The sequence below is a fragment of the Anabrus simplex genome, chromosome 8 (genome assembly GCF_040414725.1).
Source record: "Anabrus simplex isolate iqAnaSimp1 chromosome 8, ASM4041472v1, whole genome shotgun sequence".
Taxonomy (NCBI): Eukaryota; Metazoa; Arthropoda; class Insecta; order Orthoptera; family Tettigoniidae; genus Anabrus; species Anabrus simplex.
In genome coordinates, this window is record NC_090272.1 from 210,855,577 (window position 1) to 211,143,934 (window position 288,358).

Genomic DNA, 288,358 nt, shown 5'->3' on the forward strand with positions numbered 1-288,358 from the left:
AACCTTGGCTAATGTTTCAAACATGAGTGTAACCCCTGAAGACAGTGGCAATGAGGAAACGCCTGAAGGGACTGTGTCAGTCAAGAACCCACACCAGCTACTAGATGTAGCAGAGCACCGAGCTTGATAGCTGCAGTCACTTAAGTGCGGCTAGTGTCCAGTATTCGGGAGATAGATTCAAACCCTACTGTCGGCAGCCCTGAAGATGATTTTCCGTGGTTTCCCATTTTCACACCAGGCAAATGATGGGGTGGTACCTTAATTAAGTCCATGACCACTTCATTCCTACTCCCAACTCTTTCCTGTCCCATCGTCGCCATAAGAGCTATCTGTGTCGGTATGACGTAAATCAATTCGCAAAAAAAAAAAAAAAAAAAAAAAAAAAAAAAAAGAGGTGTAGCAGAGCAGCAAGTGGAACCTACGCCAACTGATGCTGTGTTTCTTAGGAGATGGCTCAACATTGCTGCTTAAAAATGAAGCTGTTTTAAAACAATAGACTAAGGACAATTTCTTTAAAACTTTAAAAATTCACATTTCTTTTAAACTTGTTACTTGGCAATAACTCATTCTGTGCTCATTAAACATTTATTCACATATTGCCCTTTGACTTGTTCTCATTTCTGTGTAATCTGATTTTTTATTCAAATTACGAGGGCTCTAGTTTAATTGATCATTCACCCAAGTTTTCTTGATATCTATCAGGTCCAACCCAAATAGTTCCCTTGTAGAGGTTCTGCTGTCTCCAGTTCTATTCAACCAGTTATGTGCTCAAAGAGGACTAGATGTTTAGGAATTCACAGTCACTCATTGAACAAGGACATGTCATTTCAAACTTACAATGAGTAAGTTATAGCAACTTAACAGTTGTCCATACAAAAGAGAGAATACTAAATGTAGTTCAGTTGTTAGCCTGCCGTCGTCCGAGGTTGAAGAGCAAACCGGCTCCTAGTGCTGCAATTCCCACTGCAGCTCCAATGCCAACAGTTGCCCAAACTCCCAAACCTTCTTGCCGTTGTCCTTGTTGAGGATGGTTGGTAGATGCCAAAGATTCGATGAGCCCTGAGAGCAGAGACTGATTCACTGCAGCAACTTGCCTGTTATGCCTGCAACAAATAAACATAAGATTAGAAGTCAGGTGAAAACAGGGCAATTTGTACACTACAGTATTTTCGAGGGTTTATGGAATTTCAGGTCTAGAGCTTCATGTACTGAACAATAAACTGAGTTCTTGGAGGTGGTGGTGATTACTGTTTAAAGAGGAAGTACAACCATCCTCTTTTAACACTAATCAGAGAGAAAAAATGCAAGGGATCCAATATTTCAAAAATTAAGGTATCGGCCAAAGAAAGACGAGCCGTGAAGGGCGTGAAAATGAAAGACTCCCTAGGTACTGTGACCTCATACCGTCAGGGTCAGAAATGAACAAGAGTTGACCAAGGGACATCAGATAGGATAGCTGAAAGTGTAGGAGCTTTGCATAAGCAAGTGAAAGCAATGCCAGGACTCAGCTAAGTGCCCTGTGATTGTCTACCCATACTCCCAAGTTAAGAGCCCCTGGGGCCCGTCTTAGTCACCTCTTACAACTAGTAGGGGATACTGTGAGTATTATTCTGCCACCCCCACCCACAGGGTATTTGTAAGGTCTTAGCACAGTAAGTGAATGTAGTTACTATCTAGGCCTGATTTATTAACATCAAGGAAACAAAATTCAGGTACCTTCAGCCTAAAACCCAATGTCTGAGTTGTCGTTGTAACAACATTGATGTCACACCATCTTCCCTCTCACTCTCTCCTCACTCTACCATTCTCCACCCGGTGTGCTGATTGATGATGGTTTTACAACGGTCAATCTAACAAATGCAGTGCACGAACAGTGCTGTGGATAAACAAAGAGTTTACTAAAAACAGCTTCAGCAAATTCATCCATCCGTTCCACTGGACCGATTTGCTTCATATTTCTCTTATTCGCTCTGGAATTACCTGCCGGTGAATCATGACACACTGATAAGTCTCTAAGTTTAGCCAACTTTGAGTAATCATAAAGTCAAATCATTAAATGATTACTCCAATAATTGCAGCCAAAGGCTTACCCTAACCTTCAATACATTCTGTACTTAGCAGGTTGCTAAGTGACTTAACACTTTCATTAATATTCTGATCTATTTTCAACCTTAGTATGTCATTATAAACAGCTATGTTTAATTACTATCTGTCAAGCCAGAGAGTATACACTTCCTCCGATCACGGAAGAATACTATTCCCTGCTAGATAACCTTTGATTCTCTAAGCTTTCCTAGCTTCCAAATTTATTCAACAGGTGACAGAGCGTTCCTAACAACTCAATGTTCCTAAGAGAAAAAAAAATCTACGTACCGGTACAAACAGACCCCATGATGACATACACCTTAGACATCATCTGGGAACACCTATCGAAGAATAACTTAGCTACACTAGAAAAAGTGAAGGCCACGTATCTTAAAAAAAGAGACTAAACTACGAACTCACAAGACAACTGTTCTACAAAGAAGAACTGCGATTAAAAATACAGTTGAACCTGTCCTAACAGACACCCTTATTCAGCGGACACCTGCCTATACAGACAATTTCCCTCGGAACCGATTTTCTTTACATAAGACAAGTGTTAAATTGGCCTCACTTAAGCGAACACCTCCAACTCCGAACAGCGGACATCGCCGTCCACTTGACTTAAGCGGACACTTTACACGTTGCAGAACAATTTATTACGCTGGACCACATGTCATCCTTTCTTTTAAAACCATTCTTAAGACATAAGGAAATCCCTTTTGAATGTTTGTACTATTTCGAGTGCGAGGGGAGAGAGTGTACATCGGAATGCAGTTCTACCTAGTGGTGTATAGGCCTATTCCGAGAATTCTAATTGCCCAGAAATGCTGCCAGAGACTGTTGACTCACAAGTTACCTGGGGATTTTCGTCCCTTCTTGCATCATTCTATTCATAACTCGGATTGTCGCTGATAAGGTCGAGCTCAGGTAGTCAACTTGAGAAGGAAAAGACAGTACAGGCGCTAATTAGTGAGACAGAAATACCATAGCAGTTCAGTTGTCTGTTAAACATGAGTAACAAGGGACAATCGTGTTTAGATCTCGAGGCAAGAAGAAATGTAATTAGAGAAAGTGACAAGGGACTTTCAGTGAGAAAGCTTGCCGAAAAATTCAACTGCGGGAAAACTCAAACACTATTGTGAAGAACAGAACTGAAATTGTAAAGGAGTGGGAGGAAAATAGGAATCGAGGAGTGAAAAGAAAGTGGGAGTCAGTTTATTCAGAAGTGAACGTTGCGGTATATGAGTGGTTCAAGTGTGCTCGAGTGAAGAAACTGTGTGTGAGTGGACTGATGTTACAAGAAAAAGCTCGAGAAATCGCAAATAATCTGAAAGTTGAGAGTTTTGTAGCTAGCAATGGTTGGTTAGATTGTTTTACAAAACGTCATAACGTTAGTTTCAAAACAGTCTGTGGAGAAGGTGGTGATGTGTCTGCGACTGAAGTAGCGGATTGGAAAGATAGGTTACCAGACATTTTGAATAGTTACGAACTGAAAGACATTTTGAATGTTGATGAAACTGGTCTGTTCTTTAGGGCAATCCCGAAGAAGTCACTGACTTTGCCGAATGAAAGTTGCAAGGGTGGGAAAATGTCAAAAGAAAGAATCACCATCATGTTTTGTTGTAAGGCACTCGGTGAAAAGGAAAATCCTCTAATAATCAGTAAATCCTTGAGAGCCAGGTGCTTTAAAAGCATGAACTTAAATTGTCTTGGTGTCGAATGGCATGCGAATAAAAAGGCATGGATGACGTCAGCAATATTCGAGAATTGGCTCCTAGCTTTGGATTCCAAGGTGAAGGCCAGAAACCGTAACGTGATCTTATTGCTAGATATTGCCATCCAGAAATACGGCTTTCAAATGTAAAACTCTTGTTCCTTCCACCCAATACCACTTCTCATCTTCAGCCATTGGATCAAGGAATCATTCAAGCATTCAAATTAAACTATCGTAAGAGGGTTTTACGGTCGTTAGTGGAACACATGGATGAAGCAGACTCAGCTTTTGATTTGATGAAGAAGATCAATGTTGGCGATGCAGTTTCGTGAACAAAGGCAGCCTGCAATGCAGTCAGCAAAACCACAATCAGGAAATGCTTTGCAAAATGCGGCATCGTTAATTCTACAGCTGAAGAACAAGCAGAGGTAGAGGTTCGAAATGAATATGATGAACTTCAGACTTGAGCAATGACAGCTGGATTGACGTATGATATTAAAGCCGAAGAAGAGAATATTCCTTGCTGTGACAATCTCGAGGACGACTGGCAGTCCCGACTCCAGGACGCACTGTACGGTAAGCTTTCTGTGTTATCAAGTTATACAGTAATTGTGTGTTGCACGTATCATAAGGTCCATGTTTGTTTGCACCTCAACTCCTCATTCATTTTCTTGTGATAGACAGCTTTTAATTCTTTTAAGCTAAATTTTCAGCTTTCATTTAATTCACTGCACTTCATAAATATTTCTAGCTATCCATAGCAGTCTTCATTAGTTGTACAAAAGGACCATTTTGAATAAAACTTTTTATCATTTTACAGAGCCCGAATCAGGAACGAAAAGTGACGATGATGGTGAGGGGGAAGAAGAACAAGAAGTTCTGACAATGAAGCAGGGACTAAATATGCTTAAACAGATAAAGAATTTGTGTATCACGCTGGATCGCGAGTACGGCGAGAACACTATGGAACCATTTAACAGACTTTGTTCCGTTTTCGAGAATATTGCAGTTAAGAAAACATGTGCTAAATTTACACAGACGAAGCTACACAATTACTTCACGAAGCTGTAATGCTTGTAAATGATGTAAAATCACTTATAATAATTCTCTATGAAATACTAACACAGAAATGACTTAGAATAATAAAAATAAAGATATGTATGCTTATATTTAAGGTGGATGTTCTTTGGCATTAAAATGTTCGATTATTTTTACAAACTTATTTTAGCGGACACCTCTCATAACGGACATTTTTCCTCGGAACCGACGGTGTCCGCAGAAGGGAGGTTCGACTGTACCATTACCTTCTACAACACAATACCAAGCTTTACATCAAGAACTGCAGGATAAAAAAAGCAAATATGTGAATAGATTTTACCAAACAAGACGGCATAGTGACATCAGAAAGGATGAATTCTGACTATGAACTGCAGCATACCATAACGTGCTTCTTATTAGATGTTCATAAAACTACTGAGAAGGACAGGCAAAACAATATGACTACAACAGGCATATCAAGACGAGTATCTGACCTGTTTATAATGAATGCAGCGGAGCAGCGCGGGTCCTCTAGTTACTGTTAATCATAATGATCCTATTAATTTTTTTAGTTAGATTATGGTTCACCACAAAGTACTACTAGAGACAGAGTTAGGTTAGAGTTTGGTTTGGTCACATAGCAAACTTAATACTTATTACTGTCAGTGTCAAGTTTCCAATTGTGAGAGTTAGGTTACTGTTAGTGACAAAATTACTAACAGTGACTATTGGATTACTGTTTGTGAAAAAAAAAAAGTTATTTATAGTGACTGGCTAGATTTTGGTTCACTGGAAAGAACTTGTAGTGACAGAGTTACGTTAGATTTTAGTTAGAACAAACCTATGGCTCATGCAGGGAGCATCACCACCTAATGGTGGACCTGACAGTGCTTTGTGCTGCAGGATGCCTGAATGGAGGAATTAGGAATGGTTGTGGAAATAGGGAGAGATTGAGAAAATTGAATTTAGCAAAAATAGCTGCTAAAAATAACATAATGGCAAACATAATTGGCAGTCATATGAATTTTCATGAAAAATGGAAGGTAGACAAAAACAGAAAATCATTCCAGGGATCAGTAATAAACAAGGGGAGTGTTTATGTGAGGACGTACAGAAGACAGAAGTATTCAGTCAGCAGCATGTAAAAGTAGTTGCTTTTATATTTTATTTTAGAATTTGCTTTACGTCACATCGACACAAATAGGTCTTATGGCGACGATAGGATAGGAAAGGCCTAGGAGTGCCTTAATTAAGTTATAGCCCCAGCATTTGCCTGGTGTGAAAATGGGAAAGCATGGAAAACCATCTTCAGGGCTGCTGACAGTGGGATTTGAACCCACCATCTCGCGGATTCAAGCTCACAGCTGTGCATCCTAACCGCACAGCCAACTTGCCCGGTAGTTGGGTATAAGGTTAATGTTCAGGTAGAGGAGGCAACTGATACTGGTGAATTACTGAAATTATAAAGATATTTACAAAGAGATACATAAGGTTAAAGCTTAGAAAAACAGCTGGGATTTCTGGGAATATTCTAGAAGTAATGGGTTGGGACGTCTGCCATATTATCTGAAACATTTGATTATTGTATGTAAGAAGGAGCTATACCAAATGAATGGAGAGTTCCTATAGTAGCCCCAGTGTAAAAGGGAAAGGGTGATAGACATAAAGTCGATAATCACAGGCCAGTCAGCTTGGGAAAGCATTGTATCTGATTATATTAGACAGGTTTGTATAATTACTAACTAGTTTGACATAAGACAGTTCAGGTTTCTTAAAGGTTATTCCAGTAAGGGTCAACTTGTGGAATTCCAAAAAGATATAGCAGATATTTTAGGTTCAGAAGGTCAAATAAGACTGTATCGCTGTAGACCTATCCAAGGCTTTTGACAGGGTAGATCGAGAGAGATTGCTGACGAAAATGCGGGCTATTGGGCTACACAAAAGAATGTTTGAATGGGTAACTAAATTTCTAGAAAGTAAAACTCAGAGAGTTAGAAAAGGTGAAGCATTAGCTGCTCCTGTAATAATTAACAGGGGATCCCACAAGACAGTATTCTTGGACCTTTATGCTTCCTTATGTACGTAAATAATATGTGTAAAGAACTGGAATTACGGATAAGGCTATTTGAAGATGACATTATACTGTATAGAGTAGTAAATAAGTTACAGGATTGAAAGCGAGTGCAAATAGAAAAAAAACCTTGGCAATGTTGTGATGGTAAATGGTGTGAAAAGTCAGGTTGTAAGTTTCACCAAGAGGAAAAGTCCTCTCTGTTTCAATTACTATATTGATAGAGTAAACGTACCTCATGTGTTAGGGGTTAACGTAAGGAAAGATCTTCATTGAGGAAATCACATAAAGGAGGTTGTAAACAAAAGTTACAGATCTCTTCATATGGTTATGAGGGTATTTAGGGATTGTAGTGAGGATGTAAAGGAGAGGGTGCATAAGTCTGTCGTAAGACCTCAATTAGAGTATGGTTCCAGTGTATAGGAACCATTCCAGGATTACTTAATACAAGAGCTGGAAAAGATCCAAAGGGAAGATGCACGATTTCTTCTGGCTGATTTCTGAAAGTGAGCAATGTTATGAATATTTTCAAACTTTTGGGCTAAGAAGACTTGCAAGTAAGGAGACAAGCTGCTCGACTAAGGAGTACGTTCTGAACTGCTGTGAAGAGATGGCATAGAGTGACATTAGTAAACGAATAAGCTTGAGTGAAGTTTTTAAATGTAGGAAAGTTCATAGTATGAAGTTGGAATTCAAGAGGACGAACTGGGACAATCATTTATAGGAAGAGGAATTAAGAATTAGAATAATTTGTCAAGGGAAATGTTTAATAAATTTCCAAGTTCTTTGAAGTCTTTTTTTTAAGAAAGGACTATGTAAACAGTTGATAGGGAATCTGCCATCAGGCCTACAGTCCGAAATGCAGATCAGTGATGGACTGATTTACTGATTGATTGAAACTGAAGAGAAATTGCTTTCATTATAACAAATTTGTAAAAATTTTACATCAGGTCTTTACTTCTATGTGGTGTTAAGGGAAGGATGTTGCAAATGATTACATGATGCTTGAAATGCTGTGGACAGTCAGAGTAACTAATGAAGAAATTCTGAAACCTATATATAGAGACTGAAACTGCTAGTTATGGTTAAAAGGAGAAAGACTCCATACCTGGGACATATGTTGGGGAATATCAAATATAATCTTGTACAGTTGATTATAGAAAGGAAAGTCGAATGCCAAAGAGTAAGAGGGAGAAAAAGAATATCTTTGCTTCACAAAACAACATTCTTCTGCTTTCTGTCGACAATCTGCTACACAAAACAACCAAAAGCACAGAAATGCAATATTTGCATTTAATGGAAAAGTATAGTTTAGTCATTAAAAGTACCTGTCTATGTTTTATAAACTTGCCCTGTGCATTTCCCTTTCTCACTGGCAATTGTTTTCTGTATTATTCATTTCCATTAACTTTGTCCATTAATCTAGCACATTTTGTTTGTAATCTAAATCATCTACAAATTAACTGAAAGCTAAATACTCACAACTTGGATTAGTGTTCTATTTAAATACTGTATTTCCAAGTACTTTATGTCCAAGATCTTACTTGAAGATCTTACATCATCTATGCACTGAATGTATATTCACCATCAACTGTCACTAAACCTCACTGGACTTCACTGTACTGCAAGTCACTCGAGTCAACGATTCTGCCTCAATGTCCGTCATCCTCATCAGCCTTATGAGCCCAATTTCTCAACCCAGCAACATGTTATAGCAGAAATAAGAGACTCACAATGTTTCTCTCTAGCTTTGGGGGCTTTGCCAGTCATCTTCTGAGAACTCTGGTTATTAAATTCACTTTAGTAGCAACTAAAGTTAATCTGAAACCAATGAACCTTTATAGATATTACTTTGATAGAACACAACATAAACACAGCGATTCTATCAACCATATTTTGTTTGTAACAAAGTGATACAAGAAAATAATGAGTGCCTTTTCTCAGGATTATTTTTGTTGGGAAAAATGTTCACGATACTGAATGGATACAGTGATCCAATTCATGGCACATTAGAGTCACCATTCCTATTATATCTGTGTAGTGTGTTGGATTCCAAAAGACTCACCAACAGGATATTCACAGTAACAGGAAGAGGCAAGGCTTAAGAACAAATGGATCACATCAGTTAAGTCGGATATGGAACAACTAGATATCCCACTGGGACAAACTCATGACTGACTACTGTTCCGTCAAGCCATCTGACACGGAGTTTTCTCAACGTCCCTTACAAGTAAGAAGACTACAGGAACTAAGTGGACTGAGGAGAGAAAGCTGGCTCATAGTCAGCAAATGAAGTAATATTGGAAGAAGAAGAAAGCAACAACTTTACCGAAGAGTAGATACGAGCCCCGTGGTCCTCAGTACGCCTAAATGACAAAGAAGAAGAATAATCTGTGTAGTGTATAGTGACAGACAGCAGTAACAGCATTCACTGCTCACTGCTGCCATCTGGTCTTCATTCTAAGAATGGCTTTCCTATACGTCATCTAGCTTTCAGATTCAGGCTTTTCCTGCAGCGACCTCTTCGCATCAAGTTTTGATGCTAAAAAACCTTCCCCCACAGTGATAACTCGTTACATAAGTATATAGAATTAGATGAAAAACTATCTGTACACACAACCAACAATGATCTGCAGTTGGTGCTGTCGCCCAGGTGGCAGTTTCCCTACCAATTGTTTGCTTAGTCTTTTCTTAAATTATTTTAAAGAACTCTGACACTTCACTATATTCACGGTTGTTTGAATCACTGTCTTTTTTTAGTTTAGTTATTGCATTATTTGACTCATTTACTCACTGTCCACATTCACCGGTGATCTCATGATTTGATGATTGAAGTCTTGTGCAATGAAGCGATATGAACTGAGAGAAGACTTAGCAGTTCTTCCCAATGTAAAACAAATAATTTTGAGTGGTAATGAGCATGAGTCATAGTCTTAGGGTTGGCTAGAGTGCTGAGTTGCATTTATTGTTGAATGTCAACTAGAAGAATCATTAAACTAATAAATACCTAAATGAAATCGACTTTCAATCTTTTAGGTCATATTATACATACATAGTACATGTCAATGATGTGTAAAGTACAGAACAAAAATGGCCAAGTGGACATCAGTAGGATCCGAACCCACAACCTCCCGATTTCGCATTGAGAGGTTGTGGGTGCGGATCCTACTGATGTTCAGTTGGCCATTTTTGTTCTGTACTTAACATCTCTTTGAGAGCTGCCTCTGTGGATCAGTGGTAGAGTGTTGGCCTCCAGATCCCAAGAAAGCGGGTTCAAACACGGCAGAGGTAGTCGGATTTTTGAAGGGCGGAGAAAAGTCCATTTGACACTCCATGTCGTACGATGTCGGCATGTAAGAGATCTCTGGTGACACATTTGGTGTTTACCCAACAAAATTAATTAAATCTGAGCCATAGACGCCCAAGAGAGTTTCAGATTACTCGGTCTGCCATCTAGTGGGCCTAGAGTAAAAGAGAACGTCGAAATTGACGAGCAGACAGCCAAATGGCATCAAATTGAAATGTCTGCACATGGTAGCTGAGGCCATACGATTATTATTATTATTATTATTATTATTATTATTATTATAATTATTATTATTATTATTATTATTATTATCTCTTTGACATGTACCATGTACATACAACATGAACTAATAGGTTGAAAGTCTATTTTGATTACAATGTGGTCATGAAAATTCAACATTCATTAATAAATACCAAGTTGTACTTCCTCTTCAAACAAAAATCACCACCACCACCTAGAATAACCTAACAGCCTACCTACTCTCTAGCTGCTTTGGAATTATGTTTCGACTACATTTTTGACACTGCAAATAAATCCAACTATTATTTAAAATGAACACATCATATGCTCCTGGACCATGGCCTACAAATCCGGAACATACAGACATTGTTTACTATTCGGGAGATAGTAGGTTCGAATCCCACTGTCGGCAGCCCTAAAGATGGTTTCCAGTGGTTTCCCATTTTCACACCAGGCAAATGCTGGAGCTGTACCTTAATTAAGGCCATGGCCGCTTCCTTCCCACTCCTAGCCCTTCCCTGTCCCATCGTCGCCATGAGACCTATCTGTGTCAATGCGACGTAAAGCAAAAAAAAAAACACCATTGTTTAGTAACAGGGCTCATCATACTGACATACAAAATTAAGGATTCAAAATATATTTTCATAAACCCCCACCATTTGCATCATATTATAGCAGTTTGTAAGGAACATTTTAAGTTGCAATTCATTCACTGTTGTCTGACTGGGAAGCTAAAGAGGAATACTTGTCACTCGTATTTTCTGACATGTTGATAATTATTTCATCCATGGCAGTTTCCATGACCACCATTGCACTTCCAGTAATTGTCTCAAAAGTTCTTGGGCACGTTTGCAGTACTCTTCCCAATCCATGTGAGAGACGGAAGAGATTGCATTGGCAGTACACTTTCATACATTTGCAGATGTCTTATCTTCCATGATGATGTGCTTTCTAAAAATGATCTTTATTTTCGCCCAGGCTAGTTCTATGGCGTTTAAAATGCAGGCAGCTCCTATGATGGGCCAGGGGCCGAGAATCATCGGAGGTGTAAAGGAAAATATGTATCATGTGAAAGGCAGGCACATTTGGTCAGCCTAAAAATATTATTGAATATTAATTTAATGCAGTTGTTTCTGAGAGTAGTTAAATACTTAAAACCAGTAATCTTACTCAGCACTAATTTGATACTTTCTTTAACACCTAACCCGATAATCTGTAGTTGGAAAGTAGAAAATAAACACATAAAAATTTAGTATGCATATTCCTCTGCATGTGGTAATCTACCTACGAACTTGGACAATATTCCTGCTGCGTTGCTTGTACTGCTGTAGTGACTGTTGCAGTTGTTAAGTTGTCAGTTCCGATTATGAAGTTTACCGAGCTCTGCCAATCTGGCACTAGGGAGCTGAGGGCTGAAGAAAGCATATGTGAATTGTACATATGACTTGATGTGACTGTTTGTAAGTGTATCACCTGAAAGGACACTAGTTCGATCACCCATCAGGATGATACAGATGTTTAGATGCTGATTCCCATAGGGAACCAGAAACATTTGTCTGGAATGAGTAAATTTATAATACCAATATAGTTGGTCCATTATTGGACATTATAAATTTTCCAGTTAACTCATTCCTGGTTAATATATAAGTAATAATAATAACAACGTAAACGTTTCCACCTTTTCAATACTAAAATATATTCATAAAATTATAAATTACACGGTACTAGTTTCGACCCATCTAGGGGTCATCATCAGCCGTAATGGAGCAAAGATCACTTTTGGCGAAATCCTAAGAAAATGTTATTTTAAAGAATAACAAGTGAAATGAGATGTTATTATGGTAATAATTAATAATACAAGGAATATATATACCAAGAGGTTTTTAACAAAGAATAAAGTATAAATGGGGTGTTGTAAAAATTATAATCATTGAAATCAGTAAGTTCTTGTATTGAAATGAAATATGGCCCTCGGCATTTTGCCCCAGTGTGTTAAGTTGGGCTCATCAGTTGGTAAATAGCACACCTACCAAGATGCATGGCTAGTGCATACTGTGGGAATCAACATCTACGGTATATGATCTGATGGCCAGACACGCATCAATTTTTGAAAATGAGACAAAATCTCTCATAGTACACGGGCACTGCTGGTGGCTCCAAGTAGCCTACGCAGTGGCCTCCTCCACGGTATGCACTAGTCATGCGTCTTGACAGGTGTGCTATTTTCCAACTGATGAGCCCAACTTTACACAATGGGGAAAACTGCTGGCAACCAGGAATGAGTTAGCTGGAAAATTTATAGTGTCCAATAACAGACCAAGTATATTGGTATTTACCCACCAGGATGTCAAAAAATTTAGAAATGAGAGTTCTATTTCTGGATCTGAAGTTTTCTTTACCAGCCTAATTCCTGCAGGCAAATATGGATGAGCATTTGCGCCAACCATTGTAACCCTTTTTTGTGATGGTGTTGTTTGGATGCTGAAAGCCTTTACTTTTCACACCTCAGAAATCCCTCATGGCTTGTACTAAGATAACTTGGCTTTTGCTTTGCTTGTTGAAAAGTAATAGTATCAAACTGGAAACAACTGAACTTAGTTTCCAAAGATTCAATTGAATGGATGCATGCAAAAATGGGCTAACCATCAAATTTGTGAGAAATGAGTTGGATGCTGCCACCTACTGTTTATGATATGAACTCATTTACTGAAGTGGGCTATCATCAGGGAATTACTTATAAAGAAAAACAAGGCTTTGAAGTTCTAGGGATATCTAAATCATCTTGACAGAATTGCAAAAAAAGGGGCTAACTGATTGTTACTAAAAGTTTGCATACGATGGGGCAGTATCGGCAGGGTAGCAAACACTACAGAATGTGGTAGTCCATGATACATGTCTGTTTTGATACAATGTTAATTCAAAATGGAACAAAAATGCAGATATTATTTTCATTTTAATAATGCACTGCCTGAGAAGAGTATTCAATGCAATTAATTCATTTAAATTACACAGTGTTATGTCTGTCTGTTAGGTCATCAGCCCAGAGGCTGGTTGGATCCTCAAATAGCACCACCAAAGGTTATGCGGTTATAAGGAAACCCCAAAAACCAATGGCAGCACCAAAATGAGGTGTACTATGCAAGATGAGGAGTGGGGTAGTTTGCCATTGCTTTCCTCACTGGGTCAGAAAGTACTGTTGCAGCACGACTGACCCTATGAGCAGCACCTTTCATAACAGTCAGATGCACTAGTCATGCTCTGAATGTCATTACTCAGCACTACCCATACCCCAGCAACTTTCATATTGTCACAGCCATGGATGTTGACTGGGACTTCGGTGGAAGCTACACTTTACTCTGGCCTGTGCCAAGAGATGGATGCAAAAGTACTGTATCCATCAAGGAATTACAGCAGGCAGGCACAGTGTTATACGGATATTTATTGTTCCTTATTGGCCATATTGTCTGTTTACAAACCAAGTAAAGATGGCTTCTGTGTTTGTGAACTTAATTAGAGTTCTACCAGTGGAAGTGAGAGAAAACATAAAAAGGATGTCAGAAACTTTGAAAAGGAAAAGCAGAAAAGTAATAGTGGTGATTCTTACATTACATAAGAGAGGTGAACTGAGGGAAAAGAGAAGCCTGGGTGGAGACGGTAAATATGTGTGTAAGTTAATACTATCGCTGAAAAATGGTAAAAGGATTCTATGTTTTCACATTCTAGCCCAGTATTTTGTGTTCCATTCTCCTCTGTGGCTGAGCATGTTTCCTCACGCTCCACGAGAGGACCGAGCAGCTGCGACGTTCGGAGATCCGAATCCTGTTGTTGACAGCGACTATCCTGAGTGTGGTGTTACTCTGGAATTTTCTGCATTCCCTCCAGACAAATGGCAGGATAGTACCTTATTTCAAGTCCCCGGGCACCTACCTCATGACGATAACCAGCTATTGTTTGAAGAACCTTTCTACAGTGGCCTGGATTATGATTAAGTGGCTACATCTGAAGATTATTTGTCCCACCTCTGTTGTGATTATCAATAAAATGGCTAAAGTTGCTGGGCACTGTTAAAATAAAGCTACTTCTTTCATATGAAAACAAAAAATATGTTAATTTTATCCTTCAATAATTTATTGTTTCCATCATTAAACTTTCTTTTTCTCCAATTTAAGAAAATGATGGTTAGCCCATTTTAGCATACACCCATTCATTTTTTTCTGTTATGAGCACTTTGGAAAACTTGTGTACTGTATAGTGAGCAGATAGTCCTTTGCTATGTGCTAACTCTTCCAATTTAAACAGGAGACTCCTGATTCTTCACCCTGTTTCTCATTTTTTATTTAACTCTTAGAATTTTTTAGGATGATGTGCTACTTTGATACATTATTGTGTTGATACTTGCTCTTAAAGAATGTTCTAATTCTTTAATTTAAGGCTTAAATATTCCTCATTACTAAGGCCCAGATGTTGATGATGTAAAGAATATTTAAATCATGGAAATAGTTCTGAAACATGGAGGATTGTGAGCACCAATGGTAATTGAAACCCTGTGCTTCAAAGTGTTTATTTGTAATGGAATGTTGATACAGTGTCACTGATCATGTCCTTTTGTGAGAAGATATGGCCAATTAAGAGGGGTAAAAAAGTAGTGTTCGATACACATCAGAAGTGCTATTATTACAAACAAAATTTTAAAGTTTCATTAAAATCCACTGAAAGTCATGTTTCTAGGACATGAATTAGTGTGTGAGTTTTGAGCAAGTTTTAAACTATTATTCTCCTGCACAACAAGGTAGTAGTGGAATGAAGTTCTCTTATTTCTTCCTCTTCTGGTGAAATCGCCTCACCTCAACCAGCCTGGAGCAATATTTCCTATTTTGTGTACCCGTATCAGAGTTGTCATATCGTGGATCTTACACCATTGCCGGAGGTTCGGCGCTCTGTTTAATCTTCTCCATCCATGCACATGGTCCCCTGCTTTTTGGGAGGGTTAAGATTTCCTGGCACGATTAGAGCACCTCCTTGTTGGGGATGTGGTCTATCCATGGTATTTTGAATATTCTAAATAGATTCACTTTTTTCTCATGCATAGGGATTGTCTATATATCGAATCTTCAGCCTGAAGGTGGTTCGGATCCCCAAATGCTCCACCATCAGCTGTCACTGATAGCCTAGGCATAGTAGTAGAGAAATGAGGAAATAGGTCTCACCGAGGCAGAAGACAGCCTGCCAACCCCACTGAAATGCAAACAGCAACGAACCCCATGAGTTTCACTTCCATACCCTTCATAACAGGGACTGGCTGGAATGGTATTACTAGCATCACTCATACCTCAGTCACTTGCATATTGTCAAAGCCAAAGACAGATGAATGAAAGTAACAAAAGTTGTTCTAGCCCATACCAGTCCACTGTCAACACTACAGCTCACCACAGATGGATCTGGGAAAGCAGAGGGATTGAAAATAAAATATGTCTGTTGCAACACATGAATTTCATTTTGTTCCCTATGTGCTGTATCACATGAATTGTGATTGTAAGAACACATTTATGAACTCCTACACCAGCCAGAGCCAGACCATACTGAAGTTTCTATTGTGTTACTCATTTTTATTTTACTCTTGAACATTTTTTGGATAATGTGCTACTTTGATACATTATTGTGTTGATACTTGGTTTTATGATAAAAATTATCGAAAAAAGTTTCTTAAAACACATCCACCTATTGAGTATAATTGTCAAACTGTTTGGTTACAATAAATAGTTTATTTTATGCTAAGACATGTTTCAATCCTTATGGGATCAGCCTTGGCTAACATTAAAAACATCATGAAGAATACAAGTTAAAATAAATTGGATACAAAGACATTTTAAAATACATATTACAACAAACACATTAAAACCATCTTGCAAAATCTTTCTTGCTCCGTTTTACGTCTAAAAATGTTCATAAAATTCTGATCCGTGAGAATCAGAGCCTTGATTTTCACACTTCCACTTTCGCACAGATCAGAATTATATTAAAATGTCAGACGTAAAATGGAGCAGGATAGTTTTTACAAGATTGTGTTAATGTGTTTGTTATAATATGCATTTTAAAATGTCCTTGCAACTAGTTTATTTGAACTTGTATTCTTCATGATTTTTTAATGTTAGCTGAGGCTGATCCCATAAGAATCGAAACATGTCCTAACATCAAATAAACTTAATACGTAGACTTTCACGACCACTAAATGACATTATGATAATTATTTGGGGATATTAGGTCGTGTAATAATAAATAAATACCAGCCGACGCATTTCAATCCTGCAACCAGGATCGTCTTCACAGCAACAACAAAGCAAAATGGCTACGGTCACTCCATAGTAACCAGACTCAAGATAGAGAGACCCTGTTAGAAATATAGTTCATTCCAGGGCCTCCAGAGTCGCGGAGAAAGATGTTGACGAGTTAACTATGGAGGGTAGCCATGATCTACTCAGTATATAGCTGTCACCTTTGTTGAAATTATTCGGGCGTTTAGCAATTTCTATCGCTATATACTGAGTTTGCCTCCTCTGCGAACCATGTGACCTTGCCGCGGTGGGGAGGCTTGCGTGTCCCAATGGTGCAGATAGCCGAACCGCAGGTGCAACCATATCAGATGGGTATCTGTTGAGAGACCAGACTAACGAACGGTTCATCGAAAGGGGGGTAGCAGCCTTTCGGTAGTTGCAAGGGCGGCAGTCTAGATGATTGACTGATACGGCCTTGTAATAATACTCAACATGGCTTAGCTGTGTTGATACTGCTACACGGCTGAAAGCAACGGGAAACTACAGCCGTAACCACCTCCCGAGGACATGCAGCTCTCTCTGTATGAATTATGTACTGATGATGGCTTCCTCCCGGGTAAAATATTCCGGAGGTAAACTAGTCCCCCATTCGGATCTCCGGGTGGGGACTACACGAGAGGGGGCGATCATCAGGAAGATGAATACTGACATTCTGCGAGTCGGAGCGTGGAATGTTAGAAGTTTGAATCGTTGTGATAGGTTAGAGAATCTGAAAAGGGAGATGGATAGGCTAAAGTTAGATGTAGTTGGTATAAGTGAAGTACGTTGGCAGGAAGAACAGGATTTTTGGTCAGGCGACTACCGAATTATCAACACGAAATCAAACAGGCGTAATGCAGGAGTTGGTTTAATAATGAATAAGAAAATAGGGCAGCGGATAAACTACTACGACCAGCATAGTGAAAGAATTATTGTCGCCAAGATAGACACCAAACCAATGCCCACCACAATAGTGCAGGTCTATATGCCTACTAGTTCAGCGGATGATGAAGAAATTGAAAGAATATATGAGGAGATAGAAGATTTAATACAATATGTCAAAGGTGACGAGAATCTAATTGTGATGGGAGACTGGAACGCAGTGGTAGGCCAAGGAAGAGAAGGTAGCACAGTAGGAGAATTTGGATTGGGACAAAGGAACGAAAGAGGAAGTCGTCTGGTTGAATTCTGCACTGACCACAATTTAGTCCTCGCCAATACTTGGTTCAAACACCACAAACGACGGCTGTATACGTGGACGAGACCTGGAGACACTGGAAGGTATCAAATAGACTTCATTATGATTAGGCAGAGATTCAGAAACCAGGTGTTGGATTGCAAAACTTTCCCAGGAGCAGACGTGGACTCTGACCACAACTTGTTGGTCATGAAATGCCATCTGAAATTGAAGAAATTGAAGAAAGGAAAGAATGCAAAAAGATGGGATCTAGACAAGTTGAAAGAAAAGAGTGTGATGGGTTGTTTCAAGGAACATGTTGCACAAGGACTAAATGAAAAGGCCAAAGGAAACACAGTAGAGGAAGAGTGGAGAGTCATGAAAAATGAAGTCAGTAGGGCTGCTGAACAAATGTTAGGAAGGAGGAAAAGATCAACTAAGAATCAGTGGATAACTCAGGAGATACTAGACCTGATTGATGAACGACGAAAATACAAGAATGCTAGAAATGAAGAGGGCAGAAAAGAATACAGGCGATTAAAGAATGAAGTGGATAGAAAGTGCAAGGTAGCTAAGGGAGAATGGCTGAAGGAGAAGTGCAAGGATGTCGAAGGCTGTATGGTCCTGGGAAAGGTAGATGCTACATACAGGAAAATCAAGGAAACCTTTGGAGAAAGGAAATCTAGGTGCATGAATATTAAGAGCTCAGATGGAAAGCCACTTCTAGGGAAAGAAGACAAAGCAGAAAGATGGCAGGAGCATATCCAACAGATGTATCAAGGTAACGATGTAGATAATTTCGTTCTGGAACATGAAGAGGCTGTTGATGCTGATGAAATGGGAGACCCAATTTTGAGGTCAGAGTTTGACAGAGCTGTGAGTGACCTAAATAGGAACAAGGCACCTGGAATTGATGATATTCCCGCTGAATTACTGAGTGCCTTAGGAGAAACCAGCATGGTAAGGTTATTTCATTTAGTGTGCAAGATGTATGAGACAGGAGAAGTCCCATCCGATTTTCAGCAGAATGTTGTTATACCTATTCCCAAGAAAGCCGGTGCTGACAGGTGTGAAAACTACCGCACTATATTAGTTTAGTATCTCATGCCTGCAAAATTTTAACACGTATTATTTACAGAAGAATGGAAAAACAAGTTGAAGTTGAGTTGGGAGAAGATCAATTTGGCTTCAGAAGAAATGTAGGAACACGTGAAGCAATCCTGACTTTACGTCTGATCTTAGAGGATCGAATCAAGAAGGACAAGCCCACGTACATGGCATTCGTAGATCTAGAAAAGGCATTCGATAATGTTGATTGGACCAAGCTTTTTATGATTCGGAAGATGATAGGGATCAGATACCGAGAACGAAGAATTATCTACAACCTGTATAAAAATCAGTCTGCAGTGATAAGAATCGAGGGCTTTGAAAAAGAAGCAGCAATCCAGAAAGGAGTGAGGCAAGGCTGCAGTTTGTCCCCTCTCCTTTTCAATGTTTACATAGAACAGGCAGTAAAGGAAATCAAAGAGAAATTTGGAAAGGGAATCACAGTCCAAGGAGAGGAAATCAAAACCTTGAGATTTGCCGATGATATTGTTATTTTATCTGAGACTGCAGAAGATCTCGAGAAGTTGCTGAATGGTATGGATGAAGTCTTAGGTAAGGAGTACAAGATGAAAATAAATAAGTCCAAAACAAAAGTAATGGAGTGCAGTCGAACGAAGGCAGGTGATGTAGGGAATATTAGATTAGGAAACGAAGTCTTAAAGGAAGTAGATGAATATTGTTATTTGGGTAGTAAAATAACCAATGATGGCAGAAGTAAGGAGGACATAAAATGCAGACTAGCACAAGCAAGGAAGAGCTTTCTTAAGAAAAGAAATTTGCTCACTTCAAACATTGATATCGGAATTAGAAAGATGTTTTTGAAGACTTTTGTGTGGAGCGTGGCATTGTATGGAAGTGAAACATGGACGATAACTAGCTCAGAAAGAAAGAGAATAGAAGCTTTTGAAATGTGGTGTTACAGAAGAATGCTGAAGGTGAGATGGATAGATCGAATCACGAATGAAGAGATACTGAATCGAATTGGTGAGAGGAGATCGATTTGGCTAAATTTGACGAGAAGAAGAGATAGAATGATAGGACACATCTTAAGACACCCAGGACTTGTTCAGTTGGTTTTTGAAGGAAGTGTAGGTGGCAAGAACGGTAGGGGTAGACCAAGGTATGAATATGACAAACAGATTAGAGCAGATGTAGGATGCAATAGCTACGTAGAAATGAAAAGGTTAGCACAGGATAGGGTGGCATGGAGAGCTGCATCAAACCAGTCTATGGACTGATGACTCAAACAACACATACTGAGTTTGAAACTGGAAGCCAGGTGGAAGTTGGACGATCTCGTCGCCCATCGCACTATCCAACTGGATGGCGTACTGCCAGCCTTTAGTCAGAGCTATATAAATCAAGGAGGCTCTCGTGTAGAAGAATTGGCGCTGGCCCAGGTCCAGGAAGGGCCATGCTAAAAGGGCCTATCCTTCGTGCTGGTCCCTGCCCTGCAGGTCGGCTGGAACTCGTTGGGGGAGGGCGTCCGCTAAACGATAGACACGGTCGTCATCTGGCACGGGCAGGGCCTTGGCGTAGTCCACTGGTGTTAGAGAGCGCCATCGTTGGTGATGCAGAAGCGGTTGGTCGAGTAGAGACTCCGGTGGGTTGTCGTCGTCCTGGTCTTCCTGGTCTTGGTCATCCTTGGGTTGCCGAGGCTGCTGGAGGATATGTTGCTCCAGACGCTGAACGGTTTGCAGGAGTGCCTGCCAGTCGATACCTTGTGGCGGTGCCGGGTTGCCGGCTTGGTTCTCAGGTTCTGAGTCCGCCATCTGCCGCGTTGGCTGAGTCTGTCCGAGTCGGAGGACCGTGTCCGATAAGGTACTGCAGGTGTGGCTGTGCTTGCGGTGGAGGATGTCTTGAGGTTCTTCTTGCCGGGCTTGGTTTGCTTGAAGTACTGGTTCACCGACTGCTGTTGATCACTCATGTCTAATAATCCGATCAGCCTAGACACTGCCAGTCACCCCATAACCGAATTTCATCCCCCATTCATCAACTTATCTAATGCAACATTCGATGATGAAGAGATCGCTATTTTATCAAAGGGCCCTAAACATAACTGGCCTAATTACAACCCATCAAATGTTGCTAGAAAACTAATAATAGAAACAGAAGCAGCGATAAAAAAGATGCCTTACGACATACAAGATGAACTCAGACATGAAGCTAATAAACAATTAAAGAAAACTTTTATATCACCAACCCTGAATATCACCAAATCACAACTTGAAGATAGAAATAAGATCATTCAACTTAAAAAGAAAATAAAAGACACTCATACCATTGTTACAAAGGCAGATAAAGGAAACACCACTGTAATAATGAACAAAACAGAATACGTATCCAAAACTAAAGATTTTTTCACAGACAGCACTTTTACAATAATTAACAAAGATCCAACACAAGCCATCCAACGGCAGTTAAAACAGACACTTAAAAATACATCCTTTCTCTTAACCGACAGTGAAAAAAGTAAACTAATTCATATGAACCCAGGACTTCCTACTGTCAAAGCACAACCTAAAATACATAAGACTAATGTCCCAATACGCCCTATTGTAAACTATAGACCTAGTCCTTTGTATAAAGCAGCACAATTCACTCAACAATTCCTTAAAAAACACTACACCTTTCAGTCCAAGAAATCTATAAAGAATACACTTCAACTTATTAAACAACTAGATGACTTTACACTTCAACCATATCACTCTTTACACTCGTTTGACATTACTAATATGTACACTAGTATTAAACCAGAAAAACTCCTTCATATTATCCCTCAAAATCTACACAACCATAGCCAACTTAGTCAACTTGAGATAGCTGACTTTATGTCTATCTTGAAGCTTTTAATCAATAACAACTACTTTACATTCGATAAAATAATATACAAGCAGGACGGCCTAGCCATGGGTTCACCAGCCTCCGGCATTTTAGCAGAAATATATCTAGATTTTTTAGAACATACAAAAATAGACAATAATGCAACATTTAACAACATACATCTCTGGTCCAAGTACATCGATGATGTATTTATTATTATGGACCAACGCACTATAGACGCAGCTACCACTCTAACACATCTTAACACTATCGACACAGACATTAAATTTACACTAGAATCCGAAGTCAACAATACCATCAATTTTCTAGATCTCACTATCACCAGACTCTCATCTTCCTTTAAATATAAAGTCTATAGAAAACCCACACATACTGCTACGACAATACAACAGGACTCTACTCATCCCCCTAATCATAAACTGGCTACCTACAATAGCCTAGTACACCGAGCATTCAATATTCCTATGTCAAAATCAGACCTTAATAAAGAATTAAACACTTTACGTAATATCGCATTTCATAATGGTTACAATAAGAATTTTATAGAAAATATAATCAGCAAATTCAGACATCACCCAAAATTGAACCTAATTAAACAAACTACTAAATCAAAAACTTTTTCAACTTTTACCTATATCCATAATATTACAAATATATTTAAGAAGCAGAATATTAACATTTCCTTCAGAACTAATAATAGAAACCTAGACATTCTACACAACTCTAACTCAATCAACCCTCCCAACCCCTTTGAAAAGTCAGGTGTCTATAGATTTCATTGTAATGACTGCCTCAGTACCTACCTCGGACAGACCGGTAGATCGTTCAAAATTAGATATACAGAACACGTAAATGCAATTAAATACAGAAAATTTTCCACAGTAGGCCAACATATACACGACTATAAACACAAATTTTATGGCATAGACCACGATATAGACATCATTGAAATAATAAATAAAGGTCCTATACTTGATTTCACTGAACAATTTTACATCTCACTTGATCAGTACCATAATTCAAATTTTAATCTCAATGATTTATCCGACAAACCTACGATTTTATTTGATACGTTTATCAAAATATTGAACAATCTTAAAATCCCCAAAAATCGATCTATCTTCAAAACAATCCATAACACACTTACATATTACCCCTACCGCCGTCCGCGCCCACCCGATTATAGTCCCGCCTCCACCGCGCTCCCTCTTCCCCTCGCTCAGTAACTCCGCCCCTCCTTGCTTCCTTCTGAGGTCCGTCTCTTCACATTTAGCCTGTTAGTTCCACTCCGATACATCTACTACCAACTTGGCACCTGAGGTGAGTCCTTCATTTCGCTAATATTTCGCGAATTTTTACTCCTTCCGATTTTCATATAACTTTAAATAGTGTTTTATTTCTTATAGGTTCCGACTTGGATCAGGATCTTTCCAAATCATTTATGTATTCACAACTTACAACACAAGATCTTCAGGTACCACCTTAGCAAGAACCTCAATTACTATTCCTCAAAATAATGTAAACCATTCCAGAATACAAATCGACATATTGAACTGTTCAATGGATCTAACTATCAACATCAATACATAGTGAAAAAATTAACTCATCTATTTCTGCTTGCATTGAACATTAATATAATTCTTCCATTCTTAAGTCCAAGTTGAAGCTCCAATCGAATTTTATTGTACATATTTTATGTGGAACACCATTCGACTAAATGTTTGTTTACCTTTTTAATGTGTCAAACATGGCTACATAACTTCAATGAATTGACTGGTCAAAAAGTTAAAATATTACAGATTTAAGCCTACAATCAAATTTCACTATAGGCCCTAATTATATATTACAAGAACAAAATTTATTTTAACAAATTAACCTTTTAATTAGAAATATTAAGGTGTACACCTCATAGAATAATGACCATTCCCATTTTACTTACCTTTAATTTGTGTATATATATATATATATATATATATATATATATATATATATACTATTTTAATCATATAATGTATATTTTTAATCCACCATTGTAATCACACCATAAGAATCATGATCTATACTTGTCTTTGTTTAATTATTCTTGGCTGATGATGACAGGGAATCTGTCGAAACCGGTACCGAATGTACAAAAGTTGTGATGTTTTAACTGTAATGTAAAACTTTCACACAATATATAGTATTGAAAAGGTGGAACTTATTGTCCTTTCTTTGATGTAAAACTTTCCCGAATGTTCGAGGATTTTCATCCAGGTCATCTGCCTGAATATTAGAAACCTTGAGGTACACTTAGCAATGCTAGAATTATTCGACGGTATTCGGACACTATGATCATCTTCCGTGTTGCCAAATGTGTAGATATTGTAATATATTTTGTAGATTTTAGTGTAACTTAGTATTATAATCATGGTTATGGTAGTATGAGTTCACCTTTTATCTTATTGTCTCAAATGTTGTTATACTATGAGGGCAGTGTTACTTTCTTTGATATTCGCATCCAGGATTTGTGATGTGGCGTTTTAGGAGTTAGATTTTGTGTTAGGCAGACCATTTGAAATGACTATCATGATATTTCCAGATTTTGGTTATTTATTAAATTTTGCTAATCCAGTAAGCGACTGGTAACTGAACAGATAATTATTTCGTTGAGTCGATTAAGTTTAAAGAGAAATTATAGCATCAAATTATGTCATAGTAAAATTTAAACTTTGGGTAAATAATTGAAAACTTGATATGATTATCGTACAAAATTTAATTTAATTTTTCTTCTTTCTAATATTTCAGAGTGGATCATCAGAACCCAGTGCTTTTGGTTAATTAAATGAAATCTGTTTACCTGAACAAAATTATCGAAATCAATAGGTAACTTTATTAGGGCAAGATAGGGCGAAAAATCACGTACCACCCCATTTGATTTATTTTGTTTGTACGTCAAGAGCTGCACTTTAAATTTTATTAGTGATCATTTTCACAATCATAGTTATTAAAGGATGACAATCTGAGATTTTTTTTGTTGTTGTTAATAAACCATGCCACATAATATGAATTTTACTCTGTATTTTCTTTATTATATGCCACAATTTAAATTCATTTTCCTATGCATGCCACATCCCTGGTTACTTTACTTGGGCATCCTATTTGCGAACTGAGCACCTTGAGGTGTCTCAGTGTTCTTCGACTGTTTTTTTTTTTTTTTTTTTTTTTTCCCCCAGATAGTAAGTCATACATAATATTAAGTACTCCACCAATTGTTATGACCAGCCTTTTTTTTTTTTTTTTTTTTTTTTTTTGCATGTGATAAAATTATATATATTTCCATAAATTTGCATAATATAAGAATTTTAGGACTTTTTTTATTGATATCTTGTAAATGATATATGATAAAGCATTTCTACACACTAATTAGTGTTATTCATCTATATATAAAATACCTAATTACATAAAGTCGCCGGCCCTGTGGTGTAGGGGTAGCACGCCTGCCTCTTACCCGGAGGCCCCGGGTTTGATTCACGGCCAGGTCAGGGATTTTTACCTGCACCTGAGGGCTGGTTCGAGTTCCACTCAGCCTACGTGATTACAATTGAGGAGCTATATGACGGTGAGATAGTGGCCCCGGTCTAGAAAGCCAAGAACAATGGCTGAGAGGATCCGTCGTGCTGAACATGCGACACCTCGTAATCTGCAGGCCTTCAGGCTGAGCAGCGGTCGCTTGGTAGGCCATGGCCCTTTGGGGCTGTTGCGCCATGGGGTTTGGTTTGGTTTTACATAAAATCTGTACATGTTACAGCAAAACGGTTGGCGTTTTTGAAATCAGCACATCGTTATCCATTTGAACCACCTATTTTCACCAAAATCAGAAAGACACTGCAGGGTAGTATAATTTGCATGAATGAATATAAGGTTAATTCCAAATGAGAATAGAATAATGGACTGTATTTTTAACCTTTTTAATGTGTCAGGTCATCAGTTATCCTAATGATCTTCTTCATATGAACAATACATAGTCTACATAAATACTAACGCAGTGTGTCAAGTCTTCTATACATTGTCATTCTACTAAGCACTGTTGTGACTAGTTAAGACTTAGAAGTGTAGAAAATTGGTAGCCATGACTTGACGAGTTCAGTCATGGCATCTAAAAAAAAACATGTAACGCTAGATCTGTTCCAGGACAGGATATCATAGACAAGTTAAAACAAAGTTATTTTCAGAAAGCCATTGCTACTGAGTAAAACACAGGATAAACTTGACAGTATGAAAGCCAAATGGACAGGGAGTTAGAAAAACGAAAGGTTCTGTGGAAGAGCAAAAAGTGAGGAACTTCATGCAATCCTTTACAGATGGTTCATACAGCAACAAAGGTCTTTGTAGTATTAAATAATATCACTCAGTAATCTGGCACATTCACTATTTTGGCATCCTTCTGTGCAAGGGATGGCTGGATTAGCGAGAGTCTAGCGTACTATTCACAACAGTAATATTTCTACAATTTTCTTACCTTGTTACAGATATTTTACTTCCTTCATTTCTGTGTGTAGTTTACAATTACACTACAGAACTTTCAAAGCATAGTTTGTTAAACATAATACTAAAACCTGAGTACAACAATTACATTTTAAAAATCATAATTATTGTGAAATACATACTGGTGTTAACAAATTTTCCACAATAAACAAAATAGGAACCAGGTTAGTTTTCAATTACAGTAATACAAAATAAAGTATCAGATCAATAGATCCATGCATTATATTAGTAAATTCACCCATATACCAAGAAAGCCATGTACACAGCATTGCTAGAAATGATTAATACCCACCAAAAAAAAAAAAAAAAATAGAACAAAAATACCAAGTGGAGTTAGTGTGCATTGAAAGGAAGAGAAATTCATTAAAGAAAGATTTCAACAGAACTGCCATTTTAACTCTCCATGCTGTAGATTGGAATAAAAGAATGTTGAACTAGAATTCTCAACAGACAATTAATCAGTTACTAAGAGACTTAAAAGTTACAAAACCAGACAAAGAAGCAGTCACTGAAGATCTAAATAAACCAAAAATTTCTTAGTATTAATAAAATATCTAATTAACCCTTAGATTAGCAGAAAAGAATAAATCTAGAGTCAATGACAAAGTAAAATTGTTTGATTAGATAAAATAAGATAACCAGAATTTCATACAACCAATCAATAATACAGAGTGGCCAAAAAAAAAAAAGTAACCAAAACCTCTTTCTAATAATAAATAATTTTACTGGCTTTACATCCCACTAACTACTCTTACGGTTTTCGGAGACGCCAAGGTGTCAGATTTTAGTCTCGCAGGAGTTCTTTACCATGCTAATAAATCTACTGACACGAAGCCAACATATTTGAGTGCCTTCAAATACCACCAAAATCAGGGGCCAGGATTGAACCTGCCAAGTTGGGGTCAGAAGGCCAGCACCTCAACCGTCTGAGCTACTCAGCCTGGCAAACCTCTTTCTGACAGTCATTAATTCAATACATTTTCAGATCCAAAGTTAATCATGCCACAGTACACCATAGCAGAATATGCCTGGGCTGTAGAACATCATTTTTCGGAGACGCCAAGGTGTCAGATTTTAGTCTTGCAGGAGTTCTTTACCATGCTAATAAATCTACTGACACGAAGCCAACATATTTGAGTGCCTTCAAATACCACCAAAATCAGGGGCCAGGATTGAACCTGCCAAGTTGGGGTCAGAAGGCCAGCACCTCAACCGTCTGAGCTACTCAGCCTGGCAAACCTCTTTCTGACAGTGTCATTAATTCAATACATTTTCAGATCCAAAAAGTTAATCATGCACAGTACACCATAGCAGAACATGCCTGGGCTGTAGAACATCATTTATGCAGCTATAGTTCTGGAAGGAATAACGGACCATCTCAGCAAATTGTGTCGTCAGGTTTTGAGAGGCATTTCACTCTGTAGATTCCCACCACCGAAGTGCACAATTCTTCAATGGTGGAAATGTTTAGAAGTACAGACAATGTCAGTAATCATAATGAAGGAAGATCTAATGACAATATAGGATAGGTGATGGTAAAAGTCCTCAGTTCTGCAAAGAAAATGAAACGTCGCATTTCAAGACCACTTAGCATAACTCGCTCCAGTGTTCAAGGATTGCAGATATTGGAGTGCAATCATATCGATTGCAGACATTGCACCTACAAGAAGTACTCTTCAAAGTACTCGTGCTTTACTGTGGACATGTTCTGACGTGCGTATGTAGATCTTCATTATTTCTGAAATTGGTAGTGGTCTGACGAATGTCTTGCTACTCAGCAGACATATCAAGATGCCATTTCTTTGGTTGAGAACAGATAGACGAATATGAACAGAGACCATTACATTCTGAAAAGTTACGACATGTTCTGCTGTGTCTAGCGACAGTATTATTGGGCCATATTTCAATTAAGATGGCACCGGCAACAAGACCTCTATCACTGCACATATGTACAGAGATCATGTTATTCCACGCTTTCAAGCAAATTTGACAATATTTTGTGCAACAAAATTGCATTGGGTTAATGACATAATTAAAAAGTGATTTTGGTTACCACCCTATATTTCCATCCCTTCCAGAGAACAGAAGGGATATTTGAGCAGACATTCCTATAACATGAAACCATGTATCAAATTTCAACATTCCTTTTCCATTCCCAAAATTAGTCGAATAATGATTAGCAAATCCAACAATCCAAATGACTCTAGCGGAACAGTACCCAGGGAAATAGATCTTCACGACATCTGGGTTGTCTGGTAGGTTGCGCTCAATATTTCTGACAACTTGATCAATTCGATTTCCAATATTAATAATAGTGTCTGGACGCAATCCAGAAATCAAACTGTGTCGGCTGTCCCAGTAGAAAGGTATTGACTTCATTTCCTTCAAGTGGTAGACAAAACGTTTCAGCATCTGAAGAAGAGACAACAAATATTTTGTGTAGAAATTCAGTTTTTATTCACAAATATAAAAAATATGATTTTTTTCTATTGATTTAACACTACACAAGCACAGAAGATTTTCGTCGACGCAAGGATACGAAAGGGTTAGGAATGGGAAATAGCGGTCGTGGCCTTAATGCAGGTACAACTCCAACATTAAATGTCTGGTGTGAAAGTAGGAAACTAACGAAAATCTTCGGGGCTGTCAATAGTGGAATTTAAACCCATCATCTCCCAAATGTAAGCTCACAGCTATGTGAACTGTATTGTGCAGCCTAAATGCAACAGTCCTGCTAGATCTTACAATGCCATTCAACATGTCACAAGAACAAGTTCTCCAAGGAAATAAAGACAAGGCTAAACAAACAGGTAATTTCCTCATTTAATTAATATTAATGAACATCAGCACTAAGAATTCAAATAAACTTTGGGCACAATAGCTTATTTTTAATATTAGGGCATTATAGATTTAATGAACTTCCTTAAGGAGAGTCAGAATTCTAAAAATAAAAACCTTCCATTATGTAATTTCTGCCCTGCAAAAAAATTACAATTTTGTGGTGAAGTTTGTGTATCATTAGAAACTCATTGTGGAAAAATTTAATACTTTATTAATGGTAATACCATTTTACATAGAAGAATAAACAAAACAAAACACACTAAAAACAAAGTTCAATGGAGTATAAGTAGAAAAATATGTACAGATATATACACAGGTTATATTACAAGTAATCACAGAAAGTAATAGTCAATTCTGGAGATTATGTAAGTGATTTCTCAATTTTACAATGAGCAGTTAAATATATCAATATCCACTTTGTTTAGAGATCTTGACATTCGTTCAATTGGCCCATTGAATGCGTAGTTAGTTCTATGCCAATTTGTAGACAATGTAGTCTTGAACCTTGTGCGTCTGTCTGGTACATGTACGTTAATTTTTGCAAGGAGTTGTGGAAAATTCACCAAGGAGTGAAGCAATTTAAAAATGAAGAGTGTATCCAATAATTCACGGCGTTGTGACAGGCTATGCAGATTTAAGGACTGTTGTAGGGATGTATAATCAACATTATCATATGAGAATCCTGCTCTAAATGAATATAAACGTAGAAATTTATATTGTACTGAATCTAATCTATGGATAGAGGTCTGATGAGAAGGGTTCCAAACAGGTGTACAGTATTCTAGTATAGGGCGTACCATAGACACATACAGCAATCGATAGGTAGCTAAGTTTGAAAATTCTCCAATCTTTGAAATGCTTTCTTACAAATATTTCCAATATGTTCATTAACACGTTCAGTACCTACTTCTGAGCGGGACACTTGAATGCCTGGACCAGCCATTTTCATGCCCGGCCCTCTTGACGTGCATCACTTAATACAATTTACAATTACTCCTAAACTATAAATGTTAGAGAAATGATACTTTGTGCTTACATCTAGTGAATATTTAGGGTGTGATATCTGGTGTCATAGGTTTCAAAATACGTCTAATTTTATACAGCCTATCTGTATTTTTGGCATAATGATTACTGTCACCGAAGTGAAGAAATGAAAGAATATGAAAGAAGCGTATTCGGAACATTGTATTAGAAAATATCGGAGTATGAAAAACAGGGTCCTCGGTCCAGTACATTTTAATATCAGGATTTAGGACAAATCGGTTTCCACAATTGCATGATCGAATTCATTGTAAAGGGCCGGGGCACCGCACTTATCACTTGATTCGCGTATAGATTGGTCTGCTCACACACATACTGATAAAATTCGTCATTCATGAAAATACTCACGTAACTCAAAATATCCTGCTTATTTTCTATTTGAACGTTTATACCTGAATTCTCTGTAAATGGTGGAACGGGTGGACAATACCTAGGATGATATGTATCAGGCACTTTACTTTTCTCTATAGGCTTATCGGAATTTCCTCGTCACTCTCAGTTTCACTACCTGAGTCTATTTCAGAAATAAGTTCATCACCAGAATAACCATTGTGAACAATGTCTAATAATTAATCTTCCGTAAGAAACTTTATTTTATAAGCCATTATACTACACTCGGTAAGAATGGCACGCACTACATTGGAATCTCAAGTACCATCATGACGCGCGAGGAAGTGCTGAGATATTCCCACTAAAACAGCTAAGATAAACATGAGCCCACTCAACGCGAGGGTTATCTCAAAAAGGCTACAACCAGTAACGCTGACTAAGGTGTAAGAATGCATAGTTGACGAATATAAACAGCATTGCTTCACGCGGCACATTAAACGTCTTATGCCGTCCACGGCCCGCAGCATAGGAGCAAGCTTGAACGTCTTACGCCGTCCACGGTCCCCAATGAGTTAAACGATAGGTTATAACTGATTAAAACACCAGGGTCATTAACTTGTGAAACAGGAGTTAGAATGTTATTACTAAATTTGTACTGAAATTATATTTTCTTCTTGTTTTTAAAAAACGATATTATTTTACATTTCCCATGATTAAGTTTCAACCCATTTTGAATACAGATGATGTAAATCTTCTTGAAGTTTTAAACAATCAAGTGGACAATTAATTTACATAAAATTTTTTGCATCGTCAGCAAACAAAAGCAATTCAGAATTCTTAAGTATATTATTAATGTCATTTATGTAGAGAGTAAAAAGTAAGGGCACAAGGTGAGACCCTTGAGGAACTCCACTGGTAACAATAATATGCACAGAAAAACGATTCCTTATTTTAACAATCTGCAGGCGATTTTTAAGATACGATTCAAACCATGAGAGGAGAAGCCAATTATTTCCGTAGCCTGTTAGTTTTTGCAGCAAGATATCGTGGTCGACAGTGTTAAAAGCTTATGAGAAGTCTGTATAAATGCAGTCCACTTGGGAGTGGTTCTCTATTGCATCCAAGAGGAACTGATAGAATAAAAGAAGATTGCTATAGGTTGACGTCCTGAAAAGAATCCATGTTGCTCATCGATGATGATGTTTCTAAAGAGAGGAGTGATTTTGTCAAGAGATATTGAGTCAAAGATTTTGGAAATATGAGAAGAAATTATAACTGGTCTATATTGTTTTATGCCAGTTTTATCACAATTTTTGAAAACTGGACTAACAAACCCTTTCTTCCATTCCACTGGAAAAACGCCTTGGTTTAATGATAAGTTGAAAAGATAAAAGAGTGCTTCACATAAAATAAATGAGCAGTACTTGAGCAGGTAATTTGAAACACCATCAGGTCCTACAGTTTTCTTTAATTCCAGAGATATCAGTTTGTTGTAAATTTCTGCCTTACTAATGTTTATAACTGATAGATTGACAGAGAAAGGATAATCATATGACATACTACTACTATTCTGATAAGAAGAATAAAGAGATGAAAAGTGGTTAGCAAAAAGATTGACAATATTTTCTCCAGTATCTGCTGTAACTTCATTAAGATGCATTGATGAAGGAATATTATTACATTACCTTTTAGAACTTAGATATTGCCAGAATTTCTGTGGATTGGAAGTAATACTTCGTTCACAGTTGGAGACATACATTGTATAGCAAGATTTAGATTCAGACTTGTCCATTATTCATTTGGTTGTATTGATACCTCTGAATTTCCTAAATCAACTGGTAACAGAAAGCTTTCATTTCCATGAGAGTGTGGAGAAAGGTCCATCCTTTATATTGATAGTATTGCCATAACAAGTACATAACCAAATACTTAATATGACAATACCAGACAGGTTGCGATTTTCAGGAGAAAGTTGATAGTACTACTTCCTATACGGCACGTGTGGCGAACTGTCAGATAGCATATTTGTAAAGGGTCTCTCTAATATTCTAATACTCTCCAAAACCTAAGCAGCTGTACGGGAGGCGCGCAAGGAGCGTGCACGTGTTCGACCTAGCATCAACAGCCAGTCTGAATCTCAGCTGTTAACACGGTGAGACAGTTATCATTGCAACACTGTATTTTCGTACGTAAAAGTTATTTTAAGTACGAGTTGGCTCAATGGGTACGCGATGCATTTGTTCAGCAATATCCTGATGAAGTGCTGCCTTCACGAGCACAGATTCACGTAATTGTAAATAAATTTGAAACTACTGGCCCAGTGCTCAACAAAAATCAGCATGCACACAAACTGTTTTAACAGAGGAAAAGGTGGATAACATTGATGCAAATCTTGAATGGTCACCGAATAAATCACTCACAAAATTAGCAGAACAAGTAGGGGTTTTGGTTTCTCCTGCACACAGATCTACAAAGCTGTTACACATCAAACCATACAGGTTTACACAGACCCACTGTTTAAAACCTGCAGATCCAGCCACAAGAGAGATAATGTGAGTGGTATCTTGCACCACTGAATGATCGTTTATGCGACCCACAGCTTGTATTCTTTTCGGATGAAGCCTGGTTTCAATCATAATGTTCATGCGAACAGTCATAACTCTCGCTATTGGTGTGCAGATAATCGTAATGATGTTTATGAAGTCCCTCATTATGAAGGATGAAACTTCCAGAATTTTTTTTAAGGTAAGATTTCTTATAAAATTGTATACATGCTTTACCTTTTCACTGCCGAGTTTTGATGACCAGCCGAGCTCTGTGGGGTTTTTTTTAAGGAAGAAGCACTGTGACAGATACATATTTACTCATACTATTAATGGGATACATATCGTCTCCTTAGCCCTGCAGCCCAATACGGTGTCGGGGATGAAGTGAGATTATATTTTACACCATATTTTTACGACCGGATGCCCTTCCCGATGCAAACCTCAGTTGAGAAGACAATGAATATGAAATGAATTATGGTGAATGAAACTGGGTAAGGAAGTGGAAGAAATCAGCTGTGGTTTATGAATAGGAACTGTCCCGACATTTGCTTGGAAGTGCAAAAGGGAAACCAGAAAAAAAAAAACATTCTCAGGACAGCTGACGGTGGGGTTCGAACCCACTCCCCTGCTGAGTGCAGAGCTTGGCTCCATAGACGTAGCAAGTTAATACACAAGGCTACTCGGCTCAGTGATGCTATTACTGATATATAATATAATATTGTTGATCTAAGAACTGGTATTATCAAAATCATTTACATTTGGGGAAAAATTATTTTTCTGAGGAAGAGGTGATAATTCTGCATGAGACTCATCATTACTACTTTGTCTTGCACTTTCTTGTAGTTCAATATCGCCACTTGATATTCTCCATCTTCATTATCAAAATATAGCTATACAGAATCACTATTTATGAGGAAACATTCAATTTCTTCGTCAACAAGCGATGAATGACGCAATGATGGCTACACGTTAGCGGGAAAGATGTTCCACTCCAACAAAGCTGAAATAACACAAGATCACTTTAAAAACATGCAAAATGGAGTGGTATATCTGCAGTACAGAACTTCTTTGAGCATTTCCACAGAATCTCAAAGCATGACACTATATCGCGTTCATTTGTGAGATCGGTGAAGTACACACTGCACCAAAATGTATATATACAGGCTTGGCAGTGAATGGGTTAAAGCAGGGTGGCCACATGCAATGTAAGTTGGGCTGAAACAGTTGCTATACCGCAGAGTACAAACACAGTGCGCTCCGTCTGGGTTTATAAAAGGGTGACACAGATGTTGACTCCCATAGAGAACCTTTATAAAAGGGACCGTGTACTTCTACTTGTATGATTCTTGGCACACTGGCATGTTGTTTATGCAGCTCATAGCTTCTATTGTGCTTATAGGTTGATTTAAAGCAGAAATGCCCTGTCATAAGATGTATCAGCAACAAGAGACTCCCAGCCGTCTCAGTCCTAAGAAAAGGTCATGGGATTTTCCTCTGGAAGAGATTGATATCCCAAGGAAAAAGTTATGCACTGAACAAATTACACAGCAAATGATATGGGAAATGATAATGACCTCACACCTGTGTTGAAATTACCTGCTATGCCCCTTATAGTCAATCAAATACTGAGCTGTTAGTGTGACGTAAAATCAACAATATTAAGAAATGCACTCAAATGTGAAGGTCTGCACAGTGTCAAGTACCGTAAATTTCACCCTGCGTGGCATGTGGGCCTCTAGTATAATGGTTGCTGTGGTGGCCTTGAAGTTGAAAAATAGGAGGTACAAATGTAGTAGGCTTCAATTCATTTACTGTAAAGAAAATGATTTCAATGTACGATTTGCATAGGACTGAACACCAATCCAACAAATTTAATTTTTAAGTAGGAGAATTCCTCATGCATAAAGTTGTGAAAGAAATCTTAGGAAATCCTTAAAACTTCTTCCTTGTCAGTAACATCGGAGTTCACTCGATGCCAATATGTTCACGTAACTCCAATATGTATTACGTACATACAATCTTATGTATTTCTGTCTTCAGAGATAATATGAAAAATTCAAACCACAGCAAAAGTCAGATGGCAGAAAGAGGCGAGTTCCCACCTGTAGAATCTGGGGAGATCGACTGTACTGAACGATAAATGAGGAGGAGTAAGAAGAAGTGAACAAAATAATGGACCCAAGCTACTACTCCTTAATTAGAGCTTCTCCTTACCAAAACCTTAATACGACATGTATGTTGTTAAGCTATCTGCCCCGTCCAGCATTTTGGGTGAATGATCTAACCTAGGTCGAAATAAATTGATGGAGGAAAGACTTAGGTCATCTAGACTTCAATGGTTTGGTCATGTTAAATGAATGAATAGCACAAGGTTACCATGTGCTTATTTGGAAAAGAGAATAACAGGTAGAAGACCAACTGGAAGACCAAGAAGAAGATGGATGGACCAACTGAGGAAAGACTTGGAGAGAAGAGGATGGAATTGGGAATCTGTCATAGACAACAAAATCTTTCTGAATAGGCAACTTTGGAAGCAGCTCGTTTTCAAACACCCTACCCGGCTCGCAGGAAGGGCAAACCGATGATGATGACGATGATGATGATCAGCCAACTGGTCGGGATTGGAATCAGGAAAGGAATCCAGCCATAAAGCTAGGCTAAATCTATTCTGGTAAAACCAGATAAGCTCTATAGAGGAAGCTAAGTAATACATGGTAATAGTGATCACGAAGCTGATTATGTCGTAATTAAAAATAAATGTGATAGAAAGGAAGGTATTAAAATTAGGACCAATAGCCAGTACCATATGGCTGATAAAACAGGCAGGGGGGAGTTTTAAAAAGTAACTATCATCGGTAGAAAATGGTACATAAAAATTTAAACATACTCTGGGATGGGTTTAAAGCAGTTGTTGAGGAATGCGAAAACAGGTTTGTACATTTAAAGGTGGTAAGAAATGGTAAAGACCCATTATATTATCACAGAGAAGTAAAGAGAGTAAGGAAGAGGTGAAGACTGGAAAGGAATAGAGATCGAAATGGCTGTGAAAGTAAGGAGAAATTGAGTCTAGTAACAAAGTCAGCTAAGGATAACATGATGGTAAGCATAATTGGCAGGGTATGTATAGGTACCTTAAGGCAGAAACAGGTTCCAAGAAGGACATTCCAGGAATTATTAATGAACAAGGGGAGTGTGTATGTGAGGATCTTCGAAAGGCAGAAGTATGCAGTCAGCAGTATGTAAAGATTGTTGGCTGCAAGGATAATGTTCGGATAGAGGAGGTGACTAATACTAAAGAAGTGCTAAAATTTACCTATGATTACAATAAAATACAAAAATTTGTAAACTATAAAAGCAGCTGGAATTGATAAGATTTCTGGGGATATACAATGGGTTGGGATATAGTACCATATCTGAATTACTTATTTGATTATTGTTTGCATGAAGGAGCTATACCAAATGAATGGAGAGTTGCTATAGTAGCCCCTGTGTATAAAGGAAAGGGTGATAGACATAAAGCTGAAAATTACAGGCCAGTCAGTTTGACATGCATTGCATGGAAGCTTTGGGAATGCATTCTTTCTGATTATATTAGATATGTTTGAAAAATTAATAACTGGTTCGATAGATGATGATGATGATGATGATACTTGTTATTTAAACGGGCCTAACATCGAGGTCATCGGCCCCTAATGGTACGAAATGAGACGAAAGGAAATGACAAATTAAAAGCCCCAAAACATGCACTGACCACAATTCAAAACGTGAGAACGAAGAATGAATGGATGGATGGATGGATTAATGGATGGATGGATGGATGGATGGATGGATGGATGGATGGATGGATGGATGGATGGATGGATGGATGGATGCATATGTGTTTAAAACGATCAGTGGAACCGACCCACAGTGCCTCACATGCACAGAAGCTGGCGTAGAACAATAGTAGTACTGACCAAGGGACTCCTTCTATACCACAATATTGAAACGATGATACTTGTAGTCAAAAGGGGTCCAAAATCCAAGTCAGCGGCCCCTTACAATGGTACTTATCACTAGAAATGTAGAACCATGATATTTGTCATGTTGCGGTACTAATCAAGAGTAGCGTAGACTCATGGTATTCCATACATTTTGGTACTATTCACAAGTAATGAAATTCGCACATGTATTATTGACCTACGCTGTTTCACACATTGCAGCGGTATTTAGAGGCAACGCAAACCTATGGTGTTCAGCATATATGGGTACTAACCACAGGGACTGTCCGACTCGTTGGCTGAATGGTCAGCGTACTGGCCTTCAGTTCAGAGGGTCCCGGGTTCGATTCTCGGCCGGGTTGGGGATTTTAACCTTCATTGGTTAATTCCAATGGTCTGGGGGCTGGGTGTTTGTGCTGTCCCCAACATCCCTGCAACTCACACACCACACATAACACTATCCTCCACCACAATAACACGCAGTTACCTACACATGGCAGATGCTGCCCACCCTCATTGGAGGGTTGCCTTACAAGGGCTGCACTCAGCTAGAAATAGCTACACGGAAGGAAAAAAAAAAAAAAAAAAAACAACAACACAGGGACTTGTACTATCCCGTGGTGTTACTCATATAGTGGGTACTAATCATAGGCAAGCCCGTAACTATAGAGCGTTCCAACCTTAAATTGCAGTACAGCAGTAATGGGATAATTCCGTCTCTTTCCTTCTCCCATGTTTTGCGGGTAGCGCTGTCCTACTCTAATGCAGCGGGTTTGCCAAATATCCGTAAATCAGAATGGTATCGGTTAAAATGGGTGAATATCGTGTTATGTACAGAATTTCAAGGCGCATTTGCTGCCGTTAACAATTAAATGTAAAAATAATAATTTTGAGTGAAAATGGTAATATAATGGAAAGTTTTGCCAAATGCAAAATCTTCATTGCATAGAACTTATCTTGTCATAACTCCTATTTTATATTCATTATTTTCCTAATTTTTCACTGCTGGTAAAGAAACATTTCAGCTCGATGTAGATAAGTTTATTTGTAAATTTAAATGATAACAAAATGCAGTATACGTGTTCATTTTCAATCATGTTCAGGGAATTTTATATGCAGGCACGAAAAAGTCAGTCGCCGGCCAGCGTCTTTCCTATTGAATTTGCATGGGGGGTCAAAGCGAGACAAATGGTCTTCAGATGTGGAAGTTATTTTTAAAACAATCCCGAAGTTCTTATCTTGCTTAGTTCTTAATTTGTGACAGGAAGAATATCTCCTTGAATTTTGGTTTCGAGCGTGACTCGGCTGGCTGTCTGTCTGGCTGGCTGAAGTACCGGTAGTGATCTCCCAAACATGAGCTTTTAACATTTCCAGACAGTCGCATGCAGTGCAGTGCTCATTTTGTCAGTAGTATGTATAATAGTGAATAAATACATATCAGTGACATATGTACAATTCTTGAGGGAAAGTGTATTTCTTTTGTGTGGTTCGTGAGTTCGTGCTCGTGCGTGGAGATCTAATTTCGAAGAAAAAGTGCAGAAGGATCATGGCGTGGTTAACGCAAAGCAAACGGTCTTCGGATATGGAAGTTATTTTTAAATCATACCTCAAGTCCTTATTTCGTTATCTCTTAATTTATGACAGGGAGAACGTCTTGTTTGTTTACGTTTCACAAGTGACTCGGCTGGCTGAGCTGTTAAATATACTGACAGCCGTGTGCAGTGGTGTTCATTTAATTAGTATTATAAGATTGATTAATTAAGATCAGTGATATATATAATATTTAATGGCATGTGGCCTCCAAAGAGGCCGAGTGCAGGTCTTTCGAGTTGACGCCGTATAGGCGACCTGCGCGTCTATAAGAATGGGCCCCTACCTGTGATGAATTCTAATGCTGAAGACGGCACACACACCCAGCCCCCGAGCCATTGGAATTAACCAATGAAGGTTAAAGTCCCCAAACCGGCCAGGAATCGAACTTGGGGCCCTCTGGACAAAAGGCCAGCACACTAACCATTTAGCTATGGAGCCGGACTCGATCAATAATAAATGTATAGTTCTTGAGGACAAGTGGACTGTGTTTGTTGTGTTTGTGTAGTCTGTGTAGTTGTCAGTTCATGCTCGTGCTCATGCTCATGCGGGGGGTTCTTAGTTTGAAGAAAAAGTGCAGAAGGATGTACAATGGATCGTCAAATTAAAAAGAAACGTTTCGTAGGTAAACTCAGGGGAAAAGAATGCAATATTATAATGAGTGTCCTGGATTATTTTTTAAAGACTATGAATATGAGCAGCGCAGACAGTGAAACAGCTAAAGCTATAGGTTGTTCCGAAAGAACAATCTATGCTATAAGTAAGGAACACACACATGGTCCTTTGCGAACTCCCGCAAAAAAAAAAAAAAAAAAAAAAAAAAAAAAAAAAAAAAAAAAAAAAAGCAAAATTAAGAAAGACGGCAGAAAAATGCAAGGAAAATTAAATATGATGAAATTGTGCGAAGTGGAGTGCGTCGGGTGGTTCACTCTCTTTTGTTTGCTAACGTAACACCGACATTGAACATGATTTTGAGTCGGGTAAATGGAGAAGATTCTTTGCCACGATTTTCCAAAACTACATTGTATCGCTTCTTACATGATATAGGCTTCCGTTATTTAAGACAGGGTAATAAAGCAGCTTTCGTTGAAACCGATGAAATTGTTAATTGGAGGCACAGATATCTCAGGGAGATAAAACGTTTCAGGGCAAAAAATAAAGCTATAATTTACACAGATGAATTGTGGGTAAATACTGGGCAGACAGTGACAAAAGAATGGAAGGATACGACAGTGAAAAGTGCACGGCAGGCCGTCATTGAAGGGGTGAGTTCGGGACTTAGGCCACCGAAAAGCCGAGGACCGTGATTTGCCTTAGTCCACGTGGGTAATGAACATGGTTTTGTTCCAAATGCTGAACTAACATTTTTATGCCATGAAACATAAGACAATTGGGCAAATTACGTGAACAAAGTAAAGAAAAATGAAAGAGATTTGTGGAAAGCAGACGAATTACAGGATGATGTCGACGATGAAAAGTTTTTAATACGACTTTCTTCATCGTCCGGATCATCCTCAAGTTCATCTCCCGAACGCAGTTCATCCAAAGCGCGAACATCAGGCCTTGCAGAAATGATAGAAGGTGTACGTCCAATGTCTGAGAGCAACGCTAGTGATTAAGGTATGTTGTATTTATTTTACCATCCTACAAATATTAATTTATGAATGAATGAATTTAAAATTACAAAATTACAAACGAAAAATGTGGAACTGTGACGCCCTGTTTGAGTCACACTCGAGCGTGATCTTCACGAGTCGATTTCGCAACAGCGCGCTCCATCTACGCTGTACTGCAATTTAAGGTTGGAACGCTCTATAGGGCGAAACATGTCCCTAACTGGTGTTTTTAATTCATGTAGAATTTAATCACTAAAAGTATATATTTGTATTGAAAAGGTGGACACAATAATTTTAATCTTGAAAGTGTTTTACTTATTGTATCTTCAATACGGACCAAAATGAGATTAGTTACTTGTAAGATACCACTTAATCGAGCAGCTCGTCTCTTTTCTCCCAAGTCTTCCCAGCCCAAACTTTGCAACATTTTTGTAACGCTACTCTATTGTCGGAAATCACCCAGAACAAATCGAGCTGCTTTTCTTTGGATTTTTTCCAGTTCTTGAATCAAGTAATCCTGGTGAGGGTCCCATACACTGGAACCATACTCTAGTTGGGGTCTTACCAGAGACTTATATGCCCTCCCCTTTACATCCTTACTACAACCCCTAAATACCCTCATAACCATGTGCAGAGATCTGTACCCTTTATTAACAATCATATTTATGTGATTACCCAAATGAAGGTCTTTTCTTATATTAACACCTAGGTACTTACAATGATCCCCAAAAGGAACTTTCACCCCATCAACACAGTAAGTAAATGTGAGAGGACTTTTCCTATTTGTGAAACTCAAACCTGACTTTTAACCCCGTTTATCATCATACCATTGACCACCATCCATCTCACAACACTATCGAGGTCACCCTGCAGCCGCTCACAATCTTGTAACTTATTTAATAACCTGTACAAAATAACATCATCTGCAAACAGCCTTATCTCTGATTCCACTTCTTTACACATATCATTGATATATATATAAGAAAACATATAGGTCCAATAATACTGGCCTGAGGAATTCCCCTCTTAATTATTACAGGGTCAGATAAAGCTTCACCTACTCTAATTCTCTGAGTTCTATTTTCTAGAAATATAGCCACCCATTCAGTCACTCTTTTGTCCGGTCCAATTGCACTTATTTTTGCCCGTAGTCTTCCATGATCTACCCTGTCAAATGCCTTAGATAGGTCAATAGCAATACAGTCCATTTGGCCTCCTAAATCGAGGATATCTGCTATATCTTGCTGAAATCCTTATATCTTGATGATGATGATGATGATGATGATGATGATGCTTGTTGTTTAAAGGGGCCTAACATCGAGGTCATCGGCCCCTAATGGTATGAAATGAGATGAAATGAAATGACAAATTAAAAGCCCAAAAACATCCACTGACCACAATTCAAAAAGGATGGATGGATGGATGGATGGATGGATGGATGGACGGACGGACGGACGGACGGACGGACGGAAGGAAGGAAGGACGGACGGACGGACGGACGGACGGACGGACGGATAGGTGGGTGGGTGGGTGGATGGATGGATGGGTGGGTGGATGGATGGATGGATGGATGGATGGATGGATGGATGGATGGATGGATGGATGGATGGATGGATGGATGGATGGATGGATGGATGGATGGATGGATGGATGGATGGATGGATGGATGGATGGATGGATGGATGGATGGATGGATGGATGGATGGATGGATGGATGGATGTGAATTTAAAACAATCAGTGGAACTGACCCACAGCGCCTCACATGCATAGAAGCTGGCATAGAGCAATAGTATTACTGACCAAGGGACTGCTTCTATACCACAATACTGAATCGATGATACTTATAGTCGAAAGGGGTCCAAAATCTAAGTCAGTGGCCCCTCACAATGGTACTTATTGTTAGGAAAGTAGAACCATGGTGTTTGTCATGTTACGGTACTAATCAAGAGTAGCGTAGACTCGCAGTATTCCACACACTGTGGTACTACTCACAGGTAATGAAATTCGCACATGTATTATAGACCTATGCTGTTTCGCACATTGCGACACCATTTACAGACAACACAAACCTACGTTGTTCATCACATAAGGATACTAACCACAGGGATTCGTACTATCCCGTGGTGTTCCTCATATAGTGGATACTAACCATAGGCAAGCCAGAACCATGGGTTCCCTCATCCCATGGTGTCGCTCATATAGTGCTACTAATCACAGGTACTGTAAAAGCCGGCGTGCTCTCGTTTGCTACTAATCACAAACCTATTTGGTACCCAACATAGTGGTACTACGCGCAAGTAAAAGCGACCCATGGTGTTCCCCGTGTGGTGGTACTAATCGCAAGTAGTTTCGTGGTTCTAATTTGATGATTCCTTGGTCGCCCCTTTTAGTCGCCTCTTACGACAGACAGGGGATACCGTGGATGAATTCTTCATCTATGTCCCCTACCCACAGGGGGTAGTTACGAGATTGTGTGCAACTGCAAAATGACCTCGATAATGTTGTGAGATGGACAACATGCAATGGTATGATGATAAATGGGGTTAAAAGTCAGGTTGTGAGTTTCACAAATAGGAAAAGTCCTCTAAGTTTTAATTACTGCATTGATGGGGTGAAAGTTCCTTATGGGAATCATTGTAAGTACTTAGGTGTTAATATAAGGCAAGATCTTCATTGGGGTAATCACATAAATGCGAGTATAAATAAAGGGTACAGATCTCTGCACATGCTATTGAGGGTGTTTAGGGGTTGTAGTAAGTATGTAAAGGAGAGATCAAATAAAGCATGGTTCCATTGTACGGGACCCTCACCAGGATTACTTGATTCAAGAGCTGGAAAAACTGGTGTATTCTGAAAAAAAAAAAAAAGGGTAGCATTACAAAAATGTTCCAATATTTGGGCTGGGAAGACTTGGGCAGTGTTGCCAACTTAGCGAATTTTCCGCTAAATTTGGCGGAATCAGAGGACTGTCGGCGGAGAAATATATAATTTAGTGGACAGCGGATTTTTTGGCAGAATTCTAGATTAATTATAGTGTAATTCAGTGTTTTATCCATTTTACGTTTTTTTAAAATTTGCACTCCAGTCTGCCTCTGAGCTATTCCGTATTTCTTGTCAGAAGCTAGCAGTCACATGAGAAAAACACATCATTTGGATTTGATGTTATGAGATCACGGTATCATAAATTTGTAATGCGTGGGAAAGGGGTACTTATCTCTTCATCGACGAATGACGACAGATAATGAAACTGAGAGAGTAGCGTTTATATTTATGCTATGAAGGAAGACCGTTTAATGAACTGGCCTGTTCTATGTGTGCCCCTTGAGGTAGGGGATTCACCTAGTTTGCACCCGGCACTAAAACGCCTACAAGTTTTAGCTCGCTGACCCGCAGGCAGGGGCTTAATCCCAGTGAAACTCGCAGATCAGGTGAGTGCAGACATTTACTTATTATTACTAGCAGTTACCCGCAGCCTCAGCCGACAATGTACAAAGTATGGTGTTGTTCGTTACTATCCTCACGGATGTATTTGCAAGGTTTCAATTTATTAATGAAATAAAGCGCATGATCATCTGTGGTAATAGAATGTAATATTATGACAATAAAACACTTGAAAATACATCAGACTCGTCATGGAGACAAATGTACTCATAACTATTCTCAGAATCTACTAATTTAAGTAGTTATTACCTCAAAAGAGAGCGTTTGATCCACTGAGTGTTCTTAGGTCAAAACTAACTCCGTACCTCAATTAGAACCAAAGATATGATTGCTTCAAAGAGACAAAAAATTGAAAAAATCACATATTTTGAGGACTACCAATTTAAGTAGTTATTACCTCAAAAGAGAGCGCTTGATCCACTGAGTGTTCTTAGGCCAAAACTAACTCTGTACCTCAATTAGAACCAAAGATATGATTGCTTCAAAGAGACAAAAAGTTGAAAAAATCACATAATTTGAGGAAGGCGGAAGTTAAGTGATTTATAGTACCTGATGACAAATCTGTGCATGAATACCTTCCAGTTAAGAAAATTGAAGGAGATCGACTGGATAGAATGGCCGGACTGACTGACTTTAGTTTTCATAAAAAAATTTAATATATAAATTGCTCATTATTTGAGATCGGATTTCTTGGCGGAATTTTTTGCGGATTACACTGGACTTGGGAGAAAGGAGACGAGCTGCTCGACTAAGTGGCATGTTGCAAGAAATCGGCTTCATTTCCTGTATCAAATTTATTTATATTAAATCAATAAATGTAAAATTCCACCTTTTTTGTTACTTATATTTGCTTTAAGCAAATTAATTATTTATAGTACATGTTTCGTTCCTTGGGAACATCTTCAGCTATATTACAATGCATAGGTGTCCGACTCGTTGGCTGAATGGTCAGCGTACTGGCCTTCGGTTCAGAGGATCCCGGGTTCGATTCCCGGCCTGGTCGGGAATTTTAACTTTCATTGGTTAATTCCAATGGCCCGGGGGCTGGCTGTTTGTGCTGTCCCCAACATCCCTGCAACTCACACACCACACATAACACTATCCTCCACCACAATAACACGCAGTTACCTACACTTGGCAGATGCCGCCCACCCTCATCGGAGGGTCTGCCTTACAAGGGCTGCACTCGGCTAGAAATAGCCACACAAAATTATAAATTATTATGCATGGGTGAAATTACAAAGAATTCTCAATACACGTCATAAAAAGTACCTTCTTTTACTTAAACACTACTGTATATGAATTTAAAAGATAAAAATAATTAAAATTTGTGAGGAGGGTTGAGTGGGGCAGTGAAATGGGAATGGGAAGATGGATCTACTTATGTTCTAATCTATTTTAAAACCATTTCTATTCACTTGAACTGATGTTAAAGAATGTTTTTTTTATTTTTTATTATGGTTTCCAGCACTTTTGTTCACTGTGATGTGTATGTTTCCTAGTTTATTATTTTAAAAGTTTTTGAAAATTAATTTTTCTTGTTGATGGTGAATGTTGTCGTTTGATTTAGTTGTATAAAAATGAATCTCTTGAATTCTGTTTTTTGCAGAATCCCTGAAGCTGATTGCTATCTTATTGTTGTTATTATGTAAAGAGCTTTCCCAAAATCTTGTTATTTCAGCAACCTACTGTGTTCTTGGATGGGGTCTAGCGGCAACTGATCGCATATTGAACTTTGAAGCTTGATGTTTTTCTCACCAAACGCCTTAAGGCACTGGCAAAATTGTATCTGCCTTTGGTCGATACGGGATTGAACGTGTTAATATAAATACTGGAAAAGCAAGAGGCCAAGAATACTGCCTTATGGGGCACCACTAAGTTGCCTTTTCCATTGAAAGGCCTTGTGCTTTAATGTTACCAGCTGCTGACGGTTACTCAAATCAGAACTAAAATAACTTCAGAGCAACTGGGTTGAAATTCAGTAATTCCATCTTCTTTATCGAAGTCTGAATTTCTATAATGTCAAAGCCACTACTTAGTTAATCTACAACTGTGAGGTTGTTCATGTTGTCAAAAGTAATTCAGGATAAATAAAATTAGAAAATACCTGAAAAGAAAAACATCTAATAACAGATTAAACCTAAAAAAGATAAAACAGAATGACACATTTTGTTCTTGAAAGGACATCATCAGATTATCTTATGACACTTTTATTTTTTATGAATTGATGAACATTATGAACAAGTGCAAAAGCATTCATGTTAAAATTCTGAGAGGCAATGTAAATCCACGATCTGTTTCCAGTCATTTGACCGGGTCAGGAATGAAATGAATGAAGCCCCATCTAGCGGCGAGGATAGGAACTGTGCCGGCTGCCAAAGCCTGTCGCACTCCTCTGGGGCAATGATTAATGACTAACAGATGAAATGAAATGATGAGAGTGTTGGTGGAATGAAAAATGATGGGGAAAATAGGTGTACCCGGAGAAAAACCTGTCCCACCTCCGTTTTGTCCAGCATAAATCTTGCATGGAGTGACCGGGATTTGAACCACAGAGCCCAGCGGTGAGAGGCCAGTGCGCTGCCACCTGAGCCATGGAGGCTCGAAATTCTGAGTACTGTTCCTAATGTTGAAATGTTTGAACTTATCTTAATGATGTATTCTTTTTGTGCTTCCTCTCTCCTCACTAGTCCAGCTAGGACTGCAATGCATCGTCCCTGGGATTTTGCCAGCTAGCTTGTTTACTGGTAACTTTCCATTATGCCATACTCTGGTAATGTCATCAGTTTTCAAGGAAGTGTGCTTGTAGCCTATTATAATTCTCATTTTTGTCCGCCTCTGTGGTGTAGTGGTTAGTGTGATTAGCTGCCACCCCCCGAGGCCCAGGTTAGATTTCCGGCCTTACCACGAAATATGAAAAGTGGTACGAGGGCTGGAATGAGAACCACTCAGCCTCGGAAGGTCAACCGAGTAGAGGGGGTTCGATTCCCACCTCAGCATCCTGGAAGTGGTTTTCCGTGCTTTCCCACTTCTTCTCTGGGCAAATGCCAGGATGGTACCTAACTTAAGGCCACGGCCACTTCCTTCCCTCTTCCTTATCTATCCCTTCCAATCTTCCCATCCCCAACCAAAGCCCCTGTTCAGTACAGCAGGTGAGCCACCTGGACGAGGTACTGGTCCTCCTTCCCAGTTGTATCCCCGACCCAAAGTCTCACGCTCCAGGACATTGCCCTCAAGGTGGTAGAGGTGGGATCCCTCGCTGAGTCCGAGGGAAATACCAACCCTGGAGGGTAAACGGATTAAGAAAAAAGATTATCAATTTTGTATATTAAATTTTTTGAAATATTCTGGAGAGAAGTTTGTGATTAGACTCTGAATGTTTAGGCAGTAATAGGCTAGAATGCAAACTGTATGTATGTATATATGTATGTATGTTCAGTCCTCAGCCCTAAGGCTGGTTGGATCCTCAACGGCTCCACCATCAGCTGTCATAGATGGTCTATCCATCACTGAAGAGGCGTACTAGGGAAATGAGGAGTGAGGTAGTTTCCCATTGCTTTCTTCACCGAACCAGAACTTGCTATTACATATCAATCTGCCAATGCCCACTGAAATGCATAAATCAACCGACCCTATGAGCAACATTTTCACACCATTCATAACCGGGACTGGTTGCATAAAGAATGTCATTAATAGCATCGCTCACACCTCAGTCACTTTCATATTGTCAAAGCCAAGGATAAGACTGAGACAGGTCAATGAAAGTAACAAAATTGCTCTAGCCTATACCAGAAAACATAGTGCACTAAAAAACACTAGGTCCTGCCAAAAAACGCATAGAATGCAAACTAATTTGGTTATGAAGAAGTGTCGTCCAGGCCACTTTTCCATAATATAGTGATACTATAGCAATATAAATTCTAGGGGTTCTGATGGGCCATGCCAATAATGCTTACGAAAAACTCGCAGCATAACCATTGTGCAGACTGGAATATACTTGTTACTCGCTTCAATAAGTTTGCATTCTAACTTATTATTGCCCAAACATTCGGTGTCTATTTATGACATCGTTACATTTGTTCTAAATTGCTCTCTATGACCCATAGATGGCAGGACTTGGTACATGCTGCCTTGTTACACTGTAGAAGAAAGTACTGTACAAACCATTGATATCTACATGGAATTTTCAATTCTATTGGAATGCAAATTTTGTAGCAGGTATCTTATTTCGGTATTCTCTGTGCTAAGTCAGCAGTGTGTTCCTTAGAGTCATGACCAGGCACAGGAGAAAATATAATTGAAGTTTGCTAACAAGTCCGCAAACTGAAAATGTATTGGAAAACAGTGAAGTGATTACTCCACACATAGTGATTATAGCAGTGCAGAAGAACCTGCAGACTTGAGTTCTAATTCAAATCTGAGTTCGGTGTCAATGTCAGATGAAAGTGGCAGTTACAAGATTGATGCTGGACTATTGATGATGACATAGGATGAAGGCTAGAAATGGTCCAAGATTAAAGATCCTGAGAATTCTAGTTGCTCACCAAGCTCGATAGCTGCAGTTGCTTAAGCAGGGCCAGTATCCAGTATTCGGAAGATAGTGGGTTCGAACCCCACTGTCGGCAGCCCTGAAGATGGTTTCCCGTGGTTTCTCATTTTCACACCAGGCAAATGCTGGGGCTGTACCTTAAATAAAGCTATGGCCGCTTCCTTCTCACTTCTAGCCCTTTCCTATCCCATCATCGCCATAAGGCCTATCTGTGTCGGTGCGACGTAAAGCAACTTCTTCATCATCATCATAATTTCTTCACTCAAGCAAGCCAGGCGCGGTTGTGTACGAGCCTCCTCCAGTTTGTTCTATCCATCCACAGATGCCGCTCATATATGCGACACCAGTTTGCATCTCTAATTTCAAGGTCCTTCATTATCTGTTTTTCCCAAACATCACGAGGTCTTCCTCTTGGTCTTTTCCCAGGAACATTGTGGTCAAAGTATGTTCAAGGAGTCTTGTGAGGGTTCATTCTTTTCATGTGACCATACCATTGCAATCTCTTCACTTCTAGAGTCTGCAGCAAGCTTCTTTCCAATCCAAGCTATTGTCGGATATCCACATTCCTTATTTTATCCATTTTTGTTTTTTGTAGACAAGAACGGAGAAACTTCATTTCTGTTGCCTGAAGATGACAGAATTTGGAAGCTTTCTGTATTCTGTTACTAATCTCTTGATGTATGGTATTGTCTGATGACAGAACACTACCTAAATACTGGAAGTTGTCTACAATATTAATCTCCTGATCTCCAATTCTTAGATGAACAGTTGGAGAGTTTCTACACATCACCAAGCCAACTGTCTTTGTTTTGCTGATTTTGAGACCTAAGGTTGTAAAAGCTTCATGCCATAGATCTTGTCTAGTTTGTACTTCCGCTTCTGTCTCACCCCATACCATTACATCATCAGCAAAAACCAGGGCATTAATTGTTGAATCCTTTCTCTCAACCGCTTTTAAAACTTCATCCATTATGATTATGAAGGGAAGTGGTGAAAGACAACTTCCTTGCTCTTCATTTCAAACCAACCTGACCTTCCATCCTGGACCTGGACACAACACTTGGTTTCATCATATAATCGTTGTACTTGTGCTATAATGTCATCGGGCACTTTCTTATGTCTCAAACATTCCCATATATGCCAGCAAGGTACATGGTCATATGCTTTCTCGATGTCCAGGAAAACAGTAATAAGTGTTTTACCTTTCTCCCAATACTTCTCATAGAGCATTCTGGTGGCAAAAATGAGGTCTATAGTTGATCTATGTGGTCTAAATCCATGTTGTTCCTCCTCAAGTGTAGGTTCAACATATTTTCTAATCCTGCTCTCAAGGATGGATTCATAGATTTTGAGGCCATCTGACAGCAGAGTTATACCTCTGTAGTTTGTACATTTCTTTCTATCACCTTTTTTCAACAATGGGATGATGACTCCTTGCTTCCAGTCATTGGGTATTACATTCTCTTTCCAGATTCTATTTAGTACCCTATACATCCCCTGTGCTTTGATCATCTCAACACTTAACTCATCTGATCCAGTTGATGTGTTGTTTTTCAGCTTAGATATTGCTGTCTCTACTTCCAACCATATCAGATTAGTGGTATTTGTGCTACTAAAATCATAAGGTTCGTCGTCTAATGGGGTGACATTTTCATGACAGTTCAGCAAAGTTTCGAAGTGCCTTTGGAACTCCTGTAATATTTTGGTTTTATTCCTAGTCACCTCACCATTAGGAAGTTCTACAGATTGGATAGATTCATTTAGAGTTCTTTTATTCTTAACAATACTGTATAGCAGTTTTTTTATTTCCATCCTGCGTTATTTTGGTATTCAGATCTTCCTTGCATTTCTGCTTTTCAGCTACAACCAACTGTTTGACATATAATTTTTTCTTTCTAGGGAATGTTACCAGTGACTGCTTACTCACAAGTTAGCAGAATGTGCACTAATTATAACACAAGACAACCCTAAATAAAGTTTGGAAAAAGCTCTGTACAAAACAATTAACTTCATGGCTACTTCAGCATTCCTATGAACATCTTGGACTTGAAATAGTACAAATATTCAAAAGGAATTCCCATATGTCTGCAGAATGATATTAAGAGAAAGAATGACATAGCCTTGTGTAAAGAAAGTGTCCTGGAATGGGTAGTGTCCGCTTAAGACAAGTGGATGAGAATAATGGCTATATCCGCTGCTCGGAATTTGAGGTGTCCACTTAAATGGGGCTTATTTAACATGTCTTATGTAAAATAAAATCGACTCCATTGAAAAATGTCCGTGTAATGAATTGTCCGCTGAATAAAGGTGTCCGTTAAGGCAGATTTGACTGTATAGCCATTTGTCTTATTGAGCAAAAGGGTTCTCTTCATTACATCTAAATTGGATGTGTGTAAACACAGTGTTTTCTAGACGTTAACAGTGAACCGCCTCTTTCCACACGAGGATGACACCTCTCCCACCAAGCACACCTAGTCATGTGGTGGGGGATAATAACCCACATGTTGACAGTAAAGGAATGAAGTCCATCAATAAATTCCAGTCACACGAAGGGTTCTAACTGCCATAGAATTTTGTTACACTGTCTTTTCTAGCCTGTACCCCTACTGGCAGACTGAATTATAAGACGTTATCACATCAACACAGGATATCAAGAATGCATGAAATATAGTTTCTCGGTCCAGTAATTGAGCAAATTTTATATGAAATATTGTTGTCCAAAAGTTACATGTCTACACTCACATGAACAAACAGAAATCCAATGCTCTGTTGCCAGAACTGTCGGTCTGTTTTCTCCATTTCCCAAAGGAACACAGTCTTTATGTAGTAGCTGGAAAGGCAGTCCCACTTCTGGCAGTCTCTGAGCAGCTGGAGGAAACAGTTCATATTAGTGTTGTATTAAGCTATATCATAAACATGCATTATTAAACATCATTGTAAAGCTACAAATTTCCTGATTTAACATTTTAAATTCCAACAAAAGAGAACTTTTAGATTGATATTTGAGCAGTTTGCACTCTGTTTCTTTGTTCATGCATTTACTAATTGAGATCGCACATCAGTCAGATTCACGATTTCTTGTCAGAAAAATAACCCCTATCTGACTGCTGTGACTAAATAATGGGAAAAATAGAATTAAAATTTCAAAATATTAATAGATGTTCTATACAGCACTTCAAGATTCTGTGTAATTTGAGCTGGTCTAATGAAAATTAAACTTTTACATAACACAGTAAAAAAAACCATTTATATGTTTGACATAAGTATGTTTCTTGTTTACAATGTGCATATATGGAGAACCCTGCCCTTACACAGCTACAACAAAGATTGACAGGTACTTTCAAGTTGATTTTTGAGCAGTCCATATACTGTTTCTTTGTTCATGCATTTAATAATTGAGGTCGCACATCAGTCAGATTCATGATTTCCCATTAAAAAAACCCTACCCAGTGACTGCTGTAATTAAAAAATACATTTGGAGGCAGCCACGATGAACTATTGATGGTGATTCGTCCATCGGATGGGGTTGTTAAGCCTTGAGCAGACCCCTTGATGCTAATTACACAGGAGTATGCTGTGTGTTAATACCGAGTTTAACCCTCTCCCTACCTCATTATAATCATCATGATTAACTCATGCCCAGGCATACAGGTCGCCCATGGGAGTCAAATAGAAAAATCTGCACCAGGTGAGGTGAACATCTATGGAAAATCCCAGCACAAAATCCACACGCTAATCCTCACATAGTACATGTTACTTTCAAGCACCAGGAACCTGTAACAGTAGGTTAGAATATAATCTTAAGTGTTTTAGAAACACCAGATTCAAGTCAGATCATCCATTCCAGTAACGTTCCACATCACTAACCCTACTTCAGAATATTGATAAAAGTAAGTCATTTTTTTTTTTTGCTTGATTCCAATTCCCAAGGCTGCACACAGATAGACACAATATTACCTAGCAAATACTCGTACCTCACTGACACACAAATTTGCAAGGACTTCTTACGTTATTAGGGCATAAATATTGTATTTCTGAATGTTTTATCGAGGTCAACAATGAAATAATTAATCACTACTGCGTACCAACGCAGATATGGAACCATCGCATTATTTCTCGACTTAAAACTAACTTTCAACAAAGTACATCATCACTATCTTGATGTCACCACAAACACTCAGCATACAGTATATGTACATCGAATATATATAAGAAACATAATAAAGACCCGATAATACTGCCTTGAGGAATTCCCCCTCTTAATTATTACAGGGTCAGATAAAGCTTCACCTACTCTAATTCTCTGAGATCTATTTTCTAGAAATATAGCAACCCATTCAGTCACTCTTTTGTCTAGTCCAATTGCACTCATTTTTGCCAGTAGTCTCCCATGATCCACCCTATCAAATGCTTTAGACAGGTCAATCGCGATACAGTCCATTTGACCTCCAGAATCTAAGATATCTGCTATATTTTGCTGGAATCCTACAAGTTGAGCTTCAGTTGAATAACCTTTCCTAAAAACGAATTGCCTTCTATCGAACCAGTTATTAATTTCACAAACATGTCTAATATAATCAGAAAGAATGCCTTCCCAAAGCTTACATACAATGCATGTCAAACTTACTGGCCTGTAATTTTCAGCTTTATGTCTATCACTCTTTCCTTTATACACAGGGGCTACTATAGCAACTCTCCATTCATCTGGTATAGCTCCTCCGACCAAACAATAATCAAATTACTTCAGATATGGTACTATATCCCAACCCATTGTCTTTAGTATATCCCCAGAAATCTGATCAATTCCAGCCGCTTTTCTCATATGCATTAAACTATGACCTATAAATCTGGTGCCTACTCCACGGAAAATGTTATATACATTCTTATATATACATTTTCACAAGAACGTCAGCGCACGTACTGTGTGTGACCACAAGGAGTCTGAATTTTATGAAAATGCTAGTAGATGTAATGTTACAATTTGGAAAAAAATGTATGCATAAATAAAAATCTGCTTGGACTCGTACTTCATGGGAGGAAAATGCAATACATTCCACAAAGTGGGCTAGATTGACAATTATGAAACATTAAGGGGGTGGTGTAGAATGCTTAACGAGTCTTTGATAATGCCTATTATAATGTTGTTAAGTGTATTTTTGGGGATACCTAACCCTTTCAAAATGTTCTAGGTGTATTTTGTAGTAGCTCCCCTGCTACCAAATAACAATCCTTTAACTGACCAATGTTCAAGTCAGATGTTGTAATACCGTATTTCACGGCATAATCGTCGCACTTTTTATACCAAAATTTTCGAAAAAAATTGTAGGGTGCGACCATTATACGATGAATATTTAATACCAGTATTTGTATTACTCAAAAAATGTATTTATAACTAAATTGTATTTGATACAAATTTAAGATGCACGTAATACTCGCGTTTATACATCAAAATAATTAAAATAGTCTAAAACAAAATTCATAATTTTTCGCAACAATTCGGCGAACGTTTTTCCAACCTGAAAATAAAAATGAACGTATTAAGTTAATTTGTCATTAATTTGAGTATTAAAGTTAAAATATTACACTTGCAAAAAATTATCGCTTTGTTGTGAAATGCGGACTTACCGGTACGCAATTTATTCCAAATCTTCGGTGTCGCTATCGCAGGTTTCGCTATCTGATGCGCCGTCCTCGCCTCTGTTAATACCAGTATCAGATTCTTCGTCTCCCTGCCACACTGCGTCATCTTCGGAACCGTCTAGTGCATTCGAAATCCCAGTCCTTTTGAAGCTCTTGGAGACTAGTTCAGGTGGTATAAGATCCCACGAGCATAACAAGTCCAAGGGTGGACGCCTGATATTTCCGGCGGGCGTCAATTGCTGATCGCCGCTCATCATCCACTCGTTGTAAAATCGACGTAAACGGTCTTTAAAGGGTTTATTAACACATACGTCTAGTGGCTGCAAAGCAGATGTTAGGCCACCAGGAATGACTATCTGTCGTGTCTTATATGTAGTGAGAATTTGCTTCACTTCGTTCACGAGGTGACCTCGGAAACTATCTAAAACAAGCAGAGCTGGTTGTTTTAGTAGTGCATCAGGTCTTCTATTCCACACAGTTTTAACCCAATCCAGCATGAGTTCTACGTCCATCCAACCCTTTGGTTGCACTCGTACATGAATTCCACGGGGAAACTGTATATTCTTAGGCATCGTTTTCCTCTTGAAAATGATGTAAGGCGGCAACTTTCTCCCGTCAGCTGTAATGGCTAGCATTGCCGTGCATCGCAACTTCTCACTACCGCTGGTTTTCATTAATACACTCCGTGATCCTTTTAGCGCAATAGTGCTGTTGCGAGGCATATCAAAAAAGATTGAAGTCTGATCGGCATTACCGATTTGAGAAAGCAAGTACGAAGTTTCCTTGCGCAAGCGTATGACAAATCGGTGAAAATTTACAATCTTGTCCGTGTAATCAGCAGGCAACTTTTGGCTTAGTGTTGTTCTCCTTCGCACTGACAGATTGTGTCGTCGCATGAACCCCTTAATCCACCCACGAGTCGCCTTAAAACTGAGTTACCGGTATGTTGTGTTTGCGCGCTACCTCCTGTCCCTTAATTTGTAACATTTCATATGATACACTGCAGCCATTGTTACGTATTTCACTGACGTACCTAAACACTTCTTCATCAATTATAGGAAACTTCCCTGTTTTAGGACCTCTAAACGCGCGTCTAGAAGGGTTTGTGCTTTTTAGCTTGTTTTTTACTTTCCGCCAGTCACGCACCAACTTGTCACTCACAGAAAATTTTCTTTCTGCAGCTCTGTTCCCGTGCTGTTCAGCGAAGGCAATTACGCTTAGCTTGAAGCCCGCAGAATAGTTTCTATATTTACCCATAATCGCTTATAAATGCTTCACACGTTAATGTTTTGCGATATAAATGACTTTCCGTAATTGTTCACTATTAAAACAAATTATTTCTGCAAACACCCAAAACACAAATTAAAAACTTAAATTCTCACGCACACATGTCTACAGTAATCACGTAAATCTGAAACAAATAAATGCATCTGTGATCTGTCCATTCCAGAGCAGCCAATACTGTTAGGCAGCAAGGAAGCATGCAACAATTTATCAGTTTAGCTCGTTGGTTGCGACACACTACTGCGCTTGTGCAAACCTCGCAAACCGGAGCTCTAGCTAGCGCGGTGTAGATCTACTGTATAGTTGACTGTATTCCGAGACGTCAGTAACAAACATTCATTTTTTTCAATTTCTTTTAAACATACGGTAATTAGGTTAATATTTCTTCCCAGTTATTGATGATTTTACATTACATTACTACGAGTTTATAAAATAAAACTTTAATAGCATTGGATAATAATTATCTTGATTGCTTGGATAAAAGTTTTCATCCGATGCCCGGACACTTATGACGTAGTAGTAAGATAAGAGTCTAGCGATGACAACTGAGACATCGTAAATAATTCGGCTGAATAATTCCGTGGAAATCTGCGTTATCGTCTTGGATTTCACTTCGTGCGCAATAACACAGGAGCCGGCCCCATGGTGTAGGGGTAGCGTGCTTGCCTCTTACACAGAGGCCTCGGGTTCAATTCACGGCCGGGTCAGGGAATTTTACCTGTATCTGAGGGCTGGTTCGAGGTCCATTCAACCTACCTAGCCGGTATTTCCTGGCGACGTTGCCGATAAGCGATAACTTACAGCCTTACGTATTTCAAATGGGAACTCATAATAGGTGGTTAATAAATAGTACACTGTCTCGCGACCACGTTGTCAAACTGCCGATAGTCTACCGGTAAGCCATGCGTCGTACATACAGTATACCGGTATTATTTATTTATACGTTGTGCAACATGTCGCAAACGTGACTGTGTTGCCAAATTGCCCATAAACCATACACGTATTTAAATTGCGCATTCATGTGCAACTTACGTTGCAGTTCCATTTACCTTTTAACCAGATTAGTGAACAAAATTTGGACGTGCGACGATTATGTAATTAAAGGTTTAAAGTCCGATTTTTGTATTGAAAATAAAGGATGCGACGATTACGCGGTGGCGACGATTATGCCGTGAAATATGGTATTCGCTTAAATATGGAAGACATGGTTCATAAATACCCCCCTTTTTTGTGTCAGTCTCAATAGCCTGCTCACCGTCTCTTTCAAAATGTATAGTGGGATCCAACATTAAAGCACTGTGCTTTTTTGGATGAATGGCAATGATGTCGGCTCTTCTATTCGACCCCGTAGAGGACACACAGTGATCTTCTCCATAAACTTGCCATTTTGTTTCTCTTAATGCTGAAGCTAGAGCTGATCTACCCCCGTGCTGGCAATTAATCCTTTGCAGTGCTCCCTTGCGACAGACACCAAGCATGTGTCCTAAAGTTTCAGTCTTACCACAGCAAGGATGATGGCAGCAGTTTGTATTTGTGCACCTTCCAGGGACAGCTCAAAGCAACAAGATGTTTAGGCCTAGATTTTCTAGGTCTCTTATTACTTCATTCAAATTGTGGTGGTCTTACATTTCTTGGGAGTAATCCCAGAGCCTATTGGTCAACCTATTGTTGTTCATCAAGAGGACGTGCCCAGTAAACTTTTGACGCCTTTCTATCATTTCATCAGTCAGTTCACTGGCCCGTGAATACAAATTCTCATTTCTTCCAGGTATCACCTGCTCTTTTTGAGGCATAATAAATATATTTTCGAGGATTTTCCTCTCTATTTTCCTCATCTTCTCACCTTATGCTTTTCAGCTGTGAGTTATGACATTTGGATACATATGTTTCTAGCCTTTTAACATACGACCTTTTTAAAAACTGCCTGATTCACATTTTTGAGAGTCTTTAAAAAAATTTATATCTCGATGTTTATAATTATTGCATTTCAGCAATAAAAAATTTATCATTTTTGAATAATCAATTATATTAACTCGCTGGCTGGTACTTACTTAACCCTATAGCTACCAAGATCCGATATACAGGGTTAGTCAAAATTATGTTAATACTCAAATGGACATAACCCGTAGAGATCAGAAATACTTTATTTAAATGTATTGGTACATGTATTATGTTGTACTGTTAGATTTTCAGTTGTTGCACATCTGATCAATGTAACGTCTTCAATCTCTTCTATTTTTAGTTCCTGACTGATTCACACTGGAGCAAAGAAGATTTGTAGCAAGCGTGATGGAAGTGTATAGTTCACCAACTCGTGTCCGTGAAAAGTTTAGGCAGCAATTTGCATGTGACCCACCGAGCCGTTTAACAGTGTATCACATTTACAAGAAGTCTGTGGCTATGGGATCGGTAGCTAACAACTATCAAGGCAATGCAGTACGTCCAAGATCAGGAAGATGTGAATAAAACATCACTGTTGTACAGGGAGTCGTGCTGCAGAGTCCTTTGAAATCACATCAAAGAAAAGTACAATAAGTTCCACCTTTTCAATACATTATATTATGTGACAGTTTTACGTTACAGTTAAACCTTCACATTTTTATACACTCGGGACCGGTTTCGACAGTGTCCCTGTCATCATCAGCCAAGAACAATTAATCGAGGACATTAAACCTTACAATATTTCAGGTATGATATAACAGTAAATATAAAATTATACATTATCTATCCACAAAAAGGTGTGAACATGTCCAGGTAAAAAATCACGATTAAGAAAAATCATGTCCTGTAGGGTGTGCATTTATAAAAATTTCTAATTAAAATAACGTGTTAAAAATCTGCTATTATATTATAGCTATAGCAGAGTATGTTTAAATCTATGAAATTTTGGCACTCAAGACATATAACTATGTTTGACAAGTTAAAGGTGTTCAAACATTTAATTAAATGGTGTTCCACTTAAAATATGTGATGCAGTTCAGCTGAGGTTGTAGTAAATATGTTTGTAGGCTTGATTTTGGTATTTTTAACACTCGAGACATATAGCCATGTGTGACAAGTTAAAAGTTGATAAAACATTTAGTTAATGATGTTCCACTTAAAGTATATGGTAAAGTTCAGCTGAGGCTACAACTTGGACTTGAGGAGCAGATGATTATATAAAATATCAATATAAGTAGAAATGAACAATTTGAATGGGTCACTGCTTGTTGATGTAGATGATCAGCAAGTCCTGTTAAACAAATGTACATGTTGACATGTGGTTGTATATCATCTTGTTGAGAAGTAACAAAAGTCCTGGCTGAAATGGTGCTTGTAGATCTTATATTGTAGATTGTGATCGTATAAATTGATTAGAAGGGATCCTGATCCAAGTCGGAACCTATAAGAAATAAAACGCGATATAAAGTTACCGTATTTAAGAAACGAAAGGGAGTTAAATTTCGCGAAGTATTGGTGAATGAGAAATCAAGCGTATGATGCAGTTTGGAAACAGGAATTCCTAAAAACACAAGGTGGTGCATCTTGAAACACGACCTTGGGATGAGATCATACCACATCCAAATCGGCCAAGTTTTGACAGTGGCGCATAAACATAAGCGGGTGGAATGCTCTCAGGGAATTGATGGCACACTATAGTGTGTAATGTGGCATCTTTTCATAGTATAATTGTAGCTTGTTAAAGTTTTTAATTTTCATGTGTACAAGATACCATCAATACCTGATACTCATAGTATATAATGTGGCATCTTTTTTATAGTATAATTGTAGCATATTAATTTTAAGAGGTCTTTAATGTGCAATGGAACTATCATAGAAAACCATGTATGGAGAGACAAGGTTTCAGACAATTGACCTTAAGGTTGCCTACAGGCCGATGATGCCCTTAAGAAGGGGCAAAACATGTCCCTGAGAAGTTTATATAGTATTATGTTAATTTCAACCACGTAACACGTGGCATGTATTGAATAGGTGGTGATAATAAATGCATTATTTTTGTGATAAATTTGCAAGTTTGTTTGATGCATGTTTTATCATGTTTTAGTGTATTATACTGTGAATTTCTGTAGGGTAAGATGGTAAAATATTATTCAGAACACTTGTGTTAAAAATACGGTTCAGGCTATGTTGTTAACAAGTGTGCCGTTCCATTGTTCTGATTGCCAAAACACGGAGTTAAGATGTTATGATTTGCCGTGAATAATGTTAAAAAGTACGTATTTTAAGCATCAGAAAGATACAAGTCAGATGATACAAGCATAACTCGAATCATAGTGGCCGTGACCAAGTTAAAATGTACCATCCGAAATTGTTAGCATCAACAGAGAGAAGAAGAGAGAACTGATTTTGAAAAGGACAGGCGAGAAGATCGGCACAATCAAATTCTAGAAGAAAGAAGTTATTTTGGAGTTAAAACAACAAATTTGTTGGTAGAAAACCGAAGACAAATCGAAGATATATTTCCGTGTATATTATACGAGAATAATTTAATACGAAATACGGAAAACAGATAAGATATATAATTCATCTTGGATGCTTGAAAGGAGAAGAGCAAGGTTATAAACGGACCTGACTTATAGAAGTGAAGTAAAGATTTCGTTAGGAAACAGATTTTAAAACTATGCAATCATACAAGATAAATTACCACTGAATTAAGACGAACTTAAGTCGCGTCAGACATATTGGTAATCTGTATATAACTTACACATTGATGCTAGATTTGAAAATATAAAACAAGATAGTAGTACAAGAAGGCTTTGCATCTAACAGAATGATATTAATATTGTCTTTGAATCTGTGTTTCCTGGATGCGCAAGAAACTGGCATATTGGATCTGTAAATCGAGCATGGGTTTGACGACTGGAGGAGTCCAGCCGACATCACCGGCAGATGAGAGCTCAATTCCCATAAAGGAAATCCCTGATGACTGAGCCAATAACCAAAGGAGGGCCAGTGCAGTGGACGATGTAGCAGAACCAACACCAATCCCGGCAGCAGACGAACACAGAATAAGATAAGTTCTTAAAATGTTTTCAAATCATTTTATGTTTTTCTTTGTAGAAGGTAGTTGATGTATGTTATATTTGGAAAGGAATAGGTCATTATATCTTCGTAATATGATTCAATAACGTGTAGTTTCACGCGAGTGATCCAAAAGCGACGTATCAAGGAAGGTGATAGGTAGTCTTCAGCATGATTAAAGTACATCCTAAGATAATAGGGAAGTGAACATATGTCAGTGAAGTGATACGTTAGCGATATTCAGTTTATAATAAACCATGCCAATGATAAGAATTTATGATGAAGTTAGAATGTGTTACATATTAATATCAAGTCAGTACAGGTTAAATATGAATGTATATGGATAAATAAGATACATATTGGAAGAGATGAGAGTAGTTGTTGATCCATGAAATGATATTTTGGTTATATGAGAAGTGAACTGAATTGTGCATTACATAGAATTAAATAAGCGATACTGACATGTGGTGCGGTATAAATATATAAAAGAAATATGAGAAAGGAAGTATGAAATGATGGAACAATGTTATATGAAGGAAAGAATCGATGAATTATGATAAATATGAAGAAATATGAGGAAGAATTTTCATATGTGAATGAATAAAGAGTAGTTAGGTAACGCAAATGTGGATCAATGGTAGACCGAGTGGTAATAATGTTGTTTATGTGTTAAATAATCCATATCACATGGCAAATGGCAACTTGGTACTGAACTTACGAGCTAATGATAGGTATTGGTCATAAAAAATAAATCCAATAACGCATGATCATCAATCATATGGCAATTTCGAGGTTAAATACCGTATTTCACGGCATAATCGTCGCACTTTTTATACCAAACTTTTCGAAAAAAATTGTAGGGTGCGACCATTATACGATGAATATTTAATACCAGTATTTGTATTACTCAAAAAATGTATTTATAACTAAATTGTATTTGATACAAATTTAAGATGCACGTAATACTCGCGTTTATACATCAAAATAATTAAAATAGTCTAAAACAAAATTCATAATTTTTCGCAACAATTCGGCGAACGTTTTTCCAACCTGAAAATAAAAATGAACGTATTAAGTTAATTTGTCATTCATTTGAGTATTAAAGTTAAAATATTACACTTGCAAAAAATTATCGCTTTGTTGTGAAATGCGGACTTACCGGTACGCAATTTATTCCAAATCTTCGGTGTCGCTATCGCAGGTTTCGCTATCTGATGCGCCGTCCTCGCCTCTGTTAATACCAGTATCAGATTCTTCGTCTCCCTGCCACACTGCGTCATCTTCGGAACCGTCTAGTGCATTCGAAACCCCATTCCTTTTGAAGCTCTTGGAGACTAGTTCAGGTGGTATAAGATCCCAACTCTTCTTCACCCACGAGCATAACAAGTCCAAGGGTGGACGCCTGATATTTCCGGCGGGCGTCAATTGCTGATCGCCGCTCATCATCCACTCGTTATAAAATCGACGTAAGTATTCTTTAAAGGGTTTATTAACACATACGTCTAGTGGCTGCAAAGCAGATGTTAGGCCACCAGGAATGACTTATCTGTCGTGTCTTATTTGTAGTGAGAATTTGCTTCACTTCGTTCACGAGGTGACCTCGGAAACTATCTAAAACAAGCAGAGCTGGTTGTTTTAGTAGTGCACCAGGTCTTCTATTCCACACAGTTTTAACCCAGTCCAGCATGAGTTCTACGTCCATCCAACCCTTTGGTTGCACTCGTACATGAATTCCACGGGGAAACTGTATATTCTTAGGCATCGTTTTCCTCTAGAAAATGATGTAAGGCGGCAACTTTCTCCCGTCAGCTGTAATGGCTAGCATTGCCGTGCATCGCAACTTCTCACAACCGCTGGTTTTCATTAATACACTCCGTGATCCTTTTAGCGCAATAGTGCTGTTGCGAGGCATATCAAAAAAGATTGGAGTTCGATCGGCATTACCGATTTGAGAAAGCAAGTACGAAGTTTCCTTGCGCAAACGTATGACAAATCGGTGAAAATTTACAATCTTGTCCGTGTAATCAGCAGGCAACTTTTGGCTTAGTGTTGTTCTCCTTCGCACTGACAGATTGTGTCGTCGCATGAACCCCTTAATCCACCCACGAGTCGCCTTAAACTGAGTTACCGGTATGTTGTGTTTGCGCGCTACCCCCTGTCCCTTAATTTGTAACATTTCATATGATACACTGCAGCCATTGTTACGTATTTCACTGACGTACCTAAACACTTCTTCGTCAATTATAGGAAACTTCCCTGTTTTAGGACCTCTAAACGCGCGTCTAGAAGGGTTTGTGCTTTTTAGCTTGTTTTTTTACTTTCCGCCAGTCACGCACCAACTTTTCACTCACAGAAAATTTTCTTTCTGCAGCTCTGTTCCCGTGCTGTTTAGCGAAGGCAATCACGCTTAGCTTGAAGCCCGCAGAATAGTTTCTATATTTACCCATAATCGCTTATAAATGCTTCACACGTTAATGTTTTGCGATATAAATGACTTTCCGTAATTGTACACTATTAAAACAAATTATTTTTGCAAACACCCAAAACACAAATTAAAAACTTAAATTCTCACGCACACATGTCTACAGTAATCACGTAAATCTGAAACAAATAAATACATCTGTGATCTGTCCATTCCAGAGCAGCCAATACTGTTAGGCAGCAAGGAAGCATGCAACAATTTATCAGTTTAGCTCGTTGGTTGCGACACACTACTGCGCTTGCGCAAAGCTCGCAAACCGGAGCTCTAGCTAGCGCGGTGTAAATCTACTGTATAGTTGACTGTATTCCGAGACGTCAGTAACAAACATTCATTTTTTCAATTTCTTTTAAACATACGGTAATTAGGTTAATATTTCTTCCCAGTTATTGATGATTTTACATTACATTACTGACGAGTTTATAAAATAAAACTTTAATAGCATTGGATAACAATTATCTTGACTGCTTGGATAAAAGTTTTCATCCGATGCCCGGACACTTATGACGTAGTAGTAAGATAAGAGTCTAGCGATGACAACTGAGACATCGTAAATAATTCGGCTGAATAATTCCGTGGAAATCTGCGTTATCGTCTTGGATTTCACTTCGTGTGCAATAACACAGCAGCAGGCCCCATGGTGTAGGGGTAGCGTGCTTGCCTCTTACATGGAGGCCTCGGGTTCAATTCACGGCCGGGTCAGGGAATTTTACCTGTATCTGAGGGCTGGTTCGAGGTCCATTCAACCTACCTAGCCGGTATTTCCTGGCGACGTTGCCGATAAGCGATACTTACCGGTACAGCCTTACGTATTTCAAATGGGAACTCATAATATGTAGGTGGTGAATAAATAGTACACTGTCTCGCGACCACGTTGTCAAACTGCCGATAGTCTACCGGTAAGCCATGCGTCGTACATATACCGGTATTATTTATTTATACGTTGTGCAACATGTCGCAAACGTGACTGTGTTGCCAAATTGCCCATAAACCATACACGTATTTAAATTGCGCATTCATGTGCAACTTACGTTGCAGTTCCATTTACCTTTTAACCAGATTAGTGAACAAAATTTGGACGTGCGACGATTATGTAATTAAAGGTTTAAAGTCCGATTTTTGTATTGAAAATAAAGGATGCGACGATTACGCGGTGGCGACGATTATGCCGTGAAATACGGTACATATTATTTGTGTGGTTTATTACGCTCGCAAAATATTGAACACGCACTCTTCCTTCCTTCTTATCAGCTGTCCGCGTTAGTATTTCATCACTGCTAGAATCATTTACCGCCCGGAGATACGAATCCTCGCTACTTACGCACTGTAATTATTGTAAAGGTTATTGTTGACAAAAATTTAAATCTGGCAGCTTGCGAGTATGGACAGAGGGGGAAGGGGGAAGAGATCTAGGAAGTGAGCGGGAGGGGACAAGGGAAGCACAGTGGAATGAGCATGCTATATCTTTGTTTCAGGAAGAGAACTTCCAGTTCACCTCTGATTATTCAACCATTCGTAAGTTACAACTGTAATGTTCTTGTAAAATGGATAGAAAATATCCTAGTGGTGCCAGAAAACGTAAATTAAAAGAACAACATTTGAAAGAAATTGAAAAGTTGCCAAAAATATCAACATTTTTTGACAGGAAGTCTACAAGTGCATCGAAGACTGAAGAGACTGATGCTGGTGAATTGGAATCTTCTACAGGTAACCAAATAGTGTAATATCTAAGTCTGCTATTTTAAGAGAGATTAGGTCTTTACGGAATTGGAAAGCATGAGCATTACATAGGAAGATGGTTTTAGGAACAATGAAAGGGAATCCTAATGTGTATTTTCAACTTCAGTCACATTGTATGGAATACTCGAGTCGTAAATAATAAATTGCCGATCTCGTTGGTGTAGTGGTAGCAATAATGACTGCTACCCCCGAAGACTCAGGTACCTTCCCCGGCGCTGCCTGGGGGGTTGGGGGGGGGTGGCTTGGTTACAGAGAAGGGGCCCCACATTTTTTAAATAGTCCAGGGCCCCCAAACACCTTAATCCGGCACTGGTTTAAGCTGATTATAGCTAATATAGCAGGTTGTTAGTAGGATATACAATCTTAATGTCTTCTTAATAATATTCTGTGTTTAATGAGGACTTCCTCTCTAAAGAACCAGAGAAACAAGGAAATGCCATTTGGTCCTTGTTTCAGTGATGATGAAATACTGACATTCACCTCCCCGCGGTAGAGTGGGGGCAACGACTGCATATAAAAATAATATTTTATATGCAGGCGGCTAACGAATTAAGGGACCGATTATCTTCCGGTATAAGGAGATCCCCTATACCAAGTACCAACAGTCTCTTTGAGAGTGGATGAGCGCGTATGGGTAAGGGCACTCTATTGTCCTGGGGACAAGAAATTGTTCCCAAAGGCGGAGGAACCAGTTTGGTCAATGGCATTAGGAAGCAGAAGACAACGGGAAACCACCGCATTAAAGATCCTGAGAGATATTCTAATAAATCCACATGGTATGGCTGCAACATCAAGAACGGAGCTTGCCGTGTGGATCGTCTACCTCCGTTTGGGAACAACATCTTAAGAAGAAGAATGCGGACTTAGAATTTTCATCCATAGTATTCCCTAGTAACTTATACTGGAATGATTGAATTTTATGAGATGATTAACTATAAGTGCAAGCTGACAATGAAACTACCGAGACTATTTAGGGCAATTTCACGTATTTCCAGAGCAGATAATTGAATATATTAACTGATGATTATTTTATTTTAGTAAATATTATATGGTATGTCCAGTGGAAGCTAAACATAAGTGAAACTGATCTTATTCTGTGTACGTCTAGTATATGAAGATATATCAAAGCAATTGTTCTTAATATAAAAAATATTTTGTTCTCAATGTCATGATATTTTAATATATTAATCTGTATATCGAAATATTTCATTTTTAACATTTTAATTTCTTGAAAGCTTAATACTTTAACATTAGAGGGCTAATTCTCGAATACATGAGAGGCAATTTGTGTTAAGAAAGGATAATTTCATTTAACTAATCCTGTTCTACGAAGACTTATATGATGTGAATGATAGCTGAGATAACTATTTTTCTTATCAATGAACATTGTGACAATTTATATGAGGAGAAGATGGTATTGAACAAATACTTTAAAAAGTGATATTCTTAATTTTGACAAATATTTGAGCCTCAAAGAAATATTTAATTGCCGGGCTGAGTGGCTCAGACGGTTGAGGCGCTGGCCTTCTGACCCCAACGTGGCAGGTTCGATCCTGGCTCAGTCCGGTGGTATTTGAAGGTGCTCAAATACGCCAGCCTCGTGTCGGTAGATTTACTGGCACGTAAAAGAACTCCTGCGGGACTAAATTCCGGCACCTCAGCGTCTCCGAAAACTGTAAAAGAGTAGTTAGTGGGACGTAAAGCAAATAGCATTATTATTATTATTAAATATTTAATTTATCCATCATATTTAATATTTTTGCATAAATGAGAGTAAGATTTAACTCATTATTATTATTTATAGATTATACTATAGTACGCAAGTTAAGATATGGCAAGGCGAGTATATATTTACTGATTCTGCGGTAGACTTATGATTGAAACATCCGTCAAATTTGTGTGGCATGAATGGAACTGTTGCGTTGGATAATTCTCATTCGGAATTCACGTATTAAAAAAAAAAAATTATATTTGCTACAAACCCTGAGATGCTCACCGACCCAAACCGTGGATTTTTCTTGAACACTACGAGACTTGGACTCGGAATGGTGCAGAAGTGACATTGATATATCTTCTAGTGATGAAAACAGTGAGACAGACAATACAGTAACAGTTCATGCGACAGTTATTAGGCCTAATGGTGTTATCCCTCCTCAAATTACTACTACTACTACTACTACTACTACTACTACTGTAGAAAGTGAAGATGACAATGATTTTAATGTTAACCAGCAAAATGCAAGTCACCACGATGACGAACCTAACCTCAATGTTCAATTTCAAAAACTAAAATCATTTGGACATTTTAAACATAGAGATTTTAAACTTTTAACACTAAGAGACAACATAGTTTAGAGATTCTAACAGTGACATTGACATGTATGAGAAATAATTATTACTATGCCAAATACTAAACCAAATTTGCAAAATTAATTACAGAAAGTGGAAATTAATAATTCTTTTTTTTTTTAACATAAAGACATAAGCGCCAACAAAGTAAATCACAAGACATATACATGGATATATCATGAATCATCAAAAAAAGTTCATCTAAATAGCTTTAAAACTGAGGCAAGTACAGCATTTTCAGTAAGACCTTACATTTTGCCTTAAGCGATTGGCAGTTTTAGCAGAACTACAGCATTTTAGCTTGGCAGGGAAGGGGTTAAGGAACCAATCCGTACTGTTGTAAACCACAGCACAGGCCAAAAGCCGACATATGAAACGGTTCTGTATGAGTTTTTCATGGCATAAGCAAGAGATGAGTTATGCAGATCATTCCTAGCAGTGTAACGAGCTTCCTAATTGTTCAAAGAAATCTATATAAATAATAAAAGAAGACTGACATCTGTCATGTCAGCTAGTGAGAAGGATATTGCAAAAGTGACTGTGATGATAATTCTATGACAGGAAAGAAATTTTGTATGTGAAACTGATTACAGTGATATGGAAACAATACCAGAAATTAATGTAAATTACAACTATTCTGATGAGGATGCCATACAAGCAGGAACTGTAGCATAGAAGTAGTTAAAACATATCCAATACACCCAGAAATATACCATTTACCACACACTAATTCACGATAAGAGTGAATAACATTAATGGAATACCAAGGCACTAAAAATGAAATGGCTTTTAGTGCCAGGAGTGTCCGAGGACAAGTTCGGCTCGCCAGATGAAGGTCTTTTGATTCGACTCCCGTAGGCGACCTGCGCGTCGTGATGAGGATTTAAATGATGATGAAGACGACGTATACACCCAGCCCCCGTACCAGCGAAATTAACCAATTATGGTTAAAATTCCCGACCCTGCCGGGAATTGAACCCATGACCCCTGTGACCAAAGGCCAGCACGCTAACCATTTGATAGCAGGCGGCTAAAAGAGAGACGCGTATCGGTTATTTGAATGTGCTGAATTTCACTTTGTCCAGAGTCTGGTATATCATCATCGGAATTGCTATCACTATCACTGAAATTAAGGATGAGTTCATCACCAGAATCATCGTTCAGTAGTATGTCTTCAATAAGACAATATACTGTACATTCTAATGGTATTGAATAGGTGGACCCTTCCTACCCTTTGATAATTGATGGTGTCTTCAATTTCCTCACTTCGAATACTGCGCTTGTAACTCGTCATTTTATCGCGACACAATAACTCAGTTCACTACTCACCCTCACAAGAATATCATGACTGACTTAGGTCTGTGTTTACTCAAAGAAAATAAAGAAAGGAAGCATTGGAATGTACCCTCTGTTCAGGTAGTCTGGGTGAGGGACTGTTCATTTATATGCCAACAATCTATGGTATTCAACACGAACTACAACTTCGTACGAATTTAGTGCTAAATTCAAAACGACGTTAAACTCCTTAACTCGGATACGGTCCTGCACATAGGCAGCTCTTAAACGTCTTAAGGCATCTACAGGAGTGAATGTGTTAGGTAAGTCGTTTTCCAAGAAATTAATAAGAGATGTCTGGATCTGCATGCAAATAATTTACTATTAGAATAAATGTCAAGTTAAGGGTTAAGCTGTATGTGCCTCCTAAATGAGCAACAACGCTGGCAAATCTGCCATATCAAGTCATAGAATGAAGACTTACATGTATTCATATTTTGTGAGGATTGTAATGAAATTTCCAGTTTTTCACCTGGTAACACTGGTTGTACCTGCACATAAAATGATTATGAAGAATGCTACACAGATATAGACAGAATCACGAAGACTCACCTTCATAAGCTTGATAATGTGCTTCATAGCACCATACCCAGTCATCATTCTCCTCTCTTGGTCATAGAAGGAGATTCTCCAGTGTGTTTCTGGAGGCACATATCCTGGTGCTTTAGGCACTACACACCAAGTCTGAAAAGCAGAGACAAATTATAACATCAGATATGATCATAAATTGAGAACTTGAAAATTGTAGTAAATAAAAGTATTACATTTAGAGAAGATCAAAGTGGCAAATGTAAATATAATGTTAATCTCAAATTGGTAATAATGATGGAGCCAAGGAAACATGAATTATTGTTAACTGCCTCAGTGTTTCATCATTGTTTTTGTATCTATCTAGGTTATTATGAATAATAATAATGATGATGATGATGATGATGATGATATTGGCTTTACGTCCCACTAACTACTTTTACGGTTTTCGGAGATGCCGAGGTGCCAGAATTTAGTCCCGCAGGCGTTTTCTTAATGCTAGTAAATCTACCAACATGAGGCTGATGTATGTGATGACCTTCAAATACCACTGGACTGAGCTAGGATTGAACCTGCCAAGTTGTGGTCAGAAGGCCAACGCCTTAACTGTCTGAGCCACTCAGCACGGCTAGATTATTATGATTATGTTTAACGTACTTTTGTAATGTGTGTATAATGCCATAAGCTAATATGTATATATATATATATATACACAGTAGAAGTCTGTTATAGCGAGTACAGGATATATCGAGATCCCCATTGTAACGACAGGATTTTCATGTCCCTTCAAAATTCCTATATTAAACTGTACAATAGCCTTCGGTTACAACGAAAACCCTTTCACTGAGTCATCCATTATTACGAGAGATTTTAACATGTTTTATTTTCTGTTATCCATATTTATACACTTCAGCATAAAAAGCTAGCAAAAAACTAGATGTTTTTTCCACGCAACTCTCGATATTCCACAAACTAAAGTATGGTAAACATTTGTATATTACTGTGATCATTTTACACAATTAGATTACAAAACCTTCCCCAAAAAGATCGACAAACATCGCAGCAGAGGGTCTCTTGCAAAGGATTTTATTGGCACCAATATACTCTTGTTCGTATCAAGCATTCACACGAAGCGATAGTTCTTTCGGATATCACAAATTTGTTGGGTTAGTCAACCTGTTAGGACTATGCATCGTCACAATGAAGTGTTCTTTATCGAGCTGCTATTATTGCTGTCAAAAATTGCCGTTCCTCGTGGTGTGACTGAATCTGAAGCTTTTATTTATTGCTGTCGTAAACAGAGTAAAACCACTTCTTGTGTTGCTTAAGTCATGATTTCCTTAGTGTGCGTGTCTAAAATTGCTTTCTGTGTGAGATGTGAACACACAGTGCTATTGTTTATTTAAAAAACAGAGTTTCTTTCTGTAACGTGCAAAGTCATGTAGGCCCTATTAGCGATATTAAAAGCAAACTGACTGTACTCTGTAGTGTTAATTTAAATTTCTGTTTGTCTTCAGTTTTTGGTTCTGTAAAGAGAATAGTTTGAACTGTCGGCTGTTGCTAAGTTGTGTTTGGAAGTCTTTGTTCCATTTGAAATCAGTATTGGTAATAAAACAAATCCACTTCATTCTGCTGTGATATAACACATTACAATGTCATGTGGGAAATGAAAATCGTTAGAAATATGAAATTGTGCAGGCTTGTGAAAAAAAGCAGTGTGAGCAAAAGTGAAATAGGCAGGTGTTATAATATGACATCTTTGACTCTATTTAACATCTTTAAAAATAAGGAAAAGACGGTGTTTTAAAAGGTAGCATTCCAACTGTGTGGTGCGGACCATGCTGACCTTGAAGCTGCCCTTTTTGAATGGTTTACACATGTCTACCCCTTAGCCCGTTTCTTGATACAGTGCCAGGGATGAGACGAGATGAATTTATATGGCATGTTTCACAGCCGGATGGTCTTCCTGTCGCCAACCCCAGTTGAGGAGCGAATGAAGATTAAATTAATGATGGTGAATGAAAATTAATACGGAAGTGGAAGGAAGTCGGCTGTGTCCTATGAATAGGAACTGTCCTGGCATTTGCCTGGAAGTGAAAATGGGAAACCACATAGAACCATTCTCAGGACAACCGACAGTGGGGCTTGAACCCACATGTCTCCTGAATGCAGAGCTAGGTTCCATAGAAATAGCACATTAACATATGCGGCCACTCCGTTCGGTGGTCCGAATCATTGGCTGAATGGTCAGCGTACTGGCCTTTGGTTCAGAGGGTCCCAGGTTCGATTCCCAGCCAGGTCAGGGATTTTAACCTTCATTGGTTAATTCCAATTAAAATTATCATGTGCTTTACTATAATAGCTTAGGCTGAAGATGTCTCACAATAAAAGAGACGAAACATGTCCCTTTTTCTTAAAATAAAGTAAAAAAAGAACATTGTATTGTACTGTAAAGGTGGAGTCACTTAATCATTAAGACCTTATTTCTTATTAATTCCAATGGCCCATGGGCTGGGTGTTTGTGCTGTCCCCAACATCCCTGCAACTCACACACCAAACACATAACACTATCCTCCGCCACAATAACACGCAGTTACCTACACATAACAAATGCCGCTCACCCTCATCGGAGGGCCTCCCTTACAAGGGCTACACTCAGCTAGAAATAGCCACACAAAATCATTGTTATTACTCCGTTTGCTAGTGCTATAAACTAATAATAATAATAATAATAATAATAATAATAATAATAATAATAATAATAATAATAATAATAATAATAATAATAATAATAAAATGTAAAAAGAACAATCATTCCAATGTTTTGTTATAGCTGTGGTGTACAAATTCCTTGCTCTTCTGATTTTGTATTTTCTTAAAAATGTACACTGGTATACTGAGAAGTTTAAATAATTACAACTAAGTATGAAAGCTATTTCTGTTACCACTGCAACCGTGAGATGTAGTGAACCAAGGCAATGAAAATTGGAGGTAAGCAGGAATATCTTTAGAAAGCACTTGGTACACAAGAGTAGTTGAATGCAGTTTATGTCTGTTGTCTAGTCATAGCCAAGATAGTTGTTTGTAGTAGGGAGAAATATGAGCATCATACCGTAAATATAAGGCAAGCATTTTGTTTTTGTAGCATTACTGCGGAATACATGTGTGACGCAAACAGATAGCTATTAAATTTTGTGTTGGAACTGGCACTGTAAAATGAATTATTGAGTGATACAAAGTGGCTCAACCTTTGATGATTCAAATGCATGCTGAAAAACACAGGAATAGAGATGCTGGAAGAGTATGATCTGTCTTAACCCTTAACCTTATTCCCTTTCTGGTCGCATGTCTGGCGAGGCTATATTGTACTGCCATTTTTCGGTTCAGCATGGAACTTTGTAAAATCCAGATACTACTAATTTGACAGTCAGTCAAAGTTTATTACTTAGATGGCAGTGTAGCCATCAGCTGTGTCCAGTCCACTCACGTACGCGTAGTAGGCTCCAGTGATAATGAATGAACATGGTTGCCATGTACTCTCCTAGTCATATATACTGTTCAGTGTTGTAGGTATATGTCAGGTAATTGTACAAAACCCCAGTATTTTCGCACCTCTACTCCTTCCTTGTACCCTAAAGAATACATCTAATTGCATTTGACGGCACCTAAAAGTGAACTGGCGATGGTCGCCTGGTGTACCCTAATTCAACATGTAGCTGATGCTGACAGCTGGCACAATTATAAATCAACAGATCCCGATTTCATGAAATCACCATTTACAGCAGTTTCAGACTGCTAACCACCACAAGGTATCAAACCAGAGACTGAATTAAAGAGTTTTCAATTGTTTTTTACTGATAATTTATTCAGTGAAATTACTAATGAAACCAATCGGTATGTGATAATGACAGTAATAATTAAAAAAATGTAAAATAATTTGTCTTAAATTGCACATATTGCTTTTATTTGCTCCAGTATAGTTTGCTGTAAATGTTTATAGCCTAAATACATCATTTAAGAGCAACTGCTATCTCCAAAATCATGAAACTACTACTACTAAAAATGTTTTCATTCCTCCCCTGAAAGGGGAGGCGGGCCTCTTAGACAGTGACGCAGTCTCTCAGGCCAGGAATTTGTTATGGTGAGGAAGATGCTTGGAGAAGGTGAGGGGGTTGGCGGCCGTGGCCTATACTAGGAACTGTACCGGCATTTGCCTTAGTGCAGGAGAATAGAAAACCATGGAAAACCATTCTCAGGACAGCCAACGGTTGAGGCCAGCCATGAGGTCCAGCCCTGTCTCATCTCCTGAATGCAGAGGCACAGAGCCACGGTAGAACCCATTCTCTGCTCGGCTGGCCAGTCAGAGTACAGAGGTGTTAGACCACGGACCAGCCGTGGTCACTTATTGGCTGAGACCAACTCTGCATCTACCAACGAAATCATGAAAGATGAATACAGGTCATATAAGATAGAAATTCACATTTAAAATAAGAGTAGAAGAGACAACACAGAGAACTTTAATTTTAGGGGTAAGGGTTAATAATACAATCTTATTCTGAACTAGCTGATGTACCCGTGCCTCACTACGGGATTCTCAGAAAGACTGATTTTGTGGTTTTCCTAACTGAACTCAATTTAGGTCATTACAAAAATTTCAGTAGGAATGTACCAATTAAAAGCAATGTTATCATATAAAACACTTGATCAAATGAAAGACCACACATTTTCTCACTTTTAACGAACAGTACTACGGTGCAGATCTAACAGTCAAAGTTCCAGAGCTGGAATGACCAGCCTGCAGAAAGCCACCAACACTCCTCTGCCTTTATTCTATTAAATAAGTTATGCACACTGCTCATTCCAATCAGTGCGTCAGAGTAGGGATTGAATAGCTCGAATGTTATGATAAACCAGTATGTTATGTACCAGTAATATCGGAAAATGTATGAACCAGAGGAATGGCATGCTAAATAAGAAAGTTACCTAACTCCCCAGCTACTTCCCGCCAATATTCAGGCAGGCTGTTACACTCGGTACGACCGGGCGAGTTGGCGTGTGCTTAGGGGCGCTCAGCTGTGAGCTTGCATCCGGGAGATAGTGGATTCGAACCCCACTGTCGGCAGCGCAGAAAATTGCATTCCGTTGTTTGTTTCCCTTTTTCACACCAGGCAAATGCTGGGGCTGTACCTTAATTAACGCCAAGGCCGCTTCCTTCACACTCCTAGCCCTTTCCTATCCCATCATCGCCATAAGACCTATCTGTGTCGGTGCGACGTAAAGCAAATTTTAAAAAACGGTACGCAGCAGTAATCCTATCTATCAGAGATGAGTGGCAATAGAAGACATAAATCACATCACAACAAACAATGGTCAACGCAATGTTATTGTTGATCAATGTTATGAGCTTTCTATATTGTAGGCCTTCACATTTAGTTTTCTTTCGACTCTGTGATATTAGGGCGTCTTAAAAAATATTTATAGCGTAGACTATAGTTCATTATTCTCCGACTTTACATACCAATTTTCATTAAATTCTGTTTACCAATCTTTTTGTAACCCGGCCCTGATATAGATTTAGTAACAAAAATTCAAATTCATGAATATCACTATGATCATAGCCAGTACGGTAACAGTGTATAAGACATAAATGATCGGAAATTAAATTTTAGTGATGTAGTATTTATAGATACGACCACTAATAACATAAATAAATGAGAATTAAATGTTTGGCCTTCCCCTAAACTACCATTTCTCTCAGCGTGAATAAAATTATTTATTTCCTAGATTGTAGCGACGTATTTTCCGGCTTCGCCTACGGATTTTCATTAAGATATGACCACTAATAACATAAATATTTGAGAATTAAATGATAGGCCTTCCCCTAAACTACCATTTCACTCACCGTGAATAAAATTATTTATAGCCTAGATTATAGCGACTTATTTCTCAACTTTTCATACCGATTTTCATCAAGATAGGGCCATTAATGTCTGTCTGTCTGTTAGGTCATCAGCCCAGAGGCTGGTTGGATCCTCAAATAACCAAAGGTTATGCGGTTATAAGGAAACCGCAAAAACCAATGGCAGCACCAAAATGAGGCATACTAGGCAAGATGAGGAGTGAGGTAGTTTGCCATTGCTTTCCTCACTGGGTCAGAAAGTGCTATTGCAGAACGACTGACCCTATGAGCAACACCTTTCATAACAGTTGCACTAGTCATGCTCTGAATGTCATTACTCAGCACCACCCATACCCCAGCAGCTTCCATATTGTCATAGCCATGGATGAGACTGGGACTTCGGTGGAAGCTACACTTTACTCTGGCCTGTGCCAATAGATGGATACAAAAGTACTGTATCCATAATGAAATGGCAGCAGGCAAAGAGCCATTAATAACATAAATATTTCAGAATTAACTTTTAGACCTTCCCCTAAACTACCATTTCACTCAGCGTGAATAAAATTATTTATGGCCTAGATTGTAGCGACTTATTTCCCGACTTTGTATACTGATTTTCATTAAATTTTCTTCATCCGTTTTCTCGTGATGCATGTCCATACATACATACATACATACATACAGACAGACAGACAGACAGACAAGACAGAAATTATGGAAAATTAAAAAATGCATTTCCTTGTTACTGTGGACATGACTGATCCAGAAATACCATACTTTTTAAATTCTGAGCAATGTACAGACAAACCTCTTATTTTATATATACAGATGTAATTTTACAAGTGTGTATTATATTCACCATTTTCTTTCTGCATTTTATGATCAAGAAATTGGAGCGTATGCTATGTTTGATGGTGTATTACATTGAGTAAATGTGGTAAATATGGTAAATATGCCAACATTACAAGAACCTTCCGCCTTCATGAAACAGCTGCTTTAAGAAAATCATACATACCACAAGTGAAGGGTAGACAGGCCGACGTACAGGAGGTTTGGGCCAATGTTCAGTCCCAAATATAAACACAGGGACCAAGTCAATGGAGAATTCCACTCTTCCAGTTCCTGGAACTCTAGATGTAATATTCAAGGTGATTGCAGGGCCCGATGTACTGCGACGTATCTAGAAAGGGAAAAACACACGCATTTTAAGAGGATTGTTTATCTATTTATTTATATTTATTGATTGATTGATTAATTAATTAATTAATTAATTTATTTATTTACAGGATGTGTATAAGGGATAGAAATACTAAAGAAAGTGCAGGAAAGACAGCTGCAGTGGTATGGACACAATTGGAGACAGGATTGAACTTATGCTGTGAGGAAAGTACTTGAAATGAATGGACCAAAGTCATGGAGGATGGATCGTGTGAGAAAAGAAATGCAATGAAGGAAACTGACGGAGGATGATGTATGGGATCGAGGAAGGTGGAAGAGGTTCACCAGAAATGTTGACCTTGTCTGGACGAGAAAAGATTAAATGAATGAATGAATGAATTAATTAATTAATTTAGACTACTGTAAGAATTGATGGTAAAAAAATAAAATAAAAAAAACCATGGCGCAACAGCCTGAAAGGCCTTGGCCCACCAAGTGACTGATGCTCAGCCCAAAGGCCTGCAGATTATGAGGTGTCATGTGACCAGCACAACGAATCCTCATGGCTGTTATTCTCGGCTTTCTAGGCCAGGTCCGCCATCTCACCATCAGATGGCTCATTAATTGTAATGACATAGGCTGAGTGGACCTCAAACCAGCACTCAGATCTAGGTAAAAATTTCTGACTTGGCCGGGATTGAAACCCGGGGCCTCTGGTAAGAGGCAGACACGTTACCCCAACACCATGGGACCGACCCGAATTGATGGTACAGTGTGATAGAAATGGGTCTCCATGGTGACTTTAGCTGGCAGTGATACTGCGTATGTTGGCAATGCTCCAACCAAGCGGGCTGCAATTCTGTTACAGTGAAGGTCATAGGAGGTGGTCAGTAACATGTGAAACTTAAGATGTTTACTAGGGAGGAGCGAACATTTTTAGTCTAGTGGGTTTTCCAGGAAGGTGCAAATACACTGACACAGTGAAAAGAAGATTTTGCAACTTGTTTTCCAACTCCATTCTGAGGCTTTAGTTACTTCTCGATATGATTCTATTACTGGTTAAGTGTAAGACGTTGCTAGGATAAATAAACTGTCATTTACCTGTCTATTTATCACATCTATGATGTGCAACATTTAATAAGTACATTTTGTAGCTGCAGTGTCGTATTCGATGCTTTGAAGAGTGGTAAACCACCAATCATAAAGGAAGAGAAACTTTTGGATATTTCTGACAGGCTCCTGTGTTGCAAAATATCTCGAGCTGTCCGCTCACATCTGACCCTCAGAAGATGTCACTGCCACCCTAGTGCACTCAGATAGGCCGCAGGTGCACAAGCTTGCTGTAGATAATCATTCCTAATGGACTGTACAATGCGTTCTTGGTTCAAGCAAGTACCAGGGTTACACAAGGCCTTATCATATTCTTTGTTACGTTCACTTAAGTAATTTACTGAAAGGTATCAAATAGCAAGGAGGAAATCAGTTCAGTGGAAACGTAATAGTCAGTTTGGCTCACTGGTCTTAACTCTTATAGTGCCGGGCAGCCAATGTATCGGCCATGTGAGCTGCTGCTAAAATTGCCGGGGGGCTTGTACCTGCAATTCATGCTGCATGATGGCAGCATAAGTAATATCGCTGGGAAGATTGAAGCTTTTATACTCTGGATATATCGATAACATGTGATATTGATATCAGTGAAGTTTTACAAAAGTTTTCTTTCTACGCATTCGCGCGTGGTAGCCCTGCACTCTGCTGCTTCGTGTTACTTGCTTGTTACATCGCATGTTCATATATTTGTTTATTCATCTCCAATACTGTAAAGATGGTATATGGAAGAAGTATATGGAAGATGATTAAAATACGCAATGCTTTAACATTAGGTGATTCATTAGAAGACAATTTATCGACTGACAAGTGTTCAAAGTAAAGAAGAGGTTATTGTGTATTAAACACGCGTGTACATAATTTTGTAAAAAATCGTACTTCTCAAAAAGTGCTACCAAGAATTGCATAGAACATCATTTTTTAATCCAAAATTAGGTGAATATTCTCACGAAGGAGTCATACCGCTGATAAAAGTACACTATAAAATGAAAAATTAAGTCAAAATTTGAAATTTCAACTTTTTCAAAAAATAATTAAAAATTCATACACATTTAAATGAAGGAAAAAAGTCTATTACAGTTATAGTCCCACTCACATGTTCTCTATTCACCTATGTGCTATGGAAAAAAGAACCTCCAAAAATGTAAGTAGGAAAATGTTTTCTCTTAGTGCGTGCATTTTCATTAAAATTGTCTTGGCATTCTTAGCGCAACCACTACACTACAGGCTGGCATCAAAATGGTTAAAGGCAGACTGTTGCGAAAACCTGCAGTCTAAAATCTTAGGAGATTGAACAGAAGTGCAGTGAGTGCGATATGACCACAGTAATGTCAGCTGAGAAGAAATCTAAGAGCACTAAATGTCAGGTCAGGTATACAAAACTGAAACATGAGGATCATTTCAAGTAGGTCCACTTAGGATGTATTTTCTCGCAAAATGGTAGTTACCACTGGCAATATACAGCAAAACAGAAATTAGGTACAGTCAAAACCGGTTATAACAACTTCAAACGGACCGCCAATTAAAAGTCGTTACAGGCGATAGTCGCACAAACCTTTTTTTCTTTTCTGTTGCTAAAAATGTCATACCTGTAAGTTTTAGGCTGCACACTTACATGGTTAATTAACAGAATAAAGCTAAAACTTTGAAAACCATAAGTGAAATACCGTATTTCTCCGAATTCAAGACATTTTTTTTTCTATGTGGAATATCAAGGGTAATGAACAGTAATGAACACCATTGGCAGCTAACACAGTAACCATACTGCTTCCCTTCAACCCCCACACGCACCCATAAAACTCGACATTCAACATCCACGTCTTTATTAGGCCTATAGGCTATGTTGCTAACCGCGGCAACCGGTTGTACAGTGCCTCTGTGAGCGCGGCCAAGTGACCTACAATCCCCTGAATAGATTTTATTTTAAAAGTCCCTGTATTAGCCTCTACAAAAGCGTTACTCAAATCCCCAGAACGGCATCAAAACATGCGAGACTTCAAATTCTTTGAAAGGCTTTTTATTTTATTTTTTTGCTAGTTGCTTTACGTCGCACCGACGCAGATAGGTCTTATGGCGATGATGGGACAGGAAAGGCCTAGGAATGGGAAGGAAGCTGCCGTGGCCTTCATTAAGGTACATCCCCAGCATTTGCCTGGTGTGAAAATGGGAAACCATGGAAAACCATCTTCAGGGCTGCTGACAGTGGGGTTCGAACCCACTATCTCCCAGATGCAAGCTCATAGCTGCGTGCTCCTATCCGCATGGCCAACTCGCCCGGTAAAGAAAGGCTATGGCTACTCAGCATCAAAGGGTAGAGAAAGATCCACCTATTCAATACCATTAGTTTAATATAGTGTTCTATATCACTGGTACTAGTTTTGACTCTATATACATTGGGTCATCTTCAGCCATGTTCTGACTGGAAACAAATTTACATACAACCAATAATAAAGAATATAATTTAGTATGTCTTAATTTAAAATCTAAGTCTAAAACATTGATGAAGACTGACTACACATTTAAAATTGAAACCAAAATGACACATCAAAACTGCTGCAGTTGGTGTTGAACCATTTTGCCGCTCTTATAGTAACCAAATGTTCTTGAATCGATCTGGATGTTGGTGTTCCTTATCTTTATAGTTGAGTCATTTGATTTATAAATTATGTCTTGTTGAATAGTAACATGAGTAATGGTTTATATGTAGCTTGAAGGGGAACATTCACAACTTGAATAAGTATTTCTTTTCATCAGATGTAGTGATCTATTGTGTAATTTGGTTTGATGTGAATGTCTGGTGTTGGTGTCCGTGCCAAGTGAACACAGTTTTATGAGGAACTTAGGAAGGATTGCAACATCTATCGAGGTGTCTCACTGATTCGTATACCGGGCAAAGTATTCACTGGCATCTTGGAAGGGAGGGTGCGATCAATGGTTGAGAGCAAGTTGGATGAAAACCAGTGTGGTTTCAGACCACAGCGGGGCTGTCAGAATCAGATTTTTAGATTTAGTGTGCACCAGGTAATTGAAAGATGCTACGAGAGGAATAGACAAGTTATGTTTATGTTTCGCCGTTCTTGAGAAAGCAAACCAAGGGAAAAGATGTTCGCCATACTGGGGGACTATGGGATTAAGGGTAGATTATTAAAATCAATCATAAGCATTTATGTCAGGGGCGTATTCTCCTTGAATGCAAGGCATTCATTGCATGCGTTATGATAGCACAAAGAACTGTCTGATTTACGATTTTAGGTTGTTTCAGGTCAAATATTAATGATTTCATCTCTCAGAAGTTCAAAAGGTCCGCGCAACTGTACTAGTTCCGTTGCTTGATTACGTGTGGTGCTGGTGTAGTCTCGCCGTCTACTCCACTCTCGGAAGAAAGAGACAGCAAATGGAGGAGTTAACGACGTAAGGCATTCAATCTTAAAATTGCATTCAGTGGCAGACGTAGTTCTGAAACCCTCCGAACGATGTCGCTGCAATTGAAACTTGGTCAGAATTTGTCACCCCATACCCGTGCTACCCTCTGCCATCTGTTAGCAACTTGGAGAAAGTCGACATGTTTACAGCGAACGGGACACACAGATTACCCCCTAGCGAGAACCCAACGTGACGAAACTGATCAATGCCACTGGGGTGACTTACCTCCAGTGCTTGAGTTGTGGCTAACTAGTGAGTTAATTCATTGTGTGTTTTGCTGATTAGTGAGTTCATTCTGTGTGTGCTGTTCCTGTGCTATTCGTCGTTTTGCGCACATGTGGTATTAACGATGGATGAGTCTAAAACGGATATAATTGTAAATCAGTTTGAAAAGCCATTTACTGGCCGTTCGTTTGATGAAAAGATGCAATAGACCTCTACCTTCCCTCGTAAATTTTTTCTTCTTCTTCTTCTTACCCTCCAGGGTTGGCTTTTCCCTCGGACTCAGCGAGGAATCCCTCCTCTACCGCCTCAAGGGCAGTGTCCTGGAGCTTCAGACTCTGGGTCGGGGGATACAACTGGGGAGGATGACCAGTACCTCGCCCACGCTGCCTCACCTGCTATGCTGAACAGCGACCTTGCGGGGGATGGGAAGATTGGAAGGGATAGACAAGGAAGAGGGAAGGAAGCGGCCGTGGCCTGAAGTTAGGTACCATCCCGGCATTTGCCTGGTGGAGAAGTGGGAAACCACGGAAAACCACTTCCAGGATGGCAGAGGTGGGAATCAAACCCACCTCTACTCAGTTGACCTCCCGAGGCTGAGTGGACCCCGTTCCAGCCCTCGTACCACTTTACTATTTCGTGGCAGAGCCGGGAAGCGAACCCGGGCCTCCGGGGGTGGCAGCTAATTACATTAACTACTACACCACAGAGGCGGACCCTCGTAAATTTAAAAAGAGAAAACAAGAATTGTGTACGCACGTTCAATCCAGAAACTTACAGTAAAACTGTTTGGCTCGAGTTCACCTACATGTAATTAGGGTGAGTAGAATTGAAATTTACTTAATACATTGTGTTAACTGCATGGTTACTAGTTGCATGCCTCAGTGGAGATTCCAGGATACGCCACTGATTTATGTTGACAATTGGGCTGCAGTGAGAATTGATGGCAGAATGAGTTCTTCAAGGTACTTACAGGGGTTAAACAAGACTAATTTTTCACCTTTGTTGTTCATACTTTTAGGGGTTAGAGTTGTTCGTAGTTTATATAGATCATCTGCTGAAAGGTATAAAGTGGCAGGGAGGGATTCAGTTAGGTGGAAATGTAGTAAGCAGTCTAGCCTATGCTGACGACTTGGTTTTAATGGCAGATTGTGCTGAAAACCTGCAGCTTGAAACTTAAAAATAGGTGCAATGAGTACAGTAAGAAAATTAGACTTTTAAAGACTTATTTGATGTGTCAGTAGGTAAGAAATTCAAGAGAATTGAATGTCAGATTGGTGATACAAAGCTGGAACAGATAGATAATTTCATGTACACTGACTGACAGAGCAAATGCAACACCAAGAAGGAGTGGTCAGAACTTTATGCCAATTGCAGGGTAGACTGAAGTCACTGAGGTATGCTCATGATGTGAAATGCGCCACTGTGCTGCGCACGTAGCGAACGATAAATGGGACACGGCGTTGGCGAATGGCCCACTTCGTACCGTGATTTCTCAGCCGACAGTCATTGTAGAACGTGTTGTCGTGTGCCACAGGACACGTGTATAGCTAAGAATGCCAGGCCGCCGTCAACGGAGGCATTTCCAGCAGACAGACGACTTTACGAGGGGTATGGTGATCAGGCTGAGAAGGGCAGGTTGGTCGCTTCGTCAAATCGCAGCCGATACCCATAGGGATGTGTCCACGGTGCAGCGCCTGTGGCGAAGATGGTTGGCGCAGGGACATGTGGCACGTGCGAGGGGTCCAGGCGCAGCCCGAGTGACGTCAGCACGCGAGGATCGGCGCATCCGCCGCCAAGCGGTGGCAGCCCCGCACGCCACGTCAACCCCCATTCTTCAGCATGTGCAAGACACCCTGGCTGTTCCAATATCGACCAGAACAATTTCCCGTCGATTGGTTGAAGGAGGCCTGCACTCCCGGCGTCCGCTCAGAAGACTACCATTAACTCCACAGCATAGACGTGCACGCCTGGCATGGTGCCGGGCTAGATCGACTTGGATGAGGGAATGGCGGAACGTCGTGTTCTCCGATGAGTCACGCTTCTGTTCTGTCAGTGATAGTCACCGCAGACAAGTGTGGCGTCGGCGTGGAGAAAGGTCAAATCCGGCAGTAACTGTGGAGCGCCCTACCGCTAGACAACGCGGCATCATGGTTTGGGGCGCTATTGCGTATGATTCCACGTCACCTCTAGTGCGTATTCAAGGCACGTTAAATGCCCACCGCTACGTGCAGCATGTGCTGCGGCCGGTGGCACTCCCGTACCTTCAGGGGCTGCCCAATGCTCTGTTTCAGCAGGATAATGCCCGCCCACACACTGCTCGCATCTCCCAACAGGCTCTACGAGGTGTATAGATGCTTCCGTGGCCAGCGTACTCTCCGGATCTCTCACCAATCGAACACGTGTGGGATCTCATTGGACGCCGTTTGCAAACTCTGCCCCAGCCTCGTACGGACGACCAACTGTGGCAAATGGTTGACAGAGAATGGAGAACCATCCCTCAGGACACCATCCGCATTCTTATTGACTCTGTACCTCAACGTGTTTCTGCGTGCATCGCCGCTCGCGGTGGTCCTACATCCTACTGTGTCGATGCCTTGCGCATTGTGTAACCTGCATATCGGTTTGAAAAAAACATCAATTATCAATTATGCGACACTCAGCGAGATATCGAGGGACAGCTATTAGAGCTCTCTCTAGCGGGTAGACCTGAGTTTTTGGTGTTATTTATGCGTTTTCAGTGAGTTGACATAATTAAATAGTAGCGTGTGTCATTCCTTGATATCTCCTCTCAACATGAGGGGAAAGGTATGTGCTGTGTTTGGCTGCAGTAACTATGAAGTAGAGAAGAAAGCGCGGTCTTTCTTTCGCTTCCCTCGTGACAAGAAAATGTAAGTAATATTGTGTTTGCATATATATTATTCAAGTGACAAAAAGATTTTTATAGTACTTCATAATCTTCTGACCTGCTCGACCCATATTTTAACTGGCTTAAAATATAATACGCATATTTTATTGTATAGTGCATCAGTTAACCTTCAATACCGATGTGTTGTTGTAGGTGTGATCTGTGGGTTTTGAAATATCACAGAAGTGATTTGGATAAGATGTACAAGAAAGAAGGGACGTTACGCTTATATAAGAATTATAAGATCTGTTCAGATCATTTCCAGGCCAGCGACTTTAAAAATCCTCGACTATACAGCCAAGGGTATGTTACATTTTTACTCTAATTGTACGTAAATATTCCTCAAAGCATCACTATCGACAACATTTTCATACTTTTCTTTCTTTTATCTGGGATTTTATAGACTTCCTTTCTGTTAGTAGGCTTCATGTTAAGAGGAAAATTGTCCAGCTTTTAAATGTTAATTCATTGCATCATGTGTGTAAGGAATGTGTCGATATTTTTATTGACAAGTGTCTTAATGTGATGATACAATGTTTTTTAAATGAGAAAAAAGACAAATATAACCGTAAAAGTTCAGGCAGGAATGCTAAAGCAAGAAAAGTAATACATAAATGAAAGTTCAACCCATTTCACATCTTGTTTATATGTCTAATTTCAGTCTTTAAATAATAACCTTTTAAATAATTCTTCATTCATTTATCCAGAATTGCTTTAGCAACTTCGAAGTTAATATCTCAATAATACTTTCTTTCTAGACGTAATTTATTTATCCATTTTCACATATGCATTTCCATTGATATTTGAATTTAGCGCGACTTTTCAGGTCAAGTCACTAGGAGCACCACCGTCGAAATGTCTCCCATTTTAACAGTTTGTGATTAGTAACAACATAAGGTGAGCCTGTATGGGTTTTCCAGTACCTGTGATTAGTACCATTGTGTAAGAATCACCACGGGTCTGGGCGTTGCCTGTGATTAGTACTCACTATATGAGGAACACCACGGGAATGCCGGCGCCCGTGATTAGTACACCTAGGTGAGGAACACCATGGGTTTGTGTTGCCTATGAGTAGCGCCATAACGTGAGAAACACCACAGGTCTGCGTTACCTGTGCAAAGTACAATATTTGTGGGTAGTACCATAATGTGTGGAACACCGAGAGTCTACACTACTTTTGATTAGTACCGCAACATGACGAATACCATTGTACTACTTTACTAGCAATAAGTGCCATTACGAGGGACCGTTGACCTGGATTTTGGACTCCTTTAGACAACAAGCATCCTCGATTCAAGATTGTGCTTTAGAAGCAGTCCCTTGGTCAGTAATACTATAGTTTATCATAGTCACTTTTTATTACTCTATACAGAATAACAGAATAGTCATAAAATCTATGCCTAAAGGAAAATCTTCAGGTGCAGATGAAGTGAATGTGGACATGATAAAGGCAGCAGGCATCCACGGTATACAATGGCTGCACAGAGTACTAAATGCCATATGGACAGACAACAAAATACCTGCAGATTGGAGCAAGGGCATTATAATTCCCCTGTATAAGAAAGGCAGCAGACAGAAACCCACCAGCTATAGAGAAATAACACTGCTGTCTCATGGGCTAAAAATGCTAGAGAAGATCATAGAAAGGAGATTGAAAACCATCATTGAATCACAGTTAGAGGAGGAGCAATATGGATTCAGAAGTAACAGATAAACAATGGAAATTTTTAGCACCCACATGCTGATGGAAAAGTATTTGGAGAAAGGCAAGAAACTGGTCATTGTATTCATGGATATACAAAAGGCCTATGATAGTGTTATAAGAGATAACATCTGGGAGTGACTGAGGAAAAGAAATGTGCCTGGAGGACTGGTAAGGAAAATTCAGATGTTGTACAAAGATCGATCATCACGGTTTGAGACCAAGTGTTCATGTTCATCACTGTTATGGACAGTATAATGAAGAACACCAAGGAAAAGTTAGGTGAACTGAATGCAGTGGCCTTTGCTGATGATATCATGATTTGGGGTGAAACAGAACATGAAGTACAGACCAGACTCAATGTATGGAAATCCCAGTTCCAGGAATATAACTTCAACATCAGCGAGACCAAAGTGATGAGGATGTAGTCTACAAGAACAGCCAGAATAAATTTGGAAAGACAGGTGAAGGGGAAAAGGCCTGCAGGAAGACATAAAACCCGATGGATGGACATGATCAAGGATGATCTAGTTGCCAGAGGATGGACAGTGAATTATATTCTCCATGACAAGTTGTATATGGACAAGAAGAAGTGGAAGAGGCTCGTTAACAGTACCCAGGAAACTGGAACTGTACAATGATGACGATGACAGAATAACACCATCCACAAAAAGCCCTATCTCTGATTCCACTTCTTTACTCACATCATTTATATATATATATATATATATATATATGAAAACAGAAAGGTCCAATAATACTGCCTTGAGGAATTCCCCTTTTAATTATTACAGGGTCTACTCTAATTCTCTAAGATCTATTTTCTAGAAAAATAGCAACCATGATGTTGTTGATAATGATAATGAACCACCAAAAACCTTGTTAAAGTGGATAAAATCTAAAAATGGAGTCCTATGATACTGTGTACCAGTTCTACAGCTTACCATTATGTCATTAATTTGGAATGTTTGAAGTGCTTTGTCTACAACACCCTGCATCCATTTCAAAACATGCTCCCTTTTCAGCAAACCACCATCATCAAGCCACCGCTTGAGCCTCTTCTCTCTGAAAAGAATACAAGAAAATATGTCACTAATAGTTTACCCCACAAGTAAAACTCACACACTTAGATCTGGAGAATGAGGGGGAAATAGACCAGCACTCCCTCTGTCTGGAAATACTTCCAAGATTGTAAAAAGGGTATCTTCTGCTGTATGAGCAGGGACTGAAGCTTTGTGAAACCATCCACACAAATGCCTGAAAAGCCATACATCTAATTTTTGATATGCTCTATTGGTGGAAAAATATCTAATTCCTTCCATGGGAACTTAGAATTTCCATATATATGCTTTGTTTAATATAATATGTAGGCCTACAGTTGACCAAGTATGGAAATTTAAATCACTTGGCAACTAGATTACCGAGGGCTTGGTCCCGGATTTAGCGAACTGTATACGAATAGAAATAGCTCATACTAGCTTTCTGGAAATGAGGAATCTACAGTGACAGGCGCCTCAGCTTGGAGACACATCCCAACTTCGTCGGATCTTATGTATATTCACTGCTTCTGTACGGCGCTGAAACATGGACTCTGAAATGACACCATTAGGAGAATAGATGCCTTTGGAATGTGAGTTCTCCGTATGATGTTACGGATATTGTTGACTGACTACTGACTGACTATACGTCTCCAATGCTGTCGTATCAGGTGCATGAGGAGGGAACTAATGTTGGTGTGTACAATCAAGAAAAGAAAGACAACCTACCTTGGGCATATTACGAGGGATGGTAAGGATAAGCTACTAAAACTGATCACACAGGGTAAAACTGATGGCCGCAGAGGTCACAGTTGAAGGAAACTCTCCTGGCTGAGGAACTAATGGGACTGGACAAGTCTAGCTTTGAGTACACTGATAAGGATAGCCGAATATCAGTAATGGAGAAGGAACTATAAGAATAAGAATAGCCTATACATATACCATATTTTCTCACATAATTAACGCCCTTGCATAATTTACGCATCCCAATATTTTTGGGTCCAAAGTGGAGAAAAAGGAATGTTCACGTATTTGACGCACCCACTTCTTCAAACATCTATCACACAGCTCTGGATGTGTTTCGAAATAAAGATGTCAACTACCCAGGTAGCAGCCTACCTATTGCGAAACCAGGCATTCCAAATACCGTGCAACATGCTGTTATCAGCCGGTAGGAAATACCACTGCACTAGTTCAGTGAGAGAATCAGCCCAGAAGTGACTGGTGACGCTCTATTCCAGTCTGGTACAAACGTATTTTACGAGTGTTTCAGGTACGAGACGTACATTTTCTGTGATCTCAGAATTGTTTGTTAGTCCACAGTGAGCATGTATTTGAGTAGTACTGCATCATATAACCTCGCAGTGATCAGTTACACCAGAACATACGAGAATAGGGCAGCAGGCTGCAAGTATTCATTGTCCGAATGCAACATGTGCTAGCGCGGTAACAGAGAAGTGCACTTCAAGCGACCAACAAGTCTCACAAGCATTTTGCGGACCAAAAAGTGGCAAGTTTCTGAAAGTAGGGGAGGATCCGCTTAAATGTACGATTTTGTTACGCAACGTAGGATGTGCCGTTTCTCACTAAATGCTGTATTTTAAAGGAGGAGAAACAGCTGCTGCACATGGAATCAGTGTCTCGGATTTGAAGGTTAGCCGAGACTTTATTAATTTTATGAAGAGAAATGGACTTTCCCTTTGAGCAAGAACAACATTATGCCACAAAATACTGAATGATTTCAACCAAGTACCGGTAATTGGTTTTCATCACTTTATGACTGAGAAGCGTAAAGTGAAGGAATATTTGCACTCCCAAATAGGAACCACAGATCAGACGCCAATCAGTATCCGCATGCCACAAAGTTGAACAATCTATAAGAAAGGGACATCAAGTGTTATCGTACGTGCTAACGGAAGAGGACATCAAGTGTTATCGTACACGCTAACAGAAGCGAAAAACAATGATGTACTGCAATGCTTGTTGTACCAGGTGATGGCAGAAAGCTAGCACCTTATGTTGTTCTAAAATGAGAAACAATGCCTAAAGTAAAATTTCCATGAGGGATCCACGTTCATATCCAAGAAAAAGGGTGGATGGACATGTCACTCATACAAGATTGGATACGAACGATTTGGGGAAATTTTTTTTTTGTTATTGGCTTTACGTCACACCGACACAGATAGGTCGTATGGCGATGATGGGACAGGACTGGGAAGGAAGCGGCCATGGCCTTGATTAAGGTACAGCCCCAGCATTTGCCTGGTGTGAAAATGGGAAACCACGGAAAACCATCTTCAGGGCTGCCGACAGTGGGATTTGGGGAAATATAGCAGGGGTCCCACCTTCGATGCCCGGCCCTTCTCATGTTGGAGAGTTTTCTTTTTTTGCCGGTATGTCATTATTATATACTTACATGAATTGTACTTTTATTAGTACATGTTTATTTTACTTCAAGCCGTATTGTCAGCTCATAATGGGAAGACTATTTTCCAGTGTTGGTACTTCAAACCCACGTGTCCAACTTTTCATAAAGAATCTCACGCTGGAATTTTATGCCAGAACGATTAACCGCAGGTGAATTTAACCAGTTGCGTGCATATTAAATTTAATGTATCTTTTAAATGTAAATAATTGTAAATAATTTTTTAAATACCTGAATTCCTCTAATAATTTACACATCCAAAGTTTTTGCCTGTATTTTTCGTCAAAAGTGCGTTAATTACGCAAAAAAATAAGGTATCACTCTCAAAGCTGGCCCCACAATTTGAGAAAGGGTAACAAGACTACTTCCTACCCAGAGGCCTCAGGTTCAATTCCTGACCATGCCAATGACTTTTTCCAGGATCTGAGGGCTACTTCAAGGACCACTTAGCCTACAAGATAACTATTAAGGAGCTATCTGATGGTAAGTTTACGGGCCTGTGCTAGAAAGCCAAGAATAATGGCCGAGAAGATTCGATGCTCAAACACATCATCTCCTAATCTCCAGGCCTTTGAGCTGAGCAGAAACTGCTGTACAGGCCATGGAACTATCAGGGCTACAGTGTTATGGCTATTTAATTCTCATTTCTTTAACTTGATTCGCCTACGTTTCTCCCCCCACACATTAAAGTTGGCAAAACCATGGTTGAAAAAATTTTAAGTTGAGTTTCCTCTTGTACCTCTTGTTCTGCACATATGCTGATATTGGTGGAGTTTCTTCTTCACCTAATCAACTTTCATTTAACAGGTAATTTGCAGCCAAGGTAAGTAAAGATAGAGACTCAGTCTATTGGCTGTCAAATCACTAACTTTGCTCCGAGAGGATACTTCCCCTGCCATGGCATGGGTTAATTAAAATGAAATCATCTAGTATTAAATTCAAAGACGGGTCTGTTGTTACAAAGAGATTCCAGGTGGCATGAACACTGGTAACCCTGTTCATTACAACACAGCTGCTCACACAGATGCCTTGTAAGACCTGTATGGGAACAGGTCAATAGCGAGGCCATTTACTGTCCATGGCATAAAGTATGGCCCCACCAAGTAAGATGTCTTCTGTCTACTAATTTCACAAGAGATCTACTTTGTTTTTACCGACATAGAACTTCTCTCTCCAATTCACTTTAATCATCTGCTGGACACACCACATTTCAGAAGCTTCAAGGTGTTTGACATGAGACTTGTTCATCGACCAGGCTTCTGAAACACAGTAAAACTATCCAGACAAATGTGCACAGAATTCTCGTATGGAGGAAGAGACTGAGCTTGATCATGCTTTTCTGCATAAAAGTACTCCTTGTAGGTAGGGGCAGTAGAATACATCAACGATATCCCCACTTGTCGTAAGACTACAGGGACTGTTAACTTGGGAGTGTGGGTTGGTGACCATGGGGCCCTTAGCTGAGTCATTGCTTTGCTTCCACTTAGTTGTGCCAGGCTCCTCACTTTTTCTATTCGATCCAAACTCCCTAAGTCAACTCTTGTTCTTTTACGACACCGAAGGTATTAGAACATTCGAGGCCTATAGAGTCTTTCATTCTCATGCCTTTCATGGCCCTTGTCTTTCTTTGGCTGATACCTTAATTTATCAAAGCATCAGATCCCTTCCATTTTTCCCCTCTTCATTAGTGTTAAAGGAGGATAGTTGCCCCATTATAGTGTACTTCCTCTTTAAACAGTAATCACCACCACCATAAGACTGATCCTGTACGAGAAAAACTTCTCAACAACAGATTACAATGTTGTATTACCTGGTGTCGCCTCATTCAATCACTCTTGGTATTGTACTTTAATGTGGCACAAGCGCAGTCCATTCTGACGCCCCACTCTATATGACCAGAAATAGTGTTCAATGATAAACACCTTCTCCTATGTTGTGAGTACCATTACTGCTACTCCAACTCCACACTGCGCCACTCCATGCACAAGTAAGTACCACATAGGCATGCTGAACTGTTCACACAACACACATGAGCATCAGACAGGTGCAAAATTCAGTACTCTTTGTTTTCCCATTTTCAATTATTGAAATTGATTGAGATTAGCCTCCACACAAAGAAACTCAGAGACATTCTCTCTTTATGATATTAGCAGATAAGATGAACTTATCCAAATCGACTTTCAATTTATCAGGTCGTGTTACATGTTGATAAACTTAACCATAATAGGTATTTTATTTGATCCTGTAATGACTTGTGTAAATCTATTAAAGAAACTATTTAAAATAGTTTATGTTGGGTCCACCATGTCAGTACACTTTTAATTATTGAAAATTATTTATTCTGTCATACATGTTTCAGTAACAATATCCATTCCCTTCATCAGTGAATTTGAATCCACATAGAATAAATAATTTTCAATCATTGAAAGTGTATTCAGAAGGTGGACTCAACATGAACTATTTAAAATAGTTTCTTTAATAGATTTACATACATGTAGTAAATGTTGAAGAAATGCTAAGTACAGAACAAAAATGGCCAACTGGACATCAGTGAGATCTAAACCCACAACCTCCTGATTTTGCGTAACAGGACCGAATAGGTTGAAAGTCAATTTTGATTACAATGTGGTCAAGAGAATTCAATATTCAAAGATTAACTTTCATAAATACTAATTACCCATCAGCATAGTTTCGCAAGCATCGCTTCAACTTGTTTGGATCGAACTGGTTGACCTTCACCTGAACAAATCCATTGTGCCTGGTGGTAAGTACCTGTAACAGAACACATCATCATGACATCTCAGTCGGTGAACTTCAGAACCAGACAAGTGCTGGATATAGTATCAGTCTCAACACATCAATAACTGTGAATGCTAAATTCTATTTTGTATTGTAGCTATCATTTACTACAAATAACAGATGCATTGAATAGGTAGAAATAAGTCAAACTAGACAAGAACAACTAGCTAATCTCTAACTGTGAAGTTTTCCGGACTGTGAAAATTAATTGTGGATTAAAAATTAGAAAAAAATCTGAAAAAAGAAAACATTTATTAACAGATTATACATGAAAAATATAACATTTCATTAAAATAGAATGCCGGTCCTGCGGTGTGGGGATAACGTGCCTGCCTCTTACCCTGAGGCCCCCCTAGTTTGATTCTCAGCCAGGTCAGGGATTTTTACCTGTATCCGAGGGCTGGTTAGAGGTCCACTCAGCTTACGTGATTACAACTGAGGAGCTCCCTTAGGAAATTGATTCAATTATTAATTCCTCTTCCTGTAATCAAATATCTGCCCCATTTTTAAATTCCATCTTAATCTTCGTATTACGATTCTTCCTACTTTTAAAAACGCCATTGAAGCTTATTTGTCTCTTATATGATTCCACACTCCCTCTCTCCACTGACAGCTCGGAACATACCGCTTATAATACCAATATAACTAGTCCGTTATTGGATATTATAAATTTTCCAGCTAACTCATTCCTGGTTGCCAGCGCTTCACCCCCATGTGCTAGGTTGGGCTCATTAGTTGGTACCTAGCACACCCACCAAGACGCTGGCTAGTGCGTACCATGGAGGCCACTGCGTAGGCTACTTGGAGCCACCGCCAGTGCCAATGCACTATGAGAGACTTCGTCTCACTACCAAAAAATTGATGCCTGCTTGGCCATCAGATGAAATAGATGTTGATTCCCATAGGGAATCTGAAATATTTGTCCTGAATGAGTAAATTTATAATACCAATATAAATGGTCCGTTATTGGACATTATAAATTTTCCAGCTAACTCATTCCTAGATGCCAGCGTATTGGTATTATAAATTTACTCATTCGGGACAAATATTTCAGGTTCCCTATGGGAATCAACATCTATAACATACTGCTCAGTTGCGCTGTTTATATCTTCTTACACTCAAGTCTTTCCACCCAAAAATTACCGATGCAATGTTCTCATAACATTACTCTTTTGTAGGAGCTTTTCCAGTTCTTGAATCATGTAATTCTGGTGTGGGTCCCACTGGAACCGTACTCTACTTGGGGGCCTTACCACTAAATGTTGAGACAGTTCCTATTCACAGGCCACAGTCGCTTCCTTCAACCTCCTTACCCTATTTCATCCACCATTATTCATTTTATCTCCATTTGCTCCTCAACTGAGGTTGGCTTCAGGAAGGGCATCCGGCCATAAAATTCATGTAAATTCATCTCACCTCATCCCTGACCCCGTAACAAGGAACAGGACAAAGCGTTACACACAGATAGATACCAAATTAATTCAGAAAGTTAACCCAATTTACTGCAAATACTGTATAAAGGATGCAGAGAAAAAAATAATGGTTTAAAAAAAAAATGAAAGAAAAAATAGGCCAGAGAGATACAGATCTCGAAGTCCACGCTGGAATATGTTAATACAAACTTGTGCTGAACCCATAATCATCAAGGGCCAGTGTCTGGCTCCATGGCTAAATGGTTAGCGTGCTGGCCTTTGGTCACAAGAGCCAGGAATTTTAATCATAATTGGTGAAGTCCCCTGGCACGGGGACTGGGTGTACGTGTCTTCTTCATCATCATTTCATCCTCATCACGATGCACAGGTTCCCTAAGGGCGTCAAATCAAAAGACCTGTACCTGGCGAGCCAAAGTCCTCGGACACATCCCGGCACTAAAAGCCATAGGCCATCTCATTTATCAAGGGCCAGTTCATTTAGAAATGAGGACAGAGCTGATAATCAGGATGGATAAACTCTCTTGGAATTCACAAGATCATGATAAGATAGATTTATCAGCATGATGCATAGCAAACCTCTGAATAATCACCATCGCCACTTAAGAAAAAAATCATACTCTATAGATAATGAGATATTAGAAGCTAATAAGTAGTCAACAGATATGATAAAAGTTGTTTGTATCACTCTCCAAGACAATCCATTCTTTGCCAAATAGAACAGTGAGGGCACCCTAGGGTTGCCTTAATTAATTACCAGTACCGCTGCACTTTATTGCGCTCCTCACCTGGTTTGTTTAGGAAATAAGTAAAAGAATAATAAATTTATATGTGGTGATAATAATAATAATAATATTAATTATAATCTTTCTTTCTTAATCTGTTTACTCTCCAGGGTTGCTTTTACCCTCGGACTCAGTGAGGGGTCCCACCTCTACTGCTACAAGGGCAGTGCCCTGGAGCATGAGACTTTGGGTTGGGTATACAACCGGGGAGGAGGACCAGTACCTTGCCCAGGTGTCCTCACTTGCTGAACAGGGGCCTTGTGGAGGGGTGGGGGGAAGTTTGGAAGGGATAGACAAGGAAGAGGGAAGGAAGTGGCCATGGCCTAAGTTAGGTACCATCCCGGCATTTACCTGGAGGAGAAGTGGGAAACCAAGGAAAACCACTTCGTGGATGGCTGAAGTAGGGAACGAACCCACCCACCTCTACTCAGTTGACCGCCCAAGGCTGAGTGGACCCCGTTCCAGCCCTCATACCACTTTTCAAATTTCGTGGCAAGAGTCGGGAATCGAAGTCGGGCCTTTGGGGGTGGCAGCTAATAATAATAATAATAATAATAATAATAATAATAATAATAATAATAATAATAATAATAATAATAATAATAATAATAATAATAATAATAATAACAATACGGTAATAATAATAATAATAATAATAAAATTTTGTGTAAGTCTCTATTAGGTTGTCTCTGGTTAGATATTATTTACAATTATTTGGTGAAAGATTTAGTCATTTGCACCTGGTGTGTTTTTTCACGGCTGAGGTGTTAAATTAATAAATGTATGCTCCAGCAACAAGTGGTAGGCCATGCCTGAATGGTAACCCATCCATGCATTGACCATGACCAGTGTTGCTTCAGCTTTGCATCACCAGGCCTTGCCGCTGGTTTATTGGCAAGAATGTTTCTATATATTCTTGTGTGTCTGTTGTTATTGATACCGTTATTAATTTTGAAAAAACAGCATTGTGGAAACAGCAGCGTTGTGGTATAGCATCGTTGTTGTGTCCCGCCTCGGCTATGCCTGATGTTCCAGTGCTTTGATGGTAATTTGCTTTAAGGAAGTGAGAAGTTGTGTTGTCTTGCTTAGCTGGGTGGGAAATCTGTTACTTGGATAAGGTCATATATTTATTTATTTATCGTATGGCATATCTATATATACAGAAACAAGAAAGCAAGTACATTATATTTTAATGTCCAAAGATGTTATCCATTCTAGAGGCTCTGTATTAGCCTCTAGAAAATCAAACCATTCTCCAGGGTAGGCTCTTCTGCTACACTCCTTTACAATGTGTTCGATGGTTTGAAAAGGAGCACCGGGGGATTGTATCTTTCTCCATTTATACAGGGACGCAGCACAGACACCATGACCTCATCAAATCCTATTATGGATAGTCCAAGTTCTTCTTGGGAGATCAGACCTCGAATTATGTGGGAAGAAAAGCCAGAGATGTTCACCTGTTTTTGAGATCCAATCTTCCTTCCATTGGGCATAGGGGTTGAAAATGTCTTCTGTGAGCTTCTGAGCGAACTTAACTGGCGGATGTCTAGATTTCAACCGGTTCCTCTGAAGGTCAAGAATATTGGAGTGGATGGGCAAGTCAGGGTTCTCATTTATCTTGGAGTATTCTCTCAACAGTGCTTGTGCTCTACGGAATGAAGGAGGCATGATGTTGCTCAAGACAGGAAGCCAGTGGGTAGGAGTTGATCTTATTACACCTGAAATAATCCTCATTGTGTTGTTGAGTTGAGTGTCCACAAGTTTCACATAGCAGCTGTTGATCCACACAGGAGCACAATATTCTGCCACAGAGAAAACTAAACCAAGGGCAGAATATCTCAAGGTAGTTGCAGAAGCACCCCAGGTTGTACCACACAACTTCTGCAGAATGTTGTTACGACTCCTAATCTTTTTGCTGTATTTACTAGATGTTGCCTGAAGGAGAGTGTCCGATCTAATGTTATACCTAAGTACTTTGGGTAATTATTGTGTCTGAGGACCTTACCGTTAACAGACACTTGGAGAGTACAGTTTGGCATTTTGTTATTTAGATGAAAGCAGGACCCTCAGTTTTGCTGGTGTTTGGTTGGAGTCTCCATTTCCGAAAATAGTCACTAAGAATGGAAAGGTCATCAGTTAATATGTTCTCCATTTCTTTCAGGTTACTATGACTTGTAGCTAAAGCTATATCATCAGCATAGCAAAATGTTCTAGATTTTGTTGGTGGCAAATCTGATAAATACAGATTGAACAGGAGAGGAGCCAAGACTGATCCTTGAGGGAGACCACTGTTCAATCAATAGAACAACCTGAAAGAGTCTATTATTCAGCATGTTTCCAATTAATTGTACCGTGGTTTTGCATGGTAATACCTGAAGAAGTTTATACAGCAGCCCTTCTCTCCAAACCGTGTCATAAGCAGCAGAAAGATCCAGAAAAACAGCAGAAGTTTTCAACTGTTGCTGAAAACCTGCTTCAATGCATGTTGTAAGTGCAAGGACTTGGTCACAACAGCTACGATTCTGCCTAAAACCAGCTTCGTCAATAGAAATATGTTGATTAATTACAATGGTAATTCTGTTGTCTAGTAGTCTTTCAAGGAGTTTATAGCAACAACTGAGGAGAGCGATTGGTCTGTAGCTTTGTGGTATATCTTTGGGTTTGCCAGGTTTCAATATGGCAAGGATTTTAGTCTTCTTAAACTCCTTAGGAAGAATACCTGTCTGAAGTATGTGGGTAAAGAAGCATGTCAACCACCTTCTCGCATTCCGTCCCATATTTACGATAAATTCAAGATGTATTCCATCAAAACCTGGTGCCTTACCAACTTTCATATCCTTTAATGCTGTATCAACCTCATCAATCGTTAAGGCTTCAGAGTACTCAGAAGAGGTTGGAGAGGTACGTTTAAGCATCCTTAGGTTCTTTTTAACCATTTTTGTATGTTTTTTAATCTTTAGTAACCCTTGAAGTTAAAACAATATGGGAGGCTATTTTGTTTGGTGAGATAGTTGACTTCTCTCTACCTCCTGTTGAGCTTCCTCCAAGTTTTCTTAATAGGGTCCAGGCTTCTCTACTGGAATGAGAGAAATCCAAGTTACTAATTATTTCTGTCCATTTCTGTCTACGATTTTCATCCAGACTCCGTAATAGCTCCTCACCAGTCGTATGGACACCTGTTTCAAGAAAATCTTTGCATAGGGCATCGCTCTGTTCACTCCCTCCAGGAACGTATTTTTTCCTGTAGCCTCTTGGGATGTGCTTTTTGGCTACAGATTTCACAAGAACTACAAATCTCTGATAATTATCGCTGGTTGCCGGAATCCATCTGATGCATTTGTCCAGCTCTTCAGAGAATTTCGTCCAGTTTGCCTTTTTAAAGTTCAAGCGTGGACGTGGGAAAGATCTAATTAAGGGAACAGAGATGCCCATCTCAAGGAAGATTGGTCTGTGTTGACTATTTGGGAAGTCCCCCAAAACTTCTCTCATCATGGGTAGAGGGTTGCCAACAGAGTCACGTGTGACAAAACAGAGGTCTGGGTTGGACTCTCACTTCCAAGCAGCAGATCTAAACGTGCCTTTGTCTTTTGCATCAAATATAAGATGTATATTTTGGTCTTCTGACCATTCTACTAAAGCTATGCCGCAATCATCGTTTCTTGCATATTTCTAAGTTTCATGATGGCTGTTGAAGTCGCCAGCATAGATAGTTGGATGACTTGCATCTGGAAGAGCTGGGGTTGGCCAGCAGATGGCTGGAGGCTTGTAGATATTTACGATGGTTACATCTTGCAGTTTTATTGTTACAGTATGAATATTATTAATTGTATTAGATGATATGAATTCAACCTGCTCCAAGTTGTTACGGGCATATGTAGCAATACCATATACAGTCAAAGGTAGCACCAATAATACTATAACCATAAATCTTCCCTCTCTTGCTTAGCTCATCTTCTGTAGCAGCATGTGTTTCTTGAATGAGTACCAGATCAATGTCATTATTACGTAGCAATTTTGACAAAACACCACACTTAGATCTACTGATACCTTCAATATTCAGTTGGCAAATTTTAATACCATGTCCAAGCTTTCGAGTCAATTGGCTCTTAAAAGAGCCGTTGAGTGGATTACTTTGTACAGTTTGCATATTTGCTGGGAGATCTTTAGAAGATAGGTCCAGCAGCCAATGTTGTTGCTTCCTTATCACCACCCAGGGGTCACGTGTAGGGCTTTTTAAGGTTTAACCTACGGACGTGAAGCAAAGGAGTAGTAATGGGATATTAAAAGTTATTTTACTGAATCGATTCATTTGATTCCGTTCGTGTTACCGAATTAATACAGTGATGCGATTCGCGGCACATTAGGGTCACCATTCCTATTACACCTATGTACTGATCGGTACTGAGAAACAGCATTCAATGCTCGCTGTTGTCGTCTGGTCTTCGTTCTATCAACTGTTTTCCTAAGCATCATCCAGCATTCAGATTCAGGTTTTTCCTGCAGCCACTTCTTCGCATCAAGTTTTAATGCTACAAACCCTTTCTCCCACAAGGACAACTCCATTAACCCGATGAGTGCTATGGCCGCCTATAGATGGTGCAAGAGAACTTTAATTTCTTTGAGTTCTCCAGTTCACTCTCGAGTGCCAATTCAATTTCTGGCATGTTCTGCCATCTGTGGGGCATTATGTAGAACTAATTGATCATGACTTATAGCTTCGGGAAGTAACTTACATAGCTTTTTGTAGACGTCTGTGGAATTCATCCATGATGTAAACAAACATGGCGGAACAACAAGCTAGTTGCTCTTGCAGCAATGTTATTTCGGTTCAAAGAATCTTTCTGTTATTAACCACAGCGGAAAGTGATGATGAAGATGATGATTTTTAATGTATCGTTAAGCAATTTTTAAGGTGAGGGTGATACAGAGACTGCTGAAAATATTTCAAGTGAGAAAGAAACAGAGCCTCCTTCTAAATGAAAGAAGTTAAACACGGTGAGTTCAAAAGCTATTTCATCACTGTTTTTGTGGCGGACAGATGATTTTTCTTCACCAGACTTTCAAGTAACTGTGACAAGACTCTGGGAGCCAAGTAGTGTTTTATGACAACCACAAAATCATTGATTTTTCTAAAACTTCTGTGCCAGTGGAGTTGGTGCAGGTGGTTAAGCAAATTGGTATCACAAACAACCGGCAGAAAACATGAACTCTTACCACATTCCAGGTTTAGAAAGTATTTTAAAATATCAACTTATGTACTTGTACGGCGTTATAAGTATTAGTTGCCTACAGATTTTAGGAAATAATTTTATTTTGGGCTCTTTACTGTGTATAAATGTGATGTACAAATGGGCCAAAAAGTGTAATTTTGTTTTCTCTCAAAATTATATTGAACAGAAGGGTAGGATTTTCCATTTGAATTTAGATTTGTAAAGAACCAACATTTATAAACATTTTAAGCTAGTCACCACACTGATAAGTTAAAAACTGAGGCTTCTACAAATGTTTTTACATAGGAAGAAAAAACTCAGCACTGAGGTACCAAACATTCAACTGGTAACTCAGCACTTAAAAGGTTAAAGAAGTATATAGAAATAGATGAAAAAATACCTGTCACCCAGGTGGCAAATTTCCTATCAATGGTTTGCCTAGTATTTTCTTAAATGATTTCAAGGAACTTGGAAATTTCACAGGATTCACAGTTTTCTTATTCAACTTTTTATTGAAGTTATTTACATCAGTCGGCTCACTTATTTACTGTCCACGTATACCTGTGATTTTGCGATTTGATGATTGAAATTTTGTGCAATAATGCGACATACGAACTGAGAGAAGACTGAGCAGTTCTTCCCAATATAAAACAGATCATTTTGAGTGGTGATGAGCATGACTCATAGTCACAGGGTAGGCTCGAGAGCTGAGTTGAATTAACTATCAAAAGGCAACTACTGCAAGTTATAATACTAAGATTCATTGAACTAATACATAGAATAACTTAACAGCCTACGTAGCTACTTGCTACCTAATTTGGTATTATGTTTTGACTACCTTTTTAATACTGCAAATCAATCCAAGTATTATGTTAAACCTCCCTGTAAGAAGAGGTCAGTGGATGCAAGTAGGTATCATTTTCAAATGAGCTGAGAGTAAGAGTCCATTATAGTGTACGATTCTTTCAGTGAGCCATGGCCCTGTATGTCCAGCCTGCAACGGAAGTTCGGCTCCCCGCCAATGTCCAGTGTTCTACCATGTGTGTGTTGTGTCTCAAAGATCCGTGAACGTGCCACTCAGCACTGTCTGCTGCAAGTCTGCTGAAATGTGTGCCATAAGCTTGCAGTCGCTACGATTCGATTTGACATTTGAATGAATTGAAACACTGGTTCGAAACATACACTCAGTCACCAACATTAATAAGGGATATTCAAATGAAAATTGGTCACCAGTTTAAGAGAATAGTAAACTGTTCTCAAAAGTAATCACCAAAACTACTGTATTAAGATATTTATTTCACAGGACGAAGGGATGGTCAGTTACCTTTTGAAAAAGCTGGCGGTCTGTTGACGGAACCATACCAGTACCCAGTCACACGCTCAAACCACTGTCCGCAAATGTCTTCTTTCAGCTCGAGCATGGGCCACACACAAAGCTCAGGGCTATGCACAGCACTGCAGAACCTAAGGCGTGCCATAGTGTCAAAACACTCGGACATGCTATCAAACAGCATTATCCTTCTTCACAACAACACCCGCCCCTACATGACCAACTCTATGAGGAATACATTTCAGAGATTTGGGAGGGAAAATCTTCAACAACCTCTTTACAGTCAAGAATTTTCATATCTTGTTCAACTATACTTTATGGCAGGGGACCCCTTTCCATTTGACTGGTCCTTATACTTAAAAGGCCCAATCAATCAATCAATCAATCAATCAATCAATCAATCATTACTGATCTGCATTTAGGGCAGTTGCCCAGGCGGCAGATTCCCTATCTGTTGTTTTCCTAGCCTTTAATTAAATGATCGCAAAGAAATAGGAAAATTATTGAACATTTCCCTTGATAAGTTATTCCAATCCTTAACTCCCCTTCCTATAAACGAATATTTGCCCCGATTTGTCCTCTTGAATTCCAACTTTATCTTCATATTGTGGTCTTTTCCTACTTTTAAAGACACCACTCAAACTTATTCTTCTACTGGTGTCCTCCCACGCCATCTCTCCTCTGACACCTCGGAACATACCATTTAATCGAGCAGCTCATCCCCTTTCTCCCAAATTTTTCCAGCCCAAACTGGGCAACATTTTTTGTAACGCTACTCTTTTGTCGGAAATCGCCCAGAACAAATCGAGCTGCTTTTCTTTGGATTTTTTCCAGTTCTTGAATCAAGTAATCCTGGTGAGGGTCCCATACACTGGAACCATACTCTAGTTGGGATCTTACAAGAGACTTATATGCCCTATTCTTTACATCCTTACTACAACCCATAAATACCCTCATAACCATGTGCAGAGATCTGTACCCTTTATTAACAATCATATTTATGTGATTACCCCAATGAAAGTCTTTTCTTATATTAACACTTAGGTACTTACAATGATCCCCAAAAGGAACTTTCACTCCATCAACACAGTAATTAAAACTGAGAGGACTTTTCCTATTTGTGAAACTCACAACCTGACTTTTAACCCTGTTTATCATCATACCATTGTCCACCGTCCATCTCACAACACTATCGAGGTCACCCTGCAACCGCTCACAATCTTGTAACTTATTTATTACTCTGTACAGAATTACATCATCTGCAAACAGCCTTATCTCTGATTCCACTTCTTTACACATATCATTGATATATTATAAGAAAACATAAAGGTCCAATAATACTGCCTTGAGGAATTCCCCTCTTAATTATTACAGGGTCAGATAAAGTTTCGCCTACTCTAATTCTCTGAATTCTACTTTCTAGAAATATAGCCACACATTCAGTCACTCTTTTTTCTAGTCCAATTGCACTTAGTTTTGCCAGTAGTCTACCATGATCTACCCTATCAAATGCCTTAGATAGGTCAATTGCAATACAGTCCATTTGGCCTCCTGAATCCAGGATATCTGCTATATCTTGCTGAAATCCTACAAGCTGAGCTTCAGTCGAATAACCTTTCCTAAACCCAAAATGCCTTCTTTCAAACCAGTTTTAATTTTGCAAACATGTCTAATATAATCAGAAAGAATGCTTTCCCATAGCTTACATACAATGCATGTCAAACTGACTGGCCTGGATTTTTCAGCTTTATGTCTATCACCCTTTCCTTTATACGCAGGGGCTACTATAGCAACTCTCCATTCATTTGGTATAGCTCCTTCAACCAAACAATAATCAAATAAGCATTTCAGATATGGTACTATATCCCAACCTCCCGAAGGTATCACCACCTTGACGAAGGCAAAATATATTTTGCCGGGTGTTTATTGGAGGCTTGCGTGGTCAAATGATCCTTAGAGCTATGCCGGCGGGAGCATCTGCTCCTGGTAGGGCCACCCAAGCCGGACAGGTCTAAGGTGATGATCCAGACTAAGAGTGATACCCTGGTCCTCCAGGTTGGGGGTTGAGCGTAGGGTTAACTCCCCTACCTCGTAAAAAAAAAACCCCACTGTTACGGATACCTTAAGAATGAATAATGCAGGACTGGAAAACTTGGTGACGAACCGGCAAGAAAAACGGCTAAAGAGAAGGAAAAATGATATTATATTAGCAACGTGGAATGTTAAGACATTGAAGAGACCTGGCAAGTTAAAAGTATTAAGGAATGAAATGGATAAGTATGGAGTGAAAATAGCAGCTCTACAGGAACTAAGATGGAAAGGGCAAGGGATGATGATGTCTGGACAACATATTTTGATGTACAGTGGAGAAAAAGCAGGCAGTAATGGCACAGGATTCCTCATACATAAGTCAGTAAAGCAAAGCGTGATCAACTTTACTCCAATCAATGATAGGATGTGCTCTGTGAGAATTAGGGCAAAATTCTTCAACGTAACTGTGTTTTGTGTGTACGCCCCTACTGAGGAGGCAGAAGATGAGAAGAAAGATGCATTTTATACCAAATTGGAGGAAGAAATTAATAAAGTTCAAAGGCATGATGTGAAAATTATCCTTGGAGATTTAAATGCAAAAATTGGAAGAGAAGAAGTGTACAAACACTTAGTAGGGAAAGAAAGCCTGCATGAAGTAAGTAATGATAACGGATTGAGATTGATTGATTTTGTGAGTGGAAAGCAGATGATAATTAAAAGTACTTGGCATCCTAGGAAAAACATTCACAAGGAGACCTGGATTTCACCAGATGGTGTGACAAGAAATCAAATAGACCATGTTATCATAGACAGGCGACATGCATCAGATATTATGGATGTTAGAAGCTGCAGAGGTGCTGATGCAGATACAGACCACTATCTTGTTAGAGTCAAGTACAGACAAAAAATAGATTTGGCAAGAACGGAAAAAGTAACAAGAAAGGCAAAGCACAATATTGAAGGACTAAAAAATGAGGAATTGCAAGAGAAATACAAAAAGAAAATAGCTGAATCTTTAGCAATAAAAAGGGAATTATGGGAGAAAGGAGAAGTGGAAGATAAATGGGAGATACTGAAAACAACTATCAGTGAAGTTGCAGATAGTACCCTGGGAAAGAAGAAATTGGTAAAGAGAGCAGAATGGTTTGATGAGGAATGTTCAACATTAATCCAAGAGAGGAATGATGCTAGGAACAGAATGCTTCAAAGGAGAACAAGACAAACAGTAGAAGAGTATAGAGAGAAACGAAGAAGAGCAGATAAGATATGTAGATATAAGAAAAGAGCTTTTGAAAGAAAGAGAATCGAAGAACTGGATGAAATGAAGGATAGAAACGAGGTACGAAAGTTCTATGAAAGAACAAAAGACATTAAGAGAGGGTTTCAACCAAGAGCTGTTTTCTTCAAGGATAAAGATGGAAACCTTCTGGGTGATAAAAGCAAAGTGCTTGGAAGATGGCAGGAGTATTTTTACGAGTTACTCAATGGAAATAATGAAGATGATAGAGAGGAGGAAAATATAAATGTTGATGGGGAAGAAAGAGAATTGGAAGAGGAATCAGTAAAAGAGCCAGACTTAGAAGAGGTCAAAGCTGCAATTAATGCATTAAAGAGTAATAGAGCCCCAGGTGAAGATGGAATGGAGTCAGAGCTGTTGAGATATGGGGGAGAGGGAATAGAAATGGCTGTTTATGAATTGATTAAGGAGGTTTGGACAAAGGAGGAAATACCTAAGGATTGGACATTGGGTATAATTTACCCATTACATAAAAAGGGAGATAAGGCAGTATGTGGAAATTATCGAGGGATCACCTTGCTGGATGGAACGTACAAGGTTTTTGGTAAGGTACTAGCCTTAAGATTGGAATTATGGATGGAAAGAATATTAGGGGATTACCAAGCAGGTTTTAGAAAACATCGCTCTACTCTGGATCAGATATTTATATTACGACAAGTGCTAGAGAAATTTTATGAATATGACAAACAGCTACATCAGCTGTATGTTGATTTTAAACAGGCATATGACAGTCTAGATAGGGGTAAAATTTACAAGATTATGAAAGAATTTGGAATCCCAAGGAAATTGATTAGATTAACAGAAATGACTTTGAAAACAACGGTATGCAAGGTGAGAGTGGAGCAAGATCTGTCAGAGGAGGTTTTAGTGGAGAGAGGACTAAGACAGGGAGATGTACTTTCCACACTTCTTTTTAACCTAGCATTGGAAAAAGTAATCCGTGAATTGCCCATCAACCCAGGGGGAACCATTTTGAACAGATTAGTACAAGTGATAGCATATGCTGATGATGTAGCAATAATTGCAAGAAATGAAAGAGCTCTTGAAGAGAGCTACTCAGTATTAGAAGGGAAAGCACGGGACCTAGGACTAGAAGTGAATATAAACAAAACAAAATATATGAAGATGGGAGATACAGAGGGAGTAAGAGGAAGGACCCCAGTAAGATTAAATGGGAAGGAATATCAAAGAGTCACATCTTTCAAATATCTAGGCTCTATAATAACAGAGGACAATAAAACCTCCGTGGAAATACAGGAGAGGATAACAAGTGGAAACCGATGCTTTTACGCCTTGCAAAATATGTTTAAATCCAGGAATGTCAGCAGGAATACAAAAATTAAAATATACACAACAGTACTAAGACCAATAGTTATGTATGGCTCAGAATGCTGGGTGATGACCTCCAGAGAAGAACAGTGGCTGTTACGGTGGGAAAGGAAGATATTGAGAAAGATATTCGGTGCAGTAAGAGAGCAGGATGGGTGGAGAATGAGGACAAATGTAGAGCTGCAAGGACTGTTTGGCCAGCCAGATATTGTTGCTAAAATTAAGCAAGGAAGAATTAGGTGGGCCGGTCATGTTCAGAGAATGGCAGAAACCTGCACCGTAAAAAAGGTGTTTATAGGGAAACTTGATGGAAGGAGGAGGAGAGGAAGACCCAGGAAAAGGTGGATTGATGATGTTGAGGATGACCTTAGAAAGTTAGGAGTTAAACGTTGGAGAAGAAAAGCTGAGGACCGAGATGAATGGAGGCAGGTGATAAAGGAGGCCAAGGACCTACAAGGACTGTAGCGCCGACCAGTAAGTAAGTAAGTACTATATCCCAACCCATTGCCTTTAATATATCCCCAGAAATCTTATCAATTCCAGCTGCTTTTCTAGTTTTCAAATTTTGTATCTTACTGTAAATGTCATTGTTATCATAGGTAAATTTTAATACTTCTTCAGTGTTACTCACATCCCCCATCTGGACCTTATCCTTGTAACCAACAATCTTTACATACTGCTGACTGAATACTTCTGCCTTTTGAAGATCCTCGCATACACACTCCCCTTGTTCATTAATGATTCCTGGAATGTCCTTCTTTGAACCTGTTTCTGCCTTAAAGTACCTATACATACTCTTCCATTTTTCACTAAAATTTGTATGACCACCATTTATGCTTGCCATCATGTTATTCTTAGCTGACTTCTTTGCTACATTCAATTTCGTAGTAAGTTCCTTCAATTTCTCCTTACTTCCATAACCATTTCTAACTCTATTTCTTTCCAGTCTGCACCTCCTTCTTAGTCTCTTTACATCTCTGTTATAATATAGCAGATCCTTACCATTCCTTACCACCTTTAAAGGAACAAACCTATTTTCACATTCCTCAACAATTGCTTTAAACCCATCCCAGAGTCTGTTTAAATTTTTATTTACCATTTTCCATCGATCATAGTTACTTTTTTTAAACTCCCTCATACCTGTTTTATCAGCCATATGGTACTGCCCAATAGTCCTAATTTTAATACGTTCCTTTCTTTCACATTTATTTTTAACTACGACAAGAACAGTTTCGTGATCACTAATACCATTTATTACTTCGGTTTCTCTATAGAGCTCATCTGGTTTTATCAGCACCACATCCAAAATATTATTTCCTCTAGTTGGTTCCATCACTTTCTGAATCAGGTGCCCTTCCCATATTAACTTATTTGCCATTTGTTGGTCATGCCTCCTGTCGTTCGCAGTACCTTCCCAATTGATGTTTGGTAAATTGAGATCACCTGCTACTATCACATTCATTTCCAACATAGCTGGTTATCTTATCAAATAATTCTGAATCAGCGTCAGTGCTACCCTTTCCCGGTCTGTACACTCCAAAGACATCAAGTTGCCTATTATCTTTACAGAAGAGCCTTACACCCAGAATTTCATGTTTTTCATCCTGAACTTTTTCGTAGCTTACAAATTCTTCTTTCACCAGAATGAATACTCCCCCTCCTACCATTCCTATCCTATCTCTACAATACACACTCCAGTTCCATGAGAATATCTCTGCATCCATTATATCATTTCTCAGCCATGATTCAACTCCTATTACAATATCTGGTAAGTATATATCTATTAAATTACTTAATTCGATTCCTTTGTTTACAATGCTTCTACAGTTGAGCACTAACATTTTTATGTCATCCCTACTTGATTTCCAGTTCCCTGTTCGCTTAACACCGCTCCCTAGGCCACCCCGTTTCCCTGAATGTACCTGCCTAAAACCCTTCTAAACAAGTTTCCTAACTTATATGTACCACTGCGGTTTAAATGAAGACCATCTGGACGCAGATCCCTGTCTCCTACCCACCCATTAGGATCTAGAAATCTCACTCCCAGTTTCCCACATACCCACTCCATAGTCTCATTTAAATCCCCAATCACCTTCCAGTCAGTATCCCTCCTACAAAGTATTCCACTGATAACAATCTCCGCTTCCTTAAACTTCATCCGTGCTGCATTTACCAGATCCCACACATCCCCAACTATGTTGGTACTTATATACCTGCTTGCCTTACGTTGTTAGTACCAACGTGAAACACTACCACCTTCTCCTTTCCCTCTTCCTTCTCTTCTACTTTCCTCAACATCTGCCTCAATCTAATTCCTGGATAATACTCTACCCTGGTTCCCTTTCCTCCACACACTTTCCCCACATGTCTAACGATGGAATCCCCCATGAACAGAGCCTCAACCCTACCCACCTCATTTGATCCCCTCCCCTCCTGGTCAGCCCTATCTTCTGTCACTGCTGCAGAAGCTACTTCCTTCTCCCTTTTCTCCCTCCCATGACCCTGTTCCACCTGTCTTTTCCTTTCCACTACACTACATTTCCCTTTCCTACCTTTTCCCTTCCTCCTACTTCCACACATATCAGCAACAGTTCCCTCTGAACTTGACTCAGAAATCAAATTTAAATCTCTTGACCTGCATGTTAAAGCTCTGCAGTGCACTGCTACAAATTTTAAAATTGCCAAAGAGGATCTAGTGACTATTTTTCTTGTTGAAAACTTATATTAATAATTATAATTAATAATTAATAATTTAATAATAATAATAATAATAATAATAATAATAATAATAATAATAATAATAATAATAATAATAATAATAATGTGAATGGAAAAAATCTATTAAATTGTTAACACATGTACAGTAGTTACATTAAGTTAAAATATCAATATGAATCTCAAAATGTATCATTTACATAATTAATTTAATTAGTTAGAATCTCCATGTATATGAAACCAATATTTGGCTGTTCTATTGTCAGTTTACCAAATACATTAGGAGTTTATACATATTTATCATTGAAATTGATATTTTCAACAAGTTCTTTGTTCCCAATCAGACTTCAGAAATTGCTACAGCTCTTGACATGACAAATTGAAATTGATTTATCAACCTCAAGGTTGTCAGCACCGGACTTGAAGAATTTAAATTTCGCTATCACCAGTTTCAACATTCAACATCAATACTGACATTCTAATGCCTACACAAAAGCAGTCTTCAACTACACATAGGGCCCACTGTATTCTCTCCTGTTCAACACTAATCCTACAAAGCTGCATGCTCTGTAATCTAACTGATGTGCATTGCTCCAAATTCCAACTATGCACTGTAAAACATGACAATGTGTAAAAGTTATGTAAGAGTGGTGGTTGGTAGTGTAGTGTTGTCTGAATATGAAGAGGAAATTGTTGGGACAAACACAAACACCTAGTCCCCGAGCCAAAATCATTAATCAGATGAGATTAAAACCCGCGACGTCAACTGTTCTAAAAATCTTCAAGATCATAATTACGTATTCAATTATATTGAATCGTATTATAAGTATATATATATATATATAGGTACATTTTCGTGAACAAAGCAAATACTTGATCATTAATCTATCCTTCAATCTCCGTCAGCGTATGAAACTACAGCACTTGACGTTGTAAACACCGCGCCGATCTTCTGGATCTTGCAAGTTACTTTGGTTGAGCTGCTCGTCTTCGGCTTCTTCATGACTTTAGATCTTCATATTTGGATTGTGTTGTGACTTAGTGCCTGACGGTGTATGCAGTCTGGCTCATTTAACTGTTCTCTGCTTTTGGTGAACATTGTGAGACAGTGTCAAACATTGCGTGTGCCGTGCTGATGCTCGGAAGATTACACATTACTTCTTTTAAGTGACTTACTTCCACTTCGTCTGAATTTTACAGTGCCTACCCCCGTCATTTCTTTTATATCACCTCTTCAACTGATACTGTGTGGACTTGACCGTTAACTTCTTTCTTATTATGCATTGTTTTTCGAGTTATAATCGGCTGATGATGACCCAGACTGGGGTCGAAACCGGTACCATTTCCACTTTTAATTAAATAAGAATGTAATCTCTACATCTCTTATTTACTTGTATTGAATAGGTTGAACTATCATATTTATTATTTCAATTTAACTGTGATACTTTTCAATACGGAACAATGAAATTTTTATCTTTATTATGGAATGACAATAAGAAACAACACGATTGAAAAGAGGAGTGTGTTATTAAACTAATGATTCTGCTGATCAACATTTTACTTGCAAAATGCGGTGTTAGAGCTGTTTTCACTGTATGCCTTAACCTATATCGTAGTAAGAGGTACTGTCCGATATTCCGGCATTTTCGGTAATCCGGCACCGGGCCAGTCCCGATCGTGCCGGACTATCGGACTTCTACTGTATAGAAAAATATTAATGTGTTTGCAAATTATCAGCGAAACGGAAAAATAGTGGCCATGATACACTGCCATTTTGATTAATTAATTATATATAATGGAATAGTGGCGTAGGGATGTGGCGACCCCATCGCCCAGTGGGAAACCACTGCAATCAGCTACCCGAGTATTGGCGGGAAAACCATAACATATGCGGAGTATGGAGGAAATGCCTACTCCCAGTCCTGAACAACTAGGATGAACTTGTAGCACTTCATTCATCACCAATTCATACTTCATTAATCACCTTTCCAGATCACATCTGGAATTGTAAAGCCTGACCTTGGTCAGAAATGTTTCGATCGAAAGATCAGACAATCAATGATGATGAGTCTTCTAATGAATAAATCCACCGGTGTGGACAAACAACAACAAGGATCTGCACAAAGACACCACTCGGAATCGGTGGGGTGTCAAGTAGAAGACCTAGGCGAATCGGAGCGCCTGGAAGCCCAACAGACAATTGACAGACAGCTGACAGACAGTGGACTAACCCAACAATGTAAGAAGAGACTTAAGTTCAACAAATCAGGAAAATTTTCATACTTTGCAACATTAAACATTAATTCACTAAGTAAGGTGGGCAAGTTGAAACATTTAACTGATGTGATGGACCAACATAGGATTTTAATAATGGCTTTACAAGAACTTAGGAACACAGACCAGGACCCAATTGAATCAGGAGGTTATCGTCTCTACAAAGGACCTCCAGGAGAAAGAGTAATGAAGAATGTCCCTCAATTTGGTGTAGGTTTTCTTGTTCATAGTAGCATAATAGACTCAATTGAAGAATTTTCTTCAAAATCTTCGAGGATGGCACTTCTAACAATTAAAGTAGGGAATAAAACTTATACTTTAATAAATGTCCATGCACCAACAAATGACAAAAACAATAAAGATAGAGAAGGAGTTGAAAACTTTTGGGAGGAACTTGATTCCATATTAGCGAAGATCCCTGATGAGCATATAAAAATCTTACTTGGAGATTTCAATGCTAAAATAGGCAGAGAAAAGAAGTATCGCACAGTTGTAGGAAAATGGCCAGCTCATAAATTAACGAACAAAAATGGCCAAAGATTAATTGAACTTTGTGCAGATCATAGACTCGTTTTGGAAACCACCAGATTCATGAGGCGACCACATAAACTTATGACATGGAAATGCCCTAACGTAAAATTGGGAGAGTTTCAGATTGATCATGTTGCCATGGATAAAGATTATCATAAAGAAATTTATAATGTCAGAGTCCTCCGTGGGGTAGACATTGACTCGGATCATTATATCTCAAAAATAAAAATAAAGTTAACACCAAAAAGGAAACACAAACATAATCATCTCAAAGCAAGGAGAAATTATGATCCCAGTTACTTAATAAATAATAAAATATATTTAGAGAGATCCAAAACACCTTTAAATGACAAATTAGAGACAATGATCAACAAACTTAAAACCATAGCTGAAGAAATTGCCCCAATCAAAAGGAGAAAGAAACATGCGTGGTGGAACGAGGAATGTGACAAAGCAATTCAAGCAAGACACAAGGCATGGATAAATGATCAACAGAAGAAAACGGAAAAATCTCGAGAAGAACTAATTAATGCCAGAAGACAAACAGCTAAAGAAATTAGGACAATTAAAAGGAATTATCAAAAGGAAATGCTTAGCACTATAGAAGAAACATTCAATCAGCATAAAACAAGAGACTATTACAAAACATTCAAGCAATATCAATCTAAATTTACCCCTCCCACACTTATGGTAAGAAATAAAAATGGTAAAATGGCACACAATAATCAGGATAATGCTAACATTCTTGCAGAATACTTTAAAGAGTTACTTAATTGTGAGGATCCTGTGGAACATTTAGAATTTGATCCTAACCCAAAAAATAAAACTCCATTACAAAAGATTATACCACCAGTTTACAATGAAGTGAAAACGGCAATTAATGCACTTAAAAACTACAAAGCAGCAGGAGAGAATCAAATAGTAGCAGAAATATGGAAGAATGCTAATGATCAGACTATTCAAAACCTACATAAATACATCATTGATATTTGGAACACGGAGAAGCTTCCTGAGGAATGGAATACAGCGATAATCCACCCGCTGCACAAGAAAGGTGATCGCTCCGATCCAAATAATTATCGGGGGATATCCTTACTTGATATTACATACAAGATTTTATCCAAGATTATATACACAAGAATCCAAGAACAACTCGACCAAGAACTTGGAGAATATCAGGGAGGATTTCGACCAGGTAGAAGCTGTCCAGATCAAATCATTAGTTTAAAATGGATAATGAAGCACCAAAGAGTTCGAAGTAAGGGTCTGGTCATCACGTTTGTAGATTTTAAAAAAGCATACGACAGTATTCATCGTGACTCATTATTAAAAAGCCTTAAAGAATTTGGCTTACATCAAAAACTTGTTAACCTCATTAATATGACTTTTAAAAATACGAAGGCAAAAGTTAAATTTAGAGGTGAATTATCAGAATCATTCACTATAAGAACTGGACTTCGACAAGGAGACGGACTTTCACCATTGTTATTTAATTGTGCATTGGAGAAGGTTATGCGTGAATGGAACAAGAAATGCCAACCAACTATCAAGATCGGTAGAAATATTAAACTCAACTGCCTTGCTTTTGCGGACGATTTAGCATTACTTGCAAATACAATAGAAGAGGCTAAATTTCAAATTGAACAACTAGAAATTATAGCTAAAAAAATGGGATTACAAATTTCATTTGAAAAAACAGAAATGATGCCAACTTTTAAAGTTGATTTACCAGTTATTCAGCTGAACAGTAATAAAGAGATTAAAATTGTTCAGAAATTCAAATATCTTGGGGAAATAATAACATGGAACACAAATGAAAAAGAAGCAATAGAACACAGAACAACTAAATTTAAACAAGCACAAAGACTTACCTGGCCAACCTATAAAAAAAAATCTCTTTCGATAAACGCTAAGCTGAAACACTATAATTCCATAGTTAAACCAGAGGCAACCTATGCTAGTGAAACTTTATTCAAATTAAATGTAAAATCTACAACAGACAAATTACAGAAAACTGAGAGAAGAATTCTTAGAACAATTATTAATAAAAAACACCAAGTTGATGGACAGTGGAGATTGTTGCCTAACAACATTGTCTATCGTGAATGTGAATCAATAATATCTACAATGCGTAAAAGAAGAATTTCCTTTTTCTGTCACATATCAAGATTAGCAGACACCAGGATATTGAAACAACTATTCGATTACTTTTTGAAGAATAAAATCAATAATAATTGGTTCAAAGAAGTTCAGGACGATTTGGAAGAATTGGGTATAACTCGGCAACAAATCAAAGACAGAAAAGAGAAGAGGATTTTGAAGAACAAAAGCATAAGTCTCAAACTAAAAGCAGTTGAACGGAAACAATATACTATATCGGACACACAAAGGGCTTCCAGGTCGGAGAGGATGAAAAAGTTCTGGGAAAAGAAGAAGAAGAAATTAACTCAAATGTATTGATTTCAGTGCTCCAATGTGGGCGTAAAATATGTAAATAATAAATAAATAATATAATGGAATAGGTTTATATGATTTCTAAAAATGTAAACATATTATTAAAAAATAATGTGTTTGTCATACTAACTTTCCTTTTACTACACCTCATTTTTCTATGTTGAAAGGTGTAGCCTCCCCCCCCCGCAATAACTGACAGTTGCAGTTTCTCTGGTGTGAGTGTAGGTGATGCAGCATTATCAGCATACAACATTTTGTTGTGGAAACACTGAATGCTACTAGGTACCGTACTTTTACCCCCTCAGCCCGTCAGCTATGGCTATAACTGATATTGTTAAGCAAGTATTTAACTCGCTAAGGAATGTACAACACTGCCACATTTCGCAGAACGAAGCTTCGTACATTCAGAGGGGAAAAAATGTCCCCACAAAGGTTGTTTCAAAATTCAGGTACAACTTATACACGTGTAAATATGGTAACTTTGTAAAAAAAAAAGATGAAACTGCACAGAGCCAGAGAGAGCCAGGAATTGAGCAAATCATGACAAGCCACTGACAGGGAGAAGCTATCCACCTACATGCCACAGAATGTCAGCAAGAATATGAGGGGCTGACAAAAATGTAATCGTGTACGTGCTACGTGATGATAATGATGTTTGTTGTTTAAAGGGGCCTTACTGCTGGGTCATCGGCCCCTAACGGTATGAGGTACATTAAAATGAAATGATAATTAAAACTTCAAAATGTATCCACTGACTGAATGAGGATGAAAATGACCATAAATTCAAAATAATCAGAGGATCCAATTCGCAACGCCTTATTTTCTGAGATGATGCTTGTTGTCCAAAGGGGTCCAAAATTCAGGTCACCAACATCTCATAATAGTACTAATCACCGGAAAAGTAAACCCACTGTGTTTCTCATATAATGGCATATAGTGGTACTAATCACAGATAATGTAGATTCATGGTGTTTCTCATACCCAGACCCATGGCGCACCTCCCTGAATGATACTAATCACAGACCCATGGGCAGAAGCCTTGGTAGGCACTCCACTCACTGCACATGGAGGCTCGGTGGCAGATAATGCTCTTTTATTTCTATTCTATGCTCAGTTCATGGGACTGCCAATACGAGCGTCTCTACAAGCTGCAAAATGTTACCAACTGTTAAGGAAATGTCCAACAAAAAGCAGGGGAGCTATTCCATCCCGGCATTTGGAAGAAGGTTATGAATAAATTACATTTTTTCTTGCCATGCGAGCAGTATGTCCCATGGCGATAGTTTTAAAGGGAGTGTAGCCTCAAAGGGGCCAATGTTCTCTTGACAGAGCTTGGCCTGGATTTGCAAAGATAGGTTACAGCTACCAAGAGAGCCTTTTCTTGTGTTTTTACTTTGAGTGGGTTGGTGACAGAAGCAGTGACTCAGGAATTCTGGGAATGACATCATGTCAGCCAATGTCCATGCTGGTAGCTAGCCAGCTAATGGACACTGGCGCATGAAATCTTTCATTAGGTTACAAAAGTAAATGTACCTTTCTGGGCGGGTTCAGTGGGTCCCTGGCATTCATAATGAACACGTCTCTTCTAAAAGGATTTTACGGTAAAATCCATATATATATATATATATATTTCTTTGAGAAGTTGTGTGTTATATGCTGGAGTGCCTACACTGGCTGTGTACCGACACATGGTGTGGTACTAATCGCAGGTAACGTCGACCCATGATGTTCCTCACATAATGGTACTATCCTAAGATATAAATATGCATTAATGAAACATGTTTTTAACATGATGCAAAGCATTCAAAGATTTTATATCTCACTAAGAGTCCTAGTTTTATTCTATTTTATATTTTACGAGATGTGCAAATTGTTCTTTCAAGATCTCTAGATGCATTTAATAACTTTTACCATAATTTTGTGTATGTATGTACATTTTTTTTTAGTTATTAGATGTGTTTGTACAGATTAGTATTATGGCTGGTGATGGCCAGCCAAGGCCGAAACTAGTTCCTTGACTAAGAAATGTAAACATTACGTAATATAGTATTGGAAAGGTGGATCATTTATGACATAATTTTTGTTATTATTGTAATGGTACTAATCACAGGTAATCTCATGGTTCCAAATCAATCATCCCTTGGTTGCCCCTTTTAGTTTCCTCTTATGGCAGGCAGGGTATACCGTGGGTGTATTCTTTGTCTGCGTCCCCCACCCACAGCGGTCACGTCCTAGGTGATTAGTTCCATCAACAACAGATACAACAGCTAGAGTGGCTATAATACTGAGCAAAGTCTACATGCAAGACACAGACAGTACTCCAACCACATCAGTGTGTGGGAAAAGCAGCAGAGAAAGGTGAAGAAGAAGGACAACAACAATGGTCACCAACCACATCTGATATTCTGATGCAAGAAAATGTAGAAAGTGTTATCAATGAGAATCTGAAATACAAAATAAGCCAATGATAAGAAATGAACATGCTTGGAATATTTATTACTTACTTGAATATCACTGGCTGGAATCTCCAGTTCCATATTTAGATCAAACTCATTTGGTTTGGAAATCTTCAAGTTTTCATAGTAACTACCCGAGTACATCAGACGCTTGTAGAGACACTTGAAGAGGGGATCAACATTTTCCATGGCAGGAATCATCTTGAGCTTTAGTATCTGGAACACAGAGTAACCTACACTCACTGCACACTGCACACAACCATTAGAGCAATAGTAGTATTGGAAGACTTATACCTCTGTTAGATGTTTATTGTACGCTCTGATCTCATCCCCTTTCAAAGAGATGCTGGATGATGTTATTTCACGCAATACTGAATCAAGTCGGTGATAATCCCTGGTATTAAGTGCAGCCATGTCTATATTTTAATCAAGAATCTGCAAAGAAAAATTAATGACATATATTTCAATAACAACACTGATCAGTATTTTCCAAAATATTAGCAAAAAAAAAAATCTGTAACTTTATTATTATTATTATTATTATTATTATTATTATTATTATTATTACTCAGCCTATGAAGTCTACTATTTTGCCAGACCATAATGTACAATTCCAATATAATTGGTCCGTTATTGGACATGATGATCATGATCATGATGATGATGCTTCTTGTTTAAAGGGGCCTAACATCTAGATAATCGGCCACTAATGGTACGGAATGAGACTGAATGTAATGACAATTTTAAAGTCCAAAATTCATCCACTGACCAGAATTCAAAACATGATGATAAGAATGAGTGGATGAATATGAATTTAAAACAATCCAACTCAAAAAACTGGAAGTTAAAAATAATTCCAAAATCGATTCACTGACTAGAATTCAAAAAGACGACGATGAACAATGATTATGAACTTAAAACAATCAGTGGATCCGACCTGCAATGCCCCACCTTCCCAGAAACTAGTGACCAAAGGACTGCTTCCAAAGCACAATCCTGAATCGATGATACTTGTTGTCTAAAGGGGTCCAAAATCTAGGTCAATGCTCCCTCATAATGGTACTTATCACTAGTAAAATAGAACCATGGTATTTCACATGTTGCGGTACTATTCAAAAGTAGCGTAGACTCTTGGTGTTCCAAACATTATGGTACTAATCACAAGTATTGTACGCCGTGCAAGTAATGCAGACCTATAGAGTTTCTCGCATAATGGTGCCACTCAAAGGCAATGCAAATCCATGATGTTCTTCACCTAGGTGTACTAATCAAAGGGACCCAAACTATCCCGTGGTGTTCCTCACATAGTGTCCCCCTGTGAGTGAGGCGGTAGAATAACACCCACGGTATCGCCTGCCTGTCATAAGAGGTGACTAAAAGGGGCCCCAAGTGCTCTGAACTTTGGAGCGTGGGTTGGTGACCGCAGGGCCCTTAGCTTAGTCCTAGCATTACATCCACTTCTGCCAGGCTCCTCACTTTCATCAATCCTATCCGACCTCCCCTGATGAACTCGTTCTTTTCTTACCCCAACGCTATTACGTTTCCGAGGGCTGGGGAGTTTTCATTTTCACGCCCTTTGTGGCCCTTGTCTTTCTTTGGCCGATACCTTCATTTTTCGAAGTGTCGAATCCATTCCATTTTTTCCCCTCTGATTAGTGTTATATAGAGGATGGTTGCCTAGTTGTACTTCCTCTTAAAATAATAATCACCATCACCACAATCCTCACATAATGAATACTAATGACAGGCAACGCAGACCCACGGTGTCGCTCATATAGTGGTTCTAATCACAGGCAATGCCCAGCCCCGTGGTGTTTCTCACATAATGGTGCCACTCATAGACCATGCAAACCCATGGTGTTCCTCACATAGGTGTACTAATCACGGCGCCAATATTTCCGCGGTGTTCCTCACATAGGTGTACTAATCATGGGCGCCGATATTTTCGTGGTGTTCCTCACATAGTGGTACTAATCACAGGCAATGCCCAGACCCGTGGTGCTTCTCACATAATGATACTAATCACAGGCAATGTAAGCCCGTGGTGTTCCGGATATAGTGATACTAATGACAGGTACTGTAAACCTACAGTGAATCACTCTCTGCTGCTACTGATCACAAACCCATTCTGCACCTAACATAGTGGTACTAAAGGAAGTCTACCAAGTTCCATTTTTAAAATTCCAGTATATTTTCCAGTATATTCAGTATAACTATCAGCAACATTCCAGTACGTGATGCTATGAATATGATGCATATAAAAGTGATTGATTGAATATATATGTCTTTCTTGGGACTTATTATCTTTAGGAATGATGATTTCATGTTTGTAATTTTTTGCCAACAAATGCACATTAATTTTGTTTTTAGTAAATTCAATTAGCTTTGATGCTTTAAATACAAACAATTTTTCAACATTTCTTACAGGACCTCCCTATGCCCCTCACAGCCCTCCACTCCACCCAATGCTTTTAAATCTCTATAATTAGGAAATTTATACAACTCTTGCTTTGGAAAAAATCACAGTCGTAATGAGTACAAAATTGATTGTAACACTATTAAAACAATTACAAGACAAAAAGTTGACAAAATGCCAAATTGACAAATTTATAGCTTCATACTATATAACTGTTGTTTTCAATTTACAATGTTGTATTACACACACACAAAATATACTTGAAAAACCCTATCTAACATCACTGCTTATAAGTGACAATGCACTTTCGGCTGTTTGAATCACTTTGTTAACACTTACATCCAATACGCACAACCAAAGAAAGAGTATCAGATAACACACACTGTGGAAGTAAACCATTCTTGAATAGATTCTGTACCAGGCTTATTCTAAATGAAAAATTGTTCTAGATAATAAGTCACAAAAAAGACACATATATTAAATCAATCACTTTTATATGCATCACTGAAAGAAACAAAATATGTTACTATGTATATATAGCAGTTTTTATGCTTTATAATATATATAATGTACAAAAAGTTGTGTGCTATGCTATATAATTTATACATTTTATGACAATTTTGTGAATTATTACCATATGTATTTAATTATCAATTCAGAGAGAGAGAGAGAGAGATGACTGTATTTTTTTCAGTATTTTCACCTCTTTCTCCAGTTCTTCTCTCTCTTCCTTCGCACTCTGCATAATTCATCGTTTCTTCAATTCTGTATGTTTTATTTCTTTTGCTGCTATCTTTCTTTTGGCGGCGATGTTACCTCTACTCTTTTTAAACTTTTCTAAAGCTTCATTTATCACTGTTGATGCATTTTGGCTGCAGGGATCACCTTTTTCAAAACACTGACAGCTAATACCCTACCAGCTGCAGATACTGAATCATACACAGACACTGTGCATCAAACCATTTTTATGAAGATTCTCTACTAGGCATTCTTTGTTTATTGAAAAACCTCTTTCTACAGTAGCATTGCCGTGAAACAAAACAAGCACTTTTTGTGTGAAGTGGATGAGTTCTTTTGAAAATCATTGTGTTGAAAATAGGCAGTGCTAAGAAAATTAAATAAGTCACAGTACTTCAACAAGAGGTAAAAGAAAGGAAACAAGTAAGTACAGTACAATAATATTTCAGAGTGTATATTTAAGAGAGCAAGTACGGGAAAGAATTGACATGGGTGGGGGGAAGCAGTCCTACGAGCAATATGGTTCAAACTGTATGCCTTTCGTTTCAGTTTAGGCCTACAACCGCTAAGAGGTGCTGGTGTGCAGATTACGGCAGCTGTTAACCTTTTGGAATTCAAATGTAACATTCAGTTTCGTCTTTTACCTAATATTCTTTACCCTTGTAGTGTATTTGGTTACACCGAATAGGGTGTACGCAGACCAACTCGTGGCATTAACATCACTGAGATTCTGCTGAGCCTTCACGGGTTACATTGTGCATCTCCAACAATGTCACAGAGATTAGACAAACAACATGGCACGGATCGGACGACGTCACAGCACGCTACACGATGCTGCCAATTTAAGAAGCAGGCTAGTGATAACACCATTGGTCTGTATTGATTAGATCCGGCTAGTGACAAGACCATTGAGGTGGGGCAACCAAAGGAGGTCTGGGGGTATAAGTTATGAAGTGGCCAACATGTCTCTAGCATCCCCTGGAGACCTGCAGAAGAAACGTTCCTACTAGAGGATCTACAGATAACTCTACTATTACTGACTATGGAAAGTTACAACAAGCTGCTCAAGGATCTACAGAATAAAAAGCAGGACATACTGATGGAATTCCACACAACAAATGTGATGCTGGACAGAAGATGTACGCAGCCACTCTGTAAAATGAAGCAAGTCATGACTAGGCTTGCAGTTCATGGTTTCGACCACAGGACTTGCTCCCAAAAAGTGTTTCGTGACCCAGATGAAAACTGCATGTACAAACTATGTAACAATATATGCGGAACTTACCACATAACCATGTGCCCAAACTGAATCAGATCAATAGTGGAATATAGCAAGGAGTGACATGACTGTTCAATACTATGTAAATACACTGTATTACATACTGTCTGCGTGATAGAAGGAAGATTGTGTAAACGTAGCCCACAGGTGGCCATATCAATAAATAATAATAATAACATACTGTATAGGTCAAATTCTAAAAGGAATATGTCATATATGTACCATTATGGCCATTTGGCTGCAAATAAATTATTTATTTGTAAAAAGGTGTTGTATTTTTCTCCCCAACAATGTTGGCAGCCTTCTGGCAACACGTTATTGGAGACAATAGAAAATAGTCCTCATGACAGCTGACCCAAGACAGCCAATTGCAACATAAAAATGGTGGCAAATCTGAAATTTACTGTGCCTCCAGTTGAATTCTTCTGTATAAGAAGGGATAACTTACTTCTAGGGACAAGTTGGTGAGTCCCTGGCAAAAATCAATGAAGGTTCTCTCCTCTACTCTACTTCAGGCATCGTTTCATGTCATATTTATACGCTTTTCATCCACTTCACATGCGAAGGCTCTACGGAAGTACCACCTCAACAGTTGGTATGTTATAGCATGTGTTTCTCGTCATTAGGTTTGCATCCAGGAGTAATAAAACAATGAAATGTACCATGTATACGACCACAACAATCAACAAGTGCCAGCTGGTTGTCACATTTATAACCACCTGGTGGCCATGATAGTTAAGGCGTGGTTAGCCAGGTCAAAGTCCCATTGGTCAGAAAAGAATTCTCCATCAGAATGTTGACCGTCAGGATAGGAGAGGTGGTTGTGTACAATTTCTAATCACCTGATTGTGTGCCAAAAGCCTGGATTGTATTCCAAACAGGAAAATGCTGAATGAGCAAGCTCCATTCTGCGCACCTTGGTAAATGCAGAGCCAACTAGACCTGAAATACCTTTCAGCGTAATGTTCAGATTGGGATACTTCCTCATCCACATGGAACAAGCCTCGTTGAAGGCATTCTTGAATGGCTTTATGATCACTTGGTCAAGAGCTTGCAACCTGTGAATTGTGTGAGGTGGCAAACTCAGCATGTGGATGTTGTGGTCTTGAGCAAACAGAATAACATCCACATGGCCATCAACAATAAGTAACACTCAATTCTCTTCACTTGTGTTCACTCTCAAAACAAAAAATTTCATCCACTTTGGATTCTTTTCACATGTGTTCACTCTCAAAACAAAAGATTTCATCCACTTTAGGAATCCATCTTCAGTTATCCATCCGCTCAAATGGGCATCAAATACACTGCCCATGGGTGCATCCTTCGTCAGATCATTGTCCATTCTCACTCTGGGGAAAACAAACAATGGAGGGACAAACTGGTCACCTGAGGCATTTATGCAGAGAAGAACAGTAATGTTTTTTCCCCTTTTCCTGGAAGTTAGCTTACTAACTTGTTTCTTCCCTTTCACAGATAACACCTTCAACTGAGTCTCATGCACAACTGAAACGCCAGTTTCGTCAGCGTTGAAAAGCCTCGAAGGATGAAATGAATATCGAAACATTAACTCAGTGAGCTTATCAAAAGGTTTATCAATCAATCAATCAATCAATACTGATCTGCATTTAGGGCAGTCACCCAGGTGGCAGATTCCCTGTCTGTTGCTTTCCTAGCCTTTTCCGAAATGATTTCAAAGAAATTGGAAATTTATTGAACATCTCCCTTGGTAAGTTATTCCAATCCCTAACTCCCCTTCCTATAAATGAATATTTGCCCCAGTTTGACCTCTTGAATTCCAACTTTATCTTCATATTGTGATCTTTCCTACTTTTATAAACGCCATTCAAACTTATTCGTCTACTAATGTCATTCCACGCCATCTCTCCGCTGACAGCTCGGAACATACCACTTACAAGTAACTATTCTCATTTTGGTTCCGTATTGAAGTTGACGTATGTCTCAAGTATTATTACAATATCATAAGTCCACCTGTTCAATACAATGCAAAATTTCATCCACTTCACATGCGAAGGCTCTACGGAAGTACCACCTCAACAGTTGGTATGTTATAGCATGTGTTTCTCGTCATTAGGTTTGCATCCAGGAGTAATAAAACAATGAAATGTACCATGTATACGACCACAACAATCAACAAGTGCCTTGCATTGTATTGAACAGGTGGACTTATGATATTGTAATAATACTTGAGACATACATACCACTTAGTCGAGCAGCTCTTCTTCTTTCTCTCAATTCTTCCCAACCCAAACATTGCAACATTTTTGTAACGCTACTCTTTTGTCGGAAATCACCCAGAACAAATCGAGCTGCTTTTCTTTGGATTTTTTCCAGTTCTTGAATCAGGTAATCCTGGTGAGGGTCCCATACACTGGAACCATACTCTAGTTGGGGTCTTACCAGACACTTATATGCACTCTCCTTTACATCCTTACTACAACCCCTAAACACCCTCATAACCATGTGCAGAGATCTGTACCCTTTATTTACAATCTCATTTATGTGATTACCCCAATGAAGATCTTTCCTTATATTAACACCTAGATACTTACAATGATCCCCAAAAGGAACTTTCACCCCATCAATGCAGTAATTAAAACTGAGAGGACTTTTCCTATTTGTGAAACTCACAACCTGACTTTTAACCCCGTTTATCAACATACCATTGCCTGCTGTCCATCTCACAACATTTTCGAGGTCACGTTGCAGTTGCTCACAATCTTTCACTCTATAGAGAATAACATCATCCGCAAAAAGCCTTACCTCCGATCCACTCGTTTACTCATATCATTTATATATATAAGAAAACATAAAGGTCCAATAATACTGCCTTGAGAAATTCCCCTCTTATTCACTTGCTCCTTGTTGAAGCCTTTTGCCTGCTGTAGGCTGGTGGATTCAGCCCATCTCAAGCTCAGATCGGGATGCCTTTTCATAAATGGATAATAAAACTGTTTGCTCGTCATGCCCTTTTCTTCATTAAACTGATGTTTTAGTTTCAATTTCTCTGCATACTGAAAAACCAATTTCAAAAATTTGTTCCTACTTAGTGGCATTAAAAGGCTGTCTAACATTTTCACATGGTTATATAAAGCTTCGTCTTCCGCTTCAGAAAACGTACTTTTACATGTATCCATATCAGGTTTCATTTCTACCTCCTTTCCTGAAGACAGTAATTTCAATCTGTCGCCTAATGTGCTTTTAGAGACGCTAAACTGCTTGCTTGCTTCCCTAATGTTCAATTCATCCCATCTCACATTATCAACAGCTACTTTTATGTTCTCCTCCATCCAATTTTCTCTTTTCTTCTCCATATTTATCTGCAACAAGGGAAAGTACCTTAAGAATCAGCAATAAACCTACAAATATCTTTGTGCAATACCGGGTGCCGTAAGTTTGTCCGATATTGAATTCCTTACACGGAAAACTGAAAAGATCACAAAGAAAAGCAGTGCCATCCTCCATACTCTTACATTAACCCAATGGACTCTCATTAAAATACCCCTGCATGTCACACTGACTCAGATGTAAATCCCAGTGGAGCAGCTGTTTGTGCAGCACAACGAAAAATATATTGTTAAAAGAAAACTATACAAGATATTAACCTGAAATTTTGTAATAAGGTGAATGAAATAACGAGTGTGCTGCTAGTTGCCATATTGACTACTGGCTCAAACGGAATTTGAAATATTTCCAAGTCAACCTATACACGTGGTGTGAAGGTCAAACAAGGAGAAACTTCGACAAGCCCTTGCGTCAACCTTGTAGTATATGAAAATCTTAACGCAAGAGCCATCTCTTGCGAACTGAATGGACTATAGAAAGATATCTGAGCACTAGCAATGCACGGGCCCAACTCGTCATGCGAGTTGTAGGCCATGTGCCTGCAAGCGGGCATGCCTCGTCATCCGAGTTCAATGGGTTGACATATGGTAAATAATAAATAATGTTGGAAATTATATTTCACTCAGCAGTATTGTAGTAACAGGTTCACAAGGTTATCTTAGTGCAGGCAAAAGCAGGTCAAAACAGGAAATCCTCCAACACGTTCTCACTTCTTGGTTCACGGAAATACAATGTTTCCTCTCAGGCCTCCCTGGAAGGAACCCGTTACTACCTGTATAAAAGTTGCTGCAACATTGTACTGGAAACCCCAAACTGATACTGTCAGATACTGAGTGCCATCCGATATCAGGGTACCTTCCCCTATATCAATACAATTTAATATTCTATTTCATAAATTTAATTATCAATACTTATTATATTTATTTACTGCTTATAAGTACCATTGATTTTATCTAGGAAGGAAGAAACCAATTTTACTCTCTGCAAAAACCAAATGATCATAAATATGTCTGCTGGGCATGGCCATCCATCAATGGCTGCTAATTCCAGATGGCAACCCGCCATAAGTTTATTTTTAAAAAGTTTTTAGTATTTGCTTTACGTTGCACCAACACAGATGGGTCTTATGGCGATGATAGAATAGGAAACGGCTGGGAGTGGGAAGGAAGCCGCTGTGGCCTTAATTAGGGTACAGCCCCCAGCAATTGCATGGTGTGAAAATAGGAAAACACGGAAAACCATCTTCAGGACTGCCGACAGTGGGGTTCGAACCCACCATCTTCCAGATGCAAGCTCACAGCTGCGCGGCCCTAACCGCACAGCCAACTCACCCGATGACCCGCCATAAGTTTTCCGAGTTGGAATTAAGCTTAACAGGGCATAGAATTGGGAATGGCGACAGTAGCACCACCATACCGGTAGTTAAAAAGAGAGGTTGATTTGTTTAATTTAAGATAATCTAGTTCTTAACTGCTTATTGCTTGCTGACAAGCTCTATTCTCTTAATCAATGTGAAATAAATAACATACGGTATTACATTGGCCATGCATTAGGACGCTATTACACCGTAAAATGTTCCACGGAACTTTAAGACCCAACATCTGTTGATTCAATTATGATACTATAAGGGGTTTCACTTTTTTTTTCAGCTCATTTATGAAATGAGGGCCAAGTGTGTTTTTAATTATGGCAGTACACTTTGTTCTGTGCATCTGAAAATCTCTGGCAACAACCAAGTCTGTAAACATCTTGCGAACCTCGCCAAAGTGATCAGTGGTTAATCAACTACAGTGTTCCAGAATAAATAAGACTGCATTGCCGTCAGCAGATTTTGATTTAATCATCATCATCCTTTCATGTATTAGTACTATAGAAGAACTGTTACGGTCTATACAAAACATTTGCATTTTGACGCCATCTCTTCCTGGGGCGTCTCAGAGATCGCTTCCCGCCGGGGCAGTAGTTTATGACTGCTTTGGGGATCTGCTTCTGTCCAACCTGTTTAGCTGTTCTAGCCAATTTCTCTGGTATTCATAGATGTATTCCAATATAGGTCTGCTTTTAAGGTCATTCAGCACATCTGTATTTCTTTTATGTTCCCATTTAGTGACTCCTGCTGTTCATCACATGTATTTCATTTCAGCTGTAGTTATTCTTCTCCCATCGCATTTCCTCAGGGTCTACGCTTCACTTCTATAGCAAAGTACAGGTCTTGCCAAGGTTTTGTAGATTCTTGTATGGGTATGTTTTTAAACTAATGATGGTCTAAAAACTTTATTGATGATTCCCAAACAATTGCTGAATTTGGAGATTTTCTCAGGTATGTCCAGTTCTTCAAAGAAAGAGAGTTTGTAGCCGAGATATTTAAAATCATTAACTCATTTTGATTTAATAACGGTGCTTAATTTAGGAATAATAATGGCTTTTCGTCCCACTAACTACTTTTACATTTTTCAGGGATGCTGAGGTGCTATAATTTGGTCCCACAGGAATTCTTTTAAGTACCAGTAAATCTACTGACACGAGGTTGACATATTTGAGCACCTTTAAATATCACCGGGCTGAACCAGAATCGAACATGCCATGTTGGCAGAACACCACCGCTTTAACCGTCTGAGCCACTCAGCCCGGCAAAAAAAAAAGTTATAACCTCTTGTCGCGCTGCAGACAATATGTTCGCCCCTTCAGATGCTTTTTACTTTTACAGTGATTTTTGAAGTCACTATATCGTGACCCTAATGCACATACACTAAATTTACACTCCACATGAATGTAGCTCCTTTTCTGGGTTTTGAAAGAAGCCAGTCTTCGAACAATTCATTCTTTAACCATTCACTCCTAAATTTTTGGTTGTATTGTGCTTTTGAAACTTTTATAAAACTTTATGAAGCACACGATATTTAACATACGCACACAGTAAGTACAATGTGTCATTTTTACACCTCATTAAGGCATAGGTGATATACATTGATAAATTACCATAAGTTATGTAAGCATACATAAGAAACAGAGAATGCATGCACATCTCACATATACAAGTCACTAAAATACTGAATACTTCAAAATAATTACCCCTGCCGTGCTGCGGTAGAACGAGTCAGTCCCCTACAGACACCAGTGATGAAATGACTAGAGCTGGGACAGAAAAAGTGCAACAGCTATTTTGAAACTGTTTCGGTATCGAAACCATTTCAGAATGTCGTTTCACAAAACACCCTGTTTCGGCCTGTTTCTGCTCAATTTATTTTTGCGTTAACTCGTCCTGTACAGTAGTCTTTAAGTCACTATTTTAAATATGTTTAACAAGTAACGTTGATAACAAGCTGAATGGGAACATGCAATGTTTCCCTTAATAAAACGCAGTGGCGTGCACTGAACCCTATCTACCCTAGCAATGCTGGGGTAAATAACTTTGTATTTATATTTTCTTATTATACCTTAGAATGCTTTTTAGAAAGTTTAAAAAGCTGTAAACATGTAAGCCAAGCCAAGTACAGCTGTCTCAACAAGCCGCTCGCACCACCGCAGTTCAGCTTCTCCAGCGAACTGGGTTTCCTTGCCGACGCGAAAGAGAGCTCCCCAGCGAAATTTAAGTCGTTTGGATGATGGGAACATGCACTTGAAGCTTCCTTGTTCTTTTTTTTTTTTTTTTTTTTTTTTTGCTAGGGGCTTTACGTCGCACTGACACAGATAGGTCTTATGGCGACGATGGGATAGGAAAGGCCTAGGAGTTGGAAGGAAGCGGCCATGGCCTTAATTAAGGTACAGCCCCAGCATTTGCCTGGTGTGAAAATGGGAAACCACGGGAAACCATCTTCAGGGCTGCCGATAGTGGGATTCGAACCTACTATCTCCCGGATGCAAGCTCACAGCCACGCGCCTCTACGCGCACGGCCAACTCACCCGGTCTTCCTTGTTCTAGGGGCGGGGCAGGGCTGTAGGCCCTCCCCCGACAGCAATTTATGGCGGCAGGCAAGCTAGCTTAGGTAAGAGATGTAGTTTTAATACTTGTCACTCAAAGTGTTCAGCGCAACACGCTAGAGGCTACAAGACAAACATCAACATGGTAACAGTAAGCCACTCGCACATCGTCTTGATAATAAAAATAGAACCGGTTTATGAAATCATTTGTAATATACAAGAATATATTTTATTTTTGTATTTCGGCAATCATAAAGTTTTTAGAGCAATTCGCCACAGAAAAATATTTAGGCTGCCCAGCATAAACACAGAGCTAAGCGCAAAGTAAAAGAATTTTGTATTTGGTTGTCTGTAATGGTGTTATATAGTAAATTTTTGCAGTGTTACTTTTGGATTATAGGTGACATTTTTGTGAGTTCTGTGCAATTCTTCATGAATATAACGTGTGTTATACGTCATGACGAATATTTTCCCTTGTCCGTCGTTGATGCACGTACATTCAGTAAGCGAGTGAAAATATAAAAGTTTGGTGGTGGTAAAATATGAGTTAAATTTTGCTGATTCAGTTTAGGCTAGACTTTTTTTAAGTTAAAAACAAATAGCCCCAGCGCATTTTTGTGTAAACCGTGATTGTACTATCACGAAGCGTCACCGCTTGAAACTGCAGGTACATTGTTTAAAAACTGCTATAGATTAAGTTGTAATGGTGTTGTCACTGCCATGAATATCAATTTGGAAATATGTGCAAGTGTGTGGTTGAAAAAAAAATTACTGAGAGACCTTTCTCAGGCAGACCTTTCCACTTTATATTTAAAAACATTTTTGTAGCTGGGATCCGAATGTGTTCACCACATGCCACTGATAAAATGCATACTGTCCCCCAAACTCACAGCATCACCTATTAAAAGCAGTGTGCAACAACACTGCAGCAAACGGGTCATGTCACTATTTGGAAGGAGAAGTAAACTGCTATTCGAAACAGTTATTTTGAAACTGTTTTGAGTTCAAAACAGGAACATTTGAAACTGTTTCATGCAAATAGCAGTTTAGCCCATCTCTAGAACTGACCTAAGAAACAACTCATCCAGTAAAAAAAAAAAAAAAAAAAACTGATCTGTACTTCCCATTTACATGAAGGCCTGATGCAATTGAGAAACAACAGTAGTGATATTTCCCACTAATTTGATTCAATGATATTTACCGTATGCCATAAATTTGTGATATTACATCTACATCATCCAAAGCCACTAGAAAATTCATTAACATATCAAAATTCTGCCAAAATCGCTAGCCGCTAAATGAATTTTTTTGCTGCTAGAAGGATTCAGAATCCTCCGGATCTGCGGGAAATCCGCTACATTGGCAACGCTGGAAGGCTCATAGGCAACAGCTTGAGTGGCTGGGGTCAGGTAGACAGCCGAAACTAGGGTTGGGCACTATGTCCCTGTTTCGGCACACTGTGCTGGTACACAGTTATGTTATGTTGTTCCAGAACACTAAGTGTCAATTGTTCCGAAACATTCTCAAGCGAAACCGAGATAGTGACTTGCTGTCCCGTCAGAAGCGCCACTATGCACTGCCCTTCACCTACTAGCTGTGTGCCGCCCTATGCTGGAGTGTTCTGTGTTCCGTCACATGGTCACATCCTCTTTGTTCTGTGAGTTCCGTTGCACCGGCAACTGGCCTTCAGTACATGTGAATAACGTAATGTGTTCTGTTTTGTTTTCATCTGTTTTGTAAGAGTTTTCATTAAAGCCTAGTAATATAACCGTACGAGACGGTAAACTTTGCATAATGTTGCATCGGAGTCCTGATCGGGACTTTTTTTACTAGAATAAAACCAGACAGAGTGAAATGGAATTTAAGTTCTTCTATTTTGTCTGCAAAGGGATCTTCAATGGGCACAATGATAAGACATTTCAAACTTAAACATCCCACAGTTTTTATTTTCGTGTTCTACTTGAATATTGTGTTTAAGTTTTATTTTCATGTTCTGCTTGTATAGTTTTATTTGTCCTCGGACACTCCCGGCACTAAAAGCCATACGCCATTTCATTTCATTTTCATAGTTTTATTTTTAACACGTTGAGTGCCAAGCGACCCCATTTGGGTACGTGAGAGTAGTCAAGTTTTTGAGCTTCACGTCCCCATATGGGGTTGTACGTTCGTTCTAAATCGTGAACTGTGCGAACCCACTTGGGTGCGCAGTAGGTATGTGTTTAGAAGCTGTATAAAGTCTCTTCCTGCCATCTGTTGGTCATCTATTTAAGTACGTGCATAGTCCACCTTCCATTCGTCAATTCCTGGTTTGACGCGACCCCATATGGGTATGTTAAGCGTGCTCTGTAGGGTGACAATACCATTGTCTATCTTGCACACAGGTTGTTTATGTAAGTGTGCAGTTCTGTGAGTTTCCTTCTCTTTTTATGTAGCTATGAGTAAATCGAGCAGTAAAAGACTTAGTACATATAGTCTGGACGATATATCGAACAAGTTGGACAATGACAATGTAGACGAAATGTATAGTTACAGTGATTTTGAACCCAGTACAGAGCAAATAGCGATCTCGAACGTTCATCCACAATGACGGATTGCAATCTTCAGCAATCACTTCCCCACTGCACTCCGGGATTCCAAGTCAGCTGCTGCAACAATTATGACTGTCTTCAACGATATAGTCACTGGTTCCCATGTTACACAATTATCACTGCTAGGTTCTCTTACCCAAATTAAAAGTTATACAAACATAATTATATACTTATTCAGTATTTCATAACTACTAATTCTTCTTATAATATTATTCTCTTATATCCTAATTTACCATATTCACATGATTGTCACTACTATGTATAACAACATTTTATACAAAAATTTCCTAACTTCAAATTGGAAGATTGTCATCTACAAACATTTCCTGACATAAAAAAAGGGGATCGTACTTTTTTAAGGATCCAGTATGAACAAGCTAACATGTCTTTCATAATCAACGGCATATAACGCGTCCCTGCAAAGGAAAAGGTAAGTATGTCCGAGCGTCGGGACAGTATCTACTATATAAGTGCGACTCCATATGGGGGCACGTGTACGTGTACAATTCGTAATGACCAAACATCATTTTTATCCTAAAAACAACATTTAGACATGATTTTCTGGGTGCGTATCGTTGAGAGTTCCAACTGATTTTTCACGTGCCGTGAAGTTTTATCCTGGCCCTAATTACTCACAATACAGGCCGATACATTCAACTGGTGAAAATATCCTTGGATTAGTTATTTTTAAACACCTGTACTGCCATTGTAACCATGTTATGTGTATTTCATATTAACCGAAAAAATCTTAACCTAAAAGGAGCCTTTAAATGTGATTATTGGGCGCAAATTAGTTATGGGCAAATGATACCCATGTTCGAGCAGGATCGAGCCGGCCTGATACACGCTGATGTTCGAGCCTGTTCGAAGCAAGCTCGAGCAGTCATGTGGCCAAAGGCGGAGTCTGACTCCGGCTACAGTGGGAACGTGCAGATAAGCAAACAGCATATGAAGTGAAGCACCATTTATGCAGGTGTCTGTGTATGATATTGATAATGAAGGTGCAGGCTGTCATTCAGTCATTGGCATATATATTATGGGGAATAAAGACTGCCCATAAAATTAAAAGACTTAGATTATGAGAATATGCTACGAAAAGGGCAAAGCTTGTATCCATAATATTCCTCACGTATTAAGGGAAGTATTTCCTCCCAAGGCAGCACTTATGTATGTTGTAACAACCGCACGTTTGAGGCAACATTATGAATATGGTAATGTTATCCTTATGTTATCATGCTTTGGGCAGCTAAGACAGCTGTGTAGCGCGGCAGGTGAGGTTCTCCTTCTGTCCTCAATGCTGAAGGCTTTGAATCCCCTCCTTGGGAAAGAATTACACTTTTTACTCGTATAGAAGACTTTGAGTAAGAAAGGAATTATATCTCCTCAATCGTGCACACAAATACATTTAAAAAATAGTATTATGCAGCAATGGTACTGTCTGATTGCATGAAATATATATGAACATCAAAAGTGTCCCTTCTGTGATGCGGGATTTCAGCTGTGTCCTTACCAAATCCGGTAGTTTTCAAACCTATGTGGAACACACAAAACAAGACACCATCTCATGGTGTTAAAAATCCCCACCTTGCCAGAAATTGAACCCGGGATCCCTGTGGCCAAAGGCCAGCACGCTAACCATTTAGCCATGCAGCCGGATGAGAAATGTGTCAACAACTGAAGACAAAAATATCTTACATGCTTAGTCTTATAACCATTCACGCGTAAATGGTTTCTTTTTTTGTATTTATACGGCCCAGGCAACACATTTTAGTAGACAATTGGTTTATCCTATTCTGAAGGAGGATTTTGTAACGAACCATCGCATCAACACAAATTTTGACTGTCTCCAAAATATAGATAAAGGTCGAAATTATGTTATGTACAAAAGACATGCATAACGGTAAACAGAGGACAAAACTATACTGTCCAGCATAATACACTTACACATCCTTCTCAAATTTTCTGGGTGTTAGTAAGAGCAAGCTGCTTGGTTGCGGTGGGCACAAAAGCTCGAGCAAGGCTCAAACTTGTTCAAACTCTGACGTCATCTGTTCAAGCAGCTCGAGCCGCGCTCAAGCACATCACTAGCACAAATTTCAGTATTCCGACTGTTCCTTCACGTTCCGTGCAGCTTTATGCTGGCCATAACAACACACAGCACGTCTGGTACAGCAGCAAGGTTGCTACCTCTAGTACTAGATCTAGTACTTCATGGACATTTTTAGTACGATAGTTCTTTTTATGGAAATCTAGTACCCTTTACATGGGTAGAGTAGAAGCTCTTCTAGAGCAGCAGAAGAACAAGAAAGAAATTGATAAGAAGTTTCAGAACCAAGTGCCTATCATTTCATGTTGAATTCTGCGAACAGATTTTTAAGACGGTGGATTTTCATGAACCTATTTTAAGAAATATGTCCATGTCGAACCTAGAAAACTGCAAAAGACGGTGGATTTTTGTGATCCTATTTTAAGAAATATGTCCATGTCGAACCCAGAAAATTGCAAAAGAAGCTGGATTTTCGTGATCCTATTTTAAGAAATCTGTTCATGTCAGACCTAGAAAATTGCAAAAGAGATGGCAGTTTCATCAGTATAATCCCATTAGCAGTATATTTCCCTAATATAATAATTACAGAAAGTGTTTATGAAGTTCAATAGGAAACGGTGGTTAGCCAAATCCACAGAAAATTAAAAACTTTTGTCTGCCGAACACACAAGCTCAATATAAATATTACACTATAACATACCTGTAAAAAAACATCATTAAACAATATATGTATTTTTTAAAATTTGTTTTACGTCACACCGACACAGATAGGTCTTGTGGCGATGATAGGATAGGAAAGGCCGAGGAGTGGGAAGGAAGTGGCCATGGCCTTAATTAAGGTATAGCCCCAGCATTTGCCTAGTGTGAAAATGGGAAACCATGGAAAACCACGTTCAGGGCTGCCGACAGTGGGGTTCGAAATATATGTATATTGAACTTGTATGTTCGACAGACTGAAAAGCTTTTAAGATACATTTAACTGAGTCGCCACTGGAAGGTATGGCTTCCTTCTTAACAAACAAGTCCACAGAATCTCTGAAAGGAAACTAAGAATTTATGACATTTTCAAACACTGTTTTCGAAATGAAAAAATCCTGTAGGCGACTATATATTTCCAAATTTGATGAAATTTACCACATTCTTCTGCTCCAACAAAACAGGTTTTTTCCTGCTTTTACTATAAGACAAACTGAGAAACAAACTCCAATCCTGTATGTGGAATGGGTTCCTCCTAGCAAAGGAGAAAAACTAAAATACTTGTCTACCCAAAATTTGCACATTTGAAAACAGTTCATTGTTCTTGCAATGTTTTAGAAGGATTAAGAGAAGAGCAAAATGTCAAATCAAATCAAAATCTCTTTATTTGCAAATGAGGTGTCTACCTCGGTGGCAAATGGTACACTAAAATACATTATTGTCAAGCACTAAATATTAAATTAACAAGAGAAGAAAATTTTTTCTATAATACAATATTATACAATTTACGCTAACAATGTTTTCTATTAAACACACAGCTCATCCTTAATAAATTTATATTGTTTACAAAATTCTAATTATAATATCTCCTGTACTACTTACAAATATAGTCAACTGATATACAGTATGTGGAATTGCTTCAAATGATACTATAAAACTGGTATAACATTAATATTTACATTGCATTTATTTATTTACTATTTTTTTTTTTACCCGTTCTGGATCCTAAGTAGCATAACGACCTGCTGCGTCTTAACCAGAGCCCCTTTTGCCACCATGCCACAATGTGAAATGCATGTGAATATATTCTAAAAGACAGCCAACTTTTGGGTAGTGTATGAAGACAATATGAATATGTGTGTGTTTTTTTTAACAGAAATGCGTGAGAATATTCGTTGTTCATATCCTAAACATAAATAAATGACTCTTAACTCATAGTCAGCTTGGAACTGGAAGTGTTAGGATGGTGGTGTTTGAAACCGCAATATTGCTGCTTCCCATTATAGACATCAAAACCAGGAATTTCTGATAATTACAAATTTCTCATTTAATAAATGTGTATTTTTGATAAGTATACTTTGTTTTCCATACTGCCTTTATGAATAATCCTACTCCATTGTAAAAACAATATTTAGTACTTTTTTCTATAAGCGTAAAATTTAGTAGGAAAATGTTTTGCCCGGTGGCAATCCTTTACAGCAGCACTTTCCCGGTGACGCGGAGCATGTCGTGTTGCCTCATGGAGTTCTATCTACTGCGCAGTTAAAGCGGGAACACACTACTGTCACTTCACATGAACTCTCCCTGAGCTGAGTCAGTTTGGAGGGAGGTTGGTGGTGTCACTGCATGAAGAACAGACTTACCTCTTTTTGATGGAAGAAGGATTTTAAAGATACCTATACCTATAATAGTTTTGAAGATGCAACATAAAATATAAACAAGTGTCAGCTGGATTGTCCCTTTAAATGAAGTTTTCTCAAGTTTCAGTGTTACACAGCACGTTCATCATGTGTCTCGACGTGTTTAAGTTAGGCAAGACAATGGTGCAGGACTGTGTACTTTAATCATATTAATAACATACATAAGGATCTTCCACATATCACTTGCCATTGCCATTAATTTTCAGCAATAACAGTAATTTCCCCAACAAATTGAATAATTGCATATTTTGTTTGAAATATCAAAAATAATTATTGTTTACAGTATTATGTCAGATCTTGAAGCTTAATAATTGGGGGTTTTATGGCGAAGAAGCTACTACAAATTAAGCCTACGGCAGCGTGATTTACAGTGTACTGATGGCTATTACCAGTGGCGAAGAACTTCAGTCACCTCGAGCTTAACTCTCGGTGTTATTGTACACTGACTGACAGAGCAAATGCAACACCAAGACGGAGTGGTCAGAACTTTATGCCAATTGCAGGGTAGACTGACGTCACTGAGGTATGCTCATGATGTGAAATGCGCCGCTGTGCTGCGCACATAGCGAACGATAAATAGGACACGGCGTTGGCGAATGGCCCACTTCGTACCATGATTTCTCAGCCGACAGTCATTGTAGAATGTGTTGTCGTGTGCCACAGGACACGTGTATAGCTAAGAATGCCAGGCCGCCGTCAACGGAGGCATTTCCAGCAGACAGACGACTTTACGAGGGGTATGGTGATCGGGCTGAGAAGGGCAGGTTGGTCGCTTCGTCAAATCGCAGCCGATACCCATAGGGATGTGTCCACGGTGCAGCGCCTGTGGCGAAGATGGTTGGCGTAGGGACATGTGGCACGTGCGAGGGGTCCAGGCGCAGCCCGAGTGACGTCAGCACGCGAGGATCGGCGCATCCGCCGCCAAGCAGTGGCAGCCCCACACGCCACGTCAACCGCCATTCTTCAGCATGTGCAAGACACCCTGGCTGTTCCAATATCGACCAGAACATTTTCCCGTCGATTGGTTGAAGGAGGCCTGTACTCCCGGCGTCCGCTCAGAAGACTACCATTGACTCCACAGCATAGACGTGCACGCCTGGCATGGTGCCGGGCTAGAGCGACTTGGATGAGGGAATGGCAGAACGTCGTGTTCTCCGATGAGTCACGCTTCTGTTCTGTCAGTGATAGTCACCGCAGACGAGTGTGGCGTCGGCGTGGAGAAAGGTCAAATCCGGCAGTAACTGTGGAGCGCCCTACCGCTAGACAACGCGGCATCATGGTTTGGGGCGCTATTGCATATGATTCCACGTCACCTCTAGTGCGTATTCAAGGCACGTTAAATGCCCACCGCTACGTGCAGCATGTGCTGCGACCGGTGGCACTCCTGTACCTTCAGGGGCTGCCCAATGCTCTGTTTCAGCAGGATAATGCCCGCCCACACACTGCTCGCATCTCCCAACAGGCTCTACGAGGTGTACAGATGCTTCCGTGGCCAGCGTACTCTCCGGATCTCTCACCAATCGAACACGTGTGGGATCTCATTGGACGCCGTTTGCAAACTCTGCCCCAGCCTCGTACGGACGACCAACTGTGGCAAATGGTTGACAGAGAATGGAGAACCATCCCTCAGGACACCATCCGCACTCTTATTGACTCTGTACCTCGACGTGTTTCTGCGTGCATCGCCGCTCGCGGTGGTCCTACATCCTACTGAGTCGATGCCGTGCGCATTGTGTAACCTGCATATCGGTTTGAAATAAACATCAATTATTCGTCCCTGCCGTCTCTGTTTTTTCCCCAACTTTCATCCCTTTCGAACCACTCCTTCTTGGTGTTGCATTTGCTCTGTCAGTGAGTGTATATCTCATTGCTGTGTCGTGTCTTAGAACTTGCGGTGTTATAGCATCTAAAAATGTCTGAAAATTATCAAGCGTCAACCTCATACACTTTCTCTATTCTTCTTTATCCTCTGTCGCAAGTTCTCTCAGAATTAATGTTGATGCCCCAAGTGTATCTTGCCTACTACGCATTCCCTTCTTTCCTCATTTGCTTCTTCTTCTTCTAACGCTTCACTAACCTCTTGCACTAATATATATTTAAACACTTACTTATTACGATGTGCTTACGTCTTGACATGGTGCTTCTACTCTACTGTATGACTCTACTCCCATATGAATGATACGAGTGTCAACTCTACCAGGCAGTTGTAGAGTAGAGTAACGTAGCTACTCTACCCGTGTAAACCAGCCTTTAACCCTCCGTTAGGCACGCGGGCTACAGATGTAGACCAGCCATTTTGTTTTTGCCCTCACTCCTAGGCTCGCTGGCCGGAGAGGGGGAGACTATCAGTACCTTTCTTCGTCACGCTGTTCTCGGGATTTAGTGTGCTCTGGCACTTCTTACTGAAGTTGTCTTTCCACAATCTCACTTCAAAATCGGTTGGGCTACAACTGTAGCCCGCGCGCCTATCCGTGTTATGGCGAGCAGTGATCGCATTCAAGTGACATCTACTGGTTTTAGTGATGAGTTTTCTATTGTGAAATGGTTGGATGAGGATTGTGAACTAGAATCGGAGGTGGATGGTGATAGCAATGAAGGGAAGGAGGTTCACGTGACAGAGGATATCCATAACTCAGACACGGAGGGAATTATAGATGACGAAGCAGATGTGATGGAGGATTCTGACAATATGACTTCTGACAAAGAGGAACACATAGGAGGCAACATGTTTTACTATGGAAAAGATAATTTTCGATGGAGAAAGGATATTGCGGCTCCCAATGATCGCACTCGAGCACACAATATTGTTATGCACTTTTCAGGGCCGTAGGGGAGTCCTAGGAATGCCCAGTCAGAGCCAATGTTTTGAACACTTTTTCGATGCTAATATTGTGAAAACCATTACTAACTATACATGTTTATACTGAGGAGGTGAAAAATAAATTTGTGCTTGAGAGAGACGCAAGACTTACCGACAAGACTCAAAATTCGTGCCATCATTGGAATTTTATTGCTCACTGGTTGTTTGGGAGTAAACTGAAGAAATATTAATCAAGTATGGGACAATTCCTGTGGATCTGGAGTGGAATCATGTTATCTTGCTATGAGCGTAAAAAGATTCCATTTTCTCTTGCACTGCCTTAGTTTTGACAATGTTTGACAATGACATGATCGCGCACTGCGCCGAGAATTGGACCGATTTGCACCGATCCGAGAAATATTTGATATGTTTGTAAAAAATTTTCAACATTCATTTTAACCCAGTGAGTACTGTACCATCGATGAACAGTTGGTTGCATTCAGGGGAAAATGTCAATTCAAAGCGTACATGCCCAGCAAACCAGCTAAATATGGAGTAAAATTTATGCTTTGGTTTGTGCAAAGAGTATTTACACTGTGAATTTAGAGGTTTACATTGGAACACAGCCTGATGGAAGTCCCTTCCAAATGGTAAACTCTGCTGCTGATGTCGTTCTAAGGATGGTCCAACCCATTCAAGGTATGAATCGAAATGTGACAGGGGACAATTGGTTCACTTCCATTCCTCTGACAGAAAAGTTGTCCACTGAGAAGAAGTTGACGTACCATGGGACCGTTCCCAAGAACAAACGAAAGATTCCAAAAGAGTTTCAGCCGAATACTAATCGTAAAGAATATTCATCCCTGTTTGGTTTTCATAAAGACATGACCCTTGTGTCTTACTGTCCCAAAAAGAAGAAGGCAGTGTTCGTGCTGTCAATGCACCATGACAAAAAAAATTGATACTGAAACAGGTGATTTAGAAAAACCTGCCATGGTTACATGTTATAATCACACTAAGGTGTTTTAGATCAAATGAGTGTGAAGTATTACGTTGCCCGCTGCACCAAACGGTGGCCAATGGTGGTGTTTTTCGATCTTGTGAACATTAGTGGCATCAATGCTTCACGAGTGCACACTGCAAATCATAACTACCAGCCTACACCAAGATGAAAGTTTCTGGAGACCGTTGCATGGAAATTATGAAGCCTCAGATCGCCAGACGTGCTGTACTGTCAATGATTCTGGCTCTCCTCAGACGACAATCTAAGGATCTTTTAGGAATTACAGACGAACCACCTACACTTCACATCCGAGACAACAAACTTGGCCGGTGCTTACGTTGTGAACGTGGGAAAGACAGGTCGACAAAAAAGAGTTGTGTGCGCTGTAGCAGAAGAGTGCTGATGTGTCAGGAGTGACTATTCAGAATTCGAAAATGAACACCTACTGTGCAGTTGATGACAGTGAATTTTGCTTAATTTTCCACACAAGAGATGCATAAAAAGATTCATTAGGCATGAGGAATTCACTAAATTTTAGTTTCAGGTTTATTGTAAAACTAGCTGTAGTACCCGGCGTTGCCCGGATAGTTTTTGAATGTTTACTTTTAATATTTGTATTACCAGTTAGTTGAGTGTGAAGTGAATGCTTATAGAATTCTTTTTGAGATGTTGATTTTACGACTTATCATGTAGTTTTATAGTTATTTAGATGTATCTGACTTCAAGTTTTAGATTATTTAATTATCGAGTGAACACTAATCTCGGTCATTTTATACTATTTACTTTTAAGCCCTTCTCAGCTCCTGCCTCGATGGAGGCTGAACGTGGACTTAAACGCTATCCACAGCGTCACAGGTCGTATCAGCGAAACATAAACAATGGATTTCGACATTAATATTGGATATTTTCCTTATTTTTGCACGTCAGCCCCTCTCATTCCCCAACACCAGCGGGGGCTAGGTGTATCTGACCTCCACAGTAATGTTTTCTATATAGTAAGTCATGTGTATACCAAGTTTGATTGAGAGATATGCTAAAACATACACACATCCTTAAACTCTGTCCCTTTGGACGTTTTCAATTTTTTGCCAGTTCTCATCCGCCTGCCAAGTAGGACTGAGCTTTATCTTAAACGGCATCCAGAGTGTTACAGTTCATCTCAGCGACCCCGAAAACTATGGATTAGACACAAATTTCGGTCATTTTGGTTAATATTTACATTTTGCCCCTACTTTAGAGGCTAGGAGTCTCTTACCCCTAGGGTATATTTCTCCAGACAGTAGGTCCAGTATACACACATGCGTCCATTCTCTCGGTCATTTTCGAAATTTTGTTTTTCACTTTTTCTCACCGCTATGCGAAAGGAGGCAGAATTTTGACTTCTAAAATAATTGGAGCTTTACTATTCATCTCAGCGACCCCGAAAAGAATGGATTCGACACTATTTTCGATTATTTCTACATCTCATCCCGTCGTAGGTGTGCTAGGGTTGTCATACCTCCACGCACTTTGTCTCCTGATAATAAGTCATAAGTGACCAAGTTTGTTTGAAATTGTTCCCGTAGTCCCGAAACGTATGGATTCAACACTAATATCGGGCATTTTCAGTCTTAATTACATTTCGTACCCTTATCTAAGAAGGCTTCAAGGGGTGTCTTTCCCCCTTAGTATTTTTTTCAGGTATTAGGTAATATTTGCATTAAGTTCTGCTGACAGTTATACTGGAACGTACAAAAACATCCTTAATCTCGGTCATTTGGATATTTTCTGATCTTGACTCCTTCTCACCCGCCTGGCAATTGGGGATCAACTTGGACTTAAACGACAACCGGAGTGTCACTCCTCATTTAATCGACACCTAAAACCATGGATGTGACATTATTTTCGATTATTTTATATCTAACTCCCTTCCTAACCACTCACTACAAAAGGGGCCTTAATTTGGACTTTAAAAGTCCAGAGTGCCACTATTCACCTCAGCGACCCTAAAAACTGTGGATTCGACACTAATTACGATTATTTTTATACATCACCCCCCTTGCCCCCCACCCTAAAGGGGGCTGAACTTGAAATTAAGAATTTCCCGGGATGTCACTGTTCATCTAAGCGACCCTGAAAAGTATGGATTCGACTCTATTTTCGTTTATTTTTATATATGACCCCCCTTGCCACCCGCCCCTAATGATTCCTGGGGTGTCTTATCCCCACGTGGTTTGTCTCCTGATACTAAAAATCCGGAGTGTCGCTATTCACTTTGGCGACCCCGAAAACTACGTATTCGACACAATTTTCGATTACATGTATATATCACTTCCCCCTCGCCCCAACGCCAAAGGGTCTGAACTTGGACTTTAAAAAATTGGAGTGTCACTATTCATCTCAGCAACCCCAAAAAGTATGTATTCCACACTACTTTGATGATTTTCATATCTCAAGCCCCCCGCCCCCACCCCTAATGGTTCCTGGGGTGTCTTATTCCCACGTGGTTTGTCTCCCGATATTAAAATTCCGGAGTGTTACTATTCACCTCGGCGACCCCGAAAACTGTATATTTGACAATAAATACTATTATTTTTATATCTCACCCCCCTTGCTCCCCGCCCCAAAGGGGGATGAACTTGGACTTTAAAAAATCCCGGGGTGTCACTATTCATCTAACCGACCCCAAAAGGATGCATTCGACACTACTTTCGATGATTTTTATATCGCACCCCTTCGCCTCCCGCCCCTATGGGTTCCAGGGGTGCCCTACCCCCACGTGGTTTGTCTCCTGATAGTAAAAATCCGGAGTGTCAGTATTCATCTCAGCGACCCCGAAGAGTACTTGACATTCTTTTCGATTATTTTTATACATCACTCCCCCCTTGTCCCCCACCCTAAAGGGGGCTGAACTTGGTATTTAAAAATTCCCAGGTTGTCACTATTCACCTAAGCGACCACGAAAAGTATGGACTCGATACTATTTTCGATTATGTGTATATATCACTACCCCCCCTCGCCCCCACCACAAAGGGGGCTGAACTTGGACTTTTAAAAATTTGGAGTAGAGCTATTCATCTCAGCGACCCCGAAAAGTATGGATTCGACACTATTATCGTATTTTTATATATGACCCCCCTCACCCCCACCCCTAAGGGTTCCTGGGGTGTCTTACCCCCACGTGGTTTGTCTCCTGATACCAAAAATCCGGAGCGTCGCTATTCACTTTGGCGACCCCGAAAACTATGTATTTGACACTATTTTCGGTTATTTGTATATATCACTCCCCCCTCGCCCCCACCCTAAAAGGGGGCTGAACTTGGACTTTTAAAAAAATCGGAGTGTCACTATTCATCTCAGCGACCCCGAAAAGTGTGGATTCGACACTATTTTCGTTTATTTTTATGTATGACCCCCTCGCCCCCCGCCCATAAGGGTTCCTGGCGTGTCTTACCCCCACGTGGTGAAAATCCGGATTGTCGCTATTCACTTTGGCGACCCGGAAAACTATGTATTCGACACTATTTCCGATTATTTATATATATCGCTCCCCCCTCGCCCCCACCCCAAAGGGGCTGAACTTGGACTTAAAAAAAAAATTGGAGTGTCACTATTCATCTCAGCGACCCCGAAAAGTATGGATTCGACACTATTTTCATTTATTTTTTTATATGACCCCCTCGCCCCCCGCCGCTAAGGGTTCCTGGTGTGTCTTACCCCCACGTGGTTTGTCTCCTGATACTGAAAATCCTGAGTGTCGCTATTCACTTTGGCGACCCCGAAAACTATGTATTCGACATTATTTTCGATTATTTGTATATATCACTCCCCCCTCGCCCCCACCTCAAAGGGGCTGAACTTGGACTTTAAAGAAAATTGGAGTGTCACTATTCATCTCAGCGACCCCGAAAAGTATGGATTCGACACTATTTTCATTTATTTTTATATATGACCCCCCTCGCCCCCAGGGGTGTTTGGGATGTCTTACCCCTACGCGGTTTGTCTCCTGATACCAAGTCATAAGTGTATCAAATTTGGTTGAAATCGCTCCAATGGTTTGGGAGGAGATGTGGTACAAACCCACCCACCCACCCACATACATGCAATGACTTATATATAGATTCAATTTGGTGTTTAAAATGTTCTAAATTCTCCAAAAATATGAAATTGTTAACTATTTTCTTTATTCCAACAATGCAAATACCATAACAATACTGTTTTATTGTTTAGAATGTTGAGTGGACTACTTTCGTCATACGAACATTTTGGCGCTAAAGGCCGTTTACCGTATTATTGTGTCTGTGTGGTGTTGGGTAGTTTGTAAAACCATAAATTTTCATCAATATTAATTTTAATAAATATATTTACAAAATATATGAGTTTGATGAAAGTAGGCCTATGCATTCATAATGATGAAACCCGGAGCCTTAAACTTGGATTAAATTTCAATCACGTCAAAAGTGAAAATACACCAATTTGGTTTATTTACTTTTAAGAAAATTCAAAGGGTGAAGTCTTTTAAATTTTGTAATAACAATGCTTAGAATAGTCTAAAGACTGATATAAAATATGTTTCTAAATTTTAAGCTTGACGGATAATTAAATACCGTTGAAATATAATGTGGGCTACAAGGGTAGCCCACGCCCCCACGCGCATATCCGTGTAACAAAACATGGCGCGCCTGATGGAGGGTTAATCGAACCTATGTCACACAGATTCTCAAGCACCCGCACCAATTCAATTAACATTTCTTCCCTATCGCTAAAAGAAACTGCTCCTATTCACACTTCACGTCGGCAGATATGTGCTAGAGCAAAAAATTGTGCTCCGCGTGAAGAGCGCTAATCACCGCAGAGCTATAGTTCCTATGTTCACAATATTTGTATTTGTACCCTCCAGCATTCCTTAAATTTACGATTTTTTTTTTTTTTTTTTTTTCATCCTGTATATCGGCTCTTAACGTTTTCTAAATAACCACGTTTCTGTTAGGCAGGATTAGACCGAAGTATTTCCAACTACAAAGATCGTTGGTGAATACTAACCAAAGTAGCCTAATCCCAGGTCCGAAAACAAGTACCGGTAGGTACTGACAAAAGATGAAGCTACCGTACGGTACCCGTCCACTACTGGTACGGTACGGTACCGGTACTTAACACTATATAAGAGGTTCTCTGGTTTCATCACGCTCCGCTTTATCGCAGAAGAGCAGAGCAAGAACAATTTACCACCAATGAATACGGTACGTTTAGAAGAGAAAGGAAGGGCATACGATACCTGAAAGTTCGGATGACAGTCACACATACACAGCAGCGCAGCAGACAGCAGTCAAATGCCAACCAAGCAGTTTCCTTCCTATCACTTTTATACGACCTATGACGTAATTCCAGAGCATGTGTATACGGTTAGGGATTCCCTCTGCTAGGAACTATGTGCGATAAGTGTTATCATTGCAACCAACCGTCACCAAAACATGTTTTACTTAAACATCTAAGATTATGAAGAGAAGAATTAAACCTCGAATGTGTTTTATAGTTCTGAAAAAGAGTGTTCTTTCTTCCCCTTATTACAGTTTATCAAAATAAATGACGCCAGGATATAACACTAATACCTATTCTATAAAATAGAAAGCTTTAACTTTTGGTAACCATAGTTATCAAGTTTCACAGTAGTTTTTGACGTGCTAGGTTCTAGCCTCACGCAGGGAGCACTATGTATTCACAAACACTCTAGACATTCAGGTTAGGTATCGCAAATGTGTTTCTGTGCGTGAACATCCATGCTAAATTTCAATGGCTGAAAAGGCTTCTATCTACTTTACTATAGAGTTATGGTATTTGGAAAACCTTGCTCAACTGATGTATTAGGTTAGTGTTCAACTAGAAATACCTTGTATACGGTACTTGATCGAGGCTAGGCTGCCAGCAGTTGGTCACTTTCAATCAACACCATGCATGGAATGTCCGTGGAAAAACAAATAGAAAGATATCTGTCCGTAATATTACAAATTAATTTAATTTTATTATCGTTCCTATAAATGTAGTTAGTGGAAGTCTGGAGATGGGCCTTCGCTTTGTTTGTTTTTATCTAAAAACCTGTTCACGTCGTAAATGAGGAAAGAACCGACTGCGGTGCTTAACCTTAGTATCAAGCAAAGGGGACTGCACTGCACAGCGAAACTCTTTGCAGCGAAAGGTCATGGACGGACTATTTCATCTCAGGCGGAGAATTTGAAACGCGAGACTGGGGTCTTAATAAGTTAAATATAGTCATTGATTGATCATTCAAGTGGCATGAACTGAGACAGCTCTATAATACTGTGGTGTGGTCAGAACAGCTTACCCGGTATTATCTTAATGGGTTGGCTTGTGCATGTGTACGGAACTGGGGCGATCACAGATCCACAAAATAATGGAGGTGACGTCAGAACTTCCATCGACTATTGCACATTTACACCAGACTGCAATTTCTGTAACCTAGATAACCACGGCAGTCATTGTGATGATTGTGATTAGGCTGTCTGTGAATTAAGTTACCAGTATTCTTATTATGTATGTACACGGTACCGTACCGGTACCGATTTACTGCTAGTGGTTTAACGTCGCACTAACTCACTGAAGGTTTTCGGCAACACAAAGATGGGAAAAGGCTAGGAATGGGAAGGTAGCGGCCACAGTCGCAACATTTGCCTGGTGTGAAAATGGGAAATCACGGAAAACCATCTTTGAGGCTACTGACGGTGGTATTCAAAGCCACCATTTCTCGAATGCAAGCTCACAGCTACGCGACCATAACCGCAGGCCCAACTACCGTACCTGTGAAATCTTATGCTGTACTGTATTGTACATGTTTGCTTATTTCTTATAAGCTGCTTCTCTGTTACGGTAATGTAGTTAGGTCGTTCTACCATTTACTGATCATAGATACGGTATTTCATGTATGTATGTTCAGTCTTCAGCCCTAAGGCTGGTTGGATCCTCAACAGCTCTGCCATCAGCTGTCATAGATGGCCTAGGCATCACTGAAGAGGCATACTAGGGAAATGAGGAGTGATGTAGTTTCCCGTTGCTTTCCTCACTGAGCCAGAAGTTGCTGTTACATATCAGTCTGCCAAGCCCACTGAAATGCATGCACCAACCGACCCTATGAGCAACATTTTCACACCATTCATAGCAGAGACTGGCTGCAGAAGGAATGGCATTACTAGCATCGCTCATACCTCAGTCACTTTCATATTGTCAAAGCCAAGGATAAGACAGAGACAGATCAATGAAAGTAACAAAATTGCTCTAGCCCATACCAGAAGACATAGTACACTGTAAACACTAGGTCCTGCCAGTAAAGGCATCGGTATTTCACATCAGCAACATATTAATTTGAGAGTGTAAAACTCTCTGAAACGGTAGCCTGTGTTTCTATAGTGGGCTTACATATAGCCAGCAGGGGTGGATCCATGCTGGGAGGGGAGGGGGGCAGAGGGACTGGGAGAAATAATTTGTTCCCAAATGGTCAGATAACAAAAACAAAAATGTTAAAATGAACAGACATTTTTAAAAATTCAAGAGAGCACCAGTGTCTAGGGTGGTATAATAATATACAAGTAACCACTGTGAATTGTAAAGTAGCCTACAGGGGCATATGATTTAGACTACCGTACATAAGCAACAGGACTCACATTATGACATTACAAAATGAAATGATAATAGATAGGTCTTGTTGCCAGTTCAGCATAAATGGCAAAGGTGTCCTATTCTATTAACAGCACCCACAACTTGAGAGTGCAAATGATCAAAGCCTCACCTCCTAGTAAGAAAGTGCAGTAAACGAAGGTAGAAATACCACCCCTACCTAAGAGATGTAATGGGCTAGCATCATAATTAGCCGTCCTTCATGATTTTGGTTCTGCCATTTGGGAGAAAATATACGTAAAAACTTATAAAGAGCCAATAAGCAACTAGAAGAAGAAGAAGAATAGGTAAAAACTGAAGTGTACATGTCTGTTTTTTTTGAGCTTTTGTGATATCATTAGCTGTTATTACCATTGGATCATTGCAGCTCATAAAACGTTACTGGTACCACTAAGTATAAAGTACACATTGCCTGTATTAATACAGCAACAGCATTATTTTCTAAGCTATTATTTTTTCCTACTTTTTATTGGCATATTTCTGCTTATCCTGGATTTTGCATAAGCATAAACATAAAATATAAACTGAAAGGTTACTTGAAGAAATCAGATCTTTCCAACACCAGTAGCCTATTGTAGGTGGTTTCAAGCACATGACCAACAATGGTATGTTTTTACGCTGGAGCTGCTGAATTGGTTTGAAGCAAAGCAAGCACCCACCATGACTGACGGGGCCTCCAGTCACAAACGCTAACCACTACACCGCAAGATTGTCATTTAGTACCTAAATCAGTGTCATTTCAATTTTATGATCATGAATAGACTTGAGATTTATAAAATATCTGTTGTAAGACCCTCTTAACCTCTGTATAGATTTTCAAAATGCTGCCCCTCTCATAAAATAATGGGCTACTTACGTAAGAGGAGCTACCCATGAAACCTAGTTCGTCCTCTTGCGATGGCCCCACCGTATTTCTTGTTTCTAGGGAGTGACAGCTAATTCCTATATAGCGTGTTGGCTTATTAAGTGACCACAGATATCAATGCGTGTGAGATTATTTTTGCTCAGTGTTGAATGTCGCACTAACAACTGCAGTTTTGTCAACGATGGAAAAGGAGAGAACCAGTACTGGGAAGCCAACGGGCCGTAGCCGTGTTGGCACACCGGATCCTGTGAGATCTCCGAAGTTAAGCAACGTTGGGCGTGGTCAAGATTTGGACGGGTTGCCACATGCTGTTGGTGGGGGTAATGGAATGGAGGAGCGGAAAGGAACTGGCCACCCTACCGTACATAAACTCTGGCTCAGGCATACCTCTGCGGAGGTTCGGACCTGCCTTCGGGCAGAATACACCCTTACCTTAGTACTGGAAATGTAGTGATCATGGCCTTAATTAAGGTATACACGCTAGTGTGAAAATGGAGAACAACAAAAAATCATTTTCAGGGTTGCTGACGGTGAGGCAAACCACCTTCCAAAAGCAGGAGGATGCAAGATTTTTCAAACAGACATTCACGTTTCTTTGGTTCAGACTCAATGCAAAACTGTTTATCCCATGACTTATGATCACAATACAGTGGAACCTTGGATTGAGGGCATAATTCGTTCCGGCAACATGCTCGTAATCCAAATCGCTCGTATATCAAAGCAAATTTTCCCATAAGAAACTATTGAAACTCGGATGATTCGTCCACAACACAAAAACATTTATTTGCATAACATTTCTAAAACAAAATATAACGTAAAACAATTAAACTGCACTTTACCTTACAATAGAATCATTGTTGGTGTGAGGGAGACGAGAGATGACATGAGAAGAGTTACTGTGTAGCACAAATTTCACTAACGGAATCACTGCTATCGGTTGGCTCATTGGAAGTGTTTTCTTTTCGTGGAACTTTAATGAGGAACCTGTCCAATGACTGTTGCTTTTGCTTTTTGAGGATTTCACGAAAATGTGACATTGCATTGTCATTGAACAGATTCATCCACTGTAATCATCTCCTTCCTCCGACCAATTCCTTTTTAGCCTTTTTTTCGTTCACAGGGCCCATCATTGCAGAACAGTTATATCACAGATGACAGAAACAAAACATGTACACTCGTACGGTGTTGACTATGCGAGCGAGGCACGCCAACTGAAGTCCAGCGCGGGAAATGATTACACACACTTTCCCAGGAAAGAGAGTGGCAGGGGGAGGTGAAAACAAAGGCACAGGGGAGGTGGAAACGTACGTACACGTGACGCTCATATTGCGAAACCTCACTCGCTTATCAAGTCACAATTTATTTAAAATATTTGCTCGTCTAGCAAAACACTCGTAGACCAAGTTACTCGCAATCCGAGGTTCCACTGTATTTAGGATTACATAAAACTGTAAGCCTGGTTGCTTTAATTATTTGTTTCCATTATGAGTTTTTATTTCTTATTCTCTAACACTCGGGACATTAAACGGCTTATATTATATTCATTAAGATATTAAGATTAGGTGGAAAACTCTCATCCTTCATACTTGTATGCTCAAACTACCAATACGGACCATGAAGCTGATATTTATTAAGATAACCTTCATGGAACAAGAGTGTTTATCGTGGGGACAGATTTTGTATATGATTAAAATTAAAATATGACACTGTATTCTGCAAGTGCAAAAGTTTTGAGGGTGCTGTCACGATCAAAAATTGTTTAAACATTATGAAAGAATCCAAAACATTTTCATAGGTTTTTATATTCAAAGGAAATTCTGATTAACCTTTGAATATATTATTATTGTTTTATAGGTTACATTTTAAGATTTACTCTGATAGCAATTCTGCTTAACAGTACTAAAGAAGATCGAAGTAGGGCTATTATGCATTGCCTAAGTGAGGTGTTAATTTGTCTACCAATGAGATATGGTTATGATATGGTCTATTATGGATCTGGTGTTACTACCCTCCCATGTGCAGCGATGAATAGCCTTATGTTTGAAGAATGTATTCATAACTAATCCCATACTAGCAAAAAAGTGTAGTAAATTTTTCTCATTTCTATTTGCTCCCATATCTTCCTCAAATTTACCTATCACCTTCTCATATCATCCAGTTTTATTTCCAACTCTCGAATTAAAATCTCCCTATAGCGCTATCTTATCCTTGCTGTCGATCCTGACTACGATGTCAATCAGTGCTTCATAAAACGTTTCAACTTCAACCTCATCTGCACCCTCACATGGCGAATACACTGGGACAGTTCTTGTCCTAATTCCTCCAACTGCCAAATCTGCCCATATCATTCATACATTTGTATGCCTAACAGAAACTATGTTGCATGCAATAGCATTCCTCATGAGCAGTCATACCCCACACTCCCTTCCCTTTTTAACACCTAGGAATGGGAAGGAAGCGGCCATGGCCTTAATTAAGATACAGCCCCAGCATTTGCCTGGTTTAGAGGATGGTTGCCTAGTTGTACTACCTCTTAAAACAATAATTACCACCACCACCACCAGCATTTGCCTGGTGTGAAAATGGGAAACCATGGAAAACCATCTTCAGGGCTGCCGACAGTGGGGTTCGAACCCACTATCTCCCGGATGCAAGCTCACAGCTGCACGCTCCTAACCGCACGGCCAACTCGCCCGGTCACTTCTGTTATCTGAAATGCTTGACAATGCTGGAAATCCTACTACTTTCTCTGTAAGGTTAGTTTTAAATGGACTCATAGGCTTTTGATGTGTACAGTTTTAAGTTAGTAAGTTAGTGTGTTTGAATATATCTCAGAGGGAGGGTTGCCTAATTTCCAGATGGCAAATAAGGAATACTTCAATTTCTTTGCCATATAACACTAAAATAAAACACCATAGCCATTTAATGAATGAGAAGAGACCAGGGATATATTAACTAAGAAATGCCAGTAATAATATACCAGCATAAAATATTAATTGAGTGACTCAGATGGTTCCCAATTAGAAATACGAAAGGACCTCTACCTATCAATACTTATTTATTGCACTTATTATGTTACAGTACCGGTTTTGACCCCTTACATAGGGTCATCTTCAGCTGAACAATACATTCACATACAGATCATGAAGCTATGATTACCGAGCTCAATAGCTGCAGTCGCTTAAGTGCGGCCAGTGTCCAGTATTCGGGAGATAGTAGGTTCGAACCCCACTGTCGGCAGCCCTGAAAATGGTTTTCCGTGGTTTCCCATTTTCACACCAGGCAAATGCTGGGGCTGTACCTTAATTAAGGCCACAACCGCTTCCTTCCCATTCCTAGCCCTCTCCTGTCCCATCGTCGCCATAAGACCTATCTGTGTCGGTGCGACGTAAAGCAAGTAGCAAACAAAAAGGAAGCTATGATTAAGATTACATTGTCTGGGGAATGCCGTATGATAACAAGTATATGGTCACGTCCAAATGGGGCATGTCAAAACGGGAACTGGCGTGTGTGTCACTATATGCGACAATGCAATTGTATGTCTAATGATATGCTTTAGGTCTTAAAATTAGTTTGTAAAACACTATCTTCACTAAAATCTAACTTATAAGTATATAAGAACAATATATGTAGGAACACTTCATGCACATGAATGTTCGTGTCTTGCATGTTATTCATGACAACATGATTCAGTTTTAACATAAAACAACAAGATTCAACACACAGCAGAGCTGAATATACATATTTTATCCTAATTGTATCCATACGCCTGGCACTCTTTTTTTAAACTTGGAAAGTGTTTTATTCTATGTATATACTTGAAGACAAAATCTTTTATACATGTAATGTGATAATTTTACAAGCAAATCATAATCATTCAAGCTCCAAAAACATCAACCAAGTGTACAACTATGAAAATAAGACCTAGGCGTCTCCAAAACTGTAAAAGTAGTTAGTGGGACGTAAAGCTAATAACGTTATTTATTAATTAAAATATTTATTGTATTATTACAAAAAATAATGTGATGGTCTTTAGATTAAAATGTACATTTCACAATTCCTTGTAATTTGAAGATGTACCTAATTTAGAACAATTTCATATTCAGCAAAAACTTTCTTGTAAAGTTCCTTACAGTTCTCATGACAGTTAAAATATACATTTTTTTAAAATCTTCAGAGCTTCTGTTTCTGTCATCTCTGCATTTATTATTATTTTTTTTTTTTTGCTAATTGCTTTTACGTCGCACCGACACAGATATGTCTTATAGCGACGATGGGATAGGAAAGGCCTAGGAATTGGAAGGAAGCGGCCATGGCCTTAATTAAGGTACAGCCCCAGCATTTGCCTGGTGTGAAAATGGGAAACCAAGGAAGACCATCTTCAGGACTGCCGACAGTGGGGCTCGAACCCACTATCTCCTGATTACTGGATACTGGCCGCACTTAAGCGATCTCTGCATTTTATTGCCTTTATTGGAAATACTCTATGCACTTGACGGGAATATAATGAACACAAACTTAAGTAGGCCTACCAACTGTTCATTTTTTTCTGGGCCAATTAAACCTGTTATATACACCCATCTCTCTCTGGTATTGCTTAACCAACACCACCCTCCCCAGAAAACAAAACTGGCTATGGTATTTCAACAATTTCTGAACATGTCATCCATAACCAGTTGTTCCTCTGAACCTATTGCCTCCACTATAAAAACTTGCTGAACTGATGTGAGTTTTCTAGAGTTATACAGTTTATCATTACCAAAACAATATAATCATTAAAATGCAACCATTTACAAACAAGAGTGAATCAAAAAGTCAGTTGCACTTCCAAGTTCTGGCCATTTATGAAACCACCTACATAAGGCAACATGGCTATGACAACATATAATGTAAGTTCACTTTTCCACATAGTTCCCAAGAGACTAAACATTTCTCAGAATGGTCAACCAACTTTCAGATTCCAGATGCGTAGAAATCACCTCCATCACCTCCAGCGCAATCATCTGGAGGCAGCTGCTTTCATCTCCTCATCATTTCGGAATCATCGTCCGCTGAGATCCTTTTTCAGCTTACCAAACACATGATAATCACATGACACTAAGTCTGCACTGTATGGAGGACGTTGTCATACCTCTCACTTGAATCGCTGAAATAGTTCGGACATTTGGTGGCCCGTGTGAGGTGTTGCATTATCGTGCAACAAAATCACACTGGCGCTCAATTTTACCCACCGCTTTTCTTTAATTGCCTTACGCAACCAGTTCACCGTTTGACAATACGAAGCCGAGTTGACTGTTGTGCCTTTTGACATTCACGTGCACCACACCCCCCATGTCAAAGAACACTGTCGCCATTGCCTTTCCTGGTGAAGGTTAGACGTTGGCCTTCTTTCGTGGTGGTGATGTGGTGTGTACCCATTCCATCGATGTTCTCTTTGTTTCAGGGGTGAAGTGATGGACCCACGTTTCATCCCCTTAGATAATTCGCCGCAGAAACTCGTTGCCCTCCACAGAATACTGTTGCAAAAATGCCATTGACAATTGGAAACGTTGTCCCTTGTGAACATTGGTGAGCAGACGTAGGACCCGTCTTTGACACAGTTTATGAGATCCAAGGTGCTGGTGAATAATGGAGAACACAGTGCCATACGAAATGTTTGGCATGCTGGCAATTTCTTGCAGTGTTATGTGCCAATTCTCTCTAATGATCCCATCCACACGGTCAACATTTGCAATGGTACTGGACGTTGCGGGCCTGCCTTCGCGATATTCGTCCGTGAGATCCGTGCATCCGGTGTCAAATTGCTTACACCACTTTACAATACCTGGAGGAGAAATTGCACGCTCATCACATACAGCAGTCCATGAAATTGAGCTGTTTAGCTCATAGAAATCTGATTGTTGCAAGCAACTCAAATTTGGAGCGAGCATCCAGTTGACGCACCATTGAACCCAGCCCGCTCTGCACGCACAACACAATGGGATACCACACGAACCCTCCTATCAGACGTGTCAGGAGTTACTGTAGCTTGCTCCGTATTGGCCACAGTCACGACACACAGTGTGCTCTCGTGGTGAGCTAGTGTAACTTACTTTTTGATTCGCCCTCGTAGATAAATAACTCAAACCTCATAGACATGTTAAAAATCATTTTCACAGACCTGAACTTCTCCAGTTTCATGTGTGAGTCACTTCGTTACCAAAAAGTAATTCCCCCATTCTTTAAGGGCCGTATTCATGAACGTGACTTTGACTTCGACTTACGTAAGTTCGCTTAGTTGAGTTTCGTGGAAGTCTGTTTCATAAACGCAACTTTTACAAAGTAGACTCTGGCGTAAGTAGACTTTGGTAAGTTACGATGTGAAGAATTAGATATGAAGTTGGCAATGAAAACAATGGAAGAGCAGTGTAGCATCTCTCATCACTCAATGCTTTTTCTTAATAAAGAGGTAGAGAAGAAGAAATTCAGCTGTTTCCTGCGTTATAGATCCAGTTAATACAGTTCATTTTTATTTCTCGGCGATGGATGGAAAGAAAAAAATGCCTTCAACAACTATGAAAGAGAGGTGTTACTAGAACTATGAAAGAGAAGAAAGATATGGCTGAAAATGAAATCAATAAACTTCACCTCTTAGTTGGCTATGCCCTGATAATTGAAACTAAAAATCCCTTTCCTATCACGGAAAACCTCAGCATGGTTGCCACCTGGACTTATTGGTACATAGCTCCAACCACTCCAGGGAATCGGGATCTTTCATACACACGTCGCGCATCATTTCGACATTCAGCTTCATTTGGGAACGAAACAAACTGTGGTCTCTTTCGGGCAGTCAGGATCGATATTCGATATTCTTTTGATTATTCTACATACTGAGGGCTGGCTTACTCCTCGTAAATGAGGGGAATCAATTTGGAAGTTACCTGAAAACCATGGAAGTGTGAAAGACTATTGTATTTACCATAAGAATGCATTAATCTGTGCTGATCATCCCTTAACCTAAATAGATAACACGATGAGTAGAAAGTACAAAAACTTTGCGCTATAGTAACAATAATTTTACCTGTAGCATAATATCTTAACGACCGGGCGATTTGTCAGTGTGGTTAGGGGCGCGCGGCTGTGAGCTTGCATCCGGGAGATAGTGGGTTCGAACCCCACTGTCGGCAGCCATGAAGATGGTTTCCCGTGGTTTCCCATTTTCACACCAGGCAAATGCTGGTGGGGGCTGTATCTTAATTAAGGCCACGGCCGCTTTCTTCCCATTCCTGGGTCTTTCCTATCCCATCGTCGCCATAAGACCTATCTGTGTCGATGTGACGTAAAGTTAAAATATAATCTTAACAAAATTAGCAACTGTAATATTAGAGGTATGGGTGATCCTCGATTATTATATTTCTGTAATTCGTTTTCAAACATGGTTAGTACATCTAATACTGTAGGTTTGTCGAATCTATATCATTTTCTGAACTCATTATCTGTATTAAATTCAACTGGGTTCCGTGCATCTCTTTATAACACGCCGAGGAGTAGGCACAACGTACCGAATAATTTCCCGGATCTCTTCAATTTCGTCTACAAAATTAACTACACCAACAATATCTGCCATTTTATTATTTTTCTGATCGCAGAGTCTACTTAAGTACGGAACATCGGCGACTTGGAAGTGAAGTCGCCATCTAAGTTTACTTACCTCCAAGTAGCGATCATGAAATGGAAATGGCGACTTACCGCCTTCTAAGTCTAAGTCTAAGTCAAAGTCTCGTTCATGAATACGACCCTAAATGGTCTACGTGCACGCTAGTATCGCTAGCTCACTGCCACAGATGCTGTTCTCAACTGCGATGACTGACATTTGGTCAGGATACAGGATATTTTGTAGGCTTGTAAGAGAGTCACAAAGTTCCCACCTACACAATACAGGTTTCTTCAATTTATTTACATTGAATAGCACCTAAAATTTTTTTAAAAATGATCTATAAAGTGATGGCAAAAATCCAGTAAACAAAAACTTTAAAAAATGACATAAATTTTGTTCCTAATTGAGTTGGCAGAGCAGAGCCTATATTTATGTTATAGATATTATAATAAACTTTTGGGCTTTTGCCATGTCAGAAAACAAGGTGGAATTCTTTATGTTTTGCAGAGTACTTTGCTCTGCATCTTCAGAAGAAAATCTCGACTGTTCCCGAGGAAGACTTCTCCAATTGGAGGTGCATGGTTTGGGTCATGTACCTGTCACCTTGCATGCGGGAGATAATGGATTCGAACCCCACTGTTGGCAGACCCGAAGATGGTTTTCCATGGTTTCCCATTTTCACAACAGGCAATATGGAATTCAGTGGGGAGCTGTCAACATTAATGGAAGTTATGGAAAAAAACGTAGAACTAAATGAGTCAATAAAGAGGATACGTCTGGATGTGTTAGGAGTTAATCATATTCAAGTAGGGGGTGATAATGAGGAAGATATAAGAGATTATAAAGTGTTCTTAATTGTAGTGATTACTTGGATTTGATTATTTGGACTTGGAAGATGGTGAGGAATTGTATATGTTTGTGTTAATTTGGTATGTAATGTATTTATTCATTTGTTTTTGTCTCTCCTTGGTATGTGAATTTTGGAATTGATTGATTTTCGTCTGGCTTCAAGATTGTTTCTTTGTTGTGGGTAAGATTAAAGCAAACACCCTGTAGTACACGCGCCAGATCGGCGTGGGATATTTCCGGTTTCGTAAAGTTGCATCAATTTCGTAACTTCTCAATGTTTCTCACATGTTCTTGGTCAGCACTAATTTCTGAGCTCTAATTGGAGAAAATAAATGTAAATGTGATTGGTAGGTGAAGGAAAAAAGATCGGACGCTCATTAGCTGTTGTAAGGTTTCCTAATTTCCGGAGAGAAGCGTTTCGCTAGAGCCTTGCTCTTCCTAGGCGTCTTTTCTGTTTGACCAGTGAAGGGAAAGGTTGCCTTCAAGGTAACGGGTCTTCTTGGCCCCTCCACCAGGTAAGTACTTAATTGTTTTTCACCTTTCAGCTATTTATTTTCAAATGTAGTGTTTCATTTAATTTCTCTCACCGGAGCTTACCCGTGTTTTCCTTCAGCTTCCAAATTTAATTAATTTGACTTAGCCTTTTCGGTAAGTCGCGTCATATTTGTAAAGAGACAGTTCCCATTCTGTTGTTTTCGTAAATTATGTCAACGCCTTTCGATGTAATTATAATCTATTAATTTCCCATTGGGGCTGTCTCTTAGTTCTGCATCATCATAGATGTATACACTTTTAGGACAGGCACGTACCTCAGAAGTGTTTTTGAGGAGGCTGGCCGCTAAAAGTGCGCTGCATTAGGATAATTATCTTAAATGTATTTTCTGTATTTTTTTATGAATACCCTTCTAACCATTGGGTATTACCTAAATTTTATTCCTTCTGACAGTTTTATGTAATTTAAACATTACGCCATGTGTGAAATGTTCCAACCTAAAGTATAAAGTAGAATCACTAAATTTGAACCTTCTGGGTAATCTTTGTAATTAGGGTTTATTTCCGTTTCTTAAAAAAGTGTACCTTTGTGGATCATTTGAGCTTTCATTTCAATTTAATTTTAAGTAAACTGTATATTAATTTTGAATCATCACTGACTTGCTTCTTCAGTAATGCCAATACCTTCCACCGCCTGGATATGGTTCCCAGCCACCTTCCACACTATCGTTTCTTAGCCGTCATGTTTGTTAACCTGTTTGTTATGATTTTTATTTCTTGCTATTTATTATTATTACTCCTTGCATCAAAATGTGTTTCTGTGTAACTATGTGTTTGCACAGTGGTAGCAATTATTATTATTATTATTATTATTATTATTATTATTATTATTATTATTATTATTATTATTATTATTATTATTATACATGACTGCACTTAGCAGACTAATGGGAAATATTAAAGGTCCGAAATCCAGCAAACGACGTCTTCTCATGTCGACGGTTCAGTCAGTGCTCTTATATGGCTCTGAAATCTGGGCTGAATCCTTGATATTCGCTTGGTATCGGAGAAGGATAGCTGCCGTACAACGGAGAGCGGCTTTACGTATTGAATGCGCATACCGCACGGTCTCCGAGCCTGCAATCCTCACGGTGGCAGCAATAGCCCCAATAGACCTACTTGCATTGGAGCGACATGAAATCTGGCGAACCCAAGGAGAGCTGGGAAAGAAATGTGCAAAGAAGCGTGCCTTCAGTCAACGGATGAGGCGATGGCAACTCAGATGGGAAAGTGACCCTCGAGGCAAATGGACCAAGCGATTGATACCACGCTTGGATATCTGGGTTGAAAGGGCCCATGGTGAAGTAAATTACTACCTCACGCAGCTTCTAACAGGGCATGGATATTTCCGGAAATTCCTGCATAAAGTGGGCAGAGCGAATGACGCAGCATGCATATACTGTGATGACATTGATGACGTATTTCACACCTTTTTTGTATGCGGCCATTGGACGATTCAGAGAAGATGTGTGGAAACTGAAATAGGAGAATTGACAGCAGATAATATTATTTCGGTGATGTTGCGAAACCAGGAATCCTGGGATCGCGTGGCAGTGTACGTGGAGAATGTCCTTCGTCAGAAGAAGAAGGATTTGGAAGCATACGAACGTTCGTAAAGGAGAAATGAAGAAAGAAGACGTCTGAAAGACAAAGCACGATATCACCCTGAAGTAATGCGAGAGCGGTTCCGGGGTGATGATACACATCGTGGGAAAAGGGTGTGTGGTTTTTAGTGGGTAAGAATCCCACACACTTGTGGAGTGCGGACCCTTCACAAGTGTCTTTTTGAAGATTTTCCACAATCCCTCGTAAAAAAAAAAAAAAAAATTATTATTATTATTATTATTATTATTATTATTATTATTATTATTATTATTATTATTGTACCGGGCGGTACACCTCCACGCCGCTAATTCAAACTCTGCGCCAATTGAAACTCCTCTGCTGGAGGAAGTCTGAACTTTATCTACTGTGTTAATTTTCAAGTTTCTCAGAAGATGTCACTATTTGGAAATTTTGGAGTTTCTGAACTGGGTCGTTTTCGATGTATTTTTGTTTTACCTGTAGTAAGAAGTGTGAACTTTCTCTTCTAGAGGACACTACTGAAGAATTACAATGGTGCACCCTAGTGCGAAGTGAAAGAACTGGTTTTTTTTGGAGAAATTTTTATTTCAAAAGTTTGTTCCTTGTTAAATTTCTTTCTGTTATTGTTTAAGTTGGCTGTATAACCCTTTCCTTCCCCTTGTTTTGAATTTAGCCAATCCCAAATTTCTTTAATTAATTTCTGACCAATCAGATGTATCTTCTCCAACTTGAATATCTTGCTTAACCCCAGCCAATAAAGTTGTTGTGGGCGGGTGTTCTCATTTCCGAAACGCCTCGAACTTTCCACGAGAGTATATAAACTGCTGATTTTTGGGTCTCTGCGCCACTTCAGTACCAACTTTCAAAGTGTAAAGTACGTAGCAGGGGACGGGAAGCGCCTCTTTCTTCGGGCAGCAGTTCAACAACAAGGTAATGGCCGTTTAATAACTTCTTTTCTTGCTAGCTCAGCAGTTTAACTCTCGGGGCGGGTCCGAAGCGTTTCCAACATGTAACTTTCCCTAAAATGTAAAGACTCTTAGCATCTATTCTCTTTTAAAACTACATATTGGGATAGAGAGTGCTTAACCCTCTCGAGCTCCCACTCATATTGTTTTGAGGTGAACTTATTTTTCATAACCGATTCTTCCTTAACGTAATGTAAATTGTTTCCTTCTAAAGTCACCTCTTTAGTATGGGATTAGCCCTTGCATTAGCGGCCTAGAGCCAGATTAGGTTTTAAACAAAAGGTATTAGGAGTGCAGATCGCCTCCTCTCAAATTGTGATTTTGGAGGTCATGTAATTAACCTTTTTCTCACTTGATAGACCTCAGTTGGTTGGGTATTTTACCCCCGTGTCTATGTCCTTAGAGGACAACTTGAAGGTGGAGTTTGGTGTGGCCCTTGATAGGCTTAAAGTTGAGAGCGAGCGGCTCTTTCTTGAAAATTGAGTATGTATGCCTCGAGGAGGCTTTTCTGTGTAATTTAGAGCAAGTGCTCCTGGGCATGAATGGGGTTTTCTGCCCCTCTGTTAAATCTTGTTTTGGGGTAAAGTTGGGCTAGTTGCCCAAGAATTGTGAGTTCGGGGCTCGAAGCCCAAATCCTGTAAATACTGTAATTGTACTTTTGTTGCCTTGCTACTCTGAATTTTGAAAAGAAAATATAACCTTGTTAAATTTTAAATTAACTTTAATTTCGTAGCCTGAGACCTGTTCACCCCCGCACCTTCTTTCACCTCTGCTAATCCACCAAACCACGGTAACAAGTGGTAGCAGAGCGTGGTTGAATGGGTCTCAATTTAGCCCATTTTGACGGCTAAACATTGCTTTGATTACAACTCTAACTATTTTCTCACTTGCTGGAATTTTTACTTTTTCCTTTTTCAAAATTGTTCTGTCATCATGCCCGGCCCTCGCGATGTTCTCCATCTTAACTATTTGCGCAAGGAGGAGTTGATCTATGAGTTAACTATCAGAAATGTGCAATCTGGAGGCACGGTTGCGGTAGACACAAATAAGCTTAGAGAGTCCCTTGATTTGCCCATTTCCAACACCCACCTTGGGAGAGAAAGAAATTGACGACTCTCTTTCCACGATCACTGATAATACTACTGAGCTAGCATCTGTAGTTAGTTTTTTTGAAGAAAATGATCCTTCGCCTAATCAAATTAAGTGTGTGCAAGCCAGGCTATTTCATTTTTCAAATAGAGTTAACGACCTGTTGTCTCTAAAGTTGAATGACATTCAGAGGAAGGAAGCTAGTATGGTCCTTGAAAATCTTTCTGAATTATCCAGTAAGGTTACCTAATTGTTAACTGGGGAAGTTCCTCCCAAAATCGATCAACCCACCACGGTGAATGTAGGTAGCGAGGAAGAGCCTCCTAAGGGAGATGTCAATAGGAAAACCGTTGCAGCTCAAACAACCTCTGCCCCATTGGACAACGAGTCTGAACGCCGAACCTCGTTGAATAATGTACGTTCTGAATTAACGTCTTTGCCACTTAAACCTTTACCTACTATGTCACCTGGGTTCAGCAGCTTGCCTCATCCATTGGCAATGTTGCTCAGAGGTATCTCGAAATTTTCTGTTAACACTACCAGTGAAGTTATTTCCTTTTTAAGGTTTTTAGTTGAGTTCCAGGACCATGCTCTTGTTTTTTCTCTTTCTCCCTGTCAGATTTTGCAAATCATTTATCCCTATGCAATTGGTATTCTCTCAGACAAAATAGTAAGAGCCATTGCCGAGCAATCATCTATTGAAGACTTCCACGCCCACTTGCTAGCTAACTTCATCCCGGCTAGGGCAAGGTCCTCCCTTATTCAGAAGTACTATTATCGTGTACAGCGCTTAGATGAAAACTTGGCAGACTTCATCCAAGATATTAAATTCTATACTAGGGTGTTTGCTCTTCATTTCCCTGAAGATCAGATTGTACAGGCTATTGTGGAAGGCATTTCACCATCCTATAGGTCATATTTGTGTTTTGCGGCGTGCCCGCAAACTTTCTCTGAACTTGAAGCATTGGCTGTCTCAGCGGAAGGAGTTAGATACGCCGATTCCTTGTGGGTCGCGAAAGAACCCCCTCCTTCTTTTAATAATCCTCGGCCTCCACCTCGCCGACCGGTCACACCTCGTAAATGTTATGCTTGCAGGTCGCCTGACCATCTTCGGAACAAGTGCCCATCAATCAAATCTAGTAGGGCAAATAATGGAGCTGGTTCATCACAAGGCTGTTTTAAATGTGGGGCTTTCTCACATATCGCCAAGAATTGCCCAAATTCAAATAGCACCCCCTCCTGCTCAACTTCTGGTGCAAATTCCACCAATGCCAATAATAAAAAGTGACTAGTGGCTTCGGCTGAGTCGACTAATCCATCTTTCCGAGGCTCAGCCCCTGGTAAACAGGTCGAAAATTCAGGGAAAGGTCAGTCTTCAAATTCATCTTTTGAATGCCCCAAAGAATGTCTTAGGATTGCGGCGGATACCCCCGCACCTGTTCCTTTTCTTAAAATTGAACTAAATAATGAACCTGTAACTGCTCTATTAGATTCAGGCAGCGTTTGTTCTATTATTTCGGCTGAATGGTATTCAAAATTGAAATCTGTTTGTAAACTACCTGACTATGGCTCATCTCCTGTTCAATATGTTTCGGCTAATTCATCTCCATTAGAAATTCTAGGTTCTGTAAATGTCAAAATCCGCATTTTTAAATTTACATGGAAAATTAAATTGTTTGTGGCCAAGCACTTGTCTTGCCCCATTATATTGGGAGCTGACTTAATTTCTCACACTGGTCTTGTGCTCGATCTTCAGAGTAGGTCGTGCACTTTCAAATTTGCGTCTAATTGTAAAATTCCATTATTGAAATGTAATTCTTTATCATGTTCATCTATTTCGCCTACCCAGGATGAGATGTTGTTAGACCTTAGACATCTACCTGAGGAGCAGGCTGATAGTATTCGTAAGCTGTGTCAGTCGTTTCCAGAGGTGTTCTCTGATACTCTTGGTGTTACTGACCTTATTGAATACAAAATTGAGGTCACGGATTCGATTCCTGTCCGTTTTCCACCATATAGGCTATCTCCACCTAAAATGAAGGCTCTGAAAGAAATCATCGATCAGATGTTGAAGGATGGTATTATTAGGCCCTCTAAGTCGGCGTATTCTTCGCCTATTTTTCTAGTCCCGAAACCCCAAGGTGGCTTCAGGCCTGTCATTGATTATAGGGCTCTCAATCGGAAGGTGGTGTTGCAATCTGTGCCCCTTCCTGACCTTCATTCTTGTTTTTCATGGTTTCGTAAGGCCAAGTTCTTTACTATCTTGGACTTGAATCAGGCCTATAATCAAATTCCCCTTGCCGAAGAGTCTAAACATCTTACAGCGTTTGCCACGGATTGGAATTTGTATGAATACAACCGCGTGCCTTTCGGGCTCCCCACGGGAGCAGCTGTACTCACTAGATTGCTAGATAGGGTCTTCTCCGACATCAAATTTGAGGAAGATAGGACTCCCTCAAACAATGTACAGGTTACAGTAGGTATACAAGAGGGAGGGGAAGGAAAGGGAGGAGTTGTAGAAGACAGGTGGTCTAACGTTCTAAGGGGAAGGAGACTGCAGGCCAAGGGCTCTATTCAGGATCAGAATTCAGGACAGGTGTCTGTGCGAAATCGGTACGAGTCACTCCAGGTAGAACAACAGAGGGAAGATGAGGGACAGGGAACTGTTGCTGAGATGCATGGAAGTAGGAGGAAGGGAAAAGGTAGGAAAGGGAAATGTAGAGTAGAGGATAGGAAAAGACAGGTGGAACAGGGTCATGGGAAGGAGAAAAGGAAGGAGGAAGTAGCTTCTGCAGCTATCAGGAAAGATAGGGCTGACCAGGAGGGGAGGGGATCAAATGAGGTAGGTAGGGTTGAGGCTCCGGTCATGGGGGATTCCATCGTTAGACACGTGGGGAAAGTGTGTGGAGGAAAGGGAACCAGGGTAGAATGTTATCCAGGAATTAGGTTGAGGCAGATGTTGAGGAAAGTAGAAGAGAGGGAGGAGGGGAAGGAGAAGGTGGTAGTGTTTCACGTTGGTACCAACAACGTAAGGCAAGCTGATATAAGTACCAACATAGTTGGAGATGTGTGGGATCTGGTAAATGCAGCACGGGTGAAGTTTAAGAAAGCGGAGATTGTTATTAGTGGAATACTGTGTAGGAGGGATACTGACTGGAGGGTGATTGGGGATTTAAATGAGACTATGGAGTGGGTATGTGGGAAACTGGGAGTGAAATTTCTAGATCCTAATGGGTGGGTAGGAGATAGGGATCTGCGCTCGGATGGCCTTCATTTAAACCGCAGTGGTACGTATAAGTTAGGAAATTTGTTTGGAAGGGTAATAGGGAGGTACATTCAGGGAAAAGGGATGGCCTAGGGAGCGGTGATAAGGGAACAGGGAACTGGAAATCAAGTAAGGATGACATAAAATTGTTAGTGCTGAACTGTAGAAGTGTTGTAAAGAAAGGAATAGAATTAAGTAATTTAATAGATATATATTTACCAGATATTGTAATAGGAGTTGAATCATGGCTGAGAAATGATATAATGGATGCAGAAATTTTCTCACGGCACTGGAGTGTGTAATACCAATATAAATGGTCCGTTATTGGACATTATAAATTTTCCAGCTAGCTCATTCTTGGTTGCCAGCGTTTCGCCCTCCTGTGCTAGGGTGGGCTCATCAGTTGGTACCTAGCACACTTACCAATACGCTGGCTAGTGCATACCGTGGAGGCCACTACGTAGGCTAACTGGAGCCACCGGCAGTGCCAATGCACTAAGAGACTTTGTCTCATCACTAAAAATTGATGCCTGCTTGGCCATCAGATGATATAGATGTTGATTCCCATAGGGAAAAAAAAAAAAAAAATTTCAGATTCCCTATGGGAATCAACATCTATATCATCTGATGGCCAAGCAGGCATCAATTTTTAGTGATGAGACAAAGTCTCTTAGTGCATTGGCACTGCCGGTGGGTCCAGTTAGCCTACGTAGTGGCCTCCACGGTATGCACTAGCCAGCGTATTGGTAAGTGTGCTAGGTACCAACTGATGAGCCCACCCTAGCACAGGAGGGCGAAACGCTGGCAACCAAGAATGAGCTAGCTGGAAAATTTATAATGTCCAATAACGGACCATTTATATTGGTATTATAAATTTGCTCATTCAGGACAAATATTTCAGATTCCCTATGGGAATCAACATCTATATCAACTGGAGTGTGTATCGTAGAGATAGGATAGGAAAGGTGGGAGGGGGAGTTTTCATTCTGGTGAAAGAAGAATTTGTAAGCTACGAAAAAGTTAAAGATGAGACACATGAAATTCTAGGTGTAAGGCTCCTTTCTAAAGATAATAGGCAACTTGATATATTTGGAGTGTACAGATCGGGAAAGGGTAGCACTGATGCGGATTCGGAATTATTTGATAGGATAGTCAGCTATGTGGGAAACGACATGGAAAGAAATGTGATTGTAGCGGGAGATCTGAATTTGCCAGATGTAAATTGGGAAGGAAATGCGAACGACAGGAAGCATGACCAACAAATGGCAAATAAGTTAATATGGGAAGGACAGCTGATTCAGAAAGTGATGGAACCAACCAGAGGGAAAAATATCCTGGATGTGGTGCTGATAAAACCAAATGAGCTCTATAGGGAAACTGAAGTAATAGATGGTATTAGTGATCATGAAGCTGTTTTTGTGGTAGTTAAAAATAAATGCGATAGAAAGGAAGGTCTTAAAAGTAGGACTGTTAGGCAGTACCATATGGCTGATAAAGCAGGTATGAGGCAGTTTCTAAAAAGTAACTATGATCGGTGGAAAACGGTAAATAAAAATGTAAACAGACTCTGGGATGGGTTTAAAGAAATTGTTGAGGAATGCGAAAACAGGTTTGTACCTTTAAGGGTGGTAAGGAATGGTAAAGACCCACCTTATTATAATAGAGAAATAAAGAGACTAAGAAGGAGGTGCAGACTGGAAAGAAATAGAGTTAGAAATGGCTGTGGAAGTAAGGAGAAATTGAAGGAACTTACTAGAAAATTGAATCTAGCAAAGAAGGCAGCTAAGGATAACATGATGGCAAGCATAATTGGCAGTCATACAAATTTTAGTGAAAAATGGAAGGGTATGTATAGGTATTTTAAGGCAGAAACAGGTTCCAAGAAGGACATTCCAGGAATAATTAATGAACAAGGGGAGTGTGTATGTGAGGATCTTCAAAAGGCAGAAGTATTCAGTCGGCAGTATGTAAAGATTGTTGGTTACAAGGATAATGTCGAGATAGAGGAAGAGACTAAGGCCAAACAAGTAATACAATTTACATATGATAACAATGACATTTACAATAAGATACAAAAGATGAAAACTAGAAAAGCGGCTGGAATTGATCAGATTTCTGGGGATATACTAAAGACAATGGGTTGGAATGTAGTACCATATCTGAAGTACTTATTTGATTATTGTTTGGTCAAAGGAGCTATACCAGATGAATGGAGAGTTGCTATAGTAGCCCCTGTGTATAAAGGAAAGGGTGATAGACATAAAGCTGAAAATTACAGGCCAGTAAGTTTGACATGCATTGTATGTAAGCTTTGGGAAGGCATTCTTTCTGATTATATTAGACATGTTTGTGAAATTAATAACTGGTTCGATAGAAGGCAATTCGGTTTTAGGAAAGGTTATTCCACTGAAGCTCAACTTGTAGGATTCCAGCAAGATATAGCAGATATCTTGGATTCTGGAGGTCAAATGGACTGTATCGCGATTGACATGTCTAAAGCATTTGATAGGGTGGATCATGGGAGACTACTGGCAAAAATGAGTGCAATTGGACTAGACAAAAGAGTGACTGAATGGGTTGCTATATTTCTAGAAAATAGATCTCAGAGAGTTAGAGTTGGTGAAGCTTTGTCTGACCCTGTAATAGTTGAGAGGGGAGTTCCTCAGGGCAGTGTTATCGGACCTTTATGTTTTCTTATATATATAAATGATATGAGTAAAGGAGTGGAATCGGAGGTAAGGCTTTTTGCGGATGATGTTATTCTCTATAGAGTGATAAATAAGTTACAAGATTGTGAGCAACTGCAACGTGACCTCGAAAATGTTGTGAGATGGACAGCAGGCAATGGTATGTTGATAAATGGGGCTAAAAGTCAGGTTATGAGTTTCACAAATAGGAAAAGTCCTCTCAGTTTTAATTACTGCGTTGATGGGGTGAAAGTTCCTTTTGGGGATCATTGTAAGTATCTAGGTGTTAATATAAGGAAAGATCTTCACTGGGGTAATCACATAAATGGGATTGTAAATAAAGGGTACCGATCTCTACACATGGTTATGAGGGTGTTTAGGGGTTGTAGTAAGGATGTAAAGGAGAGTGCATATAAGTCTCTGGTAAGACCCCAACTAGAGTATGGTTCCAGTGTATGGGACACTAACCAGGATTACCTGATTCAAGAACTGGAAAAAATCCAAAGAAAAGCAGCTCGATTTGTTCTGAGTGATTTCCGACAAAAGAGTAGCGTTACAAAAATGTTACAATGTTTGGGTTGGGAAGAATTGAGAGAAAGAAGAAGAGCTGCTCGACTAAGTGGTATGTTCCGAGCTGTCAGCGGAGAGATGGCGTGGAATGACATTAGTAGACGAATAAGTTTGAATGGCGTTTATAAAAGTAGGAAAGATCACGATATGAAGATAAAGTTGGAATTCAAGAGGACAAACTGGGGCAAATATTCATTTATAGGAAGGGGAGTTAGGGATTGGAATAACTTACCAAGGGAGATGTTCAATTAATTTCCAATTTCTTTGAAATCATTTCGGAAAAGGCTAGGAAAGCAACAGATAGGGAATCTGCCACCTGGGCGACTGCCCTAAATGCAGATCAGTATTGATTGATTGATTGATTTTACTTGTATCACTACCTGGATGATGTCGTCGTATTTTCGGAAACCTTTGAAGAACATCTAGATCATCTGCGAGAAGTTCTCAATCGCCTTCGTAAGGCTGGGTTAACTGTGAAGTTGTCCAAGGTTGCCTTTGCTAAGCCCTCCATGTCATTCCTAGGGCATATTGTCTCACCTGATGGTGTTGCAGTCGATCATTCTAGAACACAGGCCATCCGTGATTTTAAACCTCCCAAGGACATCAAAGGTATCGCCAGGTTCATTGGTATGGTGAATTTCTTCAGGAAGTTTATTCCTAACTTTGCTAATAGAGCGGCGCCCTTAAACCTTCTTCGTAGGAAAGGCATCAAATTTGAGTGGGGACCTTCTCAACAAGCCGCTTTTGAAGATCTTAAATTAGCTCTCTGTAATGCCCCTGTCCTTGCTATGCCGGATTTCTCAAAGAAATTCATCGTCCAAACCGACGCGTCGTCGTCGGCGGTAGCTGCAGTCCTTCTTCAAGAGACTGAACTAGGGAGGTGACCCATCGCCTATGCATCTAGGACTCTATCGGCTCAAGAAGCCAAGTATTCCATCTATGAGCTCGAAGGTTTGGCAGTCTTATTTGCCTTAGAAAAGTTCCGTCTCTATCTGGAACATGTCAAATTCGACCTGGAGACAGATAATCAAGCCTTAAGCTGGGTCTTAGGTAGGCCGCATCGTACTGGTCGTATAGCCCGTTGGGCCATCCGTATTTCTGCCTTTCAATTCGATGTCAGGCATATCAGAGGTACCGAAAATGTTGTTGCTGATGGACTCAGCCGTATGTTTTCCAACGGCGTTGAGACCCATGAACCGGTCGAGAGTTCATCACCTCCCGAGTCCATACTATTTGATGTTAATGCCATCTTAACTGATGCTCCCATGCTCTTTAGGGATATCGAGAAATACCAACGTGAAGATCCGACGCTGGCTCCGATAATGGAAACCCTTTCTTCTGGGGAACATGTCGTCCCTTATGTTCTGAGGAATGGTGTTTTATGTTGCCCATCGAGGCATGATAAGATGATGAAGGTTGTCGTTCCAGCTGTTCTTGTACCTATGATCTTCAAGTACTATCATGAGACCCCATTAGGCGGGCATCTTGGTATCTTTAAAACTCGTGAAAAGATTCGTGAAAGATTCATCTGGAAGGGTATGGACGGTGAAATCCGTGAACTAGTAAAGGCTTGTAAATCCTGTTTGCTTAGTAAACCAACCATGTCCACCATGGTAGGCCTGCTGTCTTCTCATCAAGCGTCGCGCCCCATGGAACGCCTGTATATTGATTATGTAGGACCCTTCCCCCAGTCAAAGGGAAATGCCAACAAGTTCATCTTTGTATGCGTAGACGGTTTTACAAGATTTTCCTGGTTATTTCCGACTAAGCTGGCTACCGCTCAGTCCACCATTACTTGTCTAAATTCTATCTTTGCTTCTTTTGGTCCGTGTCAATATATTGTGTCTGATAATGCTAAGGCTTTCACATCAAATCTTCTTCGTAAATTCTGTTTTGACCTGTCCATCTCTCATGTGACGACTTCTGCTTATTACCCTCAACCATCTCTGGCTGAACGTGTTAATCGTAATCTCAGGTCCGCGCTTATTGCCTATCATCATGAAGATCATTCCAGGTGGGACACGTCCCTGCATTGGTTAGCTTTTGCTTTGAATTCGGCGTTTCATGAATCTCACAAGTTTACTCCAACTTCTTTGATGTTCAAGTTTGTTCCCAACACGCCGCTCTCTAACCTCTGGTCTCTGAGTGACATTCTACCTGAGACAATAGACCCGGACAACATTAAAGATCTTTGGAAGAAGGCTAAAGCCAATCTTAAAGTGTCTCACGAAAAGGTTAGGGAAAGATATGATCGTGGACGGAGACCCACCCATTTGAAGGTAGGTGACCAGGTGATGGTCAAGAATTTTGTTCCCGCGGGCAAGCTTGCCCCCAGATTCCATGGGCCGTGCGTCATTCTCGATTTCCTTACGCCGGTTACATTGTTATTAAGCAATCCAGCCACCGAGAGGATATTTAGGGTTCACTTGTCGCAGGTGAAACCTGTATAAATTCTGTGCTAACTTGCCTCATATTATCTTGAAAGGAATATGAAGGTTATATTTTTTTCTTTGAGTTTCTCTTTTAAGGCTTTCTGCCCCTTCTATAGTATTTTGTTTTATATGTAAGCATTTTTGTGAAACCTGCCCTGAACCGTTAAACTGCCATCCTGTCCTTGCCACGGCCATTACCACGCTCCCGTCTCCTGCTCCACAACACACAGTGGCTTGCTTATGAAAAGAATTTCTCCACGCCGCTGGCCCCTCAACCTCACCACAATGAATGTACCCTACTATCATTCTGGCTCAACAAAAATTCTGCCGTCGAGCTTTAATGTTTCAGTGCCCCCGCAGCCGTGCGGCGCCGTGCCGCGGCTGGGATAGAGGAAGGGCCCCCTCTACTCCAGCGAGGTTGACCTGTGCACGGCGAGCCGGAGCCCTCCTCCCGGCCAAGGCTGATGTGCGGCGCACAACCTGCTACTTGCCCGCAGCCTGTATATGTTCGCCGCGGGCGCAGCGTGCTTCAACACCTCTACTCCTCTCATAGTGCGGGCGAGCGGTAACTCAGGTTACTTGAGGGGTCCGAGCGGCCTCCTCTGGACTCAAGCAGCGGCGGCTGGCCTGGCGTCAAAGTCATCGGCAACTGATATATTTAGTCAGTTACATGGAAGTTTCACATCAACAATTATTACCTTTTTGGATTTTACTGCAATATCTGGTGGACTTAGAAAATTTTCTTCTCTTTCAAGAATGTAAAATTTTTCCTTCTGAATTCAACTTCTACAAACATAAAGACATTACATCAGCAATATCTATAAAGAATTTTGAAACTGGATCAAACCAAATTTAGTAAATTTTTGTAAATGCTTCTGCAATTAATCTCCTTATCAACATCGTAACTTGAACCTTGTTTTCAAACAAATTTCATGTGTCACCCCTGGAGGGACTTTTGGGGGGGGAGGTCTGTACCGGGCGGTACACCTCCATGCCGCTAATTCAAACTTTGTGCCAATTGAAACTCCTCTGCTGGAGGAAGTCTGAACTTTATCTACTGTGTTAATTTTCAAGTTTCTCAGAAGATGTCACTATTTGGAAATTTTGGAGTTTCTGAACTGGGTCGTTTTCGATGTATTTTTGTTTTACCTGTAGTAAGAAGTGTGAACTTTCTCTTCTAGAGGACACTACTGAAGAACTACAATGGTGCACCCTAGTGCGAAGTGAAAGAACTGGTTTTTTTTTGGAGAAATTTTTATTTCAAAAGTTTGTTCCTTGTTAAATTTCTTTCTGTTATTGTTTAAGTTGGCTGTATAACCCTTTCCTTCCCCTTGTTTTGAATTTAGCCAATCCCGAATTTCTTTAATTAATTTCTGACCAATCAGATGTATCTTCTCCAACTTGAATATCTTGCTTAACCCTAGCCAATAAAGTTGTTGTGGGCGGGTGTTCTCATTTCCGAAACGCCTCGAACTTTCCACGAGAGTATATAAACTGCTGATTTTCGGGTCTCTGCGCCACTTCAGTACCAACTTTCAAAGTGTAAAGTACGTAGCAGGGGACAGGAAGCGCCTCTTTCTTCGGGCAGCAGTTCAACAACAAGGTAATGGCCGTTTAATAACTTCTTTTCTTGCTAGCTCAGCAGTTTAACTCTCGGGGCGGGTCCGAAGCGTTTCCACCATGTAACTTTCCCTAAAATGTAAAGACTCTTAGCATCTATTCTCTTTTAAAACTACATATTGGGATAGAGAGTGCTTAACCCTCTCGAGCTCCCACTCATATTGTTTTGAGGTGAACTTATTTTTCATAACCGATTCTTCCTTAACGTAATGTAAATTGTTTCCTTCTAAAGTCACCTCTTTAGTATGGGATTAGCCCTTGCATTAGCGGCCTAGAGCCAGATTAGGTTTTAAACAAAAGGTATTAGGAGTGCAGATCGCCTCCTCTCAAATTGTGATTTTGGAGGTCATGTAATTAACCTTTTTCTCACTTGATAGACCTCAGTTGGTTGGGTATTTTACCCCCGTGTCTATGTCCTTAGAGGACAACTTGAAGGTGGAGTTTGGTGTGGCCTTTGATAGGCTTAAAGTTGAGAGCGAGTGGCTCTTTCTTGAAAATTGAGTATGTATGCCTCGAGGAGGCTTTTCTGTGTAATTTAGAGCAAGTGCTCCTGGGCATGAATGGGGTTTTCTGCCCCTCTGTTAAATCTTGTTTTGAGGTAAAGTTGGGCTAGTTGCCCAAGAATTGTGAGTTCGGGGCTCGAAGCCCAAATCCTGTAAATACTGTAATTGTACTTTTGTTGCCTTGCTACTCTGAATTTTGAAAAGAAAATATAACCTTGTTAAATTTTAAATTAACTTTAATTTCGTTGCCTGAGACCTGTTCACCCCCGCACCTTCTTTCACCTCTGCTAATCCACCAAACCACGGTAACAATTATTATTATTATTATTATTATTATTATTATTATTATTATTATTATTATTATTATTATTATTATTATTATTATTATTATTATTATTATAAGTGTTTCATCATTCAGGATTTAGGTTATAAGTTGCTTTCAAGGAATATACGATATCAAGAAAGGATCCTTCGCCGCCGCGGCTCAGTCACGGCCAGTTAGATTCCTTTCTTGCACGATGACGGAGGCAGAAGTTCAGAAAGATTCGGTAGAGCTCTCTCTTTCGTTTCATCAGAATAGGAGTGCAAACGTACTTGAATGTGCCAGTATTGGGACACAGGATATGACGCAAGTACTTAATGGGAGGAATGAGGAAACAATAATGGAGGAACAGCGTAAAGAGGAGGAACATCTTGAGATCGCTAGGGCATTGGTGAAAAGCATTCTAGCTATTCCGCTTAAGAACCTTAAGTTGGAAATCCAGAATGGATTGCGAAAATTGGAGGAAGCTCTCGATGCTGGAGCAGCATGCAGGACATCCTGGAAGAGAGCTAGTGAAAATCTAAAACGGGAACAAACAACCGTAGAGATAAATGAATTGCCTACGACACCGTTAGTGACGAACGGGGAGGAGAAAGATAAGGAGAAATGGGTCGAGATTTCCTATAAGAAAAAAAACAAGAAGAAGGAAATGAAGGAGGATAAAGATATCCAACCTTTAACAGATAAGGTAGATTCTGGCAGAATGGAGGTCATTGATGGTGGGAAAAAACAAGATAAACGAACCCATTTAAAATCAAGGGATCGTTCTGATGCTGTCCTTATCAAACCAACAAACGGCAAGACTTTTGCAGATGTTTTGAAGGGTATTCGGAGTAAAATAAAACCGGAAGACAGCGGCGTGAGTATTCGATCTATTCGCAAAACTCAGACCGGGGCGATTCTTCTCGCTTTTAATAAAGACACGCAAAACGAGAACAGGGACAATTTTAATAAATCTTTAAGGAATGTCCTTGGAACGGATGGCGATGTGAAGACTTTAACTCCCCGCACTACCCTGGAAATTCGGGACATGGACAGTATCACCACTGCTTTAGATGTAGAGGAAGCTGTAAGACAGGATCTTCAGAATTTCGATGGAGAACTGAAAGTGTCAATTAATAATCCGAACAGCAGAGGGCAAAAACTTGCTATCATTGAGATAGAAGATAAGGAGGCCCAGAAACTTTTAGATATGGGTAAAATTAAAATAGGATGGTTGGATTGTAGAATCCGAAAAAGGATCGTGGTATCTCGCTGCTTTCGATGTCTTTCGTATGGACACCATGCACGAAACTGCAAAGGTGTAGATAGAAGCAAACTTTGTTTTAAGTGCGGAGAAGCCGGGCATAGGGCGATAGGTTGCAAAGCAAGTCCGAGATGCATAATTTGCACAGACATTAACGTTGACGAAGCTAATCGAAGTCATGTACTTGGCTCAAAAGCCTGCACTGCGTTTCGTGAAGCTCTCGAAAAGGCTAAAACTAGCAGTAAATGATGAAGGTTATTCAAGCAAATATGCATAGGAGTAGAACTGCCAATGATCTTTTGACGCAGATGACCTTTGAGATAGGAGTAGACGTATTTCTTCTCAGTGAACCTTATCAAGACAGAGACCACCCAGGATGGTTCGTAGATAATTGTGGCACAGCTGCAATTTGGATACCAGATTTGGGTAGATGCCCAGTATCAAACCAAGGATGCGGAGACGGTTTTGTTTGGGTCCTCACTGGTAGATATACTTTAGTGAGCTGTTACTTTACGCCAAATGAGTCAGTATTTGAATTTCAGGCTAAGCTGGACGGCCTAGAGGACGTATTACAAGGTTTTGACAACGGTTTAATCGTGGCTGGTGATTTCAATGCCCAAGCACTAGAATGGGGTATGCCACAGTATGACTCTAGAGGGCGCCGAACTATGGAGATGGCCGCTAGGCTGGGTTTGACGGTCACTAATATTGGAAATGTGCCAACTTTTCGACGACCGGGCTGTAGAGGAACCATACCGGACGTGACTTTTGTATCTGAGGATATCGTGTCGAATATCAATGACTGGCGGGTGATTGAAGAATACACGGGAAGTGATCACCAGTACATTACTTTTTGTATTCTTCCTGAAACTTCACAGATTAATATTAGATCGTATGAACCAACGCGGTGGAATATAGAAAGTATGGACAAAGAAAAATTTCTTGCTATCCTAAGAAATGAAATGGATAGTATAACAGAACAAATATGTTGTTATAAAAGGAAAGAAGCCGCTGAGAAATGTGTTGAGCTCACTATGGAGCTTATTCGGAGAGCATGTGATCTTTCCATGACTCGTAAAACATCACGAAACAAGAAGCGTTCAGCGTACTGGTGGACCAAAGATATTGCTGATCAGAGAAGACGTTGTCTGCAACTTAGACGGAAGGCACAGAGAGCACGAGTCAGCCAAGAAGACACCTCACTTACAGCTGAGTATAAGTCGGCGAAGAAAGAATTGAGAAATGCTATCAAAAAGAGTAAAGTCGACAAATGGTGGAAAATGGCTAAAGAAGTGGATGACGATCCATGGGGTTTAGGATACAAGATCGTTATGAAGAAACTTGGAAATTTCTCGAACCCGATCATGGACTCAAATGCAATGAAGGATATTGTGGATACATTATTCCCAGATCATCCTGAGAGGTCTGCTGCTGATGATGATGATGAATTCATAGATGATGTTCCACTTTTTACACGAGAAGAATTGATGAGAGCGATTAGGTCCCTTAGAAATAAAAAGGCCCCAGGACCAGATAGTATTCCAGCAGAGATATTAAAGCTGATAGCAGATTTCTGTCCACAACTACTGCTGAAAATGTACAATAGCTGCCTGCTATCGGGGGTGTTCAGTGTTCGCTGGAAAACAGCTCGGCTAGTTTTAATAAGCAAAGGAAAATCTGGGGGCTATAGGCCTTTATGTATGCTGGATACTGCTGGTAAAGGATTAGAGAAACTTTTACAGCCAAGAATACTTTCAGCAGTTCAACTAGCTGGGGACCTCTCTGATCGTCAACATGGTTTTCGAGGAGGGCATTCGACAATCGATGCAGTATGGGAAGTGTTGAATACAGCTAAAAGGGCACAAATGGGTAATCATCACTCTCGAAAAGTGACACTCCTTGTGACCCTTGATGTTAAGAACGCTTTCAACTCGATCAGTTGGAATGCCATATTGGAAGCACTTGAGAATACTTTCAAACTACCGGAGTATCTCATGCGCATAATGAGAAATTATTTGAAAGATCGTAATCTAGTATATCACACAGAAGATGGGCAGAGAGTGAAACGGCTCACAGCTGGTGCAGCACAAGGGTCCATCCTTGGCCCAAATCTGTGGAACATAGTATATGATGGATTGTTGAGGTTAGAGATGCCGGAAGACACAATGCTAGTGGGCTATGCTGATGATATAGCTGTTTTGATAGTTGCTCGAAATTTGGAGTTGGCTCAGCTTAAGCTAAATCAAGTAATGCGACGGGTGAAAGATTGGATGGCGAATCACAGATTACAGCTTGCAGATCATAAAACAGAGATTGTTCTCTTGACAAGAAAAAGGATCACGACCGTCATTCCAATGTATATTGGACAAACAGAAATTGAAACATCCAGAAGTATAAAGTATCTCGGAGTGACACTTGATACCAAACTTACTTTTTGGGATCATATCAAACGGGTGACAGATAAGGCGGTGAAAACAACGGATGCGCTAAGTAGATTAATGAGCAACGTTAAAGGTCCGAAGTCTAGCAAACGACGACTTCTGATGTCGATAGTTCACTCGACACTTCTATATGGTGCCGAAGTCTGGGCTGAATCTCTGAAGTTTGAAAAATACCGGCGAAGGATAGCTGCGGTACAGCGGAGATCAGCTTTGCGTATTACAAGCGCGTATCGCACAGTATCAGAACCTGCGGTCCTTACGATAGCAACGGTAGCACCAATTGATTTACTTGCCTTAGAGAGACAGGAAGTCTGGCGAACTCACGGAGAGCTCGGAAAGAAGCGCGCTAAGGAGCTAGCTTATAGGCAACGAATGGAGCGGTGGCAGCAAAGATGGGAGGAAGATCCTCGAGGAAAATGGACTAAGCGGCTGATACCACGCCTAGCTGATTGGGTTGCCCGAGTTCATGGCGAGGTTAACTTTTATATTACGCAACTATTGACGGGTCACGGATACTTCCGTAAATATCTACATAGAGTAGGTAGAGCGAACGACTCGGCGTGTATTTATTGCAATGATATAGACGATGTATTTCACACATTTTTCGTTTGTTATCATTGGTCAACTCAGAGAAGATGTTTATATACTGAGCAAGGAGAGTTGACGCCAGAAACTATTGTGCAGGCGATGCTACGAAACCAAGAATCTTGGGATCAGATAGCAGTATATGTAGAAGGCATCCTGCGTCAGAAAAAGAGAGATATGAATGCTCATGAACAGCAGTAAGGAGAAATAAGGAAGAAGAAACCTAACAAATTAGCACGACACCGCCCTGAAGTAATGCGAGAGCGGTTCCGGGGCGGAGATATACGTCGTGGGAAAAGGGTGTGTGGGTTTTAGTGAGTAGGAATCTCACACGCTTGTGAAGTGCGGACCCTCACAAGTGTCTAATGAAAGATTTCCCACACTTCCCTCGTAAAAAAAAAAAAAAAAAAAAAAAAAAAAAATTATTATTATTATTATTATTATTATTACCTATAACTTGTAACCTTACTTATTTGGAGGTTACAGCTGCAGATGGATGCTCAGATCTTTCCTCATCCTTCATGCTTGTGCAACCTCTTTTAAACTGTTCAGTCCACTGGTAAACATTTTGCTGTGGATCTTATGGAGAGGCATAAGCTCAAGATATTGGGGTTGAGTAAGACAAAATGGAAGGGATATGGAAAGAAGCCCTTGAGAAATGGATATGTGCTGTACTGGAGTGGGAACAATAATGAATCCAAAAACGGAGTTGGCTTCCTCCTTCATAAAGATATAGACACAGAGACAAATGTCAAATATGTGAGTGATAGGATCATCCAGATGAGACTGTGTTGGTAATGCACATCATACTCTCCTGCAAGTATATGCACTGCAGACAGGATGTATCACAGAAGAGAAAGAGCAATTCCTTATCAAACTTGAGGATCAAATAACAGAGGAGAACACAATCATTATGGGTGATCTGAATGCCCAAGTTGGTAAAGAAAGACTAGACCGTGAAAACATCGTTGACCCCCATGGCTATGGTAACAGAAACTCTGAAGGAGAGAACCTGATTGGTTTCTGTGAGTGAAACAACTTAACCATAAAGGGACAGCCATAAAGTAACGAGATACAGTTAGGATGGAAAGCTCAAGACTATGATCGACTTCATCATCACTGACAGAAAAGCGGGTCAGTATGTTACAGATGTTAAAGACATACCCAGCGAGAGCCTAGATAGCAACCATCGGCTATTAATCGCTGACCTAAAAGATGTTCATGTGTCCAAAGTTAAACAAAAGAAAATACCAAAGATTAAGACATGGCTGTTGAAGGACATGGAGAAGAAAGGAAACTATGAAGCAAGGATAACAGCTAAATCACCCAAAACTGAGAAAGGGGGAGTAGAAGAAGAATGGTCCTTATTCAAAGAAACCGTTATAAAAGAAGCCATGGAAATTTGTGGAAAAACAAGTGCCACACCAAAAAAAAAAAGAAAACACCTTGGTGGAATGACCGAGTGAAGACAGCAGTAAAAGATAGAAATATACTGAAAAGAAAATTAGACCTCGAAAAACAGAAAACAGATGATAGACGAACTTAGTTAGAAATTGAACATCTAGCACAGGAATACTGGAAAAAGAAACTGGCTGTAAAAAGACTGATCCACGAAGAAAAGGAAAAGTGCCGGGATGACTTTACTACAAGGATAGAGGAAGACTGTCAAGGAAGTAGGAAACTATTATACAAAATAGTAAACAGTAAAAGAAATGAAAATATAAACATCCTTGCACTGGAAACAGATGATGGTAGCTTAATACAAACAGAGGAACGGATCAGGGATGAAATGAAGAAGTCTTCAGCATGCTGTTAAATGGAGATGGGGGCAACACTACCACCAATGATTGTAGTGTAAATGAAGCCAAAAGCAACAAATACTCATTAACATGGCTTGAGGTAGAAAGAGCACTAAAGAGCATGCAAACTGGGAAGTCCACAGGCTTTGATGATCTCAGCTCAGACGTGATAAAGGCAGCTGGAATACCAGGCTTGAATTGGCTATATAGAGTGTTATCAGTGATTTGGGAAAGTAACAAAATTCCAGAAGATTGGAGTAAAGGAGTCATCATCCCGCTGTTCAAAAAGGGCAACCGACGGAAATGTGGAAATTACAGAGGCATCACGCTGTTGTCACACTCACTGAAGCTGCTGAAAAGATCATAGAAACAAGACTTAGGAAGATAGTGGAACCTTTGCTTGAGGAAGAACAACACGGGTTCAGGAAAGGTCGAAGTACTGTGGATCTTAACTTTGCAGTAAAGATGCTGACAGAAAAGTACTGGAAATACGGAAGAAATCTTGTGATTGCATTTGTGGACATTGAAAAAAGCATATGATAGTGTTCCTCGAAACAAGATATGTGAATGTCTGGAAGACCTAAAGGTGCCAAAGTACTTAATTGACAAAGTTAAGATGCTATACCAGAAGTGCTACAGCTGTGTCCAGATAGGCAATGGATGATCAAAATGGTTTGAAACAAAGAGAGGTGTCCAACTAGGAAGTGCTCTATCACCACTTCTGTTCATAATAGTAGTGGACAAGGTCATCAAATCTATCAAGAAAATGGACAGTGAACCAAATGCCCTGGTATTTGCTGATGATGTGCTTTCATGGGGAGAGACAGAAGCTGAAGTTCAGAAGAAACTTAATGAATGGAACAACACATACAAACATTTTTCCCACCTCCCAATACTTATTTTATTTCTATGCGTATAAAAATACGAATCAGTTTATATTGTTATATGAACCTGTAACAAATCAAACAAGAGCGAATCCATCCAGGACCTCTACATGCACATTAGTTTTCAAGAAATATGTAGGAATATTACTGTCTATTATTTTCTTGAATTCCTCTAATAACAGCAGTAACGCCTAAAGCCAAGGCGAGAGCTCCAATGCCAATAGCACCCCAAATTCCAATATCTTCCAGGGAATGATCTTGAGCTTGTCTCTGTCGAAGACGAGGATAGTTGTCACTAAATAGAGAGCTAAAATTATCACTGAGAATCTCAGTGTCACTGTCACTCTTGATCTCCTCCGAGAAAGACTGAGCAACAGAAGAAGAAGAAGACGGGTCTTCAGTGTCCCACCTGCAACATATATATATATATATATACCAGGATCATTTACATGTACATTTAAGACCACTCAATAGCTAGAGCCCTGCTCGGATGCAGATATCTGCAAAGTTAGTGTCTTGGTGGATGCAAACTGTGTGGCAGTGCAGATGATTTTGCTGATAATATCTAAATAATGAAGTTTATTGATTTTCCCTCAGCTACGCTTCCATTTTTGCTTGTGGTTAGGCAACCCTTGACATTGATATGGGAGAATGGTGATATATAAAGAGTCTTGAGATCATAAAGCCGTAAATCTGACCTAAGCATAACTGGCTCCTGCCCACAATTATTATAAGGAAGGAACAAATGTTCTGAAAGACAACCGGTCAATATGTCGATAGTTGTCACGAGAGGAAATCCCTCATAAACCTGTGACTGTAGCGGGTCTGGTGCCAGATATCAGGCCTATTGTATCATCTAAGGTTGAAGGATTTTTTTTCCACCTCCCAATACTTATTTTATTTCTATGCATATACAGATATGAATCAGCTTATATTCTAGCTAAACATTACAATAACATGTTTCAATTCTCAGCTTTAAAAAAAAAATGCTGAAGATGTTCCAAAATGGCATGAAACATGTTCTTGTAACATTTAGCTAGAATTTAAGTTGACTCATGCTTGCGTACGCATAAAATCTAGCTATAAAAATAAAATAAGTATTGGAAGGTGGGGGAAAATCCTTTGACCTTAGTTGTTAAAGCCAAAATGGGATAAAAAATGAGATTTATAAGTTACTATTGTATTGTGTTATCAGGTCTATCCATTTCCATACCTTTGGTGTAATGTAATTAAATAGTTACAATACCTGCGGATAATCATTCGTGGATGTGGATGAAGGAAGTATGGAGCGGATGCGGATGTTTTGTATATCCACGCAGGGCTCTGTCTATAACATTACAAAACAATTACATCAAGTCATATTTAGATGAATAGGAATATGAAAAGGAACGTATAACAGAACGGACAGTGAAATGAAATGGCGAATGGATTTTAGTGCCGGGAGTGTCTGAGGACAAGTTTGGCTCGCCAGATGGAGGTCTTTTGATTTGATGCTCGCAGGTAACCTGCACGTCGTGATGAGGATGAAATGACGATGAAGACGACACATACACCTAGCCCCTGTGACAGCAGAATTAATCAATTATGGATAAAATTCCCTACTCTGCCACGGATCAAACCTGGGATCCCTGTGACCAAAGGCCAGCACATTAAACAGTTATCCAGGAAACAGAATGGAAAAAGTACAAGGACAATCTCCACATCTTCATATACTACCGTCCTCAAATAGATTGCCGGGCTGAGTGGCTGAGACGGTTGAGGCACTGGCCTTCTGACCCCAACTTGGCAGGTTTGATCCTGGCTCAGTCTGGTGGTATTTGAAGGTGCTCAAATACGTCAGCCTTGTGTCAGTAGATTTACTGGCACATAAAAGAACTCCTGCGAGACAAAATTCCAGCACCTCGGCGTCTCCGAAAACCGTAAAAAGAGTAGTTAGTGGGACGTAAAGCAAATAACATTATTATTATTATTATCAAATAGATTAGCCCTCTGTTCATCAATACCAATTAAGGCCACGGCTGCTACCTTCCAACTCCTAGGCCTTTCCCATCCCATCGTCGCCATAAGACCTATCTGTGTCGGTGCGACATAAAGCCACTAGCATCAATACCAGTTCTATTAATATTTAATATTAAACACAATATGTACGTATGATTCCAAAATATAAAAATTCACTGTCAATAAAGGTTTTCATCTTTTGCATAATCAGAAAGAAGAAGTGTTCTTTGTGTATTGTCAAACAAGTGGTAGGCCTATAGTGAACAATGTGAGCTGTAGATTTCACAAACACAGTCGCTGGATACCTGATGAAAAACTTTCTTATTACAAATACGGTAATAAAAGCCGTGAATCTCTCCTCTTGTGTAGAGGTGACAAAGCTCAAAATTGGGCTGCTTTCCATTCATCATTATTCATGGTGGGAATATTAAAGAATTCTGAGTCTTTTTCTGCAGTTTTCTACAGTTGTTCATCTAGGAACCTTTTTGTAGCTGGGGTTGATGTCAGATTATAAGTTGTCATCAGGTCTTCTATGAAGGAAGATATTCCTGCTAGTTGGTATACAAGTTGATTTGGTGAAAACTTTGAGCTGCAGAGTGCTCTTTTTATGTATCTGACTTTAGTCCTGTCCAAAGTTTTCAGATTTCTGTATGAAAGGTACGGTCATGTTATCTATATTGTATATGATGCTACTGGTGTAAATTTCAGCTTGAATGTCCGGCTCCATGGCTAAATGGTTAACATGCTGGCCTTTGGCCACAGGGGTCCCGGGTTCGATTCCCAGCAGGGTCGGGAATTTTAACCTTAATTGGTTAATTTCGCTGGCACGGGGACTGGGTGTATGTGTCGTCTTCATCATCATTTCATCTTCATCATGACGCGCAGGTCGCCTACGGGAGTCAAATCAAAAGACCTGCATCTGGCGAGCCGAACTTGTCCTCGGACACTCCTGGCACTAAAAGCCATGCGCCATTTCATTTTCAGCTTGAATAATGACATCACTCTTCTTAGTGAAAGGGATTTGATATTGCGAACCTCCATTGTAGCCTTTATCACAACCACTGTTCTATCTTCAGTATTCTGCATTGTGAAAATGAATCCAGTGACTTGTAGAGTCTCCCCTAAGTATTTGAAAGATTTGACTATTTCAATTGTTTGGTGTCCACAGGTAAATATAGCCATTGATGAAAGTTTTCCACCTTTCCAGAACTTCATGACCTTCACCTTACTCTGGTTTATATGCATGCCCCAGGGGATGTAGAAGAACTGGGATTAATTAGCAAAGAGCCTATATCTGTGATGATGTCTGTTGTTTAAAGGGGCCTAACATTTAGGTTACAAAATGAGATGAAATAGAAAGACATTTTAAAAGTCTAAAACCCATCCACTGACCAGAATTCAAAACGTGATTATGAAGAATGAATGGTTGAATATGAATTTAAAATAATCAGTGGATCCAATTCACAATACTGAAAGTTAAAAATAATTCCACAAATAGTCCACTGACTAGGATTCAAAAAGACAATGATGAACAGTGATTATGAAATTAAACCAATCAGTGGATCTGACCTGCAATGCTCCACCTTCCCAGGAACTATCTTAAAACAATGGTATATATTGACCAAGGGGCTGCTTCCAAAGCACAATCCTGAAATGACGATGCTTGTTGTCTAAAGGGGTCCAAAATCCAGGTCAACGGCTCCTCATAATGGTACTTATTGCTAGTTAAATAGAACTATGATATTTCTCATGTTGCGGTACTAATCACAATGTAGACTCACAGTTTTCTCCACATCGTGGTACTACTCACAAGTATTCTATGTCGCACAGGTAACTCAGTCCAATGGTGTTTCTCACATAATGGCACCAGTCATAGGCAACACAAACCCTAGGTGTACTAATCAGAGGGACCCGAACTATCTCGTGGTGTTCCTCACATAGTGGGTATTAATCACAGGCACTGCAGACACACAGTGTCGCACATATAGTGCTCCTAATCACGGGCACTGTAAAACCCATACTGATTCACCCTCTGCTGCTACTAATCACAAACCTATTGTGTACCTAACATAATGGTAAAGTAAAGGCGACCCATGGTGTTCCTATGTACAAATGCAATGTAAAAGTTCCACCAATTTAATACATCATATGTTCAAATAAAATGGCCGCCTCCGAGCGTAACGCTTAGTGTTATTACCTACCGTCCTCGGGGGCCCGGGTTCGATTCCCGGTACTGCCAGAAATTTAAGAATGGCAGCAGGGCTGGTATGGGGTTGAAATGGTACATGCAACTCACCTCCAATGGTGGTGCCTGAAAAGAGCTGCACCACCTCGGGATGAGGACACGAGTTTTACTTTTTCAAATAAAATTATTATCTTACAGCAAGTACTAGTACATGTTTCGTCCAATTATTGGACATCTTCAGATAATGCCATCAGTATTCAAGCATTAACACTAAATATTAAAAGGAAAATAGAATAAAATCTATGGGAAACTAGTGTATGACTTATTAAAATCTAAAGCAAAACATCAAATTAAAATATGAGAAGACAGTGCATCTATTAAGTCGTGAAATCACACATTCTGGACAAGCTGATCACTAAAGTCTAAAATTGTTCTTTCGGTTATAACACAAGATCTTGATGTGTTGAAATCCAAATTATGTGTCACATATAACAAAGTGGATAGAAACGTTTAAAATTAGGATATACGTCCACCTTTGGCATGGATTAATCTTATTTAATGTTGTGGTGAACTTCAACAGGGAACCACTGAGTCTTTTGAGGTCTTGCTATTGTCAGCTCTGTATAACACGTAAATAGTATGAGGTCTGAAAACAAAGAAAAATCCAAATTAAATTCAAGATCAAAGAAAAAGAAGAGACTCCGTGGCTCAGGCGGCAATGCGCCGACCTCTCACTGCTGGATACCATAATTCAAATCCTGGTCACTCCATGTGAGATTTGTGCTGGACAAAGCAGAGATGGGACAGGTTTTTCTCCGGGTACTCCGGTTTTTCCTGTCAACTTTCATTCCAGCAACACTCTCCACTATCATTTCATTTCATCTGTCTGTCATTAATCATTGCCCCAGAGGAGTGTGACAGGCTTCAGCAGCCGGCACAATACCTATCCTCGCCACAAGTTGCGGGCTTCATTCATCCCATCCCTGACCCAGTCATTGACTGGAAAACAGGTTGTAGGTTTTCATTCATTCATCAAAGAGAAAGAACCTGAACAAAAATTTGGAAGTTAGGTGACAACTTACTCTCAGCTAACCCCGTTGGAACTTCTCAGGCTGGTCTGCAGCCTTGTTATAATGCGACTGGTCCTCTGTATATTAACCGAGCGTGACAACTGAGAGGTGACCTTGTCAGCCGCTGGTGGCAGGGGTAGATAGGGAGGGACTAAAATGGGCGGTGCTAATGCAAGACAAGAGGAGGATGTATATCCTTATTTTAACCGTTTTTATCCACTTTGTTATATGTGACACGTAATTTGGATTTCAACACATCAAGACCTTGTGTTTTAACACAAAGAACAATTTTAAGATGAAACATGTACTAGTACTTGCTGCAAGATTAATTTTATCTGAATACAGTGTATGATGTATTGAATTGATGGAACTTTTACATTGCATTTGTACATGTTTAGTGACATCAATACGGAAGCAAAATGAGATTTTTAATACATAACCATGGCGTTCCCTGCATAATGGTACTTAATCACAAGTAGTTTCATGATTCTAATTCAATCGTCCCTTGGTCACACCTTTTAGTTGCCTCTTACAACAGGCAGGGGATACCATAGGAGAATTCTCTGTCTGCGTCCGCCACCCACAGGGGGTGAGATGAAGGAGTAGTGGAAATCCAGAAAGGCTGACGAGTGGTAACAACTGTCCTAAGTGGCTGAAACAATATGTTAAAGAAAAACCTATGTAGAAAGGAATAACAAGGAGTAAATTACCCAGGAAAACAGGACTTCACATAATCTGGATTTCCTGGCAGATTCTTTTCAATCTTGTTAATGATGTTCTCAATCCTATTTCCAAGGTTTTTAAATGTGTCTTGTTCCAGTTTAGAAATCAGATTGTGCCGTTCATCCCAGAAGAAAGGTATACACTGTTTTTCTTTGATGTATTCAACAAGACGTTTCAGCATCTAGAAAAGAGAAGAAATATTCCATTATTTTAGAAGTGGCCCAAGAGAATACCGCATGCTTTTTTTTAGAGGGCGGTTGTTAATGAAGATGCAATCAATCCTCAGGAGAAGGAGGTATTCTGCTAGGATAGTTGTTAACACATAGTTCAACTCCTTCATTAAGTTACTGCCTACGAAATAGCTGAAATACTATGATACCACTCAGTGATGGTACTACGCTCAGAAAATCCAGTACCAAAACAAAATATTACACATAGGCCTATGCCAACAAAATGCAGTGCTATAGCAAAATAGTACCTACAAGGTAAAAAAAATGTTATATTTTCCTCATTGTGTATATATGATTCTGTCAGACAACCTACACAGATAAAGTTTTTTTTTTTTTAAAGTTAAGACACTCACCCTGCCACACATAAACAGTGGAATGGAGATGATGAGATAGCAGATTGGGAAGCCTAAAAATAATTACATTTTTGTACCATTCATAGCACTTTTCTTTATTTTGCTATATTCTCATTATTAAAGGGTTGGAGCTCTTAAATGTTCTGTTCTGATTATAGTTAGTTCATTTTAGGTGAGGATGCTTGTTTGTTTGCTATTTGCTTTACGTTGCACCGACACAGATAGGACTTACGGCGGCAATGGGGCAGGAAAGGCCTAGGAATGGGAAGGAAGTAGCCGTGGCCTTAATTAAGGTACATCCCCAGCATTTACCTGGTGTGAAAATGGGAAACCATGGAAAACCATCTTCAGCGCTGCCAACAGTGGGGTTCGAACCCACCATCTCCCGGATACAAGCTCAGAGCTGCGCGGCCCTAACTGCACGGCCAGCTTGCCCAGTAGGTGGTGTGGATGTTTGCCTAGTTGTATTTCCTTTACATTTTCCATCCATACAGCATAGCAAAGTCATGTCCGTACAGGCCATGAAGGCTCTGGGGGGGGGGGGGGGTGGAACATAAAGGATCCACTATCTGTAACCTTTGCACTCGGTGGGGTAGAGTGGTTAGCTCCACGCCTGGCTGCCTTTGCCCCCAGGAATTAGCCTGGTACTCATTTTAGATGTAGGCTGAGTGAACCTCAGGGCCTGCGCACCTCCAGAAGTGAAAAACATGTTTTGTTAAACTTTTTGACTTCTTGATGGGGATTCGACTCATGTCCTTCTGGGGGAACCTTGGCCAAGCAGCCCCTCATCCATCTGTACAATTCATAGTATTTCTTGTTATGTAATATCAAGAAATGAAAGAGAGATGAGTGCTAACTTCTTCTTATTAAATGCATATTGCCAGATAACATATTCCTATGAAAAAATTAACTGATGATTACATCTTATTTTTATTGCTGTATGAATAAACACGTGATAGTGATAACTACTGAAATAAACTTTACACTCAAATGAAATTCTATTCAAAACTGGAAAACAAATATAATCTTTGATTTTTCATTAGCAAATGACCTTACTGTTTCACTCAAAATGACATTTTGTTTAAAAATGGGTGACAAATACAATGTTAAGAATTAAAGCAGCGTCTGTTCTATTACTCTAATTTATTTCAGGATGACCGACTAAATGCACATACGCACACATACACAATTCTATTCAGCCATGAATGACCACATTCACTATTTGCTTTCTATATACAAGTCTCCCTTCTTTCGACACAGCAGGTGGTCCGTCCCGTTGGAGACGGCTTAATCCATACTTTCACTTCTCCAAGTACAGTCACCTCATACAGCAGCTGTGTGTAGACTGCGGGTTTGAACACAGTGCTACTGGCTACACAACAAACGATCACTATTCCTTAGTTCGACTCCAGAGACTGTCCATTAATTCATACAGTGACATGTTGTGAACAACTAAACGACTCAGTGGTGTTCAACAGCAGGATGATACTCACAACAGCGAATATTAACATAGGTCCAATTACCCTCACACTCATGATAACTGCTTTGATTGCAGATTCACGGTGGTTCTCCGTCTGCAGAAGTACATCCACAGTACTCTTAGGTAGTCTTCCATTCCGCACATCGTCTTCAGTCCAGCTACTCGCTGGGCACAATGATATAATAAATCCAGCTCCTTGTTTAGACCTTGGTGGGACACCAGCGACAGCCAACACCTCTCAAATGCAAAGAGGAGAAGAATTCCAGTATCGATTAGATGGAATTCTTCTCCTCTTTGCATTTGTGTGAATCATCAATACAGATATGAAGCTCATAGATTACGAAGCCAACACCTCTGTCGCCCTCAGCTCAGCCACTGAACCTCAACATATGGAGTCTCATACTGACTCCACCACAGGGTCCAACACTGACTCCGAGTCCACCAACTATTGACTGTCCACGGCTAGCCTCCCTTTTCATAGCTTGGACGATGTGCACCAGAATATTCGCTATGTGGCCAAAGACAGAACATTCTCCTTGCATCTCCAAGAAACTCACAGGTAAGCCAGCCGACGAGAATGATGCATGGCCCTCCAGGCCGGCTGGTTGCTTCCCGGTCGGTTGAATCACTAGTCCCTTCCAAGAAGTAGCAAAAGGGGTTACCACAGGGCTGGCATATAACAATAATATTCTGCATTTGATTAGCAGAAGATGCTAACCAACTGCTGAAATAAATTTAAAAATTTCATGATAGTTCTATATTGAATAGAGAAATATACAATATTAAATAGAAGGAAGGATCCACCTTTTCAATACTCTGTTATTAAGTTGAACCAAATAGAAGTTACAACCTGTTCATTTGGGACTGGTTTCAACACATCTGAAGTGTCATCATCAGCCAATTACCAAAGCAGAGCAAAAATTAAATCATAAAGTCCTAAAAACACATAAAACAATGATCACCGTCAAAAAGAGTACATAGAATAATTAACACTATTTCGTGCCAAAGCAATTCCAGTTGAAGTTCATAAGCAGGTCTTGTACAATCTTGTTGTGTCATCTGCTCCATTGCCTAATTTAATGGTTATAATACATATTTTATTGAACGAATTATTAACAAATTTAAACACCATCCTAATACAACAATCTTAAAAGATAATCCTGTTTTTTTTCTTTTTTTGCTAGTTGCTTTACGTTGCACTGACACAGATAGGTCTTACTGCGACGATGGGACAGGAAAGGGCTAGGAGTGGGAAGTAAGCGGCCGTGGCCTTAATTAAGGTACAGACCCAGCATTTGCCTGGTGTGAAAATGGGAAACCACGGAAAACCATCTTCAGGGCTGCCGACAGTGGGGTTCGAACCTACTATCTCCCGAATACTGCTTACTCCACATTCACATTCAATATAAATGCCTACAGTATTGCTAATGTCATCAAAAAACAGAACACCATGATTTCTTTTCGTACTAATAATAGAAAACCTTGAATTATGACATAACTCCAACTCCTTAAATAAAACCAGTGTTTTTTCTAAGTCAGGCATATACCGTTTTAAATGCAACAACTGCAACTCTTCTTACATAGATCAAACTGGTCATAAAATTAGATACTTTGAACATGTTAGTACAATAAAATACAACAGATTTTTGGCAGTGGGGCAACATGTACATGATACAAAACATATTTTCACTACAATAGACCAGGATATCGAAATTCTCTGCACTCTTAATAAAGGCCCTCTCCTAGACATCACAGAAACCTGTTTTATACACCTTGACCAGTTTTTCAATCCAAACGTTAACCTGAATGATATTTCTGAGAAATCTAACGCCCTTTTTGATTTTCTCATCTCCATTTTAACTAACCTCAAGTCTACAGTACAAGTAAGCGATCAATCTTTCACAATACCCTCTCATGCTACTTGCCCCTTCCATAACCCTCCTTAGATATCCCCCCCCCCAATTTTTTTCCCCCCTTCCTTCCACCCTCTAATAAGCGCTCATTATTCCCCACCCTTTTCTCAACTTATCATCTCCCATACATTTACCAATCACCACAGCAAGCTGTTCAAGTCGAGCCTCATATTGTAATTCTTTTAAATTTCCTTATTTTTAAATATATTTTTATTTGGTTTTATTCTTTTTTAATGATTCAAATTCTTTTTAAGTTTTATATAACCACTTTGAATTGTTGAAATTAAGTCCTACACTGTATTCCTAAGACTTCAATTACATCACTTTCCACTCTTTGGCTGAAGAAACAAATGCCTACAACACCTTGCCTAGCAACAACTGTACATAACTGCAGATCACAAGTTCAACTTCATAACGAGTTATCCTTCAAGTTTTCATTTTAGAACAAGTCCTTTAACTCGTTATTGATCTTTAATACAACGTCTTCATACATCTTCATATGTGAATGCAGCACAACAAGATTGTACAAGACCTGCTTATGAACTTCAAATGGAATTTTTTGGCATGAAATGGTGTTGATCTTTTTACTCTTCTGACTGTGATCATTGTGTTATGAACATCAACTGGAATTGCTTCGGCACGAAATAGTGTTAATTATTCTACGTACTCTTTTTGACGGTGATCATTGTTTTATGTTTATTGTTTTATGTGTTTTTAGAACTTTATGATTTAATTTTTGCTCTGCTTTAGTAATTGGCTGATGATGACACTTCAGATGTGTTGAAACCGGTCCCAAATGAACAGGTTGTAACTTCTATTTGGTTCAACTTAATAACAGAGTATTGAAAAGGTGGATCCTTCCTTCCATTTAATATTGTATATGCTGAAATAAATGATATTATTTTTAAGGATTGTCTCCCAGCAGGGACTTCATGTGCTCTGGGACTACTACAGTAGCTGCAAAGCCCCTACAGAAATCCTGATAAAGTCTTCAGTGGCAGTAAAGGTGGAAAGAATGGATTGTGATACGATGAAACTAGTGGAAGAGGCACCCCAGCTTTCCTGAGTAAATACTATAGGACAGCAGCCACTGTCTTATGGGTCAAGGAGGACTCCTAACAGCTAAGGGAGAGAATCTTACAGAAAATTCTTGTGAGCCTGGAAGCGGTAAGGTGCGACCCTCTCCACCAGGATAGGGAGCTTAGGCTGATTACCCAAGTTAACCCGAATATAAAAATTTAAAAAATCTCAATGTGACGAATCCTCTCGACCATTATTCTTGGCTTTCTAGATCTGGACCGCTATCTCAGTGTCAGATAGCTCCTCAATTATAATCATGTAGACTGAGTGGAGCAAGAACCAGCCATCAGATCCAGCTAAAAATCTATATATTGGCCAGGAATCAAACCCGGTGCCTCTGTGTAAGAGGCAGGCATGCTACCCATGCATGAGGGGCCAGCTACAACAGCTACAAGGGAAGAGCTAAAGCTATAAATTTCATTTTTATTCTGTATTGAAGTGCAATTATAAGAATAAATATACCAAGTAAATGATATTACATAAGTCTCTTTATTTGCAAATGAGGTGTCTACCTTGGTGGCAAATGGTACACTAAAATACATTATTGTCAAGCACTAAATTTTAAATGAACGAGAGAAGAAAATTTTCCTACAATACAATATTATACAATTTACACTAACGTTTTTTTTTTCTATTAAACACACAGCTCATCCTTAATAAATTTATATTGTTTACAAAATTCTACTTATAATATCTCCTGTACTTACAAACATAGTCAACTCATATACAGTATGTGAAATTATTCAAATAATACTATACAACTGCTACAATATTAAAATTTACATTGCATTTATTTACTTATTTACTGTTCACCCATTCTGGAACCTAAGTAGCATATCGACCTGCTGCACTTTAACCAGAGCCCCTTTTGCCACTGATTTTCAGAGTTCCTGAAGGGCCTTCACAGCTACCGTAGTGGTCCCAGGGCCCTCGAAGTACCCATTGTACTTCACCCCTACAGGTAGTCCCCTACTTTGGCTGTCCCAAAATACATAGACCAGGGGATGGAATTCATTTATTCACACACATTTTTTATTTTCAATAAGCTGCACTGGTCAAATGCCCTCTAACATTTCATTTATTTTATCTGTTGCTGTTTATTCTCTTCTTGAATATCTGTACAGATTTTGGAAAAGGATTAAACACTACCGCTGGTAAACTGTTCCATTCCTTCACACCCTTCCCAATGAATGAAAATTTACCCCAATCGCTTCTGATAAAATTCCTTCTAATTTTATACCTGTCCTGCCGATATAATTATTTTCTAACTGAAGCTTCTCACGAATTCCTCCCCGTGCTTCTTCTCCTGTATAGGCTCTATATAATCCTGTAAGTCTAGTTTTCTCCCTTCTCTTACTTAGAGTTTCCCACCCAAGTTCCTCTAACATTTCTGATACACTACTTTTTCTCCTGAAATCCCCTGTTACAAATCTTGCTGCTTTCCTCTGCACACTATCTATTTCTTTTATTAGATTTTCTTGGTGAGGATCCCAAACACTGTTTGCATATTCCAATAATGGACGAACCACACTTAAGTCACTTTTCTCCTTTAATTCTTTGTTGCATCCTTTAAGTAGCCTCATTATGACATGTTACGATCTGTATGCTTTCCCAACAATGTCATCAACATGGCACTTAGTGGCCAGATTCAGCCAAATTGCCTGTTTCCTACAGCAGATCTGTGCTTATTCCCTGCCCACTCCTTTGTTACATGGCCTGCCTGCTTCTTCCAGATTGTTCTACATCAGACATTAGAGATTTACTTCTTTGCCTGAGATCCTAAGTGAAATTTAAGACATATCATGACAAGAAATCATAACAATAAATTTTTTTATTATAGGTTATTTAATGTTATAATTATTCCTGCAACACTGTCTTTGTCTGTTAAACATATGTTTTAGTTATCACATGCAGTTAAATTTATTAATTAAATTTATAAATTTATTCTTATGATCAGTACAGGTGGTAAAATAGTGGAATAAACACAGAAATATAAAAGGAGCCCTCTAACCTGTATGTTCATATCCTTCAATACCTGATTTGAAATTGACAGGTTAACGCAGGAAGAGGGAACAGAGATGATCTTGTTGGGGTACTTCATGATTGAAGGTGATGCTTCATTTAAGTGTTTTATAATGTTTAAAACAATATAGAATGAAATTAAGCTACACAAAATCCAATGGGTATAAATTATTTTTTTAAATATAGCTTTTCTTTCTTTTATATGCCAGCCAGAATTTACTTTCTGATTGCATCTCTTAAAAATATTTATACTTACATCAATGAACAGAACTCCAATGCTTTTCTGCCAAAACTCTTCAGAGTATTTTTCTTTTTCCATCTCCCATAGGAATACAGTTTTTATATAATAGCTTGAAAGGTAGTCGCAGTTGTTCTGGCAGTCTCTGAGCTTCTGTAGGACACAAAAGGGCACATTCAGCTTAAACATAAAGTAAAGTAAAATAAACTCATGTTCTCATCCTGAGTAGATGCAGCTCTTTTTAAGGACACCCCCAATGGAGGTGAGCTGCATGTATCATTTCAACCACATACCAGCCTTCCTGCTCTTCTTAAATTTATGGTAGTACCGAGAATCGAACCCGGGCCATCGAGGATGGCAGTTAATAGTGCTAACCGTTATGCTACAGAGGCAGACTAACATACAGGCACTAGTACCTACATGAGAACCAAACCTCTGGCAGCTAACTCAATCAAGAAGATAGTCACAAGTAAAACCCTTCAAAAATGGAAGAAAGAAACTACCCAACTTACTACAAAGAATAAATGACTTATGGGACAAGAATAAAAGCAAGCCGAGGAAAGAAGCAGTGGCAATCTTCAGACTGGAAACAGGCCATGACTGCTTAGCTGCACATCTAGCTAGAATGAAAATATACCCGAAGAAAAAGTGTACCATCTGCAAAATTACTGGATCAGTGATAGACACGAAACACCTACTTCAGTGCACAGGACTCAACCCAACCCAACAAAAACAAGGTAGTTTACCAGCCCTATACTGGACAGTCAGGAACAAGATGAAATGAGACTCTGTTCCCTATTACATGTGTACTTTATTAATGTTATTTGTATGTTATTGTTGTCTAGAGATATCAATTCTGTATTGGAGTTACTTCCCAATAAAGCCATAGGTTACAACAACAACAAACATACAGTACTGGATATAGACAGATCCTTATGTGAAATTTCATGAATTAACACATACAGTACTGTGCAAATTAATACAAGTTCGTAAAGCTTCTTATAATTATTTTAATGTTTGCTAAATCATGTGTTCCTTTTAAATACCTTCCCTGCCTTTGACCAAATTGCTTTGTTGGTGCACAGCAGCATTACTGTTTACATCACTAGATCACTAGATTTTGTTTATAATACAATCATTACATGAATGCCTCTGAGTTTACAGTTTCAGTATTTTAACCAATTATTTCAGTTTTGTTCTGTATTAACTTATTGTATTCACATTGTACGCCTTCACTGCAAGACCTAGTGTTTACAGTGCACTATGTCTTCTGGTATAGGCTAGAATAAATTTGTTACTCTCACTGACGTATCTGTCTCATCCTTGGGTTTGACAACATGAAAGTGACCAAGTTATGAGCGATGCTAGTAATGCCATTCCTTCTGCAGCCAGTCGCTGCTATGAATGGTGTAAAAATATTGCTCATAGCATCAGTTGGTGCATCCATTTCAGTGGGCTTGATAGACCAATATCTAATAGCAACTTCTGGCTCTGTGAGGAAAGCAGCGGGAAACTACCTTGCTCCCCATTTCCCTTATATGCCTCTTCAGTGACACCTAGGCTATTTATGACAGCTGTTGGCAGAGCTGTAGAGGATCAAGCCAACCTTTAGGCTGAATACCCGACATACATACATACATTCACATTTTGACAACAGGACCCCTGTGACCAAAGGCCAGCATGCTAACCATTTAGCCATGGAGCCAGACTATTCTTTCAGTGTTCCTGTATGATTACCTACTCGCCTCCAAAACAGAGCACATACAATATTTTCTCTCAGACATGTCCATACCTGCATTCCATACAACCAATCCAAACCTCATTTACAACAACAAAGCTCCATTAGCATAAACATGAGACGGACTTGTGACAAATATGTACATGATACGAAACAACTGGTATTTTTACATAAGGACACTAAATGTAACGTATATCACATACAATTACTTTTGCCAGAAAATCTTGGCAGGCTGGTGTTATCTAATGAGAGGTGTGAAGTGACAAGGAGGGATTCAGTTATAAGTGGAAATGTAGTAAGCAGAACTTGGTCTTAGTGATGGATTCTGCTGAGAGCCTGCAGTCTTGGAACTTGAAAATAAGTGCAATGAGTATGATACAACACTTAGACGTTCCAAGACTCAAGTGATGTCAGAAACGTAAGAGAACTGAATGTCAAGTTGTGAATACAAAACTGAAACAGTTAGATCATTTCAAGTACTTAGGATTCTCCAAGGAATCACAGTGTAGCAAAGCTAATGCAGTGAGCTTGCAGTTGCGATCAACAGTCAGTATTCTATAAGAAGGAAGGCAGCTCCTAACTGTCTTTACACCGGTCTGTTTTCAAACCAACTTTGCTGTACAGGGTAGACTCAGGATATCTTATTCATAAGTTAGAACTAAGCAACATGAAAGTAGAAAGAATGATCACTGGTGCAAACAGGTGGGAACAATGGCAGGAGGGTACTCAGAAGGAGGAGATAAAGGCTAAGTTAGGGATGAACTTGACTGATGAAACATTATGCATAAACTGGCTTAAGCAGTCAAGCAAATGGAGGAGGATACGTTACCTAGGAGGTTAATGGGCTTGTTCATGGAAGGTAAGAGAAGTAGAGGGAGACCTAAAAGATGATGGTTAGACTCAGTCTCTAATGATTTAAAGATAAGTGGTATGGAACTAACTAAGGCCACAGAACTAGTTAGAAATAGAGGAATGTGGAAGGCATTTAGTGAATCCACAGAGGTTTGCAGACTGAATGCTGAAAGGTATTATAATAATAACAATTTGTTTTATTTGTCCAACCCTTGTCCCGTTGGTGAGATGAATCTGTCGTGACGGGTTATTATGACCGGATGCCCTTCCTGATGTCAACATCATTAGAGGAGGTAGTGAGATGAAATGAATGACGTGATATAGGATAGTAGGAAGGGAGAGGGTAAAACCAAGTGCCGGCACATGGCCTACTCCTGTCGAATAGCACAAAGGGATCTGCTCAAGGCTTAACGTCTCCATTCGACAGACGAATCACTATCAACAGCGTCATATGCCCTCACTCCATATGAGCACTGTGGAGAGGTTTGGAATTTAATCCCCAGGCTTTTGGCACGCAATCTAGTGATTATAAATTGTATACCACCACCTCTCCTACCCTGCCGGCGAACATTCTGATGGCGACATATTTTTCGACCAACGAGACTCAAACCGGCTAATCACGGTGTCAGACCGTTTAGACTTCAATGCCTTAACGATCATGGCCACCAGGCAGGGTATAATAATAATAATAATAATAATAATAATAATAATAATAATAATAATAATAATAATAATAATAATAATAATAATAATAATAACAACAACAACAACAACAATAATAATAATAGCAACAGCAACAATATTAATAAGGGGAGCACTAGAAGTAAAGTACCTAAAAAAGTAAAAATACAGTGTGTTATTGATCTAGCCAGGGACATAGCGAAAGGTCAACGGACTAGATAACTAGCTGGACTCGAGCCAAGGACAGAGTAACGGTTTATCAGCACATCACAGTCTATGCTTGTATGCTTGGAAGGAGAGAAAAGAGGATGTCATTAACATAAGATCCAGATTTCAAGTATTTAAACAGAAGTAAACGTTAATGTTTATACATTTCTAATTGAGAGTGATTTTGATAGAATCTGATGATGTACTTCTAAGGACGCAACATGTCATTGTATTTTAATTAAGTTGTGACTTTTTCACTTACAATACTGTTACCATATGTTTTCTTTTACAAGTAGTTTATAAAATTTATGACTCAAAATTAATTTTGGTAGACTGAAAAACTACATACACACATACATTATCATTATAGACTGTTATGCCTTTCAGCGTTCAGTCTGCAAGCCTCTGTGAATTTACTAAACGTCGCCACAATCCTCGATTTGCAACTAGTGTTGTGGCCTCATTTAGTTCTATACCTCTTATCTTTAAATCATTAGAGACAGAGTCTAACCATCATCGTCTTGGTCTCCCTCTACTTCTCTTACCCGCCATAGTACCATTATTCTCCTAGGTAACCTATCCTCCTCCATTCGCCTCACATGACCCCACCACCGAAGCCGGTTTATGCGTACAGCTTCATCCATCGAGTTCATTCCTAAGTTAGCTTTTATCTCCTCATTCCGAGTACCCTCCTGCCATTGTTCCCACCTGTTTGTACCAGCAATAATTCTTGCTACTTTCATGTCTGTTACTTCTAACTTATGAATAAGATATCCTGAGTCCACCCAGCTTTCGCTCCCGTAAAGCAAAGTTGGTCTGAAAACAGACCGATGTAAAGATAGTTTCGTTTGGGAGCTGACTTCCTTCTTACAGAATACTGCTGATCGCAACTGCGAGCTCACTGCGTTAGCTTTATGACACCTTGATTCAATCTCACTTACTATATTACCATCCTGGGAGAACATACAACCTAAATACTTGAAATTATCAACCTGTTCTAGCTTTGCATCACCAATGTGACATTCGATTCTGTTGAATTTCTTACCTACTGACATCAATTTAGTCTTCGAGAGGCTAATTTTCATACCATACTCATTGCACCTATTTTCAAGTTCCAAGATATTAGACTGCAGGCTTTCGGCACAGTCTGCCATTAAGACCAAGTCGTCAGCATAGGCCAAACTGCTTACTACATTTCCACCTAACTGAATCCCTCCCTGCCATTTTATACCTTTCAGCAGATGATCCATGTAAACTACAAACAGCAAAGGTGAAAGATTACAGCCTTGTCTAACCCCTGTAAGTACCCTGAACCAAGAACTCATTCTACCATCAATTCTCACTGAAGCCCAATTGTCAACATAAATGCCTTTGATTGATTTCAATAATCTACCTTTAATTCCATAGTCCCCCAGTATAGTGAACATCTTTTCCCTCGGTACCCTGTCATATGCTTTCTCTAGATCTACGAAACATAAACACAACTGCCTATTCTTCTCGTTGCATTTTTCAATTACCTGGCGCATACTGAAAATCTGATCCTGACAGCCTCTCTGTGGTCTGAAACCACACTGGTTTTCATCCAACTTCCTCTCAACGACTGATCGCACCCTCCCTTCCAAGATGCCAGTGAATACTTTGCCTGATATACTAATCAATGAGATACCTAGATAGTTGTTGCAATCCTTCCTGTTCCCTTGCTTATCGATAGGTGCAATTACTGCTTTTGTCCAATCTGAAGGTACCTTACCTTCACTCCACGCTAAATTTACTACTCTATGAAGCCATTTCATCCCTGCCTTCCCACTATACTTCACCATTTCAGGTCTAATTTCATCTATTCCTGCTGCCTTATGACAATGGAGTTTTTTACCATCCTTTCCACTTCCTCAAGCATAATTTCACCAACATCATTTTCCTCCTCCCCATGAGCTTGACTGTTTGCAACACCACCAACATTGAGAAGATGTTCAAAATATTCCCTCCACCTCTCCAGTGATTCCGTGGGATCTATTATGAGTTCACCTGAATTACTCAAAACACTGTTCATTTCCTTTTTCCCTCCCTGCCTAAGATTCTTTATTACTGTCCAGAAAGGTTTCCCTGCTGCTTAACCTACCCTTTCCAGATTATTACCAAAATCTTCTCACGACTTCTTTTTGGATTCAACAACTATTTGTTTCGCTCTGTTTCTTTCATCTACATACAAATCCCTGTCTGCCTCGGCCCTTGTTTGGAGCCATTTCTGATAAGCCTTCTTTTTACGTTTACAGGCTGCTCTCACTTCATCATTCCACCAAGATGTTCGCCTTTTCCCATCTTTACACACAGTTGCTCCTAAGCATTCCCTTGCTGTTTCTACTACAGCATCCCTGTATGCCACCCATTCACTTTCTATATCCTGAACCTGCTTACTGTCTACTGTTCGAAACTTCTCACTAATCATATCCATGTACTTCTGTCTAATTTCCTCGTCCTGCAGATTTTCTACCCTTATTCGTTTGCAGACAGATTTCACTTTCTCTACCCTAGGCCTAGAGATACTTAGTTCACTACAGATCAGATGGTGGTCTGTATCATCGAAAAATCATCAAAAAACTCGTACATTCCTAACAGATTTCCTGAATTCAAAGTCTGTTAAGATATAGTCTATTAGGGATCTGGTACCCCTAGCCTCCCACGTGTAGCGGTGAATAGCCTTATGCTTGAAGAATGTATTCATAACAGCTAAACCCATACTAGCACAGAAGTCCAGCAAGCGCTTCCCATTCCCATTAGCTTCCATATCTTCTCCACATTTACCAATCACCCTTTCGTACCCTTCAGTTCTATTCCCAACTCTCGCATTGAAATCGCCCATTAGCACTATTCTATCCTTGCTGTTGACCCTGACCACGGTGTCACTCAATGCTTCATAAAACTTGTCAACTTCATCCTCATCTGCACCCTCACATGGTGAATACACGGACACAATTCTTGTCCTAATTCCTCCAACTGACAAATCTACCCACATCATTCGCTCATTTACGTGCCTAACCAAAACTATGTTGCGTGCAATGGTATTCCTGATAAAGAGCCCTACCCCAGACTCTGCCCTTCCCTTTCTAACACCCGTCAAGTACGCTTTATAATCTCCTATCTCTTCCTCATTATCTCCCCTTACCCGAATATCACTTACTCCTAGCACATCCAGATGCATCCTCTTTGCTGACTCAGCCAGTTCTACCTTCTTTCTTCCATAAGCCCCATTAATATTGATAGCTCCCCATCGAATTCCATTTCGTTCACCAAGTTGTTTCCAAGGAGTCCCTCGCCTGTCAAATGGGAGTGGGACTCCATTACTCCCATAGGTCCGAGGCTTGCTTAAAATGTTCTGAGCTCGGTAAATTCATGAAGCAGGATGCTACCCTACTTGCACATAGTCCAAGTGAGGATCTCTCCTCTAACGGGTTATGGACCACCGGTGAATTATATAGTCCTAGCCACCTGAGCACAAGGAGGGCCACGACTCAGAATATGTCTGAGATGCCCACTCCCATTCCATAGCAACTGGTATCCCGACTCTCAGGACCACTTACTAGGCCACTCAGCCGTTGCCCATGGTTCACGAACTAGGACGTGACTACAGTAACCCATAAACATGAAAAACTAATAGTTATAAAATAAACTAGAGATTATCATCGAATGAATTTTCTTCTGCCCTTCAATGTGACTTCCTCTGCCACGGACCCAGAGGCCGACACTCTACCACTGATCTGCAGAGAGTACAATTGCTGATGAACCAAGCGAGTTGGCCATGCAGTTAGGGGCACGCAGCTGTGAGCTGGCATTCGGGAAATGGTGGTTTCGAACCCCACCATTGGCAGTCATGAAGATGGTTTTCCATGGTATCTTAATAAAGGCCACGGCCGCTTCCATCCCACTCCTACCCATTTCCTATCCCATCATCGCCGTAAGACCTATCTGTGTTGGTGCGATGTAAAGCAACTTGTAAGGGAAAAAAAAATGCTGATGATGACTAACTCACTGAAGAGGCAACTGTAAGAATTAATGCAGCCTGATGAAGTGGTGCCCAACCTTCTAGTGTAGGGGTAGCGCACCTCCCTCTTAACTAGAAGACCAGGGTTCATTTCCTGGTCAGTCCAAGAATTTTTATCGTGCACCGAGTACTGGAAAAGGCTTCTCTCAGCCACTGAGACCAACTGACGAACTGTTGATACAAGAGGCAGTGGGCCCTGTCAAGAAGACTGAGGATGTCATCACAATGACCATGTAGTACTCCAACATCTGCAGCCATCTCAACCTGTGGGTCGGATGTGGTAGACTAACACCTACGGTATCCCCTGGCTGTTGTAAGAGCTGACCAGAAGGGGCCCCAGGGGCTTTTAACTTGGGAGCGTGGGTTGGAGTCTATGGGGCCCTGCTTCCACTTACTTGTGTCATACTCCTCACTTTCATCTATCCTATCCGACCTCCCTTGGTCAATTCTTGTTCTTTTCTGACCCCGATGGTATTAGAGCATTCGAGTCCTAGGGAGTCTCTCATTTCCATGCCCTTTGTGACCCTTGCCTTTCTTTGGCCAATACCTTCAAAGTTTTGGATCCCTTCCATTTTCCCCTCGATTAGTGTTAATAGAGGATGGTTGCCCAGTTGTACTTTCTCTTATAACAAAAATCAACATCACCACCATCTGTATCCATCTGGCTGGGCAGCAGTCATCATGGCAAGTCAAGGCCTTTCATCGGCTGTTGCATCACAGGTTTGCTGTTGTTGTTGTTGTTTTTGGATGAAGTGGTTAAGGATGACATATGTGACCTGCAATTGGAGCATTAAGATTTATTGAACTGTCATCCATCCTGTCATTCTCTATGCTTACAGAATGCTGGCCGGCTTTGAAAGAAGGAGAACGCCGATGAAGATGAAGAGAGATGAAGATGTTCAGGTTGTCAGCTCCCTTCACTAGGTAGGATTGTGAATTGAAAATAGACATCACAAGAAAAGGATTTACAGTAGTGTAATGCTGATCTAGTAGAAAATATTCAAAAGTCTACTATGATAGTTTGTACACAGGGTTTCTGTTATAAACCCAGACCGAGCGCGCAGTGTTTGTACTCTGCGCCACAGCAGCTACCTCAGCTCAACTTATGGTGCGTGCAGCCACCCTGCTTTAAGCGTGTATACAATCTTATATGAAATCTTACCTCATAAAAGATGCTGGAAGTGTCGTACTTCATAATAAGGGACTTCACAAACACCATTAGGATTTTCTGCACACCAATAGCAAGAGTTAGACTGTTCATACGACCATTAAGATGAAACCAGGCTTCATCCGAAAAGACCACAAGGTGTGGGTCGAATAAACAATCATTCAATGATGCAAGACACAACTCACAGTATCTCATTCTTGTGGCTGGATCAGCAAGTTTTAAACAACGGGTCCTTGTAATCATTTACGGTTTGATGTGAAGCTCCGTGTGCAGAAGAAACCGAAACCCTTACTTATTGTGCTAATTTTGTGAGTGATTTATTCGGTGACCGTTCAAGATTCGCACCAATGTCATCTAGTTTTTCCTCTGTTAAAACTGTTTGTGTGCGCGCATGTTTTTATTGATCACTGAGCCAGTAGTTTCAAATTTATTTACAACTAGCTGATGTACCCGTGCTTCGCTATGGAATTCTACATTGTATACAGAATTCTAGGTTAGGTAGTGTACACATTGTGAGCAAGACTGTATTAAATTACATAGCTCTTAACGTTACCCCAGATATGCGACGGGAAAATCACCAAACGTCTTTTCTCATATGAAGACTGGGTTAGGGAATTTTCATTGTAATTGTAGGCCCACTTGCCTACCATAAGTCACAATCAGTTTGGGGAATTTCAATATAATGGCAGACACTCACTCTTCACCTGCCTGTTTACATCCTCAGAAAGACTGTCTTAGTGGTTTTCCCAACTGAAATTAACATAGGTCATTACAATGACGTCAGTAGGAATGGCGCGAGTAAAAACAATGCTTTCATATGAAATAATCGATCAAATAAAAAACTACACATTTTCTCACTTTTAACGAACAGTACTACGCTGTCGATTTAACAGTCCAACATTCCAGAGCTGGAATGACCAGGCTGCAGACAGCTGTGATCCGTAAACACTCTTTCGTCTCTTTCCGGGATGGGGGTCGAATAATGAAGAGTCCCAGGGCAAAAACTATGCCCATTTACTAATCTGTTTCCTATGAGTACTCGATGAGTCGGAAAATCTCAGTTCACTACACTGACAGCGGGAAAATCTGTCTGACTTGGAGGCAAATTTTTTCTCCAAGCCAGAGGAAAAAACCCCTCTTCACTGCTAATTTGGAATAAAATGAACATAGAATTTAATAAAAGTGAAGAGCAAGAAGCTCTTCTTAAGAAACGGCTCTTTTCAGTTGGTTTGTGAATTGTGGTGCTATAATTTGAAATAGGCCTAAATTGTAATTCTAGACCAGGTCATACTACTACCACTGAGCCTCTGCCTTAAGTGTGCACACTGCTCATTGAAAATGGTGCATCAGAGTAGGGATCGAATAGGTGGAGTGCTATGATGAACTAGTGTGTTACGTACCAGCAGTATCAGAAAATGTATGAACCAGAGCAATAGCATGCTGAAAAAGAAAGTTATCTAACTCTCCAGCTATTTCCCGCCAATATTCAGTCAGGCTGTTATACTCGATATGTAGGAGTAATCCCATCTATCGGAGTTGAGCGGCAGCATAAGAGACACAGAACATCACAACAAACAACGTCAATGTAATGTTATTGTTGATCAATGTTATGCGCTTTCGATATTGTAGGCCTTCACATTTAGTTTCCTTCCGACTCTGAAATACCACTCTTACCATAGTCGGTATGGTAAAACTGAATAAAACATAAATTATAGGAAATTGTATTCTCTATAACTTTTGTTATGTAGTACTTTTCGATAGGACCAATAACATAGGTATTTAAAGATTAAATTTTAGGTGCCTTCCCCCTAAACTACAATTTCAACCAAGGTGAATAAAACTGTTTATAGCTTAGACTGTAGTTTCTTATTCCTTGACTCCATATACCGATTTTCATTAAATTCTGTTAACCCATTTTCTCGTGGCTCGGCGTTGATATGGACTTAGCAACAAAAATACAATTCATGAATACGGTATCTGTGTTATCGTAGCCAGTACAGTAACAATGTATGACATAAATGATTGGAAATTTAATTCTATATAACTTTAGTTATGTAGTATTTATCTATAGGACCACTAATAAAATAAATATTTGAGAACTGAATTTTAGTCCTTCCCTTAAACTAACATTTCACTTAGCATGAATAAAATGATTTATAGCCTCGACTGTAGTGGCTCATCCTCCGACTTCACATACTGATTTTCATTCAATTCTCTTCAGCCGTTTTCTCATGATGTGTGTACAGACAGACAGACAGACAGACAGACAGACAGACAGACAGACAGACAGACAGACAGACAGACAGACAGACAGACAGACAGACAGACAGACAGACAGACAGACAGACAGACAGACAGATAGAAATTACGGAAAAGTAAAAAGTGCATTTCCTTGTTACTGTAGACATGATCGATACAGAAATACCTTTCTTTTGAAATTCTGAGCAATGTACAGAACAAACTCTTATTTTATATATATAGATTACGTGAATCTGTGCTCGTAAAGGTGGTACTTCACCAGAAAATTGCTGAACAAATGCACTGTGTCCCCATCGAGCTGACTCATATTTAAAATAACTTTTACATATGAAAATACAGTGTTACAATGATAACTGTCTCACCATATTAACAGCTGAGATTCAGACTGGCTACTGATGCTAGGTCAAAAATGTGCACGCTTCTTGCAAGGTCAAGAACAATGTGTACACCTCCCGTACACCTGTTTTGGTATCCGAGAGTAAAACCGTCGCTGGATGGTCTGGGTTTATAAGAGAGACCCTGTACAAGCTTGAGAGCAGAAACTGGTATGGCCGCAAAGATAGGCCACAGGGAAATAATCTAGGCAACACTAGTCTCAGAAGAAGAATAACAAGAAGAAGGATTATGTCTGTGATTTTCATCCACTAATGATGGCAGTCTTCCTTTGAAAATACCTGTGACACCTTGCCTGATCTGATAAGTGAAATACCTTGATAGTTGTTACAATCCTTTCTGTTCTCCTGCTTATAAATAGGTAAAAAAAGGCATCTTACTCACATAACATGCAAATCATATGAATAGATGAGACCATTTCGTCCCTGACTTCCCACTACATTTCAACATTTCAAGATTAATATCATCTATTCATGTTGCTTTATGACAGTGTAGTTTATTTACCATCCATTCTACTTCCTTGAGCTTATTTTACTCGGATCGTTCTTCTCCTCCCTCTGAACTCCATTATTTGGGACCTCAACAAAAGAATCAAAATATTCATTTGATTTGTCCGGGGATTCACTAGGATCTACAGTGAATTCACCAAAAACACTATTCATTTCCTTTTTCATTCCATTTCTAAGATTATTTATTGCAGTCCAGAAGGTTTCCTGCCACTTGACCAAACCTTTCCAGCTATTACCAAAATCTTCCCTTATTTGATCTTCCATTCAACAATGATTTATTTCACTCCATTTCTTTCATCTACAAACATAACCCTCCCTACATCTATCTATCAAACAGTTGAAATAAATTAGTACAAGCCACTGAGGTAATAATACTGTAAAATGTAAAATATAGCAGTGACCTAATATAAGAGAGGAACACAATTTAGAATAGAAGAAAGAATCAGTGGCACAACACATTCACGAGGATTTTTCTCAATATTCTTAGTCTGACACTGAGAGAAGCTGCACATGGTTTTACCTTAATAAGTTTAAGAATAGCCTTCATAGCATTATAACCATTCATCAATCTTCTTTCTTGATCATAGAAGGAGATTCTCCAGTGCGTTGTTTCTTCTGGATTGTTGGGTACTTCTTTAGGAACAATGCACCATGTCTAAAAAATGTGATACAAATATTGTAGGATTAAAATGGTATAAACTTAATTAAATTGGTAACAAACTTACAAAGAACAGTCAGACAAATATTCATGTTCCAGTTGGCGATCTTCAGTCTTTTTCTTTTATGTTAGCTTCTTCAGTCTGTCAAAAATAATTTTGAATAAATAAATTTATAAACTATGTGAGAAAGAAAACATGGTAACAGAATTATAACAGACTAGCAGAAGTACCCGTTCTTCGTACGGGTTATCAGAAACTGGCTTTAGTTACTCCTACTATCGGTGTGAGCGACATCATTAGATATTTATATCACTGGTGTATTTAATTAAGTACGTAGAAATTATTTGTCATGTTTGGAATTATAATTTATCTTCTTCTTTTCTTCATGAGGGCCTCTAAATATTAGTTCGTAATTAGCGTAGACCTCTAAGATCTTTTGCTACCATGTTTTTCCTTCATTCCCACCTAGATATACCTGCTCCCTTCACAAAACTGCTGGTTTAGTGTAAATATACTTCCGCTAGATAGTACCACAAATATAAATATTATTGAATGTATTTGTTTGATCCGACATTTCGTAACTATTACAAATGATCAAGGAAATATGCGATGCATAAAAGAAACTACTATAATTACTGAGAATTATCAGGGCTTGTCATTCATGTCGCACAACATATAATGAATCTGAGTATAAATGTTGAGAATTGTTTTCAAGTCATGGGCGCACCCTTGACAATTATTGTGTACAGTATATAGATTGTTTTCATGGTTACAATGATCGTAAAAGTGGACCAAAATATCGGCACTAATAACATCAGTGATCCTACTACTCCATGATTTGATAGAAAATACTTTAAACTATAGGTAACAGACTCCGTAAAATGCTGAAACCTAAGCCAGTACGTAAAAACGGAGGCCCGTCGGCAACCACTGGTCGCTGTACTACGGAGATCTCCGGGGCTATTAGTTTTATACTTCACTCCCTTTCTATCCCCGTCCAAAGGAGTGCTGTGAGTTTCTTACACAACAGTTTATTTTTTCCATATAGTAAGTCATATGTGTATTAATTTTGGTTGGCAGCTATGCCCAAACCTACATGCATAATCTAGCTGCTGTCGAATCCTGGAGCTGACGTTGCCATGGTTACAGCTTTTTGTTTCATTATCCAATACCTAGAGCAGGGGTAGTGTGGTTCCAAATTTCCATAACGGTTAGTTTTAGGGCTTAAAACATGGTTTTCGGGCCCGAAGGGTTTACCGAGTTTTTATCTTTGCGTCAAGTGGCTTAAAAGGAGCTTTGTCGCGTCCTTGTACGAAAAAAATTCGATTTCGCCTATATTAGCCTATTATTTTAATATTTTTATATCTCCCCCCGTCACCCTCCTCGAATTGTTTTGAAAATAAAATACAGCCCATGTTACTCACTGGCAATGTAGCTTTCAATAGGTGAAGTAATTTTAAAATTGGTTCAGTAGTTTTTGAGTCTATCCGCTACAATCAAATATACAAAATTTTCCTCTTTATAATATTAGTGTAGAAGTATAGATTACATCCCTACTCGTACGGTTGCCGTCAGGAAGGTCATCCAGCCGTAAAACAGGGTAAAGTCCACATGTGCGACACAGTTCACATCCGCAACCCCACAGGTGTGGGTAAAGCGATAGAAGATAAAGATACTCATTTCAAAAATTCACCCGCTTTTTATTCTTTTCACCCCCTTAAGTAGGGCTGCACACGGTTAGAAATAGCCATACGAAATTACATTATTACCCCCTTAAGTGGATTTTCAAAAAGAGTGTGTTCATTTTTAAAGGAGATTCCAAGTACCAATTTTAAAGTCTGTAATATCTTAATTTTTTGAGATATATGTATCCCCATATAAATCATTCAACTCCTTCCTCACTTCCTTTCAACCCCCCCCCCTCAAGTGGATTTTCTGAAAATGAATATTTGTGTTCTTTTATTTTTAAAGAGGATTCCAAATAGCAATTTTCTTGTCTGCAACATGTTAGGTTTTTGTGATTTATTGTAGATAATTTTGCTGCTGTAGAATCCTGGAGCTGACGTTGCCATGGTTACGGCAGTTCATTACTTTATCCGATTCCTAAAGCAGTGGTAGTGTGGTGCCCATATCTCCATAACGGTTGGTTTTAGGGCCTTAAAACATGGTTTTCGAGCCCATAGGGCTTACCGAGTTTTGTTCTTTGCGTCAAGAGGAATAAATTGAGCTTTGTCTCGTCCTTATACAACAATTTCGATATTTTGCCTATATTAGCCTATTATTTTTATATCTCCCCCCCATGCCCCCAACCTCAAATTGTTTTGAAAATAAAATATAGCCCATGTTACTCACTGGCAATGTAGCTTTCTATAGGTGAAGTAATTTTTAAAATTGGTTCAGTAGTTTTTGAGCCTATTCATTACAAATACATTTTTCCTCTTTATAATATTAGTATAGAAAAAGAAGCAACTTCATTGTAATAGAATGGCATGTTTCGTTCTTGAAAGAACATCATCAGATCATATCAAATCACACTCAAAAAAATCCTGTATACATTTATAACACACTTGAGACAGCCATATCTGAATGTGCTATCCTCCAGAAATCGCAGGAATTTTATCGGTATTTCAAATATTTTCAGTGCTAGGGAAAGCAATGACAGATAGATAGAGAGATAGATAGATAGATAGATAGATAGATAGATAGATAGATAGATAGATAGATTTATTTATCATTAACAGGTTATCTGCCCAATTAGAGATTATTCAATAAAAACAACCTTAAATAAATAACACTAATTTCCTATAATAATAACTGAGTTTAAATTAAACCTAGAGACCTTTATATATGCATATTTACAACACCTTAAATAAATAAATAAATAAATAAATAAATAAATAAATAAATAAATAAATAAATAAAAGATGAATCTTCTTAAATAATTGTCATGATTAAACTACATCTAGAGACATTTACATACACATATTTTACAGAGAGGACCTTACATTCATGAGGTTATTAGGGCACGTCTAATTTTAGACGGAGGTGAGTGCAAAAAGGTCCACTGATTCACCCACCTCATTCAGTGATGTTAGTGCCTTCAGCAGTCGTGAGTTAGTGCAAGCCACAGTTCTCGCTTTAGGTTGATTAAAAATATTCCTTTGCCTAGTATTGCAATGAGGAACATGTAATGGATTCAATTCCAACAATGTTGAGCAATCCACTCTATTCGTCAGACACTTATAAAAAAAAGAGGGCACTGGCACATCTGCGGCGTGAGTGCAATGTCCTCATACTCATAGTCTCACAAAAAGACTCGTAATTGTAATAACTTTTGGAATATTTAGAAAGATCACACTTGTCTCTACAGAAAAATGAGTTTTAATTATCATAATAGTGCAGCAATTTATAAGAATAAATTTATTAAGATAATAAGTTCTACAAAAACAATTCTGATGCAGGACACATCTTCTAAAACATACTAATTGAATGTAGATGAAAGAAATAGAGCAAAAAACTATCAAAGGGTAGAGAAGGGTCCACCTACTCAATACCATAAACTTGTATATTGTCTTATAAAACTGGGACTAGTTTCGATCCCATGTATATTGAGTCATCTTCAGCCATGCTACAACTGGAGGACATGCACACACAGCAGTTTTCATGTGTCATTTAGTTTCAAGTTTAGATGTGTTGTTCGGACTTCATCAATGTTTTAAATTAAGATAGTAAATTGTGGCATACCAAAGTGTGTAATTTATTATTGGTTATATGAGTGCATATGTCTTCCAGCTGTAGCGTGGCTGAAGATGACCCAATATATATATGGGGTTGAAACTAGCCTGAGTTTTATAAGACAATATACAAGCTTATGGTATTGAATAGGTGGACCCTTCCCTCCCATTTGATAGTAATTTGCTTTATGCCGCACCAACACAGATAGGTCTTATGGTGACGGTGGGATAGGAAAAGTCTAGGAGTGGGAAGGAAGTGGCCATGGCCTTAATTAAGGTACAGCCCCAGCATTTGCCTGGTGTGAATTTCTAGAAAATAGAACTCCAAGAATTAGAGTTATTGGTCCTTTATATTTTCTTATATGAGACACGAGTAAAGTACTGGAATCACAGATAAGGCTATTTGCGGATGATGTTATACTGTATAGAGTAGTAAATGAGTTGTAGGATTGTCACCGACTGCAGGGGGAAATAAACAGTGTTGTGAGATGGATAGCGGAAAATGGTATGATGGTAAATGGGATGAAATGTCAAGTTGTAAGTTTCACCAAGAGGAAAATTCCTCTGTTTTAATTATTGTGCTGATGAGGTGGTAGTACCTCATGGGAAACACTGTAAATACCTAGGTGTTGAAATAAGGAATGGTCTTCCTTGGGGTAATCATATTAATGAGGTTGTTAAGAAAGGTTACAGATCTCTTCACATGGTTATGAGAGTATTTTGAGGTTGTAGTAAGGATGTAAAGGATATGGCATATAAGTCCCTGGTAATACCCCAATTACAGTCATATTCCAGTGTACGGAATCCACACCAGGACTACGTGATACGAGAAATGGAAAAGATCCACAAAGGAAAGCAGCATGATTTGTTCTGGCTGATTTCCAACAAAGGAGTAGTGTTACGAAAATATTGCAAACTTTATGCTGGGAAGACTTGAGAGTATGGAGACAAAATGCTCCACTAAGTGGTAAGTAATACCAATATAGTCGGTCCGTTATTGGACATTATAAATTTTCCATCTATCTCATTCCTGGTTGCCAGCGTTTCACCCCAGTGTGCTAAGTTGGGCTCATCAGTTGTTAAACTGCATAGCTACCAAGATGCATGGCTAGTGCATACCGTGGAGGCCACTGCGTAGCTTACTTGGAGCCACCGGCAGTGGTCTTTTTTTCTTTTTTACGTCACACCAACACAGATAGGTCTTATGGAGACGATGGGATGGGAAAGGCCTAGGATTGGGAAGGAAGCAGCCATTGCCTTAATTAAGGTACAGGCCCAGCATGTGCCTGGTGTGAAAATGGAAAACCATCTTCAGGGCTGCCGACAGTGGGGTTCAAACTGACTATCTCCCGAATACTGGATACTGGCCGGAGTTATCCAACTGCAACTATCGAGCTAGGTCCCAGCAGTGCCAATGCACTATGCGAGACTTTGTCTCATTTTCAAAAACTGATGCTGGCCTGGCATTGATAATAAACTCATTGGTCCAGTTGTTCTAGAAAACATTTTTCCGGAGCACATTATCTTCAATTTCCGCAGATTCACCTGCTGGAGTACTTGGAGGATGTCGCTCTGGTTACAACAGTGGGAATGTACTTCCAGCAGAATGGAGTTCCTGCACGATCCACACAGCCAGTAGTACAGTATCTCTATCAAATTTGCCCTGGACGTTGTATCGGACCTGGATGTGATGTTGCATGGCCACCAAAGTCATGCCGCTGGATTACTGTTTCTGGGGTGGGTTAAAGAATGAAATCTACAGGGAAAAATTGCAACAAAGAAGGACTTGCTTGCTTATATTTTAAATGCTTGTGCGCACATTAAAAAAGAGAGATATCAGCTCCAATTAGTAACACAGTATCTGCCTGCAAGATCTGCAAAATGCATTGAACTTGGTCGGGATATTTTTGAGAATAAGTTGTACAGTGAAATGGACAATTTGATGCAAGTGTAATAGACTAATATAACTTGGAAACAATATCCTTTAACCCATGGTAAATAATGCAGATATTGAGTATTATTATTATTATTATTATTATTATTATTATTATTATTATTATTATTATTTGTGTGGTGTGGCTATGAAGTGTTTACATCCATTTACATTAGTATTATTATTTACGTAGTTATGTCCAGACTTTATTTGGTATAAATCACGATCATATTATTTGTGAGGTTATGTCATGAAACATCTGCTGTATATATATTAATATGAGTTTATTTAATGTAAGAACACATAATTAATAATATATAATTCTTTATTATTACCTATATATATATATTACGACATTAGTTTAATTATTATTGTGTTCACAATTCAATACGGATCAAAACCATGAAGTTTATATCCTATGACTTGCAGTGACTATTTACAGTGCCAGACCACTATCCTATTCCTTGCTCCCTCTGTGGATCAGTAGTAGAGTGTCGGCCTCCGGATCCCAAGATAGTGATTTCAAACCTGGCAGAGGGAGTTGGACTTTTCAAGGGCGGAAAAAATTCCATTAAACACTCCGCGTCTTACAATGTTGGCATGTAAAAGGTCTCTGGTGATACATTTGGTGTTTACCCAAGAAAATTAATTAAAACTCAACCATAGACGGCCAAGAAAGATTCGGTTTACTCTTCCATCTAGAAGGCCTCGAGTAAAATGGAATGTCGAAATTGACGAGCAAGCAGCCAGATGGCGTCAAATTAAATGAGTAATGCTTTTACAGAACTGCATAAAATGTCATGGCCGGCCAGCAGTATGTGTGTATAATAATTGGAAAGCACAACTTAATAAGGCCTCAACGCAAACTAAAACCGGTGGATATCGCGATCTGATCAGTTTGCCACTGACCATCAACTATGAAGCTTCCTCGGGAAATGGGTAAATTTGTACAACAAGTGAATAGTGACAGTAGTTTTCTCAAGGTTTCTAGTTACTATATAAGATTAACCATTGACAAGTAAACCACAGTTCTTCACCTGAAGTACTCACCATATGGTCATTTTTCTTCTTGTGTACCAAGTATAAATACTGCTCACTCTCATGTATCACTATCAGTTCCCTCTCTGATCTCGTCTGGTGAACACGGGAGCATCACTAAAGGTAAGTCGTATCAGCAGATTTATTATGCATGCTAACCACGGGATCTTCTTGGCTTAACTAGAGGTTTCTTGTTTTTAGTACATAACATGGATTGATGGTTATGAATTTCATGTTTTTGGTCCGTATTGAACAATATATAAGTAATAATAATAATAATAACTTAAATGTTTCCACCTTTTCAATACAATATATTCACAAAATTACAAAATTATACGGTACTAGTTTCGACCCATCTAGGGGTCATCATCAGCCGTATTGGAGCAAAGATCATTTGTGGCGAAATCCTAAGACAATATTATTTTAAAGAATAACAAGTGAAATGAGATGTTATGGTAATTTAAAATAATATTGTCTTAGGATTTCGCCACAAATGATCTTTGCTCCAATACGGCTGATGATGACCCCTAGATGGGTCGAAACTAGTACCGTATAATTTTGTAATTTTGTGAATATATTGTATTGAAAAGGTGGAAACATTTAAGTTATTATTATTATTATTACTCATAACATGGATCCCATCATTGAATTAAACAATCTCGGACAGTCTGCAGGGTTGGAAACTAAGCGGCTGAGAGACTTGCCGGTTAATCAGCCATTCCCAGTTATGTCACTGCAGAAACTGAATATGAGGTATGGACCCCGCCTACTCTGTACCGCCGGGCTGAGTGGCTCAGACGGTTAAGGCGCTGGCCTTCTAACCCCAACTTGGCAGGTTCGATCCTGGCTCAGTCCGGTGGTATTTGAAGGTGCTCAAATACGACAGCCCCGTGTCGGTAGATTTACTGGCACGTTAAAGAACTCCTGCGGGACTAAATTCCAGCACCTCGGCGTCTCCGAAGACCTTAAAAAGTAGTTAGTGGGACGTAAAGCAAATAACATTATTATTACTACTCTGTACCTGCGAAGAGTTTGTCGTTTTCCTGCCTGCCCAGTTTAATACCATATCTGACAGCAGCATCGCAGCACTCAACAGCTGGAATATTTATCTAGAGTATCTAGGTGTACAGAACGGTGTCTGTATGGTCTGTTTCACTGAGGGGACTATTGTTTGAGCTGCCTAACTAGTATAATTGTTTAACATGTTTGTGTAAAACCTGTAATAGCACAAGGTCTAGTATAAGACAAGTTTAAGGCCTATAATAGTGTATGTTTTATCATAAGACCCGTTTATTGTGTAATAGTTCTAATAAAAGACTTGTAATATTATACATTCTAGTATAAGACTGTCAATGCGTTGTCTTTTTCTCTAACTGCTAGTTTTAGTATGTCTTTTAACTACAACCCTAGACATAAAAGCTAATAGTATAAACTTTTATTACCATGGCTTCTGAAAACTAGGAAGATGTGATCACGTGATTTTCATCCTGTGTAGCAAGCGTGAAATAAAGAATTCCAAGAATATGGTAGATCCAAAATCCTTTTTGCATTCTTGCTATAATGTCTTTCTCTCTAAAGTGATGACATGGTTGAGAATACATGCCGCTATTAAACTCAATTCTGAATTATTATTTTTTTTGCTACTTGCTTTACGTCGCACCGACACAGGTAGGTCTTATGGCGACGGTGGGATAGGAGAGGCCTAGGAAGTGGAAGGAAGTGGCCGTGGCCTTAATTAAGGTACAGCCCCGGATAATTCTGAATTAGCTTGTAAGTTTGTATTATACAAAGTACATGAAACTATTTAATCACAAAAATTAAAAAAGGTTTTTACATTCTAATAATATTTCAGAGTGATTTTGTATACACATTGTAGATGCATTGCTCTCTAAATTCGACAAATTTCAGGAAGGAACAAGCGGTAAATCATTAGAAAATATTTTACACCTTCGACTAAATGTCTGACGGTACGATCCTCTAAATTCCTGTTCGCGGTACATTACACTTTCTACGTCAATTATAAATAAAATGGCTCTCATCAACATTCGTAATGATCATAATTTTTGTTTTCTTTGGTACATCGCAGCCGCATTTAAGCCAGTTACTCAACATTGCTACAGACCTGAACAATATGAGGAAACGTTTACTGCACATTTAATTTTGCTGATGTCACCTTCCCTATAGATGTGTCCAACATTGCCAAATTTGAGGTAAACAATTCCAAGTATTTGGCTTAGAGGGAGAACGTATCGTAGGATCCGTTGCAACATCACATTCAACTCTTGTACATTTCTAAGAAAGACAGCAGTCACTGCTGTTTCATAATGAATCTTTCCCGCTTGCTAGGTTCACAACTAAATTGAAAGCAAGAAATGAACTTGTTCTACTTATTCAATACAAGTAAATAAGAAATGTAGTGTTACATTCTTATTTGGTTAAAAGCGGTAACGGTTTCGACCACCAATCTGGGTCATCATCAGCCGATATGTTGAAGTTGACTTATCCTATCCCTCTACATTACACGATGATCATTCTGATTTTCCATTCTGTGCTGAGTAAGTGAATCCTCCAAAGAGTAAATCCAAGCACAAAAAGCTATTAGCCACCCTGTATCCTAAGAAGTGATACGTCATTCAGATACAAAGTTTGATTGAATGTTTGTCGTATGGTCTACAATTAGTGCACATTCATCGCATTGTTAGGTTTATGCAGCAGGCATGGCTTAAGCCGTATATGGACTTGAATATGGAACATCATCAACGAGCTACTACCGGATTTGAGATTAATTTTTTCAAGTTGATGAATAACTATCTACGGCAAAAGTATGGAAAATGGTAACAAGCATCGTGACATTTGTTTAGTCAGTCAGTAGGAAGGCCGATACGTCAGTATATTGCAAAACCCAATTTTCAAACCTACAAAGTCATTGATCATGACCTCCTTACCGCTGAAATAGGTAAAACAGAACTGCTCTTTAAGAAACCCATTTATTTAGGTAAAGCTATTCTTGATTACTCAAATTAAAAATGTATGACTTACATTATGGATTTGCAAAACAACACTTTGATGACGTCTCTCTACTCTACATAGACACGGACAGTTTTTTTACTGCATTCGCAAAACCAATGTTTACGATGTGATGCAAACCCATTCTGAACACTTTGACACGTCTTCCTACGGTCTTGACAATCCATTTTACATTCAGCCATTTAATAAAAACATAATAGGTCTTATGAAGGATAAATGTGGTACCAATCTCATGACAGGGTTTATTGGCTTAGCTCCTAAAATGTATACCTATCAAACAGCCAATTCTCGTTCAGTAAGGATAGCAAAGGGTGTTCGTTCCAGTGTAACTAGACACTTACAGGTAGATCATTACCATAGAGTTCTCTACAGTAAGAAAGAGGCTCTATGTAATCTTACCAGTTTGCCATGGAGTTATGATAGTTCCTAGAGTATTTATGTATACAAACCTGTGTATTTGCTTTTTCACCCCTTACACCCCCTCTCACCCTCATCTAAAAGAGCATCCTAAAACATTATTTTAGGTAAAGGAATTATAATTTTTGGATAAACATTTTAGGAGCTATAGCCATTTTTGTGATAGGGGTTGAAAACTAACCACACCTTAAAATCATCGCATTTTGTGTCTAAACATGATTGTAGGGTTAAAACACAACATTTCTTACATTTAAGGTCAATTTTGGGGGAAAAATAGGTTTTCACTCCCTTACACCCCCTCACCCCCTCATCCAAAAGAGCATCCTAAAACATGATTTTAGGTAAAGGAATTTTAATTTTTGGATAAACCATTTAGGAGCTATAGCCTTTTTTATGTTAGGGTTGAAAACTGACCACACCTTAAAATCATCACATTTTGTGTCTAAACATGATTCTAGGGTTAAAACACAACATTTCTTACATTTAAGGTTAATTTTAGGGAAAAATAGGTTTTCACCCCCCCCCCCCTCTACACCCCTTCTCACTCCCTTATTCTTATGCTATAATGTTCCAGACAGAGCGTACCTGGGTATTAGGCTGAAAACTTTTGTCCGTTTTGCTCTACGACGCACCGTTTTTTAGATACAGTATTTAACATTTTGCATTTAAGCCTCAATTGAACCATTGTGCTCAGCACGTTATGACCTATGCCATAATAAGAACAGATCAAGTTATAAAAAGTTGCTCCAAGACACAACATAACAGGCTAAAGCAGACGAAATATCAGAGGGTCTAAGTAGGAACTGAACTGTTGATCTCATCATTAGACCACTTTTTTTCTTATGCTTTCATGTTCCAGACAGTGCATTCCTACATATTAGGCAGAAAAATGTTGTCTGTTTTGCTCTACAATGCACCGTTTTTGAGATATTTAACATTTTGCATTTAAGCCCCAATCTAACCGTTGTGCTTAGCACGTTATGACCTATGCCATAGCAAGAACAGATCAAGTTATAAAAAGTTGCTCCAAGACACAACATAACAGGCTAAAGCAGTCGAAATATCAAAGGGTCCAAGTAGGAACCCAACCGTTGATCTCATCATTAGATCACTTTTTTCTTATGCTATCATGTTCCAGACATTGCTACATATTAGGTGGAAAAATTTTGTCCGTTTTGCTCTACGACGCATCGTTTTCAAGATATTTAACATTTTGCATTTAAGCCCCAATCGAACCGCTGTGCTTAGCACGTTATGCCATAGCAAGAAGAGATCAAGTTACAAAAAGTTGTTCCAAGACACAACATAACAGGCTAAAGCAGATGAAATATCAAAGGGTCTAAGTAGGATCCGAACCGTTGATCTCATCATTAGACCACTTTTTTTTCTTATGCTATCATGTCCCTGACAGAGCGTACCTGGGTATTAGGTGGAAAATTTTGTCTGTTTTGCTCTACAATGCACTGTTTTCGAGATATTTTGCATTTAAGCCCCAAATTTTACAAATTGGGGATAGCACTGAAGAGGTAGGCATATAAGAACAATGTATCGTCATTAGCTCCTGGTCCATCTCCTTAAAGTTAGTCTCATATAACCAATGTTCAGCAACCATCTTCTTGCCTTGGGGGCTCGAGCACTAGGAAGTTGTAAGTGGCCACCATCTTACGCAATTGCCCTTAGGCCATCTCTTTAAGTCCTATGTCTCCCCTAGACCAGCCTATGTATACCTGCCATCTTGCGCAGTAGCCCCTGAGCTAGCTTTCTCCATAAGAGCCCGTGAATAACCGCCATCTTGTGCAATCACCCCTAGGCCATCTCCTTAAGTCCTAAGTCTCCACCGGGCCAGGGTTCTCCATAAGAGCCTATGTATAGCCGCCATCTTGCACAGTCCCCCCTAGGCCGTCTCCTTAAGTCCTATTTCTCCCCCGGGCCAGGTTTCTCCATAAGAGCCTATGTATAGCTGCCATCTTGCGCAGTAGCCCCTGGGCTAGCTTTCTTCATAAGAGCTCGTGTATAGCCGCCATCTTGCGCAATCGCCCCTAGGCCGTCACCTTAAGTCCTATATCTCCCCTGGGCCAGGTGTCTCCATAAGAGCCTATGTATAGCTGCCATCTTGCACATTTGCCCCTGTCCCAGCTCTCAGGGTTCGTCCCATAAGAGCCCATGTATAGCGGCCATCTTGCACATTTGCCCCTGTCACAGCTCTGTCTTTTTGCCTTGGCGGGAAACCAACAGCCAACACCCAACCATAACTTTGGCTCTAGATGGCGACTTGGTGGGAATCGACAGCCAACGCCCTAGCAACAGCCCCCACCCTGTCTCCGGCAGAGAGAACGCCGAATCACGCCCCCATCCTCAGCATTCCTTGCTGCGCTGCTCTCCCATTGGCCAGAAGCAGTCACATGACCCGCTACGGGGCCTCTCATGGGCTTGGGAGACTGGATGACCTTGAAATTGATCTTGAACCACTGTAACCCTACTACTGGTGCCAAATCAAAAGACCTGCATCTGGCGAGCCGAACTTGTCCTTGGACACTCCTGGCACTAAAAGCCATACGCCATTTCATTTCATTTCATTGTAGAAGTTGCTTGCATTTAATATTTTATCAGACTTTCTAAGAAAAGTATGCCTGTGAGAAACTTATACAATACCATGCGCTCATTCTTTCCCTGAGTGACTATATGTAGAAAATTATAATTTTATTTATGTAGGTAGTGTTTGACTGACTGGAAACTTTTCATATTTTCACTTTGAGAATGGAGACTGAAGGAACTTTGTTGGCAAGTCGACTAGATTTTAAACTATAAATTTCATTTTTGTTCCATAATCATCATAAGTTAAATAAATATGTGATGTTCTAAACAGACCATTATGATAATGTATTGAATAGGTGGAACCTTTAGCTTTACCAAGCACTGTAAAAATCTTGAGTCAATACGGACAAAAAATGAAGTTTTTAATACTAAATCATCAATTGGGTATCCTTCCAGCAGGTCGGGTAGGACTTTTCTGGACAATATGCCTCCATCGGTTCCTGTCAATATAGAGTTCCTCTCCTTTCACATCCTGCAGTGCTGTTCCTTTCTCGATAAGGTCTGCATTTATTTGGTCCAGCCACCTTCTTCTGGGATGTCCAACAGGTCTCCTTTCCAGGTACTGCCATTTCCAAGTATTGTCTGAGGGTTCTAGTCTCTTCCATCCTTTGCACATGCCCAAACCATTTCAACCATGCAATGCATTGTCTTTCTTCCATCGTACAATGCATTGTCTTTCTTCCATCGTACAGATCACTTGCATGTCATTTCTAATGCACTCATTTCTAATCCTGTCTCTTCTTGTTTTTTGCATAGCAGATTGTAAAAATTTCATTTCACATGCTTGCAGTTTGCTGATGTTTCTTTTCAGTAACACACAGGTCTCCAACCCATATGTCATGATTGGCTGGAGGTAAGATTTGAACATGGTTTGTTTGGCTTTTGTTCCATATTGAAGTGCAATTATAAGAAATAAATTGAAAAGAGGATTCACCTTTTCAGTACCATAAAATATATCAAGTAAATAATATTACATAAGTCTTTGGACTAGTTTCAGCCACTTAGTGGCCATCTTCAGCCAAAATAAAAATTAAACAGATCATGTGATATCTAAAACAGAGCAACAAAAATTATGGTTGTTGTTATATGCATTGTCAATTTATTTCTTATAGGTCAACTAGAAGCAAATTTAGAAGCCAACGAGTCTAAATAAGACAACTCAAAATTGCAGGCCAGCTAGTTCTATTGCAAAAAATTGTGTTCTTTATGCATGGATAACTGCTATATAGTACAAATACTAACCTTTGGAAAGTCTGGAAGGTTGATGAAAGGCTGACGAACTGGGGGCTTAGGCCAATGTGCTTCATCAAACGAAAATACTGGTACTAAATCAACACAAAATTCCAGTTCTTTTCCTGAAGAGCTCTTCACAATAATTGTCAAAGTAATTGCAGGTCCATGTCTACTGGGAAATATCTGAAAAGAAATGAACGTGTTAAAATGGATGAATCTTTCATTTTGAAATATACACACATCAGTCAAATGATATGCATGTTTTCCGTAACTGTCGTCCGATCATAAGAATGTGCATGTCAGTACAGTATGGTATTGCTCCTTGCACTGGCTGTTAATGTAAACAAATTAAATTTGGCAATATGTCAAAAAGGAAAACAAATTCCAAAGACAAAAACATAGGCCTTCAGTTAAAGTTGATGCAAGGCAGGTTATGAGTGTAACTGAAAAAAAAAAAAAGCTAGATTATGTATTTAAGTTTAATCATGGTGTATATGGCACATGTATTAATAGGTTAGGCTACATTTTCCTCTTGTAAATAATTCTTGATGTGTTCAAAGTCATTCAGGGAACTTCAGATTATGTGTATAACTCAAAACATATTTTAAGGTATTATAGGTTATCTTTAAGTTTAATCATGTTGTATACAGCTCATTTATTATAGATTAGGCTATTTTATCCACTTGTAAATAATCTTTGATGTGTTCAAATTCATTCAGGGAACTTCACATTATGTGTATAACTGAAAACAATTTTACATGTGTTATAGGTTAGGTTATGTATTTAAGTTTAATCATGTTGTATATAACTCATGTACAGTATTATAGGTTAGGTTATATTTCCCACTTGTAAATAGTCCTTGATGTGTTCAAAGTCATTCAGGAGTACTGATGCATTGTTTGCATTGTTGGATGCGCTTGAGAACGGTTGGCTGTTGAGAGAGCTCTTGCATTATTGTAGTGATAAAGTTGTTAAAACCTATTGAAATAGCTTAATTTTTTGTATTTGTGATTCATTTAGTGCTATTTATATAGTGCTGTGTAGTGCTTGTTGGTAGAAATTGGGAGTAGTGATATTTATTTAAATTTTATAACAAGTAATTCAGTTGGTCTTAAGTAAATTACGTTTTCTAGGTTAAGTAGGCTAGCTAGGTGTACCTTGTTTCTAATTTAGGTTTAGGAAATACTTTAGGTAATAATATTAACTTAAAAAATATTTGTGAATATCTGTAGGTTCGTTGGTATAATACAAACAAAGGCAGATTATCATAAGGAATAGTACCGTAACTTCCGCCGAAATTTCTCCGGTATTTCGTATAGATATCCGTCCAAACTATTGCAAAGGTAATAATTTACTACATTAAAAAAAACACGACACGCCTGTAAACTTCCATTTAAAAAGTAGTTAAAGAGACCACACGGTAATAGTTAACAGTCCTTGTATTGTTATTGATTATTGTCGCTCCTCGTATTAAAATATTGCATTGTTGGCTACAGTCGTGAACAAAGGGAGTACCGTAGTGTAGTAAATATAGTATAGTAAATATAAATAAAAATCACCTGACGTTGTATTCCAATCATTTGTACTTCTGAGTAGGTAGTTGAAGTATCCGTAATTTATATTTCGTTCCCTCGATCTGTCAGTATTTATGAGCGGTTAGCTAATAATAATAAAGTTCATATATCCCAGTAATTGCAGTTCAAGTCCCTGGAGTACGGTAGTAATAGTAGTAGTAGTAGTAGTAGTCTTGATAGAAATATTTGAGGAATTATTGTAGACAACCTCGTATTTTTCAGTAGGCCTAATTAAGGACACTTTTATTCTCCGTCCCGTGGAGTAGGGAAAACAATATTAATCCACCAGCTGTAATAATCACATAACCACATTTCAGTAGAATTGTAGTGAAGATAAGGTATAATAGATAGTATCTTGCCAGTTATATTCGCGTTTTTCTTCGTGTACGGCAATCCTTTCGATGCTTAAGCATTTAACCAAATGCAGTGTAGTGTAGTGTAGATACATTGTAGTATAGACAAATACAGTAGAGACAATACACGACACTTACGGATTTCGCCTTGCTAAAATGGGAGACAATTCGACGTTGGCGCTCCTAGTGACTTGACCTGAACAAATCGCGCTAAATTCAAATATCAATGGAAATGTATATACGGAAATGGATAAATAAATTACGTCTAGAAAGAAAGTGGTATTGAGATATTATCTTCGAAGTTGCTAAAGCAATTCTGGATAAATGAATGAAGAATTATTTAAAAGGTTATTATTCGAAGACTGAAACTGGATATATAAACAAGGTGTGAAATGGACTGCTGTGAAATGGCTTGATCTTTCATTTATTCATTACTTTTTTAGCTTTACCATACCTGCCTGAAATCTTACGGTTGGATTTGTCTTTTATCCTCATTTAAAAACAATGTATCATCACATTAAGACATTTGTCAATAAAAATATCGGCACATTCCTTACACATATGATGCAATGAATTAACATTTAATAGCTGGACAATTTTCCTCTTAACATGAAGCCTACTAACAGAAAGAAAATCTATAAAATCCCGGCTTTAATCGGAGAAGAGGGATAAAAGAAAGAAAAGGTTGAAAATGTTGTCGATAGTGATGCTTTGAGGAATATTTACGTACAATTAGAGTAAAATTGTGACATAGGCTACCCTTGACTGTATAGGTAGTCGAGGATTTTTAAAGTCGCTGTCCTGGAAATGATCTGAACAGATCTTATAATTCTTATACAAGCGTAACGTCCCTTCTTTCTTGTACATCTTATCCAAATCACTTCTGTGATATTTCAAAACCCACAGATCACACCTACAACAACACATCGGTATTGAAGGTTAACTGCTGCACTATACAATAAAATATGCGTATTATATTTTAAGCCCGTTAAAACATGGATCGAGCAGGTCAGAAGATTATGAAGTACTATAAAAATCTCTGTCACTGGAAGAATATATATGCAAACACAATATTACTTACATGTTCCTGTCACGAGGGAACCTGAAGAACGAGCGCGCATTTTTCTCTACTTCGTAATTACTGCAGCCAAACACAGCACATACCTTTCCCCTCATGTTGAGAGGAGATATCAAGGAATGACACCCGCTACTATTTAATTATGTCAACTCACTGAAAACGCATAAATAACACCAGAAACTTCACACAAAAATACACGTGCTCTTATGACAGAATCAATACCGTTCAGGTCTATCCGCCAGAGTGAGCTCCAATAGCTGTCCCTCGATATCTCGCTCAGTGTCGTGTATTGTCTCTACTGTATTTGGTATAGATACAGTACATTTAGATAGTGCCGTATCTTGCCTGCTATATTCGTGTGTTATTTTTCGTGTGTATCTATTAGACCGTAATACTAATAATAAGTTCTCTAAGCATTTAGCTTCGTTGGTAATCTTTGAGTACAGTAGTTCTTGCAAATTTCATTTCTGTTGTGCTTAGCAGTGTCATACGGTACCGGTATCGTAATTAGGATACGTCTGAAAGTAGTTTAAAAATTACTGTAGTGTACTGTACAGTAGTATACGAGTAATATCCTATTAGAATTTAGTGTGCTTATTTTATTATTGTAAAATATTTGTGTAGTACTGGTGTAGTAGAGGTATCCGTAGAAACTCTTACTAAAATACATAGCCTACTGTTGTTGTAATTAGGATAGGCTTAATTGCAATTTGGAATTGTGTAGTTCTTGTGTATTACTTTCAATATTCAGTAATTAACAGCAGTTTTTATCCTGTTAGGGGTTGTAGGATAAAAATAGAGCACAACTAAGTTCTATTGTAGTGTAGTCGTATATTAATTACCTTATTGTTGCGTACTATCCCCGTTCATTTATTTTTTTATTTATTTTTTTTCTAATTTCATTTTTTTTTCGTGAAGAATGGCTAAGGAGCGCGAGTGTACGAACTGTGGGTGTGGCGAGGCATTGAGGGGTATGAGGGAGGAGTTGCAAAGTTTGAGGGAGATAATTAGGATTCTCACAGAAGACAGGAAGGAAGATAGGACTCCCTCAAACAATGTACAGGTTACAGTAGGTGTACAAGAGGGAGGGGAAGGAAAGGGAGGAGTTGTAGAAGACAGGTGGTCTAATGTTCTAAGGGGAAGGAGATTGCAGGCTAAGGGCTCTATTCAGGATCAGAATTCAGGACAGGTGTCTGTGCAAAATCGGTATGAGTCACTCCAGGTAGAACAACAGAGGGAAGATGAGGGACAGGGAACTGTTGCTGAGATGTGTGGAAGTAGGAGGAAGGGAAAAGGTAGGAAAGGGAAATGTAGAGTAGAGGATAGGAAAAAACAGGTGGAACAGGGTCATGAGAAGGAGAAAAGGGAGGAGGAAGTAGCTTCTGCAGCTATCAGGAAAGATTAGGGCTGACCAGGAGGTGAGGGGATCAAATGAGGTGGGTAGGGTTGAGGCTCTGGTCATGGGGGATTCCATCGTTAGACACGTGGGGAAAGTGTGTGGAGGTAAGGGAACCAGGGTAGAATGTTATCCAGGAATTAGGTTGAGGCAGATGTTGAGGAAAGTAGAAGAGAGGGAAGTGGGGAAGGAGAAGGTGGTAGTGTTTCACGTTGGTACCAACAACGTAAGGCAAGCTGATATAAGTACCAACATAGTTGGAGATGTGTGGGATCTGGTAAATGCAGCACGGGTGAAGTTTAAGAAAGCGGAGATTGTTATTAGTGGAATACTGTGTAGGAGGGATACTGACTGGAAGGTGATTGGGGATTTAAATGAGACTATGGAGTGGGTATGTGGGAAACTGGGAGTGAAATTTCTAGATCCTAATGGGTGGGTAGGAGATAGGGATCTGCGCTCGGATGGCCTTCATTTAAACCGCAGTGGTACGTATAAGTTAGGAAATTTGTTTGGAAGGGTAATAGGGAGGTACATTCAGGGAAACGGGATGGCCTAGGGAGCGGTGATAAGGGAACAGGGAACTGGAAATCAAGTAGGGATGACATAAAATTGTTAGTGTTGAACTGTAGAAGTATTGTATAGAAAGGAATAGAATTAAGTAATTTAATAGATATATACACTGACTGACAGAGCAAATGCAACACCAAGAAGGAGTGGTCAGAACTTTATGCCAATTGCAGGGTAGACTGACGTCACTGAGGTATGCTCATGATGTGAAATGCGCCGCTGTGCTGCGCACGTAGCGAACGATAAATGGGACACGGCGTTGGCGAATGGCCCACTTCGTACCGTGATTTCTCAGCCGACAGTCATTGTAGAACGTGTTGTCGTGTGCCACAGGACACGTGTATAGCTAAGAATGCCAGGCCGCCGTCAACGGAGGCATTTCCAGCAGACAGACGACTTTATGAGGGGCATGGTGATCGGGCTGAGAAGGGCAGGTTGGTCGCTTCGTCAAATCGCAGCCGATACCCATAGGGATGTGTCCACGGTGCAGCGCCTGTGGCGAAGATGGTTGGCGCAGGGACATGTGGCACGTGCGAGGGGTCCAGGCGCAGCCCGAGTGACGTCAGCACGCGAGGATCGGTGCATCCGCCGCCAAGCGGTGGCAGCCCCGCACGCCACGTCAACCGCCATTCTTCCATTCTTCAGCATGTGCAAGACACCCTGGCTGTTCCAATATCGACCAGAACAATTTCCCGTCGATTGGTTGAAGGAGGCCTGCGCTCCCGGCGTCCGCTCAGAAGACTACCATTGACTCCACAGCATAGACGTGCACGCCTGGCATGGTGCCGGGCTAGAGCGACTTGGATGAGGGAATGGCGGAACGTCATGTTCTCCGATGAGTCACGCTTCTGTTCTGTCAGTGATAGTCACCGCAGACGAGTGTGGCGTCGGCGTGGAGAAAGGTCAAATCCGGCAGTAACTGTGGAGCGCCCTACCGCTAGACAACGCGTCATCATGGTTTGGGGCGCTATTGCGTATGATTCCACGTCACCTCTAGTGCGTATTCAAGGCACGTTAAATGCCCATCGCTACGTGCAGCATGTGCTGCGGCCGGTGGTACTCCCGTACCTTCAGGGGCTGCCCAATGCTCTGTTTCAGCAGGATAATGCCTGCCCACACACTGCTCGCATCTCCCAACAGGCTCTGCGAGGTGTACAGATGCTTCCGTGGCCAGCGTACTCTCCAGATCTCTCACCAGTCGAACACGTGTGGGATCTCATTGGACGCCGTTTGCAAACTCTGCCCCAGCCTCGTACGGACGACCAACTGTGGCAAATGTTTGACAGAGAATGGAGAACTATCCCTCAGGACACCATCCGCACTCTTATTTACTCTGTACCTCGACGTGTTTCTGCGTGCATCGCCGCTCGCGGTGGTCCTACATCCTACTGAGTCGATGCCGTGCGCATTGTGTAACCTGCATATCGGTTTGAAATAAACATCAATTATTCGTCCGTGCCGTCTCTGTTTTTTCCCCAACTTTCATCCCTTTCGAACCACTCCTTCTTGGTGTTGCATTTGCTCTGTCAGTCAGTGTATTTACCAGATATTGTAATAGGATTTGAATCATGGCTGAGAAATTATATAATGGATGCAGAAATTTTCTCACGGCACTGGAGTGTGTATCGTAGAGATAGGATAGGAATGGTGGGAGGGGGTACTCTTGCTCCTCCCTCTGGTCATAAATAGCTCTATTCTCTTCCTGGTTGCCTCTGACCATTCCTTTTCCCTCTGTGCCTCCATTTCTTCACTGCATTCACTTCTCTGACTTTCCTCTTCTTTGGCTGTGTCCATAGCTGTATACCTAGACCTTCCTATTCTCGCCCCATTATCCACTACTCTTTCCTTATCACTGTTTATGATCACACTTTCACTTTGCACATCTCCCTGCCTTTCTTCAATCATCTTACCGTTTCCCTTGGAATTTTCCTCATCACCTTCCCCATCTTCTCCAACATTGCTGTCTATAACTTGTCTTTCTTCCACTCTAATCACCATACTCCTCTCCATTACTTCCTCTTGTTTCATCTTCTCTTCTAGGTCCAACAATTTAATCACAGGCCGAATTCTCCTCCAGCTGCCGTTTGTCACTACTAGTTCCTGTCCCTTGATAAATGCTCTCAATCCCATATCTCTCTTGATCAATATTTTATCCCTCTGAATGTTACCCGCATTTCCAATCACAATATTGGTCATGAATGTGGAAAACAGTTGAACTTCAATAGGCCTGTTGCCTTTAACTTTCCCTATTCTCTCCACATTGTATAGGTGAACTTCGCTAAAATTAATTTTCATTTTCCCCTGATATAAGTCCACCACTTGTAAATTGTAAGCACTTTTCTTCTTCTCAGACACACCATATATAAATAGACATTTCTTTCTGCGATTTTGAATACTGGTTTCCACCTCTGCTTTAAGTTTCAGTGCTTCCTCTTCTAACTGTCCCATTTTCTCCCTTAATGATGCAACTTCTTTGGCATTGTTCCTCACTTGGGATGTTGTGTCATCTGCCTTTTCTCGGAACCATTTCTTCATTTTGTCAAACTCCCTCGTTTGCTCTTGTATCATATTTTGAGTTGCTCGAATGGGCAGACTTCTTCAACCACGTCTTTTACTACCCTCCTGATTACTTTGATGTCTTCCAACTCATGCTTCCACTGGCAGTCGGACCAGGGTTCAGTTCAACTCCCCCGATCCATAGCATTACTATAATCACCGCCACTGTCAGCATCATCTCTCCCTTCATTCCCATTTCCATTCTATACCCTCCCAGTTTCACTACTTCTTTCTTCCCTGCCATCTTCCTATGATTGCCCTTTATTGCTCCACTCCAATCATCTTCTATAAACTCTTCACTTCTTTCCTGCACTCCACTCCTGCGCTCCCCTCTCCCTCTACCGGGACCCTCCACTCAACACGTCCACGCTTGTTGGTCGCCTAGGCTATATTGATAAAATGTTGTACCTTTACTTAGTCTGTTATTAATTTCAGGATTGATTTCATTACTTCCATTAATAATGCTACCCAGATATGTAAACTGTTCTACTTTTTTAACCATTCTCCGTCTATGTTCACTTGGCTTCTCTTTTCCTCTTTTTCACAGTGCATGACTGCAGTTTTCTTTTTACTAATTACCATTCTAAACTCTTTCAGATTTTCATTCCAAATGTCCAGTCTCCTTTGTACTTCCTTTTCTCCCTTTCCCCATATCACCACATCATTTGCAAATACCAAAGCATTCACTTCATCATTACTCTGATACTCTGTTTTACATGTTTTATGATTTCATCCATCAATATAATAAACAATAATGGTGACAGTGCACTTCCTTGCTTGAGACCTTTTTTTTGCATAAAATGTTTCAGTTACCACTCCCCACTTGTACACTGCTTTTACTCTCATGATACAAAATTTACCTTGTTAATTAATGATTTTGGTACATTCCTTTTCAGTAGGCATTCCCATACATGTTTTCTCTTAACTGTATCATAAGTTTTTTCCAAATCCAAAAATATGAATATGATTTCCTTGTTCCTTTCCAGATGTTTTTCCATTATCGTTCACACTGTTAATATAAAGTCTATTGTTGATTTGTTCGATATAAAGCCATATTGTTCTTCCTCTAACTGTGTTTCTATTATAACCCTCAGTCTTTTATCTGTGACTTTCCCCATTATTTTTAGCCCATGACATAATAGAGTTATACCTCTATAATTTTCACACTTCTTCCTATTTCCTTTTTTGAACAGTGGTAAAATGCTTCCTTGTTGCCTATCTTCAGGTATCCTTTCATCGTTCCATACGGCATTGAGGGCTCTGTATAGCCAATGTAGTCCAATGCTTCCTGCTGCCTTTATCATATCAGCATTGAATTTGTCTTTTCCACTTGCTTTACCTTTGGTCATTGCTTTCACTGCCCTTTCAAGTTCCAACCATGTTATCAGATTCTCTTCTTTTTCTCCATCTATTATTTCCATTTTCTAATCTCTTCTTCCTCCGAGCAGTCATCCTCATTATAAAATTTTTCAAAATTCTTTGCCATCACCTTCTGAAGACCCTTTTTGTCATGTTACTATGGATCCATCTTCCCTCTCTAACGCCTTGATTATTTCTTTATTTATTGTTTTCAATTTTATTACTCTGTATAATAGTTTATGATTTCCTCAACTACCTTGCTCAATTTTGTTGGTAAACTCTCCCCAACATTTCTTCTTTTCTTCCTTGATACCCTATTTACTTTTCCTTATCCATTTTTTTCTTCACCTTGTTCCTTTCTTTTATTTCTGTTTTTATTTTGTCTGTCCACCACCGTGTCTCCTTTCCCTTAACCTTCGCTTTTGTTTTCCTGCATACCTCAATTGCTGCTTCCACAAATGTTTACCTTAAATTGTCCCACTCTTCTTCTCCACTTCGTATTTCCGTGTTAGGCAACTTCCTTTTTATACAATCTTGGAATGCCATTCTTTTATTCTCCTCCTCCAATTCCCAAATCTGATCTTTGGTTTCTTCTTCAATACATTTTTAGGGATTTTTACTTCTGTTAATTCCACATTCAATAATCTATGATCACCTTCCATACTTTCATTAAGGATTATCTTCGTATTCATAACGTATCTTTCCCCGTCTCCGTCTGTTATTATAAAATCGATGAGTATTCCATACTGTCCATCCCAACTATATCGGCTGATCTTATGGCTATTCCTCTTCATAAACCATGTGTTCTTTCTTATCAGGTTATTTCTGATACAAAAGTCCAACAGGTTCTCTCTATCTTCATTTCTATCGCCATACCCATGTGGGCCCAGAACATTCTCACATCCCATTCTATCAGTTACCACATAAGCATTCAGATCTCCTATTATCATGATCTCATCTCCAACAATATGTGTTTGCAGTTCATTGAGGAACTCTTCTTTTTGTTTCTTTCTTTCTTTCTTTCTTTCTTTCTTTCTTTCTTTCTTTCTTTCTTTCTTTCTTTCTTTCTTTTCTTTCTTTCTCTTTCTTTTTCTTCCATGCTACATCTGGTCTGTGGAGCATACACCTGTATTATCTTCAGTAGTTCCTTGTTTACATGTACTGCATATGCATTATTATAATTCCTTCATTTACATACTCAACTTCAGCTATTGGTTTGACATTCTGATTCACTACAAATCCCACTCCATTTCTTTTCTCTTTACTGTTACCCATCCAGCACAAGGTGTACCCCTTTCTTAGTTTCTTCTTTCAACAAATATATTTAACTTTTCTAAGGTTACTGTACCGGGCGGTACACCTCCACGCCGCTAATTCAAACTTTGCGCCAGTTGAAAATCCTCTGCTGGACGAAGTCCGAACTTTATCTAATGTATTAATTTTCTAGTTACCCAGAAGATGTCACTACTTGGAAATTTTGAAGTTTCTGAACTGGGTCGTTTTCGACGTATTTTTGTTTTGCTTGTAGTAAGAAGTGTGAACTTTCTCTTCTAGAGGACACTACTGAAGAACTACTATAGTGCACCCTAGTGCAAGGTGAAAGAACTGTTTTTTGGAGAAATTTTTATTTCAAAAGTTTGTTTCTTGTTAAATTTCTTTCTGGTATTGTTTAAGTTGGCTGTATACCCCTTTCTTTCCCCTTGTTTTGAATTTAGCCAATCCCGAATTTCTTTAATTAATTTATGACCAATCAGGTGTTTCTTCTTCAAATTGGATATGCTGCTTAACCCTAACCAATAAATGATTGTGGGCGGGTGTTTCTTTCCTGAAACGCCTCGAACTTTCCGCGAGAGTATATAAACTGCTGATTTTAGGGTCTCTGCGCCACTTCTGTACCATCTTTCAGTGTGTAAAGTACATAGCAGGGGGCGGGAAGCGCCTCTTTCTTCGGACAGCAGTTCAACAACCAGGTAATGGCCGTATAATAACTTCTTTTCTTGCTAGCTCAGCAGTTTAACTCTCGGGGCGGGTCCGAAGCTTTTCCCACCATGTAACTTTTCCCTAAAATGTAAAGACTCTTAGTATCTATTCTCTTGTATGCTACATATTGGGATAGAGAGTGCTTAACCCTCTCGAGTTCCCACTCATATTGTTTTGAGGTGAACTTATTTCTCACAACCGATTCTTCCTTAATGTAATGTAAATTGTTCTTTTCTAAAGTCACCTCGTTAGTATGGGATTAGCCCTTGCATTTGTGGCCTAGAGCCAGATTAGGTTTTAAAAACAAACGTATTAGGAGTGCAGTTCGCCTCCTCTCACATTGGTATTTTAGAGGCCATGTAATTATCCTTTTCTCGCTTAATAGGCCTCAGTAGGTTGGGTATTTTACCCCTGTGTTTACGTCCTTAGAGGACAGCTTGAAGGTCGAGTTAGGTGTGGCCTTTTGATAGGCTTAAAACTTTGAGAGCGGGTCGCTCTTTTGAAATTTGTTTCTGCGCGCCTCTAGGAGGTCTTACTGTGTAATTTGGAGCAAGTGCTCCTGGGCATGATTGGGGTTTTCTGCCCCTTTGTTAAACCTTATGTACATGTAAGCTTGGGCTAACTGCTCAAGAATTGTGAGTTCGGGGCTCGAAGCCCAAAGCCTGTAAATACTGTTGTTGCTCTTTTGTTGCCTTGCTACTCTGTACCTTCCATGCTTGTTATTTCTTGATTTTAAAAAGAGAATATAACCTTGTTAAATTTTACATTAACTTTAATTTCGTAGTTTGAGACCCGTTCACCCCCGCACCTTCTTTCACCTCTACCTACCACAAAAATACGGTAACAGTTACAACAAACAGTATTGAATAGGTGGAAATCTTTAGCTTTTGTTTTACACTATATTGATCTTCAATACAGATTAATATGAAATTTATTACCTAAGATCCAGTGATGTTATCATGTGTAAGAAGCTTTGCTGCAACCCAGATGAAACACCAGTCAAAGCAGTGGAAATTCATCTATATAAAACACGGCGCCATTTGTACATACTGTATATAGAAGCCCGAGTTCTGGCACAAGGTAATAATGAGATGAAGAAGAAGAAGATGTTGATGAAAGTATAGATAGATGATGAACACTGTATCGTATTCACAAAGATGCACACACGAGATGCTGTCAATTGTGCACACTGTTTTATTTACAAATTATATACACATTATACACAAACATTAATGAACCACCATATTGAACTCGACTGCCACATGAGCATGTGAACTAACTACAGAACAGAACACTTGGCACCAACACAACATAACCACTTCAACGTAATTACCACAACATGAGTTCACATACTTAGTTCGATTAACGACTTTCACTAACAACCCAAGATAGCCCTTTTATATACCTTGCCTGGCCAGGCTTCCAGAAAAGTATGACACAACATGATTTCTCGTATCTTCTTGAGTCTCCAATAACCTATATACAAATGAATAGAACATTCTGTATAACTTGAGTGACAAAGGCGCGTTGTTCTAGACTCTCACCCTGTGTTGCACAACATTACATCGGATTTATACATCATATTTACAGTACATATTAATTACATGTTCTTCATCAATCATCAATCAATACTGATCTACATTTAGGGCAGTCGCCCAGGAGGCAGATTCTCTATCTGTTGTTTTCCTAGTCTTTTCTTAAATGATCTCAAAGAAATTGGAAATTTATTGAACATCTCCCTTGGTAAGTTATTCCAATCTCTAACTCCCCTTCCTATAAATGAATATTTGCCTCACTTTGTCCTCTTGAATTCCAAGTTTATCTTCATATTGTGATCTTTCCTACTTTTAAAGATGCCACTCAAACTTATTCGTCTACAAATGTCAATCCATGCCATCTCTCCACTGCCAGCTCGGAACATACCCACTTAAACATTATAATTCTCATGTTAGGTCCGCATTCAAATGTACGTAAATACAAAGTATGTTACAAGTGTTATTATTTTTTTATATCCACCTATTCAATACAAAGAGATCTTTATAGAAATTAAATACACTGACTGACAGAGCAAATGCAACACCAAGAAGGAGTGGTTCGAAAGGGATGAAAGTTGGGGAAAAAACAGAGACGGCACGAATGAATAATTGATGTTTATTTCAAACCGATATGCAGGTTACACAATGCGCACAGCATCGACTCAGTAGGATGTAGGACCACCGCGAGCGGCGATGCACGCAGAAACACGTCGAGGTACAGAGTCAATAAGAGTGCGGATGGTGTCCTGAGGGATGGTTCTCCATTCTCTGTCAACCATTTGCCACAGTTGGTCGTCCATACGAGGCTGGGGCAGAGTTTGCAAACGGCGTCCAATGAGATCCCACACGTGTTCGATTGGTGAGAGATCCGGAGAGTACGCTGGCCACAGAAGCATCTGTACACCTCGTAGAGCCTGTTGGGAGATGCGAGCAGTGTGTGGGCGGGCATTATCCTGCTGAAACAGAGCATTGGGCAGCCCCTGAAGGTACGGGAGTGCCACCGGCCGCAGCACATGCTGCACGTAGCGGTGGGCATTTAACGTGCCTTGAATACGCACTAGAGGTGACGTGGAATCATACGCAATAGCGCCCCAAACCATGATGCCGCGTTGTCTAGCGGTAGGGCGCTCCACAGTTACTGCCGGATTTGACCTTTCTCCACGCTGACGCCACACTCGTCTGCGGTGACTATCACTGACAGAACAGAAGCGTGACTCATCGGAGAACACGACGTTCCGCCATTCCCTCATCCAAGTCGCTCTAGCCTGGCACCATGCCAGGCATGCACGTCTATGCTGTGGAGTCAATGGTAGTCTTCTGAGCGGACGCCGGGAGTGCAGGCCTCCTTCAACCAATCGACGGGAAATTGTTCTGGTCGATATTGGTACAGCCAGGGTGTCTTGCACATGCTGAAGAATGGAAGAATGGCGGTTGACGTGGCGTGCGGGACTGCCACCGCTTGGCGGCGGATGCGCCGATCCTCGCGTGCTGACGTCACTCGGGCTGCGCCTGGACCCCTCGCACGTGCCACATGTCCCTGCGCCAACCATCTTCGCCACAGGCGCTGCACCGTGGACACATCCCTATGGGTATCGGCTGCGATTTGACGAAGCGACCAACCTGCCCTTCTCAGCCCGATCACCATACCCCTCGTAAAGTCGTCTGTCTGCTGGAAATGCCTCCGTTGACGGCGGCCTGGCATTCTTAGCTATACACGTGTCCTGTGGCACACGACAACACGTTCTACAATGACTGTCGGCTGAGAAATCACGGTACAAAGTGGGCCATTCGCCAACGCCGTGTCCCATTTATCGTTCGCTACGTGCGCAGCACAGCGGCACATTTCACATCATGAGCATACCTCAGTGACGTCAGTCTACCCTGCAATTGGCATAAAGTTCTGACCACTCCTTCTTGGTGTTGCATTTGCTCTGTCAGTCAGTGTATTATTATAAAATGTTAAGGGACATGTTTCGCCCATATTAAGGGCATCATCAGCCTCAAACTCAAACCTGTATGGTGAAAAATCAGGATCTTGATTGCTCTTACAAGTCATAAAAAGAGGATATCATTGTAGGTGTCTGCCCAAACATACAAATTATTAGAATGTCCTTGGCTAAAATTGCAGTATCAAGCTGCATGTCAAAAGTTCACACGATTATACTTTCCGGAGCGTTGAAAAACTTGTTGGGGGTAGAGCAATAAACAGCTCATTCTTTATAATGAAACAGAAATGTGCCTCCTTGAACACTCCTGTTAGAGGATAAAAAAAACAAAGCTGATAGACTGTTACAGATGCCAATTTCGTATGTTGTGAAAAGACAACAGTCCTCTTAAGTGGCTGTTCAGCTGCCTATAGTCTATCAGCATTGATAAACCTTCGACTTTCACTCCTTCAAACAAGATAAATACATCTATAGACAACCAAATACTTTTTCCTTGCTCCCACAACTACTTAAGGAAGACTGTTATCATATGCATTCGACTTTCACTCCTTCAGCCAGTTAAATAGACTAGGGCCCGGATTATTTAAAATGCATATGCACATATTTAAATGCATAATTTGAACATTAGTACATATACAGATATATTTTTCTCTTATGTGTGATCGATTATCTAAGATTTCTGAACGAAATGGAAATTTAATGAACTCTATATGTTGTACATCCCTTGGCAACACAAGAAGCCTTCCCTGATGAAGGAAAATGCTTTCAGTGTCGTAATACAAGCAGGTATATGGGTAATGATCCTTTTCACAACAGCTATTTCCTTCTTTCTGACATTCCTTCCTCCTCACAGTAGCCTCCCAAGGTTTGCTTAAGCAAGTGCGTTCATCTGTTAACTTGCTCTTCGTCGATTACAGTATTTTTACAAAAGTAAAATGTAAAAATGCCTAAAGATAAGAGCTCTAGGTCTGGTTTAATTTAACTGTAGATATTAGGCAATAGCGACTATGCAAGTGAGGGTGATATAGTGTGCGACAAGAGTGTAAAATTTGATAGAAAAATGTCAAAACTGAACAGCATTCAAACACAACTTTACATCTCAGGTCAAAAGAACAGAGTAAGAATACGCAACGCTATTTTTAACCGACGTGGAAACACAGCATGAAGTTAGTACATTTTCCGCTGATATTTGTAAAACTTTTGTATGAAGGTTGAATAATCCACATCTACGTTCATTTCTTGAAAAGTATTGTGCTAATCAAAGGATACCAGATGAATCGACCCTTAGGAAGAACTCACGAGAAGCCTTCCCTGATGAAGGAAAATGCTTTCAATGTCATAATACAGGCAGGTATATGGGTAATGATGCTTTTCACAACAGCTATTTCCTTCTTTCTGACATTCCTTCCTCCTCACAGTAGCCTCCCAAGGTTTGCTTAAGCAAGTGCGTTCATCTGTTAACTTGCTCTTTGTCGATTGCAGTGTTTTTACAAAATTAAAATGTAAAAATGCCTAAAGATAAGAGCTCTAGGTCTGTTTTAATTAAACTGTGGATATCAGGCAGTAGTGACTATACAAGTGAGGGTGATGTAGTGTACTGCCAAGTGTGCGACAAGAGTGTAAAATTCGATTTAAAAAAAAATGTCAAAACTCAACAGCATTCAAAAACAACTTGACATCTCAGGTCAAAAGAACAGAGTAAGAATACACAATGCTACTTTTAACCGACGTGGAAGCACAGCATGAAGTTAGTACATTTTCCGCTGATATTTGTAAAACTTTTGTATGAAGGCAGAATAATCCACATCTACGTTCGTTTCTTGAAAAGTATTGTGCTAATCAAAGGATGCCAGATGATTCGACCCTTAGGAAGAACTATTTACTTTCAATGCACGCTTCTGTCATGGATTTGATACGATCTGATATAGGAGAGAACTGTGTCTGGATATTGGTAGATGAAACAACCAATTCTTGTGGTCGATACATTGCAAACTTCATAGTGGGGAAATTATGTCCAGAAGAATCTGGCAAACCTCGTTTACATTCGTGCAAAGTGCTAGAAAAATCCAACCACGCTACAGTTGCAAGATTTCTTAACGATTCCCTACGACTTCTGTGGCCTAGTGAATCGGAGAGTGATTGTTGCAAAGTGTGCCTTTTAGTCATAGATGCAGCTTCGTATATGATGAAAGCTGGTCAGTCTCTTCGAGTATTTTTTTCCAAATCGCTTTGATGTCACATGTTTGGCCCATGGAGAGCATTGTATTGCGGAAAAGATACGTACTCTCTTTCCATCCATCAACAAAGTATTTTCAAGTGGGAAAAAATCTCTTCCTAAAAGCACCAGGTCATGTACAGTTGTACAAAACTCATCTGCCTCAGGTTTCTCTGTTCTAATAAGATGGGGAACTTGGTTATCCGCAATATCGTTCTAGCAGGAGAACTTGAATCAAGTGAAAGGTGTAGTTAAAAGTATTGATAATAGGTAGTCATACTATGTGTGATCGTGAAGCAAAGTGTGCATTTGAATCTGAAACTGTATATAAATATATCAGTTTTGTCCATGTGCACGATTCGTCACTTTCGAAGGCGATTAAGAGCCTAGAAACTCGCGGTGCACCCCTACATGAATCCCTTTAGTTAATTCAAAACACCCGTTAGTTCTTTGAATGGTGTACGTGGTGAAACTGTAGAAAAGGTTAAAAAGAAACTCAGTGCAGTGTTGGACTCAAACCCAGGACTGAAGAAGATTCAATCCATAAGCAACTACATAAGTGGAATCAGGCAGTCTTTGCCAGAAGAATATTCAGAGCAGTCGTTGCCAGTGTTCAAGTATTGCCCAGTAACGTCCATCGATGTAGAACAATCATTTTCAGTGTATAAATTAATTCTGTCCAACAACAGAAAGTCATTGATCCCTGAAAACATTGGAAAAACTGTAGATAACCTACAGCAATGCATCATTTGCAAGGAATGAAACATGTTTATCAATTTAACACTGAGTTGAAATTAAATAATGCGTTTGGTAAGTGTATTTTGTTTTATTTTTTGGTGCATGTTTTCATGCATATTTTCAACATATTTTTATAGTTTTTAGTGCATATGAATCTGAGCCCTAATGATAATACTTACTAATCAAGCTCGATATTTTCACTATTTACTCATGGGTTTAGAGAATTGTTTCCGAATTACACTAGTCCATTACACACTTGCATTAACTGCTTGCCTGGTTACCACGGTGTCAGTTTTCTGTCAATGCAAAATTGTCTATGCTAAACTGATGACACCAATTCCAGATGGAACCCCAGCGCAAAAGCCTATCCATATTAATACAGGTGATATGTGAGTAGAAACATAGGGAAAACACAAAAGAAAGAAGGGAACTCGATGGGTCAATATGCAATGAGTGGCCAAAAGTCATCGAAAGACACTGAATATGATGTTAATAATGACTTTCTCCTCCATTAGCCCTCAAAATGGCAGCATTACGGTGAGGCATCAATTCTACAAGTGTTGGAATTGTTCTAGAGGGATCTGGACCCATGCTTCTTGCACTGTTACCCACAATTTATTGGTCTTGAGTAGTTGCTGCGGGGTTCATGAAGCGTATACCAGCATTGACAGCATCCCATAAATGCTCGATTGGATTAAGACCGAGTGATCTGGAGAGCCAATCCATGGTCGTGACTTGACTGGAGTGCTCCTCCAACCACCTGTGTGCCACCACAGAGTGGTAACATAGTGCATTGTCATGTTGAAACAATGGCATCTCTATCAAGGTATTCTAGGGCCAGAAAGAGATGCAGACGGTCTTAAAAAAATGTCCACATAATGTGCACCTGTCAGCGCTCCCTGCAGCCGGACAGTGGTGGCTAATTGTGATCATGAGAACACTGCCCAGACCAGAACTGAGCCGCTTCCCGCCTGGACACAACCTTGTTCGCACACAGGATCCATAGCTTCATGGGGCATACGCCACACTCTCACGCGCCCATCAGCTCGATACAACTGGAACCGGGATTCATCGGACTATACCACATCCTGGCACTATTCCGTGGTTCATTGCCGATGTTCGCAGGCCCATGCACGTCATCAAGTTCTGTCACAGAGAGCTTCAATAATTGAAAATCTTTCACCTTTTTGATACTTTTTATTTGCCTTTTTAGCAAATTTTTATTTGTAAACAGTACATGTTTCGTTCTCACTTGGGAACATCTTCAGCTGTTAAGCTTAGGTGAATTGCTAAGTTTTTGAACATGTTATTTGCAAGTACATTGATTCTCTTAAAGACTACTAGAATACAAATTAAATTAAAATGATGTTAAAACAATGTGGAGGTTAGTGGGTTAATGAAATGAGATTGGATGATTACATAGTTGGTCAGCTGAAAAACTATATCTATTCATTGGAATAGTTGTTAAAAGTTTCACTTTGTTACATTAAAAATGTCTGTTTGTCTTCCAGTTAAAAGGTTTTAAAATGATTGAATTCATGACACTGTTCAAATTGTTGTTGAATGTATTTCACTCCTTCCAGGTAAGCTGTTATTTATTATGAGGTTGCTTAAAGTGCCCTGAATTGAGTCTAATGCGGAACTTTGAAGCTGATTGCTGGTCAATTTTTGGGAAGGGAGCTTCGTCTCAATTTCTTGCTGTTGTTAGACTCCAATTCTACTGTGACCCTGGAGGGGGAACGTTTGATGCTGCTTTACATCTAGTATAGTAATCTACTTAGTATAGTCTAGTAATCTAGATTTTGATACGGAAAATGAAGCTGATTACTTGCAATCAAGTTCTGGTCGAGGTGTCAGCAAAGGGACACGAGTTGGACGTTGGCTGGTGAAGACTATGTGGTGCAGTTGCCTCCTTACAGCCCTGGTAGAAATGGGTTCCTGACTCCCAACATTCAACTGGGCGGTGATCTGACTCACAGTAGCCTGTCGAGGACTCAGTATGGTTCTGCGGAGGCGACGTGATGTCTGTTCTTTAAAGAGCTGTGGCCTTCCCGTGCGGCGGTTTATGCAGATGGTAATATTCCCTCTGCGATATTGAAGATCCATCCTGGATACTGTTGACCTCGAAAACCCAAATTTACATGTGATCTCCACAATGTTATAATCCATGCACTGTGCGCTGATGATCATCCCATGTTCAAAGTCGGTTAACTCACGACGTGTTGCCATCTTCATGACACCGATGTCTGTGACAGACTGCTCAGCTACGCCACAGCTAGCTGCAACACTGAGGAGTCATACATGGCATATTTTCTGATGGGACACCCCTTCCCGTGACTTTTGCCCACTCAGTGTAAGTAATGGAAAGGAACAACACAAGAGTCAAATCAAGTCATATAAAGACAGATAGGAACATGAAAACGGAATGAGGTCACCAGTGTCTGAGAAAGAGTGGATGTAGAAAAACTGGGATTGAAGAGGAGAGAGCCTGTCTGTTTCAAGACAGCTGTGAATAAAGATGTGGAGACTGTGTTTATCCTTTTGTGTTTTCATGTTTTTGCTTGCCTCCTCTTTCTATTGCATCTTCTTCCCACACTCACCTGTTACTGTGTTCGTCCTATTATGTGTCTTTTTTCAAGTTCCTATTTCTCTATATCTGATGTTGCTTTACAATACTTGTATGGTTTATGTGTTTTGTTACAAAGTTAAACAGCTAATGCAAATTATCGAGCGATCAGCCGCATTTTCAGCAAGACCACCAATACTTCTATTGCAATCGCTACTGGCTTTTTGTCCCGCTACTAGCATGTTATATTGCAACTAAAGGTAAAGATTTATTTCACATTTGAGATAATGCATGTTTTAATATGTCAATATTTTTCCATTACAAGTTTTTCTTCACATAAAAGACAGCCCTAGATATTTGTTATAAAATTTGGGGGAAAATGTGACTGTCACGTGGATAAGTACAGTAATTTAAGCTTACCTTGACATTCTCTATTGGTTTTTTACAGAGGGCTCTGTCCATCACACTCTGCATCCATTGCAACACTTCATTCCTTTTGAGCATACCATCACTATCCAGCCAATTCTTCAGTATCTTTTCTCTGAAATGAATACAAGATATTACATATCAGTGTTCCAAAGTAGTATTTCTGTTTCGTCTTGAATTTCCTGTGTCCAGTCTTAGAAACCTTTCCCAAGCATCTAGGTGCAGACTCCCCAGAATCTGAAGGCCTGTTTGCGCTCCTAGGAGTGGTTGATTCCTGTGAACTGTTACCACCTGGGGTAGTGTCTTCTATCTGATGATTTTCCATAATGCTTGGTTGTTAAAAAAAGAATAGGTCAGATCGCTCCTTCCCGGTAATAGAGCCTGTGCATGAATCTAAACGCAAATGTTATAAACAGATATAACTTGAAAACAATATTCTCTCACCCATGGGTAAATAATGCAAGTGTCGAGCTCGCATTATTATTATTATTATTATTATTATTATTATTATTATTATTATTATTATTATTATTATTATTATTATTATTATTATTATTATTATTATTATTGCCTGCAAAATTTTAACACGTATTATTTGCAGAAGAATGGAAAAACAAGTTGAAGCTGAGTTGGGAGAAGATCAATTTGGCTTCAGAAGAAATGTAGGAACACGTGAAGCAATCCTGACTTTACGTCTGATCTTAAGAGGATCGAATCAAGAAGGACAAGCCCATGTACATGGCATTCGTAGATCTAGAAAAGGCATTCGATAATGTTGACTGGACCAGGCTATTTAAGATTCTGAAGGTGACTGGGATCAGATACTGGGAACAAAGAATTATCTACAATCTGTATAAAAATCAGTCTGCAGTGATAGGAATCGAGGGCTTTGAAAAAGAAGCAGCAATCCAGAAAGGAGTGAGGCAAGGCTGCAGTTTGTCCCCCCTCCTTTTCAATGTTTACATAGAACAGGCAGTAAAGGAAATCAAAGAGGAATTTGGAAAGGGAATCGCAATCCAAGGAGAGGAAATCAAAACATTGAGATTTGCCGATGATATTGTTATTTTATCTGAGACTGCAGAGGATCTTGAGAAGCTGCTGAATGGTATGGACGAAGTCTTGAGTAAGGAGTACAAGATGAAAATAAATAAGTCCAAAACAAAAGTAATGGAGTGCAGTCGAACAAAGGCAGGTGATGCAGGAAATATTAGATTGGGAAATGAAGTCTTAAAGGAAGTGGATGAATATTGTTACTTGGGTAGTAAAATAACTAATTATGGCAGAAGTAAGGAGGACATTAGATGCAGACTAGCACAAGCAAGGAAGAGCTTTCTTAAGAAAAGAAATTTGCTCACTTCAAACATTGATATAGGAATTAGAAAGATGTTTTTGAAGACTTTTGTGTGGAGCGTGGCATTGTATGGATGTGAAACATGGACGATAATCAGCTCAGAAAGAAAGAGAATAGAAGCTTTTGAAATGTGGTGTTACAGAAGAATGCTGAAGGTGAGGTGGATAGATCGAATCATGAATGAAGAGATACTCAATCGATATGATGAGAGGAGATCGATTTGGCTAAATTTGATGAGAAGAAGAGATAGAATGATAGGACACATCTTAAGACACCCAGAACTTGTACAGTTGGTTTTTGAAGGAAGTGTAGGTGGTAAGAACGGTAGGGGAAGACCAAGATATGAATATGACAAGCAGATTAGAGCAGATGTAGGATGCAATAGTTACGTAGAAATGAAACGGTTAGCACAGGAGCCATGGAGTGCTGCATCAAACCAGTCTATGGACTGATGACTCAAACAACAACTACATTATTATTATTATTATTATTATTATTATTATTATTATTATTATTATTATTATTATTATTATTATTACTTGTAATGTATGGCTATGAAGTGTTACATCCAGTTAGTATTTGTATTATTATTACATTATATATACATACGATATGATCGCATTGTTTGTGAGGTTATGTCATGAAACATGCCCTGTATATAGACATTTATATCAGTTCAATTAATGTAAGAATTTATTCTTACCTGTATATATAATTTGTAATCCACTACAGATTTGTGAAATGCACTGTATCTTTCAGAATGGCACTAGATCATGGTAAAATATTCTATACATTATAACCATGTTGTTAAGCACTCTAGAATTTATGAGAAAATGTATCTTTGTAGAAGCCTGGCCAGGCACATATACAAGGAGGCGGTCTTGATGGTAACGACGAGTTATTGCTCAGTAGAGTTATGTGTTACTAGTTTATACTTGTGACCACGTATTGTGACATGCTTTTAAGCAGTCACCTATTTCAATTCTGTTTTAAGGTTGCAATCTCCATGTGCAGTGATAGGCAATTGTCAAAATGGCGGTTTGTAATGTGAGTGATTTTTTTTGTTTTGTTTTGCTATTTGCTTTATGTCGCACCGACACAGATAGGTCATATGGCGATGATGGGACAGGAAAGGCCTAGGAGTGCGAAGGAAGCGGCCATGGCCTTAATTAAGGTACAACCCCAGCATTTGCCTAGTGTGAAAATGGGAAACCATCTTCAGGGCTGCCGACAGTGGGGTTCGAACCCACTGTCTCCTGGATGCAAGCTCACAGCTACGCGACCCTAACCGCACGGCCAACTGACCCGGTTTGTGAGTGTTTTGTTTGTGACAGCAGTGATTAAGGTTATGTGTGTGTTCAATTTGTAAATAGATGTGAATAAATAACTGTACCAACTGACAGCATTTTGTGTGCGTCTTTGTGGATACGTTAATCAAAAAGGACTAGTCAGTTAACTACTTAAAAGAGAATGCAGGGTACTATGGAAGATCTTAGGCAACAGATTAGTTGACGGGCAGGTTCGACTGATATCCAATAAAGAAGTATACGGCAAGATGGAACTGATAACAACAGCAATTAGAAAGAGAAGATTGCTGTTTTATGGACACGTCTTCCTTATGAATAATGACTGGCTCACAAGAAAATCTGGAATTTTCTAAAACCAAAGACATCTAAGTGGAGATGGTTCCAAGAGTGTGAGAAAGATCTGAGAGAGGTGGACATTGCAGAGGATGAAATCAATGACAGGGTTAGTTTCAGAAGGATAGTGATAAGCTATCAGGGTTTTATTGTGGAGACAGAACCTGTAAGATGGAGAGACCCTTTACCGGAGGAGCAGAAGAAAGCACTAATCGACGGGCTCAAGAAATACTGGCAGGATGTCAAAGCCAGCAGACGAACAAGGCATAGACAATGAAAATGAGATTGGTTGTTAACACACAGTCCATAGATGCTCAATTTGAAAAACAAAATTATGTATCAGTACACTTTCCATAAAAATATATTAATGAAAATAATATCTTATGAAGAGAAATCTCACAGCAACTAGTGTGGCAGATGTTGGCCACACCCATGAGGTTTGCTCCAGTCAAAGCAAATATGTTGACTAATGAGGACTGTGAGAGCCTGTTGCCTTGTAAGTTGCAGAGAAAAAGGTGCAGACAAAACTGGACCTATCATGTTCATCCTTCACTGATTAAATGATCATCAAATTGGATATGCCATATGCTATTCAAATATCTGGGGAAAGATGACAAAAGGATTTTCTGTTATTTTAGGGTAGACACATTACTCCTATAATCCAGTGTGGCCCTCTGTACTGGATATGAAATTTTTAACATTTAATTCATTAACAAAATGTACTTTGGTCTGTGGTGTGGCTTTCTTTGCTTTCATCAGAGCTTCGGTATTGGTCGACACTGGGAACCACAGAATGGTAGCAGTGGTGCCATCGAAATGTACCATTCCTAAACAGTGGCCTGCTACTACCACTTCAGATGCTCGATGGTGCAGTCGGTAGCAAGTGTGAGCTACTGCATTGCCAGTAATGTCTACCCAGACCACTGCTGTGACACTCTGTATATGAACCTATTTCCTTCCGGTACTACTGAAAGTGGTCAGTGACTGTGGCACTAAAAGTGATCCTGTGTAAGCAGGTTCTAGGAATTACAAAAAAAAAACATAAAACAGTTACCCTTTTTCAGCAAAACGTTTCTTGTCTCCATTACATTTCACCTGCACATATCCATAGAATGAAGATGAACGGACCTGCAACATAACATACGAAACATGTGTTATTAACGAACAGCAGACTTCCAAGCATTTAAAACACTACAGTATCAATATCACACTATCACAACCTATAACCCCAAAAAATCATATTCTTTCAAGAGAGGATTGCACGACTTAAAATAACCATCAAAATATTCACTTTCTAAAGTCTATTTACAGATGCAATAGCTCACTTACACAGTAGCTTGCTTCTGAGGAAGCTGACTGGTTTTATTCTTGGTTAATAATATGAAATTTCCGAAAAGTCTAGTACCTCTGACTCGGCCGCACGTAAAACTGTACGTTCTGTGGATTACTTATGACACTATAGCTAGGTGTTCCACTGCTGTAACTCCACATTTAAACAGGTTAGGATAGAAAATAAATATCAGTCATGGTGCTAAAATGCGAGATACAGTATCGAGGATATGAAAATAATTTTTATTTATATTACTCAAGAATTGGGTAATTTGTAAAGGAGTAGTCAACATGACATAATATATTGAAATTAAATGAAATGGCGTATGGCTTTTAGTGCCGGGAGTGTCCGAGGACAAGTTCAGCTCACAAGATGCAGGTCTTTTGATTTGACACCCCTCCACGTCATGATGAGGATGAAATGATAATGAAGGTGACGCACATACACCCATGCCAGCCAAATTAACCAATTATGGTTAACATTCCTGAACCTGCCAGGAATCGAACCCGGGACCACTCCGACCAAAGGCCAGCACACTAACCATTTAGCCATGGAGCCAGACACATAATATATTTATATTATTATATTATAAAGTCACTGAAGTGACTTAAATCAAAGCTGGAAATCATCATCATGATCATCTTCTATGGAACCTCTAGGCACTTTCACAGCAGAAGGTTCTGAAGTACCGGTACTCGAGCTTGCTGGTTGATTATACAACTCTGCTTTGGTCATCCTTCTGAGCATGTTCTCCGATGGTTTGAAATCTTTACACGCACCACTGACTCAAACACACTGACTGCCCAGCAAGCATCCATTCACCGTAGAAGTAATTAGCCTATTCCTGTTTTTTACTTTAATGAGATTAATTTTACTCAATATTCTTCCACAATTAGCTTTTGAGGGAGGGAGTGACAAAACAGAGTGCAAATTCTGGAAGTGCAGGAAACTCACATTCACCAAACGTGTTTTTCACCTCTGGTAACTTAGCCCAAAATTAATCTACTTCAGAATAGGCTTTAATATCATCAGTGATGTTGACAAAGTGTAAATTCCTCCAGTCATCATCAATCTGTTGAAGGCATGATGCATTCATTAAAGGTGCAGGACCGTGAAGTAACTCAGAAAGGAAAGAGCCCATTCTTGGTAAATTCCCTTTGGGAATCTCATTATTCGAAAAGCCTCTCCCTCTCTTTCCAACTTGTCGTATATGATAGAAGATAACTTGCACAAATAAAAGAAGGAATAAAAATCTACGCATTTTAAGTAAAAACAAGACAACTTTTTCTTTTTTTGCTAGTTGCTAGATAGGTCTTATGGCGACGATGGGACAGGAAAGGGCTAGGAGTGGGAAGGAAGCGGCCATGGCCTTAATTAAGGTAGAGCACCAGCATTTGCCTGGTGTGAAAATGGGAAACCATGGAAAACCATCTTCAGGGCTGCCGACAGTGGGGTTCGAACCTACTATCTCCCGAATACTGGATACTGGCCACACTTAAGCGACTGCAGCTATCGAGCTCGGTAAGACAACATTTACGATACGTCATAGGATCATACAATAGGTGTATGATCCGCGGGTTGGATCATACGATAGTTCACAGCATCGAATTATCATACATGTATGATCTATATTGCACAGTTGGCAATGCTGCAACAGGTACACATTGCATCAGAGTGCGAATTCAACTTAGTATCTAAAATCAACCATGAACTTCTTTTTCTAGTCCCTATCCATTCCGGTTGTTGGCAACCATCTTGGCTGTGTCTTCTCTGTTGTGAGCTGCTTGGATTAACTCTGCTGATATCTTGAGAGTTCAGTCTCTGAGGTTTTTTAGCCAGGAGATTCGTCTCCTGCCAACACCTCTCTTTCCAGGTATCTTTCCTTGCAGGATTTCTTGCAGTAAATGGTTCCTGCTTCTGTTTCTCATGATGTGACTGAGGTATTGTAGCTTTCTAACTTCAACCGAATTATCCCATTGATCATTAATGATGGTGCCGAGATAAGTGTATTTCCGGACCCATTCAACATGTTTATGGTCAATTACTAGATGACATGCAGGGATAAAGTTTTTAATTATGACCATAACTTTGGTTTTCTTTATATTAATGTCAAGACCATATTCATGGCTAGTGAATGCTACATTTTCAGTGAGATATTGTAAACTATCTGCAAAAATTACAGTGTCATCCACATATCGAATGTTGTTTATCCATTATCCATTTAAAAGCACTCCCATTTGTATATCATCCAGTGCTTCCCTGAAGATTTATTCTGAATAGATGTTAAATAGCAGTGGAGACATTATACAACCCTGTCATACACCCCGCTGGATATGTAAGTCTTCTGTATTTTCCTCTACCAGTCTAACAGAAGCAGTCTGATTCCAGTATAAATTGACAATGATTCTTAGATCCTTATCATCCAGACCAATACTTCTTAATATTTCAATCATCTTGTGATGTTGCACTCTATCAAAGGCCTTCCGATAGTCAATAAAACAGGCATAAATATCACAATTTACGTCTCTACATCACTGAAATAGTACCTGAATGCTAAATAGAGCTTCCCATATTGCAAATACATTTCAGAAACCAAACTGTGTAGGTGAAATTTGATCTTCGCAGAGTTTGTATATTCTTCTGTGAATGACCTTCAGAAAAAGTTTCAACAAATGGCTCATAAGGCTTATTCTCAAATCGCCAGATAATTTAGCTCCGGTTGTTTTAGGTAATGCCACCCATAAGGAACATTGCCAGAATCGTAGATGTCATTGAACATTACAGTCAGCCACTTCACATTATCCTCATTGAAAAGTTTTTAAAATTCTGCATTGATGTTGTCTGGGCCTGAGGTTTTGCCATCTTCAATTACCTTTATTGCTGTTAGCACTTCCTCTACTAGAACACTTGGTCCCGTTTCACAGTTTAGCTGTGGAGACTCTGGTCAGTTGTCCAGAAACAGTTGTTCTGTAAATCCCTTCCATGTATATTTGATTTCTTCTAAGTCATATATGATTTTTCCTTCACTATTTACCAGCTTGTTTGCTGTCCTTGTTTAGATTTTTCCTGTCAGCTCCCTAACTTTACGATGACTGTTGAAACTATAATGACCGGGCGAGTTGGCCGTGCGCGTAGAGGCGCGCGGCTGTGAGCTTGCATCCGGGAGATAGTAGGTTCGAATCCCACTATCGGCAGCCCTGAAAATGGTTTTCCGTGGTTTCCCATTTTCACACCAGGCAAATGCTGGGGCTGTACCTTAATTAAGGCCACGGCCGCTTCCTTCCAACTCCCAAGCCTTTCCTATCCCATCGTCGCCATAAGACCTATCTGTGTCGGTGCGACGTAAAGCCCCTAGCAAAAAAAAAAAAAAAAAAAAAAAAAAAAAAAAAAAAAAAAAAACTATAATGGTTTAGTTGCATTTCATGTTCTTTAGCTTCTCTTATTTTATTCCTGACCTCTTTATTAATGTTTTTATATTTATCAGTGTTAAGATTTGCTATCCTCCTCTCTCCGTTACTTTAAGGACCTCATCAGTCATCCAGTCATTTTTTTTTTGACAAAATTTGCTTGCAGATCTTTAATGAATTCCACTGTGTATTCTATTTTTCAATTTTCACTTCAGTACACAAATTATTAGGTACAGTGCTTAGTACGTTATTTAGTTGTAGTCAACTTGATCTCTTGTAGAGGGTTGTTTAAGTTTTCGTAAATCATATTTTGTAATCACTTTCTTTAAAGTTTTCTTCAACCTAATTTTAAAAACACCAACTAAAGGATTATGGTCTGAGTAAATATCAGTGCCAGGGTATGTTTTTACTGAGGTACAACTGTTCCTGTATCTTTGGTTTACCAGGATATAATCAATCTGGTTTCAAACTGTATATTCAGGCGAGTCTCTCCGAGACTTCCAGGTATACAGACGTCTGGGTGGAAGGGTAAATAATGACGTATTTGTTATCACAAATCCAAGTTCTCCAACAAATGTACTAAGCTGTTCCCCTCTTTCATTTCTTTCACCACGACCATATGGGCCTATGAAGTCACCTTCAGAACCTCTTCCAATTTTGGCATTAAAATCTCCCATTATGATTGTGAGATCACGTTTTGATAATTTTTTTCAAGTCATCCCCAATCTGGGAGTATAGTTCTGCTACTTCATTGTCACTCTTATCTGTAGTTGGAGCATTCACCTCGATGATAATCACTTGTGCAGGTCTGGCATGTATTTGAACTAACTTGAGTCTCTCTGAGATTACAACAAAATTAGTAACACACACTGCAACTGATTCAGATACTATAAGCCCCACATCAAAGTGAAACTGTCCATCAGATGTTCCGGTCAGTGTTCATCAATGTTACAATAACCTGATCCCAGCCATCGCATTTCACTCACACCCATGATCTTAATCCCCATTCTTTTCATTTCCTGGATTGTATTGTTAACTTTCCCTGCTTGTGCCAGTGTCCGTACATTCTATGTACATATCTTAATACTCTCACCACCGGGCGAGTTGGCCGTGTGCGTAGAGGCACGTGGCTGTGAGCTTGCATCCAGGAGATAGTAGGTTCGAATCCCACTATCGGCAGCCCTGAAAATGGTTTTCCGTGGTTTCCCATTTTCACACCAGGCAAATGCTGGGGCTGTACCTTAATTAAGGCCACGGCCGCTTCCTTCCAACTCCTAGTCCTTTCCTATCCCATCGTCGCCATAAGACCTATCTATGTCGGTGCGACGTAAAGCCCCTAGCAAAAAAAAAAAAATACTCTCACCAAAAGAGATGTTCTCAAAAACACCTTTGTTCAAAACTGTCCCCCCCAGAGATCCAAATGGGGACTATCTCCGGAAACATTTGTTTTGAACATAACCATGATGTGTTACTAGAGGATATCCGAAGATCTTTAATGCAGTAGTTCCTCATAGCTTTCCGCATCCTCATGCCGTTGGCCAACCTATAGCTCAACTGCCTTTTGGGATAATTTCTCATCCCACAGGCAAGAGAGTGCCCTTCCTTCTACCTGCTCATCCAACCTCTGAGGAGGTTGTTGATTCTTCGTAAAAGGGGATCTCCTTATCCTGGAAGATTCTCGGTCCCTGCATCTGTTAGCTGCTTGGTACTCCAGCAAACGTTGCCCCCTCTCTACCATGGGAAGATGAATGTCAGGATTTTCTCTTCTATGAGTCTAGGACCATTAGGCATTTCCTAGACTCTCCAGTACTTTTAGAGAGGAACCCTAAGCTAGCATAGAAAATTTGAGAAATGTATGTTTGAATTTCTTTAATCTTTCAGAGCGAGTGGTTTTAAGTGTTCAGACTGCACTGGATCCAAAAGGAACTTTAGTATTTTATTAAATTAGATATTGTCTTTATTAGCACCAGGCCCTTTCTTACATTTCACCACTATTACGGTATATTATTTGATTAAAATATAAACACCGAGTGAGTTGTGCAGCTGTGAGCTTGCATTCGGGAGATAGTGAGTTCGAACCTGACTGTCAGCAGCGCTGAAGATCATTTTCTGTGGTTTCCCATTTTCACACCAGAAAAATGCTGGGGCTGTACCTCAATTAAGACCTTGGCCATTTATTTTCCAGTCCTGGCCCTTTCCTATCTCATCATTGTCGTAAGACCTATTTGTGCTGGTGTGATGTAGAGCAGCTTGTAAAAAACATTGTTTATTGTCCAATGTCAAGAGCCGCGGCACCCATCTTGTGGATAATTTTTTCATACCCAATTCTTCGGTTAAAATATAATATACCCTTTCAGAAGACATCCCTACAACTTCAGCAATCTCCCGCACTTTCAGTCGACGATCCTCCATGACAATTTTATGCACTTTTGCAATAAATTTTGGGGTTGTAACACTTTTTGGCCGTCCACTACGTGGATCATCATCCAAGCTCTCCCGACCAAATTTAAACTTGCTGGTTCACTTGGCAACAGTTGAAAATGAAGGAGCAGAGTCCCCCAGTGTGTTCTGAAAGTCGGCATGAATTTCCTTTGCTTTCATACTTTTCTTTACAAAGTATTTACAGTAAACACTGCTCGAATCTCAGTTTTTTCCATTGTCACAAATCACTACGCGGGAACAACAACAAAGACTCGTCACTACCACACTCCTGCAGCTAGAGCACTGATGCGCCACGTGTTCACTCACAAAGGATGTGTGATTATTGCGTGGGAGCCTCGTTGTTCTAGCACTGACATCTAGCGGTGATTCCGAGAACTTTTCAGACTGCCCTCGTATGTTAAAAATAATTAAACAGTACAACTGATAGAAGTAGTAGGTGGCCTATTCGGAAGTGTCCTTAGTCTGCACTTTGCCATCTGCAGGAAACTTTGAGAATGAAATGGTGTCAGTATGAATGGGCATTTGTTCTCTATTTTTCCATGTAGTCCCCATCAACATTGATGCACATGTCCCATCTCTTCACAAGCTTGAATATTCCCTGTTGGTAAAAGTCTGTGTCCTGGGTGCAGACATCGTGCAGCTGCTTCATTCTCATCATCACTGGTGGTGAAATGATAGCCTTTTAGTGTCATCTTTAAGGTAGAGAAGAGATGGAAGTCAGTGGCCACAGGATCAGGACTGTAGGGGCATGGTCAAGGTTCTTCCTATTAAATGAGCAACTGCTATGTGGGCCCTGCATTGTCTTGCAGAAGGACAACTCCTGCGGTTTTCTTCTGCGCATTCCAAGAGGTCGAAGGCCATACGCTGAACAGGCTGTGCCATTTATTGTGGAGAACGAAGCCCGCACGGTGCACGTTCTCTAGTTTTCATTGAAGGTACTATGAAATAAACGTTCATTGAGCGTTGATTGGCACTGTAGTATAAGATTTGGTTCGTGTAGTTCTTGGAAAAATATAGATGGCAGCAAACTACAGCTCTACACATCATATTCTTCCTGTCAACTTGACAGCAGTGTGCACGTAATGGCGGCCATGTGCGAACATAGACCGAAGGACAGTGATTTATACCAAATGAACAGACCTGACAGATAACACATAATATTTATGTACTCATTATTATGCAGATGTATCTCTAATTCAAACAATTCTGAATGGCCTAAAAATCAAATAAACTCAATATCAGGCGTATTTTATTAGTTAAGGGTATACATAGAACTTTTAAAAAACCACTATTTCCTTAGTAAGGATCTGTCAATTGTATTACAGTTTTTACAGATATGAAGTAGAAAGTATAAACTCAAATGTTCTTAATATATAAAAATTAATATTCTTTTATTTGTCTCAAATGGACTCAAAAACTACTGGGCCAATTTTGCTGAAAATGTCTCGTTTGTTTGTATTATTCTTGAGAGGATTTAGGAAGTGGTTTGAACAAAATCTGATTGGTAGTTTTCTATGAGTAATTGTATGTAATTAATTTAATAACAAAGCAGCACAAAGATTTGGACGATCATGATGGACAGATTGTCGCTAGGTGACAGCGACTTACTCTGTATCATGATAATCCGGTCAGAAATGCGGTATACAGGAGGATGTGAACACGCTGCCATGTTTTGTGAAGTACTTTTCTTCCTAGGAGGTTCATGACCGAGGAGGATGGGAACACGCTGCCATGTTTTGTGAAGTAACTTTCTTGCTAGGAGGTTCATGACCGAGGAGGATGGGAATGCACCGTCATGTTTTGTGAAATACCTTTCTTGCTAGGAGGTTCATGACCGAGGAGGATGGGAACGCACCACCATGTTTTGTGAAGTACTTTTCTTACTAGGAGGTTCATGACCGAGGAGAATGGGAACATGCTGCCATGTTTTGTGAAGTACCTTTCTTGTTAGGAGGTTCATGACCGAGGAGGATGGGAATGCGCCACCATGTTTTGTGAAGTAACTTTCTTGTTAGGAGGTCCATGACCGAGGAGGATAGGAACATGCTGCCATGTTTTGTGAAGTACCTTTCTTGCTAGGAGGTTCATGACCGAGGAGGATGGGAACACGCCACCATGTTTTGTGAAGTACTTTTCTTACTAGGAGGTTCATGACCAAGGAGGATGGGAATGCGCCGCCATGTTTTGTGAAGTAACTTTCTTGCTAGGAGGTTCATGACCGAGGAGGATGGGAACACACCGCCATGTTTTGTGAAGTATCTTTCTTGCTAGGAGATTCATGACCGAGGAGAATGGGAACACGCCGCCATGTTTTGTGAAGTACCTTTCTTGCTAGGAGTTTCATGACCGAGGACGATGGGAACACGCCACCGTGTTTCATGAAGTACCTTCCCACATCACCTCCTAAACCACTGGAGCAATTTCAACCAAGCTTGGTACACTTATGACTTACTATCTGGAGAAAAACACTGCGGTGGTAAGGGGTGGCAAATAAAAATAATAAAAAAATAGTGGCAAATCCATAGTTATTGGGGTCGCTGAGTTGAACAATAACACTCTGGATGCCGTTTAAGTTGAAGTTCAGCCCTCATTGGCAAAGGGGGTGAGAAGAAAATGTCTAAAAATGACTGAGATTATGGATGTATGGGTGTATGTTCCAGCATAGCTCTCAACCAAACTTGGTACAAATATGATGTACTACCTGGAAAAAAATTCTGTGGACGCAAGACACCCCTAGCACCCGTAGGGGATGGGGGTTGAAATTAAAAAATAATAGAAAACAACCAATATTAACATAGAATGCTTCATTTCCAGGGTCATTAAGATGAAATGTAACACTCTGGATGCTGTGTAAGTCAGTGTTCAGCCCCAGTCAGAATGGGGGTTAGAAGGGGTGAAAAATAAAGTGTAAAAAGTTACTGACATTGTGTTTTTGGGGTCTCTAGCCTCATTGGTGACAATCCCAGTGACATTTGGAATCATGTACATCATATCTATTGCATGAGGCATGAATACATACAATTATAACTTACTTTTGATAAGATCAGCTACTTCCCTGACAAAGAAATAGTTTAACATGAAATTATAATTTCAAACTAAAACTTAAAATTAAACATGTAATAATAACTCTAAACTTATAAAAGAGTTTGTAAATTATCAGTAAACATCACAATAAGGAAATATACAAACAAAAATCACTTCAAACATTTAATACAAATCCTAAAATAGAACATTCAAAGAAAGTACTCAAGCAGAACCGGGTACTATAGCTAGTAGTGAAATAAAAAAATTCCCTATGTTCAACACTACAAGGGCAAGTCAATAAGTATCTGCAATCAATTTTTATAATTTATTACAAAAAGAGTACATACGTTTTATTGGTATCATTTTTCAACATAGTCACTCTCCTTTGAATGCACATGGTCCACTGTTTCACAAGCTTTCTGATACCCTCTGAAAGAAAAAAAAAAAAAGTTTTGGTTGTGCAGCGAGCCACATGCGCACCGCTTCCTTCACCTGTTGATCGGAGATGAATCAACGGCATCTTAGAGCATTTTTAAGTGGACCAAACGGATAGTGATCTGACGGGGCGAGATCGGGACTGTACGCAGGATGCTCCAACACCTCGAAACACAGCATCTGAAGAGTTTGAGTGGTGACATGTGGACGCGCATTGTCATGCAACAAACGAACTCCTTCCGACAGTCGAACTCTGCGTTTGTTGCGAATTGCAGCTTTCAGCTTGTTTACCAGCATATCACTGTAATGTTCAAGGATTGGCCCTTGAGAGTCCCAAAATACTATAAGCATCACTTTTCCTGCAGAAGGTTGACCCTTGAATTCCTTTTTGACAGGGGATTCGGGATGCTTCCACTCAACGCTCTCTAGTTCGAAGTGGTGAACCCATGTTTCATCTCCAGTGATGATCCGTTTCAGACATGTTTCACTTTTGTTAGCATGACAGTGCAGGGACAGATTCTCACACGATTGCACTTCTGCTGTTCATTGAGTTGTTTCGGAACCCATCTCAAACAGACTTTGTGAAAGTTAAGTCTATTATGCATTATTTCATGTGCAGAACCATGTGCATATGGTTTGCCATGTTATCAACAGTCACTCATCTGTTATTCAGGATCATATCATGCACTTGCTCAATATGGGCATCAGTTACAACTGCGGATGGATGCCCGGATCTTTCCTCATCCTTCATGCTCGTGCGACCTCTCTTGAACTGCTCAATCCACTGGTAAACACTTTGCTGTGGCAAAACATTGTTCCCGTATTGTGCTGAAAGTCTTCTATGAATTTCAGCTCCTGGTACACCCTCAGACAACAAAAAACAGATGGTGGAATGTTGTTCTTACTTGATGCAAACAGAGAGTGATGCGGCCATCTTTATGTTGCAACAGCGCAAGTTGTACTGATCTGATAATGCTGAAACCTACCACAGATGTAGACAACGGTACCGTCTAGTGGCTGGTGAGCACACAACGCAATAGAGCCAACCTAAAGACAATTAGAGCAAAACTGCAGATACTTATTGACTTGCCTACATAAAATAATTAAAACATCCAAATTTAGTGTAAAATGGCCAGTCCGGAGTATTAAAATGTATAAAAGTGAGCAAGATCTCAATGTATTATGAGTTTGTAAAGATCATTTCTGTCTTACCCCTTTTGAACAATGTACCACATAAACTGCAGCATCTAATAAAATACCCTTCATGCATTCCTCTCATATCAATATGTACTTCACATTTCTGTCCCCTCTCTTTCCCAACATACTCTTTCCTTTTATCATCATTAAGATTTCAGACTGTTATCCTCCCTTTTATTTTAATATTTCCCTTCTAATTTCTATCTTTTTCCTCACATCCATTATCAGAAATATGTGCTGTTTAACACACGTCTTTCCTGAGATGGCTTTGCAGTTGTTTATATTTTTCCTGTATCTGTTCTACAGTAAATCAGTCCTGAGATCTCCATTAAAAGGGCCAATTTTGGTCAAATATTTGTGTCCCCACACAGAGCTAAAATTAAACTTTCAGTTTATATAAAAATACAATTTCAAAAATGTTGTGACTTGGAAGGTTTAGGTACCAGATGCCTCACATACAATGTAAATAAACAAACAATGGATAGATATCTCTACTAACTTCAATATCTTTGAATGGAATTGCCAGTTCAACATTTCGATCAAATTCATTTGGTTTAGATATCTTCAGGTTTTCATAATAACTCCCCGAGGGTGTCAGACGTTTATAGACGATCTTGAAGAATTCATCAACATCCTGCATAGCAGGAATCACTTCATTTTCAATTATCTGCAACACAGAATAACATACACTTAATACACTCAACACAGATATATCATATTGAAACCAAAGCTGATACAGTCAAACCTACCCTAATGGAAACCTTTATTCAGTGGACACCTCTCTATATGGACACTTTCTTTACACACGGCTTTCATTCTCTAATACAATATAATTCTGCAGACATAGGGTAGTTCCTTTTGAATGTTTGTTCTATTTCAAGTCCAAGGAAAATAGAGATAAAACGTACATAGGAATGCTGAAGTAGCCGTGAAGTTAATTGTTCTGTACAGAGCTCTTTCCAAACCTTTCGTTAGGGTCATCTTGTGTTCTAATTAGTGTACATTCTGAGAATTCTAGTTGCCGGGAATGCTGCCAGTGACTGCTTACTCATAAGTTACCAAGTGATTTTCCAGTATACTTTGCACCATTCTATTCATAACTCAGATTGTCACTGATAAGGTCGAGGTCAGGCAGCTCAGTTAAACATGACAAGAAGGAGACTTTAATGTAATGATTATTGTGGCAGAAATACCATAGCATTTCAATTACCCAGTAAGCATGAGTAGGAGGGACAAGCATGTTTAGATCTCAAGACAAGAAAAAATGTAATGTGAAAGTGGAAGTCAGTTTTTGCAAAAGTGAATGCGGTATATGTGTGGTTCAAAAGTGTTTGAGCAAAGAAACTGTGAGTGAGCAGGCAAATGTTACAAGAAGAAAGTGCGAGAAGTCACAAATAATCTGAAAGTTGAGGTTAATTGAATAAAGAATTTGTGTGTAAAGCTGGGTCATTGGCAAATATTTAGTTAGAAATTATTTAGAATAATCAAAATAAAGGCATATGCATACATTTGACGTGGATGATCCTTGCCGTTAAAATGTTTCATTAATATTTACTGCCATGTTTCAGCAGACACCTCTTGTAAAGGACATTTTTCCACGGAACCAACGGTGTCCACAGAGGAGAGGTTCGACTGTACATAGGTTATCAAAAGAGAACAAGCCAGAGAAATGCATCACAGGACGAATACAACAACAGGTCAGAATGAGAAAGAGAGAGCAACAGAAAAAGAAAATCACCCTCTTCCCCCATTAGTCTTCCTGAATTCCAGTTTTATCTTCATTTTATGATCCTCCCTACATTCAAACGCTCCACTGAAACTTATTTGTCTACTAATGTCACTCCACGCCATCTCTCCAATGACAGCTCAGAACATACCACTTGTATTATAAAATACAATTTGTTCATTGACAACCACCTATTCAATACCATACAATCCTTATGGTTAGGATATAATTTGTTTTACATAACTTATTGTGGGACATATTTTGCTTGTGTTGAAAGCATCATCAGCCACTTATCTTAGCCAGCTAGATCAGGATCCTGATTTGGTTGTTATACAGTATATATGATATTATACCATCGAAGTCTATTACTTACGTATATTTTGTATGAATATAACACAGTTATTATACTTAAACAATTTGGAAACAGTGAACATTAATATTGGTTAAAACAGTTTGTAAAGCATTTTACTAAGCAGAACTTCTATAATGTTCTTAATATCTTAACCTCTTTAAGAGATAAAAGTTGTAAAGTTAGTGTCGTGAAAATACAGCTGTAATATAATTGTTAAAAAGCATATTACTTAAAAGCTTAATAATATATACAATTGTTCCATACAATTATTACTTAGGTACTGTTTATATATTCCACATTCTACATTTAGATTGTGATGTGTGAATTAATTGTGAAACACCACGTAGTCGAGCAGCTCGTCTCCTACTCCCAAGTCTTCCCAGCCCAGACTTTGCAACATTTTTGTAACACTACTTGTTTGTTGGAAATCACCCAGAACAAATTGAGTTGCTTTTTTTTTTTTTTTTTTTTTTTTTTTTAATTTTGAGTTCTTGAATCAAGTAATCCTGGTGGAGGTCCCATACACTGGAACTATACTCTAGTTGTGGTCTTACCAGAGACTTATATGCCCTCTCCTTTACATCCTTACTTCTTCTTCTCAATTCTCAATCCTAAGATTTGTTGGCAGCAATTCGTCTTCTCCACTCTTCTCTGTAATCTGCTAATCTCTTCATATCCACATATGAGCCTGTTCCTACGTCATCTCTGATCTGTCTTAAATATTGCAGTTTAGGTCTTCCTCTTCCTCTTTTACCCGAATCATTCCTTCCATGACATTAACTATGAAACCATTGTGCCTATAGAGATGGCCAATTAATTGGTCTCTTCTCTTTCTTATTGTTGCTAAAAAGGATCTTTTTTCACCTATTCGTTGAAGAACTTCTTCATTGGTGAGTTTTGCTGTCCATGAGATCTTTTCCATCCTCCTCCAGCACCACATCTCAAATGCTTCCAGACGTTTCTTATCACATGCACTAATAGTCCACGTTTCTGAACCATACAAGACCACACTCCAGACAAAGCACTTAATAAATCTCTTCTTGGTCTCCACATTTAAATTCCTTGATGTAAGTAGTATCCTTTTCTTGTAAAAAGCAATCTTTGCTTGGGAGATTCTGCTCTTTATGTCGACTGAACTTTTGCCATCTGGAGTGATTTTATTTCCTAAGTAGGTAAAGGCATTTACTTGCCTTAGTTGTATATCATTAATTCTGATGTCGACTGCAATATGCTGGCAGTTGCATACCATAATTTTTGTCTTTTTTGTATTAATTTTCATGTTATACTTATCTCTCAATATCTTATTCATTCTTATTAATGCACTTTGTAGTTTCTCTTCATTCTCCTCTATGACAACTATGTCATCAGCAAATCTTATCCTTACTACAACCCCTAAACACCCTCATAACCATGTGCAGAGATCTGTACCCTTTATTTACAATCCCATTTTTTGATTACCCCAATGAAGACCTTTCCTTATATTAACACCTAGATACTTACAATGATTCCCATAAGGAACTTTCATCGCATCAATGCAGTAATTACAACTGAGAGGACTGTTCATCTCACAACATTACTGTGGTCATTTTGCAGTTGCTCACAATCTTGTAATTTATTACTCTATATAAAATAACATCATCTGCAAAAAGTCTTACCTCTGATTCCATTTCTTTACTCATATCATTTATATATATAAGAAAACATAAAGGTCCAATAATACTGCCTTGAGGAATTCCCCTCTTAATTATTACAGGGACAGATAAAGCTTCACCTACTCTAATTCTCTGAGTTCTGTTTTCTAGAAACAGAGCCACCCATTCAGTCACTCTTTTGTCAAGTCCAATTGCACTCATTTTTGCCAGTAGTCTCCCATGATCCACTCTATCAAATGCTTTAGACAGGTCAATCGCGATACAGTCCATTTGACCTCCTGAATCTATCTGCTATATCTTGCTGGAATCCTACAAGTCGAGCTACAAGTTCTATCGAACCAGTTATTCATTTTGCAAACAGGTCTAATGTAATCAGAAAGAATGCTTTCCCAAAGCTTACATGCAATGCATGTCAAACTGACTGGCATGTAATTTTCACTTTATGTCTATCCTTTATACAACTTTCCACAGTCCATAGACTACCTCTACTACTACAACATCCTCCAACCACTACATCTACTTTTGTTGTTTGTATCCAATCCAATCGAATAAAGGGAAAAATATTTTAGTATATCATAAGTTTACCTATCACAAAAAGAAAGACTAGTAGCAGCGACAAAAATATCTACTGGTGATGTCCTTTTAGACTCGGCTATAATTCAACATGCGTTACAAGTGCGGATTTGGAACACGGAATTACTATTTATAAAGCGCCTGCCAATTATATACATGTTGCAAACCCTGTGCATATCCAAGTAAGAGAGGTAGTGAGCAGAATCATGGAAAGGACAAGAAGGAATCCTAACGCAGCATCTGCAAATGTAGCTGTTGCGGAACTGAAAGAGGTTTGTTGCCAAGAACTTATTGTAATGTTACCACAAAGACAAATGCTCCTACATGCAGTTAACAGGTGCCAGAATGAGGAAATACCATATTTGCCTAAAGCATTTTAAGAGTATCTGATTATGTACCCATACAATTATACATTATCACCTGAACAATCAAAGAATGCTTGATTGCCGTATTCATAAGTTTTCAATCAAAACATGCAGAACCACACAAGAGGAATCAAGAGGTCTTTCTCAACCATTTACTCAAGAAGAACAAGAAAGAGCAATAAAAAAAGCACTAAAGTTAGTAAAGCTTCTGGCTTAGAGTCAAACAAATAAAATATTTTGTCCCAAAAACGAAAGATTGGCTTCTAAATTTCTTCAATGAATGCCTCAGCAGATGCCAGATCCAAAAGTTATGGAGGAAGTCCCTTGTTGTTGCCATTTTGAAACTGGGAAAGCAAGTAGATGATCCAAAGAGTTATAGGCCAATTTCTCTTCTTTGTGACCTTTACAAGATACTTGAAAGACTGATCCATAATAGAGTATTAGAAGCAGTCAAACCCCTTTCTAATCCTACAACAACCTGATTGTACAGCACAGATATTTAACATAACTCAACATACTGAAGATGGTTTTGAAACCAGAAAGGTCACTGGGGTATATTTTATTGATCTAACAGCAGCTTACTATACAATCAATCACCAAATGCTCCTGTTTAAAATGTATGATATGCCTAAAGATTACCATCTGGTACAAATGGGTCAAAATATTCAAAATAGGATGTTTTTGTAGAATACCAAGGTCAGCACAGTCAGTGGAGGATCCAAAAGAATGGATTACCACAATGCAGTGTTTTGGCTCCTTTGCTTTTCAACATTTATACTAATGATCAACCTATGCCAAAAAACACACAGGGTTTTATTTAAGCTGATGATCTACCTCTCTCTTCTCAGAGTGAGACCTTTGAACAAGTGGAATTAAATCTGAATGCTGCTCTGGAAGAGTTACATAGTCACTATCGTAAGAAACAGTTAAAACCAAATCCCAGTTAAACTCAAGTGTGTGCATTCCATCTAAGAAATAGCCAGGCTCACAGGAAGCTTCAAGTGGATTCTAGACAAGTACAACTGGAACACTGTTTTCAACCTAAATATTTCGGGGTCACTACTGATCATACATTGACTTTTAAGCAGCACTGTCTGAATGGGAAACAAAAATTATCTGCAAGAAATAAGATATTATGCAAAATTACTGGAACATCCTGGGGTGCAGCAGCAAAAAACAGTTAAAACTACAGCTTTATCTCTGTGTCATGCATAGGTGAATATACCAGCCCGGTGTGGTTTAATTCTACTCATGCTAAACAAGTAGATGAAAAACCTACAACCTGTTTTCCAGTTATTGACCGGGTCAGGAATGGAATGAATGAAGAAGCGCCCATTTTGCGGTGAGGATAGGAATTGTGCTGGCTGCCGAAGCCTGTTGCACTCTTCTAGGGCAATGATTAATGACTGACAGATGAAATGATACTGGAGAGTGTTGCTGGAACGAAAGATGACAGGGAAAACATCAGTACCCGGAGAAAAACTTGTCCTGCCTCCACTTTGTCCAGCACAAATCTCACATGGAGTGACCGGGATTTGAACCACGAAACCCAGCGGTGAGAGGCTGACGCGCTACCGCCTGAGCCACGGAGCCTACGCTAAACAAGTAGATATCGCTCTTAATGAGCCATGTAGACTTATTACTGGATGCCAGAAACCTACAGCGAGGGATGATGGGCTATCCCTCGTTGACGATTATAATGGTCTTCCTGTAAAACTTAGTTTTCATGAGATCTTAAGTGACTGTAGAGGCCAATCCTAGAACCGCAGATTTTTGTGCATTTTTGACACACAGTTGTTCTGTTAGGCACTGGCTGTGTAGTTTGGTTTTTCTTCAAGAGCTCCCGTTGTTTTCTTGTATTGTGCTTGCCAGTTTCTGTTCTCCGCCTTTCTTGCTCAAAGCGCTGAGTTCCTTCCCAGACATTACGATGCCAGAATGTGTGGCTACGTGCAATAGCTTCCCATCATAGCTAATAAATTTCATATTAATATATATTGAAGAGCAATAGAGTGTTAAAAAAACTAAAGGTTTCCACCTATTCAATACTGTTTGTTGTAACCTTAAAAAAGTTACATATATATGTTGAAACTAGTTTTGGTCTTACCAGAGACCATCATCAGTCAAAATCAAAGTTAAGGCAAGACATGAATATAGATAAAATGAAGCACGCATGAAATTCAATGTAAGATAAGTCCCTTTGATTTTGACTGATGATGGTCTCTGGTAAGACCGAAACTAGTTTACATAAATATATGTAACTTTTTTAAGGTTACAACAAACAGTATTGAATAGGTGGAAACCTTTAGCTTTTGTTTTACACAGTAGCTTCCCAGTTGTTAGTTTTGATTTGACACTTTTTCATCTTGGTTTTTAGAGCATCTTTGTAACACTTTTGTGGTCTTCCAAGTTTTTTTACGACCATCCTTTAGCTGGGAATACATACAGTCGAACCTCAATTTCTCGAATTTTCAGTATCTCGAAGTAACTTAAATTTCCCAGCCGTTTGTCCTATTCTTCACGTGTATTTATTGTCCCACTCTTCTTCTTCACTTCATATTTCTGTGTTAGGCAACTTCCTTTTTATACACTCTTGGAATGCCATTCTTTTATCTTCCTCCTCCAATTCCCAAATCCTGATCTTTGGTTTCTTCTTCAATACATTTTTTTGGATTTTTACTTGTTTTAATTCCACAATTATTAATCTATGATCACCTTCCATACTTTCACTGGAGATTGTAGTATCCTTGCTAGGATCTTCCACAGGACATCTCTTTTAACCAAATCAAAGGCTTTGGCAAGATCTATGAATGACATGTACAGAGGGAGATGTTCTTTGCATTTCCCCTCAATTTGTTTAGCACAGAAAACCATATCTGTTGTGCTAACAAGGATAGGCTGTTCTCAGAAGTACATAAATATTCTTAGATTGCTTCATGAAATATGAAGGGCATGGTTCTTGTCAACAATAACCCTAGAGAAAATTTTGAAATCACAGCAGGTGTGAAGCAAGGTTGTGTGATAGCTCCCACTCTGTTCTCAATATTTGCTGGGACTATACTTCATCTTGTTGATGGGAAACTACGAAAAGGTATAGAAATTGAATACAGTACTGATGGAGGTTTATTCAGTTATCTTTCTATTCCTGACGTATCTTCCCCATTCTCGGTCTGTTATTATAAAATCAATGAGTGTATCATACTGTCCATCCCAACTACGAGGGCTATTTTTTTTTCAAGGTCCGATCGGTCGCAACAGTCAAACGCCCGCAAATATATGATGAACCGCTGCGCAGATGTGTTGCGCAACGTCTCTGAAATGACCGTTATGCGCCTCACCTCAGTCCCGTCAGTAGTGAACGTGCAGCACGCCCGTAAACATGGCTACAACGATCGCTTCGCCCGCCAAGTGTGAAGTGCGCGGTGTAATTCGATTTCTTCAGGCTGAGGGGTGCAATGCAGCCGTAATTCATCGCCGAATAAGTCGTGTGTATGGTGAAACGTGCATGAGCGACAGCAAAGTGCGACAATGGTGCAGGAACTTTACAGCAGGGCGTACAGACGTCCATGATGCAGGCGGCCAGGGAAGGAAGCGTGTGTCAACCGATGATCTTGTTCAGCGTGTGGATCAGGCAATTCGAGAAAATCGTCGGTTCACAATTTCTGTGTTGAGTGCTTCGTTTCCTGAAATTTTCAGGTCAGCTCTCTACACAATTGTGAGTGAGACACTTCAGTACCGCAAACTTTGTGCGAGATGGGTTCCGAAGATGCTGTCTGACCGTCACAAAACACAGCGAATGGGCGCCGCTTTAGCGTTTCTCCAGTGCTACCACGATGAAGGACCGGATTTTTTGAACAAAATTGTCACAGGGGACAAGACATGGGTTCATTTTGAAATGGAAGAAACAAAAGAGGAATCCAAAAAGTGGATGCATTCGCACTCCCCGAGTAAGCCAAAGAAATTCAAGCAAACATTCTCCAACAGAAAGTGTATGGCTACTGTGTTCTGGGACCGGAAAGGAGTTCTGTTGGTGGAATTCATGGAACGTGGTTCCACCATCACTGTAGCCGCATACTGTGCGACTATTCAACGTCTACGACGGGCAATTCAGAATAAGCGGAGAGGGATGTTGTCATCAGGCATTGTCCTCCTCCATTACAATGCTCGGTCGCACACTGCAGCTGCCACCACAAACCTTCTGCAGCGTTTCCAGTGGGACGTTTTCGATCACCCAGCATACAGTCCGGACCTGGCTCCATCAGATTTTCACCTCTTTGCTCACATGAAACGCTGGCTAGGAGGGCAGCGTTTTGACACCAACGAGGCACTGCAGACCGGCGTACAAAGATGGTTACAGGCGCAGGCGGCGACGTTCTATCAAGAGGGCATTGACAAGTTGGTACCATGCTACGACAAATGTCTCAATCTGCGAGGCGACTATGTTGAAAAATAGCTGTGATGTATCAGTAAGTGTTACTAATAGAAAAGTGTCAAATTTGTACTGCTGTTTCATTTCGTGACCAATCGGACCTTGAAAAAAAAAATAGCCCTCGTATATCGGCTGATCTTCTGGCTATTTCTTTTCATAAACTATGTGTTCTTCATTATCAGGTTATTTCTGATACAAAAGTCCAACAGTTTCTCTCCATCTTCATTTCTACTGCCATACCCATGTGGGCCTAGAACATTCTCATATCCCATTCTATCAGTTCCCACATGAGCATTCAGATCTCCCATTATCATGATCCCATCCCCAACAATATGTATTTCCAGTTCATTGAGGAACTCTTCTTTTTCTTTCATGCTACATCCTGTCTGTGGAGCATACACCTGTACTATCTTCAGTAGTTCCTTGTTTACATGTATGTGCATTATTATAATTCTTTAATTTACATACTCAACTTCAGCTATTGGTTCAACATTCTGATTCACTACACTACAAATCCCATTCCATTTCTTTTCTCTTTGCTGTTACCCATCCAGTACAAGGTGTACCCCTTTCTTAATTTCTTCATTCCTTTCCCTTTCCATTTTACTTAACTTAATCCCAGGATGTCGAGTTTTCGTCTCTCCATTATGTCGATCAATTCATTTTTCTTTCCATTCATTGTTAAAATATTAATTGTTCCAAATCGGGTTTTGTCCTCTGATCTAACACTTAAACGAACATTAGGATTACCATCATACTGGGCAACTGTAGTCAGAGACTTGTCAATTTAATTTCCATTTTTAAACTTCCATCCTCGGCTTGTATTTTAGTTGAAAGCAAGTACATATTTACTCATCTGCTGTCCTGCTAAGCCTCACGCATCTGAGGATTTTCTTTCGGGGTTTACCCTCTTCTCCAAAAGGCAGTGGTTTCCTCTTCTAATTTCCCCAGAGAGGATATGTTGCCTCATCCACCATCTTTGCCATTCTGAAGGTCTCCTTCTCTGCCTAAGATGCTGTTAAGGTCTTCATCCGTAACCCTGGGCATAGGTTCCACGTTATACCCCATGAGACCGGGTCCCTGCCTGAACTTAGCTCTCCTTCACACCGGCTTACTTATGTGGAGCATACCCACTCCTGCAACGTGGATGCGCCAGACAAGAATTACTCAAGTAAAGGATAGGGTAGAATAGGGAAGATGACCCCATGTCCCTTGAGCCGGGTTAATGGTTGTGTATGATACCACAACCAATGGCCAATCCAGTTGATGTCCCTATTATTATGTATTTCATATATATTGTACAATGTGATGCTTTTGATGCAAATAAACAAATAAATAAATAAATAAATAGTCTGAACAATTTTTTTCAATCACTCACCATTTACCTACATTTAGGGCTGTCGCTCAGTAGCAGAATTCTACTTAGTCAAGCAGCTCGTCTCCTTACTCCCAAGCCTCCCCAGCCAAATGTTTGCAAGACCTTTGTAACACAACTTTTTTATTGAAAATCACCCAGAACAAATCATGGTACTTTCCTTTGGATCTTCTCCAGTTCTCATATCAAGTAATCCTGCTGTGGGTCCCATATACTAGAACCATACTCCAACTGGGGTCTTACCAGAGACTTATATGCTCTCTCCCTCACATCCCGTCTACAACCCCCAAACACACTCATGACCATATGAAGTGTAACCCTTAATTACGACCTCATTAATGTGATTACCTCAATGAGGATTCTTCTTATTAAAAGCCAAGCCATTTCAGCCATTAGGTACAAAAAAAAGGTAGTGGACCTTTAGTAACTAGACAAAACAATAGTATACACTTTTTGGTGCAGAGCAAAAACTTGTAGCATGTAAATATTAATAGATCTTTTAGAACTACAGCAAAAGCCAGCCTGAGAAGATTAGAAGCATTTGAAATGTGGATGTACCACAGTAATGAGGAGATACTGACCAGGAGATGTAGAGAAAAGAGAACTGTGTAGAGCTCTTAAGATCAAGAAGCACTCCTACTTTGAATGCAAATTAAAAGCTTTTCAGTCCTCCAAACATACAAGTTCAATATAAATAATGTACTATAATACACTATAAGACTAGATGCACAGCCTTCAAATCAAATCAAAACAATTTATTTGCAAATGAGGTTTCTACCTCGGTGGCAAATGGTACACAAAAATACATTATTATCTAGCACTAAATTTTAAATTAACAAGAGAAGAAGACATTTCCCTAAAATACAGTATTATACAATTTACACTAACAATTTTTCTACCGGGCCGATGACCTTCAATGTTAGGCCCCTTAAAACAACAAGCAAGCAATTTTTCTACTAAACACACAGCTCATCCTTATTAAATTTATATTATTTGCAAAATTCTACTCATAATACCTTCTGTACTTACAAAAATAATTGACTCGTATACAATATGTAGAATGCATCTGCTATAAAGCTGCCCCTGTGGATCAGTGGTACAGTGTCGGCCTCTGGATCCCAAGATAGTGGGTTCAAACCCAGTAGAGGTATTCGGATTTTTGAAGGACGGAAAAAAGTCCATTTGACACTCCATGTTGTACGATGTCGGCATATAAAAGATCTCTGGTGACACATTTGGTGTTTACCCGACAAAATTAATTTAATCTCAGCCATAGACGCCCAAGAGAGTTTCGGTTTACTCGGTCTGCCATCTAGTGGGCCTAGAGTAAAACGGAACGTCGAAATTGGCGAGCAGACAGCCAGATGGCGTCAAATTGAAATGTCTGCACACGGTAGGTGAGGCCATACGATTATTATTATTATCTGCTATAAGATTAACATTTACATTGAATTTATTTATTTGTTTATTTACTTTCCCATTTTAGAACCTCACAAGCATATTGACCTGCTGAGTCTTAACTAGAACCCCTTTTGCCACCACTTTCAGAGTTCCTGAAGGCCCTTCACAGCTACCGTAGCAGTCCCAGGGCCCTCAAAGTCCACACTATACTTCACTCCTACAGGCAGTCCCCTACTTCAGCTGTCCAATCTCCATAGATCAGGGGATGGAATTAATTTATTCACAAAAATTCTTTATTTACAATAACCTGCACAGGTCAAATGCCCTCTAACATTTCATTTCTTTTCTCTGTTGCTGTTTATTCTTTTCTTGAACATGTGTACAGATTTTGGTATAGTCAGCAGTAGCACTTTTATTCCAGGAAGAAACAAGTTTTAAGAATATAAATACAAATGTACCAGAGTGCTCACAAATATTAACTGTCATACACCACCAACGTTATTTTACCCTCTACAATGTTTTAATGACTCAACACATGTTAATCTCACTCAAGTGCTTATTTTATCTCAATAATTGTGATTTTGTGATAGTTTATATATATATATTTAAATATTATAAGCCATTTTATGTAGCATTTTAAGTTTAGCCTTAATTTATATCTACCTCTTTAATTTTAACTTTAATGTTAAGGAGAGCACAGCTGAACATGCCTACATCATAGGCGAAACATGTCCCGATATTTTAGAATGAAACTTTCATTCTGATTTTTAATAAATCACAAAGTGTATTGAAAAAGTTGACTTCTGCAATTCTTCCATGAGCTTATACGTACAGGTAAACCCCGTTATATGCAGATTCGTTATCCGCAATTTCGCATATATGCGATTTTGGTTTTAAATCTAGTGCTGCCATCTGTTAACAGTCTGGGGAAGCTGTAATTCCTTAAGGCGGGTACAGACATGCGTGCCAAACTCTGCAACGTACACTACGTCGGGCGCCAAGGTTAAACGGAGCAAGTGCATCTCTACGCGCATCTTCTGTCGTATTTGTCAAGACGTGAATCGTCAGTTCCGGTCAGTAGAGCTGTAAAGTTGCACTTGACAGGTTTCGTATTTAAAATGCCGGGTAAAAGAAAAAAAAGTGTGTCCGTCGGAGAAAAGAAGCGTGTACCAAAGTCGCATTCGTGAGAAACAAAATTAGAAGGTGAGCGTATTGTTGATATTTAGCATGCGTTGGGACTTAGTGAGTTCACTGTGAGAACTATTCGTGACAATGCGGAATTAATTAGAAAAACTGCTCAATCATCTACTAACTTAAGTGTGACTAGAGTGACCAAATCTCGTTCGGAAGTGATGAAAAGAATGGATTGGACTGAGCATCACAACCAACAACACATGCCTCTCTCTGGAGCTCCTATTCAAGCTATGGTCAAGAACTTGTATGAAGAGTTTAGTTTATTATTGTGTTTTTCAGTGTTAAACTTTTAAGTGTATAAAGTTTGCATTAAAATGCGTTTCATAAACATGATAATGGTTATTTTTTGTAAAAAATACTAAAAATATCTGCTGTTTTAATATGTCAACGGAAACCTAACCATATATTTTACATGTAAAATGACTCTCAATTTATGTGAATTCGGTATCCACGGCAATTCCTCGGAACATATCTGTCGCGTATAATGAGGTCTACCTGTAGTTCAGTACGGACCCCAGTATGAAGTTTATAACTTGCAGTAACTTGCCAGTAAAAAAAGCAACACTTTATTAAACAAGGATGTGTTGCTTCTTTTAAAGGTATGTTAGAGTAGATTATATATATTTAACTTGTGTGTTTGACAGACTGAAAAGCTTTCAAGTTAAATTTGACTGAGTTGACACTGGAAAGTATTCTTAACAAACAAAAAACAAAAACTCTCCTACTTTGGTGATTTTGTGAAGCATTTGAAAAATTACACCCTCCTCCAAATTATTCTACAAGGGGAGATCGAGGGAAAGAGAAGTCTTAGGAGACCCGGCATGTCTTGGCTGGAGAAGAGGCAACAATGGTTCGGACAAACAACCAATTTGTTATATTGTGCAGCCACCAACAAAATTAAGATATCCAAATTGATCGCCAACATCCAATGATAGATGAGGCATTGGAAGCAGACAAAGAAGAAAATCTTTTAAACAATTTGGCAGGTGGACATTTTAAAAAGTAGATATTTTGGAGTAGACAAACAGAAAGATAGGAGTAGGACAAGCACAATGACATGTCCGAGAGGACCGAGCAAGTGGCTGTGCGGTTTGGTCACGTAGCTAGCAGCTTGCATTCGGGAGATAGTGGGTTCGAACCCCAGTAGCAGCGATTGGAAATTAAAAGTGCAGGAGCAAAAATATACAAACAACAAACAGTACCCGGGTTTGTGGGATGTAGCGGATGGGGGGGAGGGTGTTTATATACATCAAAACTGAAAAGAAAGAAAAAAGCTACAAATTTAAGTTTTTTAATGCTCTCTGAGCGAATTTTGACAGAGGGGTAAAAGTTGACAGTTTACAAATTTAAATGTGGTAATAGTAGCTCTTTGAGATTTTGATTCGATACCATACAAATAGAGCCTCTGTGGCTCAGGTGGCAGCGCACTGGCCTCTCACCGCTGGTTTCTGTGGTTCAAATCCCGGTCACTCTGCGTGAGGTTTGTGCTGGACAAAGCGGAGGCGGGACAGGTTTTTCTCCAGGTACTCTGGTTTTCCCCGTCATAATTCATTCCAGCAACACACTCCAGTATCATTTCATTTCATCTGTCATTCATTAATCATTGCCCCAGAGGAGTGCGACAGGCTTCGGCAGCCGGCAAAATTTCTATCCTCGCCGCTAGATGGGAGCTTCATTCATTCCATTCCTGACCCGGTTGATGACTAGAAACAGGCTGTGGATTTTCACTATACAAAAACTTTCACCAAAGGTAAAATATTACACATTTATTACAATTAGAAGTACGGTGTGATTATACAGTTAACATCATTTAGTATTTGACTACACACTAAGAAACTAACAGACGCTAAAGAGACTGCCAGACTAATGAATGCACAATGCAAGTAGGTGAACCATACCTCATCATCCATAACCTTGGCAAAAAAAAAAAAAAAAAAAAAGACTGCTACCCTTCCTCACAGCACACGCCAAGTCCACTGCTTGCTGTGGCACTATAGAAATTGATTTGCCGGGTGAACGATATTTTGTGCATATTTCCACTGGTAATTTTATTAATAATATGAAGGAAGGAATTAGTTGACAAGGCAACAGGGCTTGTACAAATTGCTTTGTTTAAATAATTCCTAGTTTCAACTGGCTAAAATGGAATAAAAACAGAATATTTTCTCCAGAAAGTGTGGGGGCCACTGCCCCCCTCGCCGCCCCCAATCGCTGCTACTGATACTGTATATATATAGCCTAATGTCACTCTACACGGAAATAATCAGGGCGGTTTTGTAGAATCAGTCGAAATAGTTGTTTGTTTTTACAATTTGTACGCAGAAGAATTCTTTCTTGATGGACGCAGTATTTTTGTATCCATCTCTTGGCACAGGCCAGAGCAAAGTGTAGCTTCCACCGAAGTCCCAGTCTCATCCATGGCTGTGACAACATGGAAGCTGCTGGGGTGTGGGTGGTGCTGAGTAATGACATGTGGAGTACAACTAGTGTCTGAGTGTTATGAAAGGTGTTGCTCATAGGGTCAGTCGTGCTGCAGTCGCACCTTATGGTCCAGTGAAGAAAGCAATGGCAAACTACCTCACTACTTATCTTGCCTAGTACACCTCATTTGGGCTCTGCCATTGGTTTTTGTAGTTTCCCTATAACTGCATAGCTTTTGGTGGTGCTATTTGAGAATCCAACCAGCCTCTAGGCTGGTGACCTAACAGGCAACAGACGCAGAGAAATTGCCACTTGGTTGCACCTAGCAGCAGTTTATAGCACTGAGTGTAACAACAGAGCACAACTTTAAACAATGCTTGACGTTGCCACCTCTCTCAGCACTGCGACATGCTCCTCACAAAAGTCCTACACCAAATATTATTATTTAAAAATAATTACAGCAATGAAAACTGATACCGGTACCAGAATATCATATTTTAGTTAGAAAATGATACTTTGTTGATGTATAGTGCACCAGAGATCACATTATGCACCAGTAGCGGCGACTGCGAATTAAAAGTGCGAGGGCAGAAAAAAATACAGATAACAAACAGTTCCCGGATTTGTTGGATATGGCTAAACTAAAGACCACAAAATGGTAAGCTTTTTATGCTCTCAGTGAACTTCAGCAGATAGGTAAAGATTGGCAGTTTACCAATTTAAATGCGGTAGGTAATAATAGATTTTTTCAGATTTTGATTCAATCCTGTTTGATCACCAGAATAAAATTTGCCTCTTTGCTTCCACTCTAATTTAGCAAGCCCTCGCCAGAGGTCAGATTTGGACAGTGCTATTTTGTATTACCACTAGGATGCGGTAGACTATCTGCTACTTCTGGCCACGACACTCTGTGGGAGTCTGTGAGATGAAGCGGACAGTCGGTTGAGTGAAGTAAGGACGATGACATAGTAGTCAATGCAACTAGCATATTTGGAGTTTTATGTGAATGTAAGTATGTGTAGCAAGTGTTCTTGTATTGTGTATCATGTGTGTATTTAAGTGTGTAAATATATCTATGTTAATAATTCCACAGGAATCCAGTGATATGAACCGGCTACCTACCTTGTGTCCTATACCTACAGTCCACTACATTCCTCGTGCTATCCTAGCTAAACCTTGTACATATCCAAACTCCCTCAATTCAAACTTGTCTACATTCCTATCCCACCTCAATTCAAATACTATACAATAAAACTTTCACCAAAGGAACAATATTACACATTTATTACAATTAAAAAGAAATACAATGTGATATACAATTAAAATCATTTAGTATTTGACTATGCACTAAAAAACTAACAGACACTAAAGAGACTGCTAGACTGACAAAACCAAATTAAAATAATAAATGAGTTAAATCCACCTTTTCAATACAAATTAAATAGTGTTTATTAAATAAACATTTAATGGGACTAGTTTCAACCTAATTAAAGGTCATTTCAGCCATATCACGTGTAGAACAATGTATTTGGAATGAAGTGGTTTTAAAGATGGTCTTAAAACATAGAAGTTCGACACTATGAATAAATTGTTCTTAGAATTTCCTCTATGTGTCGGTGTGACATAAAACAGATATTAAAAGGTCAGAGTGGGAAGAGGGAGAAATGCAAAGAGTAGACAAGGACAATCAATGAGCAATGATTCCCACCTTCCTGGTGAAGTTGGAAAGCAGAAACAAGCCCAGAGGGCAACGGGAAGAAAGAAAAGTGCAAAACGAAAACTGGGATTCATGCGGGGGAAAGTAGATCTCTTTCAAGATAGCAGTATAAGATGATGTGTCCTTTCATGTCTCCTCTTCCTGTTACTCACTCTTCCGTGCTGACCTGACACTTTGTTTATCCTCTTATGTGGTCTTTGTTTTATTTTTTACGTCGCACTGACACAGACAAGTCATATCGAGGCGATGGGATAGGAAAGGGCTAGGAGCAGGAAGGTAGCAACTGTGGCCTCAATTAAGGTACAGCCCCAGCATTTGCCTGGTGTGAAAATGGGAAACCACAGAAAACCATCATCAGGGCTGCCGATATTGGGGTTCGAAGCCACTATCTCCCGAATGCAAGCCGATGACAATGTCACACATAACACACAGCCATTCGCTCGGCTTATGTGTTCATTTTCATGTTCTTATCTTAATGACTCAATACTGATAAGTTGTTCACCTCTATTAGATACTTGTTTGCTTCTTTCCTTTCATCATCCTTTAGCTTCATGCTTGATAGTATCTCACTCAATGGTGCATCTAATTTGTGATAATCTTTTTGATCTAGTTCTGCCATTTGAAGATGTTATTACAGAACCTGCAATGAAAAAAACAGAAATAGTTTTAGAAACAACCAAAATAAAGTATTTTGAGAAGTTTGCAAGAAATGAACTTAAGGAAATGTGGTATAGAATAAGTTTACTGTCCCTACACAACATACATGAAGTTGTAATTAACAAAGCTGATCGCACTGTAAAATAATTGAAATTATTATTATATTATTATTATATTTGCCTTTATTTGTAGTGGCGAAGTTAGGACTCATGGTCCTCTCTTACACTTAACCACACTTTATTAACATTGTACATCTGAGAGCAATATTCATAATATTATCTTAAAACTACCATTACAAACTAGAAACAAAATATGAAACAAAATAACATAAACTCTATAAATATTCTTAGTCATGTCTTAAACTATCAGACACAACTTGTTTGCATTAACAATAAATGCAGCAAAAAATAATTTGAAGCGAATATGAGATTTTAATGAATAATATGATTCTGGCTAATAAGGTAGTGACTCTTTTTGCGGATTAAAGCGACAAGGCCAGTTTAGAGCAAAATTTACTTATTTTGCAAAACTGCAGCGAAACCATGGGACATAATGAGCTTGAAATTGTATTCCAATATGACCTGTGTGAACAGAAGTGGAAGACATAATAAGAATTTCTTGATTTGACAGAAATATCTGTTTTTAATATGCTAGGGAATCCCTGTAATGGTATGGTCATATAGGGTGAAAGGGTAATCTTGTGTAATCTTGATTAGGCCTATAATTTAAAAACCCATGGCGCATCAGCCCCAAAGGCCCTTGGCCTACCAAGTGACCACTGCTCAGCACAGAGGCCTCCAGATTATGAGGTGTCGTGTGGTCAGCACAGAGAACCCTCTTGGCAGTTATTTTTGGCTTTCAGATAGCTTCTCAATTGTAATGACATAGGCTAAGTGGACCTCAAACCAGTTCTCAGATCCAGGTAAAATCCCTGACCTCACTGGGAATCGAACCCGGGGCCTCCGGGTAAGAGGCAGGCACACTACCCCTACACTGGTAGGACTGTAATAAAGGAATAATGAATTATTACACTAGCCTGCAATGATTTCCTGGTTTTGGTGAAAAAGAGTGGTTCATATGGAAAATGATGTGCTGATTTCAAAAACACCAACTGTTTTGCCGTAACATATACAGATTTTATGTGTATCGTGAAATAACCCAAAAAATTGTCTCCTTTTCACGAAATATATAATAAGTTTTGTCTGTACATAGCTCAGAATTTAAAAAGAGTGGTATTTCTGAATTGTCATATTCAAAGTAACAAGGAAATGCACTTTTTAATTTCCCAATAATGTCTGTCTGTCTGTCTGTCTGTCTGTCTGTCTGTCTGTCTGTCTGTCTGTCTGTCTGTCTGTCTGTCTGTCTGTCTGTCTGTCTGTCTGTCTGTCTGTCTGTCTGTCTGTCTGTCTGTCTGTCTGTCTGTCTGTCTGTGCATGTATGTATGTATGTATGTATGTATGTATGTATGTATGTATGTATGTATGTATGTATGTATGTATGTATGTATGTATGCACATCACGAGAAAATGGCTTAAGAGAATTTAATGAAAATCGGTATGTAAAGTCAGGGAAAAAGTAACTACCGTCTAGGCTATAAATAATTTTATTCACCTTAGATGAAATGGTAGTTATGGGGAAGGCAGATAAAATTTGTAAAAATAATGTTATTTGCTTTACATCCCACTAATTACATTTTTACTGTTTTTGGACACATTGAGGTGCTGGAATTTAGTCCCGCAGAAGTTATTTTACACAAATCTACCGACAAGAGGCTGACTTATTTGAGCACCTTCAAATGCCGCCGGACTGAGCCAGGGTCGAACCTGCCAAGTTGGTGTCAGAAGGCCAGGGCCTCAACCGTCTTAGCCACTCAGCCCGGCCCGTGGCTGAAATTTAAAGCAGGTGGAGAGTGAGTGTCATTATAATGAAAACTGCCCCACTCGATTGTGAATGGCAGTAGGCAAGTAGGCCTGCCATTATGATGAAATGAAATGACGTATGGCTTTTAGGGCCAGGAGTGTCCGAGGGCAAGTTCGGCTAGCCAGATGCAGGTCTTTTGATTTGACACTCGTAGATGACCTGCGCGTCATGATGAGGATAAAATGATTATAAAGGTGACATACATACCCAGCCTCCATGCCAGCGAAATTAACCAATTAAGGTTAAAATTCCCGAACCTGCCGGGAATTGAACCCGGGACCCCAGTGTCCAAAGGCCAGCACGCTAATCATTTAGCCATGGAATTGGACGCCATCATGATGAAAACTCCCTAACCCAGTCTTCACATGAGAAAAGATGTATTGCGACTTCTGCATTGCGTTTCTGGGGCAATGTCAAGAGCTATGCACTTTAATACATCTTACTCACAACATGTGCATTGCTTACCTAGAATTCTGTTCGTACAATGTAGAGTTTTGTAGTGAAGAAGGGTACATCAGCTAGTCGTAGATAAATTAATGCAAAAAAATCATGCATCTAGATATAATGTTTGTTCTGAATATCCACATTGTTTAGGTCTACATGAGAAGTGAATTATATTTTGATAATAATTACATTTACAAGCAAAGTCTTCTCCGTACAGGCCACAAACACCCTGGGAAGAGTGGACGGTAAAGGCCTGCACCATCCGTCACCGCGGCACTTAGTGGAGTACGCCCGGCCGCTTTTGCCGCTAGGAATGAACAGGTACTCATTTTTGGTGTATGCTGAGTGAACCTCAGGGTCATATGCACCTCAGGAAGTAGAAATCTCATGTCTTAAATTTTACGACTTCCAGACGGAGAATCGAACACACGTCCTCCTGGGCGAACAGAGCACGCCTTTACCGCCTCGGCCGGACAGCCCCAAATAAGTCTGATAAAATATTAAATGCAAGGAACATACAATACCATATACTCCATTCTTTTGTGAGTCTGTATAATGTTGACTCTCGAATCACGAATTCTGAATGTCAAAAGTCAACGTTGAGAATCGAACGTGAGGCCATCGGACAAGAGGCAGACTCGCTACCAAAACACAACGGAGCCAGCACGGACGGTATACCGCTCCTTACTCCACCTTCAATCTTCGATAGATTTTTCCCGTTTTTGACAGGAATATTCGCTGAATTTGTTACCATGTGGTTACTCTATTTGACTTTTTTCTGTAATATCTGAAGCCATCTCTCTTCATTTTCGACTCCGCTGTTTCTTTTTTAGGTCTAATACTGTTACCATACGTTTTCTCTTTGAGGCAGTTTATACGTTTATTTAATCAAAGTTAGTTTCGACAGACTGAAGAGCCTAACAGTTATAAACTACTACTAGTACAATGTTTGCATTCCTCCCCTGAAGCGGGAGGCGGGCCTCTTAGACGGTGACGCCGTCTCTCAGGCCGGGAGATTTGTTACGGTGAAGAAGATGCACGGAGAAGGTGAGGGGTTGGCGGCCGTGGAACTGTCCCGGCATTCGCCTTAGTGCAGGAAAATGAAAAACCACGGGAAACCATTCTCAAGACCGCCGACGGTTGGAGTCAGCCGTGAGGTCCAGCCTTGTCCCAACTCCCGAATGCAGAGGCGTAGAGCCGTGGCCGCCCCTCCTCCACTCGGTTGGCCAGTCGGAGCGCAGAGCTGTTGGACCACGGACCAGCCGTGGCCACTTGTGGGCCGAGACCCACTCTGTATCCACCGACTGTCTTTGTGGTTTTCCTAACTACAGTTAACTTAGGCCAGTACGAAAACGTCAGTAGGAATGTAGGGATTAAAAGCAATGTTATCATATAAAACCCGGTCCAGAAAGCCAAAAATAACGGTCGAGAGGATTCGCCGTGCTGACCACACGACACCTCGTAATCTGCAGGCCTTCAGGCTGAGCAGCGGTCGCTTGGTAGGCCAAGGCCCTTCAAGGGTTGTAGTGCCATGGGGTTTGGTATCACATAAAATACTCGCTCAAATGAAAGACCGCACATTTTTTCACTTTTAACGAACAGTTCTACGATGCCGATCTAACAGTCAAAAGTTCCAGTGCTGGCATGACCAGGCCGCAGACAGCCGTGAACACACCTCTGCCATTATTCCGTTAAAATATACACACTGCTCATTCCAATCAGTGCCTCAGGGTATGGATTGAATAGCTCGAAAGCTGTGATGAACCAGTTTGTTTCGTACCAGTAGTATCAGAAAATTTATGGCATACATAAGAAGAAAGTTATCTAACTCCCCAGCTATTTCCCGCCAATATTCCGGCAGGCCGTTATACTCGTACGACAGGGCGAGTTGGTCGTCCGGTTAGGGGCGCATAGCTGAGAGTTTGCATCCGGGAGGTAATGGGTTCGAAAACCACTGTCAACAGTCCTGAAAATGGTTTTCCGTTGTCTCCCATTTTCACACCAGGCAAATGCTGGAGCTGTACCGTAATTAACGCCAGGGCCGCTTCCATTCCACTCCTAGCCGTTTCCTATCCCATCGTCGCCATAATACCTATCTGTGTCGCTGCGACGTAAAGCAAATTTAAAAAGAAATACTCGGTATACAGCAGCAATCCCATCTATCGGACATGACTGGCAACAGAAGACTCAACAAACAATGGTCAATGTAATGTTATTGCTGTTCAATGTTATGACCTTTCTCTATTGTAGGCCTTCACATTTGGTTTTCTTTCGACTCTGTGATATTAAGGCGTCTTGCGAAATTATTTATAGCGTAGACTGTAGTTTAGTTCCTTATTCCCCGACTTTACATAACTATTTTCATTAAATTCTGTTTACCCATTTTCTCGTGACTTAGCGCTGATTTGGACTTAGCAAAGGAATCCAAATTCATGAAATCTCTGTTATCATAGCCGGTACGGTAAAAATGTTTAAGACATAAATGATCGGAAATTGAATACTATATAACTTTAGTAATGTAGTATTTGTCGATAGGACCACTAATAACACAAATATGTGAGAAATCAATTTTAGGCCTTCCCCTAAACTACCATTCCACTCAACGTGAATAAAATTATTTATGGCCTAGATTATAGCGACTTATTTCCCGACTTTGCACACCGATGTTTATTAAGATACGACCACTAATAACATAACAATTTGAGAATTTATGTTTAGGCCTTCCCCTGAACTGCAATTTATTTCAGTATGAATAAGATTATTTATGACCTAGATTGTAGCGACTTATTTCCCGACTTTGCATACCAATTGTCATTAATATAGGACCACTAATAACATAAATATTTGAGAATTAAATGTTAGGCCTTCCCTAAACTACCATTTCTCTCGGCGTGAATAAAATTATTTATGGCCTAGATTGTAGCGACTTATTCCCGGACATTACATACCGATTTTCATTAAATTCTCTTCAGCTGTTTTCTCGTGATGCGTGTACATACATACATACATACATACATACTAGACAGACAGACAGAAATTACGGAAAACTAAAAAGTGCATTTCCTTGCTACTATGGACACGACCGATAAAGAAATACCATCCTTTTTTAAATTCTGAGCAATGTATAGAAAAAACTCTTATTATATATATATATATTTTTGAAAGAAGCTTGGAGTAAAGGGATTAAACGAAGATCGTGTACAAGAACATTTTATCAACATGTCTTCGTATCCTGTGAAATAATGAATCTGCACACACCACGCTGTGATTGCTAACTTGCCTATTCTCTGCGAGAAATCAGTGGAATGTCCTGGATTCTTCACAGACCCATGCAATTAGTAAACAAGCCGTAGCACAGAGCACAACGTATTAACCCTTTCACTCCGGTTGACTGCTTTAGCAGTCGTGCTGGAGCCGTGCCTCATAGCCGGTCGAGTAGAAGTCGCGTGTCTTTCGGCTGTTTTCCGTTTCACTACGATAGACTGCTGGAGACGTTCGGCCTTGGAGGTGTCTCGTGACTGTCTTTGGAGTCTGTAGTTAAGGCTACGATCACCAGATGACAGAAGTAACTAGTTCGAAGACGAAAGGAATGTGTCTGATACGCTCCTCACTTCGCGCCTAGTTGCTTCCCAGTCCTGACGTGCTTGTGTTCTTGACTTAGCTTTCAATCGCTTTGAAATTCTGAAAGTCCTGATGACGGAGGAAAGATATACTTTGGAGGAAGCTCTTGCCTTCATATTGGGTAGTGACTTTGAAGAAGATGACGATGAGTTATTTGTCTTCTGATTCTGCCTGTTAGAACCACTTCAATTACACCTTCTATTTCAGGCACGTTTTGTACTCAAGTTACCTCTTCGTCATCTAAAAGGTCGGCCTACTTTGACGATTTGACTGAAGATGAAGATCAGGTGCCTGAACCATCAGGCAGAAAACTAAATTTGAAAAAGGAGAACTTGAACCTGAAGAAACGTAAGTTCGACACAGCTAATCCCGGATTGAAAAGTTTAGTAGACAATGCTAGCAGAGTGAAAAGTTCTGAAAATATAATCATAAGAATTTCACCGAATGTGCATTTCAAATAAAATAAAATACTTTTAAACTCTGCCTGTCCTGTCCTTACGTCGCGGAATGACTGCGGAAGGGAGAGTGGACCGAGACGAGTATTCCATACAGCGGGCTCGGTGAACCACTAACTGCTCGCATCAAGAGGGTCACGTCATCATATTCCCTATGCTGGAGTGAAAGGGTTAAGAGGGTCACGTCATCATATTCCCTATGCCGGAGTGAAAGGGTTAAGGAAATTCCAATTCTACTCATCGTAATTACATGTAGGTGAACTCGACACAGCGATTCCTTTTTTTTTTTTTTTTTCAGATTTCCTTGGTGACTGGTGACGTCGCTGTAGAACACCTCACATGCTTTCATCTCAACAAGATCCTTCCCTATAGACATCAATCCTAATGCAGAGAGACGACTCTGACTTTGAGAATTGCAGACGAAAGAGCGTTCTACAAAATGACGATGTAGTGGGAATAGTTGTAACCAATGTGTACAATTTGTAAAGCTCAGGAAGACCACCGTGGGGACCACTGGTCAATATGAACTTCTGGATTTGAGCCACAGTCTTATCTTTGAAGTGCTCAGAAGTGAACATTGCCCTCAATCCGGATGTAAGTCGTGCTATATCAAAATATTTTCCATAGACTTCCATCAACTTACTGAATTGCTATTTAGGAAATCCGCCTCTGTGGTGTAGTGATTAGCATGATGAGCTGCAATCCCGGAGGACCGGGTTCGATTCCCAGCTCTGCGACGAAAATTGAAAAGTGGTACGAGGGCTGAAACAGGTCCACTCAGCCTCGGGAGGTCAACTGAGCCATCCTGGAAGTGGTTTTCTGTGGTTTCCCCCCTTCTCCTCCAACCAAATGCCGGGATGGTACCTATCTTAATGCCACGGCCGCTTCCTTGTGTATCCCTTCCAATCTTCCCATCCCCTACAAGGCCCCTGTTCAGCATAGCAGGTCAGAATGCCTGGGCGAGGTACTGGTCCTCCTCCCCAGCTTCATCCCCCGACCCAAAGTCTCACGCTCCAGGACACTACCTTTGAGGTGGTAGAGGTGGGATCTCTTGCTAAGTCCAAGGGAAAAACCAATCCTGGAGGGTAAACAGATTAAGAAAGAAAGAAAAAAGCCGGAAAAAATGAAAATTTCTTACAATTTAGCATTTCAATGAAGGAAAATCTAATAAACAGAAGCAAATCCACTGTTTTGCATTACTGATACTTTAGCGTCTAAAGAATTAATGTTTGTGGTACTAAATGCAATGTCTAGGGTCTTAGACTAAAGGATCTTACCGGTATATGTAACATCAGTCAATGAAAATATTTCATTAAAATCATTCAGAAGAAAATTGAACTGAAATTCCGTTATTGTTCTAAGTGGAAGCAAAACTAGGCAACCATCCTCTATATAACACTAATCAGAGAGAGAAAAATGGAAGGGATCCGACACTTCGAATAATGAAGAGATCGGCTAAAGAAAGACAAAGGCCATGAAGGGCGTGAAAATGAAAGACTCCCTAGGCCTCGCAAACCAAATACCGTTGGTGTGGAAAGAAAATAAGAGATGGACAAGGAAGGTTATATAGGAAAGCTGAAAGAGAGGAGACTGACACAATAAGTGGAGGCAATGCCAGACTCAGCTAGGGGGCCTGTGGTAGCCAACTCACTCTCCCAAGCTAAGAGCCTATGGGGGGTCCTATAATGATAGGCAGAATATACAGTGGATGTATTAAAGCGCGCACCCACAGGGGGATCGAAAGTAAGGCCTGTGGACAAATACCATCATGTAACCAAGACAGACTCAACATCATCTACAGGGATAATCTGTTTCTTCTTCGCCGTCGCCTTGTTGTGATCTGTTGCGATCAACATTTAGTGTGAAGCTGATCCAGTGTTACGGACGGATGCCCCTCCTGACGCCAACCCGATGTGAAGGGATGCGTTCAATATTGCATGTTTCTAAAGTGGTTGTTTGTATGTTGATGGAAAGTTTTGTATTAAGACTAAAAAACACCCGGTTCCCAAGCCAGAGGAATTAACCATTGACGCAAGTGTGATAAACTGATATACAGGATGGCGCACGATAAGTCACCCGATTGAATTTTGATCCTACAAGTATACCATTGGGGCAATAGCTTCCAAATTGTGCGCTCAACTTCGTGCAGTTCATGGAAATTACTCCAGATGTCGTTACGAGTTCATCGCTTCCGTTTTGAGTCCACCATTTCAGTTTGCCGCGATGGCGGACAAAGGACGGCTGACCGTCACACAAAAGACGAAGATTGTGTTACTGTTTGCGGCGACGAACAGTGTTACATTGACACAGAGACGGTTTCGTGCTTATTTCGGCACACAGTGGGCTCCCAGCCCACAGACAATACGCAGATTACATCACAAATTTGCAGGTGCTGGATCTGTTTTGCAGAGTAAGCGGCCACATGCAGGTACCGTACGTTCGCCGCAAAACACTGAAGCAGTTCGAGTGGCTTTGACTCGTAGTCCGAGTAAATCAACAAGAAGAGCCAGTGCCGAGTTGCGAATTTCACGCCGATCTGTACAAAGAACTATTCAATCTGAGCTTCGCTTGTATCCATACAAGATGACTGTGGCGCATAAGCTTCCTGCGAGAGATAAGGAGCGGAGCCTACAGTTTGCAAGGTGGGCAATCGAGCAAGACCAAGAGGCAGTGCTACACAACACATGGTTTTCGGACGAAGCTTATTTTTACGTGAACGGTGTTGTGAACAAACAGAACGTTCGATTTTGGGCACGTGAACCTCCGCGAATAATCCACATGAAAGACACCTACGGGGAGAAAGTGTGCGTGTTGGTGGCGATGTCAAGCCATGGAATCATCGGTCCGTTTTTCTTCGATGCTACAGTAACCGGTGAACGATATTTAGACATGCTGCGAAACCAGTTGTTTCCTCAACTCATGGCTACAGGTCTTCCATTGCAGACACAATGGTTAAGGCCGGATGGATCACGCCCCCATACTGCCAACGTTGTGCTTGATTTCCTACATGAAAGACTTGGCTTTCGGGTATTGTCAAACAGATTTCCAGAACGTAATGAAGGAGGAAGAATGTGGCCGCCTCACAGACCGGACATTAACTCACGTGACTTTTTCCTTTGGGGGTTCCTTAAAGAGGTGTACCACAGAAAACACGAAAATGCAGTGCACCTTAGGGCCATCATTGTGGAGTTATGCCGCGCCATTCCAGAAGATTTGTGTCGGGGAGTCATCACAAATGCACGTGTGCGACTTTAAGAAGTTGTAAAACAAAACGGCAGTCATATTGAACATGTGTTTCATTATGTTGTATTTCCAAGCTGTATTCTTTACTTCGACATCATAATCTTGTCAACAACAAATGTGTTATTAATGAAACAAATCAGGTGACTTATCGTGACTTGAAAACAATATTCTCTCACCCATGGGTAAATAATGCAAGTGCCGGGCTGAGTGGCTCAGACGGTTAAGGCGCTGGCCTTCTGACCCCAACTTGGCAGGTTCGATCCTGGCTCAGTCCGGTGGTATTTGAAGGTGCTCAAATACGTCAGCCTCGTGTCGGTAGATTTACTGGCACGTAAAATAACTCCTGCGGGACTAAATTCCGGCACCTCGGCGTCTCCTAAAACCGTAAAAGAGTAGTTAGTGGGACGTAAAACAAATAACATTATTAAATAATGCACGTAACAAGCTCGAATTATTATTATTTTACGATTATGTTGGTGATTATTATTATTATGACTTGTGACGTACAGCCACTTGTTTGCATTATTATTAGTTTACGATCGCATTATTTGTGAGATTATGTCATGAAACATTTGTTGTATATAGATATTTATATGAGTTTAGTTAATGTAAGAACTTGTATATAATGAACAGAAGCAAATCCAGTTTTTCATTATTGATACTTCATCTTATAAACAATTCACTTCTGTGGTGAAAAATGCAATGTCTAGAATCATACAGTAGACTGAAGGATCTTACCTGTATATATGCTTTGTTATCCACTAAAGAATTGTGAAACACACTGTAACAAACAGAATGGTACTGGGTAGACGAGAACTCTGTAGAATATTCTGTACATTATATCTGGGCTTTAAGCACTCTAGAATTTAGGAGAAATGTATCTTTCTAGAAGCCTGGCCAGGCAAATATATAAAGAGGTAGTCTTGATTGTAGAGACGAGTTACTGTTTAGTTGGAGTGATTAGTGGCGATTAGGGGGTGTGGAGGAGAACAGTCGCCCCCACCCCCACTTTTTGGAGGAAATATTACAGTATTATTTCAGTCGGCTGAAACGAAGAATTATATGAATTATTTTTTAAAAAATTGTGTACAAGCCTGTTGTCTTATAGCTGATTCTTTCCTTTATTTTTATTAATTATTAACAAGATTATTAACGGTAATACGCACAAAATGTCGTTCGTCCCGGCTAACCGATATATATAACGCCACAGCAAGTACGGTAGTGGAGACTTTGCATGTGCTGTGAGGGAGGGTAGCGGGAAAATATTGCTTTCATGGTCATGGACACAGATATGATTCATCCGCTTGCCGCGCATTTTTTCAGTCTCTTTAGTATCTGTTAGTTTCTTAGTGTGTAGTCAAATACTAAATGATTTTAATTGTATAATCACACAGTACTACTTAATTGTAATATGTGTGCAATATTGTTTCTTTGGTGAAAGTTTTATAGTATTGTATAGAATCAAAACCTCAAACAACTATAATTACCGTACTTAAGTTGGTAAACTGTCAACCTTTACCTCTCTTGATGAAATTTGCTCAGAGGGCATCAAAAAGTTACCATTTTTTCAGTTTTGATTAATATACACTCCCCTACTCCCACCCGTCCGCTATATCCCACAAATCCGGGTATTGTTTGTTGTCTGTATTTTTCCCCGAACTTTCAATTCCTAATCGCCGCTACTGGGAGTTATGGTTTAACAGGGGTATACTTGTGACCTCGTGCTATGTTTAGGCAGACATGCTAGTCAGCAGTCAATTGTTTTAAGGTTGCGATCTTCATGTGGCATGTGCTTAGTGTTAGGCATTTGTTAAAGATGGCGGTTTGTTGATGTGTATATTTTGTTTGTGAAAGCAGTTGATTAGGTTAGGTGTGTGTATATGTGAAGTTAAGGTGAAATAATTAAGTGTACCAACTGACAGCATTTCGTGTGCGTCTTTGTGGATACAACATTGGCGAAAAAAATTCAGACGTGAATGACAAACTTTCAGACAAAATTTCTCAAGCTAACTCAGTTTTAACCGGACAAATATCACAAGTGTACACGCGGTTTACAAAGTTGAACAGGGCCTAAAATCGAAATTTTCAACCGCAAAGGACAAAATATCATCGCAAATTAGCGACGTCACCAATCGATTAACGCAGCAGATATCGGACATCAGGTAAAAACTGGGACAGGTTGACCAGATCGATGGTGGAGGAAGCCAGCTGGAAAGGAATATCTTGAACCTCAAGAAGGAGGTGGAAATCCAGGTTTCCGGCATAAAGCAACAGTTTGAGGGGATAATTTCTACCGTTAACGGTAATTTTTAAAGCCGAATCTCTGCCTTCGAGGGAAATCTTGGGAGCCGTATCTCTACTGTTGAAAGGAGGTTAGAAAACCGGTTTTCGACCATCAAGGGAGATGTGCAGAATGTAAGGGAAAACATCCCTCACGCAGTAGAAGATAGATTTACTCAAACAGGACGTATCGCCACACCTCTAACCCCCTCAAACATAACCAGCAATTCAGCACACCTAGACCTGAAGGTGGTTATAGAGAGCCTTCCCGAATTCCACGGACGACTGGAAGAGAACCCGACTAGCTTCATCGAGGAATCGGTCATCTGTTAGGAAGGACTAATCTACCAGAGGACATCTTCGTGCAACTCATCAAACCACGATTAAAGGGGCAAGGCGCTACTTGGTGGAATAACTAGAAGAGTCTAAATTTAAACTGGACGGACTTCAAGAGGGAATTCCTCGCTAGGTTTAATTCCAAAGGGGTGAAGAGCTCCGTGAAAACGAAGCTACTGACTGAGGCAAACCCACTGGCATGAGAGCTAGCACGTTCGTCCTACAGAAGAACCAACTCTTCAAGCGTCTGCATCCGGAAGGAAACGAAAACGAGATCTTACCAGACATCACAAAATTATTCCATGATAAAATTCGACCCCTAGTGAAAGTATCACAACAGAGATCTTTTGATGATCTACACAGAATCAACGCCCAGCTGGAGGAGGAACACAAGAGCAAAGCTACGGAAGAGACCAGCGCAGTTAGGAAGTGCTAACATTGTCAATGAATATTGAATTTTCACGACCGCATTGTAATCGAAACAGACTTTCAACGTATTAGGTCGTGTTACGTACATGTAGTACGTGTTGAAGAGATGTTAAGTACAGAACAAAAATGGCCAGCCGGATACCAGTGGAGGTTGTGGGTTCGGATCCCACTGGTGTCCGGCTGGCCATTTTTGTTCTGTACTTAACATCTCTTCAACACGTACTACATGTACGTAACACGACCTAATACGTTGAAAGTCTGTTTCGATTGCTAACATTGTGGAAGAACGGGACACCTGAAGAACAAGTGGCCAACCTTGACGACGGAAAACTAGATTTGGCCCATTCTGGATTGAGGGAGTGGGGGGTGGGACCGAGACCGGGAACAGGAATGCGCCTCAAGACCTGACAGTTAAACAATCCAGGATCAAGTAGGAGAGGAATTCGTCAGATAGTGAGTAGAATAGGCTAACCCCGCCCAGCTATCATCTTAAGGATTGGCAATGAGAATTTTTCAGCCATACTCGAGAGCCAAGCAAGCAATTCATTTGTCAGTGGGACTGTTGCCAGATTACTACCGTCTACGAAGTCTCACTACCTCGGAAGGGTAGTAGGAGTAGCGGACGGGGTAACCTATTCCATCCAAGGACAGACTAACCTATCCACTAAATATATGAGATTGCCTATTGTAATTGGCGTTGTACTGATCCAGAACCTGATACCTAACATCATATTAGTCACGACTTTCTGGTGGAATACAAGGTGATCCTAGACTATGCAACTCATGAAGTCTTTTGGGAAAAGACAGATGTCTGAGGGTCGCCTGGCACGATGGAAATCTCCGGTCTCGCAAGGATACCGAAGTCGACGTAGACCTGTGGGATATCCAGTTAACACATCTTCGACCGAGTGAAGAAGAGGCGCTGAGACACACCTTAAATGATTTTCCGGAAGTCGTCACCAATAAAATAGGACGAACTACCACGGTAACGGTAACGCACACCATTTTTTGCAGCGCTTCCTCACCCATCAAGCATCGTCCATATCCAATCAACCCGATATGCGCAACTTTGTCATCCAGAAGATTCAAGACATGGTAGGGCATTGTTTCATCGAACCTTCTACATCCTGTTGAGCTTCACCTGTCGTCCTACCAAAGAAGAAGAATGGGGAGTATCGACTATGTGTGGACTTTCGTAGGTTGAACGAGAAGACCGTTAGTGATGCCTACCGCATGCCAGACCTGAAAGACTCGCTGACAAGAGTAAGTGGATCTAAGGTTTTCAGCACCCTGGATCTCAACTCCGGATACTGGCAAGTGGTGGTCGAGGGCAGTTTTAGACCACTACCGCCTTCATGACACCGAGAAGATTGTACCAGTTTGCAGTAATGCCTTTTGAATTTAAGAATGCACTTTCATGCGACTGATGGATAAGGTATTATCAGGATATGTTGGAGATTTTCGCCAAGTGTATCTCGATGACATTTTAATTCACAACAAGAATTTTCAAGAACACCTCGCACATCTGTTCAAAGTACTGGAACGACTGAAGATTCATGGACTGACTTACCAACTGGAGAAGTGCCATTTCGCCCAGTCCCGCGTAGAATTTCTTGGCTATGTCCTAACATCTGAAGGCCCAGAAAGGCAACCGGAGAAGAATCGAGCTATCGAAGAAGCTGAACGCCCGCGGACCAAGCGACAAGTACGTCAGTTCCTTGGCTTGTGTGGGTGGTATAGCAGCTTCGTACCACACCTTGAAGAGAAGGCAATACCACTCACCGATCTACTCCATAACAACCGCCCGTTTCGATGAACCAACAAGGAAGAAGCAGCATTCCAAGACATTAAGGATACGATATGCATCGCTCCCGGTCTAGACCATCCCGACCCTCAACAGAAGATGTGCCTACAGGCGGATGCCAGCGACTCCGGCTTAGGAGCAGTGTTATTCCAAGACAGAAGTGACGGCGGAAGGGACATCATCGAGTATGCCAGCAGAAAGCTATCTCCCACCGAACAACGCTACTGCACTGCCGAGAATGAAGCCTTAGCCGTGGTGTCGGCCATGGGCAAATTCAGAGGCTACTTGGAGGGAAGGAAGTTCCAGCTCTACACCGATATCGCCGCTCTCAAATGGTTAAACTCGGTCTCTGGCTCAAAATCTAAATTGATGCGATGGGCTCTATTAATCGCAGAATTTGATTTCGATGTGTGTCACGTCCCAGAGCCAACAAACATAGGAGCAGACAGCTTATCTAGGCACCCGGCGATTGAACCTGAAGCTAGGAGCACCACTATCGACAGAGAGTTCCCACGAAAACAGCAGAATGAGCCTAAGGAACCTGTCCTTATGACCATCAAGAAGGACCTTGATCTGGGAGTAATCAAACAGTGGCAGGAACAAGTCAAGCCCTGTAGGACCATGACGCAGTGGATTAGGAGACAGAACACCGATAGTCGACTCGTCCCGAGGGAATTCAAGATGTGCTACCTGAACTTCCGAGTTGACGGAGGAATCTTAATGTACAGGTCGCACCTCTCCGACACGCCTGCAGTAGTGGTGATCCCTAGACAGCACACGACGGACATCCTCGAGAGTTCCACGAGAGCACAGCAGCCGGACATCCAAGAGGCGAAGAGACGTATCAGTCTATCCGACGAAAGATTTTTGTGGGTTAACATGAGGAAAGACATCCTGGTCTATGTGAAGGGTTGCTACATCTGTGCCTGTACCAATGCGAGCAACAGGAAGGCAGATTCCAGTCAGCGAGGAAGACGGCCGCAACGCCCTTGGGAAGTCATACTTCTGGACGTGATGTGTCCTTACCCTAGAACACCACGGGGAAAAACAGGACTCCTAGTCATCACCGACCTCTCGCAAGATGGGTTGAGGCCTTTCGGATACCAGAAGACACGACGGGACGCATCACCAGCCTTCTCCAAGATGAGGTATTCAGCCACTACGGTTACCCACGGTGTATTCTGTCAGGCAACGGGAGTCAGTTCACGTCAAGGAAGTGGCAGAAAATGATGATAGAATGGGGCATGGAGCACTGGACCGTCCCTATCTACAACCCAACAGCCAATCCAACAGAACGACTGAACCAGGAGCTAAAAAGGATGCTGTGGATCCACCTAATAGACAAAGAACATCGACTGTGGGGCCGTCAAATACCGCAGTCACTCTTTGCGCCTCGACGACGTAACAACCGTGTCATCGGCTAAACCCCAGCGGAGCTGTTCCTTGGTCGACAGATATACGGCACCGGGGATTGGGAGATTCGTCCACCACCCACTTCTGGTCAAGATGATGCAGCTGTTTCCCTAGCAGAATGGCAGGAGCAGGACATCAAGGAGATACAAGCTTTGGCCGAGAAGAGGTCCCTTACCCAGGCCAAGGCTCAAGATGTCGAAGAGACCCAGATCTTCCTACCTGGCCAACAAGTACTGCGACGTAACCATACAGTCAGTAATAAGATTGGAGGGTTTCACGCAGCTCTTGCACCTAAGTGGGTTGGTCCCATCGAGGTGGATAAGCAGCTGGGCCATGGGGTCTATTTACTAAAGACCAACCCTCATGTCAAGATCCACGCATCGGAATTGCGGCGAGTCACCCAACCGCTGCGCATACAGAGTAAGACTGGAGGAGAGGCTACTAATGACATAGTACAATCTGGTCATCGTGAGGTGAACGCATCGAGTATCATCGAGGAAGAGGCTGGCAGCGAGGCAACCCCGAATCCCAACACGGCACAAGCTGATCAAGAGGAGGAGAGCACATCCAGCGACATCGAGGAAGAAAGAAGATACAATGTACGACCAAGGCAAAGTCGACGAGTGTGAGAGAGTGTGGAAATTGTTTCAAGTTATAGGAGGTATATTGACGCAAATGTGATAAACTGATATAACTAGAAAGCAATATCCTCTCACCCATGGGTAAATATTGAAAGCATCGAGCTCAAATTATTATTTTACGATTATTATTAATATTATTATGACTTGTGATGTACATCCACTTATTTGCATCATTATTAGTTTACGATCGCATTATTTGTGAGGTTATGTCATGAATCATTTGTTGTATAGAGATATTTATATGAGTTTAGTTAATGTAAGAACCTGTATACAATTTATTATTACCTGTATATATGATTTGTAATCCACTACAGAATTGTGCAACAAACTGAAACATCCAGAATGGTACTGGGTAGACGAGAACTCTGTAGAATATTCTGTACATTATATCTGGGCATTAAGCACTCTAGAGTTTACGAGAAAATATATCTTTCTACAAGCATGGCCATGCACATGTATAAAGAGGCGGTCTTGATGGTAGAGAGGAGTTACTGTTTAGTTGGAGTTATGGTTTAACAGGAGTATACTTGTGACCTCGTGCTGTGTTTAGGCAGACATGCTAGTCAGCAGTCAACTGTTTTAAGTTTGCGATCTTCATGTGGCATGTGCTTAGTGTTAGGCATTTGTTAAAGATGGCGGTTTGTTGATGTGTGTATTTTGTTTGTGACAGCAGTTGATTAGGTTTGGTGTATGTTTATGTGAAGTTAAGGTGAAATAAGTGTACCAATCAGCATTCTGTGTGCGTCTTTGTGGATACAACACCATATGCAGTAATCCCTAGCCAGGCCAGAAATTGGTATTTGGAATCTCCTTTAAAAATAAAGAAACGCACATTTTTTGTTTTCGGGAAATCTACTTAAGAGGGATTAAAATAAGTGAAAATGGGGTGAATTTTTAAAATGAGTATATCTCAAAAACGTAACATGTTACAGACGTAAACAGTGGTATTTAGAATCTCCTTTAAAATAAACATATTTTTTGTTTTTGTAAAATCCATTTAAGGGGCGGAAAGAATTTTAAAATTGGGTAAATTTTTAAAATGAGTATTTACAGTATTATACAGTATCTCAATAACGTAATATGTACCGAAAATTTGTATTTGGAATCTCCTTTAAATACAAAGAAATACGCATTTTTTCTTTTCGGAAAATCAACTTAACCCTTTACTGCATACTGTTGCCCTCAGGTAACATAACTTTTCACCTGTATAAATGGATACAGATTGTGGACAGAGGTAGTTTCACGGCACAGCTTCAACTGTATAGTCAATTAAAGACATATACCAGTGATGCCTTGTTTTTCTTTTTTACATAACATAAAGGGCCCCATACACGCGCAGACTTCTGGAATACTTACCTGCACAGACTTGCCTCTGGGAGGTAAGTCGGAAGTATGCAGTTACCCACACACGCTCAGACTAAATGATTATTTACGGAGGAGGTTGAACACGACGCGCTCAGCTGTTTTCTTTTTAAGATTATGCACTTCGAATGGTTGAAAAATATATACCGGTACGGATTGAATTTTTTTTTTTTTTTTTTTTTTTTTTTGCTAGTTGCTTTACGTCGCACCGACACAGATAGGTCTTATGGCGACGATGGGACAGGAAAGGGCTAGGAGTGGGAAGGAAGCGGCCGTGGCCTTAATTAAGGTACAGCCCCAGCA

At 39.6% G+C, this 288,358-nt stretch overlaps 2 protein-coding genes across 5 annotated transcripts in view; both read right to left on the reverse strand.

The window, feature by feature from the left end:
• Positions 1 to 878: 878 nt before the first annotated feature.
• On the reverse strand, positions 879 to 143,072 carry LOC136878706 (cyclic GMP-AMP synthase-like receptor). Its single transcript, XM_067152137.2, has 10 exons — positions 143,055 to 143,072; positions 115,544 to 115,684; positions 115,298 to 115,465; positions 91,286 to 91,380; positions 86,091 to 86,211; positions 75,645 to 75,809; positions 68,755 to 68,886; positions 51,096 to 51,221; positions 28,637 to 28,830; positions 879 to 1,103 (listed from the first exon to the last, which is right to left on the reverse strand). Exons 2-10 carry the CDS (start codon positions 115,661 to 115,663, stop codon positions 899 to 901), a joined length of 1,326 nt encoding a protein of 441 aa, XP_067008238.2. The 5' UTR covers positions 115,664 to 115,684; positions 143,055 to 143,072; the 3' UTR covers positions 879 to 898.
• A 34,276-nt stretch (positions 143,073 to 177,348) lies between these two features.
• Positions 177,349 to 288,358, reverse strand: part of LOC136878707 (cyclic GMP-AMP synthase-like receptor) — a 119,163-nt gene continuing 8,153 nt past the window's right edge. For 2 of the 4 annotated variants that reach the window (XM_068228910.1, XM_068228911.1), the window contains exons 2-10: positions 269,953 to 270,090; positions 252,748 to 252,915; positions 241,468 to 241,541; positions 237,417 to 237,537; positions 217,143 to 217,316; positions 203,018 to 203,152; positions 190,670 to 190,804; positions 183,323 to 183,516; positions 177,349 to 177,768 (exon numbers count right to left, since the gene is read on the reverse strand). In XM_068228910.1, the coding sequence (XP_068085011.1) occupies positions 177,504 to 177,768; positions 183,323 to 183,516; positions 190,670 to 190,804; positions 203,018 to 203,152; positions 217,143 to 217,316; positions 237,417 to 237,537; positions 241,468 to 241,541; positions 252,748 to 252,915; positions 269,953 to 270,069 (1,383 nt within the window). In that variant the 5' untranslated portion in view covers positions 270,070 to 270,090 and the 3' untranslated portion in view covers positions 177,349 to 177,503. Of the gene's footprint in view, positions 177,769 to 183,322; positions 183,517 to 190,669; positions 190,805 to 203,017; positions 203,153 to 217,142; positions 217,317 to 237,416; positions 237,538 to 241,467; positions 241,542 to 252,747; positions 252,916 to 269,952; positions 270,091 to 279,966; positions 280,167 to 288,358 lie in introns of all 4 variants that reach the window. The other 2 variants (XM_068228912.1, XM_068228913.1) reach the window with 2 other exon arrangements.

Excerpts from the sequence above, each read along its gene's own strand:
- LOC136878706 (XM_067152137.2), bottom strand. The coding sequence starts at position 115,663 with ATGGCTGCACTTAATACCAGGGATTATCACCGACTTGATTCAGTATTG. Across the intron at positions 86,212-91,285 it reads TTGCGAAACTATGCTGATGG|AGAGAAGAGGCTCAAGCGGT; the intron begins GTAATTAGTATT and ends TATTCTTTTCAG. Across the intron at positions 1,104-28,636 it reads GTGAAGATCTATTTCCCTGG|GCATAACAGGCAAGTTGCTG; the intron begins GTACTGTTCCGC and ends TATTTGTTGCAG.